The 288,358-nt window shown below is 42.9% G+C and overlaps 2 protein-coding genes, 1 non-coding gene and 3 pseudogenes across 4 annotated transcripts; 2 read left to right on the top strand and 4 right to left on the bottom strand.

The window, feature by feature from the left end:
• The first annotated feature begins 4,102 nt into the window (after window positions 1-4,102).
• Window positions 4,103-9,643, top strand: LOC142437169 (telomeric repeat-binding factor 2-like; annotated as a pseudogene).
• A 10,433-nt stretch (window positions 9,644-20,076) lies between these two features.
• LOC142438251 (U6 spliceosomal RNA) lies at window positions 20,077-20,180 on the bottom strand. The gene has a single exon (XR_012782668.1). It is a non-coding gene; the product is annotated as a U6 spliceosomal RNA (small nuclear RNA).
• Window positions 20,181-46,426: 26,246 nt separating this feature from the next.
• TRIM33 (tripartite motif containing 33) lies at window positions 46,427-169,869 on the top strand. Of its 2 annotated transcripts, XM_075559626.1 has the most exons (20): window positions 46,427-47,006; window positions 112,805-112,923; window positions 113,182-113,326; window positions 113,495-113,627; window positions 129,841-129,957; window positions 132,517-132,631; window positions 135,580-135,726; window positions 136,438-136,555; window positions 138,097-138,371; window positions 138,903-139,067; window positions 142,273-142,473; window positions 146,895-147,027; window positions 148,996-149,059; window positions 152,053-152,212; window positions 153,256-153,605; window positions 159,002-159,125; window positions 161,031-161,105; window positions 162,988-163,140; window positions 164,551-164,601; window positions 164,681-169,869. In XM_075559626.1, the coding sequence occupies exons 1-20, from the start codon at window positions 46,469-46,471 to the stop codon at window positions 164,891-164,893; spliced, it is 3,396 nt and encodes a 1,131-aa protein (XP_075415741.1). In that variant the 5' UTR covers window positions 46,427-46,468; the 3' UTR covers window positions 164,894-169,869. The 2 variants fall into 2 exon arrangements, with proteins under 2 accessions (XP_075415741.1, XP_075415744.1); XM_075559629.1 differs by lacking the exon at window positions 164,551-164,601.
• LOC142458712 (COX assembly mitochondrial protein 2 homolog) lies at window positions 51,730-52,328 on the bottom strand. Its single transcript, XM_075559639.1, has one exon. The coding sequence runs from the start codon at window positions 52,191-52,193 to the stop codon at window positions 51,954-51,956; it is 240 nt and encodes a 79-aa protein (XP_075415754.1). The 5' UTR covers window positions 52,194-52,328; the 3' UTR covers window positions 51,730-51,953.
• Window positions 90,452-91,185, bottom strand: LOC142458701 (protein C1orf43 pseudogene; annotated as a pseudogene).
• Window positions 169,870-176,521: 6,652 nt separating the features above from the next.
• Window positions 176,522-177,400, bottom strand: LOC142437003 (NADH dehydrogenase [ubiquinone] iron-sulfur protein 3, mitochondrial pseudogene; annotated as a pseudogene).
• Window positions 177,401-288,358: the final 110,958 nt, after the last annotated feature.

The following is a 288,358-nucleotide window of genomic DNA, read 5'->3' as shown; positions in this document are numbered from 1 at the left end:
ATATTTCTGTCTTTCATATTTGGAAGTTTCTCCCACAAAAATTTTGACAATTTTCTCAGTGCAATTTTAATTCTCTTTCTCTTTTCTTTTTGTTGTCTCTTTCTGTTTCAGAATTAGGGTCGCATGTAGAATCTTTTCCTTACGGGGGTCCCACAAGACTTTCTTCATCCCACCCCATTCCTTTTTTCTGATTGTTCTTCTAACAGATTAGTATTATGAGATTTGTTTTCAGTTTTGCTCACTCTGTCTTCCATTGATCCAATTTTGCTCCTTTGCTCTTCCAGTGCATTTTATTTCTGTAATTTTATTATTACTCATCTTGATTTCTACTTGCTGTTTGTGTATAATTCTAGTTTTCCACTTTTCCCTCAGCAGGGCTAGTGGGTACGATGTGCAGGGTGGTCAATGCCGGGCTGCTGGGGAGAAATAGAAAAGGAAAAAGAAAAGGGGATTGGGTAAGAAAGAAGGAAAAAGAAAAGGGAGAGAAGACAGAAGGCCTCTCTGATGACTGATCACCAGTGTGGATCCCAGTGTATGCTTGATTATCTGGTTTCTGCTCTTGCAGTAATTTTAAATGGCTGCACTGTGCCAGTTAGCAGTTTACCACTCCGTATGCCTCCTTAATCTTGGTTTTTGTGCAGTATTTTCCTGTCATCAGTGTTTGGTCTATTTATTACCCTTTCCTTTGAAGCTTGTCCTCTAGCTCTGTGTCACAAGCCTTTGTTGTAGAAGGTTTGGTTAATATATCTGCCTAGTCTGCCATCTTGAATGAAGAACTTCTCATAATTTTTAATATAGGTTTCTTGCTAGTTATATTTATGCTTTAAGTAATAATGTATTATAGTAGTTGCATTTTTAAAGTAAAAAGATGACATTAATTTGTTTTGTTGAGGATGAGGAAGAACCTTTGGGTAAAGATTTTCAATCTCTATTTAAAGGACAGCTTCTAAGTGCTGGACCTTGTGCTGTGTGAAGGTACCATACAAAGGGGACAAAGAGACTCCATGCCCTGGAGCTCCCCCCACTGGGGGGGGGCGGTGGGGGAGGGTACCAGGCAGTAATATCAGAGAGTGGTCAATGGCTGATGGAAGGAAGGTAAAGGTCATTTGTAATGAATCTTAGAATCCAGTGTGTATTTTATGCTCACGTCATGTCTCAAATTAGACTTACCACACTTTAAGTGCTCAATAGCCATGTGGGTCTTGTGGTTATTCCATAGAACAGTGTAGATATGACCTATGAAACACACAGGAACTAAGCTCTGACTCAGAGCGTTCCTGTGTGTGTCAGACAGAATTGTACACCGTAGAGTTTTCTAGGGCTGTTAGCTACAAGAAACAGATCTCAAATACATAAATAAAAAAATAAAAGAAGTAGATCTCAAGGCCTATCTTCTGTGACACTGATAGATGGCTTCAAACCACCCACCCATTGTTGTACGTAGCCAAGCAAAAAACATTTTGCATTTAAATGTGTTAGGCCATTCCCTAGATTAGTCATGTGGCCCCACGTAGATTAAGAAATGGAGTCTTTGGTTGACTAAAATGGTTAAGGGTTCCACTACTGGACAATCAGTTTGCAATCGGACCCCCTGCACCGTCAGATCTAACTCTCCACGTCAATAAGCAACATGAAATGAGGGGAGGGGAAACGGGCGCCTCTGCATTCTTGTACTTGGTTCATTCAGGGAGAACGGCAGGAGGCTGAAGACACACACATGTTTTCTAGAAGCTAGCCTTGAAGTCACAGCTTCTGACCTGGGAAATAAAATTGCATGTGAGAATAGAGTTGCTATTAGAGGGTGAGGAGGTGTTGTTTAAGGTGGGGGGTGCTAAATAAATAAGATTGAATAAAGGTTAAAAAAAACCCACCTCGCTTATTGTTTTTTAAAGTATTGGCTAAAATGATCTTTTAATAAAATAAAATAAAAGTCTTGGCAATCAATTTTTCACAACATCTAGTGCCAAGTATATAGGACAAGAGCCAATGTTGAAAGCAGGTTTATGTTGGGGCCAGTGCAGAGAGGTCCTGCACAATATGGGCCAGCCCACGTAGACGTGAAGCCGAGCATTGTTGAAGGAAGAGGTTAAAGAGATGGGAGGAAGGTCGTATTTCCCACATTGGGGACTATGCAAAGCCACATGACCAAGAATGTGAAGGGAGAGAACCCAAACTTAGATGAACGAGGGATCAACGTTGGAAAGGGAAAGCAAGCTGTGGCTTAGTCCAAGGAAAAGTGAGAGGAAGAGGGAAAGGGGCTTTGCTTTCTCTCCCTGGGCGTCTGGCCCAAACCCTCGGAGTGGTGTCTTTTCTGGATCAAAAGAGAAGTTACGTTGGCGCGGTCCCGCATGGCAGCCACTGTCCCGCGTGTCCAGTGTGAATTGAGATGTATTATAACTGCAAAATAATCTCTGAATTTTGAAGACTTACTACTATGAAAGAATATACTTTGTACAGTACATGTATATTCATTAGTACATTTAAAATAATTTTATTGGGGGCTCTTACATTTCTTATCACAATACATACATACATCCATTGTGTCAAGCACATTTGTACATATGTTACGACCATCATTTTCAAAACATTTTATACTTGAGTCCTTGATATCAGCTCCTTGTTTTTTCCCCTCCCCCACCTCCCTTCCCATTGAACCCTTGATAATTTATAAGGTGTTTTTTTTTTCTTTCATGTTTTACACCAATTGTTGTCTCCCTCCTTTCACCCACTTTTCTGTTGTTCATTACCCTCGGGGTGTTATATGTCAATCATTGTGATTGTTGCCCCTTTCTCCCCCCACCTTCCCCTTTCCCTCCTGGTATGTCTCCTGTCATTATTAGTCCTGAGGGGTTTATCTGTCCTGGGTTCCCTGCGTTTCCAGCTCTGATCTGTACCCATGCACATGCTCACGGCAACCCTACGTGCTACAGAGTAGAACTGCTCCATCCGGCCCTAACTTTCCAGACACAGATTGCAGGGCTCAATGATAAATCACAGCTGGCGCTCATAGGAGATTTCTATTGGGTAGTACTGATCTAAGCAACTAACTTTTTTCAGATTGCTTCATTCACTAATAAACCTGGTCAACTAACACTATGTTACTAACATTTTTTTTTTGTTACTAACATTTTTAAATGTCCCTTGCTTTGTCTCACTTACGTCCTGGGAGACACTTAATATTTGATTAGCCTGTTTACGTTTTGGCAAAGCAACGTGCCACACATGTGGATCTTATTGGATTCACTCCATTGCTTTATTCAGAAAAAAAGTAACAGTGTTTTTCCTTTAGTGACAGTGTATTTGCTCCAGGTGATCAAACTGATGTTACTGAAAGGACATATAATCTGCAGAAATTTCAATGTCAGTCTTATTTTCTGTAACTTACTTTCTCGATGTTGTTTTATAAGATGATAAAAGCCCACAGAGAAAAACAAAAATACTTGGAATTATTTATAAAGGTATTGAGGACTACCTATATGTAATATGAATATAAAACTACCTTAAACATGCTGAAAAGCAAAAATGCTGAGGTTTCTTTTTGTTTGTTTGTTCTTCTTGTTTTTTATCGCTGCTTCTTTCAGAACCTATTCAAATGAAGCAAGCACATCTGAGGCCAAACCTAGAGAGTTGGCACCAAGAGGAAATGGCACCAAGCAAGACTCCTAAAATTTGGGACCATCATTGTAATTTAATCATCCTATAGAATAAATTATAGCAGGATACATGGAAATGGTGATCAAAATAAATATTGTCCTTGAGATAGTTAAGGTTTTGTGTCAACTTGGCTGGACCAGAATTCCCAGTGGTTTGGCAGGTAAGATCTAGTAACACCCCTTGCTAAGAGATCCTCATGGGTGTGGCCTGCTTCCAATATAAGTAGATGGTGTGGAAAAGCTTGCCCACTTTTTGGTGGGTCTGAATCCTGCGTCTGGATCATCAAATTTGAATTCTTTATAATTCAGCCAGTAGATCTGATACAATTATTCTTATCAACTAATACTCTTGTGAGTCTATTTGATGTGCACACTCAGTTCCAGGTTTTGATCACTAATCTTATTCATCAATAAAGGGAAACAAGAGTCCTTGGAAGATACCTCATTATATGCTTGAAAATGGAGAAAGTGAAGAAGTCAAGGTAAATCAAAGATAAGATGATTTCCAAGGTTCCTGGGAGTCATTCAGGTAAACCTAAACCCACTGCCATTGAGTCAATTTTGACTTATAGGACATGCTTAGGGTTTCCAAGCCTGTAAATCTTTATTGGAGCATACAACCTTTTCTTTCTCCTGGTAAGAGGTAAAAAAGCAGCAATTTGAGCATAAAAATAAGACAGCATTAGAGTTCATACAAAGCAGTAGGATCTATACAAGGCATTAGAGCATAATGATACTGGAAGAGGACAAATAATACAGCATCCTAGAGCAGACTCATTTATTATATATGTGTGTATATATACTTAAATTTAATAAATCACTTTACTGGCGGCTTTTTAAAAAATCATTTTATTGGGGGTTCATACAACTCTTATCACAATCCATACGTCCATCCATGTGTCAAGCACATTTGTACATTTGTTACCCTCATCATTCTCAAAAAATTTGCTCTCCACATAAGCCCCTGGCATCAGCTCCTCATTTTCCCCCCTCTCTCACCACTGCCCCCTCCCTCATGAACCCTTGATAATTTATAAATTATCATTTTGTCATATCTTACTCTGTCCAACATCTCCCTTCACCCACTTTTCTGTTGTCCATCCCCCAGGGAGGAGGTTATATGTGGATCCTTGTAATTGGTTGCCCCTTCCTACCCCATCCTCCCTCCACCCTCTGGGTATCACCACTCTCACCACTGATCCTGAAGGGATCATCTGTCCTGGATTCCCTGTGTTTCCAGTTGCTATCTGTACCAGTGTACGTCCTCTGGTCTAGCCAGAATTGTAAGGTAGAATTGGGATCATGATAGTGGGGGAGGAGGAAGCATTTAGGAACTAGAGGAAATTTGTATGTTTTATCGTTGCTACACTGCACCCTGACTGGCTCATCTCCTCCCCAAGACCCTTCCGTAAAGGGATGTCCTGTTGCCTACAGATGGGCTTTGGGTCCCCACTCTGCACTTACCCTCTTTCACAATGATATGATTTTTGGGTCTTTGATGCCTTATACCTCATCCCTTCGACATCTCATGATCACACAGGCTGGTGTACTTCTTCCACGTGGGCTTTGCTGCTTCTGAGCTAGATAGCCGCTTGTTTATCTGCACTCTATATCTTTTGATAGCCAGGTTCCAGCAGCTTTCTTCAACATATTTACTATGCACCCACTTTGTCTTCAGCGATTGTGTCAGGAAGGTGAGCATCATGGAATGCCAGTTTAATAGAACAAAATATTCTTGCATTGAGGAAGTACTTAAGTGGAGGTCCAATGCCCATCTGCTACCTTAATACTAAACCTATACATATGTGTGCATAAATCTATTTCCCCATCCTCATATATAAATATATTTACATATGTACATGCCTTTATTTAGACCTCTATGAAATGCCCCTTGCCTCCTAGCTCTTTCCTCTATTTCCTTTTACTTTCCTCTTGTCCCACTATCATGCTCAGCCTTCATTTGGATTTCAGCAACTCCTCTTGGTTACATTCCCTTGATCATGCCCTACAAACAAAACAACAACAACAAAAAGCCAATGACAAAAAAACAAAACAAAAAAACCACAACACACAACAACAACAAAGAAAAGTTCCCCCACCTTCCTCAACAAGTCATTTGGATCACTTGTTGTTCCCTTCTCTCTGGGCTTGTTAATACCACTTCCTTTCTCCCCACCTCCTCCTCTCCCATATCCCCCACGGAACTGTTGGTCTCGTTGTTTTCTCCTCCAGATTGTTCATCAGGCCTATCTTATTTAGACAGACCTGCAGAGATAATAACATGCACAAAAACAAGACAGAGCAAAGTCAAGCAACAAAAGAAAACAAAACAACAACAAAAATCCAAATGACAAAACAAAACAACAACAACAAAGAAAAGCTCGTAGTTAGTTCAAGGACTTTGTTGACCTTTAGGACTGTTTTCCAGTCGAGTCTGATGGGATGCCAAGCCCTGGCCTACTGGGGGCTCTTACAGCTCTTTTTTCCCTTACTTTTATTGTGGGCTCTTACAATAGATATATATTTTAAATGCTTCACAGTGTGTTTGGAAATGTCATATCAGAAATGATACTTTTGGGTGGTGCTATGGGTTAGGAGTTGACTGCTACCTGCAAGTTCAGCTGTTCAAGCCCATCAGCTCCTCCTTGGCAGAAAGGAGAGACTGCCTGCTCCCATAAATATATGCAGCCTCAGAAACCCTAGGTAGGAATTGACTCCAAGGCAATGAGTGAAGCATCCATTCAGCTAGTGTAAATTTAAAACAGGAATGATATGCAGGATGCATGGGCAATCCCTGATAACTGAAATCATCTAGGTCCAATTGGCTTAAATAAAGCCATCAATGACTGGTATTAGCATGATTTATTTTGCCCAGGAATGATAAGCCTGTAACTCAGTTAATAATTTCACTGATTGCTTTCAGAAATTCCTTAATACTATGTCACCTGAGCAAAACAGCTCGTCTGTCAAGCAACAAACTACTTTTTAATCAAAACTCATTTCAGGACTTTGGCTTTGCTGTGCACCCTAACCCTAAATTATTATATCCAAAAGAAACCAAATGTATTCACAATGCTAGAATATTAGAAATGGCCTCGTGACTTTATCTTGTAAGGAGAGGGAATGTAAGAGTTAGAATAAACCTTAGAATTCAGTACCACGTAGAAGAAAGAGAAGACACTGACTTGTAAAACATTGAATACAGGCACAAGTATAGGAGCAAGACAACTCTAAATGTAGCCTGACCTGTTATTTTAACTTTTGAACTATATTCAAGCTGACCAAATAAAATTTTAAAGATGATAAGGACATTGAATCATATTTGTTGACTTGGAAAGATATTTATGTTAAACAAACACAGAATATATAGCATGATCCAGTTTTGACATATTTTAAAATTTTGAAACACTCCAAAATGTTAACAGTGGTCATCTCTGGTGATAGAAACCCTTAAATTTCACTTTTTGTATGTTTCATATTTTTGTAGTAAATGTATTTTTATCATCACAAAAATATTTTTTCATGACACCAGGGAAGGCAGAATAATGGTCCCCACAGAATCTACGTCTTAATCTATGGAACTGACACACGTGTTACATTACATGACAAGGGGGAACTAAGGTTTCAGATGAAGCTCTAGTTAAGAGACGTTCTAGTTTTCCAGTGGTTTTCCTGCCCCTCTCCACCAACTGGATGGGAATGCGGGCTCGCAGAAGGCTCACTCAACCTCAAGGCCACAGGGTCCTCTTTGAAGTGCCAGGTGTAGAAAGAACTATGCTGTCGACTGCTGCCACGGAGTCAGTTCCAAGTGATGGAACCCTTAGGAGCACAGAGTAGAGACGTCCTAGCAGACCTGGAGGAGCCCGCATTAACAAGCTGTAATATGCAGATGATACCACCTTGTTCACTGATAAAGACCAAAGGCTTCTTGACCCAACCCGAATTTGTTCTCCCATCAAGTAGTTCTCACTTGTACCACGACGGAAATTTCTTCCCTGGCTTCTTAAATATTGATAATAGACTTTTCTTTCTTACTCTTTGTTTTGATATTGTTATTATTTTCTTCTTGTTGTTTTGTTTTTTTATTGTTTCTATTGGGTTTCCCAGTTTGTGAACCGCAGAAGGGGTGGCTGCATAGAGTCAAGAGCTGATGCAATGGTTTATCCGACGTGGGGGTGGGGAGGAGGGTGAGGGGACGTGGGGAGCAAACAGTGGATACAGGACGCGGAAGGGAGCATTAAAATTGATTGCGGGGAGCGGGGCGCGGGGGAGGCGAGGCTGGAGGCCGCCGTCATCCGCTAGGTGCTCAAGTTCTACTTCTACGAGGCAGGCGAGGCGCTGCTTCGGGGACTGAGGCAGATCCGGGACGTCATGCAGGGTGAGGGCCACCGGCCAACCGTGCCTTCCCTCCCAGCTCTGCTTGTGAGGCCCCTGGGGAAGGAGCACACGGTGTCCCGGCTGCTGCGGGGGATGCAGTGTCTGTCGCGCATTGAAGAAGGAGAACATTTAGACTGCTCCTTTGCTATGGAAGCTGAACTCACACCACTGGAGTCAGCTACCAATGTGCTGGAGATGGTTAAAACGGAGCTTCCACCGCCAGAGACTGCGATCGAGTCCAGTCGAAAACTGGGCAAGGAAGCTGCTGTCATCATTTGTATCAAAAACAAAGAATTTGAAAAGGCTTCAAAATTTTTGAAGAAACATATGACCAAGGACCCCACAACTCAGAAGCTAAGAACTGATCTGAACATTATCCCAGAAAAGAAGGTGGCCCACCCAGTGATCCAGAACTTCTCTTACAAGACCTTTCAGCCGAAGATGCTGCGCTTCCTGGAGAGCCACCTGGAGCACTCGGAGCCCTATCTCCTCACCATGGCCAAACGGACTTTGAGATCGGAGTCTGCTGCCGTGATCACAGTGAAGGAAGATAAGCAGCTCAGAGAATCCGAGAGGCAGCGACAGAATACTCCAACCACCATTGGGTTTATGACTCCAAAAGCAGCTTTCAAGGCCCTGTCCAGTGCAAAAGATTCTGAGGCAACCTTCTCAAGACTGGACCAGAAGGATTTGGTACTTCCGAATCAAGCATCTCAAACATCCCCAGCTCTCAAAAACAAGAGACCCAGAAAAGATGGTGAAGCCCCAGCTCCTGCGGAGGGGGAAGGTGGCTCTGAGCTGCAACCCGAGGCCAAACGCATGACAATAAGCAGGTTGGTTCTGGAGGAGGACAACCAGACTACCAGCCCAGCCCAGGCCTCAACAATTCCCAGGAGGTCATTGCAGTAACACCATCCAAGCCCATTGCTCCCAACCAGCCTCTCCCTCGGGAGAAGAATCTCAAAGCCACCAAAGGCAAGTGGAACAACTCAACTGGGGTTGAAGAGAAAGACACCTGGAAAGGAGAAGACGACTTGTTTCAAGTTTAGAACCCAGATGATTCTATGAGCAGCCTAGCAAAAAAACAGAAGTGGACTCTAGAGGAAAGCGAGTGGGTCAAGGCTGGAGTGCAGACATATGGAGAAGGAAACTGGGCTGCCATTTCTAAAAACTACCCATTTGTTAACAGAACAGCTGCGATGATTAAGGATCGCTGGCGGACCATGAAAAGACTTGGCCTGATCTGAAACAGGCCATTAGGTCCACAACTTTATCAGGAGCATGGTTCCTAATAATCACCTCCTGAGAATCTGTTGTTTCTTTTGGAAGCTGGGCCGAGATGAAAATGCTGGGCAACCTCCTCCTGTGTGAGGGCGGGCCCAGTTCCACAGCAGTGCTTTGGAGGTCATGGAACAAAGAAGCCAAGTCAAGCCTACCCCATGTCTTTGGCAGAAGACAGGGGCACAGCTTGCATATACATGCCAGGATTTCATTACTGCTTCCCTCTTTAGTGGTTTGCTTGACTTTAAGACCCCAGTAATCAGAACCTTCTAGGAAATGGCGGAGTCTTGTAGGAGCCACATTTGATTCTGTGACCTGTTAAAACCAGCAATGTGAGCAGTTTTATTTTCTGGAGTGAACTTGTCCCAGGTAAACGTTTGGCCTTCTCAAAAAACTACAAAAGAACTTTGTCATGAAGCCAGGTTGATGAGAGCAGGCCTTGTGGAATCAGGAGTCCTTGGTGAGGAAGCTTTTAGCCAGCTGTGACAGCCACACCCACACCCACACCTGACTGCCGGGCATCTGCTCCTAGTGTTTGCTGGGCTGCGCAGGCAGGTTTCACCCTCGCTTCTCATGTAGTGGAACCAGTGTGTTTTCTTGTAAAATGGTGATTGTAGATCAGCTTGGCTTTTCTCTAACCCCTTTCTCTCTCCCCCTTCCTTACCAACTTTCTTCCTTTGCTGGGCTTTTAAAGCTTAAACTCCCCCACCAAAAAAACCCTTAAATATTAATGCCTAATTCCATGCTATGTGAATTGGTGGCTTCTGCCTGACTCCCCTTAATTGTGCTGTGTTGCTGTCTTGCACTGGAATTCAACGTGCCCTCCTCCTTTTGTACTGTGTTGTGCTTGCTCTCTAACATCCTTAAAGACTTATCTTTTTAGCAACAAAATGCAGTAAAATGTTTTCTGTATTTTTTTTCTTTAAAAAAATTGATTGTGATGTTGTATATACAACTCTTTTTTTAAAGCGGTTTAACTATGGAAATGTATATGTGATTTTTTTTATATATTGCTGGTGAGGAGTATTTTTTTAAAAACATTTTATTAGGGACTCATGCAACTCTTATCACAATCCATACATACATCAATTGTATAAAGGACATCTGTACATTTTTGCCCTCATCATTTTCAAAGCATTTGCTCTCCACTTAAGCCCTTTGCATCAGGTCCTCTTTTTACCCCTCCCTCCCTGCTCCCCCGTCCCTCATGAGCCCTTGATAATTTATAAATTATTATTTTGTCATATCTTGCCCTGTCCGCTGTCTCCCTTCACCCCCTTTTCTGTTGTCCATCCCCCAGGGAGGAGGTCACGTGTAGATCCTTGTAATCAGTTCCCTCTTTCCAACCCACTCTCCCTCTACCCTTCACACCCCTGGTCCTGAAGGGATCATCCGCCCTGGATTCCCTGTGCCTCCAGCTCCTATCTGCACCAGTGTATATCCTCTGCTCTATCCAGACTTGCAAGATAGAATTTGGATCATGATAGCTAGGGGGTGGGGGGGTGGGGGGAGGAAGCATTTAGGAACTGGAGGAAAGCTGTATTCTTCATTGGTGCTACATCGCACCCTGACTGACTCATCTCCTCCCCTAGAGAGGGCCTCTGCCAAGGGATCTCCAGTGGTCAACAAATGGGCTTTGGGTCTCCCCTTCATTCACTATGGTAAGATTTTTTTTTTCTTCTGATGGTGCCTTATACCTGATCCCTTTGACACCTTGTGATCGCACAGGCTGGTGTGCTTCTTCCATGTGGGCTTTGTTGCTTCTGAGCTAGATGGTCTCTTTGTTTACCTTTTTTTTTTTTTTAACAATTTATTGGGGCTGATACAATTCTTTTCACAGTTCATACATATACATACATCAACTGTATAAAGCACATCTGTACAGTCTTTGCCCTAATCATTTTTTTCTCTTTTCTTCTTTTACATTTTATTAGGGACTCCAACAACTCTTACCACAATCCATACATATACATACATCAATTGTATAAAGCACATCCATACATTCCCTGCCCCAATCATTCTCAAGGCATTTGCTCTCCACTTAAGCCCCTTGCATCAGGTCCTCTTTTTTTTCCCCCCTTCCCTCCCCTTTCCCCCCTCCCTCATATGCCCTTGGTAATTTATACCTCGTTATTTTGTCATATCTTGCCCTATTCGGGGTCTCCCTTCCCCCCTTCTCTGCTGTCCCTCTCCCAGGGAAGAGGTCACATGTGGCTCCTTGTAATCAGTTCCCCCTTTCCAACCCACTCACCCTCCACTCTCCCAGCTCTTTGTTTACCTTTAAGCCTTTAAGACCCCAGATGCTATCTCTTTTGATAGCCGGGCACCATCAGCTTTCTTTGCCACATTTGCTTATGCACCTGTTTGTCCTCAGCGATCCTATCATGGAGGCGTGCACCCAATGATATGATTTTTTGTTCTTTGATGCCTGATAACTGATCCCTTCGGAACCACATGATCATACAGGCTGGTGTGTTCTTCCATGTGGGCTTTGTTGCTTCTGAGCTAGATGGCCTCTTGTTTATCTTCAAGCCTTTAAGACCCCAGATGCTATATCTTTTGATAGCCAGGCACCATCAGCTTTCTTCACCACATTTGCTTGTTCACCCGCTTTGTCTTCAGAGGTTGTGTCGGGAGGGTGAGCATCATAGAATGCCAATTTAATAGAAGAAAGTATTCATGCATTGAGCGAGTACTTGAGTAGAGGCCCAAGGTCCTTCCGTCACCTTAATACTAAGCCTACAAATATAGGCACATAGATCTATTTCCCCATCCTCATATATATATTTGCATATGTACATGTCTTTGTCTAGACCTCTATAAATGCCCTTTGCCTCCCAGCTCTTTCCTCTATTTCCCTTGACTTTCCTCCTGTCCCACTATCATGCTCCGTCCCCACCCGGGTTACAGCTATACCTCTTCGTTACCTTACCCTTCATCATTCCCTACCAGGCCTGCCACACCCACCTCACCACCAATTTGGATCACTTGTTCTTCCCTTGTCCCTGGGTTTGTTAACACCATTTCCTTACCCCCCACCTCCCCCTATCCCATGCCTGGATATGTGATTATATCAAGAAAACTACTAAAAGAAAAAGAAACCCAAACGGACCAACAGTTATCATGAGTGAAGAAGGAAGAATTTTTGCTTAGGGGCATTTAACTTATGTTTATGGTGGTGGAATAATATGGAAAAGGATATCAATAATGGTTGTACAACATAAAGTGTATAATCAATGGCAGTGAATTATACATATAGAAGTTGTTGAATTGGAGAAAGTTTTGTTGTGTATATTTTTGCCACAATTTAAAAAATAATTACATGAAAAAAGACTATAGCCATCAGTAAGAATTTCACATCAACATAAAGAGTCAAAAATCCTCGCAATTAGGCGAATAAGCGATATCATGATAAACAGTGGAAATATTGAAGTGTGAAAGATTTCACTCCAATTGGATCAACAATGAATGCTTATGGAAGCAGCAGTCAGGAAATCAATATGATGTATTGAACTGGGCACAGTTTAACTGTCAAAAAGCAAAGGTGTCGCCTTGAGAATGAAGGGGGGGCCTCACCCAAGCCATAAGATTTCCGTCACCTCCTATGCATGTGAAAACTGATCTATGCATAAGGCAGACTGGAGAGGAGTAATTACACTGTTGATGAAGAATCATGAATATACCATACGGACTGCCAGAAGAATGAGCCAATCTGTGTGGGGAGAATACAGTCAGAAGGCTCCTTTTCAGAGGCTGGATGGCAAGACTTCATTTCACTTACGTTGGGCATGTTATTATGAAGGAATCACCCCTGGGGATGGACATAATGCTTCGTAAAGTGGAGGGTCACTGAAAAAGAAGACAGTCAAGGAGATGGAATGACACATTGGCTACCACAATGACTGGCAGTTCTTTGAGTGACTCTATAGCAGGAAGGTGAAGGTGGAGTTCCATGGCAGTGGGGGGTGGGGGGGAGGGTGGGAGGAGGTCATACCCACAAGAGGGCACCATCAGGGTGTGACCTGATCGGCAGGCTAGACTCCACTCCTATACTTCAAGTTAACATGAAATTCTGTAACTACTACAACCATCATGATGATTTTCTAGACTCTGCTCAACTTTGGTAACATTTTTCATCTTTGTACAATAAAAGCTTTCCTCATGGGTATTTTCCCACTCCACCCCCCACTCCAAGTAATATGTATGTTTTGTGTTTTCCACCCCGCCTCATTTGGCCTCAGTGCTACTTGGTTTGGTCTTCTATTGTCAATGGGTGAAGACTCTCAGAGCAGCTCATCAATTTTACTATCAGTATGCACATTTTGTTTTTCCTCATTTGTTGCAATCCCCTCATTTATCCCACTTCTCTGTGTTTCCTATGTCCGTTCTTCCTTCTTTCCTAACTCTTCTGAACTTTTTCCTTGGAGAAATGCTGTTCTTTTTAGATTAAATGATTTATGACCTTAAAGTGTGTGTACTTCACTAGTGTTAGTTTCCTTTAGACCTATCTGTTGTTTGTCTGCAAACTGAGCCACCGGGATGAATTCAGTTTCATAACCAAAGGATAGCTGAGGACTATAGGCTTGGAATTTTCATCAGTTTTTATCCAAGTAAGGGTGGCCTTTTTTATGATTTTGTGTTTTGTTACACACACACACACACACACCGCCTTTATCCAGGATCTTCTAATGTGATCCCTTTTAGAGCAATTGCTCCTGATTGTTGGGCACCATCTAGTTCTCTGATCTCAGGATAGTGAAGACTGCTATTTGCATGACCCATTAGTCCATTGGCCTAGTTGTTCCCATGTGCCTTTCCTTTTTTTTTTTACTTATTATTTATTATTTTTCTTTTTTTTAACATTTTATTAGGGGCTCATACAACTCTTATCACAGTTCATACATATACATACATCAATTGTATAAAGCACATCTGTACATTCTTTGCCCTAATCATTTTTTTCTCTTTTCTTTTTTTTTACATTTTATGTGCCTTTCCATTTTCATCACTCTTTACCTTAGATGACTGCTCCCTAGCTTTTAAGACCCCAGTTGCTACTCACCAAGGTATGATGTATAACATTGTCTCTGTAAACTGTTATTCACATTGCCTTGGTTTCCCCTGAGAAACTTCTACTTATTTTAGAAAATCAAGTGTATATATATATATATATATTACATAATCTGATGTCAATTTGGGACTTGAGAGGATTAAGAGTGAAGGGGTGGAGTCTAGTCTGTCAATAGGGTTATAGCCAATGAGGCCTGTGTGTGGGCATGGCCTTTCCCCTGAGAATTCTGGGTATTCCTGTATTTTCCTCCTTGGAGGCAGAAAACACTTCTCACTCCCTTGGAGATGCTCTACTGACAAGTCACAAGGCGGACTCCCTGGAAGACATCCCTGAGGGGAAGCCACATGGACTTATTCTGATGCCAGAGCCATGGACCAGGAGAAGCCATGTAGAGACCCCTGTCAGCACTGAGATGTTTACACCGCCACTGGATCCAAAGACTTTCTACCCACTGGCCTGGGTTCTACCTGCATTTGGTGTCATTGCATGTGTTTCATGAGTCTGAAGAGAACTTTATAGATTGGTATCCGACATAGGGGCTAATATTGGACTTATTGACTTGATTTGGACTGGGCTGGGATGTTTCCTCAATATTCCACTGCTCTTGTATATAAACCATATATATATATATATAATTATTTTTGTGTATTTGGATCTTAGATTTTATTGTTGTTGAATCTCTATTCTTCTCCACAAATTTTCTCATGGTGAAAACATTTCAATATGATCAGTAAACCTGTTCATTTTCATCTGGGTACATAGGAAAACCAGATTTCCCAGTGTTTTTGCAGCCGGGTGAGGCCATTTGACCAAGTCTACCCTATGGAATGCAGGCTAAAATGATATGTGATTCTACACACAAAAACCTGGTCTCTCCTTTCTGAGTGCTCTTAGAAGAAATTGAAGAATTCTACCAGTGTGTTTAGTTGGAAATTGATCAACATGCACTCAAGATGCATTGATAATTATTGGTGATTAGAATGCAAAAGTTGGTAACAAAGAGGGAGGAATAATAATTTGAAAATATGATCTTGGTGATAGAAATAAAACTGGAGATCACATGACAGAATTTTGTAAGACCAACAGCTTCTTCTTAGCTAATGCTTTTTGTCAGCAACTTAAATGGAGACTATGCACATGGACTTCTCCAGATGGAAAGCATAGACATCAAACTGACTACAACTACGGGAAGACATGATGGAGAAGCTCAGTAGCAGGAGCTAAAACCAGGCCAGGGACTGACTGGAACAGTCCATCAATTGTTCATATGTAATTTCAGGATAAAGCTGAAGCAAATTAAAACAAGTCCATGAGAGCCCAAATAAGACACTGAGTCTGTCCCACTTGAATTTTGAGAACAACTCGCGAAAACATTTGGCACATTGAACACTAATGACAGAAGACTTAGTAAGCTGTGGAAAGACATCAAGAACATCACTCATGAAGAAAGCAAAAGGTTATTAAAAAGACAAGAAGAAAAGATCAAAATGGATGTCAGAAGAGACTCTAAAACTTGCTCTTAATCATATCACATGTAAGAAATGATGACATCAAAGAGCTAAATTGAAATTTTCAAAGGGCAGCATGAGAAGACAAAGTACAATATTATGAGTTGGAACTGACTATGACACCGAACAACAATAACAAGAGGAGTCACGGTAATGCTTTCATGTGAGAGTTGGACTCTTAACAGCAGAGTTGGTGGTTTAAGCCTAGCAGCCACTCTGTGGAAGAGAGGAGGGGCGATATAGTCTCATAAAGATTTACAACTTCCAAAACTTTATATAGAATCTCTATGAGTCAGAATAAGCAATCCTAGTGGCATAGTGAAATATGCATTGACCAAAAGTTCAGCGGTTGGAACCCACCAGCTCTTTCTTGTGAGAAAGGGGAGGCTGTCTGCTCCTGTAAAGATGTTTAAAATCTCAGAAATTCAAAGGGGCGGTTTTACTCTGTCCTATAGGGTTGCTATGAGTCAGAATCCACTCAATGACCGTGAGTTTTTATAGACATTACTTTACTTTGATTTATTATTCTATATGCGTTCAGATTACATTTAGCTGTGAGTTACCAGAAACATTGAACAGAAGGTTTAGTTTGTACATGATAGGTAGTCTAGGAGTGGTATTGGGGTTTTAATGGTCCTCCCAACAATCAGTCTTACATATTTTTGTTCTGCCTTTTTAGCTAATAGATACTGCCCTTAAGATAATTTATATATTCCAAGCAGGAAGGAGGAAGAGGCAGTAGCAGCTAACCTCTATTTAAGCTTCATTAGCCATAGGTGAGTCACAGTCACATTTAGCTACGGAAGAGTCTGGAACGAAGGTGGAGTGAGCCAATCTGATTTTATTTTCCTTTTAAATTTTAACATATGCAATGTACAGACATCTCAAAGGCTAGTAAGGACACCAGTGATGTTATCAAAGCAGCTACAATAAAATGAACCTGTTTATAAATCAGAAAGCAGATGTGATAGCTACTTTTTTGTGTCAACTTAATTGGGATGAGTCTCAGTGATTTGGCCCAGTCCTAGACTAGTCACTGTTCCATGAAGTAAAATAATATACTGTGATTACTATTAACCGTGTAATGTAATCCACCAAGCATTTGAAAAGGGAGTTCCGTAGGTTGTGGTCTGCCTTCAAACTATAAATATTTTGGCGGAGCTCTTGATCTCATCCTAGTGCTTTCTCTCCCCCTTTCTGTACTCTTCTAGCTCTCTAACCTAGGAATCTTGGGGAGACATTACACTATATAATAAAATGAATAAGGAGTCCTGGTGGCACAGTGGTCATGAGTTCAGCTGCTTCACACAAGCAGCCATCTAAATGAGGAGTCAACTAAGTCCTTATGGAGGAAGCACACCAGTTTGTGTGACCCAAAGATGACAATAACAAAAACAAAATATGAGACCAGATAGGGTGCAGTGTAGCAACAATGAAACATACAACTTTCCTCTAGTTCATAAAATTGTTTCACCCCCCCAACCCCCCCCCCATCCCACACTATCATGATCCCAATTCTACCTTACAAATCTGGCTAGACCAGAGGATGTACACTGGTACAGATAGGAACTGGAAACACAGGGAATCCAGGGAAGATGATCCCTTCAGGACCAGTGGTGAGAGTGGTGATACCGAGAGGGTGGAGGGACTATGGGGTAGAAAGAGGGAACCGATTATAAGGATCTACATATAACCTCCTCCCTGGGGGATGGACAACAGAAAAGTGGGTGAAGGGAGACATTGGACAGTGCAAGCTATGACAAAATAATAATAATTTATAAATTATTAAGGGTTCATGAGGGAGAGGGGAGCACAGGAGGAGGGGGGAAAATGAGGAGCTGATGCCAGGGACTTTAGAGGAGAGCAAATGTTTTGAGAATGATGATGGCAACAAATGTACAAATGTGCTTGACACAATGGATGTATGAATGGATTGTGATAAGAGTTGTATGAGCTCTAACAAAATGATTTAAAAGAAAGAAAGAAAAAATACCAACATAATCCAAATATGCTAAAGGGAAAGTATCAGAGCTTAAATTGTAAACACACAATTTGAGGAAGGCTGTGGAGGGCAGTGGGAGCCCCAAACCCACAGCAGAGTATCTAGTCAGGTCCCCTCTAGCCACCGACAAGGGACTCGAACAGTTTACTATCAGGGATGACTGTAAACTTGATTATAAAGGATCAAACATGGTATAATTTGATACTTGGTTAATGGATCTTCCTCTGGACGCAACCAGAATTTGTTCTAGCCTAGTATTTTTTCCTTGTTCCATGACAAAAATTTCTTCTCTGACTTTTAAAATATTGATGGTTATCTTTTCTTTCTTACTCTTTATTTTTATTTTTCTTTAAAATATTATTATTTTCTTCTTTCCCCTTTATTTTGTTTTTTATTGTTTCTGTTGGGTTTCCAAGTTTGTGAAGCCCAGAAGGAAAGATGCACAGCGTAATAACTGAAGCAAAGCTTTATCAGGGATGTGGAGGGGCTAAAATGTAGGGAGGGTGAGAGTAATTTGGGGAGCAAATAATGAATGGGAGAGGGAATACCAGAACTGATTGTAATGATGTATATACAACTCATTTTAAAAGCTATTTAACCATGGCAGTATATAATATGTGAATACTATATCAAGAAAACTACCACCAAAAACCCCCCAAAAAAACAGAGAGAGAGAGAAACCAAATTGGACCAGCGGTTCCCAGGGGTAAAGGGGAAGGAGTTGTTGCTTAGGCAGCAATAAGCCTATGTCAATGGTGGTGGAATAATTTGGAAAAGGATATTATTAACGGCTGTACATTACAAGGAGTACAATCAATAGTACTGAATTATACAAGCAGAAGTTGTGGAATTGAAGAATGATTTGTGTGTATTTTTGCCACAATTAGAAAAAATCTCATTGCATGAAAAACGAGTACAAGGAAGAAGAAACTGTTCTAGAATTAAATGTGGTGACAATTGAACAACTCTTCTTGATATGATTGAATTATTGAATTGAATGACATTTGGATGAAGTGCTAATAAAACCGTTTAAAAAAAAGAGTTACAGGGTTGAAACTTACAGGGACCTTGTCCTATAGGGTCGCTATAAATCGGTGTTCACTCGATAGCAATGAGCAAGAGTCAAAGGGGAGGAAGCCCTGGTGGGCCTGCTGAGTAAGTGCTGGACGTCTTGGTGGTGCTGTGGGTCACGGTTAGTCGGCTAGCTTCAAACTTGTGGTTCAAATCCACCAGTGATCTGTGGAGAAGCCGAGGGTGGCTATGAACATGGACTAACTCGCTGGTAGTTGTTAATATCTGAGTGAGACCTATCTTCTCTTCACTCAGCATGGCAAAACCATCTGGTCAGTAAGCAGGATGGCCATATGCTGGGCTTTCTCAGGATGCCCTCGTGTCTTAATGAATAGCATCCCTTTGGCCATCATGTGTTTTGGTTTAGATAATCATTTTTTTATTTTACTCTATCTACAGAACAAGAGCAAGTGAACTGATCATGTGGAGCTGTTCGTGATGATCTAGAAGGGATCTCACAGTTAGTGGTGTAAAGGTTGCACGTGAAACTACTAACCTCAAGGTCAGCAGTTCAGAAACTCACAAGGCCAATTCAACCCTGTCCTCTCACATCAGAATTGACTCAATGGCAGTGAGTTTGGCTTTCCTTTTCTTTTGAGTCAGTTGCACACATCCACTGGAATTACCCTGGTATCACCACTGACGCCCAGTTTTCATTTGAAATGGGTATTTTTAAAAATAGTTTTATTGGCACTTTGTCCATGTAGCATATAATTCAATAGTTCAACCATATCATGAAGAGTTGTGCCATCTTTACCACAATCGATTTTAGAATATTTTCCTCTTTTCCTATACTCATTTTTTTTTGTTTTGTTTTGTTTTTACTCATTGTTATTCATGCATTATTTTTTCCATTTTGAAAAAATTGTACTCAGCAAAACATTCACCAATTGAACAACTCCTAGATGTATAATTCAGTGTCATTGATTATACTCTTGTGTGTAGAACCATTATTTATCCCTTTCCAAATTGTTTCATTTCCATTAAAATGAATTCAATGCCTTCTAAGCAAAAACTCTTCCTCCTTTAACCCCTGGTAACCATAGGTCAAGTTTGGTTTCTTCTCTTTTTTAAATTTTAAGCAGTTTTCTTGATGTACCATCCACATATCATAAAAGTATGGAATGCTTCATTTATTTGCACATCATCTTTGTGCAAGAACCATGCTACTCTTCTCTATACCATTCCAATTTGGGTATACATGCTGATGCGAGCACTAAACAGGTATTTCTTATGACCATAAAGAAAGTCAGTATTTCTGAAGACTTGGACATTTGAATCCTCATTTTCTCCTTTCCTTTTCTTTTTTTTAAAGCATTTTATTGGGGGCTCATACAACTCTTATCACAATCCATACATACATCCATTGTGTAAAGCACATTTGTGCATTCATTGCCCTCATCATTCTCAAAACATTTGCTCTCCACTTAAGCCCTTGGCATCAACTCCTCATTTCCCTCCCCTCGCTTCCCCTTCCTCAAGAACCCTTGATAATTTATAAATTATTATTTTGTTATGTCTTACACTTTCCAACGTCTCCTTTAGCCCACTTTTCTGTTGTCCATCCCCAGGGAGGAAGCTATATGTAGATCCTTGTAATGGGTTCCCCCTTTCCAACCCACCCTCCCTCCACTTTCCTTTCATTTTCTAATTCAGCCTTGATACTCCTTTCTTTGTTTTTGTTCCTTGTTAAGAGCGGCTGACCAATTTTCCTGCAAGGAGAGCAAGAACGGAAATGGGTGGTACAAGGCAGCAAAGACCTTACCAATAATATAGAAATTAAAATAGAAGGAATAAGGGGCTTTATAGAAATTTTTTTCGAGTTCAACAGGCTAGAGGAACATTACGTTGGTTATGACCTCATTCACATAACACAGAAAACTCCTGGGGTTTCCTCTAGAGCAGTGATTCTCAACCTGGGGGTCATGACCCCTTTGGGGGTTGAATAACCAAGGGGTGGCCCAATTCATAACAGTAGCAAAATTACAGTTATGTTATGAAGTAGCAAGGAAAATAATTTTCTGGTTGGGGGGGTCCCCACAACATGAGGAGCTGTATTAAAGAGTCGCTGCATTAGGAAGGTTGAGAACCACTGGGCTATAACTATAATACACTGTACAACATGTTTATTATGAGGGGGGCACAAAATATGTTTTGTTATGTATATTTTCACTACAATAAAATAAAATTTAAAAAACAAACTATCCCCCCAATAAAATAATTTTAAAAAAACAAAACACGAACTATCATGTAAAACAAGGGAGATCTTAGAACATCCATAAAATTGGGACATTTTATTGAACTCAACTGAGGCATCATCAGTCCATTGTACACATGAGTCATATAGTATCTAACAACGCCACCACATTTCTCTCATATATTTGGATGCTTTCATAATTATTTCCTTAGAAATTCCATTCTATGTAGTATTTTCTTAAATGCATGCACATAATAGTAGTTTATACAAGTGGTCTAAGTACAGGCATATACATATGTAAATATATTTATCTATAACAATAGGGAATTAGATCTATGTGCATAGATTTATATGTTAAGTATTAAGGTAGCAGACAGAAATTGGGCCTCTACACAAGTATTCCCTCAATGCAAGAACACTTCAATCTAATAACATGGCATTCCATGATGCTCACCTTCCCAAGAAGATCGCTGAAGACAAAGTGGGTGCAAAGCAAATGTGGTGAAGAAAGCTGATGGTGCATGGCAATCAAAAGATATAGCTACTGGGATCTTAAAGACTTGAAGATAAACAAGCAGCCATCTAGCTGAGAAGCATCGAAGCCCATGTGGAAGAAGCACACCAGCCTGTGTGATCATGAGGTATCTATGGGAACAGGTATCAGGCATGAAAGACCCAGAACAAAAAAATCATATCATTGTGAATGAGTGGGAGTGCAGAGTGAAGACCTAGAGCCCGTTCATAGACAACTGGGCATCCCCTTAAAGAAGGGTCACAAGGAAGAGATGAGCCAGTCAAGGCAGTATAGCTCTGACGAAAAATACAATTTTCCTCTAGTTCTTTAATGTTTCACCACCAGCAGCCAGCTCCACTATCATGACTCCAATTCTACCTTACAAAATTGACATTACAAGAGCATGTACACTGGTACAGATAAGAGCTCAAAACACAGGGAATCCAGGACAGATAAACTCCTCAGGACCAATAATGAGAGTAGCGATACCAAGAGAAGAAGGGGAAGGGGTGGTGGTGGGGGAGGAAGGGGGAGCTGATCACAATGATCAACATATAACTCCCTCCCGGCGGGACAGACAACAGAAAAGTGAGCAAAGGGAGACAGGAGTTGGAGTAAGACTTGAAAAAAAAAGTATAAATTATCAAGGGTTCATGAGGGAGGGAGGTGGGGGGAAAATGAGCTGATACCAAGGCCTCAAGTAGAAAGAAAATGTTTTGAATATGATGATGGCAATGAATGTACAACTGTCATTGACACAATGGATGTATGTATGGATTGTGATAAGAGCTGTAAGAGTCCCCAATAAAATGATTTTAAAAAATAATAGTTTGACAAATTAATAATAATTTATAAATTATCAAGGGTTCATGAGGGAGGGGGAAAATAAGGAGCTGATATCAAGGGCTCGAGTAGAAAGCAAATGTCTTGAGAATGATGATTGGCAACAAATGTACAAATGTGCTTGACACATGGATGTACATATGGATTGTGATAAGAGCTGTAAGAGCCCCCAATAAAATGATTTTTTAAAATAATAGTTTATACATATTGTCATATTGTTGCACCTTTTAACTTTTGTTGTTGTTTTGGTTAAGTCTTGTCAAGTCACTTCTGACTCTTATAGATCCAATGAACAATAGAACCAAACACTACCTGGTCTTGCTCCATCCTCACAATTGCTGCTATCATTGAGCCTGCTGCTGCAGCCTGTGTGTCAATCCAGCTTGTTAAGGGTCTTTCTTTCTTTCACTAACTCCTACCTGTCATACATGAAGTTTGAGATAGTTAAGGTTTATTGTGCCAACCTGGCTGATAAACACATGTGGGGTTAATTGAAGGGCGGAGAGATAAATGGCTTGGTGAGCCTTGGGTCTCTCGCTTTCTGATGGTTGGACCAGTGAGCAGCTGCCCTAGCCAATTCTCTGCCTCAGCTGGCAAGGCTCACTTCCTGCGAGAAATCCCTGAGGAGAAGCCACAGGGACCTATCCCGATGCAGTCCTGGGTGCTGGAGCAGCCATGTGGAGACCCCTGCCACCACTGAAATGCTTACATGTTCACTGATTCAGCTTTCCCTCCCGTAGTCAGCATCATTGCACGTGTTTTGTTAGACTGAGGAGGACTTTGTAGATTGGTGCTGGACATAGGGGCTAATGTTGGATTTATGGGCTTGAACATTTATGGGTTGGGATGCTTTCTTAATATACACTTACCCTTTATATAAAACTCTCTCTTATATACATATGCGTTTCTGTGGATTTGTTTCTCTAGTCTACCCAGACTAACACTGTGCTCTTCTCCAGAAACTGATTCCTCCTGATAACACGTCCAAAGTCGCACGGCTCACTATCATCCTCACTTCTAAGGGGCTATACTTCCTCCAACACAGATTTGTTCCTTCTTCTGGTGGTCCTACATGTATTAAATATTGTACATGTATTCAATGTATAAATTTAAAACCAAACTCTCAGTCATTGAGTCAGTATGCTTTCTCACATCTTCAACAACACTCTTATATGAGCTATAGCAAATGATACCAGGATTTTGTTTATGTATTTTTGATTGTTAGTACCTCTATAAGAAGCCTCGTGGCATAGTGGGCTGTGGGTTGAACTAACTGTAAGATTAGCTGTTCAAAACTACCAGCTGCTCCACAGGAGAAAGATGAGGCTTTCTGCTCTCATAAAGAGTTCCAAAATAGTAATTTATAAATTATCAAGGGCTCAAGAGGGAGGGGGGAGCGGGGAGGGAGGGGAAAAAGAGGACTTGATGCAAAGGGCTTAAGTGGAGGCAAATGCTTTGAAAATGATGAGGGCAAAGAATGTACAGATGTGCTTTATACAATTGATGTATGTATATGTGTGGATTGTGATAAGAGTTGTATGAGTCCCTAATAAAATGTTTAAAAAAAAAAAAAGAGTTCCAGTCTCGGAAACTCACAGAGACAGTTCTAGCCTGCCCCATAGGGCTGCAATAAGTCAGAATCGATGGCAATGAGCTTGGCTTTTCATTCGGAGTATAGCCGGTGGTGTAGTGGCTATGTGTTGTTCTGTGATCTTAAAGGGCCACAGTTTGTGACCACCAGCAGCTCTACGGGAGAAATACAGAGCTTTCCCCCCCCCCCCTTCCCTCATCCTCGACCAATACAGAGCTTTCTACTCCCATGAAGGCACCCATTTGTAGCACTTCTACCTTGTCCTGTGTGGTTGCTAAGAGTTGACATTGACTCGATGGCAGTGGGTTTATACCTTCTATAGAGTTGTTCTGAGTCCTAACTATCTGCAGGTATTGAGTGGGCTTGGTTTGAGTTTGCTATACCTTAAAGGAGCCCTGGTAGTGCTGTGGTTTAGATGTTGAGGTGCTAATTGCAGAGTCAGCAGTTCAAACTCACCACCTGCTCTGAAAGAGAACGACCAGGCTGTCTGATGAAAGATGGACAGTCCCCCAAACCCTACCTAGGGTCTCTTTGAGTCAGAATTCATTCAGTGGCAGTGGGTTTGTTTTGATTTAATGTACCTTAAGCATTTTCATGTATTTGTCTAAGGGTACTCAAACAACAAAATGGTTGAAAATGATTGGCCTAGATTGAATCCATTTTTAAAAATTAACTTTTTCTTGTGAATTGAGTGGTAAGTTCATCATTCGACAATCGATATGCATGTAGTTTCATCTCATCCATTGCTGTCCCCACAATGAAACACCACTTACCCCACTTCCTCCCTGTGGGTTCTGTTTCCATTCCACCCTCTCCCCTAACAGTTCTGGGTTTTATTCTTGAGTAAATGCTGCCTTTTGACCTCAAGGGGTCATTTTTCTAAGATATGTGCACACCCCCAGTGTTGAGTGCAGTTCCAGACCTGAAGAGTGCCTAACTGCTGTAGTCTCAAGGGTTCCACCAATCCCTAGCTGATCAATAAACTTAGTCTGCTTGATAATTTTTAGTATTTTTCTGCATTGTGCTCCACTCGATGAACAAAAAATCTGTCTTGGAAGAAGTATGGCCAGAATGGTCCTTAGAGTAGAGGATTGTGACACTTTGTCCCATGTACTTTGGACATGTTATCAGGAGAGACCAGTCCCTGGAAAATGATGTTCTACCTGGTTAAATACAGAGCCAGCAAAAAAGAGGAAGTGAGATGGATTGACATAGTGCCAGAAGAAGCCAGCCCCTAACACATCATGACGGGTCCGGTAGGTGCAATTGTACAGCGATAATAAAGATTATTGTAAAGTTATAGAGAGCATGAGAGATAGAAGAGAAATAGTGAAATAAATGGAGTCAGACACATTTCATAGTAACATGCTCACCTCAGCCCCGCTTGGTGGTCCACGTGGAAGGAGAGAGAGAATCTTCAATGCTAACCAAGCCTTTTATATTTTCTGGGGACATGCAAGCCCCATAATTACAGGTGAAGACATAGTCACAGGAAGGGGTTGTGCTATAGGTAATATGGTAATGGAAGGGGGTGATCTAGGGGTAGCCACACAATAGGAAGAGGAGGGATTGGGGGTAAGCATGTGGCAAGATGGGCAAATCCTAGAGACAGGATGGCAGCTGGATCTCCATAAGAACCATTAGCAACAGGGTGTAAACCCCACCTACAGGAACCAAGCTAATGGTTGCAAACTTCAGAGAGAAATCGTCCATTGTCCCCAGCAGCAGGGAGCAGGCCCACCCCTATGTTGGGGCGAGACAGCAGTCTGCCTCCAGGGAGGATGTCTAAGCATCTGACCTCCCCTATTAGTCCCCCTTTTATTTTATATATAAAATTCAAAAGCTACATGGGCAACATGGTTATTTTCTATACATTAAAGGCTGTCAAGGCAAAACTTTATGATCCAATTAATATAGCCAAAAATTCAGGCTTATCGCAAACATTTTGAATCCAGGCACTGAGGATAAAGTCCCCATGCCTATTTGCTATTGGAGGAAGGTATAAGAGAGATTGGATATCCGGGCTTGAAGAAATAGAGCCAAATAGGAATGTCTGCTTCGATAGAGAGAATGAATCAACCATGTGCTCACTTTAAGGCAGCACAGCTTTAAGGGAGAAACTGGAAAAATTAGATTACAAAAGCAGGAAAATATCGGACTATATCTCCAACTACCAGAGTGACGCCTTTCCAGATTCCCTCCGTACACGTCAGGGATTAAGTCCCAGTTCTAATAGTGCTAGTATCTCACGTTTCCCCTCTCTGCATTACGTTTAAGATTTAATAGTGTCACGGAGGCAACATGGTCTCTCTTCATATCTCTTAGCTTCCTATAGAAGCGACATGAGACAGAGCACCAACAATAATATGATGGTAAGCAACACAGTCAGACCGGAACTTCGCTACTTTGAGCCCAAGCTGGAGGATCCAACCCGTCCACGCCACTCATCAACTACTTAATCACGTCAGAGCCAGGAGATGCCTCGAGTCTGTCTTTGAATGTGTAGAAAATATCCTTTTTAAGCCGATCAGCATCTAATGAAATGTTTCCCTTAACCCTTGCAAATGTTTCTTAATTAAATCCCAATCATGCAATGTTACACTATATAGGTAAGGAGTTACACAGAAATCAGTTACATTCCAATCACATTATAGCATTAATTGACAAGTCCAAAATCTTTCAGCAAAACAACAGTCTGCAGTAAATAGTACAGTCACTATTGTATAAAATGTTCAGCTTTGATAGAGTCCCTCAGACAGCATCAGCAATGGAAGAAATATCTCAGCGGTGAGCAATCGCCACTCTCAGGAAACTGCCAGGTCTCCTTGACGTTTTGGATAACTTCAGTAACACGACAGGGTGGTCAGGTCACACATCACCTTCCCTGCTTTCTTCTGGGCCTTGCTGGCTGAAGAAAAATCCACCTATCTCCTTTGCCTGTGAAATATAAAGAAATAGCCCTTCTCTTCGGGGAGTCATCTAAGGTGACCAAACGTCCTGCTTTTGGCGGGAGAGTCCCAATTTCTAACAATTTGTCCCGCGTTCCGCAGCGTTTTTTAAAAAAGTCGCGGTTTTTGGAAGGAATGCACGGCAAGTTAGGGAGCGGCAGGAGAACGGGAAGGGGATATATGGTTTCGTCTACCATGTGGCTGTTTCTCCAGGATATGAGTTTTATATTATTTTTGTTAATTTTATAATGTTACATTTTAATAATAAATAATTGTTGAGAACTGATTATCAAAGTTCGCATTGTTGATCAGTTAGAATTCGACTACCATTGTTTGGACTTAATGGACAATGGTATTTTTTGGCATTGGCAACGATGAAAACATTTTGTAACTGTCTCTCAGACGATACACATCTTACTAGCTAGTGCTAGTTAAACAAGTGATGGCAATAAATCTTAAACAAGTGATGGCAATAAATCAGCTATTCAGATCATTTAGGTAAGTAATCTATTTGTTTATTTATTTCATAAATATATAAATTTTCTTGAATTTAGCAGACAGTACTCGTATTATTTATATTTTATAGTGGCGGCAAAAGTCTAGCACCAGCCTTGAAAATGACACAACTTATGTTACAGCAAATTCAGAGAAAAAAATAATACAAGTTAGTATTGTTATTATTTAGAAAGAAATATAGGATTAAAATAAAAATAATTTAAAAATATATAGTTACTTTATAACCATCAAATTAATTTAATTTATAAACTAACAATAAAATATGTTCATGTAATTATGTACCTACTTGTGCTTTTAAGCAATATGTATAGAAAAATTTATAATATAATTTCAAATTATTTTTTTAGATTTTTAAGATAATGTGTAAGAAAAGAAGATGCAAACTCAGTGATGATCTACAAATGAATTTCTTTTTATTGAAAAAAACCAAAAGTGATCACATGGTAAAATGTGAGAAATGTATTGGTGAATTTTCTATTTTGCACAGCGGGAAGAATATTTCAAAGCACTTGGAGACACAGAAACATAAAAGATATTTAAATACTGCTCCATCATCCTCCAAAATACAGGAATTTTTTCAGAAAACAACTTATGGAGATGAAGGAAAGAAATTAGCATTAGCAGAAGGACTTATGTCTTTTCATGCTATTAATCACAATCATTCCTTCAGATCTATCGACTGTACATCACAACTTGTCAAAAAGTTAATCAACAAAAAATTTGCCTGTGTTAGGACAAAATCCGAGACAATTGTGTGTAATGTGCTTTACCCCTATACATTTTCAGAATTAAACAAAAATCTAGAAAAAAATTAATTTTATATCATATATTCTGACGCACCTAATCATAAGGATATAGTTATTTCCAACCATTATTAGATTTTTTGATTCAGAAACTGGAATAAAAATTAGAATTTTAGATTTCATTTCTGTGCCCAGTAAAACTTCTGAAATAATTTTCAGTTCCATTATTAATAATTTGGAAAAAAACAATTTAAAACATAAAATGATTGCATATTGTGCAGACAACACGAACGCAAATTTTGGAGGAAAAGCGAAAAGAGGTTCAAATAATATTTTTTGTAAATTAAACAAAAACCTTAATCAAAACATTATTGGTGTTGGTTGTGCAGCGCACATGATACATAATGCCATCCAAACAGCTGCTGATTTGTTGCCCGTAGATGTGGAAAATATTATTAAAATATATTCTTATTTCTATATATAGCCTGTGTATGTTGAAATGCTTAAAGAATTTTGTGAAACTGCGGAAGTCGAATATCAGTAAATACTTGAATACAGTAAAAGGTGCTGGTTAGCTCTTTTGCCAGCTGTAAGAAGAATTTTGAAAATATATGATCCTTTGAAATCCTACTTTCTATCACAAGATAAATGTTCTAGAATTTTAGAAGAGTTTTTTGAAAAAAGAGTCTTCAAAAATTTGGCTAGAGTTTGTACACAATCAAGCAGCTCTTTTTCTAAATGCTATAAAACTTATTGAAGGTGACAAAATTTTGGTAATCAAAGTAGCAAATGAAGTTAATAATTTAAAATTTCAGTGTCTAGAGTGGTTAGAAAATAATTTTGTCCCATTAACTGTCCGTAATAGTATAAGCCAGCTAGAAGAACAAGGTGCAATAAATCGTGCAGATATCATGAATCACTTTAAAAAGTTCTATAGTAACTGCATAGATTACTTAGAAGAGTGGACGGTACATTACAATGATATTGAACATTTTCATTGGGTTATATTAAAACAAGAACTTAATTGGAATAATGTGCAAAAATCATTTGATCATATTACTAAAAATTTCCCATATAGTAATATTTCTGAAAATTATCTTTTTAATGAGGTATCATTATTAAAAATATATTGATAAGCTTGGCATCAGCAAAAATCACAATAGAAAACAAATGGTTAGAAATATTTCATCATTTTGAAACAAATCATGTTCCATACAATAATGCACTGAAAATTGTGGAATACACATTGTCCTTCCCAGGAACTAATGCTGCGACTGAACACGTTTTTTTCTACGGTAAATAAAGTATGGGCATCAGAAAAATCACAATTAACTGTTGAGACTTTGAAAGTCATTTTATATGTGAAATATAATTTAACAAATTCCTTTTTTAAAAACATTTTATTAGGGGCTCATACAACTCTTATCACAATCCATACATATACATACATCAATTGTATAAAGCACATCTGTACATTCTTTGCCCTTATCATTTTCAAAGCATTTGCTCTCCACTTAAGCCCTTTGCATCAGGTCTTCTTTTTTTTTTTTTTAATTTAACAAATTCTTGTGAAAAATTTCATGATCTTTTTAAAAAAAATTTTTTTCATGATTTTTTAAACGACAGCAATCTCCTAAAAAATTTCACTCAAATGAGAAATATGCCAAAGAATAAAATAATTCTATAGATAATTTTAATGTATTATATTTGTAGATTGTACTTATGTTGAAATTTAAAAAATATATTACAATACCATTTTTGTGTTCTATGAAAATTTTTGTTGCTCCATATAGACCAAATTTTTAAACAAGAATCCCCCTCCCCCTTCTGGTCAATGGTGTCCTGCTTTACCAATGTTAAAATCTGGTCACTTTACTGAAGGAGTTATGGCCAGAGGGGGTCATATAAGCCAACCGGTAATACACTCTGCCACTAGAGTGCCTTCAGCACTACATCACACAAGTGAAAACAAATTTCTACAAACACTTAAAAAAAATTTTTTCTTTAATTGGGCTTCAAGACTTGTACTGCCTATCCTGAAATATATTGTATCAAGTACATTGTTTAACCATGAAACATTTTTTCACTCGTAGGGCCCAACAAAAATAGGTTGGATTTGGTCAGCAGGCTGAAGGTTGTTGACCTCTAGCCATTGTTTGGTGCCTGTCTGCGCATTCAAAGGAGCAGTGCGGCCCCACAGCTGTCGCCCCCCACCTCCCACCCTCCGCCCCCCAACAGGCCTTCGCTCCACACCATTCAACATCTCAGGTCTTTCCTGCTCTCCGGGGGGTACACTATTCTCAGCCATTCCAGTCATCCCAGATCAGTTTGCTAGACCATTCCTTTCAGTGGTTAATTTGTGTATTTACATAATAAAAAGACAGCTATTTTAAGCTACAAGTGAAATAATTTAAAGTAGGCAGGCAACCATTCCTTACTTGACCACTGTATATTTGCAACTAAAGGAAGTTATAAAACACATCCTCTTGCTAGTAAATCCACACATTTCTGAGATAAAAATAATAGTAAATATTTTTTAAATTAAGTCAAATTAAGTCACATGTAGTTCAGAATATGAAGGCAAATCAATGTATCGATTGCTATAGGATGCTTTTTTAGAGATTTGGAATAAAATAAAGCTTTCCTAGAAATCTGCATTGAACAAATATAAAAACTTGCAGCTTTTGTTTGTCCACATGTCTGGGTCTCTATGTCTGAAATGCTCCTAACCCTTCCTTAAAATAGTGATTTTGGAATCCTCCAGGGATTCAAAACATGTTTCTTCTTCTTTTTTATCGTTTTATTAGGGGCTCATACAACTCTTATCACAATCCATACATGCATCAATTGTGTAAAGCACATCTGTACATTCTTTGTCCTCATCATTTTCAAAGCATTTGCTCTCCACTTAAGCCCTTTGCATCAGGTCCTCTTTTTTTCCCCTCCCTCCCAGCTCCCCCCTCCCTCATGAGCCCTTGATTCTTGGCATTTTGGGTACAAAAAGAAGTCTGAAGGCTGTGAGGTGGGGGGTCTGGTTTTTCAATGGAATCCTCCTAGAAGCCACCTTGCTCTCCTGGAAGAATGTGTGGGTACACTGTTGTGAAGGCAAATATTCCCTAGGGCAACTCTCCTGGCCTTGTCCTCACCCTATGCTTTTCCATCTCCTTAAGACTTCTTCATAGTAGCTCCCTTGGCTGTCTGCTTTCCTTTGAGAAAAATCTACCCAGATGATCCCCTTGGGATTCCAAATGCTTATGATCATGGCCTTGTGTGCTGACTTCTGTGCCTTCAGTGACTTGGACCCCTCAGAGCCACTGTTTTGATTGGAGGTGGCTTTTTAAAATGACTCCTATTGTTTTTGCTTCTTGCAACGTATTGTGATTTGGGTGAAAGTGCAGTCAAATGCTCTACCACTGAGCTATACCCCCTCTGATTTGGGTGAAAGTGTATGGAACAAGTTGATTTTCTATTCACTATTTTGTTTGGTGACATTGATTGCAAGCCCCACAATGTATCATTCTTATTTCCTCTCTTTGTTTACCATGTCCATGTATCCTTCTTCCCCATCATTTCCTGCCTCCTGAGGGTTATTCCTGGGGAGATGCTACTCTTTCATCTCCTCTGGTTGATTGTCTAAAGTACACATTTCCCTGTCTTTATTGTTCACCTTACTGGACTATCTGTTGTTTGGGTGAAATTGAGCCACGGGAGTAAGTTCAGGGCCAGGCGTGAAAGCTGTCTAAGGGCCATGGTTGGGGCAGCTAGGGGACTTGGATTCTTTTCTTCAAATATATTTTAATGATTCTTGAAGAGAACTCCTAGTCTTAGTAGGTTACTTTTTGGGCTGGTGACTTCAAAGCCAGCAGTTCGAAACCACTGGTTGCTCTATAGGGAAAAGATGAAGCTTTCTATTCTCAGGAATTACATTCTTATAACCCACAGGGACCTCCTACCCTGTCCTATAGGGTCAATATGAGTTGAGATCTACTCGATGTCAGTGAGTTTTGAGAACAAACTTAATGTTTTATGGAGAGAACTTGTCTGTAGTGATCCACTGATTGAAGAGACGGGTTTAAATATGTTTTCTTTGTAATACACCTGTGCATGTATGAAATGGACAAGAATTTTTAGCATCTTGTATACACAATTTTTGGTCTATAAGACTTGCTTTCTTATTTTGGTTCTCTTTATTATTAATTTATAGTTATCTTACATAAGTAAACAGTATGTGGAGGATGCTGACTCACAGCGCAGTAATGTTTTAGGTATTTAGAAAAAGCCAATCTTTAACGAGACTCCATATATCCCCAATACATCTTGCTAATGGAGTGCTTGTTGTGTTAAGAGTACATTGCAGTGACTACATATGGGAATATGCACAGAAAGTGACTTATTCTCAAATCCTGTCACTAAAACTAACCCGGGACTGATTGTCCTCAACTGAACTGTTAGCAGATGACTACTAAGTTTATATTTTTAATTTTATCTCAATTTTTTAAAGTATATAATAATCTCAAGCCTGCTGGAGGTGACCAAGTATAGTACAAGAGCTCTCTTTGTCCTGGATTATTTGAGAGTATACCACAGGTGCATCCATCATCCTTAAACCTCTACGCGTTTTCTACAAAGAAGCTATTCTCTTGAATAGTCACAGCACAGACACCCAGCACTCGACCGCCCCTCTTTGACTCCAGCAACACTCTGTGCACCCATCCTCTGACATGTCACTCTGGAGCAGAGCGGCTCTCCACCCCAGGCAGGGCCACCTACATTCCTGGTCCCATCTAGTGCCATTTGAACTGACTTGTTGGGGAAGAGAAGAAAGAGCAGGTACTATCAAGTGACAAGTGACGATACAAGACAAAGCTAGTGGATTTCTCAGCAAGTGCTCCTTCATAGCTTTTGTTACTTGTAACTGTGGAAAGGAGGAAACCGTGATCAACTAGTCCACTAGAGTTCACAAATTTTATTGGGTGGGGAAGGAAACACTTCCAGAACAGGGAGTACCCCTCTAGAGAGAGAAGTTTGTCTTCTTATACATTGGATTAGCCTGGATGGCTTAGTGGTTACCTGTTAGGTTGTGAACGCTAAGGTCCACAGTTCAAAACCACCAGTGGTTTCTCAGGTGAAAGAAGGAACTTGACCAAGTCCAACATTTAATAAATATGTATTATGGATTGAGTCGTGTGTTTCCCCCCAAAATTATTTGGTGTAAGTCCTAATGCATATACCTGTGGATGCATCTCCTTTTGGGAATAGGGTTTTCTTTGGTATGTTAGTGAAGCAATGAGCAGTTTAGAGTTTATATTAAGCCAACTATTTTTGAGTTTTAAAAAAGCAGATTAAACACAGAAGAAGGCAAACTGGGGAAAGTCAGATGTTATCTGAAGATTACAGAGGCAGACCCATCTACAAACCTAGCAACTCCCAGGAAAACCAGCTAGAGAAGCAGAGAAAAAGATCGCACCTGAGTCAACAAAGAATGTCTTCAGCTAGAGTATCAGTGTCCAACTTATTTGACCTGCTCCCCACCTTTCAGAAACAGAAATGATGACTCAGCACTAAATTAAAACCGTTGGGACTGTGATCCATAATCCAGGATAGAGTGTCGGCATCTCTTTGGCAATCCTCTCGGATCATTCATTCCCGTGCCCTAGGGCTGGGGTGAGGTGATATCCTGGATGTGGACTTCTAACCTCCTACACTTTGGGAAAATGACTTTGGTTCATTAAAGCGACCACTTGTGATCTTTCTATTGCAGCAGCGGGAAGAGACCACGATAGTATGTGTACAGGAAAGGGTTAATTTACAGGGAGGGATTGCTCAAACTCGCAAGTTCCAGTTTAAGGTCTGTCTTCAGGGTTGGCTCTGGATTGACTCAGGTGAATTGCTGGAATATTCTGCCCGATAAGTACGTCTTTGTATGCTTGAAGCCCTAGGCTACCTGTATTAGTTTGACCAGCTAGCCTTACAATGTGATTTATGGATGTTTTAGTGAAACCCAATCCTCGGAGCCACGTGTAGGAAAGCCAGAGCCTGTGAAATTGAGCCCAGTCATGTGAACGCCACCTGTCTACATGAATGACCCCTAGTAACAAGCATGGCCACAAAGGCTTAGGTGTTCCTTCCTGGTTGGCAACCCTTGACCAGGCTGTGGATCACTATGCATTGCTGCTGGAGGAACTCAGCACATCCACCTCCGCCTGGGACTCTACTGGGGAGGGATACTTGGAAACTTGTGCCTTTTTCTTTTTTAATTAGAAGTACTTTTATTGGGGACTCTTACATCTCTTTTTTTTCCCGTACATCTCTTAATACAATCCAAACATCCATCCATCCATTGTGTCAAGCACATTTGTACATATGTTGCCATCATCATTTTCAAAGCATTTCTACTTGAGCCCATGGTATCAGCTCCTCATTTTAACCCTTCCCTCTCCCTGCTCCCTCCCTCATGAACCCTTGATAAGTTATAAATTATTATTTTCATATCTTACATCATCCTCTGTCACCCTTCACCAACTTTTCTGGTGTTTGTCCCCCTGAGAGGGGTTATATGTTGATCTTGTGATTGATTCTGCCTTTCTCCCCCCACTTTCCCCTTATCCTCCTGGTATCTCTATTCTCATTGTTGACCCTAAGGGACTTTTCTATCCTGGAGCTTGTGCCCACCTTTCCCCCCCTCCCTCAATTTCACTCCATGTGCCTTCCCCCACAACTGATTTGTCTTTTTTTTTTTCCTGTGATGAACTGTAACCATGAATATAACAGCTTTCAGAAGCCTGTAAGTATGTATTGACTCATTGAACCTGTGAGTAGTTTAGGGAATTCATGTAAAAGTGAATTTCAGTCTGGGAGGTAGGAGGAAAACCAGGGGAATGGGGTATCATGAAAATCAAGGAAGTGATTCAAGAAGGTAATGTGACCAAAAACATTAAGGTTTGCTAAGAACACAATGTTAAGAATGTTAAGGAGAGAATATCGGGTTAAGTCCAAGAATATTGCTAACAAATCATAGAAAACTTTATTAAACAAAAATACCCAAATATCAAACTATTGTTTCTTGACATAACCTCCATGAAAGTATATGTTTTTCTTTTTTTTCCCCTTCAAGAATATATATTTCTTTGATAATGATGAGGGCAACAAGTATACAAATGTGCTTGACACAATGGGTGTATGTATGAATTGTGATAAGAGTTGTACGAGCCCCCAATAAAATGATTTTTTTTAAAAGTATATTTCTTCAGGATGTGTTTCCATATCTCTAGCCTTTCCTTAAAGAGCTCTGGTGGGGTAGTGGGTTATGACGAGGTCAGCAGTTCAAAGGAAACTACCAACTGCTTTACAGGAGAAAGATGAGGCTTTCTGTCCCTAAGATTCATAGCCTCAGAAACCCAGTGGCAGTTCTACTCTGTCACAGGGTCTCTACGAGTCAGAGTAGACTCCATGACAGTAAGTTCCCTTGAATCCTCCCCTAAAGAATTCCACCTTCTTCCATTTCTACCACGTCCACACCGTAGTTTGGGCGTCCTTAAGGGACTCAAATCGTGTTCCTTTTAAATGTTCTTTGTGTTTGGGGCAGGGGAAAAAACAACTGCAGGGATAAAATCTGGGTTGTAGGGTGAATGGAGTATGGTTTCCTATGAAATTCTCAAAGGAAAACCTTTGCTGCCCTCAAAGAATGTGCAGGTGCATAATCAATGACCCTTTTCTTAAAATTTCTTCCCAATGAGTCCTCATGGTGGTCTTGAGTCCATGGAGAAGGCTTATTGCGATTACCCCTTGGAGTCCCAAACACAGGGTCTCCGGAATCCTTGAGCCGACCTCTGTGCCTCGCATTAGCCTGACCCAACAGACACCCGTTGAAAGTCACTGTGTTCACTGAACTTTGGTATTTTTTTCTGAAGGCACCTTTTCTTTTGTTCAGACTATTAAGAGGTTACTGAGAAAGCACTACAGAGATCTATTTAAAATATTTTATTCAGAATAAATGTGCATGTATGAAGGCAACCGAGTAGCAGGACTTTTTGCCTTCTATGCCCTTTGGAATTAAAAACCTGGTCACGGATGACCTGAACAAGAGCTCTTTGGTAGAATGATGTGAGTGGAAGCCAGCCAAGAGCAGGTGGAGGGCTGACTAGGATTTAAAGAAGAAACAGAGACCTTTGAGGAGGCAAACTAAAAAAAAAAAAAAAGACTAGGTTTAGAAATCTGAAGAAATATTTGAAGACATGCAAAGAATTATCAATCATAATGTTATCACGGTAATAACAGCAAAAAATTAAGAGCCACTTGATTGTTTAACCGTAGAGGACTAATATATTACAGTACATTCACATAATCAAGTCTATTTGCTCCCTAAATTGGCATGTATCTCCCTAGTTGCAAGGATTAGAGAAAACGTGTATGGAAGCACCTTAAAAATGGTAAGTTGAAATGTCATGCTTCTTACTGGGATTGCAGTGCGCCTCTGGAAGGCCTTCGAATCAAAGAAAAGCCAATACATAGCAATTAAACGCAGGACTCTGCCACGTGTGCCCCTTTTCTTGATACTAGTGGCTTTCAAACTTGATCAGCCAAAGCCGCACCTGGAAGTCAAAAGGAGCTTTATACAATATCACTAAATGCCCAGAAATGAACTTCAAGGAACAAAAGGTCATCTTTATGTGCCTTGGTCTCACTGATGGTGCAAATATGACACATTTATAGAAATGTTCTAAATCTCATCTTTGATTTGCATGGGGCCCAGAAACTTGTAGGACAAGCTATGAATCGATGAGAAGACTATTGAAAGTCCCATGGACTGCCAAAAGGACACACCGGTCTGTACTGGAAGGAGTGTGGCCAGAGTGCTCCTTAGAGACAAGAATGGGGAGATTTTGTCTCACATACTTTGGACATATGGTCAGGAGTGGCCAGTCCCTGGAGATGGACATCATGTTTGGTCAAGTAGAGGGGCAACGAGAAAGGGGAAGGCCTTCAAGGAGACTGACTTACACGGCGGCTGCAACAGTGGGACCAAGCACAGGTACAATTGTGAGGACGGTGCCGGACCCCGCAGTATTTTGTTCTGTGTGCACAGGGTCGCTATGGGTCGGTATTGACTTGATGACACCTAACAATAAAACATCCCAATTGCATCTCAGCATCCCTCTGAGGGTGCTCCTGAAGCTTTCTGTTCCTGCTCTGACCATGCCTGCCCTGTTCTAGATTTGTGGAATGAGCCTTCACAAAACTGCATGTACCCTTGGGCCACCGCCTCATTGTTACTCAGCTCTTGCGTCCAGCTCACGGGTGATGGCTTCATTGTTACTCATCTTCTCCAGTGCTCTAAATGTCATGGCCAAGTCATCTGGCCTCCTCTGACATCACAAGAAGCAAGCTCTTAACCGTCTCATTGTTACTCAGTTCTTGCGTCCAGCTCACGGGTGATGGCTTCACTGTTACTCATCTTCTCCAATGCTCTGAATGTCATGGCCAAGTCATCTGGCCTCCTCTGACATCACAAGAAGCAAGATCTTAAACAGCATCAACACTCCAAGACTGATCTGTGTAAGGTGGAGATCATATATACCCTCTCTCTTCAACCTCTGTGCTGCTTCTGACACAAGCTAGTCTTCCCATGGTATTCCCGACTTCTCTGCTATGATCAATAATTCATTGCCATGACCAAATAGAACTCACAGACCATACTCATAGTTATGGGGTTTATCAGGGAAATGACAGGTTGATAATGCAGGTTTAGGAATGCTCAGGACACAGTTCTTTGATCAAGATAGCCTCTTTTCAGCCAGGTCTGCATGCGGGTCTTTCTGTGGTCCACTGTACAGGGGGAGTGGGAAAGTACTTTAGGCGGCAATTTTGGTTCTGCTGAAAGTGCCTGGAGGCACTACACTCTGCCAATAAGCTTTGACCCGAAGATGTTCTGCTCTAGCTCTCTGGGTTGGCAAGCCTAACACCCCCGAAAAGTGCCCAGAGCCACCCTACTCCATGAGATAAACTCCTTCCAGAAGGCCCTCTCAGTTCTCTGCCTCCATGAGTCAGGAAGCCCACGATCCACCCCCTGCTAGTCTCCTGGTCCTGCTGCCTCTGTGGGAAATACTTCTCTGCTGCCATTTGTTGTAGTCTCTCCTATGTTACCTCTCTCTCCGTCTTCTGGGTCTAGGAGAATCTCAGCACAGCAAGCCTGGCTTCAAAGGGTATGCTCCACTCCTAGCTCTCCTTTTTCGGTGGTGGTTGTGAGGTTTCCTCTCTAAGATGTCTCCCTGTAAATTTCCAGGATGGCAACACTGCTTCATCCCCGCTGGAGGGTTCCATACACATTATTTTTAGAGGCAGATGATATGACCTTGCTTGGTGGAAGTAAAAGTGACTTGCTGATGCTGTGATGTATGGATTACGACTCCATGTAAAGAAAACAAAAGCTCTCACAGGCGGATTAATAGACATCATGAATAAGAGGGAACTGATTGACGCTGTCAAGGGTTTTGTTTTACTTGGATCCAGTCAGCAGTTACAGTAGCATCAGTCAAGAAATCAAATGAAAAAAATTTTTAAAAGGCATCAAAGGAACTATTGCATTGGGAAAATCTACTGCGCAAGATCTCTTGAAAATATTAAAAAGTAAAGATGTCATTTTTGAGGACTAAGGTGCACCTGTCCCAAGACAAGGTATTTTCAATGCCTACTGTGCATGAGAAAGCTGGACAATGAGTAAGGAAGACTGAAGAAGAATTGATGCACATACATTAAGGTGTTGGAAAGGAATGTTGAGTGTATCCTGGACTGTCCCAAGAGTATCTTTCTTAGAGAAAGTAAAACCAGAATGCTTCCTAGAAGTTAGAATGTCGAGACTTTATCTCATGTACTTTGGGCATCCGGAGAGACCAGTCATTGAGAAGGACGTCATGCTTGGTCAGATAGAGGGTCACTGAAAAGGAGGAAGACCCGCAAGGCGAAGGATCAACACAGAAGCTGCAACACTGGGTGCAAAGCCAACAGCTGCAGGGTTTTGTTAGGATATGGAGAAGCTTGCTGTGAGTTGGAACTGACTCAATGGCACCTAACAACATCCTGTGTGCTATGTGCCTTATTTACATTCCGAGCAATCCTTTCGGTGCCCACAGCACCCAGTTACTTGGTGGGTGCTGGAAAAATGACTAGGAGAGCCATATGAAGCAACGCACTACACTGCAAGTGCTCTCAATCTGCTGGCAGCACTGTACAGCTATCGGCTTATTCTCAGAAGGTCTGATGAAGGTTCTTTTAGTAACAACCACCCTTTAACTGATGAGTAAACTGAGGCAAGAGAAGTTAAGTAAGTTGCTGTACATCATACAGCTAGTAGGTGGTGAAACCAGGCTTCAAACCGGGCATTTTGGTTTCAGAGCACAGATGTAACCTCAATGCCGGGGGGGTCCCTGATCAGATAGGTTTGTGCATATTGTGAACTGCATAATGAAGTCATAGTTTGTCCTGCAAGATTTCTGGGCCCCATGCAATCAAGGATGTAGTTGGGTATCTGTTTCAATGTTTCCTAGAATTCCATGACAACTCAATTCCTGGCACGCCCTGACAGGCAGTATATAATAGACTTCATGGGTAGGAGTAGGGGGGTAGTGTCATCCTTATGAAATAATAGTTTTTTAAAAATAGTTTTGAAAAACAACACATATATATGAGATGTTAATAAAGGGACACAGTAGGAGGCATTAAAAGCTTAGTAAAAAATTAATAGAGCAAAACTTTAGGTTGAGAAAGGCACCCTTCACCCATTATTATTTTGAAGATAATTTGGAGAAAAGTCTGTGCTATTTCATATTTATACTCCAATTTTCATCACCTCCACAGATATTATCTTGGTTGAACCAACTATTTTTCCTTGGCTGAATTTATTAGCAACCTAACGAACTTCGTGTCTATCCAGGCTGAGCCTCTGCAGGTGAGTTCTCAAAAAGCCAGAGCGAGGCATTCGACAACTTTGAGTTTCGGCTTATAACCCAACCAAGGCACTTAAAACAGAGGAATAGTGGTTAACGTTGGGCTGCTAATCTCAAAGTCAGCAGTTTAAAAAGGAGCAATGTCAGGGTTGTTGGGTGGAGTAAGGCTTCCCAATGAAATTATCACAGGACAGGTCTTGCTGCCCAGGAAAAATGAGAAGATCCCTGTCCTGAGGGGGGGTGGGGCGGGTAGGAGGGGGGGGTGGTAAAAAAAATCCTCCAAGTAAATTTCTGGTCTCCACCTCCCTGCCCGATAGTCCTGTGTCCTTTGAGAAAAACTTATCTAGATTACTTCTTTGGCATTCCAAAAGAGTTGCTATAACCTACTGAGCTGACCTCTCTACTCTGGGTTGAATTAGCCCAGCAGACCCCCTTGGAAGTCACTGGTTTGATCCGACCTTCTTTCTGGATCGTGGTATTATTAGATCCTAGATTCATCTCCAGTTAAGTTTGGTTCCATTAGATCATCTTCTATCCTGTTAAGTCTGATGAAATGATAAATTCTTTGAACTAGCTAATTGTTGTGAAGCTTTCAACACCCACTGAGCTCAAAGCTGATGAGGCCAAGTTGGTCACTTAAATAATGCTGAGTCATGTAGATTCCAAATTCAGTAGCTATTATAGCAAGGGTAATTCTAGAGTCAAATATTTAAAACATAAAAAACAAGACAAAAAGGTAATTCCAGAGTCTTTCCCACATATTCTGGACTTCACCCCCATTTCTTCATTTGTTGAGGTTGATGGTCTCTCCTCTCTTGGTTTATCTGTGAGGTTTTCCCATAAACTTGTTGCAAAGCTTCAATGATCTCATAAGATGTCCAATTTAGTTTTGTTAAAAATTAATATTAGATCTGATATAAAAATAATCTTTTATCCATGCCACAGAAGTACCCTTTTTACAAAACTACTGTAATGAGCCCAAGGCAAGTGTATTAGTAATAGGGTTTATCTGCAGCTATCCATAGATTGCAGTTTATTCCAAACACATTCTATTTGCAATAAGCTTGACCATGCACGAATTAGGACCCTAGTAGCAATACTTTATTATCCTTATATATATATGTAAATGGCCTTTAAATGCTGTGGTTACATCAATGAAAATTGAGTTGATGATGACTTACGGTCAATAGATAAGGCCCTTCTAGCTGAAATTCCTTTTGTGATGTATTATGAATCTGGACTCTGTTCCTGTGGCTCTGGTTCCATTTTGGAGTGTTCTCTACTGCACAAACGGACAGGATTGGAGTGGGATTAAAAGTTGATGTTAGTAGTCACATACTTTCCGTGGGAACATCTTTCAAGACACCATCCTGTTTTCCTTGGATGGGGTATATATACTGGTCCCACTGGACAGTTCTAACCCACATCATCTCACTTGGAAATCCATACCTCTAATTTATGACTGAACTTTGGAGAATCAGGAAGACCTGCTATGAGTGTTGAAACTTTTTGGCTTTGGGCTCTGGAACCTGTATTTTGCTTCAGTATCTGCCTGTTGGATTTCGGTCTGTGAGACATTTCCTAAGTTTTCAGTTTCTGTGGGATGGTGCAGTGAATCACAGAACCTAGGATTATGAAGCAATATTCTCAAGGTGGAAGTCAGGGGGAAATGGAGCAGAAAAGTGTCTTGGAAGAGTTGAGCATCTGAGACTTAATTTTCAACTTTTTGGGACTAGTCTATTATCAATTCTTCTAAAAGAAATTATTACCACAAAGGAGAATTGGCTGGTGTCCAGCTACAACTACCAACTACTCTGAAAAGGACTGCATTTGAAGATCCAGGATAGAGTGGGAGAGAAATGTGGGACAGAACTCAGTCAGAGCAGGCTGATTGGTTGAATAGAGACTGGTGGGACCCTCCAGCCTATGGCTTTTAGTCTTCCTTCAGGTCTAGCACTGAACTCCTCCAATGTTAGAATGACCAACCATCTAAGGCCCAAAGGGCAGCATTTACCCAAGGACAGAGGGTTAGGAAAGGAGGAATGGAAACAAGAAACGTTTGAAAGGCTAATTGAGGGCACAGGGAGGGACTGAAGTGGATGGATTTAAAGAAAGTATGCATAAACAGTTGAAACTCATGATCTACTCTGTAAGCCCTCACCTAAATTTTAATGAAGTTATCTTTCGTTTTTGAAAGCACAAACTAGTCTTAACCAAAAAAAGAACAGGGAATAGATTGTCATGTCTTTCTACTTGGGGAGATGCTGAGTGTGTTCCAATCCCACCAATTTTATTAGCTGAGCACTTGGCCACTGCTTCACCAAGGCTCTATAAGGCACAACGATAAGGACGCAAGAGAATAAAATTCCGTAGGACAGTTAGAATAAAAATATGATTCCACTAAAATGTTTTTCACTGCATTCTTAAAATTTATTTTGCTGGATCTAGATATAACAGAACACTTACCATCTTAACATTTTTACAAGTACAAATTCAGAAACATGGATTAAATTTGTGCACCTATTCTCCATAATCTTTTCCAAATAATTGCACCAGTAACATAAAGTTATTGCCCTTGCCCAAGTGATTATGCATTTTAAAAACGGATCTTGGTATTAAACCACTTTTATTTATTTTCCCATTGGATAGATCTAAGTTATGTATTAATGTCAAAATGGCAGTGTTACAACTTCTCAGAAATGACCATCTTTGTAACTATTTATACTGATTAAAAAACATTCAGATGTCAGCTTAAAATGTGTGAGGGCAGCCCAATCCAGAATTAGCCCGACCCCCACATTCGAAGGGAATACCACAGAAAATGAAAATAGATCATCTGGGTGGGAAAGGAACTGACCCACCACACCACATCCAGAAGGAAGCTGAAACAAAGGAAGGAGAAAGGATGTAGTAGAGTACACCTGGGCCCACCAAGCCCACAGAATGATAGCCCAGCTCGAAGGGCCCATCGTACAGAGGGGACCATACAGCTGGCCACACTGCGAGATGCGACATCCTATACCAACCCATGGCCCTACACGGGACAGCATTTGAGACACAGTGGGGGATGTGCGACTGAGCTGACCCCACTACACTGAGGCAAACACTGGGGGCGTGCTATGGAGCAGCGGGGGAAGCAGAGCAAAGAGATCCTGAGGAAGTATAAAGGATGGACTTTGGGGCCAGGACGTGGCACCACACGTTTCATCTGGAAAACACTCCTAAAGGCCAACAAACAGATCTTGAACTACTAGCAATTTTTTTTCTTTTTTTGCTATCTTTTTGTTTTGTCTTTTTTTTTTACCTTGTAAATTTTGTATGTTAGTGGCTTTTCTGCTTATCAGCGTGTTGGTGTTGCTGCTGTCGAAGCCATGTTCATATGTGCCACTTGGGTGCTGTCAAAGTCATCTGCATTTGTATGCACATATTACTATATCAGCAGGTCCACCTAGACAAGATAGGCTGGACAAACAATGAGAGAAGAAAATAACGGGACCAACGGTCCTGGAGGGACATGAAAGCGTGGGAGGTATGGGAAGGGAGGAGGTGTTGGCCAATACAGGGACAAGGGAACAGCGAGTGGTTCAAAACCAGAGGAGGGAGGGGATGGGAGGACTGGTAGGGAGTGACCAAGGGCAAGGTAACTGAGAGGAATTACTGAAACCAGAATCAAGGCTGAACATGGTAGTGGGACGGGAGGAAAGCGAAAGGAAATAGAGGAAAGGAGTAGGAGGCAAAGGGCATACAGAGAAGCCTAAATACAGACATGTACATATGTAAATATATTTATGATTATGGGGGAAATAGACTTATGTGCATATATTTATAGGTTCAGTAGTAGGGTAGTAGATGGACATTGGGTCTCCTCACGCATACTCCCCCAATACAATAGCAGCTCACCCAGCTAAATGGTCATTGCATGATACCCACCTTCCCGACATGATCACTGAAGACAGACGTGTGTGTAAGCAAACGTGGTGAAGAAAGCTGATAGTGCCCGGCTATCAAAAAGATACAGCGTCTGGGGTCTTAAAGGCTTCAAGGCAAACAAGTGGTCATCTAGCTCAGAAGCAACAAAGCCCACAGAGAAGAAGCACACGGCCTAAGCGAATACAAGGTATTGAATGGATCAGGTAGCAGACACCAAGGAACAAAAACCATCATTGTGTGATCACCTTCCCCACATAAATGCTGAAGACGAATGTGTGCATAAGCAATTGGGTGAAGAAGGCTGATGGTGCACGGCTACTGAGAGATATAGCGTCTGGGGACTGAAAGGCTTGAAAGCAAACAAGTGGCCATCTAGCCCAGAAGCAACAAAGCCCACACGGAAGCAGCACACCAACATAGGTGATTGTGAAGGGCAGAGACCAGGTTTCAAACAACAAAGGCGGGGGATGGGGGGAATCACACCACCGTGAATGAGGGGGAGTGCGTGATGGGGACCCAATGCCCATCTGTAGACAACTGGACATCCCTTGCAGAGGGGTAGTGGGGAGGAGATGAGTCACTCAGGGTTCAGTGTAGCAAAAATGAAACTCAAAACCTTCCTCTAGTTCTTGAACGCTTCCTCCCCTCCCAATTATCATGACCCCAATTCTACCTTGTGGACCTGGTTATACCAGAGGATGTACAGTGGTGCAGTAGGGATCTGGAAACACAGGGAATCTAGGATTGATGAACCCCTCAACACCAGCGATGGGAGTCGCAACACCGGGAGGGAAGGGGGTGTAGAAAGGGAGACCCGATCTTGGAGATCTACGTGTAACCTCCTTCTGGGAGATGGGGGTGAGGGGAGACGCCGGGTAGTGTAAGATAAAATAAAATAATTATTCATAAACTATTAAGGGAGCAGGGGGAAGGGGGGAGCGGGGAGGGCGGGGGAGGGAAAAAAAAGGAAATCTAGCTGATTCCAGGAACCCATGTGGAAAGCGAATTTTGAGAAAGAGGAGTGCAGTGAATGTATAATGGTGCTTTGCTCAATTGATGTATGTATGGATTGTGATAAGAGTTGTATGAGCCCCAATAAAGATTTATTAAAATTAAAAAAATGTGTGAGGGCAGAAAATAGTTTTCAGAATTCTTTTAAGATATACACACATCACTGCTATATATGACCCGGCCTTTTATGTTGACTTGTTATCTGGTGCCCTGCTACTTTCCCTTACTTCATTCCACTCTGACCAGCTAATGTTGACGTTTCCTGTAACCAGCTAACAAGTCCCGTCTGTCTGGGGCCCTTTGCACTGCACACAATTGTACTAGTATGTACTTGCTTTCCAAATAAAAGTACTTGCTTTTTTTTTTTTAAAAAGGCTCCTTCCTGAAAGCAACTGTTGCCGTTATCGTTCGGGTCTCTGACATCCCACTCACCCCATGAGCACTCAGTGGGACGCAAGGAGAACCTATATTGGCTAGCTCGCTGGCTCCTAACACTGACGCACGTTTGAATCAGTCCTCCCCTCCACTTCCCGATTCGGCTCTGGGGTGTGGCCCTGAGCGCTCCGCTTTGAAAGCCGCCTCAGTTGACTGGTTTTATGATACGTAGCAATGCCTCGGAATTAAGTCGCTGGAATTAAGACGCTGGACACAGGTGTTAAATAGCTCCTTGATCAGGTCCCCACGTTCAAGCAAAAACACCCTGCTTCCCAGCTCCCCTGTACAGCGCCCAGATCGTGGCCGGCCCCACCGGGGGCCCGAAGGCCCCACGTCCGACGGCCGGGCCGGTGAGGCGGCCGCCGGGACCCTCTCCGCCGCCCAGGAGACGCTCGTTCCGGCAGGAATTTGCCCAGGGTTCCTCTCCTGCCCACTTCTTTCTCCGGCCACGTCCGGCTGCGTTTCCTTCGTCCGGCAAAGGCCGTCCAACGCCGACGGCCTCTCCCTTTAAAAGCTCATTGGGAGCAGAGCCGCCGCAAAGCCGACGCCGGCAGTCGGCCGGCAGGGGCGTCAAAGGGTTCTGCGCCTGCGCGCTCTTTACGCCCGCCCCCTTGGAGGACGTGGTTGCGGACGTGCGCGCTCCGAACCCGCCCTCCTTCCACCTCGCGACGCGAGGGCGGGGGCGCCGCGTGCGCGCGCGCTCTCGTTCCCTCGCTCGCCTGCTCATTCTCGGCGGCCGCTCTCGCTGCGGTTGGGGCTGGGGGCGGCGGCGGCGGCGGCGGCGGCGCGGGCGGCGGGCGGCGCGGGGCGGTCCGGCGGGTTCAAAGAGGAAAACATGGCGGAAAACAAAGGCGGCGGCGAGGCTGAGAGCGGCGGCGGGGGCAGCGGCAGCGCGCCGGTAACTGCCGGGGCCGCCGGGCCCGCGGCGCTGGAGGCGGAGCCGCCTCTCGCCGCGGTGCTTGTGGAGGAGGAGGAGGAGGAAGGCGGCAAGGCCGGCGCTGAGAGCGGCGCGGCTGGGCCCGACGACGCGGGGGTGGCGGCGGCCTCCTCGGGCTCGGGCTCGGCGCCGGCCCCGGCGGCCTCAGCCCCAGCGGCCTCAGTGGGCCCCGGAGTGCCCGCGGGGACGGTGTCCACGCCGGCCCCAGCGCCAGCCTCGGCCCCCGCTCCGGGTCCCTCGGCCGGGCCGCCGCCTGCACCGCCAGCCTCCCTCCTGGACACCTGCGCCGTGTGTCAGCAGAGCTTGCAGAGCCGGCGTGAGGCGGAGCCCAAGCTGCTGCCCTGTCTCCACTCCTTCTGCCTGCGCTGCCTGCCCGAGCCCGAGCGCCAGCTCAACGTGCCCATCCCGGGGGTCAGCAACGGCGACATCCAGCAAGGTGAGCGGGAGGCCTGCCCCACGCCTGGGCCGCAGGAGATTTGCGGAGCCGAGGAGGATCTGGGGACGGAGGTGCTCGGTCCCCGGGCTGCTCGGGCCGGCACGACCCCGAGGGGTCGGAAGGGTGAAAGACTCGACCCTCGGGAAGGTTTGCAGAGAGGCGGGACCGCGAGAGATGCGGGCAGAGTGCTGGGAGGGGTGCCGGCTGTGGGAGACGGGGGGAGGGGACCCGGGCCGCGAGCGAGGTTTCTGATGTGTGGACACGGGCCGGCAAGGCGTGGACTCCGCAGACGCTGCTTCGGATCCGATCGAGGAGCGTAGAGGTCTCGGGAAACATCTTGCAAGAAGCGTTTTGGGTGCTTGGGTCCCCGGAGGGGCGAGAGGACTAGAATTAAGTAGAGGAGAAGGAAGGGCACATTGGAGAGCTTGCGTCCAAGTGAGGGTATTCTCTTAGAAAGTAATTTTGAGATGACATTGACAAGGAGGGCTGCCTACCGAATAGGGTTACTGAGAGAGTGAAATGAAATAAAATGGGTAAGCTGAGTGCTTACTGAAGAAATGACAGCTAGTTTGTTATTAGTAGGAACTAATTGTAAGTGGGCATGGGAATGGAGCCTGGAAGTTTGGGAGGGAAAAATCCAAAGGTTTGGGAGTGAAGGAGAAATGAGCTGTGAAAGCAATTGGGAGTTAGGGGGGGAGCTGAGCATGAATTTCTTTCAGTACGTTATTGAGCCTCTAGTGTTTCAGGAACAGTGCTAGGATTGAAAAAATATATTGGAGGTGGAGCTCATTCGTAGTCTAGTAGGGGGAACAGATTTTGTAACTTGCTGTTTGTGGTGGTGGTTGAGGTACTGGCATGGTGCGCAGCTTCAAGAGGAAACTCCTGGGTAGGATTTTTGAAAGGTAAGGAGGTGTGTTCAAGGTATGTGTCCATACTCCTGGAGCTAAAGGCTGTCAGGTGACTGGTAGAAATTAGATTGGATTGATTGGTTGTGAATTTGAGCCAAAAATTCCTGCCCTGTGGAAAGGCTTCTTATTGTAATTCTCCATGAGGTTCTGGATTAACACATATACTGAATCAGAAACTACATTTTATAACAAGTTCCCCAGATGATTCTTATAGAGCCCCAGGTGATGATTACATAACATGAAAATCATTTGGGGATATTGCTAAAATGAAGTTTCTGATTCAGTATATCATAAGTGGAAATGCAAATTTTCAACAGTTGTAGAACCAAAACGAACTGGTTTGAAGTCCTGAGCTAACCACAGTGTTTCTGCAGTGAAAACTATGAATATTGTGCTGGTGAGTTCAATAGACAATAAAGGAACAGTTGATGACAACTTATAGCAACTGCTTGTGTTAGAGAGGAGACCTTCTTGGGGTTTTCTTGACTGCAAATTTTTATTTATTTTTACTAAATTGAAGTATATTTTATATGCAGTTTGTAAATCAGGTAACAACATATCAGCTGTTGTGTGGTGTCTAGTCAGTTTGAATCAGCCTTATAGGACAGGGTGTAGTTTACCATAGTATTTCCTACAGGGAAATTTATTGGCATTTCATATTGCTATTCCTTCATAAGTTCTGCATTCTCTTGGATCACCTTTCTCTGGAATGGATATTTAAGTGTGGCTGGCCAGGTAGCTGTCTTCCAACTTACCTGGCATAGACCAGTGAGTGCTTCCAACATTGTATCAATTTGTTGAAACTTCTCAATTGGGAGTCAGTTCTAGAGCCTTGTTTTCCCAATACCTTTCATGCAACTGAACTTATTCATTGGTTCTTAATCGTATGCTACCTCCTGAAATATGTGAACCTAGTAATATTAATAGTGACTCTGTGTATTCCTTTCATCTATCGGTGCTCCTTGCCTCATTCAGTAGTTTGTACATAGAATCCTTCAGTATTGCTACTCAGAGCTTGATTTTTTCCCTCAGTTATTTCAACTTTACCTTTTGGTTTTCTAATTCGTAGTTCTTTGCACATTACAACACGTTGTCTCCAACTGCCCTTTGAAATTTTCTGTGCGTTTCTTTTACGTAATTTCTTTCATTTGATGTAGGTACCTTTATGCACCCAAGAGTAAGTTTTTAGAGTCTTCTATGAACTGGCATAGACTTGATGGTAGAGTTTGGGCTTTGATTTTCAGATATCTGTTTTGGGCTTTCCTTTCTTGAATCCACTTAATGGCAGTGAGTTTGGTAGAGTTTTGAGTTTTACTTCCTTAGTATATGATGTCCTTTCACAACCTGTGATTAGTGTTCAGTGTGCCAAATCTTTTTTTTTTTTTAACTTTTGTTGTGGTTTGGGTGAAAGTTTACAAAGCAAATTAGTTTCCTATTTAAAATGTTTTGTGATGTTGGTTGTAATCGCCTTAATACAGTAGTGCTCTTCCCCCTTCCTGAACCCTGGGTTCCCTAGTTCCATTTGTACATATTTTCTACTCCTTGCAATTAGAATATGGTTGTTTTGTTTTTTTTATAGCAAATGATGCCTTTTTGCTGAAATCCTTCTGAGAACATTATCTGGGACTATGTCCGTGGTGTCAGTGTGTGGGTTCCAATGACCAAGCTTTCAATTAGTAAGTTAGTTGAGAGCAAACCGTTTATGCCCAATCAGGGCCCTGTAGACACTAAATCACTCACTCACTGCTGTCAATCGATTCCAAATCAATATTGAGCCTTTAGGACAGCGTAGAACTGCCCCTGTGGGTTTCTAAGACCATAGAAAACTTCATCTTTCTTTCTTGAGACAATAAATAGACTGACACAATTTAGGGAGGATCCTGACTAAGTGAGAAACTAGCATTTGGAATAGATAGTAAGGGGTTGAAATTAGCCTGTAAAGAAACAAACACGCAAATAAAACCCAAGCCCACTGCCACTGAGTTGATTCCCTACTCAGCAAGTAAAAGAAGTATTTGGAGACTAGAGATAAATATGGACTATACTTTAGTTTGAAGGTTTACTTTGCTGTTTCTTATTTATGACTTGGGTAGATTATTTTGTCTTAGCTTCAGTTTTCTCCTTTGTAAAACTGGAACAAAAGTACCTGTCTTACAGGATTATTGAGAATGAAATGAGTTGAAATGTGTAAAGTTGGCTGGTATCTGGTGACTTTGAGTCAGATTTTGATCCTAGCAACCGTGTAGGATAGAGTAGAAAAGTGTTACAGGCCTTCAAGGCTATATAATCTTTATTCAAGAAGTAGTTTTACTGGGATTTACTTGACATAGTACAATTTAATCATACAATGACTGCACTCTGTAGAAGCAGAATGCCACATCTTTCTGTCCCAGAGTTGCTGGTGGGGTTTGAACCACTAACTTTTTGTTTAGTAGTCCAAGTACTTAACCACTGTGCCACCAGAGTTCTCCTTTAAGTGATTAGTACATAGCAATCAGTGGAACTACAGCTAGTTTATTATTGTTAACTCATTGTAAGTGGCCATAGGAACGGAGGTAGAAGAGCATTGGAATTGCTATGAGGGAGACAAGTCTTGGGTGAATACAGGGTTTTCATTTGGTGGGGGCAGTGCTAGTAGTAGGAGCCCTTGTGGCCTAGTTTTTGTGTGTTGAGCTGCTAACCCCTTTACTAAAGACAGCAGTTTGGAACCACCAGATAGGCTCTCGACTCTCATACAGAGCTGTCAATCTTGGAACCTCACCGGAAACTCAACAGTTCTACCCTGCCCTATCGGCTTGTTAGGAGTCAGTATTGACTCGAAGACAGTGAGCTTTCTTTTGAGCTGTTTGAGTGCTATTAATGTAAATAAAGGAGCCCTGGTGGCATAGTGGTTATGCTTTGGACTGCGGTCTCCAGGGAGGTAGGTGATTTGAAACTACCAGTGGGAGAAAGTCTGAGCTTTCTACTTCAATAAAGAGTTACAGTCTTGGAAATTCACTGGGGCAGTTCTACCCTGTTCTATAGGATCGCTATGAGTCAACATCAGCTTTATGGCAGTGAGTTTGTGTTTTATGTTTGTTTTTATTAATGTAAATAAGGAATTCTGGCACAAAAGAGTGTGTGTTGGGGGGTAGGGGTTGGTGGGTAGTAAAATTTTATTTGGGATGTTTTAAGTATTTTTGGGATTATACGGGTTGATGTCAGATTAAGATTAGAAGAGATAATAGGTGTATGGAGGATAACTGCTAATGGCTCCAGTCTAATAAGACACGTGGGACTCAGTATTCCTGTGGGAACCTGGATTAGGTGAGAAGCTTGTGGAACACAATTTGAAAATGGAGTTTGGTTGATACAGTTGAGGTTTTGATTGTTGTTGTTAGGTGCCACTGAGTTGGATGCCATCCATAGCGACCATATACAGCAGGGTGAGCTTCCAAGACATTTGTTTGTTCATCTGAAGCCCATGGCATATTAAATATTCTTTAACACCATCATAATTCAAAGGCATCAATTCTTTGGTTTTCCTTGTTCATTGTCTAGCTTTCACATGCATCTGAAAGGATTGAAAATACCCAGAATTGAGTCAGACACACTTTAGTCCTCAAAGTGACATCTTTGCTTTTTAAACTTGTGTTGTGAGGTACCATTGAGGCAGTTGTGACTCATAGCAACCCTTTGCACAACAGAAACACTGCTCAGGTCTGTTAGTTCCTAGGCTTTAGCCCTTTGTTGCAGCCACTGTGTCAGTCCATTTCCTTGAGGGCCTTCCTTTTATTTTTTTTAAAATAAGTTACTTTATTGAGGGAGGTAAGTTACTCCACGTTAGCTGGTCGTAGACGGTAAAGGTCACATGTTAGAAGTGCGTTGGCAGGAGGCAGACCTCTACTACTAAAGGCTCCACTTGACACACAAAGTCCTGGGCTCCCCCACTTCTTCAAGTTCAAAAGTAGGTCACACTTTGCAGTCACCAAATAAAACAGATTCTCAACCAAGAGTCTTGAGGTCTTTGCTCAGTCAAGGCTTCAGGAGAAAATGTACTTCATTTCCCAGACTCCTCTGGAGGATTCAAGAGTCTCTTTCGCATCAAATCACCATGCTCCCTGCTCCTGGACCTCTTTTCTGCGTACTCATTTTTCAGGCATTTTCTCATCTCCCGATCAAGATCATTGCAATGCCCAAAAAATTTCAGAACGCTGTGATTTCTGTGGCATTCCTTTAGCAAGTTAATCAAGGCGTTGCATTCTTCAGTGTGCAGGTGTGGAGACAAGTCAGGATGCATCTCTAGAAGATGAAGGGTCACAGCAGAGCAACTCGCTCGCTGCCACCCCCGGAGGCCTGGAGCGGTGTGTCCCTCGGAGGCGCGCGTCGGAGAGGCCCGCGAGGCCAAAGCCGGGCCGCCTGGGCGGGCGGTGACTACCCCTTTTATTTTTTAACGTCCCTTTACCAAACATGATGCCCTTTCTTCAGGGACTGGTGTCCCTTGATAATCTTAGGTAATGTTGTTTTCTAACCAACAACTATAACAAACTTGGTCTCGAAGCCACCATGTTTTTAGGCTAGGAATCAAGAATCTGGGAAAGAATCTGTCAGTGTCAACATCTACACAAAGGAGTGTCAAAAGTTTGTGGAAAAATTGAATCAAAAGATAATGGAATTAACTTGAACTTTCTGAAAGCCAGAATAGCTCCCCCCAACCCCCTGTCTTGTCTACTCACAAGTGGATGGCTTTAAACAAGCAACAAAACGCCCAAACTCACTGCCATCTCGTTGATGCTGACTCATACTGGCCCTCTAGGGCAGAATAGGATTGCCCCAGTGGGTTTCCAAGACTATCACTTTACTGGAGTAGAAAGGCCCCACCTTTCTCTAGTGTAGCGGCTGGTGGTTTTGAACTACTGCTCTTGCAGTTAGCAGCCCAACACGTAACTATGGCACCACCAGGGCTTTAAAGGACAGAACTTGATTCTTTCACAGTTTGTGGGACTCCTAGTGTGAATTTAGGGTCCCAGCTCCATGGAGACTTTCTCTCACTTGGCTCCAGGGCAATGTCCTAATTGTCAGTCTCTCCAGGTTCCAGGAGTTTCACTGTGCCGGAGACCTGGGTCTAACTTGCTCTTCTGGCTCTTCTTTCTTTCTAGTAAGTCCCTTTCACTCTACTGGCTTCTCTCCTTTTAACTCTATTGTAAGGTAAAAGGTATTGCAGACTACAACCCAGGGAAATTCTCCCTACATCAGATCCGGAGTGTGACAGATTAAGATGTTGCATATCACCCTTGATTGGCTTATCACATCAGATCATATATGGGGTGGTGGTGTCATTATTATGTAACTGAGAAACCACAGAGAATCATGGTCCAGCCAAGTTTGACACATGCTTGGGAGGTGGGAGCAACATACAATTCCATCCAAATAAATACCTTTTAATTTGTACTTTAAAAAGTTAGCTTGCGATATTGGAAAGAACACTACGTTTACAGTTGGGGGTCACAGTTTTGCCACTTAAATAATTTTCACTTTAGAGGAAGTTCGTAATGTCTGTATCTCTTAGTTTATCTCTAAAATATAACAACTCATCCTTCACTTAATCTCAATTCAAATAAAACATGAAAATGCTTTACCAATTTTAGGTATTAGTGATCAACCTGTGATTTAGTTTCTGGTTAGGAGAACCATGGCTGGTAGTTTAATCGATCATCTTTCATATATAGCTCTGTACTGATAAAACCAAACCCTAGCTTGTGGCTGTCAAGTGTAGTTGATTTCAACTCATGTTTGACACCACGGGATTTTCTTGATTTTGATCTTAATGGAAACAGATCACCAGGACTTGCTTTTGTGCTGCCGCTGCTGCATGGTTTCTGAACTGCCAACCTTTAGGCTAGACTTCCAACTGTTAGCACCAGCCACCCCAGAGACCTTGTTCTGCAGCAGTAGGGAGTATGGTACTCTTCCACCTCACTAGCTTTTTTCTTTCTTTCTTTTCCTGCTCCTCTCACACACACTAGCGGTTCCCTTTAGTCTCTATGTTCCTAAACTTATTTGGCCTATCTTATCTTCCCTTTTCAGGAAAAGGGTGAGGGGGGAGATGTAGTGCCCTCCGGACAATTAAATACTTTTGTATTGTAGCTCCAAACCAGGATAAAATGTAGATAGCTGCTTTTGCAGCCTCCCTGGATTGTTCTAGGGTCCCCCCCTCTCTGCTGGGGTCTTTATTGCCCACTTTGGGAAATATGCATGAGCAGCATCAGCTCTGCCAGGGGCTGTTAGGATCGCAGATTCTTGGGCCTCTGCGTGATTCTCCTGCACACTTTGAGCTAGTATTCGTGAGTGAAGGCCTTTTTTGTGGATTGGATTGTGTGTGTGTCCCCGTCCCTCCCAAATATGTATAGTAAATCATGACCTCTATGCCTGTGGTTATAATCACATTTGGGGAATGGATTACTTTTGTAATGTTAATAAGATAGGATTCATAAATCATTTTCTTTTGAGATGAGATTAATTAAGCTAGCAATGAGAGGTAAAGGTGGAAGAAGATAGATGCCAGACCACATGGAGATCACCGTGGAGCTACAGAATAGACGTTGAAGATACAAAAAGCAAAGCCACCAGAGAGAAATCTTTCCCCTTTGACCGGTCCTCTGACTTCAGACTATTAGCTTCCTAAACTGTGAGAAAATAGGCTTCTGTTTTTTACAGTCTCCCACTTGTATTTCTGCTATTGTAGCAATAGCTACTAAGACAACCTGAATTTAAATGTCCCCTCCTCAGAATGGTTTTCTTTTCCTGTGGTACATCTAACATCTCAAGTGTTTACTTGCCTTGATTCTACTGGACTAGACTAAGCTAGAGTGGGTGATTAGTAAGTAGACTGTGAAGAAGACCCACCAAAATTGGTTATTCAACGGCTTATTTGGGAGCTTCTTCAGTGACGATTCAGTTGGTTTGGGTTTGACCAAAGTGTACTTTTTTAACAAGTACTACAAGTGATAAGATGTAGGTGATGCTTACCACATTTTGAGAAACAGGATTTGAGTATTTTGAAGAGAAAGACTGATTTACTGCTGGCATATTTGAAAAATATTGTTAAATCTAAACAGCGACCCTTTAAAAGTGCTATTGTAATTTTTTTGGGGGGGTCGTTGAATGGAACTATTTCAGCTCTCATCAAAATAGCTATTTACTATAAGTAGTAGATATGTATAAATGTTTAATGTGTCATTGAAGGTACACATTTTGTATTTATGCAGCTGAACAAACCCTGAAATGAACTATTGAAGGAGAGGCTGTGTGTAGCGGGGCATACCTGGGACAGCATGGTACAGTGGGAGAACTGAATTGCGAGTAAATTGCATTGGGTTCTGCAATTCTGGGACAATGAGTTCCCTTATGTGGCTTTTTGCCCTTGATTTTTTTTTGGGGGAAAAAAACTAAGGGAATTTCCCAGAAGTAATGGATGACCCCTAAGGATTGATTACCTTATCTTGGTAATTGGCAAGAAGTGCCTCCTTGGTAATTAATAAACCTCTCTCTGTCCTAAGGTGTCCTCACCTTGTAATAGCAAGGGGGGAGGGTCCCACTGTAATTAATGATGAGGGCTCTGCCTTGTAGCTTGAGGCTGGCTATAAAAGCCGAGGGACCCAGAGCAAAGCTGCCTAGATTGAGAGGAGAGCCAGCAGTGTTGGCTGGTGTAGAGCTTGTTTAGAACTGCCCTTTTGGTGAAGGGAAGGCTCCTCCTTGATTAGCGGTTCTCAACCTGTGGGTCATGACTCTTTTGGGGGTTGAGCGACCCTTTCACAGGGATCACCCGATTCATAACAGTAGCAAAACAGCTATGAAGTAGCAACGAGAATAGTTTTATGATTGGGGGGGTCACCACAGCATGAGGAACCGTATTAATGGGTCGCGGAGTAGGAAGGTTAAGAACCACTGTTCTAGATCTCACTGTGTGCCTCCTCCTGACTTTCTTGTTTATGAGCTCCATTTCTCATTCTTCCATTATAACTTGCTATTCCTGAAGTAGTATTCTTTACCCTCTTCAGCAAGTATGTATTATCTGTGAGATCAGTGAGATTTTGCAGTGCAATTTTTGAACCCAGTAGGGAAACTGGGCAGGAGCTGCTTGAGAAGTGGGAAATGAGGAGATACTTAACCTCCACCGCCTAGGAACCAGCTTTTTGAAGCTTTTGTTTGGCTATGAATTCGCCACGCAACCTTTGGCAAGGCACCTAAGCAGACTTTTCTGGTGTTCTGTAACATGGAGGAGTTGAGTTCATTTTTCGTAAAATTCTGTGAACTTATCTCCTAATTGGTACCATCTGCACAATTGTAATGTTTGTGGGGATGTGTGTGATGGAAATATCCACAAAGAGGGGGGATTGAGTATTTATGAATTTTTCAGTTTTTGTGTGAAAAGTCTTAGGTGACTACAGTCCTATGGTGGTGAGAAGACCTCTAGGTGTAGTGTGAGGAACATCTGGATTCCCATAGCATTGTGAACCACTTCGGGTGGGCACCTCCAGGGTGCATGGACTGGAGAGCCATTTCAGCTTCTGTCTGTGACTCATCTCTTTGGGGGCTTTAAATATACCCTACTACATCTAATGTCCTGTTTGACAGAAACAAGCTAGAGTTTTTAAAATGATAACATGGTTTCACATCACAACCAGTTACATAGCAAGGTGTGTCAAAGAAGATGGAAACACTTTAAAAAATTGTTTTATTAGGGGCTCATACAACTCTTATCATAATCCATACACCCATCAATTGTGTAAAGCACATTTGTACATTCATTGCTCTCATCATTCTCAAAACATTTGCTCTCCACTTAAGTCCCTGCCATCAGCTCCTCTTTTTTCTCCTCCCTCCCCACTCCCCCTCCCTCATGAACCCTTGATAATTTATAAATTATTATTTTGTCATATATTGCCCTGTCTGATCGACATCTCCCTTCACCCACTTTTTTGTTGGCTGTTCCCCAGGGAGGAGGTCACATGTAGATCCTTGTAATTGGTACCCCCTTGACGGAAACACTTTTTAACAACTTCGTAGCATTGCTTTTGGTTGTAGGCCAGAGTAAAACTGCCCCATAGGGTTTCCAATACTGTAATCTTTACAGAAGCTGACTGCCAAATCTTTCCCTTAGAATAACTATAGATACATTACTTCACATATCTACCACCTGTAAGTTAAGGTTATAAGTTATATTTACCTCCTGAGAATTCAGTATGCAAAATGTTTCATCTTGTACCTGGTACGCAATGAGCCTTCTAACAACTAATAATGTACAGCACTCCTGATAAGTCCAAATTTTCCCAAATACCTATTAAAACTTTTTGGTGTAAATGTAATATTTTAAATAATCTATTTTATATTGGTAACTATATAAAATTTTAGTTAAAATCTAATTGCGTATTTATATACCTCTCATGGGACCCAAAGTGAGAATACTTTAATGCATGAATTCTCATGTGTGAGCTACAGGACTCCAGTGAAGGGGTGCTGTTGCCCCTGAGAATTTCAAGGGTTCACAGTTAAAAAACTCTTTTCATAATAACATGGATTCATTATTGCCTTGTTTGCAGTGCTGACATATTAATGGTGCAAATAGTAGGTAGAACTGCTGGTAACTTAGCAGAAATCAAGATGATGTTCATGCCATGGAATTGTTTCTGATTTATAGTGACATAGTATGGCAGAGTAGAACTGCCCAGGGTTTCCAAGGCATTTCTCTTTGCATGAACAGATCGTCAAATCTTTCTGCTGTGGCACTGCTAGGGGTAGGTTTGAACCACCAACCTTTTGGTTGAGTGGCCATATGCTTAGTATTGCTCCATAATTCCATAGCATCAAGGTGATGGGCTTAAACTGTGCTAAAAATGCATTCTTAGAGTCAGACACAGATAAAAAGCAAACAAAATCCCACTCTAGTTTCACTTTCCAAGGAGCCCTAATGGCATAACATTTATTTAGGCTCTTAGCTGGTGGTTCTAGTCTACTGGTTGTTTCATGGGAGAAAGTTGTGACAATCCAATCTACTTCTATAAAGGTTACAGCCTAGGAAAACTCTCTGGGAAAATCCTACTTGGTTCTATAGAGTTGTTATGAGTTGGAATACAGTAAGTTCCTTACTTTCTGCCTTTGATGAAACCGTACAAAGTTACATTATGAAATCTTGGTTCTTAATCTTGTGTGTGATGAAATAAGTAATTTAAAAAATAATGTATTTGTTATTGAGAATATAGGCAGCAAACAGCACACCAATTCAAGTTTCTGTACGTACAGTTCAGTGACATACCATTTTTGAATTGTACAGCCTATCTCACTGTTCCTTTTGGGTTGTTCCTTCCTCATGAACATAAATTAACTGCCCTGATAGAAGTCCTGGTGGCTAAGTGGTTACGCATTGGGCTAACTCTCAAGGTCCACAGTTCAAAATCACCAGTGAAAGATTGGGCTTTCTACTTATGTAAAGGGTTACAGTCTCAGAAAATCACAGGGGCAGTTCTATCTTGCCCCATAGGGTCACTAGTCCGCATTGACTTGATGGCAGTGAATTTTTTTTTAAGGTTCCGAGGGTAATTAGTTCTCAGCAGAAAACTTTTTCCTGATTTTGAACTCTTTGAGCTGAGAGTGCAACCTTTAAGCTAACTACATGCTGATTTTTTCCCCCTTTTCTTAAAGTTTTCTTGGCACATAATCCACATATCATACAGTTAAATAGTTCAGTCATATTAAAGTTGTGCAATCATTTCCGCAATCAATTGAAGATCTTGTTTTAATTACTTTTCACAGACTTGGGCTCCAGTGTCTTCATTCTCTGACATCCTCATTTGTACATCTTGAGGGAAGAGTCACCGAGGGGGGGAATATCATCTAAGCTCTTGGATTTTTTTTTTAAGCTCTTGGATTTTAAGAGTTGCCTTTCTTCTACTCTACCTTTCCATCGATAGGGTAGCGTGACACCAGATATGCCATTGTGAGAGTTAAGTCTTTGAATTTATGTTACCAATGTTAATGTTGCTAATCCTAATTCAGTTTTATGCTCTTGTAGTATTCCAGTTTTTTACATTAATATTTTATTGTGTTTAAGGTTAAAGTTTACACAGCAAGTTAGATTCCCATTTAATAATTTCTTCACAAATTATTAAGTCATTCCGGTTATATTTTTCAAAATGTGACTTCATTCTCATGAATTCTGTTCTGGTTGTACCATTTTTAGTGCAAGTGGTCTCTGAGTTGCAAATTTACAGACAACTCCTACTTGCTCTTTAATGTAGTGCTTTGAACCGGTTCTTTCCTGGCTGATGAAGTGAAACAGGAACAGAACACAATTTTGCTATGTGGGCCATTGGTTATGGTAACCAAAAGGGGGAAAATTAAGAGTCGAAGCCCTGAGATGGGAGACTTGTAAGAGCCCTTTAGGAACAACCTGCCGCACAAGACTGGATGATCGGAGTGTCAGGATTGTGGAGGGCCATGCAGTCACAGTGCTGCTGTCTGCCTCCATCTTAAGCTGGGGTTCCACCATTTTTGAAGCCCCGATTTAATATTCTGTAAATTTCTCGCACTTTGAAATATGGCAGCAAAAATTCTTAACTGACATCTTCACTTGTTGAGCTTTGAACTTTGAACCATTGAGAAAGTTTTCAACTGTTTCTGGCACTAAAATAAGGCTAAATAAATAGGAACCTGTGTACTTGGCCTGACTGACCAGCAGATTCTTAAACAGTCACAGGACTAACTCTTGTTCATCACTTGGGAGGAGGTGACTACTTGTGCTAGTTTCCCTGCCCTCCCACCTTTAGCATTCTTTTGGACCATTTTCCCTCATAAACTCAAACTCACTGCCATCGGACTATTCCAACTCATGATGACCCAATAGGACAGGATAGAACTGCTTCTTGGTTTTCAAGACCAACTCTTTACGGAGAGTAGAAAGCTTCAGGATTGCCATGAGCAGCTGGCGGTTTTGACCTGCTGACCTTACATGTATCCTACCAGGGCTCTTTACTGATTGTCTTTATTGTATGAGCCTTAGTGTTATTTAGTTAGCTCCTAGGTGTCCTCAAGGGAAAATTTTGGTTTAAGAGCTAAAAGAGTAGCACAGGGTGATAGTCTCAGGGAGTCCAGTAGTCTCAATTGGCCTTGTAAGTCTTCACTTCTTAAGAACTTGATTTCTGGTGCACACTTTCCCCTTTCCCCCAGTTCTACCAGGACCCAAGGACCCATCAGTAGGGGTCCTGATCAGAACATTTCATATTGGTGGCTGTTCCTGAAGATCCCCCCGCCAAAAAAAAAATCTGTAGGTTGTCCTTTTCCCCTCTTGATGGGCATAAATATTAATTTTTAGGTGGCCCTACAAATTCAATTTGTCTTCTGTTTTTCTTACATTTAATAGTTTATGTTTGATCTGTTTTGTACAAAGTATAGGTCTTACAGTTTTGTCCCAGGCACTTTATATTTTTATTTTCACAGTAGACTTTCATAAAAAATGAAAATGCAGCTAAAAGTACAGTAAGTTTCTGAATGGTTCATTTGTTAGCCATCCAAGGAAACTCCTTTACCAAGGGTGAGGTAATTATTATGGGTTCTGGGCAAGAAAGCACAATAGTGATTAGTTTTCCTTTTTTTGTGTGTGTGTTACATTAAGCAGCTTCAAAGGATTTTGAGAACATTTTCATTGTGTTTTAATACCATTTTCTACAAATGTTTTAAAACTTTCCTTTTCCCCTTACCCTTCATATTATCTCTTAGAACTTAAAACTGAAAATATCCCAGTAAGATGATTTAAAACAAAACAAAACAAAACGACTGAAAATATTAAGATGCTTTGTCCCAAGGTTGGATTTGGTAGACAAAAGTATTAAGAAGAGGGCTCTTAGGTAGAGTGGAATATACAGCTTGACAGTGACTCTGCCGTGGATTTGAAGGAAGGAGAACTTCCAGATTTCTACTTGTACCATCGTAGATGACTGCTAAAATAAGAATTTGGACTATTGTGGCCTGTCAGCTTTTTTGTGTTATATTAATAGAAGATCCTCTCTGGGTTACACAGATTTATCTTTCAGCCACTGGAAAGTGACTTGAAAATGAAACCTTACATAATAAATACTTAATAAAAAATAATGTAATTCAAAACACCTGCCAAATTTCTAAAACTTGTAATTGAGCAGATTTGTGGGTAGGGGTTTTGGGAGTATTACACGGTGTTACTGTGCTGATGGGTCTGAAGAACTGCAATTGTGATTCAGAGAGAGGACTGGACTTTTATCTTCCCTTTCTAAGTAGTAATGAAGTTTGCTGCTTTTTGTGGGATATCATCTCTAGGAGTTGCAAAGTATGTAAAAGGAATATGCAATACATGTAGAGTCCATTGAATCTCACAGAAGTGTTATTAGTCACATATTATTACAGCACACTGTGAGACACTTTATAATAAAGAATAAGTAAATGCTTATTGAAATAATGGTTTTCAAATAAGGGCTTAGTCCTGGCTGAAGTTCATTGCTTCTGCATTTAATCAAGATTGCTTTGGAGGTGATGATCCCCCTTTCCCACATGCATATTACATGAATAAATTTAGACAGTATACTTTTGAGTGTACCCAGGCTCTTTAAAGTGTTAAAAAGCAAGTATGTCACCTTGCACTAACCCAGCCTACTTTCAGTTGCCTCATAGGCATCGGAAAGCTGGACAAAAAATAAGGAAGACCAGACAAGGATTGATGCATTTGATTAAGGTACTAGAGAAGGATATTGAAAGTACCATGGACTGTCAGAACAAAACCCAAATCTGTCTTGGAGGAAGTACAACCAGTCTGGAAGTACAATGTCTGGCATTTTTTGAGCATGTTATCAGGAGGGACATTATGGATTGAATTACGTTTCCCAAAGTATGTGTTGCAAATCCTAACCTGTGTGCCCGTGATGATTATTTCATTTGGGAATAGGTTGTCTTTAGTACGTTAGTGAGGCAGGCCTAGTGGCAGGCAATGTCACTAGTTATCATGATCTTGTCAGTCTCTTTTAAGATAAAAAGACATTAAACAAGTGGGCAGAAGACAGATGCTAAGACTCATGGTGATCCCCAAGGAACCAAGAAGCAGAAGCTGAAGACACAAGGACCTATTTCCATAGCAACCAGAGAAAGCTTCCCTCATAGCTCAAAACTCACTGCCATTTAGTTGATTCCGACTGAGAATTTAAAGTACTCAAAAACTCAATTTCACTGCCATAGGGTCAGTGCTGACGCGTGGCAGTCCCTCATGGGTTTCCAAGACTGTAACTGTTTATGGGAGTAGAAATAGTCCAGTTTTTCTCCTTGAGAGCTGCTGGTGGTTTTGAACTGCTGACCATTCGGATCATAGCCTACTACACCATCAGGGCTCCTCAAATCCCCGTCCTGTCTTTCTCCCTCGGAGTAGCTAGTGGTTTCAAACTGTTAACTTTGCGGTAGGGCTCCTTGCCCTTGAGCTAGCACTGTTGAATTTAGATGCCTAACCTTCCAAACTGTGAGAAAATAAGTTTGTTAAAACGATCCACTCCTAGAATTCTGTTAAAGCAGCCAATAGAGAGGGTAACACACGTACAAATGTGCTTTACACAATTGATATATGTATGGATTGTGATAAGAGTTGAATGAGCCCCCAATAAAATGATTTAAAAAAAAAAGAAAGTAAATGTCTAAACAGTAATGATGGCAACATGTACAAAAATGCTTGATATAATTGATGTATGAATTGTTACAAGAGCTGTAAAGCCCCAGTAAAATGATCTTTTAATACGTTAAAAAAAAAAAGCAGCCATAGATAATCAAGGCATATGTCATGCTTGGTAGTGGGTCAGATAACGAGATGGATTGGCACAGTGACTACACAGTAGGCTCAAGCATAATAATGATGTTTAAGGCTGGTACAGGACCAGGCAGTGTTTCGTTCTGTTGTGCATGTGTCATGAGTTAGAAACAAACAACAAACGAAACAACAAGTTACTCTCATAATTTTAAAGATTTTCATTTACTCAAGTACTTAGGTAAAAATTTCCCTTCAGAGTGCTTTAATAATCTATTTTGTAATAATTCAGTAGGATTAAGCATCTTTAAAAGCACCAGCAGTGTTTTTACTAATTGGAGAGACAAAGAAAAGATGTAGGAACTTTCAAATCATAAATTGTATAGTAGAATTTCATAAGTTAATTGGAATTCTGCATAAAATATTGTCTCAAAGGGGTTTACAAAAGTTGGTTTTACCTATGACATACGTGCTTTTAGAATTTTACTAATTCTGCCTCAAACAGATTATAGAATACTTCAGAAATTTACCTACCTGTTATTCTCCCGTTCTCTAGGAAAGCTCAGTTTTTGACATGTTGCAAAAGGATGATGCTCAACTACGGTGTCATAGGATAGGGCAGCATATTGCACACCTAACTCTTCACAGCTGTCCTACCACATTTTTGAACTGTGTGTGAAACTTATTTTGTTTAAAATTGCATATTTGTGGCTTATGGGATATGTTGATGCCAGTGGGCAATTTAAAGTGGCATAAAACACTTGAAATTTGCTCAGATTGTTCTTGGACAATCTTAGGATAAAGTTGATCTGGTGTTCAAGCCATTTGTTTATAGAGGAATGGTCAAGATAGTAAACAGATCTATAGAGAAGCTCTGAGAGAGATGAAAATACTGTTATACTCGTTCAAGACCTTTTACTCAATATTGTGAGAATCCTTTATGATGTTTAAAGTTGTACTTTGAATTAGTCTAAAGGACTGATATACCATGCGAAGCCCAGCGTCTGCAACCGTGAGACCAGAAGAACTAGATGTTGCCCAGCATAGCTGACAGCTCTGGAAGGGATCTTTGTAGTAAGTTCTGAAGAGACCAAAACCAAAAATCATTAAAAAAAAAAGACACACTTGCTGGTCTGATACAGGCTAGTGGAGCTCCGAGAACCAGCCGTTGTATACCCTTTGGACCTGGAATTGAACTCTCGCCGCCTCTCAGTTTTCAGTCAGACATTAGATAGGCCTGTGAGGACGTACGGCCCAGAAGGCAGGAAGGGAACGGAGAGAAGTAGAAACTAAAGGAGGAGGAAGTGGCAGGACTTTTATATTGTGGAGTTGCACTCTCACAAATCACAGCGTGTATACATTGTTGGATGGAAAACCAATTTCCTCGGTAAGCTTTGATCCCTGTCAAAGGAAAAAGAAAAAAAAATCATTCTTTGTTGGAAAGTATGACTGTGCTAAAATTTATTCAAATGTTAACGCACACTTAATTTGTGTTTCTGCAAAGTATGTTCGTGAACACGTTTTTACATGTCTCTTGGCAAACACATACACACATTTGTTGGCTGTATACCTGAGAGAGGTAGCACATGAATTTAGTTTTGCTAGATTCTGCCATATGAAACGGTTGTGCCAATTTACATTTTTACCATTTGTGTCTACAAGATTTTTTTTTACATAATTGTTACATAAATTAACCCATTTATTACAGGCCAGAGAGGTTTCAGATAGGGAAGCTTCTATTGGTCCTTCAATTCTGCAGTCTTCTGGTGGCAGACTTTACTGTGACAGCAGAGGTGGTATTGCAGGTCCAGGCCCGACCGGCTACTGTCTTCTTGCAGGAACCACAGTGCCAGAGGCCCACAGCGCATCTCTTCATTTTGGTTTAGCTGCAGAAGGAGCAAGTGACCCAAACCCTACAAGGAACAACACTGGAGACACAGTGTGGGGATTGTGCCCATCTGATCCCACCACATGGAGGCAAACACTAAGGGTGTGCAACAGAACAGCAAGGGGAACAGAGCAACGAAGTCCCCAGGGAGTACCATAAATAGACTTTGGGGCCAGGTTTTGGCACCCCATCAGACTTGACTGGAAAACACTCCTAAAGGCCAACAAATAGTCCATGAACTAACTATAAGCTTTTTTTTTTTTTGTCATTGGCTTTTTGTTGTTGTTTTGTTTTCTTTTGTTGGCTTGGTTTTGCTCTGTCTTGTTTTTGTGCATGTTATTATCTCCATAGGTCTGTCTAAATAAGATAGGCTGGATGAACAATCTGGAGGAGAAAACCGGGCCAACAGTTCTGGGGGGACATGGAAGAGCGGGGAGGTGAGGGAAAGGTAGTGCTGTTAACAAACACAGGGACAAGGGAACAACAAGTGATCCAAATCAGTTGAGGAGGGTGTAGGAGGCCTGGTAGGGTGTGATCAAGGGTAATGTAACCGAGAGGAGTTACTGAAACCCAAATGAAGGCTGAGCATGATAGTGGGACCAAGAGGAAAGTAAAAGGAAATAGAGGAAAGAGCTAGGAGGCAAAGGGCATTTATAGAGGTCTAAATGGGGGCATGTACATATGTAAATATATTTATGAGGATGGGGAAATAGATTTATGTACATATATTTATATGTTCCGTATTAAGGTAGCAGATGGACATTGGGCCTCCACTCAAGTACTCTCTCAATGCAAGAACACTTTGTACTATTAAATTGGCATTCCATGATGCTCACCTTCCTGATACAATAGCTGAAGACAAAGCGGGTTCACAAGCAAATGTGGTGAAGAAAGTTCATGGTGCTCGGCTATCAAAAGATATAGAGTCTAGGGTCTTAAAGGCTTGAAGGTAAACAAGGGGCCATCTAGCTCAGAAGCAACAAAGCCCCCATGGAAGAAGTGCACCAGCCTGTGGGATCACGATTTGTTGAAGGGATGAGGTATCAGGCATCAAAGAACAAAAAAATCATATCATTATGAATGAGGGGGAGTGTGGAGTGGAGACCCAAAGCCCATGTGGGGGCCACTGGACATCCCCTTACAGAAGGGTTCTTGGGGAGGAAACGAGTCAGCCAGGGTGCAGTGTAGCAACGATGAAACATACAACTTTCTTCTAGTTCCTAAATGCTTCCTACCCCCCACTATCTAATGATCCCAATTCTACCTTACAAATCTGGCTAGATCAGAGGATGTACACTGGTACAGATAGGAACTGGAAATACAGGGAATCCAGGACGGATGATCCCTTCAGGACCTGTGGTGAGAGTGTGGCGATACCTGGAGGATGGAGGGAGGGTGGGGTACAGTTGGGGAACTGATTGCAAGGATCTACATATAACCTCCTCCCTGGTGATGGACAACAGAAAAGTGGGTGAAGGGAGATGTTGGACAGTGTAAGAAGATATGACAAAATAATAATTTATAAATTATCATGGGTTCATGAGGGAGGGGAAGCGGGGACGGAGGGGGAAAAATGAGCTGATATCAGGGTCTTACGTGGAGAGCAAATGTTTTGAGAACGATGAGGGTAACGAATGTACAAATGTGCTTTATACAATTGATGTATGTATGGATTGTGATAAGAGTTGTAGGAGCCCCCAATAAAATGATTTAAAAAAAAGAAGAGCAAAGTGTACTTGGCATTTTGGCTGATTTCAATTTTTTTCACCATTCTCCTGAGCGAGGCACCGTAATGGCTCCCATATTTGTCTACAGTCCCGACTTTGGTGTGTTTGGCCATCTTGCTGCAAACTAGCACCAAGCTAGAGAGAGAGACAGCGCATCTGAGTTTCAGTTGCTCCCTATCCTCACTAATAGCTGGTATTATCTGCCCCTGTCAAACTTCATTCTCTTGTGAGTGTAGTCATATAACAGTGTTGTTTAGTACACATCTTTTCCTTACTAATGAAGTGGAGCATCATTTTGTGTGTTTATTGGTCTTTAGAGATCATTTTTTCCCTCCTTAATTGTTGTTATGTCTGTTCAAATTGTGCCCGTTTTTCTCCCCTTTTGGGGTTTCTGCCTTTCCCTTAATGGTTTCGTAGAATTCTTTAGCATGTTATGGACTAGAGTCCTTGTTACATAGAAGAGAGGGCTTCAAAAAGTTCATGGAAAGGTGGAATGAAGAGACAATAGAGTTTCCCCATGAACTTTTTGAAGCCCTTTCATAGGACTCCCTCAGTGGCTTGTCTTGTAATTGCATCTTAAAGGCTTACATATTTATTTCTTTGCATAAATGTACTTTTATATGATTCAGAAGTTAACGGCATTTATAAAGGCAAATAGTGAAATGCAGGTCCTTTCCCTGATAGTTCGCATCTCCCCCAGCACATGGCCAGTCTTGTTTATTTTGTTTTTCCAGAAATCTCAAAGATCATATAGCTCATTGTACATATACATAACTTAAAAATCATTTTATTGGGAGCTCTTACTGATATAACATTCCACAGTTCAATCACATCAAGCTGTATTATATAATTGCTACCACAATCCAATTCACAACATTTTCTTGAACTCCTTGATATCAGCTCCCCTTTGACTCCTCCTTCCCCCCCAGCATACTCCCCAGGAACCTTTATTCTTTTTTTTACCCCTCAGTAATATCCATTCACATACAGTTCTGTTGTTCGATCCCATCCTGTGGGGTTACTCAGTCATCAGTGCTATCAGCTCCCCATTCCCTCCAATTTTCCTTTTTTAATGTAAGTTGAAATGCTTTATCCCTAATAATAAAAATGAAGAATTAAACATTTCAATATTCATGATAACCACATAAATTAAGCAACAATTAAAAATTTTTTAGATATACTTATCAGCACACACTTGGAGGCTTCATAAAGCTTGTAAAAAAGTTCAACAGCTTTCAATTCCACTTTTCTACAACTTTTTAATGTTTAAAAAACTTTATTGTCTGAATTGGATGAAGGTTTACAGAGCAGAGCACAAGTTTTACATTCAACCATTAATACAGTTTTAAAAAAGTTTTATTAGCACATAATCCACATACAAATTAATAGTTCCTTTCAACAAGAGTCGTACAATTATGAACAAAGTCAATTTTAGAACATTTGTTTCTTGTACTCAATATTATTAGTTCTCTATTAGCCCCAACCTGCCCCACCATACCCCCTAAAACCATAAACCAGTTACTATATCTGTAGCTACACCCATCCTGGATTCCATATGTCAGAAACATATACAAACTAACAATACCAAAATAAAATAGAAAAAACCTCAATCCAAAAGAAAGCTGAAAATATGAACAACTTTAAAACACATAAGTCAAAAGAGTGATCAAATGATAAGGTTTTAAAGTCTAACTTAATTACACGTGTCATAATCCACTTTCCAATGCACTCTGCATGATAGCCACATAGCCTGCTTCCCTGGTGTGGTCTGAGGGGAATAACTAGAAGCTTAAACCATGTGTATCCCTCCCTCCCCTTTAAAAAAAACACAAGTTTTAAAAGGCTGAAAGGGGAAGTTAAATAGGACATTACTTTTTAACCTAATTATATTAATATAATGGTCTCTAAGATGCTTTCTGTCTGATAAGACTATTCACATCCCTGGACCTTGATCAGAGGGGTTCACTGGATACTTGTGTGGACCCTGCAAATGGATTTTGGGGCTTTTCCTATTGTTCAAAGCCTTCTGCAAACCAGGTGTTCACAATTTAAACGCATACCATGCCCACTTTTGGATTTGGATCATGCTACTTACTGTCCTCCCAAGTGCCTCCTAGTTTGTTTTCATGTCATTCATCGCAGTCCCCTCAATGTAACAGTACTTATCTCACTTCCCTCATTTCCTGTTTCCACCCCTCCTTTTCCCCTAATCCTGTGAACAATATGGGTACATACTACTTTAAACCAAACCAAACCAAACCAAACCAAACCAAAACAAAACAACAAAAACAACAACAACAACAAACCTTTTTTATTGTAGAATTAGGGTGGGGACTTAATATTTCAGATATTAGTTTTTATTCAACAACTTAAACTACTTATTAAACCTCTCAAGAGCTTGCCTTTTCCCCCTTTGTTTGATTTCTCTATCTTATGCCACAAACTTTTTGAAGCCTTTTGGTAATTTCCTTATTTTTTTTGAAACCTGTTTTAACATTAACATAGCTTAAAAACAACAGCAACATATTTAGGTCAGATTCACAAACGATACAAATAAAGCTTAACATTTAGTGGTTTAGAGTTGCTTGTTGTCAGGTACTATTGAGTACTTCTGACTCATAGTGACCCTACGCACAACAGGAGGAAACACTGCCCGGTCCTGCACCATCCTCACAACTGTTCTTGTGCCTGGGCCCACTGTTGCAGCCACTGTGTCCGTCTATCTCATTGAAGGCCTTCCTCTCTTGCGCTGCCCCTCCACTTTACCAAGCATGATGTCCCTCTCCAGGATGGATGGGTCTCTTCTGACAACATGCCAAAGTCCGTATGCCGTCCTTGCCTCTCAGGAGCCACTCTGGCCGTACTTCTTCCAAGACAGATCACCTTGTCTTTTTAGCAGTTCTTGGTACGCTCAATATTCTTGGCCAGAACCACAATTCAAACGCATCAGTTCTTCATTGGTTTTCTTTATTCAATGTCCAACTGTCACATGTATGTGAGGTGATAGAAAACACCATGGCTTGTGTCAGGTGCATCGTAGTCCTCAAAGTCACACCGTTGCTTGTCGATACTTTACAGAGGGTTTGGCTCAGCAGATATACTTAATGCAGCACATTTGTTGATTCCTTGACTGCTGATTCCAGGAGCATTGGTTGTGGATCCAAGTAAGACAGAATCCTTGACAACATCAACCTTGTCTCCACTTATTTGAGTCTAGTCATAGAATTTAGTTTTAAAACATTCTTCTCACCCAAAAAAGAAACTGCATACCTATTAATGGTCATACCATGTTTACTCCTCTAACTCCCTTGCTCAATCCTGATTTACTTCCCATGTTTCAGATTTTCTCTGTTGGCATTTAATGTGAATGGAATCATACTCTATGTGGTCTTTTTTTTTTTCCTATGTGGTCTTATGTGACTGACTTCATTCAGTTTGTACAATACATTTCAGGTTCATATTGCATGAGTGTCTTTGAGTGTTTATCTACCACTCCCCCCTTTTTATTGTAACTTAGGTTGCGGTTTATATTTCAGATAATTAACTTTGTATTCCATTGTCTAAACTACTTATCAAAACTCCATCAACTTCTCTCCTTTCTTGATTTTCCTTCTCCCTCTTGTGGACCACTATCTTCCACACTTCCCTTATTTCAACACCCATCAACCATGAAGCCCCTTGCTCTATCCTCCCTCTCATCAATATCCAAAGTCTGCTCCCTCCTGTATGAAAGTCTTAGCTTTTTTCCCTTCTTCCTTGCAACAGTGGCCCTATATAATTTTTGTCCCTTTTTGAAGTTGGTTAATTTCACGTAGCATAAGACTCTTCAGGTCCATCCATGCCATGAGGTGCTTCATGGTTTCACCATTCATTTTTAATGATGCATAGTATTCCATTTGCTTATGTACCAAAATGTCTTTATCCATGCTTCTACTGATGGACTTATCGTTTTGCTATTGAACAATGCTTAGGAGAACATTGGTGTATATGTCTGTTTGTGTTATGACTCTTCTTTAGGATCATTGGATCATATGGCATTTCTATTCCCCGTTTGAGATAGCACCATATTGCATTCCACAGTGGCTGTATATATGAGAACTTTATTAGTATTATGTGTGTTCAGCATTCCATTTAATGATTCTTCTGCATTTTGTATATCCATTTATCAGTGGATGAATGTCGTTTGATCCTACTGTTTTGGCATTATGAGTGATGAACATTTGTGTACAGATTTTTGTGTAGCTATATATTTTAATTGTTTTCATTGGTGTACATCTATAAGAGTCATAAGTTAAATTTATACTTATTGTGGGCATTGCTGAACTGTTTGCCAAAGCATCTTGATAGTTTCGATTTCTCTACATTCTTACAAAACTGAAAAATCAGACTTAATGCTGTTGAGTGGATTCTGACTAGGACAGAATAGAGCTGCCCTTTTGAGTTTCTTAGGCAGTAAACCTCTGAGGTAGCAGAAAGTCTTCTCTTTCTCCCGAGGAGTGCCTGGCTGGTAGGTTTAGACTGCTGACTTTGTGGCTTGAAGCCCAACACATAACTCATTATGCTACCAGGGCTCCTTGATGTCCTTCCTTATCACTATTTTAATTTCTTGTTGTTTTAATTCTACCCATCCTAGTGGTGGAGCCCTGGTGGTGTAGTGGTTAATTATGGCATGCACTTCAAACCCACCAGGGAGAAAGACTGGGCATTCTACTCCTGTCGACAGTTACAGTCTTGGAGAACCCACAGGGGGTCACTGTGAGTCAGCATTGACTTGATGGCAGCGAGTTTGAATTATCCTAGCGACTACAGTAAAATCAAGTCCCTGCACCAGATGAATAAAATGCGGTACATACAATGGAATTTTACTCAGCTAAAAAGAGAAACGAAATCTTGATAACATGGCTCAAACATGGAATTACAATGTTCAGTGAAATAAGTTATAAAAGGGCAAATATGGTATAATCCTACTTATGCAAAATACCCAAAATAGGCATGTTTATAGAGATCAAAGTTCTTTGTATTTAACAGGCCAGGTGGGAATGGAAAGGAAACTCCAGCTTGGGGAACACTGAACCTCTGATTTAGGCTGACGGGAATGTTGAAACAGCATAATGTAGGTGGTTACTGTCACTAAATTGTACATGGAGAAAATGCTGAAATGGCAAATGTTATGCATTTATCCATGATAAAAATGGGTACATCTCATATTCTAGTTATTAGCAACATCTTATTTTATGAATAAGACACCTTAGTAAATAAATAACTTTGTAGAAATACAGTCGATATTTATAAATTATAGATTGATGTTTATCAAGCAAATTTGATAAAACCTCATTGAAATTTTGGTGTAATTCTTTTGGATTTGAAACATACACATTTCAATCACGTTTTCCTTTTTACCTGTACGTCCCCCCTCACTGCACTTGACCTAGACATCCACTACAATGTTACATAGTAACTTCAAGTAAATGTTCGGTAAATAATTACCAGATCTTAAGAGAAAAAATACTGAAAGATGTCAGTTCTCCTGAATTCGATGTATGGATTAAATTTAATGTTAATTAACATCCCAGTTACGTCCCTATTAAGTATGATGATGTAGGTTGTACAAAAACATACTACACTAAAGAGGTGCTCATTTAATTACAATAAAGAAGTGCTCATTGATTTCTGATGCGCTTGATCTTTTGTCACCCTTGGAATTGTTGGTGTGTTTGCGCTTGTTTTTGCAGCTATTGTTTCCTATGGAGGGGAGGGTAGGCTTAGTATTTGCTAACCCTCTACCGAGCATGATAAAAGTTTTTAGTTACTGCCTTTCCTCATGATATATTCAAAGTAAGCAAGATGAAGTCTTACCATTTAGACTTCTAAGGAACATTCTGGATGTACTTTCTCCAAAATGGAATTGTTTGTTGTCCTGGGAGTTTAGCGTATATTCAGTATTCTCTGCCAACACCACAACTGAAAATATGTCACCTACCTAACAGATTGACTTGATTGACACCTTACATCATCTAAGTGACAGCTTTGCTTTTTAACCCTTTAAAGGGGTCTATGTGTCTTTTGTGTAGATTTGCTCAATGAAAGGAAGGAATGGTGATTTACTCATAGTCGCTTCATTTCTTGACTACTGTGAGCATTGATGTAGATCTGGTTGTGGATTTTCATTTCCTTCACCTTCAGATGTAATCCATACAGAAGGCTGTAGTCTTGACTTTCATCAGTAAGTGCATTAAATCATTACTTTCAGCAAGCAAAATTTTGTCATCTGCATATCCGTTTTTAATGAGTCCTACTCCAGTTCTCATGCTACATTTTTTCCCCTGTGATCCAGTTTCTCAGGTTTTTTTCAACATGCAGATTTCATTAAGTACAGTAAAAAGGGCACAATACTTTGGGACAACTGCCCCTTAGTCTTGTATATTGATTCCACAATGGCACAGTTAAGTGTTCTGGATGTCTCTGGGTAATGTTACATAAAATTTGTTATGATCCACACAGTTGAATGTTTGCGTAGTTGATAAAACACAGGTAAGCATCTTCTGGTATTTGCTCTCAGCCAAGACCCACCTGATAGCAGCTCCCTTTATCCTTTGTCCCATATCTTGGCAGTTAACAGTTTTTGAATTATCTTTAACATGTTGCTCGTGTGTGATATTAATGATACTGTTTGAGAATTTCTGTGTTCTCTATGACAGCCTTTCTTTTCAGTGGTGTCAAGGTGGATCTTTTTCAATTGGACAGATAGTTGTCTTCTAGTTTTCTTCTTTGTATGTACAGGTACTTCCAATATTAGTTTTAGAAGCATCTTAGTTGGTATTCTTTCAGTCAATTCTTGAGGCTTTTTTGTTTGCTACTGTCTTCAGGGAATCTTGAACTTCCTTTGGTATCATGAGTTCTTGATTATGTGCTACCACCTGAAATGGTTCAATGTCTACATGTTCTTTTTGGTACAGTTATTTTGAGAATTCCTTCCACCTTTCTCGAGTGCTTCCTGTGGTGTATAATTTTTGGCCCCCTAGAATACTTAAGCACTATAACTTATGGCTTGTACTTTTCCTTCATTTCTTCTAGCTTTAGAAATATCAATCATGTTCTTTGAGTTTCATTTTATTTTTTAAAAATTGGCATAAAATTCACTTAAATAATTCATTAGTTCCGTAATATTAAGAGACTTATGCAATCATCTCCACATCAATTTTTGAACATTTTCTTCTGTCATGTACTCATTGGTGATAGCTCCCCATTTCCCCCCAACCTCTTCTTCCATGTCTCCAGGTAATTCTTAATCTTGTTACTGCCTAGAGTATTTATTCCTGGATTTTATATACAGGAAAACTTAAGCCCCAAAACAAAACAGCTTCCCCCCCAAGAAACAACAACAAAAACAGTAAGAAAATAGGAGGAAAAGTTGATTGGAAAAGAAAGCAATAAATAAATATAAAAAGCTGCAACACATTGAAAATGGATCAAAGGGGAAGTCCAATAAGGTATTACATTTTAGCCTAGCCCCATCCACCATACCCAAGTTTACATGCTCGCTGACAGCAGTGCTCTTCACCCCCTGGACTATGGTCAGAGGGGGTTCACCAGAGGCTGCATCCACAAGCGAACCCTGCAAACGGGATTTTACTGTCTTCCCCAAGCCTTCTGCAAACTGGGTGCGTTTCCTCTTCCGGATTTAGATTTCATTTTTTATAATCTTTGGTGTGCTTTTCCACGTAGACTTGGTCCATGCCACATTTAGATGACTGCTTGTTTGAAGACAAGCCTTTAAAACCCCAGATTCTGGTTTGTTTTTTTTTATAACCAGGCACCATGTAATTTCTTCACCAATTTTGCTATAGCACCCATAACTATCAATCATTATAATTTCATTGTAGAACATTTTAAATCATTTCCATGGGACATAAGGTATTTCTTTTGATTGAAAAATACCAGACTCACTGCCAATGAATTGTTTCTGACTCAGAGCGATCCTATAGGACAGCGGTTCTCAACCTTTCACAGGGATCACCTAAGACCATCAGAAAACATGTGCTTCCTATGGTCTTAGGAACTGAGACACTGCCCCTCTATCCATCTCCGGGCAGGTCCACTCATGCAGATATGCCCACATATGAATACCCGGTGTGAGGACTGTTACCCATGCTACACCATGCTTCAAGACAAAATTTCATTTATTTGTCATTAGAAATAAATATCTTACAGTATATAATTAAATATTGTTTTTGTGATTAATCACTATGCTTTAATTGTGTTCAATTTGTAACAGTGAAAGTATATCCTGCATATCAGATAATTACATGATGATACATACCAGTAGCAAAATTACAGTTATGAAGTAGCAATGAAAATAATTTGTGGTTGGGGTCATCACAACATGAGGAACTGTATTAAAGGGTTGTGGCATTAGGAAGGTGGAGAACCACTGCTATAGGACCTAATAGAACTACCAATGGAGGTTTCTGAGACTGCAGCCTCCTCTTTCGTCAACAGATAACTTGTGGTTTTGAACTTTTAACCTATGCCATTGACATAGATATTACCATTGATAGTGGCATATTCTATTACCAATACCGTTGATAGTGAGCCTGGCTAGCATCCATATATCGTATCTTATTTGTGCATCTTAAGAACCATTTTGACAGCTGGGGGCAGTATCTCAGGATAGGAAGGAGGAGAAAAGAGGAGTAAGTCTCTGCCATGTGACATACAGTCCTATACAAGTGATTAGGAATCTTATTGGAAATTCAAGTCAGGAAGTAGGGGGGAGGGCAGATGTTTATGATCCCAAGAATATGGTGATTGGATTTTGGTTCAGATCTCTTTCTTTGAAGGTCTCCAATGTATAATGACATGGGATTACCATCTATTACGATTTTCATGTTCTTTCTGCTTTTTGGTGACGTGTTAGTCTTGCAGGCATGATTCAACCTTAGTAAATGAGTGTTATTGTAAGTTTTGCCGTATTCACAACCCTCACTATTTGTGTAAGTCACTTAAACTTTTTATCTGTACAAGTCTACCATTTGTGTATTGTGGTCTAATATACATGTACAATTTCTTTTTCTCATTATTGTCTTAAAATTTATACTGCTGATACTATCAATAGAAGTAGCTTAAACCTAATGATACTATCTAATGATACTGTCAGTAGAATTAGCTTATGCCTCAGTTTCATCTTCTAACTCTAGGACCTTGCACATTTTATTGTAATTTTTGCCTTGTTTTTCCTAGCTGTCTTTTGAAATCTTCTGTTCAGTTATTTTATTTTGTGTCCCTTACTGCTTACTTTAGCTTCTCTGTGCTTCAAAGCAAATTCCAGAGTAGTTCCTGACATTTATTTTGGCCTTTCTCTTTTTGGGCTTTTTGATGACCCTTTACTTGGTCTTTGTATGGTGTTTCTGATACCAGTCTCACAACTTTTATGGTCTTTGGTTATTAGTATTCAGTACAGGAAGTGCTCTCGGTCAAGAAGTTTGGTAGCTACCTGGCCAGCCGACTGGAAGAAATCCAACAGAATGTGGATATTATTGAATAATATCATTAAAATCACATCCAAGTAAAATTTTGCTGAAGATAATTTTAAAATGGTGTGGCAGTGCATTGATGGAACTTACAGAAACTTGAGCCAGGTTAAGGAGAATATGTAGAATGAAAGATAAAATTGATAATGTCAAATCGTTCCTCAAAAACCAGAGAATGCCAGAAAGAGGGTTACTTGTGTTTTATTGCCTGTGTAAAGGTCTTTGACTGTGGCATCATAAATAGCAAATTGTGGACAACAGTGCAAAGAATGGGAATTCTAGGACAATTCTGCTCATGTGGGAACTGTGTATAGACCAAGAAGAGCCAGTCATTATTAGAACTAGAGGAATCTGCCTGCTTTAAATTAGGAAAAAGTGTCTGTCAGGCTTTCACCTTTTCTCCATACTTACCCAACCTAAGCTAATTTGAGAAGCCAGATTGTATGAAGAAGAATGAGGCCTCAGGATTGGAGGAAGCTTCGTCCACAAGTTGCAACACAGATGACACAGTTCTGTTGTCGGAAAGTGAAAGTGCATTCCTGATGAACATCAAAGACTACCTGTGGATTAAATCTCAACAAAACCCTTACATGATACATGGAGAAAATAATGAAGTCTTTAGTACCTATGGAAGGAAAAATCAAGAAATCAAACAATATATAGTACTGGGAAAATTTGCGACAAAAGATATCTTTAAAGCATTAAAAATCAGAGATGTCACTTTGAAAATTAAAGTACACCTGAACCAAGTCATTATCTATTCAGTCACCTCTCACATGTAAATGCTGGACAAGGAAAAATGAAGAATTCATGTATTTGAATTGTGGGGTTGGCAAGACTATCATGAAATGCCAAAAGAACAGACATCAGTTTGAGAGGTGGCACTGATAAGGTGTTTCTGTGTAGTGAGGACGGTGAGACTTCGTCTCTTTGAGCATGTGATCACTAGGGACAAGATATCCATGCTTGTTGAAGTAGAGGGTCAGAGACAAAAGGAAGCTTTTTTAAAGGTGGTAATTGACACAGTGAATGCAATGATGGGTGGGCTAAAACAGTAATGACCAAGGATGTAGCACATCCAGGCAGCATTTCATTCTATTGTACTTCGTATACACCACCACATTCTGTCACATCTGCCCTAGAGATGGTCTCTAGAAATTTTCAAGGCTGTGCTTTGCCTTTTGTGGTTGTTAACTTCTTTTTCATCTAGAACGTGTGCCTGAGCAATTGATTGGTGCAGTCAGACCCAGGTATTGCTTTCGAGTAATACTCCTTGTCTGAAGTGTTTTTCTCTGATTCATGTACTTTCAGCCTCTTTGTACTTGAATACAATAACGTGTCAGTTGACAGAATTTCATTGGAGTTTGCTTTTTAAAAAAGTACAGTTTGACCATTTTTACCTTTTTATTGGAGTACTTCATGCTTAATCTAAATGGTCATACGATTGGTAACAGTTTAGTACTTAGTTTCTATATTATGTCTTTCCTTCTTAGTTTTGTTTTAATTTGTGACTCTAGAATCATGATACACATCTTTAGCCCATTCCATTCCATTCCAGGAAATTCCATTCCATTTCAGGATAACTCTGAATCATATAAAATGGGTCTTGGAAAGCTCTGATTTTGTCATAGCACGGTTGCCTTCTCTCTCTGTGGTTCTGTCATAGCTGTATGTTGTAAAACTACCTATATAGTGTTGAGGTGATGGTTTTAAATAATCTTAAAAAAAGACATTAAGAGAAAAGGCGTAGTCTTTTTTGTATTCTCACACATGTGACGTTTGTAGTGGTTCTCATTTCCTTCCTGTAGATCGATCTACGTTACAGTCTCTTCTTGTTTTTCCCACCCTAGACTTCCCTTTACATTTTTGAGGGTCAAGCATGCTAGTGATGCTTTCTCAGTTTTTATGTATGGAGGTCTTTTGTTTTCCATAGCTTTTCAAAGATACAGAACTTGGGTGTGGCGGTACTTCTAGATCAGTGGTTCTCCATCTTCCTAATGCCGCGATCCTTTAATACAGTTCCTCATGTTGTGGGGACCCCCAACCATAAAATTATTTTCATTGCTATTTCATAACTGTCATTTTGCTACTGTTATGAATAGGGCGACTCCTGTGAAATGGTCTTTCGACCCACAAAGGGGTTGCGACCCACAGGTTGAGAACCGCTGTTCTAGATTCTTGAAGGTTGTTTTCTTGCTCTGCTATTTCTGTTTAGGAGTCACTAGTGAATCCTTTGTCCATAATGAATTGTTTTTCTTCTTGCTGCTTTCAAGAAAGTATTATATTTTTCTTGATCTTTTAACAGTTTGACTATAATTTTTCTAGGTTTGTTTTGTTTAGTCTTACTTGGAGTTCTCTGAGCCTTTAAAATCTTTTGGATAAGGTGTTGCAAATGAGACCCAGGAAAGAGTTAAACATTTGATTTGCTAACCAGGAGGTTGGCAGTCTGAATCTACCGGCAGCCCACCCTGTGGGAGAGACGCCTGGGGAGTTGTTACTGTGAAGAGTACCGCCTAGAAAGCCCTACGAGGCAGTTTGCACAGTCAACCTGACTCCTTTACCACGAGCAGGAGCTGCTGACTGGCAACCTCCACTAGCACCAAAAAGTGTTTCGTCAAGTTTGGGAAGCTTTTTGGCCATTGTGCTTCTCAACCATTTTTCCTGTTCCTTTCTACTCACGTCCTGTGATTCCTGTTTCGTTAGTGTTGTCCAACTAGTCTCTGTGCATCCGTTGATTTTTTCTCCTTCATTCAAACATAGTTTTATTGGTGTACACTCTGCATATCATACACTTTAATCATTCGTATTCAGAAACGTTGTGCAATGATCACCACAATCAGTTTCAGAACATTTTCTCCTCATACTCATTATTAGCTTCCCATTCCCCTCCAACTCCTCTGCTATGTTCTTCGGTAATTATTAATCCAATTACTGTTCTTAGGGATTTACCTATCCTGGTTTTGTTTTGGGTTATGCAGTTTTTACTCTTACAAGTTCACGGTCTTTTCTTAAGTCTGTTAAAAACCCAGATTGATATTTTGGATATTGTACTTTTCACATTTATTGACTGTTTTTCTGCTATGTTAAATGATGGCACATGTATGTGAAAGTTGGACAATGAATAAGGAAGACTACACAAGAATCAATGCATTTGAATTAGGGTGTTGGTAAAGAATATTTAAAGTACTGTGGACTGCCAGAAGAACAAACATATCTGTCTTGGAAGAAGTACAGCCACCATGCTTCTTGAAAGTGAGGATACTAAGACTTCATCTCAAGTATTGGGGATCTGTTTTTAGGAGAGAAGTTCCAGGGCAAGGACGTCATGCTTGGTAAAGTCCAGGTTCAGCAAAGAAGAGGACCCTCAATGAGATGGAACGACAGTGGCAGCAGCAACGGCTCAAACATAGAAGCCGTTGTCGGAATGCCACAGCACTGGGTACCTAACTACAAGTTCTTTATTGAGACTTATTGTTGAGGCAGATATTTTCCTATAAATTTTAAATAAAGTTCTTTTATTCCCTTTATTTAAAAAATTTGTTATTAATTGGGGTTAATGCATCATATCATTCCATCGTTCAATCACGTAAGCAGAATTGTGCAGTTGCTACCACAATCAGTTTCCAAACATTTTTTTTTCTTCCTGGACTCCTAGACAGTGTATTCTCTCCAGCCCCTCACCCCTACCCCGGTAAACCCTCCCCTCATACCCCAAACCATTATTCTACTTGCTGTCTCATAGGGGTTTTATATACTGAAACACACAATTTATTTTTCAGTCCTTCAAAAGATAATAGCTCTCTGACTTTGCTCGCTAAATCCAACATCTGGGTCTTAGTTTAGTTGACTAGTCCTCCTACGAGTTTAGGTGACCATATTTCTTTGAAGGACTCTTCAATTTTGTTGGCATTTTTGATAGAATAGAAACAGGGTTTTCTTTGATTTTTCTGTGGGTTGCTGATGTATTTTAGCACTTTGCCTGTGCTTAGCACTGTAGAATCTGGTCTCTATGCCACATATTCACTGACCTTTCCTTTCTAAAATCTGATTGCCTGGAGGCTGATTCTTTATCTGCATAGCTTAGTGGTCAGCCAGTAATTTGGCTGGTGGTTATTACACAATATCAATGTTGATTAATTTCTGGGTTGGCAAGGCATGAAAGTTATAGCTTGTTTTCAGTGTTATTATAGTTTTTATATCTGATGTAATTTTGGGGGTCACTGTTGTGAATAGATAGTTTCTCATTACAGTTTTATAGAGAATAGTTTCATTGTCTTGAAAATGTATACCACCTATTCATCCATCTCCTTTTCTCCAAACTACTGACAACTATTTATCTTTACATATAATGTTGCTTCCCCCCCCCCCCAAAATGTCATATTGTTATGAAATCAGACACTGCTTAGCTTTTATGGATTTTCTTTTTTCACGTAAGGAGCCCGTTATATAGTGTGTGTTTGGGGTTCAAATGCACCAGTGGTTCTGTGGGAGAAAGAGGAAACTTTCTGCTCCTGTAAAGATTCACAGCCTGTTTTCTCCTAGAGGGCCACTATGAGTCAGAATTTACTTTATGATTGTGAGTTTTTCTTTTTTCCACCTGACAATATACATCAAAGGTTCTTCTGTATGTTTTCATGATTCAGTAGCTAATTTTTTGAAATCCTTATAACATACTCCATTGCAGATTTAAGAAATTGTAATACCACTTAAAAAACAGTTTTACTGGCATATTCACATACAGTTTAATAGTTCGGTCTCATCAAGAAGACTTTTTAAATCATCACTACAGTCAGTTTTAGAGCATTTTCTTCATTCTTGTACTCATCTTTACTAGCGCCCCATTTTCCCCAAACCTCCTCTGCCATATCCCCAAGGAACCATTAACCTCATTACTATCTCTATAGATCCACCCAGCCTGGATTTCATACACAGAAAAATGTTTTTTTAAAACAAACGAAAATTCAGAACAAATAAACTAAAATAGATAAAAATTTAATTGAAAAGAAAGCAGAAACTTCACAACTAGAACACATTTAAATGGATCATAAGGGAGATCAAATGATAGAGTGCTAAATTTTAACCTAACTGCATCTGCAGCAACCCACTTTCTGATGCACTTTGCATGTTAAAAGCCTTGCTAGTCACATCCCTGGTCTGTGGTTAAGGTGGGCTCACCAGGGGCATAATCCTTATATGTCTCCATCAAACAAACAAACAAACAAACAAACAAACAAACAAACAGCTTTAAAATGGGTCCAAGGGAGATCAAAGGATAAAAGAGTATATTTTGACCTAACTACATCTGCCATAATCGACACTGCAGTGCTTTCTGATAATAGGGCTTTCACATCCCTGTGATCAGGGAATTCACCAGAGGCTTAATCCATAGGTAGACCCTGAAAATGGATTTCAGGCTTCTACTGTCATTCATAGCCTTTTACAAACCAGTTTAAGCTCTACCATTTTCTCCTTTAGTTTTGGATTATATCGTTTATAATCCTTGGATCACACAGATGGTTGTGCTTATTCTATGTGGATTTACTTGATGCTTCACTGAGATGGTTGCTTGTTTGAAAACAAGCCTTCAAGACCCCAGATGCTGTTCTTTCTGATTAGCCTGGTCACCATCAAGTTTCTATTTTTCTTTCTTTAAAAAAAAATCATTTTATTGGGGGGCTCTTGCCAATCTAATAACAATCCATCATTCAATGGGAGTAGGCATACTGTACATATGTTGTCATCAACCATCTAGTTTCTTCACTACTCTTTGCTATAGCAACCATATCTTTAGCTATCTCTTCATAAGGTCAAGCATCAAGCAGGGCCATGTCATAAGAACTTACTGTTCTTAGATTAGGGCTTGATTTAAGTATAAATACCATTTGCCATTTCAATATTTTAGTGCAAACAGTTCAGTGACAACAATTATAACAGTCTTGTATATACCTCTGACCAGACTTTCCATCATTACAAATAGAAACTTGATGCTTTAAAAATAACTCCTTCTCTTTCCCGTCTTCCTACCCCTTGTAGTCATGGTTACACCCACCATAGACTTGACTCTCATTCATAGCCACCCTATAGGACACAGCAAAACTGCTCCTGTGGATTTCTGAGGCTGTAAATCTTCATTGGAGCATGGAACCTCTTACTTCTCCGTAGCTAGCAATTTTAGGTATTGCATATACAGGAACCCACACATTGTTTGCCCGTTTTTTGATTGACATAAGCCGGCATAATGTTTTCATGGTTCATCCCTATTGCTGTAGGTATCAGGACTTAATTTCTGTTTATAAGTGAGTATTCTAAGGTATGTAAGCAGTGCATTCTGGATAGTTAGGCCATTCCCACTGGCTAGCTCTTGTGCACAGTACTGAAGTGAACATTATGCACAAGTTTGTTTGTATCTGTGCTTTCAAGTCTCTTTAATAAATTCCTAGGAGTGGAATTGCTGGGTTATATGGTAGCTCCATGTTTAACTTTTGGAGATACTATCCCACTGTTCTCTGCATCTGCTCTACTACTAGCAGTGGATCAGCTTTCCAATTTTACCACACCCTTGCCAACATTTTTTTTTTTACTTTAGGTATGCTAGCAAGGATATCTGCGATTTGATTTGCATTCTGTGGCTAATGTAATTGAGTATCTGCTGTGATATCTAAGTCATTTGGCCATTTTTCAACTGGATTGTTGGTCTTTTTGTTAAGTTGTAGCCATTCTTTATATATTTTGAACTTTAACCTTTACCTATAAAGCCTTTTCTCTCTTATTCCTTGAGATTTTTGCTGTATAGGATTATATATCTGTGTAAAGGGAAACTTTTTGTTCTATTTGGTTACCTTTTCTTTTTCTTGCCTGATTGCTCTGACTAGGATTTCCATTACAATTCTGAGTAGCAGTGCTGAGAACATTCATTCCCTCCTGCCCCCCCCCCCATAAGACAGAAAATGTTAAAAACTGGATTTAAAAAATGGGTCAAAGGAAAATCAAATGACAAGATGATGTTAAATTTTAACCTAACTATGTCTGCCATAATCAACTTTACAATATTCTCTATTAGGTGGCAAGACTTTTCAGAACTCTGGACTGTGGTCCCAGCCTCAATCCTTGTGGGAACGATGCAAATGGAGTTGGGGCTTCCATTGTCCTCAGTAGGGTTGGTGTGAGTTGCCACTGACCTAATGGCTATAGGCATCCACTATGGCAGTGAATATCTAGTGTATTTATAATCTCTGGATCACACAGGATGGTGTGCTTTTTCCATGTGGACTTTGTTGATATCTTGATTTGTTCTTGTGAAGGAGAAAGCTCTACATTGGGTTTTTTTTTTTTTTTGCTTTGTTTGGTGTGATGTTTTTCAGTTTATTTTATTTGCGATTTTAAAAAAACAAAAAAACAGGCATTTATAAATTTCCTTCTGAGCACGGTTTTCACTGAGTTCATACATGTTGAAATCTTGTGCTTCCATTTTTCAGACTCTTAGTTTTTTCAGGTTTCTCTTGATTTGTTTTCCTTGACCCTTTGTTTTTTTAAAAAAATGTGTTTAATGGCCTATTATTGTGTACTTTACATTTTTCGGTATGTTATATATACCCTTATAGTTGAGAAAAATAACTTTTTGTAGTTTAAGTTTTTAAAACTTGTTAAAACTTGTGACCTGACATGTAATTAACTTGGAGAATGATCTTTGTGTACTGGTAAAAAATGCTGTTAGATAATCTACAATCAACCTTAAGCCAAAAAGTATTGCTACTAGGTTTCCAGTAACACCTGCATAGGTTTCTTTCTTTCTTTCTCTCTCTCTCTCTCTCTCTCTCTCTCTCTCTCTCTCTCTCTCTCTCTCTCTCTCTCGTTCTCTCTCTCTCTCTCTCTCGTTCTCTCTCTCTCTCTCTCTCTCTCTTCCTTCCTTCCTTCTTTCTCTCTCTCTCTTAAATCATTTTATTGGGGGCACGTCCAGCTCTTATTATTACAAACCACACAATCCATTCATTGTGTCAAGCACATTTGTACATTGGTTGCCATCATCAGTCTCAAAACATTTTTTTCCTACTTGAGTCCTTGGTATCAGCTCCTCATTTTCCCCCTCCCTCCCTGCTCCTTCTCCCTCATGAACCCTTGATAATTTATAAATCATTATTATTTTGCATGGGTTTATTTCAAGCATCATTTTTAAACATGTCTTCGTGATCAGTGAATGGCTTTAAACAAGTTCTCTTGGATAATACACTTGTCTTAGTCTTGTAAAGATGTCTTCCAATAATGATCCCAAACATTTGCACACGAGGGTACTGCTGGACCAGTTAAATTCAAGGCAGAGAAGTCAGCTTAGAAGGCAAAATTTTTTAATCCAAAGGTTTGGATTGATAGATTTTCCCAAAGGATGGAGGACAATCACAGGGGCTAATCAAGAAGTGATAAGAAAATGAAAAGCTGTATTGGTGAGAAAAAAGGCCAAGAAGTTGTGCCTGGGTACTTTTTTTATATTTCGAAAACAACTAACTGGTCGCTCTAGCATGGTCCCGTCCCATAAGAATTCCCTTGGGAAGCTATAGCCTATCCATTCTACTGTGGGCTTGCCTCTTCAGACTTTTTTTAACCTTACACTCACAACATTCATAAGAAACACAACTTCTGGCCCCTTCAGGCTACTGTCACTTGGATATGATATAAATGAGTGCAGAATTGTTTCTGGAAGGGTCAGAGAGAGGAAAATACTGTCCTGTGCAGTGTAATACAGACAGACCTCAGTGGCACATATGTTGAGGAGCAGTAGCTCCATATTTTGATAATTTTCTTATCTGTAGCAGTGCTTTTTGACATCATCAAATGTTTTATGCCTAGCGTCTATCATGTTATTTAGATCTGCTGTTTGTTTATTGTTCTTCCTAGATGTTCTGTTCACACTGAGAGTGCTGTGTTGACGTCTCACAATTATTGCAGAACTGTTTTTCTCTTTTTAGTTCTTTTAGTAATTTATGTATTTCAGTGCTGTGATGTTATGTGTATTAATATTCAAAATTGTTCTATCTTGAAAGCTTGATTACATATAATTTTAGAATGTTTTTCTTTGTCTCTCCTAACTGATTTTGACATGAAGTCTTTTATATTTACTTATATAATTACCTTCACCTGGGTCCTCACCATTTTTCCTTGGGTGCATTCATGTCTCACTGTCTGATGTCACTCTTTTTAAGCCTGAAGAGTTTTCTTTAGCATTTCTTGTATGGCAGATGTGGTGATGTGGTTGTTTTAAGGTGCTCTGAAGTCAGTTCTTTTTTTAAAAAAAAATCATTTTATTAGGGGCTCATACAACTCTTAACCACAGTCCATGTATACATCAATTATGTAAAGCACATTTGTACATTCATTGCCCCCATCGTTCTCAAAATATTTGCTCTCCACTTAAGCCCCTAGCATCAGGTCCTCATTTTTCCCCTCCCTCCCTCTTCCCCCTCCCTCATGAGCCCTTGATAATTTATAAATTATTATTTTGTCATATCTTGTCCTATCCGATGTCTCCCTTCACCCACTTTTCTGTTGTTCGTCCCCCAGGGAGGAGGTCACATGTAGATCCTTGTAATCGGTTCCCCCTTTCCAACCCACCTTTCCTCTACCCTCCCAGATCGCCTCTCACCACTGGTCCTGAGGGGATCATCCGCCTTGGATTCCCTGTGTTTCCAGTTTCTATCTGTACCAGTGTACATCCTCTGGTCTAGCCAGACTTGCAAGGGAGAATTGGGATCATGATAGTGGTGGGGGAGGGGGTCTAGGAAGCATTTAGGAACTAGAGGAAAGTTGTATGTTTCATCGTTGCTACATTTCACCCTGACTGACTCGTCTCTTCCCGAGACCCTTCTGTAAGGGGGTCTCCAGTGGCCTACAAATGGACTTTTAGTCTCCACTCCGCACTCACCCACCTCATTCACTATGGTAAGATTTTTTGTTCTGATGATAACTGATATCTGATCCCTTAGACACGTCGTGATCACACAGGCTGGTGTGCTTTTCCATGTGGTCTTTGTTGCTTCTGAGCTATGAGGCCGGTTGTTTACCTTCTAGCCTTTAAAGACCCCAGACTTGATAGCTGGGCACCATCAGCTTTCTTCACCACAGTTGCTTATTCACTTCGCTTTGTCTTCAGCCGTTGTATTGGGAAGGTGAGCATCATGGAATGACAATAGAAGAAAATTCTTGCATTGAGGGAGTACTTGAGTGGAGGCTCAATGTCCTTCTGCTACCTTAATACTAAACCTATAAATACATGCACATATATCTATTTCCCTATCGTCATATATAAATATATTGGCATATGTACATGTCTTTATCTAGACCTTTATAAATGCCCTTTGCCTCCCAGCTCCTTCCTATATTTCCCTTGACTTTCCTCCTGTCCCACTATCATTTTCAGTCCCTACCCGGGTTTCAGCAATGCCTCTTGGTTACATTACCCTTGATCATGCCCTACCTGGCCTCCCACACCCTCCTCACCACCGATTTGGATCACTTGTTGTTCCATTGTCCCCGGGTTTGTTAACACTACTACCTTTCCCCCCACCTCCCCCTCCCATGTCTCCCCGGAACTGTCGGTCCCGTTGTTTTTCCTCCAGATTGTTCATCCAGCCTATCTTATTTAGACAGACTTACAGAGATAATAATATGCACAGAAACAAGACAAAGCAAAACCGAGCAACAATATATAACAACAACCAACCAATGACAAAACAAAACAAAACACACCAAGAAAGAAAAGCTTGCAGTTAGTTTAAGGATGGATTGTTGGCCTTTAGGAGTGTTTTCCAGTCCAGTCCTAAAGTCAGTCTGATTCATAGTGTGGCTCTAGGTTCAACAGAACTGAACACAGCCTAGTCCTGTGTCATCCTCACAGTTTTTATGGTTAAGCCACTTGTCAAATCATTTTGTTGAGGGATTGCCTCTTTTACTGCCCCTCTTGACAGCATGTCCAAAGTATATGAGACGAAGTCTTGCCATCCTTGCCTCTAAGAAGCATTCTGTCTGTACGTCTTCCAAGATAGATTTTTTTTTTTGGGCAGACCATGGTTCTTTCTGTGTTCTTCGCCAGCACCATAATTTAAATGCATCGAATCATCAGTCTTCCATAAGTCAATGTCCAACATTCACATGCATATGATGCAATTGGAAACACCAAGTTTTGGGGCAGGTGTACCTTAGTGTTTAAAATGACATCTTAATTATTTAATGTTCTGGAATTTGGCTAATACCCATGGAACTTAAAGGCAAAATTCATGATTAAAGAGTTTGTTGAAGTTACCCCTGGCACCAACCCCCCATGTCTAGGGTAAAGAGTGCAATCAAATGGGAAATTGAACTGTGGGAAGCAACAACTCATGGATAGCTGCTCACCTTGGAACTGCGTTTGCAGAGACTCCTCATACCTGCAGAGTCTAGCGTGTTGTATCAGTGGAAAACTTGATGTTACAAGTGCAATTGCCTTATATCCCAGGGGGATGATTGACTTTTTTTTACTTTTGTGGGTTTTCCTGCTGTTAGGTTGCTTGTTTTTGTTTATCTTTTGTCTGCTAGTTGGTTTGTTGCTGTTTTAGGGTAGCTGGTCTTAGGGAGTTTTGAATTTGTCATAGTATGGCCACCACAGTAAACCAGAGTCATGCATATATCCCAGAGACAAGCAGATGGATCCTGGGCCCCCAGTGAACTCTTGCCCCAATCCAAGAACATTTTGTTCTGTTAACATGGCCCTGCGCAATACTTACCTTCATGAAATGATCACTGAAGATCATAAGGGTGCTGCAGCAAAGGGGGTGAAGAATAGTGTCTGGGGTCTTAAAGGTTTGTATTCAAACAAGCAGCCATCTAAGTGAGGAGTCACTTAAGCCCACGCGGAAGAAGCACACCAGCTTGTATGACTCAAAGATGACAATAATAAAATTCAAGTACGACGAAGGGAAAAGTATCATAAAATTGTGCATACCCAATTTGTGGGAGGCTGTGGAGGACAGTGGGAGCCCAAAGCCCATCTGTAGTGTATCTACTCAGATTAAGCCTCTGGTAGATCCCCTCTGGCTAGGGGCAAAGGGGCCTGGAACTGCCTTCCTAGCAAACGTAGATTGTTGTAATCCTGATTATGCTGTGTCAAACTGTGATCATTGATCACTTGACCTCCCTCTGGAATAGTGGTTCTCAACCTTCCTAATGCTGCGACCCTAATGCAGTTCCTTGTGTTGTGGTGACCCCCCCAACTATAAAATTATTGTTGTTGCTACTTCCTCACTGTCATTTTGCTACTGTTATGAATTGGGCGACCCCTGTGAAAGGGTCGTTCAACCCTCAAGGAGGTCACGACCCACAGGTTGAGAACCACTGCTTTAGACCAACCTGAATTTATTCTAGGTGCAAGGTTTTCTCTTCTTTCTTTCTTTTTTCTTTCTTTGGTGCAAGGATCTTTTGATTGTTCCATGACAAAAAAACGTCTTCCCTGGCTTTTAAACTAATAATGGTGGTCCTTTTTTCTACTCATTCTTTGTATTTTAATCTTTACATTATTACTGTTTTATTTTTACGATTTCATTTTGTTTTCATTCTTTATTGTTTCTGTTGGGTTTCCCAGTTTGTGAAGCACAGGAATAGACGCACAGAAATAACTGATGCAAAGGTTTGTAGGGCATGTAAAGGGGTGGAGGGGATTTCAGGAGTGAACAATGAAGGTGGGAAGGGGGAGTGAGCACTAGAATGTGATTACACAACTCATTTTAAAGGCGATTTAATCATGGGGGCAGGGGGAGAAAGAAAACGTTCTGAAATTTATTTTGGTGATGATTATACAATCCTTGATATGATTGAACTGTTGGATTGTGTGATATGTGGATTAAGTGCCAATAAAACTTTTAAAACAAGAAAAAGCTAGGGATAAAAAGGAGAGGGGAAAGGGAATAATATATTGAAGATGGATGAATGGATAGATGAGAGAGCTAGGTAATCCATATTTATGAGTTGATAATAAACCATAAACCCCATATGGCTTAATAATAAAAAAAGTTTATTAAGGAACCTAACAAATTTTAACGACAGTGGGAAATGCTCAGGGTTGAGTTGTTTTTTATCCTCTAGTAAGTACCCCAAGGGCATACCACTCTGCTTTAAGCCTCAGCCTGAAGGCATTCAGCTTAATAAACTCAGTGGGTCTGCAAACCCAGCTCCCTCAATTCAGTACCCAGAGGCACTCCACCTTTGTAAGTCTTGTGAAGGCCCTCTGCACCATTTCAGTGGGTCAGCAAACCCAGCCTATCCAAATAAGTGCCTAGAGGCACCCATTCCTGTAGGCTCATTCCCACTTGAGTAGGTCAGCAAGTCCAACCTCCCCAATTACGTGTGCAGAGTCACCCATTTCACAAGCCAGTCTTCTACACAAAGGCACTCAGCTTTATTTATTCCATATTTATTCACTGTTCCATGCATGCTCTGGCTCCTGCTCCTCTGATAGTTTAGCTTTCTTCTGGATCCAGGAGGTTTTCTGCATCCATGAGGATCGCAAGTCCAAAGGACAAGATACCCTCCTGACTCTTGCTGGCAGTGAGATCCTTCCTCCTCCTCAGGGCTCATTTTTGTACCCAGCAAGATGGTCAAAATTACATTACTCACAGGTGAATACTGTTAGTATCCCCCCCCTCCAACCACCCTCCCATTCATGCAGGGAAAGGTCATTTGGTGGAAGTTAGAGACTGGCTAGAAGAACCACATTACAATAATTCACTGCCCCTGCAGCATCCTTGTTCTTTAACTCTTTAAAGAGCTCTTGGGCAATAGATTGACCTTATGCAATGCGTCATTTGTTCTGACTACTGCTTTCACGAACCTTGATTGTGGGTTCAGGAAAGATGAAATTCTTGACAATTTCAGTCTTTTCTCCATTTTTCTTTTCTTTTTAAAAATTTTCAATAGTTCATTTTACTAAATAACCAATTTATAGTCAGACTAGTACAGTGGCTTGTTAGGGGAAGTCACTTATTCACGTGGTTCTGGTGTATCCCCAACAAAGAGAAGAGTTTGGATAGGAGTCGTACCAGGTCATCAGGGCAGTTCCTTGTATTCAATGTATTCACAACAGTATGGAATGAACGTGGCATGGCAGGTCCTCACGTTGCAGGAAGGTGTGCAGCCACACGTGGGACGGCCTTTTCAAATGCCAATCACCCCCCCCCCCATGCCTCACCACTTCCTGTTGTCTGCCCCTCCCACCCATCAACTTGAGAGGCCCCAAACCTAGGCAGATCCTATTTACCCATTAACAGTAACAGGTGGATAAAGGAAGCCCCCAGCACCCTCATCTCAACTCTAACCTTTCAGATTCAGTAGTCTGGAACAGGGCAAGGGAACATGATCAAAGCCAGGTGAACATTTTTATGGAAGGCTCGAGAGAAACACCAAGAACCCCAGAAAAAGTGCTTTTGGGGAAAATAGTTTTAATTCTTCTGAAATACCTCCCAAGGGCTTCCAGGCATGATCTCTGCACACATCCACACATCGGGAGCGTCGGCAACAGAGTACAGGCCCACAGCCAGGTAACCTGAGGACTGCCCAGCAAGCACACTGTCCTCCTGGTCAGTTCCATCACAGAGTGCTCTCCAGAGTGTTACAGTTGTCTTTAAAGCTCTTCAGTTCCAGGAAGTGCTTGACACGTTTACTCTTCTGACTGGATGTCACCTGGATGGTAGTTGGGGAGACTTCAGGAGATTGGGTAAGGTCTTTGGCTGCTGACTAGTGGTGTCGCGGAGAGCTCCCACTTAGTGCTTTGACTGCAGTGGCCAGCTCAGTCAGGGCCTCCTGATAGCCAAAGACCCCTGTCCCATAACGGGCTGTCTCATAGCCATGCAGCAGGGCATCGATGAGGGCCTTGCGCACACCTTTGAAAGGAGTAGTACCGTTCCAAAGATCTAGCAGATAAGAGTGGAAATTCCTGCCCATTAGGGAACGGGATGCCTGCCTTCAGTGTGAAAAGGGATCTCAGAAGCAAGGATGGTGTCCAGAGCTCTCATCCTGTACAGATAGTTGTTGCAGTTTTGATTTCCCTGGGTTTCCAGCTGTAGCAGTCTGACATCATCATCTGCGAGGAGCTGGGGTTCCTATTTGAGATCCTGAACTCTGGATAGTCGAATATCAATCTCTTATTTCAGATCCTTGGGGGCATTGTGTCCCACAGGGACATGAGGTCCCCTCCGAGATGTCATTGTGAAGTGCATGACTTGCCTCTTCACAAAAATAAATAGCAGTACAAACACCAGACTCCCGTGTGCCATCAGCAGCACGACATTCAACCCGGACAGCCAGTTACTACTGGACACCATGGGCTTCCCGCCCCACGCAGAGCTGCTCTGGTTTACCCCGTTGTCCTGACTCATCAGCCGGGTTCTGCCGAAGCAACGGCACCTGCGTTTCCTGGAGCTCCCTGGCCATTTCCTTACGGGGACATTTCCAAACATGGCGACTTGGGGGGGGGGAGGGGCGCGAGATGGAAGCAGAGCCAATCGGCAGCTTGGCGCCCCCCCCCACGTGACTCCTTTTCTCCATTTCTCATGATACCTGTTGGCCCAGTTGTGAATTTTTGTTTTCTTTACATTGAGTTAGGAGCCATGATGGCATAGCCAGTTAAGAGTTGGGCTGCTAACAAACCCCAAGACCAGCAGTTTGAAACCACCAGCCGATCCATGGGGGGGAAAGATAAGGTTTTCTACTCCTGTAAAGATTTATGGGCTTTAAAACTCACGAGGGCAATTCTACCCTATCCAGTAGGGTTCTGAGATTCAGAATGGACTAACATTAAATTGTAAGTGTTAGATTGTAATCCATATTGAAGATTTCAATCTTTGATTTTCATTAGTGTATCAAGTTTTCATAATTTTCTGCAAGCAAGTTTGTGTCATATGTTTATTTCAGGTTGTTAGTAAATCTTCCTCCAAAACCTTATGTTGTATTCTGCTCCATACAGTCCAGCTTCGTAGAGTATTTGTTCAGCATACAGATTGACAGGATACAATCCTGATGCACATCTTTCTTGTTTTTAAACCACTCAGCGTTCTTTTGTTCTGTTTGCACATCTGGCCTTTGGTCCATGGACACGAGCACAATGAAGTTCAGGAATTCCCATTCTTTGTTATGATCCACCCAGTCGAATGCCTTTGCATAGTCAACAAGACAAAACTAAACATGTTTTCTCTTGTTCTCTCAACCCAAATCCATCTGACATTAGCAGTGATGTCCCTTGTTCTACGTCCTCTTGATTTTCTGGCTGTTCTCTGTCAATGTATTGCTGTAGCTGTTGTTAAATTATCTTTAGCAACATTTTATTTGCATAGGATATTAATGATACTCTGTACATTCCAGGTTTCAATGTTCTGCTGCTTCTCATAAGGTGTTCTTTCAGCATAGTTCTTTTTTGTAGTCTGATCTTAGTCTTGAAGATTTACTGAAACAGGTTCACCTTGAGTGTTCCTGCTGGTATTTGAAACACTAGCGCCTCCTGAGTTACCAGTCCCTAGAGGACATTCTACTTGGTAAGAGGGGCAGGGAAAAAGAGGAAGGCCCTTGACAAGACAGGTTGATATAATGACTGCAACAATGAACTCAGACAGAACAGGTAGGAGGGTGGTGCAGGACCGAGCAGCTTTACATTCTGCTGTACGTAGGGTCTCTGAGTTGGAATGGAACCGACTGGATGATATAGGTCTTACAGTTTTTGCACACACTTCTTTGCTTCCTTTGCAGTCTTGTTTATCCAAGAAGCCCTAATGGGAAAGTGTTTAAGCTAAAGGTCCTCTGTTAGGAAACCACAGCGGTTCTGTGGGAAAAAAAGATTGGCAACCCACTCCCATAAAGTTAGGTGGCCTTGGAAGGGGCACAGGGCTCTTCTGCGCTGTCCTTTAGGCTTGCTGTGAGTTAGGGTTGACTTGATGCAGTGGGTTTGGATGAATGGCCGTCTCCTTTTTCACTCCCATCCTTTCAAAACAAGTGTGCTTGTTTATTTGGTTCTTGTATTAGAATTTTAAACTTAGACATTAATTTAATTTCAGCACCCTCGTTCTTAAAGCTTGCATTTAAATTACATTTCCATGACTGCTCTCTCGCTCTTTCTCTTAAATACAAGTTCTTTTGATTCTTCCATTAGTTCTGCTTCAGTAGGAGCCAGCTTCTTCTAATTGTTCTGCTTGGTCTCAAGTCACTGAACCTCCTCTAATGGGATTTACTTGTTCTTGGGCATGGGTTCTTTGGCATGGTCATTTTTGGGAGTTGTGTGGTTATTGAGGCAATGGAGAACCAGCAGACCATGGAAGACATGATAAACTTTGTTTTTTAAAGCTACTGATGGAATTTATTGTTGATTGGTGACTTCCTTAGCAGAGGAGACAGAGTTTTACCTGCTCAGCTAGGTGGAGTTGGGGAAATAGTTATTTCATGACCCTGGGATTGATTGAGTTTATTGGTGAAAACTTCAGATGGCCTTCCAGGAAGTCGATATGCTTGAGTCAAGGCGCCATGAAGTCCTGGGTGTTCATAACATGATAGTCCTAGGCTCCTTGGGGCCAGGCGTCCCACCCTCAGAGAGGGAGACTTGTGGGGTGGGTGTTGGGGAGAAACCTCTGAGTTATATGCAAGTTACTTAGGTAGACGCACACACCTGAATGAATTTCTCATTCAAAGTACTTGTGAATTACTTTGTGGTTAGCCTGTTGTGCCCTAAGATTTAGTACAGATTATAAACAAGGGAAAATGAAGCTGTGCTTAAAATCTGAAACCTCTTCACCTATGAACATGGGCATAGCCATGGTTTGCCCTGGATCCTTTTCCTTTTCAGTAATTAGAACTGCACTTTAGATACAGCTTGGACAACATGCTAGTTTCTCCTCAGTCTTTCATGCTGGACGGTAGTATTCAACAGGATCGAGCCAGAGTTTGCTTTTTTTCAGTTAAAACCTTTACCCTCATAATTTGGATAATCATGAAATTATTTACCAGTTACCCACAGTAGAAACTTGAAAATGATCTAGAATTGCTTATCTAGAATTGTTTTTCTTTTCCAATTTTTTTCCTGGCAAAAATTGAATTTTTTTTTTTTTAGTTCTCTGTTATAATAACGCAGCCATTCACTAACTCTAATCCTTGTACCTCATTATTTCTACTTCATCCTGTCCATTTCTATTCTGGGTACCTTAGTCCAGTTCTTACTTTGCTACTAATGGAACAGCCTTTTAAATTATCCAGTTGCTGTCAGAATCATGAAGATTCTGTGTGGCAGAGTAGAACGAATTTCAATAGGATTTAAAAAATATCGTTTGTGTGAAAATGTACACCAGTTCAACCATTTCTATGTGTAAAATGTACGTTTCTCAAGTTGTGCAACCATTCTTGCTGCCCTTTCAAAAACTACTTCATCCCTGTTAAGCTAAACTTAGTCTACTCCTTAAGCAACTCAACTTTTGTTTTGCGATGCTGTTGGGATTTGATCCAAATAAACAGTTCTTTAAAAGAGCACAAAAATTCTGAAGGCAGACCTTGTTTGTTTATTAGGCTGGATGGCTTCAGGGGGATATTTTAACTAAAATACAATAAACTAAACTTTGGCTAGATCATGTTGAACTACTACTACAGTTCTAGAGTTCTTTCTGGCTCCAGAAAGTCGAGATTCCATGAGAATTTGATATTCTGTTCTGTAATCTCTCCCACCAACCCCACACACCCTTTCTGAGATCAGGATTCTTCTATGGAAACTTTGATAAAAATGTTTTGTAATGGTTTGAAACCAACAGCCAGTCCTGGGGAGAAAGACAGGGCTTTCTGTTCCGTTAACAGTTCCCATTTTGGGAACTCACAGGAAAGTTCTACTCTGGCCTGTAGAATCTCTGAGTCCGCATCATTCCACAGCAACAAGTCTGGTTTGGGTAAGTGGTAATTAACTCTGTGATGTAAAAAACCCCGCAGTTCTTCAGGTTTTGTGGCAATGGGGGTTGGGGGGGGCTGTTCAAGGAGATGCTTAGAGGTGCCATTTTGGTTCCTTCAGTTCTTACTTCTCCAACTTCCTCTGCTGTTCCAATGGAATAGAAGCCAATTCTTGTTTCAATGGATGGCCACTCTCAGACTTTTAAGCTCTTAGGTTCTAAGTAATGTGACAGAAGGAAGAATACAAACACTATGTAAACATGACTAGACCAGTTGACTGAGATGTTTCTTGAAGAAATGAAATGCCCTTTAAGTCTTCAAACCAGGGGGAAATTTCATGAGCATGACCTAGCAACAGCTTGTTTTCCTGGTTCATTGTTGTTTAAAACAAACAGACAAACATCTCCCCCACACACATTTAACGATTCATCCTCTTTCAGCTTATGATATCAATTACATTAAAATCACATTGTGTTACTATTACCCTTAATTGACACCAAATTTACTATCCCATAAGCAGATTGCCAAACTGGTTCTTCCTTTCCCATTTCTGGCAGCCCTTAATAAACTTGGGTTTCTAGACATTTGCCTATTGTTATTTCATATAAGTAAAACCACACAATTATTTGCCCTCCTGTGACGGACTTATTTCAATCAGCCTCATTTAGTTGTAGCAAATATCAAGACTGAGTAGATGCAAATTTCTGCCATGTGATTTCCAGCTTATTTTCTAACGCCAGGGCTATATTTTGCAACTACTGTTCCATCCTGTTTCCAACACATGCATTCCATTCACCAGTGACTATCAATAAATCTTGATTGCCCATTTGATCAATTTCTGTCCATAGTCATTGGTAGAATTCTTCAATTTTTATTATCAGTAGCTTTTGTGCTTGGTGCATAAATCAGAATAATAGTTGTATTGATTGGATTTCCTTCAAGGTGGATAGATATAATCCTATCACAAACAGCACTGTACTTGATGATGGATTTAGCAAGATCCTTTCTGACAAGAATGCCACACCATTCCTTTTGATTGCATGTGTTAGTCTGGGTAGACTAGAGAAACAAATCCATAGAAACTCATGTGTATAAGGAAGAGGTTTATAGACAAGAGGAATTGAACATTAAGAAAGCATCCCAACCTAGTCGTGTCCAAGCCCATAAGTCCAATACTAGCCCCTACGTCTGATACCAGTCTATAATGTCTTCAAACTCATAAAAGACATGCAATGACGCAGAATGCAGGATGATCACAGGCCAGTAGGTATAAAGTCTTTGGATCCAGTGGTGGTGTAAGCATCTCAGCGCTGGCAGTGGTCTCCACATGACTTCTCCAGCACCCAGGGCTGCATCAGGGTAGGTCCATGTGACTTCTCCTCAGAGATGTCTTGCCACAGGAAGTGAGCAGAGAGAGAGAGAATCCCCCGCCTCCAGGAAGGAATTTTCGGAGTACCTAGAATTCCCAAGATTAGGCAATGCCCACACAGAGGCCTCATTGGCTGTAACCCCATGGATAGGCTAGACTTTACCCCTACACTCTTAATCCTCAAATTGACAAATGATTATATAACTATAATTGTGTTATTCCATGCATAGTAAATTATATGAATTTCAGATTTTAAATGGCCAATGTCATTCTATTTCACCTCACTAATAATGCCTAGGATTTTGCTCTTCATACATTCCATTTCATTTTTGACTAGTTTTAATTTTTCCTAAATTCTCATATTCCAAGTTCTGATTTTAGAAGATTTTTGCAGCTGTTTCTATTTATTTTGAGTTGTGCCCTATCAGCACATTAAGTAAAGGCTCCGCCCAGGCATTCCCGGACTCATATGGCCGTGGTTGACTCCTGGCCAGGAAATCATCTCTTCATCCACCGAGGTCTGTCCTCGGACAGTACCTCTGACAGTGTTCTGCTTCCTTTGTTTAGGCTCTCAGCATTTGACAGTGTTTCAAAGTTGTGCATAAGGTTTTCAGTAGCTTCTTCCTCCCCAAGTGGGGAAGCAAGTCTTTTTCCCAGTGTCTGCTTGTAGTCTGGAAGCTTCACTGAAACCTGCTCACTTTAGGGGACACTGCGAACATTTGAAATGCCAGCTTCTAGCTTCACTGCAGCACAAGCCCCACTAGACGACGGCAAACTGACGAGCAAGTGGTGGTCTGATCCTTTGTACAGAAATAGTAATTGAACTTATTTTACAGAGTTGTTAATGATAGTTAAGTACATGCCAATTTCTCAAAAATTTGCCAACTGATCTTACAGCAGAATTCTGTCAGAGGGGGCTTCAAAAAGTTCTTTGAAAAATTGGTTTAAAAGGTAATAGAATTTCTCCATGAACTTTTTTTGAAAACTTTTTTGAAACACCTTCATAGAATTTTTATCATGAAAGGTTCTGAACATCACTCAGCATATTACTCATTTTCTTTCAGGACCAGGTTGAAATTCCTATTGAGATAAGAGACGAGCAGGAGAGGACAAGGTTGTAAGATTGCAGGAGAGTTCTTGTGTCCCCAGCACTTTATTGAGCCACTTTGTAGGACTCCAACTAAAGAAATGTTCCAGTGCGAATACTATTTTTCTGGAATTATGGCAGATAAAATAGAACAAATTTAAACCCACTGCCATCAAAGTTGGTTCTGACTCATAGTGAGCCGCCTGTAAATCAGTCACTGTCATCAAGTCAATGCTACTCATAGGGATCCTGTAGGACAGGGTAGAACGGCCCCTGTGGCTTTCTGACACTAACTCTTTACAGGAGTAGAAAGCTCCTCTTTTTCCCTTGGAGCGATTGGTTGTGTTGAACCTGCTGACAATTTGGTTAGCAGCCCAATGTGGAACACTACACCATTGGACAGAGTAAAACTTTTTTTTAAAAGTACTTTTATTGGGGGCTCTTACATCTCATCAAAATCCATATGTTCATCCATTATGTCAAGGACATTTATACATATGTTACCTTCATCATTTTCAAAGCATTTGCTTTCTACTTGAGCCCTTGATATCAGCTCCTCATCCCCCCCCTTCTCTACTCTCCATCTCTCATGAACTCTTGATAAGTTATAGCTTATTATTTTCTAATCTTATATCATCCTCTGTCACCCTTCATCCACTTTTTGTTGTTCGTGCCCCTGGAAGGGGGTTATATGTTGATCCTTGAGTAAACTTGCTGTGCCTTTCTGAGGCTGTAACCCTTTACAGAAGTAGAAAGCCTCTTTTTCCCTTCAGAGCAGCTGGTCATTTCAAACCTTGCTAACTGCAGCTCAACCACTACACTCCGGGGCTCCTTGTTACACCAGGGAAAGTTAGAACTGTTGTCCTCTAAAGTGTGGTTCTTAGAGGAGTAATTTCAGTGTGGAACTGTGTTAGGGTTGACAAGAGAAACAAATCCAGAGACACTCATATGTGTGTCAGAGAACTTTATATCAAAGAGTAATTGTATATTAAGAAAACATCCCAAGCCCAGTGCAGATTAAATCCACAAGCTCACAATATTAGCCCATATATCTGATACCAATCTATAAGTTCCACTTCAGACTCATACAACACATGCAGTGTTGCTGAATGCTGGAAGATCACAGGCCAGTGGGTGGAAAGTCTTGGGGATCCAGTGGCAGTGGAAACATCTCAGTGGAAGCATCTCCACATGGCTCCTCCAGCTCCAGGGCTCTGGCTTATCAGGGTAGCTTCATGTGGCTTGTCAACAGGAATGTGAAGCAGAGAGTCTGTGTGTCCCTCCTCTAGAGGCTAAGACAGGAGTTCCCAGAATCTTCAGAAGAAGACCATGCCTACACAAAGACCTCATTGGCTGTGACCTGATTTACAGGCTAGACTCCCCCTTTGTAAGTTGACAGATTATTTAACTGCCACAGGAACCAAACTGAGCCTTTGCTTTGGAAACCTGTTTTCTGAGCAGGTTTACATAGATTATTTCACTTCCAAAAATCCCTTATTTTGTGATAGAATTTCAAGGTCCCTGAGTAATTGTGTGAAAGCAAGGTTTTGCCACAGTTTTAAAAAAATTTATTGGGGGCTTTTACAGTTCTTATAGCAATAATACATCAATTGTATCAAGTGCACACACACACACACACACACACACACACACACACGGTACCATCATTATTTTGTAAACATTTAGTTTCTATTTGAGCCCTTGGTATCAACTTTTTTTTCCTCTTCCCTCCCCCCTTCCCACCTTTTTGACCCCTGACAAATTATTATTTTCATATCTTATACTCATCTGTCTCCCTCTTTTCCCCACCTTCCCCCAACCCTCCTGGGGTATTTATATAACCTGTATTCAGTGTGTCCTGAGCTCTTTTCTGTACCTGTGTACATGCTCCGGCCTAACCCGCAATGAAAGGCAAGATTGGGGTCATGATAGTGGGGGTGAGGAAGCTTCAAGGAACCAGAAGAATATTGCATGTTTCATTGGTACTATACTTACCCCTGGTTGACTCATCCCTTCCTTGTGACCCTTCTGAGAGGGGATGTCCCATTGTCTACAGATGGGTCTTGGGTCTCTGCTCCCAACACCCCCTCATTCTCAACAGTATGTTTTGTTTGTTTTGGGTCTTCTGATGCCTGTTACCTGATCCCATCGACACCTCATGATTGCACAGACTGGTGTGCTGCTTCAGTGTGCTGCTTCAGTGTGGGCTTGTTGCTTCTCTGCTAGATGGCTGCTTGTTTAACTTCAAGTTAAGACCCCAGACACTGTATCTTTTGATAACTGGGCACCATCAGCTTTCTTCACCACATTTTCTTTTCTTTTTTTTTATAAACATATTATTAGGGGCCCATACAACTCTTATCACAATCCATCACCACATTTTCTTGTGCACTCATTTTGTCTTCAGCGATTGTGCTGGAGGGTGAGCATCACAGAGTGCCAGATTGTTAAAGTGTTGCATTGAGTCAGGGCTTGAGCAGAGGCCCAAAGGTCCATCCACTTCCTGAATTTATTACCATATAAACACATGTACATATGCCATAACCTCTATTTTTATGAATTAATGTATTTAATATAATATATTTAATATAATATAGTTGTGAGTACACAACTATGTTTATGCCTCTATCCATAGCTTTGCTTCCTAGATCTTTCCTGTTTCCTTTTACCTTCTTCCTTTCCCACCATCACACATGCCCTTTTTCTGCCTCAGTAATTCTTAGCTCCATTGCTGTTGCTCCAACACCCCCAGGATATATACATCCTCCCCATTGTTGATTTCAGTTGTTCCCTTGTCTGTGACATTGGTTTTCCATTTTTTTAAATGGCATTTTTACCACAGTTTTAATTGACTATTTAATAGTCTCTTAGTTTATTCTTCATACTTTAACTAGAATGACTTTTTCAAAAACTAAACTTATTATAGTAGGACAGGTTATTGTAATTCTGTATCAATTTTATCAATATTTAAACCTCCCAAATTAATATTTATGTCTACGTTTATTTTAGTGGATTCACATTTCAATTTAACAATTTGATCCTATAGTTTGTGTCATTGAATTTTTACTTCTTCACTTTATTCATTTCTGTATTTGGCTTATGGTTTGTGTGGTGGAAGTCTAATAGCTTACTGAAACTAATTTCTCCTTAACAATGTTTGATCCCTTCATTCCTGGCCATTTAAATATTTTAGTGAACTGGTATTTAAAAATAAGTTACTTTAAAAAGCTTGTGAATGAGAGTCTTAGAATTTGAGTTTTGAAAGGATAAAAACAGTTCTAGGAGCATTATGAGATAAAAAGGAGTGCAGGTGCAGTATTCATCATGGTATATGGGCATTCGTTTTGAATCGGGGTCAGAACAGCATGCTAGCTAGCACCGAGGGGCTGAGACATGAGCACATCAGGTGTTGTACACTAATTTAATTATAAGGGCATACTCATGAACCTACTTGGAAACTACAAGATGATTCTCATTTTAAAGCAAATATTTATTTAATTAAAAATAAATATAGAAGCAAATGGAGAACTTTTTCTTATATTTTGTGTTTTTTTAAAAAGCATTTTATTAGGGACTCATACAACTCTTATCACAATCCATACATATACATATATCAATTGTATAATGCACATCTGTACATTCTTTGTCCTCGTCATTTTCAAAGCATTTGCTCTCCACTTAAGCCCTTTTGCATCAAGTCCTCTTTTTTTCCCTCCCTCCCCGCTTCCCCCTCCCTCATGCGCCCTCGATAATTTATAAATTATTATTTTGTCATATCTTGCCTAGTCCGGCGTCTCCCTTCACCTCCTTTTCTGTTGTCCGACCCCCAGGGAGGAGGTCACATGTAGTGTAGATCCTTGTAATCGGTCCCCTCTTTCCAACCCACTCACCCTCTGCTCTCCCAGTATCGCCCCTCACACCCCTGGTCCTGAAGGGATCATCTGCCCTGGATTCCCTGTGCCCCCAGCTCCTATCTGCACCAGTGTACTTCCTCTGCTCTATCCAGACTTGCAAGGTAGAATTCGGATCATGGTAGTTGGGGGAAGGAAGCATTTAGGAACTGGAGGAAAGCTGTATTCTTTATCGGTGCTACCTCGCACCCTGAATGACATCTCCTCCCCTAGACCCCTCTGCAAGGGGATCTCCAAAGGCCGACAAATGGGCTTTGGGTCTCCACTCTGCACTTCCCCCTTCATTCATTATGGTAAGATTTTTTTTTTCTGAAAATGCCTTATACCTGATCCCTTTGACACCTTGTGATCACACAGGCTGGTGTGCTTCTTCCATGTGGGCTTTGTTGCTTCTGAGCTAGATGGCCGCTTGTTTACCTTCAAGCCTTTAAGACCCCAGACACTATCTCTTTTGATAGCCGGGCACCATCAGCTTTCTTCGCCACATTTGCTTATGCACCCATTTGTCCACAGCGATTGTATCATGGAGGCGTGCACCCAATGATTTTTTGTTCTTTGATGCTTCATAACTGATCCCTTCAGAACCACGTGATCACACAGGCTGATGTGTTCTTCCATGTGGGTTTTGTTGCTTCTGAGCTAGATGGCCACTTGATATTTTGTGTTTTAAGACATCCTGACTGCTGGTAATTTGTGAGATTGTAAGTATAGGCACATCTTATTTTATTTTGTCCCGCTTCATTGCATTTATTTAAGACATGGCGGGGAAATGGTTAGGGGCCATTTCTGATGTCCTTTGGCCTCAGTAGGGAGAAAAAGAATACAACTCTATTCCATTTTGGCCCAATGGTGATTTCTATGAAGCAGAGGTCAGCCATGCTCTTGTGACCCTTTATCTTTATCCTGTTCTGTCACCACTTTCCCCTCCCAGGGTACTCTGCTAGCTTTGACAATTTGTTCCAATAGCCACACAGAACTCATGAGTACCATATATAGAAGCTGAGTTTTTCAGCACAGTTTTAATGCAGTTTTTGTGGTAAAATTAGGTGCCTTGACTGATACTCGGGTCAGCTTATACGCGAGTATAAACAGTATGTGGTTCATTTGGGCGAAGAGAACGGGTTAAAAGTCATGGTTAAAAATACCCCACCCCATTGAGGGATTTTGGTCTGCAGCAGGCTTTTTTCCTGTAGCAGCGCCTCCTCTCAGCCATGTCAACAGGCACAGCTCTCTCTGGTCCCTGTCTTCTCAGCCAGGCAGCCTGGTGGCCTCTTCTGTGTTCGCACAGTGTTACAAAGCTGCTTTAGCACTGGTCAGTGCCCAGAGAGCACCCCGTTCGACAAGCCAGCCTCCTGCCCAAATGCTGCATCGCTGTGCACAGTGTCCTAGATTGTCAGTAGCCATGTGGTCAGAGCACACCAAAACGAATTCCATAAGCTTTTCTAATTTGTAGTTTGGTGCATATCCCAATTATGGTTCCTTTCACCCTTCTGGATCTTCCCCCTTTCTGTAGTCCTGAATGTGACAGTGGTGAATTGATCTGCTGCCAATTATCATTCTGTGACTATTTTATTTTATATGATCTGTAATTAAGCTGTGAATCTTTTAGGTACCATTAGGCCTGGTGCTGTTTGTTTCCGTTATTCAGGTAATTATCTTGGACCTGCTTTTGATCTGATTAAGATTTAATAAAATAAAAACATTTGAATTTTGGGTAGTTTTCTTTATAACAGTCTGTTTCTAGTGATTTCTGTCTCCTGTCCCTCCTTGCCTTCTTTTTGCTTTTGGGCAGATGTGGACTGTTGGTCTTACGTAATTGTTTAAAGGAGCACAGTACTCGTACATTTTAAAATAATCCAATTTAATGTAGAAATAGTTTTAGTTACATGTTCAAAGGGTGTTTTAGGCCAATAGTCTTTCAGGGGTCCCTTTAATCTCTAGAGCTAGCCTCACCTTTTTCATTAATAGGAATTTTATTCTATATTTTTCTATCAGGGACCGTGTTGTGTCAGTGTTAGAATTATGAGTTGTGGTAGTGGGGTACCATATAGTTCTTTTGGTCTCAGAAGATGTTATGATTTGTGTGCATTATTTGTCTTGGGGATTAGTTTATCTCTGAGTCTTGTTTCCTTCATTCTGATTTGCTCCACATGAGTAGAGACCATTAACTATATTTTAGATGACTGCTCCCACACGTTTAAGACTTCAGTTGTTATTCACTAAAGTGCTTATGCTTTAAGTTAATATAATTTCATTATTTATTTATTTATTTTTTAACAATTTATTGGGGCTGATACAATTCTTTTCACAGTTCATACATATACATACATCAATTGTATAAAGCACATCTGTACAGTCTTTGCCCTAATCATTTTTTTCTCTTTTCTTCTTTTACATTTTATTAGGGACTCCAACAACTCTTACCACAATCCATACATATACAAACATCAATTGTATAAAGCACATCCATACATTCCCTGCCCCAATCATTCTCAAGGCATTTGCTCTCCACTAAGTTAATATCATTTTAATGAGGACTTAGAAGCAAGGATGAGTTATTGTTGTCATAAATGATGTCAGTCTGTCAGCTTGAGCTAGAAAATTTAAAGAACCTGTTTAAAGAGCCTATTAAAAGCCCCTTGACATTTGAACACCGTATTAAAAAAATAGTTATTCTATATGCATATAGGGGTACCATTTTGAATCCAGAAGAGAGTAAATGGTTAGAAGAACTTAGGTGGTTGCTATGAGTTGGAATTGATTCAATAGCAATGAATTTGGTTTTTGAATTTGAAGTACCATGAGGCTTATAAAGAGAAGAGTGAGAAATAGAGCAGATTGACTAATCTTATATGGTCAAGAAGTGGTTAAATGCTCAGCTATTCACTGAAGGTTGGCAGTACGAACCCTTCACCTGGTTCATAGGAGAATGATGTGGAAAGATCGTTGGAAGCCTTGGAAAACCTTATAGCTAGTTCTGTAAGGCAGAGCTGCTTAAGAGGTGGTTCTGGTAACAGAATGAGGGACTGGTGACACATTTGGTAACAGTGAAAGATTTCTTGAGCGTGCAGCTAACCAAACAGTAATAAAAACCAAATGTGTGATGAACCTTAGGCATTTCTGGCAGTGCGTACCTATGTCGCGTCTCGTGGCTTCACTGTAGTCCTGGATCTGAATGCATATGTGCTCACAGCTAAAACAGCAACAACAACAAAAAACTATAGTTAGATGTGCTTTACAATACTGTAAGAATCATTAACTTCATTAGAAGCTGTGTGTGATTTATATTTATCTTGTATATCTATATACTTAGGATTGTGTGAAAATTTCTTGGACAAAAGAAGGATTACTAGTTGAAAAATTTAAGAAACCTTACTATAGGGTCTTTATGAGGCAAAATTGATGTTGTAATGTTGACTGACAGCAGGTTATTTATTTTTTTCCTGGCTACTACTAATTTGACATTTTGCACATTGGTCACTATGAGAATTGTCGAAATTTGAATTAGGCAGTGGTTTGAGAACTGCCCTTCTTTTGTTCAGAAAAGTATGAATTTATACGGCTGTAAAGAGTTTCTGGAAGTTTTTTGCAGTTTTAGTCAGGCTTTTAATGGACTACCGTATGTAGTCGAGTAAGCCAACTCGAATATCAGTTGAGCCATGTAATCTTACCACAAAAATGGCATAAAAAATGTGCTGAAAAACTAGGCTTATACACGAGTATATATGGTATCTGGTTTAGTGGATAAGAAAAACCTTAAAATAGAAGATGCTTATTATTTTTCTTTTCAAAAAACCACAGTCAGCTTATTGAGTTTCATGAAATAAAATCACTTTGTAAGACTTTATTGAATTGTCCAATATGTCTATTTCAGAAGGCAGATGACTCATCTTTTATGCACATTAACACAAAAATGTTTTTGTAAAATTTTCATTAAATTTCTTAGTATTTTTTACATATCTGTATTTAAACCCAAACGTATTATTGCAGAGCAAACTCTGCCTCATATTAGAGTAGAAGTGTTGCATCTGATTGTAAATCTTGTTCTCAAATGTATACTGGGAATTGGAGTTTGTTTCTGAGATATTCTGATAGTCTTATATCTTTGAGTATGACCTGTGTATGCAGTTTATGTTTGGAGTGACTGTTACTATCATTTTTTATAGGTTATGCATGGTGTAACTCGAGGCTATTGCTCGTGTTCTAGTCTGTATGTCTGATGGTTCCCATAATTTTGCAGTATACAGACTGCTAAAAGTATTAATCATTCCCGAACCCTCCACTTTTTTCTAAATTGTGAAAATAAGTACACCAAAACATACCCCAACACAACTTCCACATTTATAAACCAGTGACATTGATTATATTTTTAAAATTTTTGTGCAATCATTATTGTTGCCTTTTCCCCAAATACTCCACATTTATTCAGTGCCACCCAAACAAAATCTTCCCCACTCTCTCCCTGATAACTGCTAATTGTGCATCACAAGCATAATTTTCTCTTGGAGGCTGCATTCTGTTCCTTCAGATGTATGTGCCACACTTTGTTAGTCACTTGTTGATGGACTTTTTGGTAGTTGTGAAGAGTGTAGAACTGAACACTGCTATGCAAATTTCTGTTTGAGATCCTACCGTCATGTCGTTTAGATATATGAAGGGTATCCCCCCCCCCCCCTCGCCAAAGCAAAACCAAAACAAACTGGAAAAAAGCTTTTGTAAATACGCGTTTCTTCCACCAGATGAGCACTCAGCAAGTCATTCTGAGTTATTACACCCAGTGGTTTTGCCTGGAAGGTTAAATTCTGGCCACTGTGAATTTTTTCATGAAAGCAGCAGTTTCATTTGAATCTCGTTATTTTGTAAAAGCCAATTTAAGAAAACTGGGCAGCTGTGAAATTTTTTCCTGCTTTGGGGGTGGGGTGGGGAAATGCTGCAGAAACTGTTGTGATGTTAAGCACAGCTTACAAAGCTAGTGCTGTGGGGAAAAACTCAAGGGTATGACAAATGGTTTTCTAGTTTCAAAGAAGCTGAAATGTCTATTGATGAGACCTTGTTCTGGACTTCCATCATCTTCCCAAATGGACAAGAATGTTGACTGTTGATTTGGAGTTCGCAGTGCATTTCAAGTTTGTTCTACAGGTCAGACTGTTAATCAAACCTTCTATTTAGTGGTTCTGAGAAGATTGCGGAACAGTGTGTGACAAAATATGTGCAAATGGGGGACTGGTTTTGCTACCATGACAATGCACCTGCTCAGGCAGCCATCTCAGTGTGTCAGATTTTGGCAAAAACAAACAAACAAAAGAAAACCAGCATGCCTTCCTCTCCTATGTACCTGACACACCTGACCTCGCTCCCTGCAACTTTTTTGTTTCCACAAATGAAGAGGGACATAAAAGGACAGTGATTTGACGATATAGAAAAGGTGAAACAAAACAAAACAAAATGAGGGAGGTGCTGTCAGCCATCTAAACAGATGTGTTTGAAAAATGTTTCCAAGAATGGAACTGCAGATTTGACAGATGTATTAAGTGTAATGGAGAGTACTTTGAAGTTGATAAGGTTGTAAAAAAATTTAAATACGGAGCTTGGGGGGAGAATTCTGGTGTTTTTTTTTTTTTGGGGGTGCCCCCTCCTATGCCAGATACTGGATTGCTAGATCATATGGTTTAGTGGCTGAGCTAGTTTACATTCTCATTAGCACTAGATACAACTTCAACATCTCTTTCTACCTCCCAACCCCCCCAAATCATTGTTCTTCCAACAGAGGTAAAGTGAAATTAATTGTGGTTTTGATTTGTATCTAAATCAGAAACTGAACTGACCACTACTGAGTCATAATGTCAAGCACCTTTTCATGTTTTCTGGCTATTTGCCTCTCTTCTTTTGGGAATGATTTATTCAAGTTCTTTGCCCATATTTTGATGGGGCTGTTTCTCTTTTGTAGTACTAAGTTTTGCATATATTTTTCAACACACACACACTCTCTCTCTCTCTCTCTCGTATAAACCGAGTTTTCCAGCACATTATTAATGATGAAAAAGCCTCCCTCGGCTTCTATACTTGAGTGAGAGTCCCACATAACATGTTCTCCTGTGCAGGGCTGGTGTTCTTTGCTCTCTTCCGCTCATCTGCCGTTGCTTGCCGCCTCTGTGGGTGGGCCAATGACTGCTGATATCACCGCTCTTTTCTCCTGCAGCGGCAGCCCGTGCAGTACTGGGCAAGAACCTGCCCACTTCTGTGTGCTGGTACCTGGGGTGTATCTCTGGTTTTGGATATGTAGAATGTTTATTTGTAGTACTTAGTCTGTTATATTTTATTTTTTATTTTCTTATTAACCCCTATCTGGACCCAGTGCTGACTCTGCTTGCATAGAGGAGCCTGTTTGGGCTCATAATATACATGCTGCATTGTGTACCCACTGTTTTACTGCATGTGTTGCGTTAGCACTTCCTGTACATATGTAACGCTGCGTATGCAGTAACACAGTGCATACTCAGTACCGTGTGTATAGTACGAGCCCGAACACAGGCTGCTCTCTGCAAACAGTCATGTCATCATATTCTGGAACATCATCAGCCTGCGTTAGGTCTCAAACTGTACAAGCTGCGTTGTGTACATGTGGTTAGGCAGTGTATGTAGTAATGTAGTATATGCAGTAACATCGTGTATAGTATGAGCACTAACACAGGCTGCTCTATGCAAACATAGTCATGCCATCACATTCTGGGTTATTATCATACCAGATCTCCAAATCCCGAATTACTGTCAGTTCCCTTGGTGATCCAGCATGTTTTGGGTCTTGTGGCGTCTTGTTAGAAATGGACCCCAATACTTCTAATACTGGACCAAAACAAAAACGCAGGTCATACGAAGTTGGTTTCAAACTTAAGGTTGTGTCAAGAGCAGAAGAAAGCAATAATAGTATTGCAAGTGGGGAATTTTGTGTTAATGAAAAACAAGTGAGGGAGTGGCAGAAAATGGAAGCTGACTTGGAAAAGATTCCAAAGGCAAAACAAGCTCCATGTGGTTTAACGATTTCATATGGGGCTCTAGAGACTGAATTGCATGAGTGGGTTATGGAGTGTCGTCAAAATGGTTACCGGTAACAACGGAAATTCGCTTATGTGCCTTTGAAATGGCTAAAGACAAATTTAAAGCACCAGGTATTGAAAATTTTATGCATCAGCAGGATGGTGTACATGCATCATGAGTAGGTTTGCCTTAAGTTTGCAGCAAAGAACAAAGATTTCACAGAAGTTGCCAAAAGGCTTTGATGAAAAAGTGATTTCATTCATTCCTCATAAAACAAAGAAGTATTCAAACACCGATGACCTCTGATCTTTCAAGCAACAGAACTGACAAGTGTGGGAGACAAAACTATTTTACTCAGAACCACAGGAAAAACAACAACAACAACAACAACAAACATTTCATAGCAGTTCTGTCATGTTTGGCTAATGGAACTAAGCTGCGACCTGTCATTATCTTTACCTAGAAAGGTCAAACCTCTATCATGAATTACAGTGCATGTACATATTAAATGATGGATGAAGACGGAACAAAAAAATGGCCAGCAGACATTTGGAACAGATGACCAGAAGCAGCCTTAGAGAAAAAAAAAAAAACCCATCATTGCTAGTTTGGGATATGTTCAGAGCCCACAGATCTGATGACATAAAAAATAATTGGCAAAGTCTTCTCAAATTACTTTGGCTATTATTCCAGGTTGGCTTACATCTGTCTTGGAGCCCTTAGATGTGTGTCTTTAAACGAACCTTTCAAAGACTGCGTGTGAAAGATATAGCATGAATGGATGTCATCTGGTCAAGCCCGACTGACAAAAGTTGGAAATCTGATGAAGCTCGACATAGAATTGATAGCAAAGTGGGTTTGTGATGCCTGGGAAGAGATTCCAGAGGACATGGTGCAACGCGCCTTCCAGAAATGCGGCCTCAGTAATGCTGTGGATGGCAGTGAAGACAGCGCTGTGTGTGAGAACGACAGCAGTGATGGTGATGACAGCGATCTCAGTGAGGATAGTGTCTCTGCTGATAGCCTCACACCAGCTGACGCTGAAGCTCTGTTTGCACATGCAGATGAGGAGTCCAGTTTTGAAGGATTTTAACTCTTTTGCACATGCAGATGAGGAGGAGGAGTCCAGTTTTGAAGGATTTTAACTCTTGTGTTTTAGCTTGGTTGCGGATTGAGCTAAGGTTTTTGTATTTTTAAAGTTATTGTTGATACCATATTGTTTTTGTTGATCCTCTGTTTACTTAACAGAGCTAGTTTACTGTTTTTCTTTGAAATAAATATTCAAAAAACATGTAACTTGCCGATACTTCAATTAATGTAATTTTATTGGTATCTCTTTATTTTGGAATTTACCAGTAGCTGCTGCATTTCCCACCCTAGTCTTTTACTTGAGTCAATAAGCTTTCCCAATTTTTGTGGTAAATTAGGTGTCTCGGCTTATATTTGGGTTGGCTTAAAGTCAAATATCTATGGTTTCCAAAGTTGTCTTCCAATCCTTAGATTGGTTGTTCACCTTATTAATAAAGGCCTTTGATGTACAAACATACTCAATTCTTATAATACCACTTATTTAGTTTATCTTTTGCTGGTCAGGGTTCTTGTCACATCTGATAATTTGCCACTGAACATTGAATCCTACAACCTTGTTCTCCTTTCATGTTCTTCTAAGAATTTTATGGCTTCCTTTTTGTATTTAGGGCCTTAATTGATTTTGAATAGGTTTCTGTGTATGGTATGTGACATTGTGTGGAAATTCAAGTTTCCCAGCATCATTTGTTGAAGACTATTCTTTTCTCATAAGTGAAGTTAGCATCCTTTTCAAAATTTAGTGGACCTCGAATGTATGTTGAACTTCTCTAGAAAAGAGTCATTGTGTCATGCTATATACTTGGTTCCATAAGGGTCCCTGGTGGCACAATGGTTAAATCCAGGGGTGCTAACTAACAAGTACGTTTGAACTGGCAGTTCAAACCCACCAGTTTGCCTTGGTGAAGATTACCGCTTTGGAAACCCTATAGACTTTCTACTCAGTTACAGGGTCACTGTGATTGTTTTGATGGTTTGGTTTAGTCTCTGTTCTATGCCTGGGAACATTAGCCACTCGGTTGTCTGTTATGTGGTTCTGGTTTTGCTACTTACGTTTAGCTTCCATGTGTTATTTCAGAGTTTACTTGTTGGTAGGTGTTTGAACACTAGCACATTAATGCACAGATGGCCTTTCTTACATCAGTGTGAGTTCAAGTAGCTCTGAATCAAGCCAACTTTAAATATTGTGTATTAGTTTCTTACTGCTACTGTAACAAATTGCCATAAATCAAGGCCATCTAGCTGTTTTTACAGACAGACCCAGAGGCTAGAAATCCAAAATCTTTTCATTTTGCTTGCTAAAGTCAATGTGTCAGTGTGGCTACTTTTTCTGGAGATTTTGAGGGGAAATTATTTCCTTACCTTTTAAAGCTTTAGGTGACCACCTATGTATTTCTTAGTTTGTGTCTCCTTCCTTCCTCTTCAAAGTGCATCACTCCACTCTATGCTTCAGTATGTCCCATGGCTTCCTTTTCTTTCATAAGCTCATATCCCTCTGCCTCTCTGCTTTCAGGTCAATACATTTAAGGCCCTACCAGGTAGTAAAGGATAATCTCCCCATCTCAAGAACACGAAGTTAATCATACAGACAACTTCTGCTATCATTCTGATAGCATTCACAGGATCAAGGACTTAGGACCTGGACATCTTTGGAGGGCCAACCCCAGAGTATAATGACCCCTTCCCCAATTAATATGGTTTCTCTTCTTAAATAGTTCATAGTTAAATGAGCCACGTTATTAAGCTATTTGTCTAATTTACTTTGCTCTTATCTTTGATCTATGAATGTGTCATTTCCATGGGGTCATCATGTACGCTTCCCTCACTTTCCTCAGATGAAATGCTTTTTTTCTCCCTCCTCCCCCATGAACCCTTGATAATTTATAAATAATTAGTTTGTTCATGTCTTACACTGGTCGCTGTCTCCTTTCACCCACTTTTCCGTTGTCCATCCCCCTGGGAGCGTGTTCTATGTAGAACATTGTGATCAGTCCCTGCTTTCCTCCCACACCTTCCCCTTCCCCTCCTGGTAGCGTTACTGTCAATATCGGTCCTGAGGGGTTTATCTGTCCTGGATTCCCTGTATTACGAGCTCTTAGCTGTACCTGTGTACATGCTCTGGTCAAGGCAGACTTATAAGGTAGAACTTGGGGTCATGATAGTAGGAGGGAGGAAGCATTAAAGAATTTAAAGGAAAGTTGTATGTTTCATCAGTGCTATACTGCACCGTGACTGTCTCGTTTGTTCCTTGTGACCCTTCTGTAAGGGAATTTCCAGTTGCCTACAGATGGGCTTTGGGTCTTCACTCGGCATCTCCCCACCCCCCACCCCCCATTCACAATGATAGGATTTTTTTCCTGAGTCTTTGATGCCTGATCCCATTGACACCTCATGATCACACAAGTTGGTATACTTCTTCCATGTGTGCTTTGTTGCTTTTTAGCTAGATGGCTCCTTGTTTATCTTCAAACCTTTAAGACCCCAGCTGCTATATCTTTTGATAGCTGGCCACCACCAGCTTTCTTCACCACATTTGCTTATGCACCCATTTTGTCTTCAGTGAGCGTGTTGGGAAGGTGAGCAACCCAGAATGCCAGGCTATTTGAACAAAGTGTTCTTGCGTTGAGGGAGTACTTGAGTAGAGACCCAAAGTCTATCTGCTACCTTAATACCAAACCTATAAATATATGTACATAGATCTATTTCCCTATTGCTGTATATCAATATATTTACATATGTATTTAGACCTCTATAAATGCCCTTTGCTTCCTAGTTCTTACCTTTATTTTCTCTTGGCTCTTCATTCAGGTTTTGGTAATTCCTCTTGGTTACATTGCCTTTTATCAAGCCCTACCAGGCATCCTACACCCTTCTTGACATTGATTTTAGATCACTTGTTTCTTCCTTGTCCCTTGGTTTAACACCCACTTCCTTTTTGGTATTCCCAGGGATTTCATTGCTTTGCTCCCTGCTCCCCTTGCTGTCTGTTGCATGCCCTTAGTGTTTCACCCTGCTGTGGTGGTGTCAGATTGGGCACAATTCTCACAGTGTCTCCAGTGTTGTTCCCCAGAGCACTATGGGTCAGTGAGGGACATCTTGTCTCATGGTGGGGCCAACCCTATGGTCCTTTCTGTGCTTTAGCTGCTCTGGGCGGAATATCAACCTTGGGGCTTGGTGGGCCCGGATGTGCTCCACTCTCTCTCCCTCCCCCTTCATTTGCTCCTGTGTGTTGTGATCAGACATGTATCTTTCCCTGAGCTGTAGCTTCAGTGCTGTCCTCTGAAGTGAATTCTTTGGGGGTGGAGTTGGGGGTGGGAGTGGGGGTGGCTTTCCAGGTATGTGGGATTGGGGTCGGCCCCTTAGACCTACCTCTGTCTTGGTTCCCTGGTATGTTGCCTTCATGTCTTGGCACACAGGATTGAAGTCTGGTCCTTCTCTCCTCCCCTTGAGTGGGTTAGTGCCCTGTTCCCCCATTACCCATGTCTGTGTTTCCTCTGTCCACCTACCCCCCGGAATATTCTTAATGCTGTCATTTTGTGTTGTAGTTGGTGTAATACGGTGCCCAGTATGCCGCCAAGAATGCAGACAGATAGACCTTGTGGATAATTATTTTGTGAAAGATACATCTGAAGCCCCTAGCAGTTCTGATGAGAAATCAGAACAGGTATGCTTCTTAATTTTTCTTTCTATTCACAACTTTATATAAAAGTGTTAAACGTAAGAAAAACAGGTTTGGGTGTTTATATAACAGTAATTCTACAATAGTTCTGTATTTGAAATATAAAATACGCTTATAAATACACAGCTTTATTCTGTACCTTTGAGTTGAGTAAAGTGGGGCTGTCTTAACTGTTTCTTTTTGTGGAATCTTATTGTATAAATTTAATATGGATTGGCATATAAATATCCTCTTTCATTTTAGGTATGTACTAGTTGTGAAGATAATTCTAGTGCAGTTGGCTTTTGTGTAGAATGTGGAGAATGGCTATGTAAGACATGTATAGAAGCACATCAACGAGTAAAATTCACTAAAGATCACCTGATCAGGAAAAAAGAAGATGTCTCAGGTAAGATAAGAAATGGTCTTCACTATTCCTGCTAACCTTCCTCTTTTGCCCCACTGCCATTTCCTGTTTCCTTTTTATAATCTCTGCATAGTAACATCAATAAGAATTTATAAAATTGGGCAAAAATTTGTATTTAGTTTGAAAAATACTTGGTTTATTTTGCTACAGAGTCTGTTGGAGCATCTGGTCAGCGCCCCGTTTTCTGTCCTGTACATAAACAAGAGCAATTGAAACTTTTCTGTGAGACATGTGATAGACTGACTTGTAGAGACTGCCAACTTTTGGAACACAAAGAACATAGGTACAAAAATCCTAATTGTTTACTGAGAAATATAATAAAAGTCTCATTAATTTATTTTCTTTAAAGTAAATAGCTCATAATTTATTTGTTAAGGTTATAAATATATAGTATATTTCTAAAGATACATTATGTGAATTAATAATAAGCATATTCACATTCACCTGCCTTATGGATATATTTATTAAAATGTACTATTATGTGGGTTTTGGCTTACAGGAATAGCATGGTATTATTTCTTTGCTTGCCATATGTCTGATTCAAGTAAGCATTTTAAAATAGTGTATTGTTTTTAAGCTTACAGTCTTGTAACTTGTAGTTTTATAATCTCCATAGAGATTTTTAGGCTGTAACTTAAAAAAATAAATTATTTTATTGAGGGCTTTGATAACAATCCATACATTAATTTTATCAAGGACATTTGTACTTATACGGTCTTCATCATTTCAAAACATTTTCTTTCTACTTGAACCCTTGGTATCAGTTCCTCTTTTTCCCCTGCCCTCCCCACCCTCAGGCTGTGACTCTTCTGGGAGCAGAGCACCATGTCTTTCTTAGGGAACCATTGGGTGGATTTGAAATGACCAGCTTTCAGCTTGACCTCGCACTACCAGGGCTTCTTAATACTAATCCCAAATCCAAACCCATGGTCATGGAGTCGACTCTGACTCATAGTCACCCTGAATAGGATTTCTGGAATTGTATATTTGTATGGGAACAGATGCTTATTTTGTTTTCCCTTAGAGCAGCTGGGGGGTTTGAACCTGATTTTGCAGTTAGCATTCCAGCACCTAACCAACCCACAGTGCTCCGGGGCTCCTTAATAAGCTTAATAGCATGCATTCATAGCATCTTTATGTAGTTAAAGGGGCTTTTCTGTATGCCGCATGTTCATTTATTCATAGATATCCTACCAAGAAGGTGCAGGAACTCTTAGCACTATTTTAAAGTGAGAGCCCCCACCCACAGAAATCTTTCTCACAGTAGAGCTAGTATCTGAACACAGCTAGTGGACTCCAGATGTTTACGTAATACATGCGTTTCTTGTCCCCTGTATAGGGTAGAGAATGTGGGATATACAGGATACTGTGTATAGAATACCTCAAATTTACTTAACGACTTAACAGTATTGGTTTTGCTCTTTTTTTTGAGGCGCCACGTAGTGTCTTGTGTATGCCTTCACCACAGGGTCATCTCTTACCTTTAATTGCCTTGTGATTCTGTTATTTTAAGACATGCGACTCCCTTTCTCAGAGTTCCAGTGAGATCTTTGAATATTCTAGTTTCTTTTTTCATTGATGATGAGATAGAGAATAAAAAGGAAGATGACACGTTTTTTCCATGAAAGAATAACTTCAATTCTCTATTCTCCAGAAATTTAACCATACTTTCCATTTTCACCACTTTTTAAAAGCACTTGTATTAGCACTTCATCCACATCATACAATTCATTAATTTAATCATATCAAAAAGTTGTGTAATTATTACCACATTTAATTCTAGAACATATATTTCCTTGTACTCTTTGTTACTCATATAATTATTATTTTTTCTAATTGTGGCAAAAATATAGACAATAAAACATTCTCCAGTTCCACAACTTCTACTTGTATAACTCAGTGTCATTTAGTATACTCTTTGTGTTGTACAACCATTATTGATACCCTTTTAAAAATTATTCCACCACCATTAACATAAACTCAGTGCCTCTAAGCAACTCTTCCTCTTTCACTTATGATAACTATTGGTCATGTTTGGTTTCTTATTATTTTTTAAAGTAGATTTTTAAAAATTTAAATTCACATATCATACACTCCCATGGTTAAATTACTTTTAAAAACAGTTGTATATATAGCATCACAATAAGTTCTAGTGCTCCTTCCCCCCTCCTGCATTCATTGTTTGCTCCCCAAATTCTCTTGCCCTTCCCACCCTCCATTCCTCTGTCCACATCCCTGATAAACCATTGTATACGTTATTGTCTTTATGCATCAATTGTTTCTGTGCTTCACAAACTGGGAATCCCAACAGAAACAATAAACAACGAAAACAAAGCAAAAAACCCCCAAGAAAATAATAGTATTAATACAAAGATAAAAATGCAAATTAAAAAGTAAAAGAGCAAAGATCATCATCAGTGTTTAAAAGGCCAGAGAAGAAATTTCTGTCCTGGAACAGGTGAGAAATACTTGAGTGTAGATCAAATACTTGAGTGTAGGTCAAGAGGGAGGTTACCTGTCCAAGTATATTATACCATGGTTTGATCCTTGTGTTAGTCTGGGTAGATTAGAGAAACAAATTCATGGAGACACTCATGTACATAAGGGAGAGGTTTATGTACCAGAGCAGTTGAACATTGAGAAAACATCCCAGCCCAGTCCAGATCAAGTCCTTAAGTCCTATATTAGCCCATATGTCTGATACCAATCTATAAAGTCCTCTTCAGATTCATGAAACACATGCAGTGATGCTGAATGTAGAAGACCACAGGCCAGTGGATAGAAAGTCCTTGGATCCAGTGTCATTGGAAACATCTCAGTGCTGACAGGGGTCTCTGCATGGCTTCTCCAGCACCCAGGGCTGTAGCAGGGTGAGTCCATGGGTCTTGTCAGCTACAATGTATCCCAGGGTGTGAGCAGAAGAGTCTCCCACCTCTGAGGAGGAAATACTGGAATTCCCAGAATCCTTAGGGAAAGGCTATACCCACACGGAAGCCTCATTGGCCATGGCTTGATTGACATCCTAGACTCCATCCCAACATGCTTAATCCTTAAATTGACAATTATGTAACTACCACACTCCTCCCACTATCAAGTTTGCAGTAATCTCTGTTAGTAGCTGTTCAAATCCTTCGCCTGTGGTCAGAGGGAATCTGCCAGAGGTTTAATCTGACTAGATGGTCTGCAGATGGATTTTGGGCTCCCACTGTCCTCCACAGCCTTATACAAATTGGGTGTTTACAACTTAAGCTACGATAATTTCCCCTTTATTTGGGTTTTATTATCAACATCTTTGGATCACATGGGCTGGTGTGCTTCTTTGATGTGGACTTAGTTGACAACTCAGTTAAATGGGTGCTTTTTTTAATACAAGCCTTTAAGACCCTAGAGAGTATTTCTTTTGATAGCTGGGCACCATCTATTTTATTCATCACACTTTGGTGTAGCACCCTCATCTTCAGTGATCTTGGCAGGACCATGTTATAAGAACTAGCGGTTTTTGGATTGGGGCTAGATTTAAGTGGAAGCCCAGAATCCATCTTCTTGTGCACGGGTTATGAATAACTGTGGTTTACTTTGGCAGTCATATTATGATAAAAACAAAGCACAAGAAGATCAACACCAACAAGAACCCCCAAAACAACAACAAAATAAACAAAGACAAACCTTGTCAATCACCCCCCTGGGGTATAAGGTGATTGTATGGATAACACCAATACTTTCTCCAATTCCATAGGATTTAAGATACTGTTTATATTAGGAGTTTATGGGCATATAGTCCAACTTTGAGCTGCAGTTGTTTTGTACAGATTAGTTTCTTAATTGACTGAACTCTGTATACATTGAGCTTGAGGATCGAATCTAGAGGAAATTTTCTGTATCAATTCTTACAGATGCAGATCCTTGCCTAACAGATTAGAACTTGTCATATTAATGCAAGGGAAGCATTGAGGTATTAACTATATGGTAGTTCTGGATCCCCTCTCATTGGACACCCATTAAGCCAGGGATCCCACCTCAGGTCCAATGACCACCATTTCCACACTCTTGGCGTGGCCCTCCTTGGCTTTATCTCCCATCAGAGTATTTCAGTCCTAAAACCAAGGGTGCAGGTAGTTTTGAGGGAGGACCCATTTCATTCAGACTGGCTTTTACATTGAGTCCTTCTGGTGTAGCCCTTCGGGGATGCTCTTTTGCTTGCAAGGTCAGTGGCTAAGATCATCATGGTGCTTAGTTCATGGAGTGGTTCACCTAGGGTTGGGTAGAAACATATTTAGAGTGTCGACCAGGGAACATAAAATTGGGCTTATAGTCTCCTTAGGTTCCCTACAATTATTGTTTAACATTCTTTCCCCATGCGAGAGGTTGCTTCTCCCATTTATCCACCACACCCACCAACATAAACAGTGTTTCCTCTAAAATGTAGGTGCTTCCTTCCCCCGGTCTTCACTTGATTGATTTTCCAGTAAAGCTTTTTCCTTCCTGTGGAGGCCCTGTTGATGTACTGTAGCTCTTTGGTTGCATAGCCTCTTAGTGGATAGTCTCTTACCCTCCTCATTCCTGGAGTGTTCCCAACCAATGTGAGGTCTCTTCTTTGAAGGTGGTTCTTAAGAAGTACACATGAGGGTAGCCTTTCTACCTTTAGCTGCTTATTAATGCAAGTAATAATCATCACATAGTCAAGTCATAACTATCTCTTGAATGTTTTTTCCTTTCTGTCTACTTCACAATTTTCATTTTTTTAGGTTGGATTGTTGCAGAACCCAAGCTGGTGGATTTGAAAGCCTAAGTTCTTGTTATTACTGAGTGTTACCACTTCAAATGTATTCTGTCCATGTCGTTGCTAGGATGATATTGTTAAAGAATAATTGCCTTTCCTAACATCCTCAGTGGTCTCCTATAGTCAGAGTTCAAGTGTTTAGTAGTTAAGTGCCCCACAACTAATTAATAGATCAGTGATTAGAACCCACCAGTGGCTCAGCAGGAGAACGATGCAGCTTTCTCTTCTGTAAAGATCCAAAGCCTTGGAAACTCATGGGGGCATTTGCTATGTTGTTTACGGTTGCTATGAGTCAGAGTGGACTCAATGACAGTGAATTTGGCTTGGTTTGAGTGAAGGCTGTGATGTTTCAAGGTCTTTATTCTGAGATAGATGCCTCTGGGTGGGTTTGAACCACTAGTCTTTTGGCTCAGTACTTAAGCTAGTACTTTTGGCTCAGTACTTAAGTTTTGTACCAGCCACTTGCTAGAAAGAAGATCTACCAGTGGATTTTGAAATGGTAGCCCCAACTCTAAGGAGTTGTTGGTTCATTAGATACATAAAGAAATGCAAACTAATGATATCAATAATAGTTGAAAAGCACGAAGAGTAACATCAATAGCATTGAATTAATTATACATGTTGAAGTGGTTGAATTGGAGATTGTTTTGTTTGTATATCTTTGCCATGATTAAAAACCTAATGACATGAATAAGAATGAGTACAAAAAAGAAAAATTCTGAGTTGATTGTGCTAATGATTCTACAACTCCTCTTGATGTGCTTGAACTATTGTAGACATGTAGATGAAGTGCCAATAAAACTTAAAAAAAACAAACCCCAAAACAACACCACCCCTCTCAAATTTAAAGTATTAGAAACCTGAAGAAGCAGTTCTATTTTGTTCTGTAGGTTGAGTGGGCTCAATGCCAACAGATTTGGTTTTGGTTTTACAGTCATTCTAGTTTTAGTTTTTTTTAAAAAGAAACCAGCATAATGTTTATCACAGTCGCTATACCATTTTGTATTCCTAGTAGCAATACAAATTTTCCCCAATTTTTGTCCAAACCCCCCCCCCCCCCAAAGTATATCTGGTTATTGTTATTTCTCTCTCTCCTTTTTAAAAAAATCATTCTATTGGGGGCTCTTACAACTCTTGTTACAAACTGTACATCAAATGCATCTGACATATTCGTACCTATATTCCCTCATTCTTCTCTAGACACTTTCCATTGAGCCCTTGGGTCCAGCTCCCCCTCCCCACTCCCTCACCCCCCGGTTATCTCTCAATAGCAAAAAAGTAGATGAAAGAATGTTGTGGAGGATCCTGATACTGGGCCAACCTCAGATGTTTGTCTGTCTGAGCAGTAGTGGTTAGACTTGGGGCCACTATCAAAGGAAAATTTAATCTTGGTCACAAAATTTAATAGTCTGGTCACAAAATTTAATAGTCTGGTCACAAAGCAGTTTGAGTGAGATAAATGCAAAAACAATAAACTGAAACCAAGGACTGGCATGGAAGGGCTGTTTCATTTTGTGAATGTGCATCGTCAGTTTCCAGAAGGACTTTTGCTAACTAATAGACAAACATAGGGGCAGTGTCTTTGGTTTGGGGTTCTGCAGCATGGAAGAAGCTGCTTAGGTTAATATATGACCCACAACTCACAGATGACTCCGATCCAGACATAGGGAGAAATTTGCAAAAGGCCTGGTGGACTGGGTAAAAGCTGCTGTGAAGTTTGCTTATCCTGATAAGGACTGCTCTCTTTATGAAGCCAAGTGGGGCACCCCAACTGAAGCGCGTGTTCCACTTTATATACCTACTCTGCATGGAGCCCTGGTGATGCAGTGGTTAAGCATAGGGGTTTTAACCAAAAGGTTAGCAGTTTGAAACTACCAGTTGCTCCAAGGGAGAAAGATTGGGTTTTCTACTCCCATAAACAGTTACAGTCTCGGTAACCCACAGGGGGTTGACTTGATGGCAGTGAGTTTTTGTTGTGCATGTTAATATATATATGGTATTTGGAAAATGACCTTCCACTGAATCTGCCCATTACCCAATCATGGTCTATACTGTCATTAAGAGGGCCCCCTCCCCCCTTTTTTTGTTTAGGTGCCACATCTAATTTCACTGCTGTACAGTCATACACTACAGCATGTCTGGGAAGCCTTCTCTGGACTTTGGGAGATTAGGTCCAGGTGGAGTGAGGTACTCATAATCAAGGAAATTATGTGTAAATTTGCCCCCGAAACCATGGGATATGTTCTTACTCCGACTTGCTTAGAAAGTGACAGCAGCAATGACACTTTTCCATTCTCCTATCTATGCCCCCCTCCAAAAAGAGCCAAAAAGGTACCTTTTAATATGTAGAGATACCAGTATTTGGGGTTCATTTTCAGTTAAAATTCTAGGCCTTTTCTATATAGCTTTACATTGAAGGCCTGCCAAGGGATAAGTCCTGCTCTTATACATGTAGATTCTAAACAGCTTTTAAGTGTTTTATATTTAAGTATGCATATATAATCAAGGATCACCTTGCATCTGAGGAGAGCTGCCGTAGCATACCTTGTGGAATACATCAGGTCAAACATACGTCACAGGAAAGGGTTGTGCCATAGGTAATACAGTAGTGGGAGGGGGTGGTCTAGGGGTATCCATGTAATACGAAGGGGAGGTAATGGGGGTACACATGTGACAAGATGGGCAGATCCAAGATTCATGATGATGGCCTAACTTTGGATGTCACTTAGCAGGTTTGACATGTTTTCTGGCTTACTATAGAAACCATTATCAGTAGGGTGTAAACCCACCGTGCAGGGACTAAACTGAGTCTCCCTAGCCTTTAGGGAGAAGTAGCCCATTGGCCCTTAACAGCAGGGAGTGGGCCCAACCTGTGGTGGGACCAGACAATAGTATGGCAACTGACTGCCTTCAGGGAGGTAACTTGACAATCATTTACCATTAGCTGCAAGCAGTGTCCTAAGTCTAATATATATTTGGGGAAGACGACTTGGGAGAAATCTTTCTGTTTCCCACACCTGACATGGAGTCAATCCTCACTCATAGCAGCCCCACAGTTCAGGGTAGAAGTGCTACTTTGGGTTTCCAGCGCTGTAGATCACTACAGGAGCAGAAAGCTCATTCTTTCACCTAAGCAACTAGTGCAGGGTTCAGACTACCAAATGCGCAGTTAGCACCTTAATGTGTAATTCACAACACTACCAGGCTCAGGCAAAAATATACACACAGAGACACCTTTACACAACACATACACACCCCCCCGAGTGTATTTGACTGTCTGTTCCCTGATTTTCGTGGGCAGTCTTTTCAGAGGGTACTCAGTGTTAGTCTTTTCAAACAACGGGCATTCGATTTATTGGTTCCCGCTAACCTGTGTTTTCTCCTCACTGTTTTCTGCATGCATCTTAATTACTTTTTCTTTTGGGGGTTTATTTTCTTTTTTAAAAATACCTCTTTTGAGGTGGATATTTAAATTTTTTCTCCTTTTCCCCCTAATATGGAAATTTTGTATTAAGTAAATTTGAGCCATTTCTCAAATTATATGATACTTTGGTGGTTCAGTTCAAAGTTTTTTCTAGCTTCCATTATAATTTCTGCTTTGAATAATGAATAGATTACTGAATAATGTAGTTTTTACACTTAAAAGCACACACAACACTTGTCTTTCTGTTACGGACTTTTTACTTCAAGTATATTGTCATCAGAGATTGTGGTTTATGTGATTTCATTCCTTTGGCATTTGTTAATGCTTGCTTTGTGGAATAGTGTAGCCCTTGGCAGAAGGCTGAAGAAGAACTGATACATTTGATTATGGTGTTGGCAATGCATATGAATATACCACGGGCTGCCAAAAGAATGAACGGATCTGTCTTGGGAGAAGTAACGGGCACCTTAGAAGTGAGGATGGCTTCTCACATACTTGTTCCTATTATCAGCGGGGCTGGTTTCTGGAGAAGAACATCATGGTTGAGAGAGGAGGCCAGAGCAAAAACATAAGACTTGGTGAGATGAACATAGAAACGATTGTGAGGATGGTCCTGGGTTTGGCAGGGTTTTTTGTTTGTTGCACATAGGGTCTCTATAAGTCACCTGACCAGACAACAACCACGTAGTCTTTGGCAAAATGTCCAGGGGCCAATTTTAGTCACCCCCTTCACAGAAAGTTTCTTGGCCTCTGGCCTAATAAAACAAATAGCTTCTTTAAGTCCTTCTATGAGTTTTGGAGTGTAATGTTCTATAGCTGTCATCTTGTATATTAAATATGTGTTCCTATCTGTTTCTTTAGTTTTTCTCTCTGTTCTGTTACTAAGAGAGAGGTGTTAAACTTGATCATATTGATTTCATGGATTTTCTCTTACCACTATTTCTTTTCTATTGTGTATTATTAAGAGCATGCATATTAAAAATTACCTTACAAGTAAATTGAAACAGTTAACTGCACTATCTTTAGGCATGTTAGTTTAGTTAGCCTTTAAGTCTGTTATGTCTGCTGGTGTTCTTTTGGTGAATATAATAGCACTTGTTTTTTCCCTTCCATTTTATTTTATACTTAACTATTATCTTTTTCCCCTGCATATTTGCTTATTAGTTTTAAAAAAATCAGACTGAGCATTGTGATTCCTTTAACCGAGCTCTTAACCAAAAACCCAGATGCTGTTGAGTTAATGTCAGAGTAAAACCGTGCTTTTAGGGTTGTCAGTGACTGTGGCTTGGAGCTGAGGATGGACAGGAACCTCCAGCTTTGGGGTTAGCAGTAAAGAGTCATGGCTTGAATTTGCTTAAATATTTTGGTTCAAATACACAATTTCACTTAATCATTTAGAAATTTCCTGCTCCTTTTAGTTTTATTCCCTATTATTTAAGACAGTGTTGCATTTATTGTTTTGCATAATCCCGTTTCCCTCTTTCTGCTAGCTTCAAAGTTACGTCTTTTTGTTCCAGTTGTTTGGCTTATAACAGCCAGTGTCACTTTAAAGCCTAAATCAAATTATATTTATGTACACCATCAGGCCTGATCCAGGTGTTGACCTTGGCTATATCTGTGTCATAGAACTTCTTCACAGCCTGTTTGATCTGGTGTTTGTTGGCTTTGATATCCTCATTGAACACAAGTGTGTTGTTATCTTCGATCTTCATTGCACACTCCTTGGTAAAGGGAAGCTTGATGATCTCATAATGGTCCAGCTTATTTCTCCTGGGGCTCTGTTCGAAGATATTTGGGCTGCCTTAGTAGTCTTAGGGCTGCTGCAAGGTGGGTGATGTGTGGATCATCTTTGCGTGTGTGACTGTGGACACCTTTCAGTCCGGCCTTCTTGGCTTTTAAAGCCTTTGCTTTGGGTTCTGTTTTGGGAGGGGCCTTTGGCACCATCTTCGTAAAAAGCCAGAATAACTTTTATGGGTAATCATTTTGCATACAAACTAAGGTGATAGAGCTCCCTAAGATGTGCAAGAGTAAAATTTTTCCAGTTGCTATACATAGTGAGAGTACCCACACATAATAGTGACATGGCAAATCGAGTATAACCCTGTACAACTCAGACCTAACAATACCCTCAATGTACAGTCAAAGGTTAATATGCACAGTGATTCCTAACTACACACACAGGTATGTATGTATGTATGTGAAACATTTTTCTGTTGTATTATCTATAGCCATCTCTTTTTCCATTCCCATTCTTTACACATAAACACCACTCTTTGGGGAAATATTGTTTGTAAACCATAACTGTATCTTTTTTCAGAGGCATTCCGACATTATTCTATTTATTTTAAACATTTTATTAGGGGCTCATACAACTCTTATCACAATCCATACATATACATACATCAATTGTATAAAGCACATCTGTACATTCTTTGCCCTAATCATTTTCTTTTTTTTTCCCTTTTCTTTTTTTACATTTTATTAGGGGCTCATACAACTCTTATCACAATCCATACATATACATCCGCACATTCCCTGCTCCAATCATTCTCAAAGCATTTGCTCGCCACTTAAGCCCTTTGCATCAGGTCCTCTTTTCATAACTGTATTAAACACTATAATTTATTTCTCAATAAAAAGTCACATAAAATCATCCTGATTAATTCTTACCCCAAAACTATATCTAGTAGCATTAAAGTTAATATGCTGAGTTTCTGTAGCAAAAAGTATAGAAACTTTCACTTAGCCTGTATGTACTAACTAAATCATTTAGCTGTTTTGGTAGTCTGAAAATAACTCTGTGATCAAAAAGCCCATGTTAAGAAACAATACTACTTCATATAGAGGATTAAAATGGAAGCTGTTTCTTAGAATATTCACACATTTAATCAACATTTCCATTAAGCTATTACTTATTCCTTATTTCTAAAATCTTTAAAAAATTGTAATTATGGTAGTTAAAATGGAAAATCAGCGTGTTTATACTAGCTAAGAGAATAAAAGGTAGCACGTTACCAAAAGAATCCACATTGCTCTATCTACAGAGAAAAATCAGGTTTATCTACTCTTCTGCCTTGGTCAGCCCTTTTATGGGTCACCGTATTTGTTAGGTTGGGAGGCTCCTAGCCTTCAGTATCTTCCTACGTATCTCGCTAGGATTGCCTTCTTTTGTACTGGCAGGTGGCTTCACAACTGTGCTTTTTGTACACCAGATGCTTTTTTCTTCCTTGAAAGTCCACGTTTTTCTTCCCAATTTATTGACCTAGAAAATTCTTAGTCCACAGCTTTTGCTATCCTGCCTAGGCTGCCCTCAAACTTCTTTATATGAGTCTCTTAGACTGAGCTCTCTAGAGGAGCTAAACCTCTATGTGTGTGTGTGTGTGTGTGTGTGCATGTGCATGTGTACTCATGTAGCTGTGGAGGTTGGCACATTCCAGATTCATGGGTCAGGCATCAAGTTTGGAGGCTTTACCTAATTTATGGGGTTGTTAGGGCCTGGTGAACCCCAATCAACAGAACAGGGGAAAGGCCACAGGCTCCTTTCCCAGGACCTAAAAGTCAGAGGATGATGAGCGGGAGGCAGAATTAAGAAAGAGCTTTTTGAGAATGATTGCAAGTCATACCCCTAAAGAAATTCCCCTTATTAAATGGAGGATAATTACATAATAATGAGGATCATGCTTACAAAACTTGACACATAATTAACATCACCATGCAGAAAGGACAAATATTTTTACCCATGTGTAGAATGAGTTTCTTTCTTTTTAATTTTATTTTATTGGGGGCTCTTGCAGCTCTTATCACAATCCATACATATATATTTTGTCAAACACATCTTTACATATGCTGTCATCATCTTTTTCAAAACTTTAATTTATTTTTTATTTCAGCTCCTCATTTCCCCTCCTCCCTTCCTCCCTCCCCATGTCTCCTAGGTAATTGGTAATTTTTTTTTCTTCATGTTTTACATCGACTGCTGTCTCATTTCTTCCACTTTTCTGCTGTCCATCTCCCTGGGATGGGGGCCATATGTCAATCATTGTGATTGGTTCTCGTCCCATTCACCCTCCTAGTATCGCTGCTCCCCTTGTTTGTACTGAGGGGCTTATCTTTTGTGGTTCACATGAATGTAAAGAGATAGTTCTAGTAAAAGGATTTTAAAACATGTTTAATTAAGGGTGAGGAGCAATCTGTCCAAGGTTAAATTTTATGATTTATGGTAGAAGTGCCTACCAAGCATTTTCAAGCTATCTGTTTAGGTAATCAGATTTCTTTCTGAAAGCCTTTTTCCCTCACATAGTATCCTCATCTACTTAGTTTGTAAACAGATTTAACATAGTAAAGTTTTATTTTGTATGTAGGCAAATCATGATATATGAATAAAATGTTGCTGTTCATTGAAGGAATAAACCTTTATGCTAGATAGCGTTCTCGAGGGAAAACCAGGACATTTATGATTTTATATATATTTATATAGATATATACAACATAAGAAATAGCTAATTAGTCTATGGAGCAGTACAAATAGCTCAGTGCAACTCACTTCTGGGAGACAACTAATCCACTGGCAGTCTCTTAAGTCTTGAGGGCCACGGGGTGACGGTAAGGAAGTAGACAGATGAGTCCACGGTAGGGGAATTCAGGCAATTTGGCCACAGGCAGCAAATAGCAAGGAAAGTCACCAACAGTCAGCCAGATGACAGGGTCCACAGTCCTCAGTTTAAGGGATATATACTCCAGTAGTGTGGTGAAGCAGGTCTTGAAGGAACCTCAAACTACAGTGACAGTGTCCCTGGGTTGGGTGTCCCACAGGTAGAGTAGCTTACAAGTTGAGGCAGAGAACCATTAGGGCAGCCACACACTGGACTGATTATCAGAGACCAAGAGACAAAGGCAAGGCTCACTGAGCCATTTATCTCTCCGCCCTTCAGTTAATCCCACATGTGTTCCTAGGGCAAGTTGGCACAATAAACCTACTTATCACACCTTAGTTGCCATTTCCAAAAAGCGAACTTTTAACATATATTTTAAATTAAAATACCTATATCCTTTTTGTGCTTTTAATCTATATATAATCACAATGTGCTGGCCTTTATAGTTTACATTTTTAATTTTATAAATCATTTTATTGGGGCTCATACAACTCTTATCACAAGCCATACATACATCAATTGAGTAAAAGCACCCTTATACATTCATTGCCCTCGTCATTCTCAAAATTTGCCTTCCACTTGGGTTTCTGGAATCGGCTCATTTTCCTTTTTTCCCTCCCTCCCCACTCCCCCCTTCCTCACGAACCCTTAATAACTTATAAATTATTACTCTGTCCTATTTTACATTGCCTGGTATCTCCCTCACCCACTTTCCTGTTGCCCATCCCCCAGAGAAGAGGTTACATGTAGATCCCTGAGATCGGTTCCCCCTTTCTACACCCCCTTCCTTACCAGTGTCGCCAATCTCACCGCTGGTCCTGAGGGGTTCATCTGTCCTAGATTCCCTGTGTTTCCAGATCCCTACTGCACTGCTGTGCATCCTCTGGCCTAAGCAGGTCTGCAAGGTAGAATTGGGGTCATGATAATTGGGAGGGGAGGAAGCGTTCAAGAACTAGAGGAAGGTTTTGAGTTTCATTGTTGCTACACTGAACCCTGAGTGACTCATCTCCCCACTACCCCTCTGCAAGGGATGTCCAGCTGTCTACAGATGGGCATTGGGTCCCCATCACGCACTCCCCTCATTCATGTTGATATGAAACCTGGTCCCCTCGGCCCTTCATGATCACACATATTGGTGTGCTGCTTCCATATGGGCTTTGTTGCTTCTGGATTAGATGGCTGCTTGTTTACTTTCAAGCCTTTAAGTCCCCAGATGCTATATCTCTCAATAGCCGGGCACCATCAGCTTTCTTCACCACGTTTGCTGATGCACACGTTTGTCTTCAGCGATCATGTCAGGAAGGTGGGTATCATGGAATGACTGTTTAGCTGAGCAAGGTGCTATTGTATTGAGGGAGTGTGCACAAGGAGGCCCAATGTCCATCTTCTACCCTACTACGGAACCTATAAATATATGCATATAGGTCAATTTCCCCCATAATCATAAATATATCTACATATGTACATGTTTTTATTTAGGCGTCTATGTATGCCCTTTGCCTCCTACTCCTTTCCTCTATTTCCTTATGCTTTCCTCCTGACCCACTACCATGTTCAGCCTTCATTCTGGTTTCAGTAATTCCTCTCAGTTACCTTGCCCTTGGTCACTCCCTACCAGTCCTCCCCTTCTCTCCCTGGCACTAGTTTTGAACCACTCGTTTTTCCGTTGTCTCTGTGTTGGCCAACACCTCCTCCCTTCCCCTACCTCCCATGCTCTCAATGTCCCTCCGGGACCATTGGTCCTGTTATTTTCTTCTCACATTGTTTGTCCAGCCTATCTTATCTAGGTAGACCTGCAGATAGAGTAATATGTGCATACAAATGCAGATGGCTTTGACAGCACCCAAGTGGCACATAAGAACATGGCATCGACAGCAGCAACACCGACATGCTGATAGACAAAAAAGCCACTGACATACAAATTTAAAAGAAGAGAAAAAGAAAAAACAAAACAAAAAGCAAAAAAAAATTTTGCCTGAAAACTATTGTGTACAAAATAAAAGCCCCACTGGAAAGCTGTGCTCTTCCCCATTTGCTGCTTTCTTTCCATTCTTCCTTTCCCTCTTGAACCCTGACACTCAGAAAACACCCTGACCCAACTTTGGTTCATGTTTGCAGCTTTGATACTCCTGCTCCTGTTTTTATCTCAACTCTCATCTTATTGAAGACACGAACATCCAAATGTTCACAGTCAACGCTTCACCTCAATACCAGAGTTTATTGTAGTGGTTTCTAAGTATCCTTGGACAATCATAACTTTGTCAACACCCCAATTTCTGATCTTTTCTTGACCTTAGCTTAGCTCTGCATTCTCTTTTCAGGTCAAACCTTGGACCTTCCTATGACTGAAGGCATATAAATTCCCAACTTAGTACAATGGCTGCCTTCTCTGACCAAAGACCATTGCTCCTGCTTGTTTGTTTCCAGCTCTACCGACTATTTCTGTACACTGATTTCTCATCTCAGACATCCGTAGAGTTCTCGCTCATCTTTCTTTATTGCTCCCTCCTTCAAAACCATCTTAAATATTTTGTCTCATAAACTTTCTGATCATATATTAGGTAAAGTTCTAAAATGGTTTCCCAATATGAGAGAAGGATATCTAAAAATTAGAATTTATCTGTAGTTGTCCCCTGTTGTAACTTTCTCATGCTTTTCTTAGGATATAGAAAGAATTTATTGTTTTACCCGGACATGCCTCTGCATTTAACATAGACTCATAGTGTTCTGATTTTACCGTGAATACTTTTATAATGGTAGGCAGATTTATCACTGGGTTTTTGTTGCAGTTTGTATTTACCCCCATCGTATTTCATATTTTTGCCAAATTCCTTCTAGAAGATGAGCCCTGATGGTTTTTTTTACTCATGTATTCTAGCATATGTAGTTGGTAGGTGCCGTTCGGTCTGTTGGTTTCCAACTCAGCAACCTCATGTACAACAGGAAAAAAAATGCTATGTTTAAGCCAGTATTGCAGCCACTGTGCCAGTCTGTCTCATTGGTGATTGCCTGCTTTTTCTCTAACCCTAACTGTATCAAGCATGATGTCTTTCTCCAGGAATGGATCCCTCCTGAATATCCAAGGAGCTAAAACATGTTTGTTGATTTAATGATCCTTTAAACAGAAACTCTTCTAGCTTTCTAATAGTCAGTGAACTGTACATTTGAACTGTATACTTGTAAATGTTCACAATGGTAGTTTCACAATCTCAACATGTGCCACTCATGTTGGTAAAGCTAAAAATTAAAATTATTGTGAATGGTATTACTGACACAACCGTTTTTGGAAAGTTCAGTAATATACAGCATCTAGAGCTGAAAAATATTTTAAGTGATTTTAAGGATAAGTGTGCTATAAAATTATATCTCTGTGTGAGTCCACTTGCATTGTAAAATGCAAATCAGAAAGACTAACGAGCTTTATATTATAGCAACAATGGATTGTTCAGTATTGAAGCTGTAGTTGATTTTCTCCACTTTCAAAGTATTTTCTATAATGTGGTTGTGTTTTCTAATTTAAAGGGTATGTAATTTATGCCAATTGAATCGATCCTTTAAGGCTTCACAATTGACTCAGCTTTCTTAGTTTCTAAAGCCTTGGTTGAATATTTTCTGTTTTAAATATAGTTTTTGTTTTAAGGTATCAGTTTTTGGAAGAAGCTTTTCAAAATCAGAAAGGTGCAATTGAGAATCTACTGGCTAAGCTTCTTGAAAAGAAGAATTATGTTCATTTTGCAGCAACTCAGGTGCAGAATAGGTAAGTCTATTGCCTTAAAACCATAATCCCACTTTTAAGGATACTTAAACACATGTGAATCCAATTTAAATTGGTTTCCTGCTATTTTAAGCATTTGTAGAAAACATTTTCTTTTCGAGGGTTTATTAAGCAAAATTTAAGTGACCAGTGTACTTTTTTAGGATGCATTTTTGGATGTTTCACAGTGATTAAGAGTCCAGTGTGCTTTGAGCCTTAGTGTAGCTTGGATAAAGACAATGTTATGTAGCGTGCTGAACTGTGACAGTTTATACCAGTGAGTAGACAAAGTGTTCTCCCAGTCTGCAGAACAAATGTCAAAAACACCGGCACTGCTTTACTTAGACTTTAGCTGCACTCGTTATTTTTATTGTAGTCTTAATGTTCTTTTAAAAGTGTTCAATTTTGTTCATTTTTAAATAAACTACTGAAGGGGCACTGAGGACACCCTTCCATAGGAGAGCAGATTGACAGAGAACTCTTCCTCATTCACACTTGTAAATCCTGGAGGCCTGGATAGGGTTATTTGTTTATTTTGCGGGTTCACAGATATTGAGACTTTTAAGTACCCCCTAAGAGCATAAGTCTTCAAACTTACTTGGACTACTGCCCCCATTTCAAGGGGGGGAAAGTCCCGTCCTGTCCCCCGTCCTCCCACCTGACAATTTAAAAGTTTTATAGTAGAGCCTGCAGTTCAGGATAAAGTGTAGGTACCTGTTTTCACAGGCGTGCACCCCCCTCCCTTTTCCCCCAGACCTGGGGACAGTATTGTCCACTATTGGAAACATTGTTTTAGAATTTGGGAATTCATTGCGATGATTAAAATGGCTAAAAAGGATCAAATATGCCATCAAATGGATGAAAATAAGCCGTGATAGCAAAAGGAAGCAAAGTATTCATCAGAGATTATAAATATCTATGTAGACATACATATTAGAGACAGCTTTAAATAGCTTGTGGAAAAATAGAATTAAGGATAGTGACTTTTTCCTGTGAACCTTTTGAAATCATGTGTGCTTGTGTGTTAAGTGACCATTGGTTTAGTTTTTGTGGAACTACTAGGATGTTATAATGCAGATGTGTTTTGGTTGCGGTAGGAGAAGCTGTATTTGTGCTTTCTCATTATTAGACATGGGCATCACTTTCGGAATGAAAACTCGAGGGCTGATTTATGCAATTGTGTTATTTTTATACATACTTTGTTCATATAATCCTGAGTCTGTTTAGAAGTAAAACAAGACATTTACATCCTGTGAGATTATACAGGGTTGAGAGATTGGTGACTTCATTCCCTGTGAGATTAAATTATATAAGAAAAAGACATGTTCCTTTTTAATACTAATTTTTCAATAATTTTCATAATTTAGAAAATGTAAGTGTTTCCTCTATTGAACACATAGTAGATTTGCCTACATCCAGCGAGTGTTGGACAGAGGCAGTTTTCTGCTTTTAGCATGCAGAGTGACTTCTACCTGAGACCTAGATTTTGTGTTAAAATCTTGGCTGGAAAGCACTTCTTAGTATCTGTAATTTGAGTGCCTTTTAACTTACTATAAATGCATTCTAATTATAAATTTAATGTTTTAAAATCCTGAATTCATTTTCAGAATATGTCATCTGCTAACCTTAATTTGATAAAGGCAAAATTCAAGAACATTTAAAAATAGATGCCCAAACCAAGACCCTGGTACCGACAGAGCAACCGCATTACTGTGACTCAGCATGCATTGACAATGCTCAGTTTTGCATTTGACAAATGAAAGGCAGTGGAGGAGTTGAAAGTATGGGTGATTGGTATGTGTAGAAGTAGAATGTATGGAACTCAAAGGCAAACAATCAGTGGTTGATTGTTGACATTTTATGCCTTTTTATTGGTGGGATTTCCCCTATTCTATTTTGTAAATAGCAAGATATCAGCCATGTTGTATTTACATGGGAAACTTCTATAGTTCTAGTGGGTGCTCTTAGCTATTTCTTAAGACATCCTTTTCTTTAAAATAGATTCAAAATGTTTTGTGCCCTTAACTTTAGACAAGAGGAAAGCATTTGGAGATGTTATTGTGGAAGGAGGCATATCAGAACCGGTATTTGAAGTGGTTACAGTGTAATCGAAAGTGATTATAAACTTAATTCCTATTCTTTCAAAAGATACTAATTGTTGGTTGCAACATTGTTCTTCTGTACATTGTTCTCAGAAAAAAAATCAAGTTTAAACAAAACCAATGTGTGGGATAAAACTGTCAACTAATTGTTAATGTCAAATGTTTGTATATCATATTCATGTCATTAAATTAAAGACATTGCCATTCAGATTTTAATTAAATGGCCTTTGTGAGATTAATATGCTATGACCAAATACGGAATTAATTCCTGGCCTATATAAATAAGTTTCGTCAACCAAATTGAGTGGTCAGGTCTGCCACAACATAAATTGTACATTTTGACAGAGCTTTATTTTAAATTACTTGGTTAAGTACCCACTTGGATGACTTTATGTTAATAATTGATGATTCAGAGACACAGAATAAATTGATAATCTAATGATGCATTTCTCTTATTCAGGATAAAAGAAGTAAATGAGACTAACAAACGAGTAGAACAGGAAATTAAAGTGGCCATTTTCACCCTTATCAATGAAATTAATAAGAAAGGAAAATCTCTCTTACAGCAGCTAGAGGTATGGTTCAAAGCCCCAACCAAAAACAAAAGCAAAACTTGCTTCTCTTGGTCTTTAGCTGTTTTTTAAATGTCTGTTGAAAATTCTATTAGATGGGTTTGGGTGGGGTATGGGAATAAATAATCTTTTAAAAACCATTTCAAATTTCTATTAGAAAATACTCCCCCCTCCTTACTTAGTTACTTTGTAGCCAAGTTTATGGCATTGCTTTTAGCTTTACTAGGTATGCGATACGAATGTCTTCTTGGGAATGAGGGAATGACTATAAACATGTGATGTAACCCAAGATGAAGAAGCGGGGGGGGGGGGGCCCTGTTGTCTTTCCCTAATTGGGCCTCACTGTGACTGACTTTCCCACGTGAAAGAATACTGAACTTCTGCTTGAATCATTTGTGGATTGCATTTGAATTTTAAGGTGCTCCATGATTTACTTGAACCAGGGATGTCAGACTCAGTTAAAACACGGGCCATTTGGTGCAACAGGCAAGATTCACGCGGGCTACATCACATTTACAAATTTTGTTAAATTTATATTTTGAAGTGAGGATTCAGGAATATGGATAATTAAAACACTATGTAATTGCTTTTATGTAAGCATTTATTTAAGCATTTATAAAACTAAAATTACTCTTTTTTACTCGAAACTTGCCAGCGCTTTCCTCCTACTAGTTTTCACTTACCTCTTATATGGTGGCCGGAAAATATAACAAAGTAACTAATAAACACAAAATGTTGGACAGCTGACAAACATGATACACAGTGTAATGGCTTCCCTCTAAAAATGTTAACTAGCGCTTCCGCTAAGTGTGATTCATAACAGCACAACCCAGAGTGCTCTCTGTAGCCTTTTCTCATTGGGATCTGTGTACATGACGGGACACGGAGAGTGGCAGACATACCACTTCCAAACGTGGCCAGAACTGAGCCAGCATGTTTATACATGTGGTTAAAGGGTTAATGAGGGAATTGTGTGTCTGGTATTGCCTCAAATATCCGCTAAGCACGATTTTCTTGATAATAATTTTTTCTATTTTTATTTTATTTCAGAGCATAGTGGGCCACAAAAATTACCTCGGGGGCCGCATGTGGCCTGCAGGCCGCCAGTTTGACACCCCTGGCTTACACTATTGCTCACTTTGAAATGAATGAACTATAAACTTGTCAATGATTGTGTGATAGCACATCTTTGTATTGCATATTTTGAACTGCTAAATTATAGCTGGGAATTCAGTCAATTTGTAAAATTCAAATGAATTATACTTAAGGACTGGTCTCCATGGTCCACAGTTACCTGATCCTTAGCAAATTTTAAATGAATTTTCTGAGCAGTTGAATTTTTTTTTTTAATTCCAATGTGAAATCTTGGTACTTTAAAGTAGGCTCAGATGCTATGGGTTTATGTTATATGCAACATTGAGTAGGAATAAATTATGTGAGAATTTAATGATATAACTTCTATTACCATTAACATCAAATTTTCCGTCATAGGTTTTTCCACCTCATTTTTTATAGTGCATATTAGAAACATTAGACACATTGTTATGTACAAATGACAGAAATGTTTGTTAGCACAATATTACTTTTGGAATACATCTTTCCTTTGAAGCCCAATTGAGATTAGAGTACCATATACACTCGAGTATAAGCCGACCCGAATGTCAGCAGAGGCACCTAATTTTACCATAAAAACTACATTAAAAATGTGCTAAAAAACTCAGCTTATACATGAGTATATACGGGGCTCTCTCACACAACAGGTGTCATTGAGGTTTCAGGGGAAGGTCATGGTGGTGGTGATGATGTTCTGTTGTATATGTAGTCAGTCAGTTGCATTTAACTTTAACTGCTCTCCGCCCCTCTAACCCAAGACCAATGTGATGAAACAACTGAGCAGTAACTATAAGGTAGAAACTTTTAATAACATATTTTGGTTAATCCAAAATAAAGTTTTTAAAACCTGAATTTCTAGAGCATTTGATTTGAAAGACTTATTCCTTAAGGCTAAAATATTTATAAATACCCAATGATAAGTCTTCTATATTATAATAATTCTTAAAAATTAGTGTTTTTCTACTGAAATATTTTCCCACGTTTTATAAAATAGAAATCTTACACATTACAAACGGGTTGATTTCTCGTGTAAATGTAAGCCAGACTTCTTGTATTCACTGATTTACATTATAAACACACAGCTGGTTTTCTTAGTGAAAAAAATTGTTCAGTAAATCAAGTGGATTCTTTGGCATGCCTTTTATGGGCGTCACACCCAGAGGCAGTTTCTTTTCCTTTTCAGAATTTCTTTCCAATTTGCTCTTCCCTTAGCCCTCACCCATTCTTTTTTCTTTATGAACGGCCATCCTGTCTAAAGGTTCCCTCACTCTGCTTTCCAAGCTAGGGAATTTATCTTTTCATTTTGTCCCAAGTACCTTTTATACTCACGTATAAGCCAAGTTTTTCCACACACTTTAAATGCATTTTTTTGTGGTAAAATTAGGTGCCTCGGCTGTTATTCGCATCGGCTTATAATCGAGTGTATACGCTATTTCAGAGACCACATTTAATTTCAGCTTCATTCCCTATCAGTAGGTGGCAGTGGTAACACAAAGTTTTCTTTAGCCCGGAAGCTTCGTGGTGAGGTTAAAATCAATTTCTAAAGACCAGCTCATTAACAGTAAACTTTGTACATTGAATTAGTATATTTTATCACCTCAGATAAAAGAGACACCAACTTACATTAATTTCTGTATGTAGAATATTCTACTTTGCATAGAAAACAAAATCTTAGACTCACCTTTTAACAGACTTTTTGTATGCACATAGGCCAAGTCACCAGGAGCTTGCCCATTTACCCTTTTATACGCTAGATAGAGCTATCGTGTACATATGTGATAAAAATTGTGAGTTTCTTTCTTAAAGAATTCTCTAACGATGCTCTTGCTTTGTTTCAGAATGTTACGAAAGAAAGACAGATGAAGTTAATACAGCAGCAAAATGACATCACAGGCCTTTCCCGGCAGGTGAAGCACGTGATGAACTTCACAAACTGGGCGATTGCAAGTGGAAGCAGCACGGCACTACTGTACAGCAAGCGACTGGTGAGAGGGAGAGCGGTTTCTAGTCACCACTGCCTTTCACATCTCTCCACCAATGAGAGAGGACCCAACATGTTGGACTGCTAACTACAAAGTCAGTAGTTTAAACCCACCAACCACGCTGCGGGGGGAAGATGAGGCTTTCTGCTCTCATAAAGATTCACAGCCTCAGAAACCCACCGGGGCAGCAGTTCTTCTCTGTCCGATAGGTTGTGATTGACTTGGCGAACTTGCGTTCCAGTGCCATGCGTTCTGTGCGGCGCCCCTCACCCCACCCCACCCCCACCTCAGTTGATTACATTAAGGCATTTTTTACATTCAATAAACTATTTACTTTTTAAAGTACAGAGTTTAAATTTTGACTAATGTAATCTTACCCCTCATCCCCCATCCCCTCATCAAGATACGAAAAGTTTCCATCACTCCCCAAAGTCCCCAAAGTTTGCTTGTCTCCTATTTTATAGTCAGTCTGCCCGCTACCAACCACCTGCTGCCATTTTAAAAGAATTTCATATAGTCATATATCCTTTGAAGACCCTAACTAGGCATCTTGATGTAAGTTATTCTAGAGATAGCAGAAATTCAGGCATGTGCAGTTGGCTGGTAATTTAGATAGCCCTTTAAGCATTAACACCTTCTCTGATCTTATGCTTTGATCTTGTATGTTTTCTCAGTCAGTATTTAAGACTAATGTACTTTTTTCCCCCCTTCAAGATTACTTTTCAGTTGCGTCATATTTTGAAAGCACGATGTGACCCTGTCCCTGCTGCTAATGGAGCAATACGTTTCCATTGTGACCCCACCTTCTGGGCAAAGAATGTAGTCAATTTAGGTGAGAGATCATTAGTTTTATGAACGCCACTTGGAACACTGAATTAGGAGAAGAAAGCATCTAAGGCAAACTTTCTGTATCAACAGCATCTAACTTTGACTTTAACGTGTAAACAAAGTGGACAACAAGGTATTCTTCCATGGTAACTAGCTATGGCCCTGCATTGCCATCTCATTGCATCTTTAAGAAAGTTGAGACTAATGTGTAGAGTGTAAAACTGTATGCCATTTCTAGCTTCTGTTGGAAATCTTTGCAAATGGTGCTTTATTCTGAAGAATTTCTTGGGTATTTCGTAGTCTGCATATTAATTGGGTCAAATTTTCCACTGATGCTGAGAAATGCTTGAAAGATAGGAGTAGCTGTTTGCATACAAAGGAGAAGTTAACTCTGCTTTTTTTTTTTTTTTACTCCACTGTGGACTTAACAACTTAAGGGCCTTAGATGAACGTTATAAGGAGACAACAGCTTAGTTTAAAACAAAAAACAAAACTTCCTGCAGTTAGTACTGTGTACAAATTGAGTATACTCACTTTCAAATTAGTCAGATCCCAAACATTAGAAGTTGTAAGTAAGAGCAGAGGCTGGATAACACTATCCAATTAATCTTTGGGTAAAGGGAAATTTTGTTTTAAATCAAAAGTTGACTATATTTAGAATAAGGCTCACCAAACTTTTTGTTGTGACCTGAGAGCTGTAGAGTTGTAAAAGTAAGCAAATAGCATAAACTATGGGACAGATGTTGCTATTACCTGCTGTACTTAAAAATATTAACCATATAGCCTTTTCTAGAAAAACTGTGCTAACATTTGCTTTCCTAAAATTTGCCTTCCATCCCTAGGATAGTGGGCTCTATGGAAAGCAAGGGAAATTAACACATTGCTTTGATAGCAGTAAGGGTTTTGTTTGTTTGTTTCGGGACATCAAAGTGGCTCTTTTGGGTAAACATTGGACTGCTAGTTCAAACCCCTCAGCCATTTTGTGAGAGAAAGATAAAGCTGTCTGTCCCTGCAACAATTGTCAGTCTCAGAAACCCTGTATAGGGCCGCTGTGAGTTGGGAACCAATTTGGTGGCAGTGAGTTTGGTTTTGGTTTCTAGGTACAAGGCTAATTTCAAGTCTCCAATATTTCTACAGAAGATAATTCTGTAGCATTAAACTACTCTTCCATGCTCCTTTTGGTAATTAGAAGACAGGTAGAGTATTGGCAATCTTGAGTACCCTGGAATTGCCAGGGGAGAGTTGATTTCGATCAACTAGAAGGGCCTCTTTTACAAAATCTCTTTGAATTCTTTAATTTTATGTACATATCAGTAAATAAAGTGTCTTGCTAATAAATTTATTTTGAAACTAATCAAAAGTCATTTATTGGCTTCTATAATCTATTAGAAGGTCTCTGAACATTATTATCTTTAAGCCTGGCTCTCATCCCTCCTCTACTGTTGGAAGTTTTTGATTGTTGACAATTGGCAGAGGAAATAGGAAAGATGATTTTAGCTAATTAGATGCAAATTTATCTTACTTTTTTTTTTTAAAATCTTGCAGGTAATCTAGTGATAGAGAGTAAACCAGCTCCTGGTTATACTCCTAATGTTGTAGTTGGGCAAGTTCCGCCAGGGACAAACCACATTAGTAAAACCCCTGGGCAGATTAATTTAGCCCAGCTTCGACTCCAGCATATGCAGCAACAAGTATATGCACAGAAACACCAACAGTTGCAACAGATAAGGATGCAGCAGCCACCAGCACCTGTACCAACAACCACCACCACAACACAGCAGCATCCTAGACAAGCAACCCCTCAGATGTTACAACAGCAGGTGAGTATTGGATCCATACACTATTGATGTTGTATCCTATTTAAATGAGCTTGTAATTTCAAAGTTACTAGCGGAGTTTCAGAACTTAGAGGTCAGAGTATGGCCGTGGAGCGGGAGAGGTGTACTTTTCATTGGAAACAAAACTCATGCACTAGTACTTGGCGGGGGTGGGGTGGAGTGGGGGGAATGCATGCTTTTATTACTACTTGCCCAGATGTGTTTTCTTTTCCACATATGGGTTATGTCTTGGGTCAACGAAGCACCGGTTTTACCTAAGATCTGGTATGTTCTTTAGTTGTTTGTACTTTGCATGCTGGTGTCTTTTCCTGATCTCTCCCCCATTCAAATTAAATGGTTCTCCCAGGGTGGGATAGATTCATGTTAACATGCTTTTAGCAAACATAGATGGAGAGAGAAGGAATAGGAATATTTGGAAGTAAAACACAGGCACTTTATAGCCATTACCTCTTAGGAATTTGAGCTGGAAATGACATCGCTTTATTAACCAAGTGTAATTTCTTCCTTTTATAGCCTCCAAGGTTGATCAGTGTACAAACAATGCAAAGAGGCAACATGAACTGTGGAGCTTTCCAAGCCCATCAGATGCGCATGGCTCAGAACGCCGCCCGAATACCAGGGATACCCAGACACAGTGGCCCTCAGTATTCCATGCTGCAGCCACACCTCCAAAGACAAGTATGCCTAGAGTTACATTTGTAAGAGTCATAAACATTTTAAAAACTAAAAACAAGCTCAAAAACCCTTTTTATTAATCAGTAGGAGGAGTCATTAATACTTTTGATGATCTGATTAATAAATCCAAGAAAATGCATAGCTACGCAGAATTGTGTTTTCACTAGTGCTTCTAGAAGCCCTTTAAACCCATCCTGTACTACAGGTGAATAAACCCTTGATCTGGTCTCACCTAGTTGTGCTACCGTCTGAATTAATCTAACCACTAATTCCAACTAAGATATGATAGGTTCTTCAGTTATTTGTACTTTCCTTTCTGGTGTCTTTTCACCAGGACGTGATTCACCACAATCACATGAGGTAATGGTGAAATCAAGATTAGCTTTAGTTCCCTGAGAGTGACCTTTCAGTGCAACTTCTCAGTTGTAATCATAAAAAGGAGTATGAAGGTAAAGAGCTATTTGTAATTCTTTCTACTCATTTGTAATTGTTTAAAAGATGTTGATAGGCCTAATTTTAGAAGTAAGTGTATTAAAGACATGTTTTCTAACCTTTGTGTGTTCTGTTTATATAGAAAATCTGATTATAAAGTGATACTGATTGTACATAGGATATGTAGTTATGAAATAATTAAAATTTATAATTCTGAGAACAGTGTTTCTCAGATTTTGCTTTACAGACCACTGGGCTCACGGGTAGTGTTGAGGTGGGGCTGGGAGTTGGTCAGAAATGCAGGTTGTGAGTCCTACCCTCTGAATTCAACTTTCCAGGAAAGGAATACGGAGGGACATAGAAACTGGTGCTACATCTTTCCGGTCGCGCACTCCACACCCCATGATAGCCAGTGTCCTAGAGTAGTGGCTGTCAGCATTTTGACCCTAAGTGCTGCTGGAGGGAGAAGCCCTCCCTGGATGACGTAGACAACGAGCACACCTGACTATTTACTGAAAGGTTGGAGGTGTGAGTTCATCCAGGGCAGTGGTTCTCAGCCTTCCTCGTGCTGTGACCCTTTCAGACAGTTCCTCATGTGGTGGTGACTCCCAAACATAACATTATTTTTGTTGCTGCTACATCATGGTCATTTTGCTTCTATTGTGAATCAGGCGACCCCTGTGAAAGGGTCGTTTGACACCCCCCCCCCTCAGGGGTCACGACCCACAGGTTGAGAACCACTGATCTAGTGGTACTTCAGAAGAAAGCCCTGATCTACTTATGAAAAGCCATCTCTTGAAAACCCCCGTGTAGATCAATTCTATGCAGACACATAAGGGGTTGCCATGTATTAGAATCAACCAGTTATCAAATTTTGCAAAATAGGCACTCCCTTACATTTTAAGCTGATATTTAAGATTCTCATTAGAAGTTTAAATCATGACCATAATTTCTAGCACATGTAAATAGTGACCATATAAAGAAAAGCACTCAGATCATTCTTTTAAATGAATCCTCCGGAATTCCAAATATCATAGCATACACATCAATAGTAGAAAAAATTTCATGCTCCCCTTTCTCCACGGGTAAATTTTATCATAATCTAATATATTTATGCTTGGAAGACTAGAGATTAGTTTGTAATTTTCTACAGCAAAATACTTTTTCCCTAAAATGATTTTTTTATTAAATTTGCAGTGACAGTAAAACTATCTGCTTTAAAGTTTTCTGTTAGACTGACTTATCATTGAAATGATTCCTATACAATGTTATAAACACTGTAAACATATATACATTTTTAAAGAATTCTAGAATCATAAGTGTTAAAAATTCTTTTGAACATGCATCTCTTTATGAGTTAGAATGGAGTTTCCCCCCTCGTCATTTGTTCGTATCACTGATACTTACTGGAGTGTGTTAAGGTTTAGCACCAATTTTTATGACAAGTTTGGCTTTTGTCTTGCTTACTTACTAGATTTGTTTTTTGTACATGATGTCCAGAGAACTGGTTCACAGAAATGCGTACCTGGGGGTTAAAAGTGTGACTGTGGTGGTATTTTTTAATTCCTTGCCTTTTCATCTATAAAAACTATTTACAAAGTCTCTTGGGCAGTTAAGCTTTATCAGGTCTTTCGTTTTAAAATTTTTGTTAAGCTTCCAGAATGGGAACTAGTGAAAAGATTAGTTCAAGATTTTGGAGCCAGTTGCTTTCTTGTGCGAAACTGAGAAAAGCTGGCCTCCACACTTTCTTAGCACCCACCAGCATTCTTTTCGTTCGCCCTTCTGCTTGCTAACTCCCAGGAGTATTTGTACCTTGGCCAGGGGGCTTCAGTGGGATGAGTGACTGAGCAAGGCGGCAGAGATTCTCTCCCACCCCTAATCCCTGCACCGTCAAATGGGAGGAGGGTAATTATACATGAAAGTGATAGAATGTCCAAATTTTTAGGCAAATCAGATTGTTGTTGTTTTTTGAAAAATTACATAACAAAAGTTGAGAATCTGAATATTCTTTTCTTAACACTTTTTTTCCTGCCCCTTTTGAAAGAGTGCAAGCTCTACAAAATCAGATTAATCCACCACCTCAGAAACACTGTCTTAGTCTTTTGGGCTGCCTCCTATAGAAATGACTGTGTATTTGCATTTTCAAATCTTTTAAATGGCTCTTCTTGATGGGTAGATTGTTCCTGAGTAGTGAAAACTGTTGCACCCAGTCAAATATGTATAGTAATATGTTTTCCAAAGAAATGTCTGATTATCTCAGTGACCTCCTCATAATCTTCAAGATCCAATGAGGTGTGACGTGCCCCAGGCCAGGCAATGGTAAGGGTCAAGAATTGGAGCCATATTTATTCCCCTGTAAATTTGGTGTTCTTTCTTACACACTCTGCTATATTAATTACTCATCCCTTTTTATTTTAACAAAACAAAAATGGGGGGAGGATTTACAGAAATATAGATAGAACAATGGCTTTTTGCCTGCTATTTGTATACATCATGTATTCTATACTTCTCTCTTCTGAAATAAGGTATCACTAGACTGGTTAGCAAATTGTACACTTATTGGTAAGGCAGCTTCCCTAGGTTCTACGGAGAATGTTAACCTTGGTGTAGTCGTTTCTGTGTGTTTGAGAGGGAGGGCCCGCTTTGTTGCTCTGGATGCACAGATCGAGCCTTCATTTTAAAAAAGAAGTTTTGGGTTTTTTGTTTTTTTTAAGGTATCGTTCATATTAGGGTATTCTGGCAGATCAAGTAATGGGAATGTCCTCTTTCCTAACAGCACTCAAATCCAGGGCATGCTGGACCCTTTCCTGTTGTATCAGTGCACAACACCACAATCAACCCTACCAGCCCTACTATAGCTACTATGGCAACTGCAAACCGAGGCCCCACCAGCCCCTCTGTCACAGCGATAGAGCTTATCCCCTCAGTCACCAACCCCGAAAACCTTCCATCACTGCCAGATATTCCACCCATACAGGTTTGTATGCTTGTCTCAATGAGGTATTTGAAGCTTCATGTGAATTAGGAAGTTAGAATACGTGTTTCATCCCCCCCCCCCCCCGTGAAATAGCACCAGCAGTGTGAAGTTCTAAAATAGTATACACATTGGAATTTTAAGAAGCTACTTGTGCTAAAATCAGTATGCCTCCATCTTTTAAAACTGTAAGAAACGAAATGATAAGTTCAGTTCTTTCCACGCTCCATGGTGGTGGCAATGGGAAAGTGGTTTGGGGTTACCAGGATAGTGGTGCAGCTCTGAAAAGTGTAGTATTTAGAGCCTTTGCCAACACCCCTCTTCTTTTTCTTCATTGTCATGCTAGTGAGGGTGAGATGCTGTCTCAATGGTTTTTGTTTTTATTTTTTATTAAAAGATCATTTTATTGAGGACTCTTGTAGCTCTTACATCAATCCATACATCAGTTGTATCAAGCATATTTGTACATTTATTGCCGTCAATATTTTCTAGACATTTACTTTCTATTCAGCCCTTGGTACCAGCTCCTCTCCACCCCCTGTGGCCCCTTGATAAATTATAAATTATATTTATATCTTACACTGACAGCTGTCTTCCTCCCCACCCTCCCCAGTTTCTGTGTTTGTCCTCTTGGAGGGGTGTGTATGGTTATATGTCCATCTTGCTTGCGATTGGTTCCCATTTCTCCTCCCACCTTCCCCCTACCCTTTTGGTATTGCTTCTCCATTGCCCTAATGGTTATTGAAGGAGCTCTGGTGGTGAGGTGTTTAAGTGCTGAGCTGCTAACTGAAAGGTTGTTGGGTGGCTGGAACCCAACAGCCCACTTCCATACGTGGGTATAGCCTTAGAAACCCTATGGGACAGTTCTGCTATGGACTTAACGTGGCTGCTGTGAGTTGTCAGAGCCCTGTGTTAACATTGGTAGAAAACCCATCACGTGGTTCTAGGAGAAAGACCTGGGTTGCTGTACCATAATGATCGTAGCCCTGAGAGTTAGAAGGGGTCAGTGCTAACAAGGATGGTTAGTGATGCGGAATGTCTTTCCATGGCTTGTTGACCATTTGAATATCTTTGGATCTTCTTTTTGTTCCTAAGTTGTAAAAGTATTTTTTACAAATTTTGGATGTTACATCTATGTATGGTTCCTAAATATTTTTTCTAATCTGTAGGTTGTCTTAACATTTTTACACAATAAAGTCCTTTGATGAACAAAACTATTTAACTTTTATAAGGGTTCATTTACATTTTTCTTTCTGCTTATGCTTTTGTTCCCATATTTGATAGCCCATTGCTAAGAATTTTCTAACTTTTTTTTTTTTTTTGAATTTTCTAGCTTTTGTATTCACATTAAGTCTTTACATTTTGACCTTGTTCTTGTGTTTGGTGTAAGCCTTTCATCCTGATTCATTCTTTTGCTTTCGGGATTCCAATGTTCTCTGCAACATTTATTAAAGATATTCTTCCTCACTGAACAGATTTCATTTAGTATTTATTTCCTTTGTGAGTTATCTACTTAAGTCCTTTGCTCACTTTTCTATCAGGATCATCTTTATCTTTTAACCTACAGAAATAATGTACATGTCACATCTCATATATGCCATGCAACTGTTCAGCGAGTCAACAATTTATATTTCTCCATCCCTATCAGCACACTAAGGCAGCTGGCCTGCAGCCTTTTTTTCTGTGACTCCCCACAGTTTATGTTGTTTTGTTTGTAGGATATTTAAAAACAAAAAATAAACATAAGAGCCATTTGAGATAATTGTGTGTGACCCAGAAAGCCTAGAATATTTCTTATCTGGCCCTTTATATAACATTTTTCTAGCTCCCTGCCCTAGGTACTTGGTCTGATCTGGATGGTGGTTATGTGTGACTTCCAGCTCAGGGGAAGCTGAGTTGAGTGGAGTCTCTGGCAAGAGAGTTCCTTTTAACCAATTGATTTGGAAACTGTGCATACCACTTTTGTTTACTCTTTGGGAAGTAGAATGTATGCTGAGTAGCTGTAGGTCCATAAGTAGGGGAGAGTAGCTATGGGTGAACAACCAGCAGTGTTCCCATTTGTGTGGGACTTTGATTAATTGGTTAAATGGATAAATGAATTCGTTTTTTCAAGTTAGTCCATTAACTTTATCTTACTCTAATGAGTAAGATATCTTGTCTTATGAAAGCTAGAGGTGAATGCTTCAGTTAGCATATCCTTGGTTGAAGGCTATCATGGAGCCAGGAATGGAAAAATAATAGCATTCTTTCATGAGAGTTTTGAAGCCCCTTTGTATATTCCAGTTTATTTCTTCCTAACTCGGTCCACTCTTTCAACCAGAGGGATGTCTCTGGCCGCATATAGGACTAGCAGATAAACAGTGAGTGTAGAAGTAAGTAACATGGGATTTTCCTTTCTGCACTGAACAATATACAGCTCCTGCCCCTTCTAGGTGGACTTACAACCCCACTTACACTGTGACCCACATTAGTACTCTCCCCTTCACAAGGCCTCCAGTGGACTTTAGTTGCAGCTAAGGGATTACCCATAGTTTTAACCCACAGTACAGGCACAGCTACTGAGTCTTTTCTCCCTAGTAAGCTAACCAAACCAAAGCCAAACTCACTGCCATTGAGTCGATACCGACCCTATAGGACAGGGTAGAACCACCCCTGAGATTTCTAAGAGTATAACTCTGTGGGAAGAGAAAGCCCCATTTTTCTCCTGTGGGGTGGCTGCCTGGTTATTAGAACTGTTGACCGTGTGGTTACTACCAGCCCACTGTACAACCACTACCACGACACCAGTAGGGCTCCCCACAGCACACTCCTGTTACCTTCATGCCTCTTTGGCATGCCTCTTAGCAGGCTTGATAAGAAAATTGGTGTATTTGCTTTTTAGGAGTGTCCTCTGCTTGAGAATTGTTTTGAGCTGCTTTACTCTGATCATGTTTGGATCAGTTCACTTCTGTTTTGGTGTGTATCCAGTTGTCTCCAGTGTTTCTGCTGTGTTGTCCTCCTTTCCTGCTGTATAGCTCTAGAAATTTGAGAGGGAATAGAAGTAAAAGCATGTTTTCTTTTGGGACTCAGAAGTAGATTTGCATGAAAGGATGATTTTGGCTCTAGAGGGAGAGAAGTTGGAAGGGGGCAACTGTGGGCATAGGGAAACCAGTAAGTGAAATATGACCAATTATTAAAGCAACAACTACAGGGCCATTTCTCATATAGAACAAAACAGAATTTGAGGTGGTCCTCATACACAAGTACTTTCTCATGTAACCATCAGAGTTCTGGGATGTAGTCAGGAGGACTTAAGGAATTAAGACTGATACTGGCGACCAGCGCAAAGCCACAGGGCCAGGTTTTCTGGCTTTATCCTACTGCCTCTAAGCCAGGAAAGGGTTCAGTCTCCTTGTTTGGTAGCCTGTCCCTTTTGTTTGGATGACAAAGGGGCCCTTATGTCAGACTAAGAGCTGCTTCTTGGTTATAAGAATTTATCAAAGCTTAAAAACAGAACTTAAAAGTGTGACTTCAGACTTCTGTTGAGGTAAATGACCCTGGCAGACAGTGGGCATTGACAGAGGGAGAGGGACTGGAGGGAAAGGTAAGGAGCCTGTAGCATTTAGGGGAACAGGAAAAAGTGTCAGAGTATATCAGTGATTTCACAGGATAAAGCATACAGGATCATTGGGTTTTGTCTTGAGTAGCTGAGTATTAAAAAGAGTAAGTCAGAAAATATTGCTACAAATCAGAGACCCTTATTAAACAAAAAATGTAAAATTGGGAAACTTATTTCTCAGCATAGCCTTTATCCAGGTCTGCACATTTCTGAAGGTGATGTTTCCATCTTGCCAACCTTTCCCTTGAAGGCTGTGCTCTTTAGGTTTCTATCTTGTCAAAATCAAAGTTTTGGTAACTTCAGTAGACTCATTATACATTTTTTCAATGTTCTTTTGAGTTTGGGGAACAAAAAGACTGAAGGGGCAAGATTTGGGATGTAGGATGGATATGGAATTCCAAGAAACAAGTTGTCATAACTTTTTGAAGTGACCCCTCCACTTAGAATTTAACTGGCCCCAAAGATCCTACAGAAGTCATTGTTTTGATTAGACCTTTTGGGGGAAGTACCTAATGAGACTAAGGCAAGTGTATCTTTGAGATCACTAATGACAGAGACATGCTTTGTGTGGAAAACCCCCCCCCCCCATGCATATTTAAGTGGTAGTCCAATAACAATACATTTTGACTTACCCCTGTATTTGTTGAATAAAATTAATTATAATTAAAAAACTATATTGTGTGACTCCTCAGGGAAACATGAGGAAGCATTTAAGCTGAGTAAAATCTATGAATTTACAAGCACATGTGATCATAAGTGGTGACACTAATTAATCACTTCTCTGCTATAATCAGAGTAAATGTTTATTTTTTTTCTTTCTCTTCAGTTGGAAGATGCTGGTTCAAGTAGTTTAGATAATCTACTAAGCAGATATATCTCAGGCAGCCACTTACCCCCTCAGCCAACAAGTACCATGAATCCCTCCCCAGGACCCTCTGCCTTGTCTCCTGGATCATCAGGTAAAGCACGCTGTCTCCTTTCTTGTCAAAAAGAAGGGGAGAAAGGACCCTATCTTCCTTCCAATTTTTTCCAATTATTCTATTTGGTTCAAATACTATCAGTATTTGGTTCAAATACTATCAGCAGTCTTAATAAACTAAGAATTAATTTAAAAATATTTTTATTGATATATAATCCATGTATGCTTCTGTAGTTCAGCAATGTTAAAGAATTATATAATCACCACTATAATCATTTCCTTATTAGCTCCCCATTTCCTTTCAATCTCCCTCCCTTCCCATATCCCCAATAAGGCATTGTCTCTATAGCTTTGCCTAGCCTGTATTTCAGATGCTGGAAAACATACTGCACACACACACACCCACCCCCAACCCCCCACCCCCAAAAAAGCAACAACTGTGTTAAAATAAACCAGAGGAAAAACCTCATTCTGGGAGGAAAAGACAATATATGTTCATAATCTATATATACTGTCTAGAAATTCAAAATATTTCTCCTACCAGGCTATTTCCATAGTCTTTTTGCTGGGTTTGTAGGTGGTGCACACACTTGCCCTGGAACCCTGGGTGTTTGGCTGTTATTTGCAAAATCTGCAGTTCAAATCCACCAGCCTGCTCCTCAGGAGGAAAATGAGGCTGGCTAATCCCATAAAAATTTACCACCTCAGAAACCTATGGAGCAGTTCTCTATAGGGAAATTCTTTAGTTGAAATGGACTGGCTGACAGTGAATGGTGCTTCTTATTTTTATAGTACAAATGGTCCGTTGACGAGTTCTTTGGTTTCAACTCAACTTTACAATACTTTGTAATGTGTAATGCTTTAAAAATAAAATAATTGAAAATGAACTATTAAATTTTTAGATAGGAAATTCTAAAATAAAACTAATGTTACTGGTAACCATTAAAATTTGACTAATCATGTTCAGTCGATATAGATTTGTTCTAAATTTCAGTTGTCTTGTCCCAGGTGATTCAATTAATGTTTTTATGAATGAATAAATTAAGCAGTTCCAAATAGGTTGGTAATTATTAAACAAGCTTTAATAATTGACTACCGTATATACTCATATACAAGTCGAGTTTTTCAGCACAAAAAAATGTGCTGAAAAACTGGGGTTCGGCTTAAACACGGGTGGGTCAGTGGTACCCCAGCGAGGTGTAACATCTCACGGGTGATTGCCATTCCTCCACTGTTCATTCAAAGCCCCGCTGACACTGCAGGGTTTTGAATGTTTGTTTACTCACATCTAACCAATCAGAGCCGTCCTATGATGTGGACGTCTCCAATTCGCAGAAGCACCCTTAGTGATTCACTTACACCGGCAGCTGAACTGGTAAGGATGTGTCTGTGGCTGCGCTCCGTCTCTCCCCTCTGGTCTGTGTTAATTCACATTCTGCATTTCCCACCCTAGGCTTATACTTGAGTCAATCAGTTTTTCTGGTTTCCCAGGTAATAATTAGGTACCTTGGCTCATACTCGGGTCGGCTTATATTTGAGTATATACAGTAATTGTTATTTTTCACTAAAGTAAACTACTGGTTATTTCTTGAGGGAGATAATTTGAATTTAAATGCAGGTTTTGGGTGAGATAAATCATTTATTTTAGAGCCACCTCATTTTTTAACTTTAATGAAACTATTCTAGAATTTCTGAAAGAAAGACTAATTAGTGCAAATCTAAGTAAGATATTTTCACAGATGAGGGCAAAGGAATGGCAGGTAGCTTTCTCTGTAACTGACAGTTTTCATTAACTGGGTAGTATTTTCGGAGGGCTCTAAGGTCTGGGCTGAGCCAAGACAAAACCTGGTTGATGTCTAACACATGTCAGCCTGACTGAAGGACTAAGTGATAAGAGGACTTGCTAAATTGAGTTATGATCACCTTGACTTTCCTAGCTAGTAGTGGAGTTCTGGTTATTCTTTATTTAAATACACTGATAATTAATTTCGATGTATTGCTTTTTTAGGTCTATCTAATTCTCACACACCAGTGAGACCCCCAAGTACCTCTAGTACTGGCAGTCGAGGCAGGTGAGTGCTATATTATTACTTTTTTTCCTTTTTCTTTTGGAAAAGGGTAAAGTATTTTTAAAAAGAAGGCCATTATAATTAGCTCCCATATATTTACCACATGGCTTCAACAATTATGTTCTAGTCAGTATTACTCCTGCTTTATTCCTCCCGTATTCATCTGCTCTGGAGTATTTTGAAGCGTATTTTAGATCATATTAATTCATTTATTTCTACTTCAGTCTATATTTGCTTAATGGTGAGCAATGATAAGAACCATTACATACCAAAATGTTAATTAATTTTTCTAGTAAATATCCAGTTATCAACTTCTATTTTCAGCAAATCATTTCAAAACTATACAAATGACTGTATATGTTACCTTTGGCTGATAAATTTACATGGAAGTCTTTTCCCTTTAATAACTGATTTATTGAAGAAATGCATTTCTCTGTCTTAGAGAGTTTTTCCCCTTTCCCCATCTTCACATTGCGTCCCTGTCCCTCCTGTATTTTCTGTGCATTGGTAGCTTATCAGGAGGACATCTCCAACTCAGTGTGTACGGCGTGTGGGAAAGGAGGGGTGAGATCCATCACTCGTGATGTGTACTCCTCTTAGGCTTATGAGGCCTGAGGGTCATTGACTAGATCTTAACTTTGTTAGTGGTTGAAATGATTAGAGTATCATTTATGCTTGGTTAATTACTACTTTTAACTACTTTTTAAAAAGGCCTGTTTCTGTGTAACCATTCGGTTATAGGAAAGGCCATGTGAATACTTAGTTTCTCTTTATTTCCTTATTCTCATATAGTAATACCTTAGTTCTCAGTGTCCATCATTGTGACAGATGAGTTTTATTATCTATGAATTTAGATGTCTAAATGTTTTATCTAGTTTAATCCCCATATAGGTGCTACTCTTTAAATTGATGCTGGAATTGTCACTAATTTGACCCTGTAGTTCTTTTTGAAAACTTTTATTTCTTTAAACAATTGTGGGGAGTAGCCTTAGTTCTTTTGATAAGCACCCTTTCTTCCTAGCATGATAAGATTTCCAGTTTTGTTTTATATTCCTCTCCCAAACCTGAAATTATCCATGTCTCCTAGTAACCCCAGTCATGTTAGCAAGCAAATAAATGTTTAGAGAAGGGCTTTGAACCAGTTCCCCCATTCAGCTGTGGCCAGTGAAACAAAATGCAACATAGTCCAATTTTACAAATCTGGGCTGCAGTAGACCCATAAGAGGGCTGCCTCCCTGCTGGAGACAGTTCTCCTCTTTCTCCTCTTAGAAAACGAGGCAGCACGCATGCTGCAAAGCAGCCTCATCTTTGCACCGACACAGCCGGGAAACCGTAGCGCAGCATTTCCTGGTCTCACCACTTAATCTTGCTGTCTCCTGTAGTCTCTGTACATTGCTAGTTTTATTAGGCTTGATCACACTCAGGTTGGATTTTGGGAAAGGAGAGGTGAAACACATCACTGGTGGTGATACATACAGAATTTTGCTCTGTGTTCTAGATAAAATCTATAAATGATAAATCATTTGCCTGTCCTTTAATTTGATTATTAATGGTTTTATTGCATACTCTGGAAGAGTACAACTTGTGAAACATATGCAAATGGATTACAAACCAAACTCCCTGTCAAGGAAGTTTGACCCTGTAGGACACAGGGGAACTGCCCTTGTAGGTTTCTGAAACTGTACATCTGTAGGGGAGCAGAAACCTTTCTTACTTGTAGCAGCTGGTGGGTTTGAACTGCTGGCCATGTAGTTGGCAGCCCCACACATAATCCCCACACCATGAGGGATTCTTAAATTTAACTCATTCATTGCTATTGAGTAGATGCTGACTCACAGCAATCCTCTAGGGCAGCATAGAACTGCCCTTGTGGCTTTCTGAGACTTTAAGGAGGTAGAAAGCCTCATTTTTTTTTCTTCTGGTGGTTTGGAACTGCTGACCTTGAAAATTGCAGCTCAGTGCATAATCACTGTGCTGCCAGGAGGACTCCCACTCCTATCTATCTATCTATCTATCTATCTATCTATCTATCTATCTATCTAATCTATCTATCTCCCATTCCTATCTATCTATCTATCTATCTATCTATCTATCTATCTAATCTATCTATCTAATCTATCTAGCTGTCTATCCATCTAAATTTACTTTGAAGAAATGGCCTTTGCAATTATGAGGGCTAGGAAGTCTTGTTATCTGTGGTTCAGGTCAGGTGATAAGCCTAGAAAGACCACTGCTGGGTCAGTGGGTGGTTAGGGTAATGCAAAATACATAGGTCAGGTGGCTGGATAGAGACTCCTGTCCAGTTGGCGGTAAGAGTTCAAGGTGGAGAAAGAATATGATGTTTGTGAGGATGACTTTTTATATATGGGAGCAGAGCATAACCACAATGGAAACCCTTTTTCAACTGATTGGCTGCTCACGTCAGATCACAAATAAGGGGTAAGTACCTAATGTTTAGTCATTGAGAATCGTCCCAGTCAAGTTGACACAGCATTAACTGTCACCTGGGTTATTGACTGCTCCTTTCTCCTCCTCTTAAGAGCCAAACTAATCTTTCTTTTAATAGTGATACCATAAAAATCACTATTGTTGAGGTTCTTTCTCAGATATTTGGGAGTAGAGAAAAGTGGAAAACTACTTTTGTAAAGAAAATCTCTTCTACAGGCCAGAGAGACTCTTGTTTACTAACATCCCTTAAATGATTTACTGTACGTGCCTCAAGCCATAAAATGTTCCTTTTAGGATTTTTTTGAAAGAATTTGAAGTTAGGCTTATTCCATACTTCACTGTAGCAAGCGGAGGTGTCTTTCTAAAAGGTTAATAAATTGTCTGTTGTCTTTATCTTAATGACCATTGCTTTTTTAAAAAACAGTTGTATTGGCATGTAATTTACATACTGTACATAATTCAGTATCATTGCTTTTTTTTAATAGAACTGTTTTTATATATGGCTTGCATTCAAACGTGGCCTTTGTTGGTCTTTTTTTTTTTTTAAGCTGTGGCTCATCGGGAAGAACTGCTGAGAAGACAAGTCTGAGTTTCAAATCTGATCAAGTGAAGGTAAAGCAAGAACCTGGGACTGAGGATGAAGTATGTAGCTTTTCTGGAGCTGTGAAACAAGAGAAGACAGAGGACGGCCGGAGGAGCGCCTGCATGGTAAGCCCCCACGGCGGGCTGCAGCGAACGACTCACTCAAGCAAGACTGTTCAACACAGTAGTGGTTCTGGGGACGTTGATATATTTCTGACCTCTCATGCCTGGCACAAGACAAATCCTGTGCCACTTGCTAACCCAACTTTTCCACTTCAGATGCAACTGTAACTCATACTGTTTTGTCCTGAGTTCATTAATCATCTCAGTAGTTGCATTGAGGCTCAGGCCACTGAAGATCCTTGGCTATCCTGGCCTTGTGAACCCCACATCAAGGCTATGGACATGAAAGCAGAAGTGTCATGATCAGAAAGTTTTGTGCCAGGAAGATGGCCTTTTGGCTTATGAATAATTAATGGTTCTAGAGTTCCTCAGTTTGGGACATTTATTAATTTTCATAATTTAGAATGAAGTCCCTGTTTGGAAATTTCCAGCTTGCTTTTCTCTTCCTGTGCACACCCAGCTTTGCTTTCCACATGGCTGACATTCAGCAATTTCGTCTCAAGAGTATTAGTAGGTTCAGCTCCTCATATGTAGACTTGGAGAGCTGGAGACAGCAGAAGCACCTGCTTTTGGAGCAGTGTTAGCTGTCTATCGAGAACTTGGTGTGGAAAGTTCTCCTGTAAAGAATGTGGGTACAAAAAGGTGGTGAAAGCTTTATTTTACATTTTCTTGATCTTTTTACATTAAAATGATGGGTCATCAGACAACCAATTCTTAAGACTTCTCAAATGCTATGCAGTTGATTCTGGTGTGAAAAATAGTATGGTATTGGTGTAACTTTTTCAGAAAAGTGCATGCTGCTTCCCAATTAGTATGCTTAAGGGTTTAATTAATTTTAGCGGTTTTCTAAAATCATATTGTAATATGTCTAAATAGTTTTGGAGTTATTTTCACTTGTTTATTGTACTCATGTGATTCATAAAGGAATTAAGAATGTTTCTTCAGTATTTTTATATGCCTATTGACATTTAAAGGCACATACAGGTACACATATTGCATATATTAAAGATTAAATGATTCTTCAAGAATGTGTTGTTCCCTTTTAGTTGAGCAGTCCTGAGAGTAGCTTGACACCACCTCTCTCAACCAACCTGCATCTAGAGAGTGAGTTGGATGCACTAGCAAACTTGGGAAACCATGTGAAGACTGAACCTACAGACATGAGTGAGAGCTGTAAGCAGTCAGCACTCAGCAGCCTTGTGAATGGAAAATCCCCAGTACGAAGCCTCATGCACAGGTCGGCAAGGATCGGAGGAGATGGCAACAGCAAAGATGAGGACCCAAATGAGGACTGGTGTGCTGTCTGTCAGAATGGAGGGGATCTCTTGTGCTGTGAAAAATGTCCAAAGGTCTTTCATCTAACTTGCCACGTTCCAACACTTCTTAGCTTTCCAAGGTAACAGTGAAATAATTAAGTATTTGAGGGGACTTGTTTTTATAAGCTTAAAAATATAGAAAAAAATAGCAAGATGGGAAGGGGTTACAGTGGTGGTGGTTGGGTGGTAAAAGGGAGAGGACGTCAAGGAGTCCATGTAGAAAAGATTGTTTAGAAAGTGATTGTGGTAGCATTTGGACAATTCTAATTGATGTGATTGAAATATGGAATGATAAGATACATGTATTATAATCCCAACTAATTAAAAAAATACCAAGAAGTTATTCAGGAGAAATGGCCTTCAATCTTATTACTTATCTAATTCAAAACCAAATGTAACTAAACTTACTGCCTTCGAGTAGATTCTGACTCATAGCGACCTTATAGGACAGGGTAGAACTGCCTCTGTGGGTTTCTGAGACTAAATCTTTAATAGAGTAGAAAGCCTCAACTTCCTCCCAAGGAGCCACTGGTGGTTTCAAACTGCTGACCTTGTTGTTAACCCACTGCACCACCAGACTCATGATAAAACCAGAATCTATTAGTCCTTTGGGAATCCCTTCAAGAAAAAAAGGCCAAGATCTAAGTGCTTGTTAATATTAAAGAACAGGTCTTCTCTTTTTTTAAAAAAATCATTTTATTGGGGGCTCGTACAATTCTTATCACAATCCATACATCCATCCGTTGTGTCAAGCACATTTGTACATTTGTTGCCATCATTATTCTCAAAACATTTGCCTTCTACTTGAGCCCTTAATATCGGCTGATCACCCCCCCCCCACGAACCCTTCATAATTCATAAATTAATATTTTGTCATATGTTACTGTCTGACGTCTCCCCCTGCCCTCCTCTCTGCTGTCCATCCCCCAGGGAGGAGGCCATACGTAGATTCTTGTAGCCGGTTTACCCTTTCTACCCTACATTCCCTCCACCCTCCAGGCATCACCATTCTCACCACTGGTCTCGAAGGGGTCATCTGTCCTGGATTCCCTGTGTTTCCAGTTGCTATCTGTACCAATGTACACCCTCTGGTCTAGCCAGATGTGTAAGGTAGAATTGGGATCATGATAGTGGGGGGGAGGAATCATTTAAGAACTGGAGGAAAGAGGACCTGATGCCAAGGGTTTAAGTGGAGAGCAAAATGCTTTGATAATGATGAGGGCAATGAATGTACAAGGGTGCTTTACACAACTGATATATTTATGGATTGTCATAAGAGTTGTATGAGCCCCTAATAAAACGTTTTTATAAAAAAACTAGAGGAAAGTTATAGTATTTCATCGTTGCTACCCTGCACCCTGACTGGATCATCTCCTCCCCACAACCCTTCAGTAAGGGGGTGTCCAGTTGCCTACCGATGGGCTTTGAGTCTGCACTCACCCACATTTACAATATGATTTTTTGTTCTTTGATGCTTGATACCTGATCCCTTCAACAGCTTGTGGTCACACGGGATGGTGTGCATATTCCATGTGGGCTTTGTTGCTTCTGAGCTAGATGGCCGCTTGTTTATCTTCAAGTCTTTAAGACCCCAGGTGCTATATCTTTTGATAGCTGGGCACCGTCAGCTTTCTTCAGCACACCTGCTCATGCACACATTTTACTTCAGCAATCATGTCAGGAAGGTGTGCATCCTTGAATGCCTATTTTATAGAACAACATGTTCTTGCATTGATTAAGTGCTTGAGTGGCGACTCAATGTCCATCTGCTGCCTTAATACTAAACCTATAAATATGTGCACATAGATCTGTTTCCCCACATTCATATAAATATATTTACATGTGTACATTCCAGTATTTGAACCTCTATAAATACCCTTTGTCACCTAGTTTTTTCCTCTATTTCCTTTTACTTTCCTCTTGTCCCACTATCATGCTCAGCTTTCATTTGGTTTCAGTAATTTCTCTCGGTTACCTTGCCCTTGCTGAATCCCTGCCAGGCCTCTCACACCCTCCTTGCCACTGTTTTTGGATCATTTGTTGCTCCCCTGTCTCTGGGTTGGTCAGCACCACCTCCTTACTCCTGCCTCCCCTTCTCCCGTGTTCCCCCAGAACCATTGGTCCCGTTGTTTTCTCCTCCAGACTGTTCATCCAGCTTATCGTATCTAGATAGATCTGTAGAGATAATGATATGCACCAAAAATCAAGGCTTAGCAAGACAGAGTGATGAATGAGAACACAGAGATAACAACAAAAAAGAAAACCAATTACCTATAGAAGAATAAATTAATTAAAAGACAAAATTTTAAAAAGAAAGAAAACCCTGTAAATAGATAAAGGTTTGATTTTTGATCTCTAGGCATGTCCTTTAGTCAGGTCGCATGGGGTACCATGCTTTGGCCCCAGGTCTGTCCTTTTTACTCCCTCAGGGACTCCCTGTTCTGCTCCCACGGTTGCTCTGCCGCACACTTTTAGTGGTTTGCCTCCGTGTCATAGGGTCAGTCTGGGCCAGTCCTGACACTGAGTCTCCAGTGCTGTTCCCCTTAGGGCCCTGGTCCATCAAGGGACAGTGTGTCTTGTAGTGGGATCAGCCATATTGTCCACTCTGTGCATTGGCTGTTCAGAGCGGGCAGATTGGGGATATCGTCCTCCAGACCTGGTGGGCCAGGATGTGCTCCACTCTATCTTCCTCCCCCTTCATTTGCTCCCATTTGCTCTGATCAGACACGTCCTTCTTCCCTAGCTGCAGCTTCAGTGTCATCCTCTCAAGCAAATTCCTCTGTGGGAAGGGGCAGTTGTCCACATAGCTAGTATGGGGGCCGAGCCCTCAGGCCCCTCTGCTGGCTCCCCACTCCTTGCCGGCACGCTGCATTTGTCTGGCACTGGCTTTTCCCTGTAGAGACATAAACAATACCCTCCCCTTGGGTGGGTCAGTGCCCTATTCCCTCACCACATATCTTTTTTTTTCTTTTCTTTCCCTTTTCCTCCCTCCCCGCCCCCTTTTTAGTTGGCTGCGATATGTACCCCTGGATTTGGTCTGGCCCCTACAATACTACCTGGACCTCACCCCTGGAGTGTTTGTATACAGTAGCTTTTCCCCTGTGCCCTTTTGCATTTACCTTTCTGTTCTTTCTTTTTTTATATATAAAAACATACCTCAGCGGACTCATGTAGTACTTGTCCTTTTGTGCTCAGCTTACTTCCCTTAGCATTGTTTCCTCCAGTTCTTCCCATGCAGTGATATGCTTCATGCATTCATCACTGCTTTTTAGCGATGCATAGTACTCCATTGTATGTCTGCTGATGGGAATTTGGGTTCTTTCCAACTCCTTGCGATTGTGAACTGTGCCACAATGAACATTGGAACACAGATGTCTGGCCGTGGTTTGTTTCTTGTCTCTTCTGGGTATATGCCCAGTAGGGAGATTGCTGGGTCATATGGTAGCTCAATTTCCATCTGTTTGAAAAATTGCCAAATGGATTTCCATAGTGACTGTACATACCTACAGGCCCACCAGCAGTGGATGAGAGTTCCTGTCTTACCACAGCCCCTCCGACACTTGTTGCTTTCTGATGTTTTGAATTGAGCCATCTTTGAGGGTTTTAGGTGGTATCTCATAGTTGTTTCGATTTGTATTTCTCTTATGGCTAATGATGGACATTTTCTCATATGTGTATTGGCCATTAGGATTTCAGACTCTGAAACTTCTGTTCAGGTCCTTTGCCCACCTCCAGGTTTTATCTTGACCTTCAGTTTACACTCAGTATAAAATGGTTAGTTAAAACTCAGTTATGAGGAACAAGGAAATTCCAGAGTGTTGAAAAAAGTTTTTTTACTTCTGAAGCAGAACTTAATTTGTAAGCATTATTCGAGTAGAATCTATGATGGTGATTTAGTTTGTGAGTAGCAGGGGAAAGCTCGTCAAGTGCTATTTATATTTGGGGAGGGGATGCAGGTGATATTTAAAGACTACCTTCAGTGTCTTGAAATGGTTAAGTGCCCTCCTTCCCCCTTTAAGAACTAGCTTTCTCTTGAGTACTGAAATAGTTAAGTGGTAGTGATGGGGGATATTGCAGATTTCCCTGGGTTTTTCTCAGATCAGCCAGTAGGAATATCTCCCATTCATTAACTTTGGGATGAACAGTTGTTGAATTCCTTATTTAAGTGAGAAGTACTTGGAATAAAAATGATTAAAAAGAGATTGGGGAAAATTATGAGTTGTCCCCAGACTGCTTTGATGTAGTGACTAAAGAGGGCATCAGACGTTAAGTAAGACATTGATGGGTTAGCACTCAAGGCAAGCTGATGACAAACCAGCCAATAAAGTGGAGCAAGTGTGCTGGGCTGCAGGTCTGGTCATACTTCTGTATGACTAACTTATTGAACTAACAGAATGAGCTTGGACAAGTCACTGGTTATTTTTTTAGAGATTCACTTCTGCACCTAATTTCTGGGTCCCTTCCAGTTAGCAGTTTGCGTTTTAGGTTGACACAGAACCTTAGATTGATCTCAGAGAGCACACAACAATGGAGTTACGTTTCTTTCAGATGCCACCTTTCCCTCATCTACCCAGTCCGTCCCACAGTATCCCCCAAATGAAAGTTGATTTTCTGGATTCGAAAACTGGTAGAACTAAGTAGGAAGAGAATTTTTTTTTTGAGGAATTGTGTGTAATTCTTACCTAAGGCATATGGGGCATAGGTGTCTGACTGGGATAGAATTTCACTTCTTTCTTAGAAAACTAAAGATTGGCAGTTTGGTTTTGAAATTAAGATTTTTCATCTTTCCATTTTTAGACAGTGGCATCTACTGGAATGTCGGGTTCCAGCACTAACTGCTTTCTCTCGGGCAGAGCGATTTGGAGGGAATTGCAAAGTGTTGACACAGACAGTTGTACCATCCCATCCCGAGACTTGTTTTCATACATGCAGATTTTTTCTTATAAATGTTTTCTTTATATATACACACTTTTAAACGGTACTATTATAGAGAATAAGTTATTTGGGGTCCTTGATAGAATTCTGATGCAAACAGATTATAAAGACAAAATTTAGAGGTAAAGGGTATTTGCGCTCACAGGTATATGTGTGTTCCAGGTTTGGCTATTAAATGTACAAAGAATTTCATGTGTTTTTGCTTACTGAGTACATGGGTCCATGTGATGGTAGTTATTAGTGTCTTAGAGAATTGTTCTTATGTCGTAAGTTCTGAATTTGAACTTTGTGCCAGTAAGACATGCTGAAATAGCACTGTTTAGAATGCATTCCAGGGAGTAGTTATTTGAAGGTTATGGGGAAAGTGTGCATGTTGCCGGGGAAGGGTTCTTAGCACACTGCTCCATCTTGTGAAATTTGGTGAGACTGCCCTAAACTGGAAACTATGGAAACAAACCAGACTCACCACCAGGGAGCACAATTCCTTTGGCTTAGGCTCTGTTACAATGATGTGGACTAATTACCTATTTTTCATGTTTAGTGGGGACTGGATATGCACATTTTGCAGAGATATTGGGAAACCAGAAGTTGAATATGATTGTGATAATTTACAACACAGTAAGAAGGGGAAAACTGTGCAAGGGTTAAGCCCCGTGGACCAAAGGGTAAGTGCCCATTAAGTTGATTGTTAAGGGTTTTGTAGCTCTCTGTCTGTACATCAGGTGCCCCCCCCTTTAGTGTAACCTCATAAATTGCAATTTTTAACTTTAGCATCTGATACTATGTTGATAACTTTCAAAATTTGTATGTCTAGGCATGAGCACAAGCTTCTATTTCCAGTTTCTTCAAACTTAAGATAATCTCAACTAAAATCTTGATTTTTCAATAGTTAGTAACAGCATGGCAACTACCTCGCTCCCTATTCCCCATCATTAAAGGACACCCCCATACACCCATGTTGCCTACACCAGATAAAACCCATTAGAAGGGGGGGCGGGAAGCAAGAATGGCTGCTTTACTCTTCTTAATGTACTCCGTCATTGGGATCCTAAACCAAACTCCCTGCCATCCAGTCTAGTCTGTCTTGTAGCGACCTCTCTGACTTGTCAGGCAGGGTAGAGCTATGGGTTTACCGGGTTGTAAATCTTTACAGCAGCAGAAAGCCTCTCTTTCTCCCTCTAGGAGGCTGCTGTATTCAGACTGCTGATCTTGTTAGCACTCCAACATGGAACCCACGACACCATCAGAGCCGAGGCATCTTTTTAAATTTCACATGTGAATGTTGTAATAACCTCTTAACTTAGCCTCTCCTGCTTCTACTCTTTGCTCCCTTACATTCTGTGCTTTATAGAATCTTGTCTTGCTTTTGTTTAAAACCCATGTAAAGCTTCTATTATTTTTTTTAAGAAAAAAAGTTCAAAATCTTTTTTCACTTCATTTAGATTATTTTCAAAGAAGCTTTTCTTAGCTTCCCTAAATAGTCAACTCTTCCTAGTGTGTTATGTAAGGTTCTCTGTCTTGTTCATTCTATTCAGAAGGCATGGATAGATGCTTAGTAAATAGCTTTTGAATGAGTGATGTAAAAGGCCTTACAGCCAGAGTTCTAGTAGCACCTATGTTACTTACTATTTTGTTGTTTGGGCTGTAATAGATCTGTGGACGTAATTGATAATATTTTGGAGCTTGCCTTTTTAAAAAAAAACACCCCCCAATTTTTAGTTATAATACCTAATAAACATATTCTTAATTTCTGAGTACAGAAGTTAAATGAGATAAATTGAATAATTCTGTAGCAAATGAGTATTAAAGTTGCTTCTAGGCAGAAAGAATAACTGGCCATCCACAGGTTTTGCATCCATAGATTGAACCAGCTGCAGGTGGAAAATGTTAGGAGGTAGAGGGGAAGCTCCTGTGTGGCCAGAGCAATCTTCAAAGGCCAAGAGGGGATGTCAAGGGTTTTGACATAGCATTAGCATTTACATTTCATTAAAGAACTTATACAATACAGATACGTTTATAATAAAAGAAAGATAAGCACACCAGAAAACTAATAATTTGAGTTGTCTTTCAGTTTTATTCCTGACTGAATAAAAACATTCTGGATTGGAGAAGAGGTGGCATGTTTTATTTCATTTTGAACCTGAGAGGAATCATTTGAAGAAGGGGTTCATGATGGGGATAGTAAAAGCATGTACCCTCCCCGCCTCAAGGAAATAACATTGAGGAGCATCGGTGGTAATACATAGACCGCCGGGCACTTTTGCACAAGATGCTGAATGTTACAATTATGACTCTTCTCCATTTGTAGAAATAATTAAGAGTTAACTTTAGTTAACACGTTTGGTCTTTGATAAGTTCAATTCATTAAAGAATAGCAAAGATAGTCTTAAAATGAAATGGGATGCCAAGGCGAATTAGGGTGTATCTGTTTAGTTGGATAGCTAACTGCAGGAAACTTATGTTAAATCTGTTAGAATAATACATTGTAGTTATATAGCTCTCCTTCCCAAGAATATTTTATTGAGGGGGGAAATATTTCATGTGCTTTCTTTTGCTTTTTTTGGGGCCAGAAATGTGAACGTCTTCTGCTTTACCTCTATTGCCATGAATTAAGTATTGAATTCCAGGAGCCAGTTCCTGCTTCGGTGAGTTCCCTACCCTAGCAGCTCCTTGGGAAGAAAAGTCTAATGTGACGGTTAAGATTATGGGCTATGGTGTCAGAACTCAGGCTTCTGAGTAAGTGCTCCAGTTTCTCTGATAGACACAGTTTTCTTTTTTAATTTTGTTTTTTACCTCGAGTTATTCTGGGGATCAGTAAGTGTATAAATTGTTTAGCATAGCACCTGATAACATAAAATCAACTGACTGCCATAACTGTCTTATGACCCAGAGTGACCCTGTCGGGCAGAGCACAAGCGGCCCTGTGGGTTTCTGAGACTGTAATTCTCTGTAGGGGAGTAGAAAACCTTGACTTCCTCCCAGAGTGGCTAGTGGTTTGACAGCTAGCCTTGCAGTACCTCACTCTGCCACCAGGGCTATCTGACACCATAATAAGCACCTATTATTAGTCAAAAATTGTACTAAGTGCTAGATGGAAGTGACATTCCATCTCTGAAATTACAATTTGTTTTTGAGGAATGTGTTGCCTTAATCTTTGGCGAATTTGTTTGGTGAATTTAATTTTTGTAGCCTTTTCAAAGATGGACCTGAGAGAAGCAAGTATAATGGAGAGTATTATTAGGCATCAGAAGATTTGATTCTGCCATTAACAAACTGTAAATTTGAGGAAATTACATAGTTTTCTGCCTCTACTTTTTAAACTACAAAGTGGGAGTGCTACACTAAGTTAATATTCCAGTTTTGATTATAGGCTCTATTCATGGGGAGGAGGCTTTGAAAATATGCGTTTGACTATAAGTATTAAAGCAGAACCTTTCAGACTAGCTCTGCCTTCATGAACTCTCTATGAACAGTCAGATGGACAAAATATTGGGGTGCTTTTTGTCTCTCTTGGTGACTTTGGTAAGAAATGGAGCTTCGAAATTCCTGTAATAAAAGCTAGACCAGAGGCGTGCAGTGCCTCAAAGCGGGGCTAGAGTGCTGCACGCATGTTTTGCTAGCTATCACGTGTTTACTAGGAACCGTTGAAGAGCAGCTGTATTCCAGAACATGAAGTGGTATTAGCCATGAGTGCCAGGTACGCTGAGAAATGAACTTAAATCACAAAAGGCTTAGACACAAGAAAGATGTTTTCTGCATTTAGTATTCATCTGAATATAGGATATGCGGTCAATCTTCAAGTTTGGCTACTTCACATTAGAAAATGACTTTCAAAAGTTTTCTTTTTGTGGACCAATGAACAATTTTCATTGCTTCAGTTCGATTCCAAGGGCAGGCAGTTTTGGCCAGTGCTCTCCAGCAGGCTCACTTTAATGATAGGGATTTTACAACAATCTCTCCCTCTCCTATATCCTCTAAAAGACATCATGCTCTAACAGTGGTGTATTATGTCAGTTTTGTTTGCTTTTAATACCCTTCAGGAATCATAGGTAAAATTCTTTCAAATCTACTTGTCATTAAAGAATAGGTCCTTGGGGACTTTCAATAAATTGATTCATACTCTGAAGAACATGATTTTCTTGGTGTGATAGGGTGTAAATGATTTAAATTATATCTGTTGTTGTCATTGGGTATCATTGAGTCAGTTCCTACTCAAAATGACCCTGTGTACATCAGAACAAAGCCCTGTCCAGTCCCATGCTATCCCCACGATCTTTCCCTTGTGTGAGCGAGCCCACTATTGTAGTCACAGTGCCAAACCTCCTCACCGATAGTCTCCTTCTCTGACCTCCACTTCACCAGTGCGACCCCCTGCTAACCCCATTCAGTGTAATATGCCCCAGACTTAGAAGCATCTGCCTCAGTAATCAAGACACTTACTATTTTTTTCTTTAAAAATAATATTTTCCAATGAAATGGTTTAGCATTTTGGGGGAAATTCTTATTGACCTTATTTATTTTTTTTAGATACCAAACTACTATAAAATTATAAAGAAACCAATGGACTTATCAACCGTGAAAAAGAAGCTTCAGAAGAAACATTCCCAACACTACCAAACCCCAGATGACTTTGTGGCTGATGTCCGTTTGATCTTCAAGAACTGTGAAAGGTTTAATGAAGTATGTTAGCTTCCAAATTACAGTTTGCGGTTTTCAGTTTCTGCTGTTTGCTTTTTAAAAATTTTTTTGGATTTTGTTTTTCTTACCAAAAGATTTTTCTAACTTGATTTTTAAAGTTTTTCCTTTTTGCACCAGTCCTGCCAAAAGTAAAATTCTGTTATATCCATAGTTCCACAAAAAAAAAGAGAAAGAAAACCTACTGTATGTAATGTGGAGTATGTTCTTAAATATAATAAATTAAAAGAATATCATTTAACATCCCTTCCTGAATGAATTGAAGGTTGGGATAAATGTGGGGATATTATAATAAAAACCCACATTTCAAGTACATTTAAATAAGGTTCTGGTTGTACCTGTATCCTTGTCTTTAGATTTTTTAATATTGGCTGCATATAAGTGCAGGGCCCAAAAATCAGAAGCTAAAATCTGGCTACTTATCTTGGATGGAAACCCAGAGCATATAGTATTGAGTTTTCAGATCTAAGCAATGTGAACTGTTACCAGTGTTGGCTGTTTACTTTTTTTTGAGGCTAAAGATAAGCAATCCTATGAGAAGAAATATGATAGACAGTTCTTTCCAGGAAATAGTTCTTGTTATCTCTAGGATAAAATCAAGTCTCTTAGTGGTAAAAATATTTTTATCGTAAGGGAAGAACATGGACTTTGATGAGAATTAAAAATTTTTCAAAAGATTATTTTAGTATCAATACACTCCCTCTTTATTGCTAATGAAACTCGAATGTCATGAGACTATTCAAATAAGTCACATTGAATTATTCCAAGTGTAGCCTTAGCTATCACTGGAAGCATGCAGATGGTTTTTTAAATAAATGTGAAATTAAAGATGAAACATACCAAAAAAACCCTCCTAACATGAAAAGCCTGTAGTCGCGGTTACAGCAAACCTTTAGGATAACAAGCTGTCACAAGAGACACGTGAACACCTCACTAATGTGAATTTTTATATTTAGAAAGTATGTTCCAAGATTATGTCTGTTGAAATATGCTTTCATAAACAAGCTCCCATTTGGTCAGAAGCCTTAATTATTACCTGCCTTAATTATAGTTGCAGATTAAATTCTAATGCAGTGGTTTGAAGGTTCAATAATTTGCTTAAATAGCATTGGCATCATAACAAATTTTTCTCTAAGTATTCAGATCCATTTCTATTTGTATTGCCCTCACAAGTCTCAGGATTTGAGGCTATGACTGAGGTTTCACAGTAGCTTTAGTAACATCTTTGTGAAAGAAAGTGATTCCATGTTTTAGACATTTTAGAAAGCAGTTAATTTTGTCATAGCAATTTGCTCTCCCTCGTACGGCTGACTTTAGTCACCAAGCCTATACAGTCTCATAACTTTAGAAAGGATTATAATTTCCCTTTTTTTTTGACTCTGGTATCCTTTTTAGATGATGAAAGTTGTTCAAGTTTATGCAGAAACACAAGAGATTAATTTAAAGGTAAGCGTTTCAGACCATGCAAACTTGGTGATGGAATATGCATTTCCAATAGGTGACTATTCCTATCTTTTGCTTGCAGGCTGATTCAGAAGTAGCTCAGGCAGGGAAAGCAGTTGCATTGTACTTTGAAGATAAACTCACAGAGATCTACTCAGACAGGACCTTCGCCCCTTTGCCAGAGTTTGATCAGGAGGAGGAGGACGCTGAGGTAACCGAGGACTCTGATGAAGACTTTATTCAGCCTCGCAGAAAACGCCTAAAGTCAGATGAGAGACCAGTACACATAAAATAAGATGATGTGGACTTCAGTCACTTGTTTAAACAGAAAGAAAAAGGGGGGAAAAAAGAAGAAAAACAAATCTTTTATTTAAGTGTTGCTGGAATATCCTGCCTAACTTGGCCACCTTCTTGAAGCCGGTAGCTCTTACAGTATTAGATTGAAATAATGGACAGAAAACACATTCTTGTCGAAAAAAGGTGGGGGTAGGGGGGAAGAACTTACTTTGCAAAAGTAAAATGGTATAAAGGTTTTTGTTACTAACGAGGGTGGTTGTCTGAGATGGTGATCCTTTGGTACTGATTGGTGCAGGATATTGGATGTACCAGTAAATATTCAAGGGCCATGTCCCTTGATCGATTATCCTTTGGGTTAGACTGCACCATTAATAAAACAACTTTTTTGCCTCCCCCTCAACACACATGCATACCGGGCTATTTTCTATGTAAAATGCACACAGCTCAGATTCCACTTCATTGTCAAATCAGATGCTCATGGAATCATGCCATTTTTTTCTCCTTTTGATGCTGTTGGGCCTTAGTTTTTATATTGGTTGAAAGAGCTCAATAGTAATTTCATTTTCTACTCCTGTAGGGTCTAAGAAACATGACACTTGATCATCACTTAATAAATTTTTATTGTCTCTTGAATTTATGAGGTCAGCAACGTGTGGTTGAAATAAATATAGTAACTTCCCAGTAGTGGATCATGTATGTTTTGTAGTAGTCATTTTCAAAAAACATGTCCACACAAATGCACTTCCCAGTCAGACAATTTGATCATTCAGTCATTCCCATGAAAGGCAGAATGTTTGTTTTTAAAATTAATCTAGTTTTCTGTACATTTAAATTTGCTTGAGAAGGTGACAACTGGCCCCTATCCAGTCTTCCTTCAAAAACAGTTTTCCTGATAGACCACTATTGGCAAACAGTAATCTGTCAACTACCAAATGTGTAAAATTTTCTGTATTTCACTTTGTCTTATTTGTAAATAGTGAACTAAAACTTCTGGCAGATCAGCAACATTTGCTGAGCCTGTTTTTTAAGCTAATGTGTATTCTTACTAATGTTCCTATCAAGAATGGATTTGTAATATATGCTGTCTATTTCTAATGTTCACATTCATATTTTGAGGTTCTATCTTATTTTAATAGACTTCTCAAAAAAATCTTCAGAAGCAGCTTATTATTGAAATAACAAAATATTAAAATAAACCCGGTGGGGTTAGATTACTCATCTGTCCACAAAGTGGGACATTTGCATGGACTGGGGGCCTAAAGGACTTCTGAGAGACCTGTAAGTAAATCCTGAAAATGAGCCAATCCCCACTTCAAAGGTCACTGGAGTAAAGCCCGCCTCTACTTCCCTGGTGACAGCGCCCGAGGCAGATGAGCCAGCTTGGCTTTGGTTCCCTTTTCTGTTCATTTTTGATGCTCAGACCCCAAGATGTGCGTTCTAGACTGTACGTTTTTTGATTGGGAAGTTGAGTCCTACTTTTGTATGGACACAGTAGAAAAAGTGACCAAACTGGAAGAATTTGCCATTAGGTACTTTTCAGATGTCATCAAATTGTGGCAAGTCATTTGCCATTTTGAAAATGCTGCTTAAGCAGTTCAGACAATAGTAGACTATTAAGAAAATTATTTGACGTAATTGTCTAAGAGGTAAATATTTTTAGTGTATATTGAATCAAATAAAGTACTCTAAAGAAATTATTCTGCAACTTCCTTTGGGTTTTTTTTGGTAAACCTTAAGGGGTGGTGGTGAACAAGAATATGATGCAGGCCTTCTGGTGATGTGTTTAAAGAGAATTTTTATCATTGCTTGTGGAGTTGATTTCTTCACTTACTTTTAAAAGCTCCTCTTTCAGTTCTGTTATGAAAAAAACGCACTGTATATTTTTCACGTCACATACCCACAATGAGAGTGAGCCCAGGGAAAGTAACGTGCGTGTGAGGGTGGGAAAAACAGCACGTGCACACGCACGAGCTCACCAAGCTGTGTTCTCATTTTACTCCAGTTTCAAATTCCTAAGAACTTTCTTGGTAGGAAGGGAGGAGTGGATCGTTTGAAACGCTTTCTTCCATATCCTTACGCCTCTCTCCCACACAGTTTTAATTGCAATTTTAAAGTAGACGTATATGGAAGGGCACATATTTGGAGAACCTTCTCAAGTGAGGAATCGCGGTCTCACGTCTCTTTTCAAGCCTCAGATGCCTGGTGTTTTGTGTGTACTCATCCTATGAACCCTTGTGATGATTCTCCATAGCTTCATGAATAGGCTCTGCCATCTGCAGGGAGAAACACATTTCAAGTAAATGTTTTATTTCTCGATATTCAGGGCATCAAAAAAGATAATGTGTACCCTTAAAAATTTGCATGCTACATGATTCTGAAAGGCCACTTTATTGTCAACATTTATCAGGCTCCTTTTCTGCTAACAGAAGCTATTTATACTGCTGAGGAATTGTTCAGTCGATAGCTCCTAACAAGCCACCATGAAATGAAAGTGTTGATCTTGGATTTTATTGAAGCGTTTCCCCTTGCACATTGATCACTGTGTTTCTAGGCTAATAGACTCAGCTTTGTCTAGTACAGATTGTGGTAAAAAGTGTGAAAACGTGATCAACAGCTACATGTGCTCCTAGCTGTGCCCGTAGGCGCTCTGGTGGCGTAGTGGGTAGCCCTTTGGACTGCTAACTGGAAGGCCAACAGTTTGAAAACACCAGCTGCTCCATGGGAGGGAGATCGGCTTTCTTTCTACTCCCAGAAAGAGTTGCAGTCTCGGAAACCCATTGCGGCAGTTCTACCCTGTCCTGTTAGGGCCCCTTAGGAGTGGAAATGGACTTGGTGGTAGTGAATTTGGATTTATGTTTTAAAAAGACTTAACCTAAAATACCTATCAACACCTGAAGGCAGTTTGTTACTCTTACATATGTAACCTTTGTTAAAAGGTGGCATTTGAGGGTTTTTGTGTGTGTTGGGGAAATCTATATAATGTTTTCTTAGAAGCATCTAAATTTTTTGCCACACTTCAACTTCCTTTTTTTTCCCCCTCAGAAAAACTAAAAACACAGTCTTCCTTGATCTGTTCCCCTGGCCTAAAACGGCTTCTTAGCAGGTGGGCCTCAGCTCCATTCACTGAGTGAAGAGGTTGCTTTGCCAGGTGAGGCATGTGGAAATCCCAAAGTAGGGTTATTTTATTTTATGGAAATCTCACACCCTTTTTAGAAAGAAGTTATTGGGCCCACTGAAAGTTATGTTCTGAAATTAACACCACTGGCTTCTAACTTCTATTTCTTGTTGAAGGGAATTGAAAGGAATTTTAAGTCAGTTAAGTCTCAACTTCTAACAGAGCTTGAGTTTGTTTCTTTGTTTTGTTTTTTAGTTAATCCAAAGAAATAATGCCTTTAAATAGAAGTTAAAATTTATAGTGTGCAAATTATAGACTTAACAATTACCTCAGCAGGCACCTTACCCTGCCGTGTCATTATTAGTGATGAGTGTTACTAAGCCAGTAGATTCAGGTTTTCTTGACTATGCCCTTGGCTTGTGCCCTATCGTGTGATATGAAAGGGTCACTTTCTATCCAAAAAGGAGGGTCGATGCTGTGTCTCCCTCTCCCTTGGCCTTTAAACCGCTTCCCAATTCCCAAGTCACACACAACACATGAAGTATAAAAAAGTCCGGTTTCTCGTTGAAGTTCGCCCTCTTAACATGAATCCTCAGTGTGGTATCAGTCAGTAGTTTTATTCAAAAATTATCCAGCCCACCTCACATTTGCAGTTGGGAACAGTCATATTTGCAATTCATGCCGTGCATCCTTCCTACATCCCGTCCCTGTGAATGATCTGCAGAGGTGCTTCAAAGACTGGGCTTGGGTTCTTTTGTTGTTATTTCGCGTCTTCTCTGGAAAAAGCAATACCTGCTTTGCGCTTGTTGCCTAACAGCATGCCACAACCCCTCCCTGGCGGTGGTTTTATAGGATGTTTGTATGCATAGCACACCCTGTCTGTCTTTGAAAAGTGTATGCTGGAGCTGATGACAATATATTGTGGCATTTTATTTTACAAATTGGGGAAAGTTGCATATTTTTTTAAAAGTAGGATTTGAGTAAAAAAATGGAAGGTACTTTTTTAAGAAAAAAATTTATATGCCACAGTTTACATAGACCTTTCAGATTTCAACATGTACTCTTGGATATAATGGTTTCTTTCACTTGGTCAGAATGCATGGACAGCATTTCTTCCACTTGGTTGTCTGTGTTTGCCTATGTGGTCCTTCATAGATTTTTTTACTCTATATGAAAAACAAAGCTATCTAAAAAAATAGGTTAATTTGGGTATATTCGTCATGTTGAAGTATAAAATGTACAAAATTAAGCTATGTCCTTTTTTTTAAGCAAGTGATCTTTCCAATGAGAGATAGTGGTCTTTGGAATTCACCAGGCTTGCGCGATGGGAATGGCGGAAGGATCTAGGTGCCACTGCAACACCCCCTTTGGCACGTGGCCTCGGCTCCAATCCCAAGAAGGAGCTGCACGTCTGCTCCTGGTCTGAAAATGTCGGCCTTTTACTGTGTTGGGAAACAGTGAAACATGTATATAAGCCTATGGAAAAAAAAACGTGCAATTTGAAAGCCTGGTGATTTTCTATGTAGACATACCTACATACAAAGGGGTTAAATTCACAGCCTTACTAGTTCTTCGCTTTTCAATACTTCAACTGGTCTCCTCATTATTTTTGCACATAGCTAACCACCCTTCAATATGATTCTTAAAGAAAAAGTGCTGTTTCTGTGGTATCGTACTCTCTGAATAACCATATTTAATTTTTAAAAATAAGGTTGCAGTTTCTAATTGTTTTGTTCCTGTGTTTTTTGCTGGTGTGTAATAAAAACAAGTTTTTTCTTTTCATGGTTATTTAATACATTAGCTGCCTGTAAATATTTCTTGTTAAAATGCTCTGGAATGTGTTGTAGAAGTTGTATTAGATTAGTTTAAAGCCTTGTTTGGAAACCATATTGTTTTGGTTATTTCTATTAAATTAGAAAATGGAAAAATTTTCAAATGAATTCTTTTTTTTTCTTCCTGTGAGAATTAAGAAATTCAGTTCATTTATGCCATATGCTACGTGTCGGAGAGACAGTGTGTTGGGTACTGCGTGCTCTGCCCGAGATCAGCACACAGCATAGCAGGAACACACCAGCATCTTCCCCAGACTGTTGGTCAGGGATTCTATCCCTTTCATCGAAGATGAAGACCCTAGACCAAGCAAAGAACTCTTGCATGAAAGACTAGAATGTGTCTGTATTACAGGATCTGAAAAGTTCGATACAGCTGGCACAGTGTCAGTTCGAGATCCCAAATGGGTCTTCAGGAAGCAGAGACTACGCTGAGGATTTCTGGAACTCTTGGAGAAGTTTGAAGCTGCCTGGGTGGGTGTAACACAAAGTTGTCATTTTGAAAGCTCATTTAACTGGAGAAAAGCCTTTGTAGGCTGTGTGTGAGACATCCAGGTGATTGCTCAACTAGTCACCTGGTATTGAAGATGTGACTAGCAGAGCTACTTGAGATTGACAAACAGTAAACTAGATGGCTGCTTGAAGTCATGGTAGTTAGTGGAGTTGCTTCAGAAGGTTTATATGATAACTGATTAAGGTTTTATAGTGGAAGAGAAAGGGATAGATTGGTGTTTGACATAGCAATGAAAAATAAAGGTTTCTAGTGGTTACTGAGAGGTTTCTGGGCTGCTGGTAGCAATGAAGACCCATCAGCTAGGATTCAGGCATTTTATTCACTGCTGAATATGCCTCAGTAGCACACAGTCGGGATTAAGTAAATAACTTGAATTTGGGGATCCATTAGTAACACAGTGGTCATTCTAGCCGTGGAAAAGGATAATTCCTAGGCAGGTTCTAGTCTGAGATGAGTAAAATACTTCCCATAGCAGAAGAAACCGCACCTGAAGGCTGGGAGTGAGATACCGTCGAGTCAGTTCCAACGTGTGTAACCACAAAATACCTTACTCATTGTGCTCGTTTGGCTTCTCTAAAACAGCAAAACCAGTGGCGGCTTGTACGTGCATGTACATCGAAAGATGTCTAGGATTTGTTACGTCCAGCCAGGTTCAAGGCCATGGGTCGGAAGTAAGCTAGAGGCTTCTGACATGTCAAGAGGCAGACTAACACAAAGCGGGAAGACCACAGGCTGGTGGGTGTTGACTGAATGACTCCAAGATCAGTCCGCCTATGACTCTTGGGACATATCAGCAGGTGGATGAGCCAGATGCCTGGTCCAGGTCCAGCAGAAGTGAGCTTCTACACAGTGTCACAACCCGCACGAAACCTTCAACTGTATCAAGGAGGTGACAAGGTGAAGGAGCCCACAGCTGCTTGGCTGATTCACAGAAGATCCCGTCGTGGAGTTGACCACATTGTGTTAGGGCATATGGGAGAGACCTGGCCCAGCCACATTGACAACTCTTAAAAGTCATGATCATTGGCATGTTTGGGTTCGTTGTCGTGTGTGATACCATCCATTCAGGGTCTCAGTCAAGCCTAGTAGTGAACAGTATTCTGGTGTGATCCTTAAGTTTTTCATGGGCTAGGTTTTGGAAATAGGCCACCATAGCTTTCTAAGCAGTCTGGAAGCCCTGCTGAACTGACCCCCTGTGGGTGACTGCTGGCACCATAGTAACATGTACACCACCACAGTTCACTGAGTAACAAGGGAGACTAGGGAGTGGTCCTCTCCAGAGTGTGCCTGGAGAGCGATAATAAGAAAAGTCTTCAAGAAAGGAGTATTGGGGGTATCAGCAGTCTCTGTAGTTGGGAAGAAGAGACGATAACATATCCTGGAATCTAGCGACACAAGCTGTCACTAGTAAGAGTGGCTCCAGTGGGAGCATTAGCCACGTCGGAGTGGGTGAGATGCAAGAGGTGGAAGCAGGGCTGTACTTACAAGAACTCTGGGTTTTTTCCTTTAGGCTGTTCAGAGCTGCCTATGAGCTAGGAAAGGAGATGGGAGCGTTGCCGATTACTACCTTTGTAGATGCATTTTGTGCAATTGGGCTGGGGGGGAGGTTGTCATAGGACAGATTTGATCCTTAGATTTATCAGTAACATCTGTGACCTAAGTTTTCCTTATTGACCTAAGTTTTCCTTATTTGTAAGATCGTTTCCAGGGCATGGGGTTACTATGGGGATGAGCTGAATTATTTCTAGCTTATGGATGACCAAGTTCCCCCTTTTCATATTTCATCCTCCTCATGAAAAAGGGTCAGGGTAGAATGGCAATTTTGTTTCCATTTTGACTGATGGCACGAGAGTTGTCCATTTAGTCCCTAAAGCTTTTACATCTCAAATGTATAGCTTCTTAGCACAGTATATAGTAGGACTATATAGGAAAAGAGCTAACCGACTCTTGCTGAGCTAGCTTGTTCTCTAATTGACCCATTGACTTTATATTAGACTGGGTTTTCTAGAGAAGGAAAGTGTGTGTGTGTGTGTGTGTGTGTGTGTGTGTGTGTGTGTGTGTGTGTGTGTGTGTAATTAGACTGGAGGCATCTCTTGACTTGCATGGCTGGGTGGCTGGTGATTGCAGAGGGGATGAATCGAAGTCTGGCAGGTGTGATGACAGGTGGATGATGACTCACAGGATTGGCAGGCTGTTGGCTCAAACACAAGGGGTTGAAGAGTGAGATGGAGGATCGAGACCCCGGAAAAAAGCAAAGCATGCTCGTCCACAGGGTCCATACATTGTAAGGAGACCCCAACCCGAGGAAAGTCTTCACTATAACGGGCTGTGACCTGAGGAAGGGTACTGCATTCCAGCCGAATCTTACCACAGTATGGAGGCTTATAACTAAGCGGCTTTGATTACGTTGTATTAGGTCTGATCATGGGGGAGTGAACTCTAGAAAACTAACACTGAGTTAGTAGATTCCAACTCATGGCAACCCTTTGGAACAGGGTGGAACTGCCTCACTGGAATTCTGAGACTAGAATGCTTTTATGAGAGTAGAAAACCTCATCGTTCTCTGGAGGAGCAGCTGATGGTTTTGAACTGCTGACCTTGCAGTTCACAGCCCAACTTGTAACCAGGGATGTGGTCCCAGGGCTCTCACCATGGAGCATTGGTAAGTGTAAGTGCCAAACCTCTGAGAATTCTGGCCCAGTCAAGCAGACACAACACCTATCACAGACTTGGAGACACTTCAACAACTAACCAGATCACACTGAATTTTTAGGGGAAAATAAATGCAAACATGTTTAGAGTGCTTGTTAGATGATTTTGTCTCAAGCTCCCCATTTTTAAATTACCTGGCATCAGATGGTGGCCAATGTGACAGCATTCGTTGCAAATATGTTACTGTAAGTGGTCTGGAAAGAGTAAAAAAGGACATCTGTTTCTTACAATATGAGTCACTTTATAACCTGAAGAGCGCCGATGACCTCAAACTCCAGAAATGCTGGATAAGATTCACATCAACACATTTTTAAATGTCTCATTGGGAGCCAGGAAATAAGATGCACAACTCTCTCCCTTTCAGTGGGTACATACAACATTGCTTGTTTTGCTTTGTACGTATTATTGACCAACAATATTTGACCAGAATTTAGTGTGGCGCAAATGTGAACCATTTACAAGACAAGACTCCGGGAGTCGTTCAAGAGTACGTAAATGTCATACAAAACAGTTCTTGATAAAACAGGCAGATGTACTGCTTAAACTCTGTTTTGGATTTAAATGAAAAAATCCCAGCTATGAAAGATATTTGGATACATCTGGGAAAAATTATACATGAACTCAGTTGCGTGATACAATGGAATATTTTCTTATTTACAATAATAGCTTCATTCATCTAAAGGGGAATATTATTTTTCTTAAGAGATGCAAGATAAAAGACCCAGGAACAAATGCTCATTTTGGCTATTTTCAAGAAGTTAGGCAAAACCTGAGTGTAATAGTTACTTAAATGCCAACAACTCTATTCTGACTCATGGTGACCCTATGTACCCACCGTAGAGCGAAACAGAGCTCCAGCAGTGGTCCTGGGCCGTCCCTGTAATCATTGCTGTGCGTGAGCCCATTGTTTCAGCCACGGTGTCAGTCTACCCAGTGGACGGTCTCTCTTGTTCATAGACCTTCTACTTTACCAAGCATGATGTCTTTTTCCAGGGACTGGTCTCTCCTGATAGGCTGCGTGTGGGCCTGTGATCTGAAAGGTTATCCGTTTGAAGCCACCTTGGGAAAAATAACAGGGCTTTCTACCAAAGAGTTCACACTGGCAGTCATGGGGCAGTTTTGCGCTGTTGCTATGACTTGGCATAGACTTGATGGCAGTCAGTGAGTGAGGTCTCTTCTGATAACATGTTGAAAGTATGTGAGAACAAGTCTCACCATTTTCTAAGGAGCATTCTGGCTGTATTTTATATGATCTGGTCACACCACGGATTACTTTTTTGTCCACATCATAACTCAAATTAATTAATTCATCTGTTTCCCTTATTTGTTGTGCAGTTCTTGCATGCATGTGAAGTTATTAAAATGTCATGGGTAGGTCTGCTATATCTTAGTTCTCAAAGTGACTTTAAAAACTAGCAAACAAAACCACTTTAAAGAGGCCTTTTGCTGCGGCAATACAGTGTGTGATACCTTTCCTACTACCGTGGGTATTGATTGTGGACCCAAATAAATTCCTGACAACTTCGGCCTTTTCTCCATCATTGTTGGGTTTTTTAAAATCATTTTATTGGGGGCTCGTACAACTCTTACCACAATCCATTCATACATTCATTGTCTCAAGCACATTTGTACATTTGTTGCCATCATCATTCTCAAAACATTTGCTTTCTACTTGAGCCCTTGTTATCAGCTCCTCATTCCCCCCTCCCTCATGAATAATTTATAAGTTATTTGTCATATCTCACACTGTCCGACGTCTCCCTTCATCCACTTTTCTGTTGTCCGTCCCCTAGGGAGGAGGTTATATGTAGATCCTTATAATCGGTTCCTCCTTTCCACCCCACGCTCCCTTGCCACTCTTGGCACTGGTCCTGAAGGGATCATCTGTCCCGGATTCCCTGTGTTTCCAGTTTCTATCTACCCGTGTACATCCTCTGCTCTAGCCAGATTTGTAAGGTGGAATTGGGATCAAAATAATGAGGGGGAGGGGAGGAGGAGGAAACATTTAGGAACCAGAGGAAAGTTGTATGTTTCTAGCTCATCTCCTTCCTGTGCAACCCTTCTGTAAGGGGATGTCTAGTTGCCTACAGATGGGTCTTGGGTCCCCAATCTGCACTCCCCCTCATTCGCTTGGATTTGTTTTTAGTTCTTCGATACCTGATCCCTTCTACACCTCTTGATCGCACAGGCTGGTGTGCTGCTTCCCTTCAAGCCTTTAAGACCCCAGACGCTCTATCTTTTGATAGCCGGGCTCCATTTATTGTTATGGTCGTGTTTACTGCTCCATTTATAAATGTCCCGTCCCCCGCCCCCTGTTACGTTGAGGTGTAATCCATACTGAAAGCTGTAGTCTTTGATCGTCCTCAGTTAAGTGCTTCAAGTCCGCTTCCCTTGCAGCAAGGGCCGTGTCATCTGTATAATACAAGCTGATGGGCCTTTCTCCAAGCTGGATGCCACATTGCTCATACAGTTCAGGTCCTCGGATGATTTGCTCAGCGTACAGAGACTGAATGAGTATGATGAGAGGTTACAACTGTGATGCACAACTTTCCCAAATTTAAACTTTAGGATTCCCTTGTTCGAGTCAAATGTCTGCCTTTTGGTCTATGTACAGTTCCACACAATTTAGTGTTGTGGAATTCTTTTGCTTTCTAATATTATCTGTAGTTAGTTGGGATCCACACCATCTAATGCCTTTGCATAGTCAGTGAAAAGGTAGGAAACCTTCTGGCGGTTTCTGCTTTCAACCAAGATCCATTTAATGTCAGCACTGCTATGACTTGTTTCATGTCTTCTGAATCCAGCTTAAATTCCTGGCAGCTCTTTGTCGATATATTATTGCAACTTTAAAAATTATCTTTAGGAAGTTTTTACTTACATGTGATAGTAATGATAGTGTTCAGCAATTTCTAGATTCTATTGGGTCATCTTTCTTTGGAATGAGCATGAATATGAATCTCTTCCGGTTGGTTGGTGAGGTAACTGTCTTCCAAATTCCTTGGTATAGGCAAGTGACTACTTCCGGTGCTTCAACAGCTTATTGAAATATCTCAATTGGCATTCCAGCAATTCCTGAGGATTTCTTGTTTTTCACTAATACCGTCAGTGCAGCTTAGATTTCTTTCTTCAGTACCACCAGTTCTTAATCCTTTCTACGTCTTGAAAAGGTTGAATGTTGACTCATATTTTTGGTACAGTGAATTTGTGTATTTTTTCCATCTTTTAATGCTTCCTGCATTGTTCAGTGTTTTGCCTGTGGATCCTTCAATAGTAGAACTCAAGCTTGATTGTGTTTCCAACTTAAGAAGTGCAGAGTGTATGTTTTCTAATTCCAGATCTTCGCACATTTCATTATAATACTTCTTGAACCTGCTTTTGGAATCTGTCTCATCATTTCTTCTAGGAAAAGAACACGTTTCCTAGTCTCTTTTGGCACCTCTTTTGGCCTTTCCTGTCTTTTTTTTTTCCCGGTGAGTCACAAAGGACTTTATTGATATGGATAATCATAAGTGAGACGATTTCTAGGATCCACGTGCCTTCCCCGGAGCTACTTGGCTTCGGGTTTTTTGTCTCCAGCCTCAAGCTTGAGACTCTCCGGGGGCTGGCGATATGCAGGGAAAGCCTCCCAGGGACTGTTCAGGTCGAACTCTCGGAACTCCTGGGCCAACTCCACCGGCTCAGCCACCACCCGCTTCACTTCATCATCGTAGCGTAGCTCAACGTAGCCAGATAAGGGGAAGTCTTTCCGGAAAGGATGTCCCTCAAAGCCATAGTCTGTCAGGATCCTTCTTAGGTCAGGGTGGTTGGCAAAAAAGACTCCAAACATGTCCCAGATCTCCCTCTCATACCAGTTGGCGGCCTTGTGCACAGAGACAATGGACTCAATGGGGGTCAGCTCATCTGTGTAGGTCTTCACCCGGATCCGTGAGTTAAAGCGCAGAGACAGCAGGTTGTAGACAATCTCAAAACGGTTTGCCAGGTTGGGATGTCCACTGCTGTTAAGTTGGCCAAGGATGTGAACTGTGCGTTGGTGTGATCCCTGAGGAAAGTCAGCACCTGGATGATTCCATCAGGGTGGATGCAGATCTCTAATTCATCGAAGCAGGACACCTGAACTTGCTGAACATACTTGGGCAGAATTTCAGCCACATACTCTCCGAAAGCTGCAAGTTGCTTGTTGGCCATGTCGTTCCGTGGTCTGACAGTGGGGCGCGTGTCGGCCTGGCCGCTCGCTGTCCTCACGGGCAGCGACAGTGTGGAGGGTCGCCGGGCCCCCCGGGCCAGCACCGTGGCCCCCATGAGCCCTCGCCACCAGCCCCGCGCCGCCGCCGCCATATTCGCCGGACGCAGACCCGGCAGCCAGGCCGGCCTTTCCTGTCTTTTTAATGAACTTTTCCTTTCTTCGTGTGTGATGTCCTTGATGCCATCTGCAAACTTATCCTTAGCCAAACATCTGCTCTTGAGTTGGTCTCTGAATTCAGGTGGTTGTATGCTCATGGTTGGACTTTGGCTCTCATAAAATTGATTCCATTTTCTCTAACTTCAGCTAGAACTGATCTGTTCCATAGTTGGCCCCAGATCATATTCTGACTGATGATAGTGTCTTACATTTTCTCTTTCTACCGATGAAGTCAGTTTGATTCCCGTGCATTCCATTCTTGGAGCTCCACATACATGACCACTATTTATGTTGTTGAAAAATGATGTTGACAATGTCTAAATTGTTGGTCTTGCAAAATTCTATGTAAACTGGAAGTGTTTCTATTATAAATGCCATTATTGTCCAATCCTGAGCCATCTTTGTTTCAGCAGTCACATTCCAGTCACCAGAAATTATCAACACACCTTGACAGCGTATTTGATCAAGGACAGACTGCCAAAGTTAGTAAAAGTCTTAAACTGCTGACTTTTTCAGTGAGTTTCTATGTGTCAGGAGATCTCAAAAGTTCTTCAAAAAATTCTGTTTGACTTTCCTTTGAGGCCCCGTTATATACTCTGTGTGTGTGTTCAGGGCTGTTGGGCCTCCTCTGACTCTCAGCGATCCTGTGCACAACTGAGCAAAACACTGCCTCGTGCTGCGCCGCCCTCACAGTCATGCTTGAGCCCGTTGCTGCAGCCACGGTGTCGATCTCTTTCCTGGGAGGTCGTCTTTGCTTTGCTGACCTTTTCCTTCACATCTACATCTATCTGCCTGCCTTTCTAAAGTACATAGTGAAAATAGTGGCAGAAAGAGATGAGTCTTCATGCAAGATAAATGTCCTGTTGTTTCAACTTAAAAAAAAACAACACCTTAACAATTTCTAAACAAAAATGGCTTTGTTGGGAGTGGAACCTAAAGCATCCGTGCAGAGAATTAGGTGCCAAAGAAGGACCCGTGCTCTGTGGCTCATGCATTTGGTTATTTTGGTTCTGCGCTAACCTCTGGAAGGGAAACCGAGTCCAGGGATAAAAAAGGGTGAAATCAGGTAGGCTGAGACTTTAAAGATAGCACATTCAGTGACAGCATTAATCATGGCACTAACAGATTAAGGGCACTAGATAGAAGGAAGGGAAAATGTTCCTCTGAGAATGTACATCTATCCACACACCGACACAAACCATTTAGAGCTCAGCTCCTATCACCTACATAATACAAAATTAAACTTCAAAATTTTAAGTGGCCTCAGAAGTGATTGGGGGCACTTACCAGTAACAAGTATTAAGGCTCTCTTAAAGAAAGCAATTGAAACCCAATCTCAGAGAAGTTTTATAAATAGTTTTCAAAAATCTTGGATTCATTCAAAGTCATGAGTAGATCAGGGGAAGCAGCAGATACTGGGATTACCACACGTGTATGTTTAAAGAAGTAAACAGCAGCTTTTAACATCTGTTAAGCAACATTTCAGTATTATACTGGCAATGTTGGTACCGAAAACGATGTGTCCACTCTTGGTAGCTTAGTCTGGATGAATACATGTTAGGTAAAGTAACGGAAGAGACTCATATGGAACAAGCCTCTTAGAAACAATGGGGATACGGAACATGCAAGGGTGCATGGGCAGAAAGATCAGTCATTTGAAAAAGAACGATAAGACATCAAGAAGTGAAAAGCCAAGGGATAAGGCATAACTAAATCTAAAACTTGCTGGCATCCAGTTGATTCCAACTCATCGTGATCTCATGTTGTTGAGCACGGGTGTCATGCTCGAGGGACTTCAAGGCACTTGATCTTTCGGAAGCAGATTGTCAGGTTTTCTTCCACAGTGTCTCTCAGTGAGTTCAAACCTCCAACCTTCACAGTTACTAGTCAAGCACTAACCCATTGTTGAACCCATAGCTAAAGAGAAAAAGAAACAGATCAGTATGACTGTCCTCCTCCTACCCTGAAAAAGAACACAATATTGTGAGAGAAACGTGAAATATATGGGATAAATGAAAGGACATGACCCAAACCAAAGCAGACCTCCTGCCATCAAAATTCCAATTCATAGCAACTCTCTATTGAGTTTCTGAAGCTCTATATCTTGATGGGATGAGATGGCCTCAACTTTGTACCACAGATTTGCTGGTGGATTTGAACTGCTAACCTTGTGGACCAACACTTCTAACCTTGAAGGACATGGAGGGCAAATGTACAGATCAGTATACATTTAATAGAGTACCAGACATTGATTATAGAGAGAATTGGTAGGGGAAATATTTTACTACTTGGCTGAGAATTGCACAGATATTTATGAAGTCTAATCTTCAGATATGGGGGGTCCCAACAAATAGATCAACAGTGAGGCCTTCTGCCCTGACTAAAAGGAGATTAAGTCCAGGAACTTCAAAAGTGGAACGACAGAAAAGTCTTTCAGAAAAAAAATCACAAACCTGGATGATTTTCTCAAAAGAACAGGAGAAAGAAGATCGTCCTAACAGAAGTACAATAGGCCTGACAGCTATTTGTAACCCAAAAAAGAAACTAGAAACACCAGTATTATATGTATGAAGAGAACACTGTCAATCTAGAGTTCTGTACCCAACGTCTCTTTTAAGGAAAAAAAAGTAAAGACATTTTGGATAAAAAATGGAGAGTTTGTTATCAAGTCCTCCTTAAAGATACTTTGAACTGCATATTTCAGAAAACAAATACACCCAGAATAGCAACCAGCTCCATTTGTTAATGTTTTTCTCCCAAGGCATCCTAATTTCTCTGCCAGCTTGTTTATTGTTCACCTTTGGAACTAAAGAGGGGCACTTATGCAGACAGTTGGCAGGCATGCAGAAAATCTTTTGGGTTGCCTGGGAGTTGTGGCAAAACTCTGTATTTTTTCATCACCACATGGGGAAGAAGATGGACACAAACTGCATCTGACTGGATGCTGAGCCCCGCCAACGTCAAAGAAGCACTGTCAGGAATAAGTGTGGTTTGACAACTTTCAGTTAGAGAACAGTGACTTACGAAGGAATCCCCAGACGGTTGAACACTGACCTCAGTGGCAATGATGGAGGTCAAAGGGTAGAGATTCCTGATACTCAAAATGCTCACGGGAAGAATGAAACAAAAACAAAACCTGTCAGCCAACAAATGTTTTTAAAGTGAAATTAGTAGAAGACCTACATAAAAGGAAAGATAACCCGTGGTCATGGATTGGATGCCTTTAATGTTGTTGAGAAGTTGACAATGCTTCAAGTGATAAACAGGAAAGAATGTAGGGTAGAAAGGGGGCACTGACTACAGGAACCTACGTATAGCCTCCTCCCTGGGGAGGGACAGCAGAGAAGAGGGTGGGGGGAGACATCAGACAGTAATATATGACAAAATAATAATATATGAATGATGAAGGGTTCATGAGGTAGGGGGGAGTGGGGAGGGAGGGGGAAAATGAGCAGCAGATATTAAGGGCTCAAGTAGAAGGCAAATGTTTTGAGAATGATGGTGTCAACAAATGTATATATGTTCTTGACACAATGGATGGATGTATGGATTGAGATAAGAATTGTATGAGCCCCCAATGATTAAAAGAAAAAAAACATTTCACAATATAAAAAATTGTTTACAGAAATGGAAACACTGTGACTAAAATCCATGTGGACCTAGAAGTGTCTTAGCTGGGCTCTCTGGAGGAGCGAAACCAGGGCAGTACCCCTGCGTGCACACGCGAGGTTAAGTGAGGCAATCTGAATTGCTACTTGGGTTTCAATATGAATGGACTTATTCCAAACAGAACATACTTAGAGATATCCATGTGGTTCTCAGGTGGTTGTGAGTAATACACTTGTCTGAGACGGTTAGATTCAAAGTTGGGGAATGGGGTGGAGTCAGCTCAGAAGGTGATGGAGATGTGGGCTTTTTTGTGGGGAGGGGGGAGGTGGGGATAGTCTTGATAGACTCTCTTCAAAGAACACAGAACAATCAGGGGCTTATGAAGAAATTTGAAGACCTCTGAAACCTGCATTGGTGACAAAAAGGCCAGGAGAATTGCTGTGTGGAACCAGTTGGGAAACAAGCTGCCCCATCACCCTGTGGCGCTGATCTTTCCTTCCAGACGTCCTTTCCTTCCCCAGGCTCAACGAGCATCTACAAGAAATATCATTTGAGCCCCTCATTGATGCCAAGACTCCTTCTTCGATGTGATGTAAATGGAAGCGCTCCTGGACCATTAGCAATGATACATAGAAACACAATCTTGCTCGCTTGCGTTGCCGCAGCCAAGACAACTTGAAGCACACACTGCTTAAGTTCCAAGACAACAGCCTTCGGTATAGATTACACCTTAACATAAACTAAAAATCCACAACACTCACTGCCATTGAGTTGATGTCAACTCATAGCGACCATACAGGACAGAGTAGAACTGTCCCTGCGGGTTTCCTGTGGGTCTCATAAATCTTCATGAGAGTAGAAAGCCTCATCTTTCTCTTACAGAGTGGCTGGTGGTTTTGAACTGCCAATTGGAATTTCTCAACAAGCTGATGTAGCAATGAAAGCATTCATCTATACCAAGAAATTTGGAAGACAGTTACTTGGTCAGCCAACTGTAAGAGCTCTGTATTTGTGCCCATTCCAAAAAGAGGTAATTAACTCATAACCCCCAAAACAACAAAAATCCTCACAACTGGACCAATTTAAAAGAGTGTGATGGAGAAAAGTTTGAAGTGTCAAGGATTTTATTTTACCTGGATCTGAGATCAATGTGCATGGAAGCCGCAGTCAAGAAGTCAAATGATGTATTACAATTGGGCAAATAGGCTGCACAAGACCTTTTTACAGAGTAAGGAGCAGAGATTTCACTTTGAGGACTCAGGTGCACCAGACCCAATCCGTGGTATTTTCAACCGCTCCACAGGCATGTGAAACCTGGACAATGAATAAGGACGAGCAGATAAGAGCAAATGCATTTGAACCATGATGTTAGCAAAGAATATCAAACAAACCATGGACTGACAAACGAACACACAGATCTGTCTTGGAAGAAAGACAAGCAGAATGCTCTTTAGAAGCAAGGATGGTGACACTTCCTCTCACAGACTTTGAACAGGAGGAACCAATTGCTGGGAGAGGACATCGTGCTTGGTGAAGCAGAGGGTCAGCGAAAAAGAGGAGATGCCTGTGGAGAATGGCTGACATCGTGGCTGCAGTAATGGGCTTCAACACACTAACTGGGACCAGGCAGCGCTGCGCTCTGCTAGGCAAAGGGTCGCAAGGAGTCAGACTGACTCTACAGGTCCGACTGGAGTCCTCCACGGTGGTCCAGGAGCGCTTCCATTTACATCACATCGAAGAAGGAGTCTTGGCATCAATGAGGGGCTCAAATGATGTTTCTTGTAGATGCTCGTTGAGCCTGGGGAAGGAAAGGACGTCTGGAAGGAAAGATCAGCGCCACAGGGTGATGGGGCAGCTTGTTTCCCAACTGGTTCCACACAGCAATTCTCCTGGCCTTTTTGTCACCAATGCAGGTTTCAGAGGTCTTCAAATTTCTTCATAAGCCCCTGATTGTTCTGTGTTCTTTGAAGAGAGTCTATCAAGACTATCCCCACCTGCCCCCACAAAAAAGCCCACATCTCCATCACCTTCTGAGCTGACTCCACCCCATTCCCCAACATTGAATCAAACCGTCCTAACAGATCCCTTTGAGTCTCAGACAAGTGTATTACCCACAATCTTTCATTGCAGAAGAGCAACAGAATTTCACAGACTATTAAAACAACTAGATTCTTTATCATATAACATACAGAATATTCTTTTTGTGGAAAATGGGATAAGTAGTCCCCTTCCTCCACTAAAACCTTGATAATTCTATTCATCTCATTCTGCTACAGTGGCATGCACCAATTTTGTATTCAATCACTAATATCACGGTCGCATTCAAAAGAAGTTACAACAGGGATAGCTAAGCAAATACACAATATAAATCACGTCTATTGAGCTAATAGAAGAAGCACCAAAGGAGAATGAGCGGCCTACAGAGTCCCTGTATCAAAAGGAGTCAGTTGGCATTCGACCATTTCAAGACCGTAATTGATGATCAATAGCCAAAGGCATCGAAGGGAAAAGTCCAAGACGCACTGCAGGCATTAGCAAAAAGCCAAGCTCCAGGAATTGATGGGATGTCGACTGGAATCTTTCAACAAACTGATACAGCACGGAAAGCACTCACTCATCTGTACGAGAAATTTTAAAGGCAGCTACGTGGTCAACCAAACAATAGGAATTCCATATGTGTACCCGTTCCAAAGAGAGGTGATCCAAAACAGAATGTGGAAGTCATCGAACAGCACCACTGTCACCACACACATGTAATATGTTGCAAGATAATTAAAAACTGGCTGCAGTCGCACATGTAGAAATTCCGGTGGGATTCAGAAGAGGATGTGGAGTGGGGGTGTCATTGCTGGTGTCAGATGACCTTTGGCTGAAAGCAGAAAGTGCCAGAAAGGTGCTTCTGTGTTTTATTAACTATGCAGAGATAGTCTTCTGAATGGATCGTAACAAATTATGGCTAACACTGTGAAGAATGAGAATTCCTAAGCACTTAATTGTGCAGAACCTCTATGTAGACCAAAACACAGTTGTTTGAACAGAACAAGGGGACGCTACGTGATTAAAAATCAGGAAAGGTATGTGTCAGAGTTTTATCTTTTTGCTATGTTTATTCAATCTATCTACTGAACAATTAATCTGAGACACTAGACAACCTAAAGAATAGGGCATCAGTTATCAAAACAAAGTATATTGATGAGGAAACAAGTAATAAATTACTGTGCAGACCTTTAAATAGTTCTATTGGCATGTACTTCACATATCACACAATGTGATCATTCAGGAACGTCAACAGTGTATGTTATTTTTAAGGAGTCCTGGAGGCACCGCAGGCTAAGCAACATTGGGAAAAAAATAGGACCTAAGGAGTCATTCTCCTGTGTTCCATCAGGTTGCTCTGAGTTGGAATAGACTCAGTAGTCTTTAAAAAAATTTTTTTTAAAGTAAAGTTGTCATTCCTAACATATAATTAAAAGACATTTATTTCTATCTTCTGCTCTTAAAATTTCTTCACTGATTTTATAACAAGCAAGTGAATAGTATCTCTTTGTGTACATGGTAGGGATAATGGATCGAGTCTTTCTTGAACCATTGTACACTGAGGGGTTTTGAATCTCTTTGGAGTCAACTTTAAGGTTGGGTCCAGTTATGTATTGGGTGAATGTAGCAAGAATTAGGCTTGACAACCCACCTTTACCTCTTATTTATCAGGAAGAAATAAGATGAGGGGGTACTAAAAAAATTGGATTTTTTTCAAAGATATGTATTTAACTTTTTTACAAAACAACCTTATCACCTTCAAAATACTCTCCAATACACTTAATACATTTATCAAACCTGTGGTTCCATTCTTGGAATAATTTTTCAAACTCATCTGTTGGCATGGCTGACAGCACCTCCCTCTTTTTCTTCACCTCGTCTACGTCTCAAATCGCTGCCCTTTCACGTTCCTCTACATTCGCAGCAACAAAAAGAAGCTGCATGGACTGAGGTCAGGTGCATGGGGCAAGAGAGGCACGCTGTTTTTTGCCAAAAACTGGTGTACTGAGATGGCTGCCCGAGCAAATGCAGTGTTGTGGTGGCCAAAGCAGTCCCCCACCTGCCACAAATCAGGCCTTTTTGGTCACACATTGTTATGTAATCTTTTCCGAACCTCTAGAACATTTGATTTACAGTCTGACCTGGTGGAACAAATTCCAAATTCACTGTTACCCTCACACTAAAAAAACAAAACCCAAACAACCCAAAAGCACATGAACTTTGTCTTGAACTTTGATTCACTTGACTAACTCTTGGGGGGCTAGGTGACAGTGGCGTCCACTGGCTTGTTGATGCTTGCTTTCGGGGTCGTAAGAATAGCACCCAGTCTCATCACCAGCGGTGACCTTGGAAAACAGTCTGTTTTCCTGACCCAGCACTCCACACTCCACTGTCCCTTTGCTGCTCAGTCAGAACCCGAGGCACACATTTTGCGGCAACTGTTCTCTTTCCCAAATCTTCTGTTAAAATTCGCTGAACCGAGCTCCAAGATGGTCCAGATAACTCCCCCATCTCTTCAGTGGCCCGTCGTTGGTCTGCAAGCACGCATGCACGGGTTCTGTTGACATTGTCGTCCTTCCGGGAAGTTAAGGGAAGTCCATAATGTGGTGTGTCATCAATCGACATTTCACCTTTTTTGCCATGAGAAACCACTGGTACACTTGAGTTTTCCCCATAGAGCTGTCCTTGTAGGTAAGCTGTGTTCAACAGCACAACAGTTTCTGCAGCATCCCGCCTCTGCCCCAGAGCAGGAAACAAAATTCCACAACGGCATGCTTTTCCCTTAAATCTGCTATCACAAAACACAAGGTTTCAGCAAAACAGCTTTCAGGAAAAAGTTCATTGTGGCCAGAGAGAACTTTCCCAGGCAGCGCCACTGGGTGCACCAACTCAGATCAAGTTGCTTGATGCTCGTCTAGTGGGGGGAAAATGCATACTATGAAAACTCCCCCCAAAGGAGTTTTTCCTTTTTTGGGGGGTGTACCCCCTCATGTACTCCCATGATACCTACTGAAATGAGGAGTTTCAATTACATAGGAGAAGGCAGATAGGAATGAAAGTGTGGAAGCGGAAGGGGCCTCGGAGCTTAAACGACCTTGTGGGTGGGCGCCTCGGAATCCTGAGTGATCTTCCTCATGGAATGGACCTTTTCTGTTTCTTTTCGTGCCCTCCTGGTTCCTTCCAATGCAGCCCTGGCTTTCCCATGTGTCCTGTCTGCTCAGCATCTGTGGGTCTTTGCTCTGGACACCTGGTGCCTGTTTGGTTGATGCCCTAAGCATGTGCTTACCTTGCTTATTAGAAAGCACATCTCCCTGTGCAGGAGGCAGCTTTCCCAAGGGCTCTGACAGCAGAAACTAGGAACACTTGGTGGTCAACAAGAAAGACTGCAAAACAGGGGCGTCCCTGCTTCTCTTTCCCTACCTCTCCGTCTCACTCAACTTCCGCCTTTCTCTCTCTCTCTCTGCTTCCTTCTCTGCTCCTTCCTTCCTGTGCTTCTCTCTGTATCATAAAACTGTTCATAATTGTCGCCTGTATTAACTGGGAACAAAGACAGATGTGATCCACACTCAATGCAATTGACTGTGGCTGAACCCACACTTGATAAAATTTGTGGCTCACTGAACATTACCAGAAGAGTCGAATCTACTTGAACAAATTTATAAAAAGAAAACTCCCACTGGGAGCTGCTCTAGCTGAATGAGATGGGGACCCCAAAACAGATGATTGTGTGTGCGTGTGTGTGATCAATTTTGTGATATAAAACAAATAGAAAAGAATAGTTGTTGCCAATGAAAATAACAAAATTGAAAAAAGTTAGAAGTGATGTATCTGTACTGCATGGAAAATTGATGATGAAATTAGAGTAAGGGAATTCTTTTTGGAAAATATTTGCTCAGTGAAAATGCATCAGTGTTTCCACCTTCTGCGACCTCCACATTCGTGTCATTGACCCTTACTGGCCTCTCCTCTCTGGTGGCATCTGTGCGTGGTCACAGACCCACTTCGTACCTGACTAGCACTTAGCACAGCTCTCTTTTCAGATATGGACCTTGGAGTGCTGTCGCCTTACCCACAGATCTCTGCTCTTGTTGCTTGTTACGATCTCCCAACTGTTCTGTGCTTAGATCCACTTCCTGCCCCTCCTTTAAGGGTTTCTGTTCCCAAGGCGTCTTTCTCTAGCATTGTTCCCTTTCGACATGTGCCACCAGAGTCCTCTCAGACCATCACAGGGGTGTCACGATTGTTTTTGTGCCGACGGTTACAAAACTGGAACCCTTAACTGTAATCGTCATGCCTCTTACCTTCGAGCAACACCCAAACCTTGATGAACTTAAGCGGGAAAGAATGTTTTGGAGAGAGACTAGGCTTCTCAAGCGTCCATGAGAAAGTCAGAGAAACTAGCTGTAGAAGATGCACAGAAGGGCAAGCACAGCTGGGAGCCGGGCCGCAGCCTGGCTCACACCAAGGGACCAGCTGGTCGGGAGCTACCATTCCCTTGGTGGGGGGGTGGGTGACATGATGTTGCTGCTATGACCACAGAGCCGGCTGACTGAGTTCTAACTGCCTTCTTTGTGTCACTTACAGAGGCCATAGAGCATACTTCAGCCAACCTGCCCCTGCCATCTCTGGCTGCCCAAGGGAAGGAAGAGCAATGTTGGCTGTGGTCGAGGGTGGGGCCTTTCCTCTCAGCACAATCCACACAGCGACAGATTCTGCAAACATAGGAAGTGGGTTGAGAGGCGTGCTGCCCACAAGCCTAAAATATTTACCATCTGTGTCTTTACATAAAAGATTTGCTGATCTGGCTTTAGAGATGGAGTGAGCGCAGAATTGAGAAGTTGGCCGGTCACAGGCGTTGACAGACAGGCTGCTGCTGTCTTTGGACTCCTGTTATTTGCTTCTGGTTGGTTCCAGGTGTATGCGACAGAGACTAGGCGCTGGCTGTTTGCTTACTGTCTAGTTATATCTAGTTCCAAGTGGGTGGTCCTAACAGACAGACACTCATTCACTCACAGTTTAGGGGCCAGCGGTCTGCATTCAGGGGGCCAGCTCTAGGGAAGGCTGTCTGTGTGTGTCCACTCTGGGAGAAGATCCTTGCCTCATTTCAGCTTCTCTTCCTCGGTTGCTTGATGAAAATGTGGCACCAACCTTGTGCTTGTTTGCTTGGTTTGTACTTTTCTATTAAAAAAATGATCAATTGATGGCACACCCTTAACATAACAAAGAAAACCTATCCCCAATTGATTTAGAATCATGAGTGACAAAAATACTGGGAGCAAAAACCAACTTAGAATTGTGGACGTCAGCCTCTGGGAATGGACGCCATTCAGAGTTTGTACAGGGGCAGATGTTTTAGGGTGAGTATTGTTGATGTCATCAGGTGCCATCAAGTCAGTTTAGACCCACTGGGCCTCAGCGCTCAGCAGATGACTCCCGGCTGGCCGGTGGGGCCGGCAGCATCTTTTATACCAGTTGGCCTTTCAGCCCCGACTGTCGGTAAGGCTTCCTCAGCTCGCTCACTGATTTGAAATTGGGGCCGTTTGTAGCAGCGGAGACTCAGACATCGCAGGCCCCACCTTAGACTTGCATTTGAAAGAGAGTTTCAGTCTCGGAATCCCACAGGGGCAGCTCTACTCAGTCCCATAGGATTGCTGGGAGTTGGCATTGACTTGATGGCAGCGAGAGTTTCTGCTATCTATAAAACTGTAACACCTTAATAACAAAGGGAAAAGAACCCATTCTTAAAATGGGCCGTGGCCATGGATGGACATTTCGCCAAAGAGGATATTTTGAAATGGTCGTTAAATACCTGAAAAGATGCCCAGTGTCATTAGGCACACAAGAGATGCAAGACACAGCCACAGCGAGAAGCCAGCACATTCCTGCGAGGGTGGTTAAGATTGACACATAAACAAAATGCATGTTGGTGAGGCTGGGGGAGACTCGAACCCTGGTCCATTGCTCCTAGTGGCTCCCAGAAGGGTTCCGAGAAACGAACTTTTCATGGTGAAAGGAAGACTACAAGGCGGTTAGGCCACCCGCCCAACACAATTCAAATCTCTGCTTGTGTGCTAACAGCTCATTGACCCAGAGTCACCGGGTGGAAGGCCGTGGGCGGGGCATGGATGTGTAATACTGTGAGTGGCATGGAGAATCGAGACCCGGGAATTCCCAGGACCACACCCGCTTGCTTTGCCTTCAGCCGTTTCCCTCAGCTCCATCCTTCACACTGCTTCCAGAGATAACTATCCAAAAAGTCAATCTGACTTTGTGATGTTTCTACTTAAAGTTCTGATTTCGATAAGAAAAGCGAGAGGCTCTTTAGTGAGTTCTTCATAATTTCATCCCCCCTCGCCTCCTCATTTGCATGTCCTGCCATCACCACATCACTGTCCACTGCCCAGCTTAGTTCGTAAGATCTAGAACTACAAAGTGGTGCCTCTGCTTTGTGCTGTCCTCCTGCCCGGGATGGCTGACCCCTGTGCCTCTCTCAAGCTCCCCGCCAGCAAGTTGATTCCGACTCTAGTGACCCAACAGGACAGGACAGAATTTCCTCTGTGGGTTTCCGGGACTGTGACCCATTACAGTCTGGCCCTTCTCCTGGGGAGTGCCTGGTGGTTTTGAACTATTGACCTTTGCGATTAGCAGCCTAACACAGAACCCACTATGCCACCAGTAGGTTACTCGTTGGGCTGCCAGCCACAAGTGTGCAGTTTGAAACCACCAGATGCTCAGCAGGAGAAAGCTGAGGCCGCTCTGCCCAGGATGGCTAGTCCCTACCGCACTCCTGTGAGATCTGAGAGGAGGAAAGCCAGTGAGGCTTACAGGAGGGTGGGTCCAAAGGGTAGTGTGCCGATGGTCCTAGTGCATGCCCACACGGCCGATTCCAAAGGAGGCAGGTCCACCCCGTCTCTGTGGTCAGTCGATGGCTGCCGATAAACGATCTCAGGAATGCCCCCGCCTTCGCCCCCTGGCATGCCTTCAGAGAGGGCCCCACCCAAACGGGGACTTCCGGGGGATGTGCTGGTGCTTAAGTTCAAGGCAAAGAGGTCGGCTGAGATGGTTAGGTGGACTATATTTGGGGGTTCCGAAGTGCTAGCGTTTCTCTAAGGACAGAGGACAATTACAGGGGTTCATTAGGAAGACTTTTTAACAAACTAGAAAATTGCATTGGTGGGAAAAGGCCTGGAAAGTTGTAACGAGGAATTTTTCCCCCCTTCATGGCAATACACCTGCTCATTTTCCAGTGATTTTGTTGAGAAGCCTACCCCATCCACCGGACCGATGTTACTCCCAGGCTTCAAGAACCTGCAAGCGAAACACAGTGCCCATGCCTGTGCTTTCAACGCGGCGTGAGTCTTCAAGGAAGGGTTGGAGAGATGGAAACCACGTCTAGAAATGTAGAGTCTTAGACGGAGGATGTATCAAGAAATAATAGCTGCACATGTTGACATTCTTGTTCAATAAAGGTTTCCTAAGTTGTTTGCGATGATACTATGTGTGTGTGTGTGTGTGTGTGTGTGTGTGTGTGTGTGTGTGTGTGTGTGTGTGGGAGACGAGTTCATGGGGCTGGAAACTTCCAGGTTGTGGACCTCTCCAGGTTCATGTGGCTGCAGGGCTGCAGGTTTCGGAGGCCTCTGCTGGCTTTAAAAACATGTTGCGGCTGGCAAAGCTAAAAATCTACAGGCTGTTAAGTAGCGAGCTAAAGACAACTGTGGCCGACCTATCTTAAGGCCCAGAGGGCAGCGGGTAAGAAGAATTCGGGTTTGGCAGAGGAACTGGGCAGAGGGACAAGGAGGAGAAGGGAGAGCTTGTCCAGAGCACCTGTCTACAGGCGGCATGCTGCCCCCAAGGAAATCCTCCTTTCAATCGACCGACTCCTCACATTAGATCTCAAAATGGAAGATGATTGCACAATATCTGCCAAACCATGTGCTGGACACAACAGATATATGTATGGAGCCCCCAATAAAATGACTTAAGAAAAACTATCTGCCAAACCACAGAGAATCATCGCCTCCCCAAATGGACACATTCTATTAAACGTTAATCACCATGCCTGGATTATCTTCAGCCCTTGGCTGATGCTCTCTTCCATCAGGGGGCCTTTGCTGTAGCCCACTTAGTCTGTCTTTGGCCTCTGTTGCTTCTCCTCTGGGACCCAGAGTGCTAGCCCAGATGTATTTGCTGAGTTACTTATCTCTCCTGCCATGTCATAATCCTCTTGGAAAACATTAACCATACTTTATTTAGCTTTGTGTTTTCCGTGTCTGGTCTGGAGTCTGGTCCATAAAAGGTGTTCAGTAAATGCTGCTCTGAGCTAGACTTTCTTATACCTGTTGACCTTTTGTTCAGTAGCCATCTGTCCCCCAGACCTCCCACATTCCTGCTTTACTCCTTTCCCAGGTGGAAAGGTGTGCTGGTGGTGCAGCTGGTTACGCACTGGGCTGCTGGCTGCAAGGTCAGCAGTTCAAGTGAACCAGTTGCTGCACAGGAGAGAGAGGAGGTCTTCTGGTTCCTGGAAAGTCTTGGAAACCCAAGGGGGCAATTCTGTTCTGTCCTGCAGGGTCCCGTGAGTCCAAATGCACCTGGTGGTGGTGTGTGGTGAGTGTGGTGTGAGTGGTGGGTGTAGTGAGTGTGGTGGGTGTGGTGTGAGTGGTGGGTGTGTGACGAGTGTGGTAAGTGTGGTGTGTGGTGAGTGTGGTGTGAGTGGTGGGTGTGGTGTGAGAGGTGGGTGTGTGACGAGTGTGGTAAGTGTGGTGTGAGTAGTGAGTGTGGTGAGTGTGGTGGGTGTGGTGTGAGAGGTGGGTGTGTGACGAGTGTGGTAAGTGTGGTGTGAGTAGTGAGTGTGGTGAGTGTGGTGGGTGTGGTGTGAGAGGTGGGTGTGTGACGAGTGTGGTGAGTGTGGTGTGAGTAGTGAGTGTGGTGTGAGTGGTGGGTGTGGTGTGAGTAGTGAGTGTGGTGAGTGTGGTGAGTGTGGTGGGTGTGGTGTGAGTAGTGAGTGTGGTGTGAGTGGTGGGTGTGGTGGTGGGAATACCTGGGAAGAAGGGGTGGAACCATGAGACTTCTTGAGTGAGGGAGAAAAAAAAAGGTCCTAGGATGACTGAGAGAATAATTCCCCAAATAAATTAGGTAATGGTTGGTGAGGAGATATATTACTTTAAAATTTGGGTTTTAGGAAACAATAACTTCATGGGAAAAAGCATATGAAGGCCAGAGATCAGAAACATATTTCTCATAAAAATTAGTCAGCATAGTCTCTTGGGACAACTCAGTCAAATGGCATAACATAGTTCATAATGATAATATTCTATATCCTAGTTTGTAGACTAGTGTTGGGATCCTAAAAGCTTACAAGCAGCCATCTAAGATACTGCTATTGGTCTCTACTCATCTGGAGCCATAGCAAAATTAAGGAAACCAAAGAGTTCCCAGGACAAGTAGTCCACATGAGCCATGGCCTCTTTTCCCTGAGACCAGAAGAACTAGATGGTGCCCCACTACCTCTACCAACTGTCTGATCAGACATAAAACATGAACTCCCTGCTGGATACACAGAACAAAATTCAAAGTCTTAAAAAAGGCCAAATTTAATTGGACTGATAGATACTAGAGGAACTCCTGAGATTATTGCCCTAGATACATTTGAACTTGTAATTGAAACCACTTCTGGAGGTCACTCTCCAGGCAAAGGCTAGGTTGGCTGGTACTGCCATCCGTGTGTAAAGAATGTGCTCCTTTAAACAGTCAAGTTTATGAGACCTAGGGCCAGCTGTTGCCCAAAAGCTGAGACGAGAAGGTCAGGAGGGCAGGGCCGCTAGACCCGCAGAAACAGAAGGAGCCGAAGGGAAACAGTGGGAACTTAGGAAATATGGACCTTGCAACCAGGCTGTGGACCCTTTGTACAGCAGTGGTGAAACGGGAACTTCCTTTGCTCTGAAAACTATCGCTGAACACACAGTCACATACTTAAAAAAGAGCAGAAGACGCCTGGGCTGGCGATGTTATCTGTCATTACCTGTCTGGGAAACCACTGGTGCTACCTGGGAAAAAGAACAAACACCAGAGAGAGGGCTTTAGAGGCAAGAGCCTAGTGAGCGACCAACTGAGCAGCCTAGCCAACTGATTCTGATGTGTTCACGCCTCGTCATGTTCCCATTCACTGGTGGCCGGGAGCGGGCTCAGGAATGTTCGGATGACAGCGTAGCACTCACCAGAGTAACTGAACGGGGGACACGATGCTCATTGCCCCACCTAATGAAGTAGCTGCCTGTCATTCAGATTGGTGGAGGTGACTCTAATCATGGGATATCACGTGTACGTCCTGTGGAAATTGGCGGTGATGTCTTTTCAGTGACCTTGCTGCTGCTGTTAGAGACCATCGCACTGATTCTGAGCAGCCCCGTGTGACTGAGCTCCATCGAGTGTTCTAGGCAGTCACAGGCATGGAAGGGGCCTTGGTGTCCCAATGATTACAATGCTTGACCCCCAACTTGAACCCCCAGTCTCCTCATGGGAGAAACCGTGGCAGGCTGCTCCCGTAAAGGACACGCCGTGGGAACCTGATGGGGCCCAGTGCTACCCAGTTCTCATCTTCAGGGTAGCAGGCCGCCAGGTCGTTCTCCTGGGGGGCTGCTGGGTGGGCTTGAATCTTCAGACTCTGGGTTCTCAGTTGAGTGCTTCACCCTTTGTGCCACCAGGGGTTCACCTTTAATGACCTAATATAGCCAGCAGGGGCAATAGAGATTTCTAAGACCATCGAAAGCAATCTGAAGCTACCAACAGCACCTGCAGGGGGTTATAAAACAATCATAACCCCCTGCCAATTTTTTATTAACATGAATGGTTTGGGGACAACCCTGTGAGCCCTGGAGTTAGCGCCTAAAGATCTCCATTTCCAGCTGTTTGCCGTGACAGGAATAGAAGTTGTTCTCAAAAGTTCAAGTGGAAGAAGCACTGCAGTTAACCTTGTACTTGATTTCCTTAGAGTGACGGCAGAAGCCTCCCCTGAACCCACAGAAAAGTTTGTCTGCAACCCAGCTTTGTTAACCATGAGATGATTTCTTTTCATGCATCATTGAAAGGCCCAAGTTTAATAACGCCGAAGGCATGAAGCGATCACCGTGGGTGTAGGTTCTTTTCCTGACGCAGGGAAGGAACCTTCAGAGTGGCCTGGGGAGCAGGGGCAGGCGGCTCCTCATCTGTCAGTGAGTGCTCGCTAGGTCAGGCATGAAAATGGGGATGGATAGACTGATCTTCTTGGGAACATCTCCTCTTGCTGTCAACAGGAAGTAAGCTTTCTGGTTCCTGTCACTTTGCCGGTTTGTTTCAGCTTAGCACAAAAATAAACACCTGAGGGGCAAATGTGGCAAAGGTGATGTTTAAATGGTGCCAGTGGGTTGAAGGTTGCCAGTCAGTCAGCGCCATGCCATGGGGCCCTGTGTGTAACTACATAGAAGCGTCAGCCAGCCCGATCCCGGCTCTAGTTCATTGCTGCGGCTCTTCCATATCTAGAGTGTCTTGTAACCTAGCAGGCTCATCTCCCGATGGGTCCACATTCTGTTGTGATCTGTAAGGTTTCACTGGGTGCTTTTGGGGAACTGTTCTCCCTAATCTGTGTTAGTAGGGCCAATCTGCTGAAGCTTGTTCATTGGGGGTGAACTGCCGGTCTTTGCTGGAATAGGTTCTAGATCATAGCAGCACACACCACCACCGTGTGATAAACCGACCACAGCGGTGTGGTCATAGTTTACTTGAAAAGAGAGGAACGGAACACATAAAGTAGACTATGATAAAAAGGATCACCAGCAATCAAAGAGGGCATTTCATAATGATGAAAGGTCAATTCACCAGGAAAGCAAGGCAATTATAGATGCATACATGCCTATCAATAGGGTTTCAGGATAGATGAAGCAAGGCTCCTCCCTGAACAATTGACGGGCCAGCTAGATTTAAAAATCAGCAGACAGTGTGTTAGTCTGGGTTGACTAGAGAAACAAATTCCTAGATACTCAGATGTGTCATAGAGAACTTTATATCAAAGAGTAATTATATATTAAGAAAATATCCTAACCCAGTCCACATCAAGTTCATAAGTCTAATATTATCTCATATGTCTGATACCAATCTATAGATTGTTCTTCAGACTCACAAAACAGATACAATGAAGCTGAATGCAGGAAGGTCACAGACCAGTGGGTGGACAGTCTTTGGACCCAGCGGCAGTGGAGGCATCTCAGTGCTGGCGTGGGGCTCCACGCGACTCCTCCAGCTCCAGGACTCTCGTGTAGCTCCATGTGGCTTGTCAACAATAATGTCCCGCAGGGGACATCTGTCTGTCTCTGGCCTCCAGTCAGCTATTTATCTCCGTGGCGCCTCCAAATGAGGTCATCAAGCTGAGACCTGATTGACAGGCTAGACTCCACCCCTCTGCAAGTTGCCACCAGATTATGTAACTACCGCAGATAGGAGCGAATGACCTGACTGATGCTATAGAACATGCCGCAACTGCAGAATGCACATTCTTCTCAAGTGCATGTAGTATGTGCACCACGCTCTACCTGATGCGGGGCCAAAAGTGAGTCTCAAGTGACAAAGGATTAAAATCATTGAGAGTGTTTCATGGGACCACCATGGGATTCTATTAGAAATCTTTTTTTTTTTTTCAAATCTAGGGAAAGTTAAGATATCTGGAACTGTAACCATAGTCTTACAAATTATTTATGACTCACTGAAGAAATAAGATGGAAATTTTACAGAAAAAAAATAGCGTTAACAATTGTAGGATACAGAGCTTACAGGGAAATGTATAACTTTAAATAGTTAAAAAATAAGATCTTAATAGAATGTTCATTTTAGCTTTATCATTATTCACTTATTTAATAAGTATTTCTTGAGCACTAAATTGTTGGGTGAACAGAACAGACATAATCCCTGTCCTCCTGGTGGTCAGAATCCCCTGAGAGACAAATAATAAATAGGAAAACACAGATAAATATAAATTTGAAAATTGAACTATGTATTATGATGTGAAAGAACAAGTTACTGTGGGGAGAGGTGACCTAGTTCACCTTGGTGCATTAGAGAACACAGTTTTTTTTTAATTAAATACTTTTATTGGGGGCTCTTACATCTCTTATCACAATCCATACATTCATCCAGTGTGTCAAGCACATTTGTACATATGTTGTCATTATCATTTTCAAAGCATGTTCTTTCTACTTGAGCCATTGGTATCAGCTCATTTTTCCCTATCCCTCTCCCACCCTCCCTCCCTCCAGAACCCTTGATAAGTTATAGATGATTATTTTCATATCTTACATCGTTGTCTGTCACCCTCCACCCACTTTTCTGTTGAGGACACAGTTTTAAAACAGTAACATTTCTTCTCTGTGAGGCTTCAGTTCAAAGCAGGAGAGAGTTAAACATCGAGTGAGGGGATGCTGCAGGTAGGAGGAATTGTGTTCCGAGTAGGCAGCTGGATATTCAAGGTCAGGGCTCTGAGGCAGTCTCTGACCAAGTATAAACCCAATCAGAACCCAAACAGCCCCAGCTGTCATCAGTCGATTCTGACTCAGGACAAGCTCTGAGCACAGAGTGAAAAGGTGCGCCAGAGGGTTTTCCATGGCTGAGTTTTGTTCAGAAGTAGATTTCTAGGTTTTTCTTCCAAGGAGTCTCTGGGTGGACTTGAATCGTCAACCTTTCAGTTAGTAGTTGAGTGGGGGGGGGAAACTGGCCCCTCACCACTCTCAGGTCCAGTAGGCGCAGCTGTACGGTTATGATATACAACGATTATAGCAAAGTCATAGAGAATAGGAGAGAGAGAGTAAAATAAAGAAGTCAGACACATTTCATGGTAGCATGCTCACCTCAGCTCCTCTTGGTGATACACGTGGAGGTGGGAGACCAGAGGGTAGGAGAGAGGTGCGGTTTATTTATCTTTGGGGGCATACAAGCCTCCTGATTACAGGTAATGACCTATGTCATTGGAAGGGGTTGTAACATAGGCAATACAAGCAACAGGAGGGGGATGACTTAGGGGTGTACACACAATAGGAAAGGGAGGGCATAGGGGTACATATGTGGCAAGATGGGTGGACCCCAGACTCAATCCCAGGCTCAATATAGTGGCCTAAACTTAGTCATCCTTGAATGGTCCCGGGCTTGCCTTCGGGCTCTGCTTCAAGGGAACAATCCCTATCCTGATCAGAAGGGAGTGAGCCCTACCAAGGGTGTGACACACTTCACAGTCTGATTGCTCTAGATGGCTTAACCCTTAGGGAGAATAACCTCTGACCTGCTTTCGTTGACCTCCTAGTGTACAGTCATTTACCACGTGTAGCAAGCAGCATCTTGGGTTTGGCAGATATTTGGGGGAGACAACTTGGGAGGAATCTTTCTGTAGTCCACAGTTGACTACTCAACCAGTTGTGGAAGGCAGAGGAGATTCTTGATGGTGTGTCAGTCAGCAACCCTTAATTCGGGGGGATTTAGTTTATGTAGATTATACCTACAGTAAGATTGCCAGATAGAATACTGGCTGTCTAGTTCTGTTTGAATTTCAGATGAACCATCAATACTTTGGGGGAATGAGTATGCTCCATATGAAATGTATTTTTATATTGTAATTTGGGTGAAAGTTTAGCAGGTTTTCCACTCGGTGCTGTGTACACCTTTTGTTTGGGGACGTTGGTTGCGATTCCCAGGATGCCGCGGCACACTGCCGACTTCTTGGTTCCATTCCTCCTTCTGAGCTTTATCCTTTTGACCCTCATGTAGCTGATTGTTCTAAGGGGTGTGTATCGCTCTGGAGGTATTGTTCACCTTTAATATGTGTATTATTATTTTTATTATTTACTGGATTTGGCCATCCTGCTTTGTAGATTGGAGCCTTGGTGGTGCAGTGGTTGAAGTGCTCAACCGCAGACTCGGTGGCAGTCATTTCCAGAACGATCACAGCTCTGGGGACCCTCTGAGGCAGTTCTGCTCCATCCTGGAGGGTCACGGTGAGTTAGAGTCGACTGGATAGCCGTGGGCTTTTGTTTTTCATCTGTCATTAGTTACCAAAGAAGACGTTAAGCCTGAAAACTGTAGAACTATTTATCTGCTCAGTGAAAAAGAACACTCGATCCATTGTAAGTTGACATAGTCTTTTTATTGAAAATATTTTACCACCAAAAAAAATGAGCGGGCAGGGCAGCATTAATTCATATCCATCCCCTCGCCCTAAATATGTTACATCTCTCCATTCATAGCAGATTATTGTGTCCCTGTTTGTTTCTACATTCAGTTTGATGTGGCACATCGTTTTGGGTGCATTACATAAAGAAAATCCAGGCACAGTATGGAAATTTGCCAAGTGGGTAGTCTGCTGAAGCTTATTTCGATATGGAATCGGAAACCCTATCAATCAATGTTCGTCCTCCGTGGAATTAAAATCCACTCGTCGCTCCTGCCATCCGGATGGATATTTCACCCACGCACGACTCTGAAGCATCACCGCTGGCCATTTGGAACTTGTTGTTCCCTGAAATTGTACAGGTTTTCCCAATGGTTCCGTGTTTACAGAACGGATTTGCTGGATGGACACTGAGCAGCTCACAGCATCACCAGGAGGCCCGCAGAGTTAGCTTGACACACGTGCAGAGGGAATGAGAGGGTCTGTCGCATGCTGGGAATATACCATGCTCGCCGATTTCCTTTTCCAACATAGATATTCAAGCACCAGACGCATCCATATCACCACCATCAAGCACTGGGAAGGTGGCGGACGCATTGTGGAGGACAAGCGTTTTCCCAAATCCTAATTTTTGCTTGAAAGCTGAAATGCCATCGTTGTCTGCAAATGCTGTCAGCTGTTTTCATCGGGCGACAGGCTCACTTGTTCCCTCCTGAGAAAGGGGCTCCCCGGGACCACATTCTCTGGTCCCGTGACTTCTCCAGTGAAAGTCATGTTCTATGGAAACACACAAACGCACCAGGGGCGAGCTGCGGCCCACGCACCCCGTCTGGGGACAGCGACTGTGCTTCACTGGCAGCAGCAGCTCCGCAGCCTTCCCGCGTGGACACTGACAACAAGGAAAAGATGTCTCTGTGAGCCGGCATTTGATAAGAAGAATACTTCTCGCTCCGAGAAGGATGTTCTTAAGTGAAACTGGCCTTCTCCATAGGCCCAACCCTCCCCCAAACGCCTCATTTTTTTTTCCCTGAAGGGGAAAGGTCGCCGAGAGTCGGAATCGACCCGATGGCAGTGAGGTCAGTCCGATGGTGATGGCGGGGACAGTGACAGTTTGGTGCCCTGCCTGGATTTGTGAGAAAGCTGTTTTACTTCCGCTGCTTTTGCACCATCAGTCCCAATGCCAAGATGTCTGCGAGAGGGTGACTGATGCCTTAGGAACTGCTGAGGCATCTGGACCACGCAGATCTCCTGAAAGTACGGCAGCAACCCTCCGGTGCCTGCTGGCTCACCTTGGCAGCCCCTTGGGAACGGAAGCAAGGCCAGAGATGGGACAGATGGCTCCCCACCAGCTCAGGACACAAATTCTGACATATTTACATGCCCAGGAGGTTTGCTGAGATCGATGGGCAAAATGGGCAGAAAGAATGAAAAAACAAAACCCCAAACCCACTGTACCTTTTGAATATAACAAGCTGACGGAAATAGCGCACACATGCCTGGCTCCCACAGGAAGCTAACAGGGGAGGGGGTGGGCTTTCAAAAATCCCCACATAGACTGCATGCGTGTGTGCATAAAAACATGCTATATGCCCAGAATCTGGGCCCAAAGACACCAGGGTGAGGGCAAGATGCCATGATTGCCACCGTGGATGGTACGGGCATGGTCTGTCCCATCTTGCATCTCTGACACCCAGCTGTGGCCTCTGGAGTTGACGTTATTCCATTAAACTGTCATCACTTTTGTCACCTGGAAAGATTTTGACCAGGTTTCTGAAGGCCTGAGCGTAGGCCACTTCCCTGGGCCTTCGCTGTTCAGAAGCCGGCGAAGCAATTGCTATCTGATCATCTCCAGCTCGATGGTGAGCTGCGGCTCCGCTTGCTGCCAAGACGTAGAAGAAGGATTCTGCAGGAGGAGGGAAAAACGTTTGGGTGCTAACCGCTTAAAGAAACTACTGTAGGGAGCTGTCCAAAGCCGCAGGGATCAGCCTAGAGTTGATGGAGGGAGTGGGAGGACAGGAGGGAACAGAATTTCCAAGGAGAGTGAGAAGAGACGGGGTCTGGCTTGAGCTTGGAATCCAAGCAGCGCTTAATTAAAGGATGAGTTGAAGAAGAGCCTCCTGCAAAGAAGGCTGCGAAGGAATGGAAAGAGTGTCACGCTTCAGAAGCCAGGAGCGGAGGCTGCTTTGAGGATGGAGTGGTTCAGTCATGCCACGCCAGTCCTCCCCTTTCTCCTGCCTCCCTCCCTTCTGTATTTTCACTTGAATGTGACTTACTGGTGCCTTCCAAACAGCAGTCAAGGCCAGGGGTCCTCAGACTTTTAAAACAGGGGGCCAGTTCACTGTCCCTCAGACCCATTGGAGCGCTGGACTGTAGTTTTTAAAAAAACTATGAACGCATTCCTATGCACACTGCACATATCTTATTTTGAAGTAAAAAAAAACCCAAAAAAAACAAGCGGGGCAAAACCACCTGGTGGGCCGGAAAACTGTCCTCGGTGGGCCGCATGTTTGAGGACGCCTGGTCAAGGCAGTTGACGTTATTCCATTAAACAAAGATGCAGAGCTATCTGGACATTATGCTGTTGTCAGGTGCTCAGGCTGAGTCTTCCTGACCCTCAGCACATGGAGTTACAGAGTGCTCCTCTGCTGAAGCACATTTACAGATAGCTGTGCATTGGACAATGCTTCGTGGAGCATTGAGTTATCCGTGTTTGCTACGCCCTGTGTTAAGAATGGGGTGGTCGCTGGAAGAGGTCGTGGTATGTGAGCTAGAACACAGACCAGGCAAGCTGCAAAGAGGCACGCAGGACGACAGTTTCTCCTCATCTCTGAAACTAGTTTCAATTTTCTGGACAACGATGACCCTGGGGGCTCGGGGCCCCATGGCGTGGAGCTCTCTCTACTCCAGCTGACCCTGAGTTCCATGCTCCGCACCTTCTAAGGTCTGCTCACTTTCACGTTTCAGGTTTGATATCTTTTTTCCCCTTGAAGCTAATCTCACCCCTAAATCTCTTAGAGATCATCCTGGGTGCCTCTGCAACATTTTGAATTCTGTCGTGTCACTTCTGTGTTTGTCTACTGCTCTTCCTGACTAGATGGTGAATCCTAAGAGTGGAATCTTGTCTATCTTATTTCCACCTAGTCTTGCTCACATCCCGTCTCCAGTACCTGTCACCCACTGGCCTGGGGTGACTGTGACTCATGGTGACCGAATGTGTGTCAGAGGAGAATTGTGTTCTATAGGGTTTTCAAGGATAGATTAAAAAAAAAAAAGTCAGGTGTTTTTGTTGTTGTTGAGAATTTATAGAGTAACCTATGCATCAATCCAGCAATTTCTACATGTACCATTCACTTGCACTGACTGCAATGCTTAGCTGGGCAATTATTTCAGTGGGTGGTTTTTAGGTCATAGATCATTAGGTCTTATAAAAATCATTTTATTGGAGGCGCGTACAGTTCTTATCACAATCCATCCATCCATTGTGTCAAGCGCATTTGTACATATGCTGCCATCATCATTTAAAAAGTATTTTCTTTTTATTTGACCCTTGGTATCAGCTCACTCCCCCTTCCCCGCGAACACTTGATAATTTATAAAATTGTTTACATGTCTTACACTGACCAATGTCTCCCTTCACCCACTTTTCTGTTGTCTGTCCCCCTGGGAGGGAGTTATATGTAGATCACTGTGATCAGTTCCCCCTTTCCCCTTATCCTTCTGGTATTGCTACTCTCATTATTAGTCCTGAGGGGTTTATCTGTCCTGGATGCCCTATGTTTCCAGTTCCTATCTGTACCAGTGAACATCCTCTGGTCTAGCTGGATTTGTAAGGTAGAATTGAGGTCATGATAGTTGGGGGGAGGAAGCATTAAAGAACTAGGAGAAAGTTGTATGTTTCATCGTTGTTATACTCTACCTTGACTGGCTCGTCTCTTCCTTGTGACCCTCTGTAAGAGGGTGTCCAATTGTCTACACGTGGGCTTTGGGTCTCCACTCTGGACTTCTCCTCATTCACATTGATATGATTTTTTATTCTGGGTCTTTGATGCCTGATCCCTGATCCCATTGACACCTCATGATCACACAGGCTGGTGTGCTTCTCCATGTGGGCTTTGTTGCTTCTCAGCTAGATGGCCGCTTGTTTATCTTCAACCCTTTAAGACCCCATAAGCTATATCTTTTGATAGCCGGGTACCATCAGCTTTCTTCACCACATTTGCTTATGTACCCATTTTGTCTTCAGTGATCTTGTCAGGAAGGTGAGCATCATGGAATGCCAGGTTATTAGAACAAAGTGTTCTTGTGTTGAGGGAGTACTTGAGTATAGACCCAATGTCTGTCTGCTACCTTAATTTTAACATATAAATATATGTACATAGATCTATTCCCCCATCATAATATATAAATATATTTACATATGTACACGCCTGTACTTAGACCTCAGTAAATGTCCTTTGCACTAGGCCTCTTTTTTCCTGAGGTGCCACTGGGTGTACTCAACATACAACCTTTTGGTTAGCAGTGGGATGCTGACCAAATGTTTATGGGGTCAGTCAGTTCCTCGGTGACTGATGCATGGAGTACACAGCAAGAGCGTGTGCACACTAAGGGCCACAGAGTAGAAGAATAATCTGAGCTATGTGGAGGAGCTAGAGAGGCTTGTTAGGAGAAGCGATGATGTGCAGGCTTAGGAAGGCAGGGATCAGAAGTGCCAGATTACCCAGGTGGTATCTCTTGAGTGGGATAGGAAAGGATTTGCACTGCTAGAAGGAAGGGTCTATTTTGGGTAGTAGCTATGCATGTTTGATGAAGTTTCTGGAAGCGCATGGCCCTTTCAAACCCGTGCCATGCTATGAGTGGGGGTGGGGTGTGTGTGAATCTAGGGCCAGAACAAGCCTTAGTCTCTGTACCCTTGGTGACCACCAGGCCTGTGTTCAGGCTGCAGCTCACTTGGTGACTGGTGGTGGCTGGTGTGTGGTGCGAGTGTCCGTGAGAAGCGCCCAGCCCTGTGGCCTGAAGGCGTTTGTGATGTGAGGGATCCAGGCAGCTCTTGGCCACTTGACAGCAACACCATCTGCACCCACGATCCTGCATTCTGCAGCTGCCACAGCCTCCTCAGGCAGATCTGACACAGCTTAACAAGGAGCTTTTCCAAGAGGTTCACAAATTTCCAATCTGCCACTCCGTGTCCCCCCTCCCCCCCTCAGCCACCACCAACCAACTGTTACATTGGATCAGAGACCTGAAGGGTAATCAGCAAGTGTATGGACTCATCACGGAGCTGGAAAGTGAGATTGGGGCTCAGGTGGCCTACCACATAGGCTATTCCGAGAAATTACGCGGCGGTTAGGGTGGAAATAATGATGCTGTCTCTCTATGGCAGTGGTAGTTGAATCTTTACTAGTCTACTAATGTCTTCCCAAGCCAGGGTGTGCCAATGTTACTTCAAGGATTGATCAATGCAGTCTTCAATGCTATGTTAAATAAAATTTATTTTAAGCGATATTTTTGCCAAAGTTTTAAAAAAAAAGACTTTCAATGTGTCTTTTATATAAATGGTATGTGACTTTAGATAGCTGTATGGCCATGTGTGTGTGTGTTCTGTGGGTCTGTGCTGGGGGTCACCCATTTCTTTTGGAAAAGCAGAAGAGATGGTCTGGAGACGAGCGCTGGACTTCCTGCTAGTTTAAGGAGAGGGCAAGGTTGAGTTGCATGCACAAAGTGGTTGGCACGCAGATTTCGTCGCTATTGTTTTGCTCCTCCACACAACAAAAGACACACGTAAGAAGCTGCACTGGATTCTGGGATGCCTGTGTTACAGCTCGGAGCTGCATTTCAAATACAGTTTATTGATATCTCATTACCCATGGATGTGTAAGTATTTACTGATTAAAGAAGTAGGGAACTTCATTGCTATTCCTTAGGAAACTCTAGTTAGAGACCAGACGATCTATAAATAAACAACAGGCATGATGTCGGGTGATTGCAGTGTTCCCAATTTCTGTCCTATTTCGGCTACACTGACCTGTTCTCCCTTACACTCCATATTGGGTAACAGTAATGTTTGCTGTAATTAGGTTGTGTTTCTTTGGTTTTGGATTAGTTTTTCAAATGATTGTGAGTAAGACGTGGAGAGCCAGAGCTTAGAGTAAGTAACCGTATATGTTCAAGTGTCCGCACATGTATGAAGTGAGAGGCCCACTCGTTTCAAGATCTTGGAGGTATTTGCAGATGGAGAACACTTCCCCTCCGGACTCATTTCCCCCCAATGGTAGATCTCTGCTTTAGCTCCCACAGCTGTTAGCGGTAGCCACAGAGCCTTTGACTGTGGAAGAGGCCAGTGAGCAGACAGCTGGAGAGGCATGCAGCCTTGGACCTTAGCGCCCAGTACATGTGAGACCCAGTGCCGGCTGCCTGTTGAATGAATGAATGAAGACTCATGAAGGCTGTGACAGCAAGGGAGACAACGGTGTAGTACAGCCCAGTGGGCCTCAGGAGACGCAGGAGGGAACTGGAAGTCTATTCAATTATTTGGTGCGATGCTATCAACCGTGTTCCAATCGATGCACCGTAGCTGCTAGTTCTGAATGCCTGGATTCAACTGCCAATGGAAAATACTCAGAAAAAGAGAAAGGCATCAAGTGGTCAAAGTCATTCCTCATTCCACAAGGTGAAGTCAGAGGGAGCTGAAGCGCTTTTTACACAGCGCTTTGTATTGAGGATCCCTAGTGAAACTGTGGTTCAGGTCTTGGGCTACTCACCACCAAGTTGGCGGTTCAAACCCAGTAGCCATTCCTCTGAAGAAAGATGAGGTTGTTAGCTCCCTAAAGATTTACAGTCTCAGAAACCCTATGTGTGGTCATTATGAATCAGAGTCAACTTGATGGCAGTGAGTTTGGTAATCTGAGACGATTTACACTATCAAGGAGGATGCCAGTGGGTTACAGAGGCTATTTCAGATGAAGGATTTGAGCAACATAAACAAACAAATAAATAAATAAATAGATAAGGGACTTGAGCAGCTAAGGCTTTTGGGGACTGAGGATTTACAACCAAGGACCTGGCGAGGAATTGATTGGGGCCACCTGACTGAGGCAGGATTAATCACCAATTTTTCTTGGCCTATTTTATGGACGGAATTGTGCCCCCTAAATATGTGTTGGAATGATAACCTATGTAGTGGAGCACGTGGTTCAGTGACTGACTGCTAGCTGTAAACAGCCTCATCTTCCTTCCATAGAGGGGCTGGAAGGTTTGGACCACTGCTCTGTGGCTAGCAGTCCAGCGCTTACCTGACAGGTTTGAAACCGATCAGAGTGCCTTGGAAGAAATGTCTGGTGAGCTGCTTCTGAAAGATGACAGTCTTGAAAATCCAGTCGGGGGGCAGGTCTACTCTGCAGCGTGTCAGGTCACCAGCAGTTGGAGTAGCCTAGACAGCAACTAGTTTACCTTGTTTTAAGCCATGGGAATGGTCAGCGTGGAGATAGGGTTTGCTGTGTTAACGTCATGAGGCCATATTAGTGTCACTGTCGTGGAGTGGATGCCAACTCATGGGACCCTGTAGGACAGGGAAGAACTGCCCCTGTAGGGTTCTGAGACTGGAACCCAGTGCACTGGTGCCAGAGTGGTTATGTGTTGGCTGCTGACTGCCCTCAGTGATTTCTTTCTTTCTGTTTTCTTTTTTATTGTTGTAGGTGTGTTTTCAACCGAATCACTTCCAAGTTATAAAAAACAAACCCCAAAAACTTACCACAGGAACAATTTAAGGGGAAGGGAAAATAGATATTGTCTGAATACAATGGAGGCAGATGAACATACAGACCCAGAGACTGTTGGGTCCTGGGAGTGAAATAGGCCAGAAAGGACCCCCGCCTTGAGCTACACACTGGATTTGGACTGCTGGCTGTGAGAAAATCAATCTCTGTCACTGAGGCACTAGGAACTAAGACCGTGTGATATGCAAACTTTGGGGAAATGACTTCCTTTGCCTTATTGCTGGGTTGCTAACTGGAACGATGTGATTTTTGAGCTGAGAAGGGCTACTTCCCCTGACTGTCTGGAGAAGGTGATGACTGAAGACAGAAGCAAAAACCCAAACCGATTGCCATTGAGTCAATTTCTTTTAAACATTTTATTAGGGGCTCATACAACTCTTATCACAATCCATACATACATCTATTGTGTAAAGCACATCTGTACATTCATTGCCCTCATCATTTTCAAATCATTTGCTCTCCACTTAAGCCCTTGGCATCAGGTTCTCTTTTTCTCCCCCTTCCTCCCTGCTCCCCCCTCCCTCATGAGCCCTTGATAATTTATAAATTTTATTTTGTCATATATTTCCCTGTCTGACGTCTCCCTTCACCCACTTTTTTGTTGTCCGTCCCCTAGGGAGGAGGTCACATGTAGATCCTTGTAATCGGTTCCCTCTTTCCAACCCACTCACCCTCTGCTCTCCCAGTATCTCCCCTCACACCCCTGGTCCTGAAGGTATCATCTTCCCTGGATCCCCTGTGTTTCCAGTTCCTATCTGCACTAGTGTACATCCTCTGGTCTAGCCAGACTTGCAAGGTAGAATTCGGATCATGATAGTGGGTGGGTGGGGGGAGGAAGCATTTAGGAACTAGAGGAAAGTTGTATTTTTCATCGGTGCTACACTGCACCTTGACTGGCTCATCTCCTCCCCTAGCTCGCCATTGAGTCCATTTCAACTCATAGCAACCCGACATAGGGTTTCTGAGGTTAGAAATCTTTATGGGAGCAGACAGCCTCATCTTTCTTCTATGAAGTGCCTGGTGGGTTTGAACCACTGCCCTGGGGGTTTGTCATCCAATACTCACCCGGCAGTTTCACCAGTAAGTAAAAATGCAGCTGATCTGCGAAAGGAGGGAAGTGGAACAGAGAATGGAGAGGACAAGCCTGAACATGTTGCTTGTGCCTTGGATCACTTATTCTGGAAGCCACCATGCTTCAGGAGGAATTGCCTTACGTGGTCCAACCAGCTACTTTTCGGAGTCAGCTATTTCAATTGAGTTTCTCTCATTCAATTAACCAGCGACAGACCCTCAAACTCAACTTAAACTTAGCGGACGTCCTTGGAGTCCATTTTGATGCACAGCGACCCAATGGGACAGAGTGGAACTGCCCCTGTGGGCTCAGAGACTGACTCTGTCTGAGAGCAGATTCTCCCTAGTGACTAATAAAGTCTAGATACTTTATGTTTTCCCGACCACTTGTCTGTCAGTTTGTCATACTGTGGTGACCTGTGTGTTGCTGTGATGTGGAAGCGATGTCACGGGTGTTTCTAATACCAACAGACTTCAGTGCAACTTTCAGACTCAGAACAGACTACAAAGAATGCATCGCTGTCCACTTCAGAGGAAGTAGCCACTGAAAACCTCACGCATATGATGGGAAGAGATTGCTATTTGAACTCATCCCAAAGAAAGGTGGCCCAGCAGAATGTGCAATTACAGAGCAATATCATTCATATCACATGTAAGTAAAATGCAGCAAACGTTGCAGCCATACATCGACAGGGAGCCGCTGAAAATTCAGGCCGGATTCAGAAGAGGACATTGAACAGGGGATTAAGGTACACCTGACCCAAGCCAAGGTAGTTTAAATCTTACCGTGTGAAATTGAATATTGGATATTAAATAAAGATGGTAGAAGAACCAAAGCATTTGAATTATGGGGCTGGTGAAGAATCTGGAAAATTCCATGGGCTGTCCGAAGAACAGACAAATCTGTTTTCAAAGAGGTACAGCCAGAATGCTCCTTAGAAGCAAGGGTGGGACTGTCCCACTGTGGGATTTACATTGGACTGCTAACCACAAGGTCGGCATTTTGAAACCACCAGCTGCTCCACGGAAGAAAAATGAGGCTTTCTACTTCTGTGACAGTTGACAGTCTCAGAAACACAGAGTGCAATTCTATTCTGTCCTACAGGTTCACTGTAAGTCAGAATCAACTTGAGAGCTGTGAGTTTCGAGTTTTGGAATCTTTTCAGAGGCAGATAACTAAATCTTTCTCCCGAGGAGCTGCTAGGTGAGTGTGAGACATGGGCCTTAATGTTGTGCCACTAAAGATCCTTATTGTGGAAGGTAATCTATTTTAATTAATATCAACTTACTGAACTGCTCATCTTGACTATTATTTGATCAAACACCAAAGCCTAGCCAAGTTGACATAAAATTAAGCATAGCAGTTGAATAGAAGAATATACTTTGATCATTCTATCTTCTAATGTGGCTCTAAGTGAGCACAATATTTTGATCTTGAAATCTCTTATTCTTTCCAAGACAAAACTTTTCTTTAGGTGATTCTCAAACCCTAATAAAAACATTGCTCACTCACTAAAAAAAGAAAGAAGCAAGGATAGTAAGACTTTGTCTTACGCACTCCAGACTTGTCATTAGGGGTGACCAGTCCCTGCAATAGGACGTGGGGCAGCAAAACAGAGGAAGACCCTGAAGGAGATGAATTGACACATGGCTGAGGAGGGGAAAGGTTTAGGCAGTGTTTCGTTTGGTGGAACATAAAGTTGCTAGGATTCAGAACGACTCAATGGCACCCCAAAACAATGAATATTTTCTAATTATCAAGAAACGTGCATGCCTCATTTTTATAAGACAAGGGAGGAGAAACAGAAAATTGAACACACCCACGCGCGTACGTTTCTGATTCCCGAGAGAATCAGAGTGAATCTTATGGTTCAGGGCCATGCCATCGCTCCGGCTTTACTTTAAGCTGCTCTACTGCTTCCCCGCGGTAGTTCGCAGGCACACAGGTCTTATACTTTGCCTAAGTGTCTCCCTTAGTACTTGGTGCCGTTGCAAATGCTATTTTGAAATTCCAGTTTCCAATTGTGTGTTGCTATTTATAGAAATACAACTGAATTTTGAATATCGACCATGGACCCAGTGATCTTACTAAACTCATTAGTGCTAGAGACTTTCATTTGTGGCTCCCTTAGGACTGTCTCCAGACACCGATATGCTGTCTGTCGGTGCAACCCCATTGGTCTGTTTCTTCCAAGTCTATATGCCTTTGTGTTTGTTTTCTTCGGTCGTTGACTGGCTAGGGTTTCCAACCCAGTGCTGAGCAGAAGAGGTAAGGGTGGACATTCTAGTCTCGTAGCTGGTTGGATGGAAGAGAAAGTCTTCAGTCTTTTGCCACTGAGCATGCTGGCAGAGACAGGCTTTGCATAGATAATTTTTATCAGATTGAGGGGGTTTCTTATGTTCTCAATTTGCTGAGATCTGGAATTTAGGATTGGGTGTTGAATCTTGCTAAAAGCCTTTTGAGTCTGTTTACCCCGTGAATGACAGACGTAGTCTGATTGATGAATGCTAAGCTAGTTTTGTATTAATGGGATAAGTCCCATTAAACCGCAGTGTAGTATCCTTTTTTAATCATTGCATTCCATTTGCCAGTATTTATTAAGAATCTTTGCTTAGGTTCATTGGTCTATGGTTTTAGTTTCAGTCTTTTTCTTCTTCTGGTTCCAAGATAATGTTGAGCTCAGGAGGTAGAAATTGCTTTGTCTCGCTCCCTCTTTATTTATTTATTTATTTTTATTAACCTGAAAGAGCTGTGTAAAGTTGACATTATTTCTTCCTTAAATCTTTGAAAGATCTCACCATTTGGGATTGAGTTTTCATCGTGGGATGATTTTTAAAGGTGAATTATGCTTCTATAGACATTTTCATATTTTCCATTTATTTTCACAAATTTATCTCCCAAGAGTTGTTCCTTTCAACTAAGTCATAATATTCATTTACCAAAAAAAAACAATCCTGCCATCAAGTAGTAGATGCTGACTCACAGTGGCCCTTCTTCCTCTTTCTCTGAGCAGCTGGGGTGTTTGAACTACCAACCTTGCCGCTAGCTGTCCACCCACGATGACCTCACATTTTAGAAGCTACAGTGATGTCATTTCTTTCAATTCTGATATTGATCATTCTCTCTCTCTTGAGTTATTAGAGTGCCTGAGCTGGCAAGATAACAAGTAGTGGGCAAAGAATTCAAATGCCTGAAAACACACACGGTTAAGAATACACTTATAGTCCTAGCGACGTCTAAAATAGAGCCGTATGAGCGGGTGGCGGAGGTTCCGGAGAACAAGGGGCAAGGTGCGGCAGGTCTGGGGTGGCGGAGGAGCATCGCTGAGCAGTTTCCAAGAACCACCGCCCTTTCCACCCCAACAGTTTAACCCTGCTATTGAGTGCTGATACCTTCAGGGTGTGAGTGGCGATACTGGGAGGGTAGAGGGTGAGTGGGTTGGAAAGGGGGAACCGATTATAAGGATCTACATGTGACCTCCTCTCTGGGGGACGGACAACAGAAAAGGGGCAAGATATGACAAAATAATAATTTATAAATTATCGAGGGCGCATGAGGGAGGGGGGACCGGGGAGGGAGGGGGCAATAAGAGGACCTGATGCCAAGGGCTTAAGTGGAGAGCAAATGCTTTGAAAATGATGAGGGCAAAGAATGTACAGATGTGCTTTATACAATTGATGTATGTATATGTATGGATTGTGATAAGAGTTGTATGAGCCCCTAATAAAATGTAAAAAAAAGAAAAGAAAAGTATGGAAACGAACACTCCTGCATGTGAGAGCTCGCCCCAGTGGTGCAGTGGGTTAGACATTGGGCTGCTAACCACAAGGTGAGAAGTTCGAGCCCACCAGCTGCTGTCTGCTCCCATTTACAGCCTCAGGACCCCACAGGGGCAGTTACCGGGTCACAGGGCTTTCTTCTTCTGCCCTCTCCCTCCATCCTCATCCTCCTGAGCCACCTTTCTGCAATCCCCATCCTCGGCATTCACAGCCCTGCTGTCAGGGCGGGCCTCCTACCCACCTTCATGTCCACCTTCCTACTTCCCCCATGAAAAGTTTTCAACGTTAGAGACTACTTTCCCGAATAAAATCTTCTGCCAATGGAAGGGAAACGTTACTGAAGGCTGCAGGAGAGCCAGAGAAATGAGTTTGTGTGTGTGTGTGGGGGGGGGGGGGGAGGCAGGGACTCATTGTTTGTTTTAGAAAAACTTGCTCTTCCATGGAAATGAATAATCGGCCCTCATGGCTAAGTTCTGATCGCTAGCCCAGCTGCCAAGGTGCATGATGGTGCTAAGTCTCTGAGACGCTCAGGCAGGGGCACAGATGCAGTGCTTGCCAGCAGAGCGGGTTTCGGCTAGCTGTTTCCAGGGAGGCGGTCAGCACCGGGGAAGGGAGTCTTGGAGAACGATGCTGGCAGGTTGGTGGGAGCGACAAACAGTGGCCGGTCACAAGTCTTTCATGTGGCCTTCTTGGGTTTGCAATCATTTCTTGGAGTTACTTTTCTGTCTCCAACCAAGAAGATGCCACATTGTCTTTAAACTAAGATCCCCCATTTTGTGTGGTGACTTCCTGAGTAAACCCAGCCATTCTTCTCTTGGAGAAGGCTCCGGGAGAGTCTCTGTAACGCAAAGCCAGCGCCTGAGTTTCTGCCGCTAACAGACACGAGCCAGGTGGGGACCAGCTTGCATGTACCGGGTCTGTGGAGTTGTTTCATGGGCTCACAATTTAGCCTACAGGCAGCAAGGTCACTTGACAACAATCCCCAAGAGAATCATAGACAAGGCAGTTGGTCTTGTACTGATTGGTCTATGTCTGAAAGGGCAAGTTAAAGGTGGAGACCATAACAAATGCTCTTCGATGACATGAAACTCAGCCATGCCAGTGCCAGAGGGAAAGTGGAAACCCTTGGGGCACTGGGTTTGGTTTGGTCAGGAAGTGCCACTCCAGAGGGTGACTTTGCCAGGCCCGATGAGGCTAAGTGTGCATCTGCCCTCTGACACAGTCCTTCCACTCAGAGTGATTCTCAGGGGAAGGAACATTGAAGCCCTGCTCCTACAGGCAGATGTCAGAAGCGACCCAGGGCCCTCTGCTCAGGAGGGAGTACCATGTGGCTCTCCCCTTGGCACTGTGGTTAAGCACTCAGTTGCTGATGAAAGACTGGTGGTCTAAAGTCATCCAGAGGATCTCCTCGGAAGAAAGGCCTGGCGACCTGTTCCTCACAGCTTCTGCTGACAGGGTGACGGTTTGAACCCACCTCCGAGGAGCCCTGGTGGCGAAGCCTTGGGCTACCCAGCGAGCTGCTACCTGCGAGGCCAGCCAGGTTGAAACCACGAGCCACTTCCTGGGAGAAAGCTGAGACCCTCGGCTTCAGCAGAGTTAAGTCTCCTAAGGCCACAGGGGCAGGTCTACCCTGTCCTATGGGGTCCACTCCGAGTCGGAATTGACTTGGATTTTGGAGAGGCATCTTGGAAGATAAGTCTGGTGATCTACTTGCAAACACCCTATGGAGAAATCTTTCTCTGCAAAAATGGGGCCATCATAAATTGGAGTTGACTTAATAGCAACTAACAATAACAACACCTGAGCCTAAGAATCTGAGAGAACAGTGGTATCACGGGATTTCACCCTTACAATGAGCATCCCCCACCCTAGCTTCCAAGACGTGTGACTGTGCCGCATCCTAGTCTTCACACCCTAATCCTCAGCAGAGTTGAGTGTCAAGTACTCAAACCCCAACCCAGCTCATTGCTACAGAATTGATTCTGATTCATAGTAGCATTGCCCCTATAGGTTTCCAAGCTGCAGATCTGTATGGGAGTAGAACACCCCATCTTTCTCCCTTGGATCAGCTGGTGGTTTTGAACTGCTGACTTTGGAGTTAGCAGTCCAACCCACTATGCCACTAGGGCCCCTTTTCCCAGGGCACTAGACCAGGTTAAACAACTCAGGCAAGTTTACTTACTCTAAGACTTCTCAGAGTCGGGTAAGCTGTGCACCTCCATGGAGACCATATAACACAGACCTCACTGCCATCGAGTCAATTCTGACTTAACGGCAACCCAACAGGACAGATAGAACTGCCCCTGTGGGTTTCTGAGACTGTAACTTAAAAAAAATCATTTTATTAGGGGCTCATACAACTCTTATCACAATCCATACATACATTAATTTGTGTGAAGCACATTTGAACATTCATTGCCCTCATCATTCTCAAAACATTTGCTCTCCACTTAAGCCCCTGGCATCAGCTCCTCAGTTTCCCCCTCCTTTCCCCCTCTCCACTCCCCCCTCCCTCATAAACCCTTGACAATTTATAAATTATTATTTTGTCACATCTTACACTGTCTGTCATCTCCCTTTACCCACTTTTCTGTTGTCTGTACCCCAGGGAGGAAGTTATATGTAGATCCTTGTAATTTGTTCCCTTTCCACCCCACCCTCCCTCCAACCTCCCGGTATCACCATTCACACCACTAGCCCTGAAGAGATCATCCACCCTGGATTCCCTGTGTTTCCAGTTCCTATCTGTACCAGTGTACATGCTCTGGTCCAGCCAGATTTGTGAGGTAGAATTGGATCATGATAGTGGGGGGTGGTGGTGGAGAGGAAGCATTAAAGAACTAGAGGAAAGTTGTATGTTTCATTGTTGCTACACTACACTTTGACTGGTTCCTCTTTTCCCTGAGACCTGCCTACAGATGGGCTTTGAGTCCCTGTTCCGCACTCCCCCTAATTCACAATGATATGATTTTTTGTCCTTTGATGCCTGATACCTGATCCTTCGATACCTCGTGATCACACAGGCTGGTGTGCTTCTTCCGTGTGGGCTTTGTTGCTTCTCAATTAGATGGCCGCTTGTTTGTCTTCAAACCTTTAAGACCCCAGATGCTATCTCTTTTGATAGCCGTGCACCATCAGCTTGCTTCCCCACATTTGTCTTCAGCGATTGTATTGGGGAGGTGAACACACAGTGATATGATTTTTTGTTTTTTTGATGTCTGATAACTGAGTCCACATGGAAGAAGCACACCAGCCTGCATGAGCAGGAGGTGCCGAAGGGATCAGAGACTGTAATCTTTTACAGGAGTAGAGAGCCCTGTATTCCTCCTGCAGAGGGCCCGGTGCTTTCAAACTTTAGATCTTGCAGATCACAGGCCAATGCGTAACCACTATGCCACCAAGGCTCCTCTGTCTAGTGTAGAGACTCCCTCAAGCAAGCTTTTGGATCTGGGAAGTCCAGCACGATGCTCAGCTCCTCTCTCTTCCTCTTGGCCCAGATGTGTGTGCCCACCCGCTTCTTGAGCAGCTCCATGGCCCTTCGCTCGTAGTGTGCGAAGCCACACACCTCCCGGATCATGTCCCACTTGAACTTGGTGTGCTGCGGCGGCTGTGCCTCAGTTTGCTCACATTCTTGGTCACCTTGTGTCCCTTGTAGAGGCCCATGGCCACAGGGTAGCGCACAGCTGCTGCTGCTCTTCGATGGGTGCCCTGGGCAGTCTTGCTTTGTTTGAGTAAAGCCATCATTCCATGAACCACAGTCGGGGAAATGGCGGGCTGGGTGAAGGTAAACTGATGCTTGAATTTAGTGACAGGATGACACTGGAGGGACTTCATAATCTATGTGTTCAATCTCCAATCTGCGTAAGGAGGGTACTGTTGTCTCCCTATTTAAACACCGCAACTCAAGGTGCAGAAATGAACTCCAAGAGCAAACGAGGCCGCTGGTCTTCCGTCACACAGGACAGCACCCTATTACATAATGACTTTTCTCTAGAAGCTTAAAGAAGCCTCATGAAAATACGGGAACGCTAGCATGCTCTCCGTAGCATTGCATTTTATGGCATATTTATGACAAACATTTTGAATTTTCTGACCCAATAAATGCAAAACTGGTTAGTTTATATAGTTGAATGTTAGCTTGTTTTAATACAAATGTCTCAAACTATAAGCTCTCTGAGAGTTAAATATTTACTTTCTTGACACTTTTCAGTCTGTTATTCCTCTACTGATACTGATTCCAAAAATCACATTTTAAAGGTTAACTCGATTTTTCTCTCGTTTATAAATGTTTGGGATAATCCTAAGGGACAAGAAGACTTAAATGGAAATATTAGCCCTAACCATGGAAATCAATCAGTGTTAACTTAAATTTGAGAGCAAAAGGAAATTAGCAGGGAATCTTACATGGTTATTGATGACAGCTAGATAGCTTAGGGATCAAGGGGGTTGTCCCCACCAAATGCCTAACCTAAAAGCACATTAGCTGGCCATGCCACAATAAAGGGGCTGGAAATGAAGCAGGCACCCCTTGGACGCCTCTGGGAAATCCAGACCTGAGCATGCCCAAACTGCGGTCACCTAGGCTCAGGTGAAGGCCAACCTTTACAGGTCAGTGTCACAGGTGCGCCTGAGTTTGCCCCACTGGGCATGGCAATACCCTCTACCACATCTCCGCAAGTAAAGGAGGGGAGAAAAGCAGGACCCAAGGGCAGTCAGTCTCTCTTGGCTCCAAGTTCTGGCCGGTTTCCCTGGGGTGGGCCCTGCGGCCCGGAGCACTTCCCAGGGATACTGTGCGCTATCTGAGACCGTAATACCTGAAACTCCCCTTTCCATCAGAAGCGTTAACTTGGTTTTTCAAAAGGGCTTCTGTGGGGTGAATTCGCTTAGCATTGAGAAGCAAGAGCTGAGGTAAACCATCCCAGAAACCTAACCTTATGAACGTTAATACATGTCAAATAGTTACAACAAGGCTCGGCACAAAGCAGGCACGTACTACTGTTCCTTAAGTAAACTAAAGGGAAACTTTAAAAGGCCCGTTGGACACCGGCATGGTGATGCAAATTTCTTTCTTGGTCGCCTGTCCAGGGTAGGACCACAGCGGGTTCAGGACAGGGTCACATGGTACCGGGCTCGTGGTCTACGAGTAAAGGACTCAGCATTTTCAGCAGGTTTCTCTCTCTTTTTTTTAATATCATTTTATTGGGGCTCATACAACTCTTATCACCATCCATTGTGTAAAGCACACTTATACATTCGTTGCCCTCAACATTCTCAAAATTTACTTCCTGCTTGGGTTCTTGGAATCAACTCCTCATTTTCCCTTTTTCCCTCCCGCCCCTCCGCGCACCCCCCTATCTCATGAACCCTTAATAATTTATAAATTATTATTTTATCTTATCTTACACTGACCGGCGTCTCCCTTCATCCACTTTTATATGGCCCATCTCCCAGGGAAGAGGTATATTTTTTTAATAGTAAAGCAAGCAGCAAGAGGTTTTTCCATGCTAACTTTACTTTTGTTCAACTGACTTGTGGAGAGGGGACCCAATAATCACAGCTTTAAATAAAACGCATGTCCTTGAACAAGGCTTGTTATTACTTAGAAAACGAAGTGCTTTTCATTACGCACCAGCAGAGAAACCACACGATTGGAGGGCTTAGGTCTGTCTATGAAGAGTGAGTCAAGGGACAGAGTACACTGCAGGGTGTATTCCTGGCAGTGGAGCTAGGTCAAAACGCGACTCCTCCTCCTGGATGCCCCTCTGGACCCAACCAACATATAATTGCTTCAGTGTTTAATATGCTCTGCTTTGTTTTCAATGGAAGTTTTTCTTTGTTCCACCGTGTCCTTGTTGGGCTGTTTGTGTGTGGTCTGTCTTGATGCTGTATGCCTTTCTCTATACGAAACCCAGATTCATTAAACCTATCGAGACAACCGCTGGATCAATAGACTCAAAGGGACTTGACAGGGGAGGCTGGCAGGAAACGGTGTGGTAATAACATCAAATACAAGAAGATATGTCTTGGAATTGACTGTGCTGATAGTTGTATGAATGTGAATTTTTATGAATGTGATCCAACTATTGAAATGTATGGTATTTGAGCTGTATGTGGGTGAAATGGTTAAAAATTATGGGGTCCAGCCCCAGAATGAATGGCCCTGCAGAGCGACATGCACATTAAAGAAGACAGAAAAGGGGTACAGGGGACTCAACTTCATTCCCCGGAGAGGCAGAGAAGAGGAAGAAGAGTCAGGACTTTGTTCATCGATGGGTTTCCATAGCTCTTGAGGCATGTAGGCTCCTTGTTATACGTCCACATCAAACAAACGGGCAATGCCTGAATCCTGAATATTACCAGCCCTCAAGGGGGATACTAAGCATGCCAGAGACAAGAGGTGCAAAGGCTCCTTAAGATACAGGACAAAGGAGCAAATGCTTTTAGAGGTAAGCATACTTTAACGGAGGAGTCCGGCATCTGTAGGAGACAGCGTTCTATTAGCATTTCTGGGGGTGGATGTACTGTGGAGAAACATCCTTCCTGGAATGTGGCATATTGAGGTGCTTTCCCCATATTTCGGGGCTGCAGATGAGCCGTCCGTGCCTCACGCTTGGATGGCTCACCACGCCTGGTGGTCATGAGTGCTGGGAGCAGGCGCATAGGCTTTCTTCCAGGTTCTCCGTTTCCCACAAAAACACAAACAAACTCATGTTTAAAAAGTGAGTCGAGAGGATGGCTCAGTCAGCTCTGTAAATCATCTCTTATTCCACAGAACCTGAGTCTCCTTCATTGGACAGAAATGACATTCGTTTGAGAGCCTCGGGAATCTACTCTAGCAAGTGTCATTAGTTGCTTTACAGATGTGAATTCTAATTCAAGATTCACCAGTTCTTGAAAAATGTGTGGTTTTAGGGCATAATTAGGCATCGAGACAGAAGGAAATTCCAGAGGTCATTTTCTGTAGAAACAATGATTTGTGGATTTTTTTTAAAGCAGCCTGAGAATATAAAAAACCACATGGCATCATCAGTTACATTTTGCCATCACACGGGAACATTTTTTAATGGGGAAGATTTCTGATGGCAAGTTGTCCTAACGAGATATGGGGAGTTGAGGGACCAGGCTTGATGAATATTTTATTCTGTGCCCAGAAAATGATAGTTTTTGAAAACACCAATGCTTTCTGTGAGAAAAAATTCTGCTCTGCCAAAAAGACTATATTTCACAGAGAATAATTGAGGGAGACCAGGGACCCAGGAGCCACCAGAAGAGGCAAAAAAGGGCTGTGTTAAAGCCACAATCCTCTTGTCGCTTTGGAGAGAAATGCGTTTTTTTTATCAGGAGAATTAATTTAATCTGACAAGTTTTGCCACCATGTATCGTATTTTTAAGTTCGCTTTCTCATATGTAATGGTTTGTCAAGTTAGTCCTATCAACAAAGCACAAACCTTTGTTAAGTACATAACATTTTGAAGTCTTTAAGGAATGATATATGTAATTTCTGAACCACAGATCTAGGCTGAACATTCTGCTGTTTTATATACCAAATATGCTTCACAATTTAAAGACGGTTACTGAGCTGAAGCTGGACAGTTTGCTGGGAGACAAGAAGGTCGGAATTTGGTAGGTCTCCTTAAACACGAGTGAAATCTGCCCCCAAGACAGGCCTTCATCTTTGTTGTTGGTGGCAACTCCAACGGTCGGGTTCACGGTTTTGTTTCAGACCCTACCCTTGAAATTCTTCTTAAAAGTGCTTTGCAATGTTTTTCCCAAGTTCAATTTGCTTGACTAGCCCCTTGATAAGATTACACACACACACACACACACACACACACACACACACACACACACACACACAGAATTCTGTGAGAAAAAGTTCTGCTCTGACAAAGAGCATATATTTCACAGAGAATCCTTCAGGAAGACACGCAGTAGCATTATTCATTCTATTCGTGTCTGGAATGACGTGCGTTATTCACACTGTTCATCTAGTCACTGCAACTGTTGCATGTTTCCTGAATAGTTCACAGGGCTGGACCACGGTCTAACGAGGCTATTTTTACCCAGGCTCTCTCTGCTTAGACAAGCCGGGCCCGGGCTTTCGGCAGTGTCCCACTCCCTCAGGAGTGGGCATTCTGCCCTTTGAGAGCAAATACATTTCAGTTGGAATGGCAAGAGAAGAATGATCCTGTTTGAGCGTTTCTGGCATGCTAGCTACCTTTTCTCTTAAATCCTGTGATTCTATTTGATTTTTAACGGCAAATTTTAATACTTTCAAAAGCCCTAGAGAAAAAGTAAGGTTTACTTGCTGCCTTCTACATTATTAATAATTTAAAAAAAACAACAAAGCTATCATTATGTTTCCTGTTTCACAAGTAAAATAAGCTTAAGAAAAAACAGACGGTATAGAAAAAATGTTTTTTATATGTCATCACCCTGAGAGTCATAACTAATTTCATTCATCTTCTTCCACATTTTGTTCCTCAGTGTATGCTAATTTTTCTCTATTTTTAGATAAAAAGTATTTTCATCTCATCTGTCTAGCCGTCTCAGATGGCTAAAGTCGGATTCACATGCTCAATTCCTCCCAGGATCCCTTGCCTGGTTCGTCAGGGAAGGATGGGACCATAGTGATTGCCGGGCTTTCAGAGAGACTTGTAGGGCCACCTTCCCTCCCAGCGCTGTCTTGGCAGCGTCAGAGCAGCGGGCGGGCCGACAGATGACGCTTGAGCACACTGGCCAGAACAGGAGCAGGGCTGCTGCCTACAGGGGGACTTCTACCATTGCAAGGACTCCTTCCCTGCCCGCCACACGTCCCCTGCCCTGTGCTGGGAGCCAGCTCTGACTCATGCCACCTCCCTTTCCCTCAGCAGTCTTCTCTGGCATCATTTCCCACCCCCACATCCAGGGGGAGTCAAAACTAGTCTGTTAGGCTTTGGAGTTGGCAGGAGAAGGACCAGGCAGGGACGATTGTGGTGGCAGGGACAGTAAGTCTTCTTGCTGCTACTCTTGGGTACCACGGCCCCTCAGAGCTCTACCCACCATGCACAGTGGCTCATGCTAAGAGACCCCCTCAAATGGCAACCCCGTGGGCTCCGCCAGAATTGCTATGGATGTATTAGACCCAACAGCATCCTTTCTGAGATTCCCAGAGCATGCTACCAAACAGCACGGTGGAAGCCACGCAGAGCATCTAAGTGACCTGGGAGACCCTGCAGAGGAAGAAGGTGGTGTGTCCTGTGCCTGCTCAGTGACATAGACGCATTGCTGACTTAGTCCACGGGAATTTTAGGGCTCTCGGAGCACAGTGGCCTTTTAGTTACAAGCCCAGGCACCCTTTAAATAAACCAGATGCTAGTCACACTTAATTAAAGGTGCAGTTTCCTATAGTACATCACCATCAGCAGTGGATGGCAAGGAAATTAAGCCATCTCCTCGCCCTCACATGCTGGCACGCTCGCCCTTCCACAAGCATAGAATGTGTAATTGGCTTGGCCACTTAGATCTCAACAAGTATGTTTCATGAATTTCGTGTCTACTGCCTGGGGGCAGGGTCCCTGGTGGCCTCGTGGCTGCACAGGGAGCTGCTAAGCACAGCATCGTCAGCTGTTCTGCAGGCGAAAGACGAGGCTTTCTACTCGCCTACGGAGCTCCAGCTCCATCCTAAAGAGGTCGCTATGAGTTGGAATCTACTCCATAGCGGTGATTTGGGGTTTTGAGTTTGGGACGAGAGAGAGAGAGAGAAAGAGAAAGAGAGAGAGAGAGAGAGAGAGACTCTTAGAGATTGATAAAACTCATAGACCAGTTAGGGTTTGGCTTTGGGAGGATTGAAATGTTGCGTCTGTAAGTGGAATTGTTCAGTAGGAAAGGATGGCTGCAATCCCTTCTTCCTGGTCTGACCCCGGACTGGCTGTTCCTTCCTTGGAATTGAGTTGGCTGCTTCCCAGGCTCCGGCGATAGCACAGAACAGGCCATTTCCCGGTCTTGTGGTGGCTGCAGAGGAGCTGGATGGTGTTTCTTGATACTGAAGAACAGGTTTGTGTTTCAATTGCTTTCCTTAGTAGGGAGGAGCACTTACAGGACTGTGTGTGTGTGTGTGGTTATGTGTGAATGTGGGGGTGGAAACGTGTGTGTGATTATGTGTGAATGTGGGGCTGGGAACGTGTGTGATTATGTGTGAATGGGAACGTGTGTGGGTGTGTGTATGCTTGTCTGGGTGTGTATAGGTATGCATGGATGTGCATTTACATGTATGTATGTGAAGGAGGCGGTGTGACGTGTGTGGACTTGTGTAAGAGAATATGCATCTGTGTTCCTGAGTATGAGAGTGTGCGTATGTACGTGCTTGTGAGGTGCCGTTGAGTCATGTGACCCGGTCCACGCTGAGTTCAGTCCACTGGGACCCATAGCACTTTCGTTGTCAGAAGCAGACCACTAGGCCTTTCCTCCTAGTACGTCTTAGTGCGGAAGCTCTGCTGACAGTGGCCCACTGTGAGAGCAAAGAACAGACCTCCGGTGGCAGACTGGTGGTGCCTGTGTCGGGGATGCATCGTGCGGGGAATTCAACGCAGGCCTCCTGCAAGGATGGCGAGAAGGTGAGAATTCGATCCGTGAGACACGTCATGTCAGAAGTGCACTGCACTCATGTGATTTCCTAGACTGCCACATCACCTCTTTCTCCCTTGGAGTGGCTGCTGGGTTTGAACTGCTGACCTCAATGTTAGCAGCCCAATACATAACCTACTCTGCCACCAGGGCTCTATGTAAGTGTTACCAAAACCTACTGCCAGCAAGCCAATTCTGACTCACAATGACCTTATAGGATGGAGTAGAATTGCCCCTATAACTCTTTTCTGGAATAGAAAACCTTGTCTTTCTCCCGAGGAATGGCTGGCGTTTTCAAACTTGCAGGTAGCGGTCCAATGCTTAACCTATTACTCCACCAGTGCTCCATGTAAATGCTTAGAGAATTTAAATAAAGAGCTGATAGGCCTCAAATGAACCATCCGTTGTGCTCCTTTTGCAACCAAGCCAATGAATGACTGCCTTATCCTTCACATGCCCTGGATTCGATTTCCTCCTTTTCCTGCGAGACAAATGAAGCTGGCTCACTCTCAGAGGGCTCTGGGTATGAATGGCAGCTATGCATGTCTCTTTAAGAGACAAGCAACACATGGCTGGATTTTAACACCAGGATTAATCTAGATTCAGATCGCTGTTCCATATGGCCCTTGCCCCAAGATTATAGGAGCAAATCACACCGTTTCTTACCACCCGAGTTTGGCCAGATGGGAGAGAGATGAGAGAAAAAGGAACAGGGAAAGGGATAACATTCCACAAGCGCTGACTACTTGACAAGTATCATGGTAGTGCCTTTATAGATGAAGAAGCAGAGATGAATGAGCTGATATCTGGCCCGAAGTCAGACAGCCAGGAAGTGATGGAACTGGGGCTCAAAGCAGTCTGCAGCCTTTCACTCACTACATTGCCTTGTGATACCGTGAGGGCAATTCAGGGAATTTTTACTTTGACTCTGGCCCAACATGTTAAATATAAATATATACATATACACCCACATGTACATACTTATGTATGTATATATGTACACACACATATATGTATTTTTGGAGAAAGTTCACAAAGCAAATTTGGATCCCATTTAACAATCTTTATACAAATTGCTCCATGACATTGGTTGCAATTTTCACTTTCAGTCAACACTTTGATTACCTCAAGTGATCATCGAGGTCTCAAAAATATAAAAAAGAGGAGACAAGAAGAAAAAGAGGGAGGAGGGACAGATGGAAAGAGAGTTCTTGTGGGAAAACAAGCAAGGCTCCAGACTATTTCTCCACAAGCTTTTCTTTATAAAGCCAACGAAAGCAACAATAACAAACCACCTCACCAATACTAACTAACCAGAGACTGTTACAGATTGAGTTGTCCCTCAACTGTGTATGTTGAAGTCATAACCCCAGTACCGGTGAACATGACCTTGGTTAGAAACAGGGTTTTTGAAGATGGTATCGGTTAACGTGAGGTCATAACGTAGTAGTAGCGTGGGTCCTAATCCAATCCCAGTGGTGTTGTAAAGACGAGGAGAGATAAACTAGAAGACCAGTCAGGTGATCATGGAGTGATTCTACAGCTACTAACTAAGAAATGCCTAAGACCTCAGAAGCTTCCAGGCGCCCTGGTGGCCCAGTGCTTAAGTGCTCAGCTGCTGAGGTGAGGTAGGTTTGGGCCCGTCCTTGGGAGGAAGATGTGACAGTCAGCTTCGGTAGAGTACAGCCTTGCAGACGCTGTGCAGCAGGGTTGCATACAGGGTTGGGCCCGACTTGATGGCAATGGGTTTATATTGGACCAGAGGAAGAGAAAACCAGTCATCTACCTTCTTCTAGAGTCCTGAGAGGGAACTTGATTGCCGACATCCTGAATTTGGGGGATCAGCCTCCAGAACTATGAGATAACATATTCATTTCTTAAATTTTAAAAATTGTGTTTGGGGTGAAGGCCTCCACAGCAGCTTAGGTTCTTAGTCAACCATTTGAATCTCTACACAAGTTTATATTTGACGCTGATGAAGATGTTCCCAATGTGTGAACATTCTCATGGTTTCTGCTCCGTTGTTCTGGTTTTGCCAATCTTGTTTCCCTGCCTCCTTACATTATCATCTCTGGTTTGAAGTCATTGTTAACCACTGAAGCTTGTAGAGATGATTTTTCTAGGAGCAAAGTACTTCAGGGTGATAGTCATTTTTTTGGGGTCAATCTGCTACTTCGCTACAGGGTAACCGCAGGGATTAGTCTGGGCCGGAAGAGCATCACAGGGCACTGGTTTCAGGGATTTCAGGCCTCAGCCAGTCCAGTAGATCTTGGATTAGGGTGTATTTTACTTATCTCTATGTATGTGACACACACACACACACACACACACACACCACATTTTATTTATCCATTCATCTGTTGGCAGACATTTAGGCGGTTTCTACCTTTTGTGCTGCACTGAACATTAGTGTACAAATTTGGCGCATTCCTGCTTTCAGTTCCTCTGGCACATGCCTAGGAAAGAGAGTGCTAGGTCATTTGGTAGTTTTATGTTTAACTTTTTGAGGGGCAGCCAGCTCACTTTTTTAAACTAAGAAATTCATTTTAAGAGGAAATTCTATCACCACAGTTAGTGGAAAATCAATATAACTCATCAGAAATATAGAAAGAAAATGATTTGAAAAAGCTGATGGCAACATGTGTACAAATGTGCTCGACACAATGGAAGTATGTATGGATTGCGATGAGTTGTACGAGCCCCCAATAGAATGATTTAAAAAAAAGAAAGAAAAGAAAATGATGAGGGCAACAAATGTACAAATGTGCTTGACACAATGAATGCATGTGTGGATTGTGATAAGAGCTGTAAGAGCCCCCAATAAAATGATTAAAATAAAAAAGAAATATAATGAAAATTAATGAAAATTATTGAATTCTAGCTGCCTGTTGCTGCCTGTTCAAGGTGGGCCTGAGGCCTACTCTCTCTTGGTTAAAAAGGACTATTAGATCAGTGTGGGAAGACGTTGAAAATATACCAAGGTCAAATTGGGACTTTCCCCTTGATTTCAGCAGGAGACTGAAGAGGATGGAAGGGAAAGAACTGTCTCGCCATGAGTCAGCGTTTAATTCTAGCCCCATGTGCCGCCTGCTGATGACACAGGTCCCACAGCCAGGAAACATGGATAGAGACCAACGTCTTGAGAGTAAACGCAGAGACCAAGGACAAGAACACAAAGAGACAGTAGATTCTGGGAACTAAATGCAGTGATCCAACGCAAGGGCAATGTGTGTCTCCGAAGCAAAAAACCCAATAAGTGGAATAAAAGATGTGTTAAAGGTTGCCATGAAAGAAAACGTATCTGAAATCAAGGAATAACTGACGTTGTATAATAACAGGGAAACTGTGTGCCCGAGACGGTGGCGCACAGCATTGGACACTGGGCTCCATCCTGACTGCACGGGGAGTTCAAAGGGTAAAGGAAGATGAGTTTCATGGAAATCAGACCAAGAGGGAAAAAACCCTGAAAAAAACAGGCTGGCCTCACACTTGTTCAAATCAACATAAATTTGCCAAAGACAAGCAAGCAATCATTGCTGACTCAAGTTTCTGAAGAAGATTGTGATTCAAGAATATTATAGTCAGCTAAGTCGTTGAAGGCAACAGAAAGCTATTTTAAACACCCATCAACTCAGGGACAATAGATTCTTTTGGAGCGGGGGCATTGAGATTAAAATCCATCAACTGAGTGAGTAACTCAATGAACAGAAATTAGGAATTGTAGATATGTGATGAAAAACTTTCTGGTAAACATTTTACCAGTTAAATATCAGACTGAAACTGAATAATTCTGGGAGTCCGTGGGGGGAGCAAATGGTTAAATGTTGGCAATTCCAACTCAGCCAGAGGCACTTTGGAAGTATGATCTGGCAGTCTGATTCCAAAGGCCACAACCTTGGAAACCGCAGGGAGCGGTTTTGCTCTTTGCACAGGGTTTTACCTATGCACACGGTTTTACCTATGCACACGGTTTTACTCGATGCACACGGTTTTACTAGATGCACACGGTTTTACTAGATGCACACGGTTTTACTCTATGCACACGGAGTCGCCACCATGAGTCAGACAGGATTCACAGGCAGCTAATGACAGACAGTAAGACTAAGCAAAAAGACTAAGCACCTGAGGATTCTGGTTCAGAAGAGAAGATAATGGTTCCCAAACTCAGATGTCATGAAGAAAAATAATACGAAGGGTGAGTGCTATTTAAAAAAAATTTTAGTAGGAAGGGTTGATTGAAGGTCTCTAAATGTGAAATAAGTAATTGACAAAGTGACTTCCATACTTCAAACTCCTCATCTTTCAGAGGATTTCGTTTTAGTTACTTGTTGTTACATGGGAAACTATTCCAGACTATGTGGTTTAAAACAGCAATCATCATGTTTTTAAAATCATTTTATTGGGGCTCGTACAACTCTTAGCACAATCTATACATACATCCATTGTCTCAAGCACATTTGTACATATGTTGCCATCCTCATTTTCAAAGCATTTTTTTCTCTATTTGAGCCCTTGGTATCAGCTCCTCATCCCCCCCCTCCCTTCTACTCCCTCCCTCCCCCATGAACCCCCGAAAATGTACAAATTATTATTATTTTTTCATGTCTTTCACTGTCCAGTGTCTCCGGCCACCCCTTGTCTATTGTCCATCCCTCTGGGAGGGGATTATAGGTAGGTCATTGTGATTGGTTCCCCTGTTCTCCCCCTACCTTCTCCTTCCCCTCCTGGTATGGCTACTCTCAATATTGGCCCTGAGATTTTCTGGCCTATATTACCTGTGTTTCCAGCTCTTATCTGTACCCATGTACATGTTCTGGTCTAGCCAGATTTATCAGGTAGAATTAGGGTCATGATGGTGTGAGGAGGGGAGGAAGCATTAAAGAACCAGAGGAAAGCTGTATGCTTCATTGGTGCTGCACTGCACCCTGGCTGACCCATCTTCTCTCCATGTCCCTTCTGTAATGGGATGTCCAATTGCTTACAGGTTGGCTTTGGACCTCCACTCTGCGCCCCCAACCCCCATTCACATTATGATTTTTTGCTCTGGGGCTTTGATGTCAGATACCTGATCCTATCGACACTTCATGATCACACAGGCTGGTGTGCTTCTTCCATGTGCACTTTGTTGCTTCTCAGCTATCTGGCTGCTTATTTATCTTCAAGCCTTTAAGACCCCAGGTACTGTATCTTTTGATAGCCGGGCACCGTCAGCTTTCTTCACCACATTTGCTTATACACCCACTTTGTCTTCAGTGATTGTGTTGGGAAGGTGAGCATCTCAGAGTGTTGGATTATTAGAACAAAGTGTTCTTGTGTTGAGAGAGTACTTGAGTAGAGGTCCAATGCTCATCTGCTACCTTAATATTAAGCCCAATAAATATATACACATAGATCTACCTCCCCATTGTCGTATATACATATATTTACATGTGCATGCCTGTATTTAGACATCTATAAATGCCCTTTGCCTCCTAGTCCTTTCCTCTATTTCCTTTTACTTTCCTCTCTCCTGTAATCATGCAATGCTCATGTATTTGATCACAATGCTCATTTTGAGAAGACAGTAGGGTCAGCTTGTCTCTACTCCATTGGGTTTAACTAGCGCTTAGCAGATTCCGTTTTAAGACGGCTTCTTTACAGGGCTGACAAACTGATTCAAGTTATCATCTGAGAGCTCAGCTGGAGCCTTTGACCAGGGCCCTCCATTCTCCTCCTTGATGGTCTTTCTGTACAGCTACTTTGGCTTGCTTGCAGCATGGTGTCCAGGTTCTAAGAGGAAGGATGTGAAACCTGCTACTTCTCTCACAGGTTAGGTCCAGAATTGAAAGTGCATAACTTCGAGGGGTTATAGACCCAGCTCAGATTCAAAGGTGGGTAGAAAAAGAGAACTCTCATCTTTCAGTGGCAGGAATGACAAAGAATTTGGGACCATTTTACCTCTGTGTTCTGCCACTCCATTCTACATTTCAATTTCTCTTCAATTTACATAAATAAATTCAGAACTGAAAACTAAACTCATTGCCATCGAGTCAATGCTGACTCATAGTGACCCACTGTGAGTTTCTGAGACTGTAATTGTTTACGGAGTAGAAAGCCCAGTCTTTCTCCTGAGGAGCTGCTGGTGGTTTCAAACTGCCAACCATGCAGATCGCAGCCCAACTTGAAAGTAATATTAAATTGCTACTTTCATGGTTGCAGAACTCAGAGAATATAATCAATGCCACTGAATTATACAGGTCAAAACTTGATTGGTGTATGCTTTTGCTCTGTATAGTCACAACAACAAATGAATAATGTAATTATCTTAAAAATGGACACTTTTTTGGAATGTTTTATTAGGGGCTCATACAACTCTTATCATAATCCATACATACATCAATTGTGTAAAACACATCTGTACATTCTTTGCCCTCATCATTTTCAAAGCATTTGCTCTCCACTTAAGCCCTTGGCATTGGGTCCTCTTTTTTCCCCCTCCTTTCTTGCTACCCCCTCTCTCATGAGCCCTTGATAATTTACAAATTATTATTTTGTCATATCTTTCCCTATCCAACATCTCCCTTCACCCCCTTTTCTGTTGTCCGTTCCTCAGGGTGGAGGTCACATGTAGATCCTTGTAATCGATTCCCTCTTTCCAACCCACTCACCCTCTACCCTCCCAGTATCACCACTCACACCCCTGGTCCTGAAGGGATCATCCACCCTGGATTCCCTGTGCCTCCAGCTCCTATCTGCACCAGTGTACATCCTCTGGTCTAGTCAGACTTGCAAGGTAGAATTCAGATCATGGTAGTGTGTGTGGGGGGGGGGGAGGGGGGGGTGAAAGCATTTAGGAACTAGAGGAAAGCTGTATTCTTCATCGGTGCTGCATCGCACCCTGACTGACTCACCTCCTCCCCTAGACCCTTCTTCAGAAAAGGACACTTTTACCAAGAACAGCATCTAGATTATAATCTCAGTTTTGTAAAATTATGTATCCCCATCTAGCTACCCACCCTCCTATCTGATTCTATGCTCAAGACATGTTTAAAAGAATGTTTAACAAGTATTAATGACGATTACTTCGGAGTGATTGTCTTTAGTGTCTTTTTAAACTTTTCTGTGTATGCTGCTATTTTCTTTGAATACCTTATGTGTATCATTTTTTACAGAAAAAGACATTATTTTAATAAAACCTCGCAGGAAATAAGTTGCCGGGAAGTGAAATTTCTCCTCATCAGCTGGGCAACCCTCACAATGTCAGCGAGCTGGATGTGGCCCGGGGGCCATCACGCGTTGCTTCTTTATTGCGAGGAGGGGGCTGAGAGACCGCTATTGAGTTGCCTGTCCCATCCTCCTCTAAAATGTCAAGGAGTAAACTGGCTTGGATTTTCCCTCAGAGGAACCTGTACATTTGGATGCAACCGTGAAGCCATAAATATGCTATGCTTGAGACAAGCACCGTGGAGCCTGATTCCCGGGCACCTGAGCAAAGGCAGTGGAAAGGTTTCACCTGACCCTCAGTGCCGCCTAAATGCCTTCTCTGGAGGCCCCAGTGGCTACAGAGATGCCCTGCCTGTGGCTGAGGACCTCTGCGTCACCCCTGAGGGCAGAACTTCAAAGCAAGTCCCTTTGAAAGTGGAAGGCATTGAGGTGGGAGGCCAGCCAAGGGACTGCTCTAAAACTTGGTTTCCGTTGGGATTGAGGCAAGATGCACAGGGCATAACAGTGGCCACCGCAATAGTTTCAACGCATGCGGCTCAGTGTGCAATGACAGTCACCATGTTGTGTGAACTCACCCACGGGTTTGTCTCCAAAACACTTTCTTATTTCAAAGAGAGATGCTATCTGCTAAGCGATCGTGCTCCGCTCCCTACTTCCCCCAGGCCCCGGTAACCACTATCAATTTGTGGTCTCTAGGCACCTGCCTTTTTTTTTTTTTTTTGCTGGTGATTTCTGGTCACAAACAGCATGGCCAGGGTTTCCTAGGAAGCTGGTGAGCCCCTTGTGGGGGGTCGTGAAGTATTACTTTTTGGAAGTCCTGGGTGGGTTCCCAGGACGTGCCTCTGCCTCTGGGACTGATGCCGAGGCCCACAGGGGTGGCTCTCAGCCCGCTCTTTCCTGGCTGAGGGGCACAGGTAGGGTTTGATCTCACTAAATCTTCCCCAACATTCTGCTGAAGTTACCATTTCCCGGCAGTCAGTGGCTCTCTGGTGACCCCACTGGGAAAGGAGCCAGCTCCGGCAATCTCACCCAGGGCGGTGAGTGCAGGCAGGCTGGACACCCGCTGTTTTGCACTCTTGCATCGAGGAAAAAAAGTCAGGCATCGATCTTATCTGATTCCGTTGCAGTTTCTTTTAGAGCACGTTCCTCTGCAGAGGCTGATTCTCCTGTGTGCTTTCTTCTTTCTCCGCCACAACCAGAGGGCTGGCCAGGTGGGCTCGATAATCCTCCTGAACAACAGTGATCATTACTCCACGAGTTAACCTGCCCGCTGACGAGAAGTCAGGTCTACTTCAGAACATTATTGAGACGCCTGATATGGAAAATGAGATGAGCAGGGGCCGTGCTGAGTTCCAGACCGAGCACACGTTGTGCACCAAGTACGATATTCGACACAGGGTAGCAGCACAGAACAGAGAGAGGAGGTGTCGAGAGATCGGCGTTTGGAGGACCTATAAGCCGTCTGAAGAGCCAGAATGAGCGATGCCAGTGATTTTTCATTGTTTGGCAAGATGGAAAAAGACCAACACATCTTTCCTCCTAGAGTTCACTGTTGAAGGAGGACCGAGGAGAAAGCAGCCGCCATGCCGAGTCTTTGAGAGAACACCTGGCTGGTGCTACAGGAGCTGAGATGAGAGAAGAAGGGGGACAGTTCTGTCAGGGAGGGCGGGGACGTCTGGGAAGGGTTCACAGAACAGGGACAAACAAAAACACAACCCCAACTCACTGCCATCCAGTCAAGGCTGACTCACAGCGACCCTCCAGGACAGGGGAGCACTGCCCCTGAGAGTTTCCAAGGCTGTAACTTTTTACAGGAGTAGGAAGCCCCGTCTTTCTCCTGAGAAGGAGCTGGTGGTTTCAAACTGCCGACCAGTGGATGACAGGCCAACTCGAAACCATGACACCTCCAGGGCTCCCTAGGACAGGGCACTTGGAGTTAAACGTTGATGTTTGGGTAGCTTGTTCTCAGATGAGTACGTCAAGAGCAGCCGTTGGAACCCCTGGGGAGCCTAGTTCTCCTTGGACACCCCCGGGGCCATCATGCATTGGAGTCAGAGATGGGATTCAAATAATTTAACAACAGGTTTGTTGCCCCAATGACCGTTTTAAGTATAAAAGACGGATAGAGCATAAGGTAGTTTAGAATATGCTGCTGCTCACATGAGCGTTAGAAAAAGAGTAAGGAAACCAGTCTGTGTGATCATGAGGTGAAGGGATCATGTGTCAGGCATCAAAGAGCAAAAATTCAAATCATTGTGACTGAGGGGGAGTGCAGGTTGGGGACCCAAGACCCATCTATAGGCAACTGGACATCCCCTTATGGAAGGGTCGCAGGGAGGAGACAAACCAGTCAGGGTGCACTGTAGCAACTATGAAACATACAACTTTCCTCTAGTTCTTAAACGCTCCCTCCCCTCCCCCCACTATCATGATCCCAATTCTACCTTACAAATCCAGCTAGACCAGAGGATGGACACTGATAGGAGCTGGAAACACAGGGAATCCAGGAAAGACGAACCCCTCAGGAGCAGTGCTGATAGTGGCAATACCAGGAGGGCAGAGGGAGGGTGGGGTAGAAGGGGGGAACTGATACAAGGGTTTTCATATAACCTCCATCCTGGGGGATGGGCAACAGAAAAGTGGGTGAAGGGAGACATCGGACAGTGTAAGATATGACAAAATAATAATAATTTATAAATTATCAAGGGTTCATGAGGGAGGGGGGAGTGGGGAGGGAGGGGGAAAATGAGGAGCTGATATCAAGGGCTCAAGCAGAAAGCAAATATTTTGAGAATGATGATGGCAACAAATGTACAAATGTGCTTGAGACAATGGATGGATGGATGGATTTTGATCAGAGTTGTACGAGTCCCCCAAAAAATGATAAAAAAGAAAAGAGTAAGGAATGTAAATTTGTGATTTCCACATTGGGCGGCTGCCCAGCCACCCATCTTAGTAGGAACCTGATTGCGCATGACATTTTAACAACTGGTCCACCGAACTCAGCAAAAAATCAGATATCAGTTCTGCAGAACCAGTGTGAATTGGCTGAATCCCACCACTGCTTCCAATGACCAGATGGCAACTGAGTTTGTTTTCCACGGTGGATGAGAAGGAACAGCACCTCCCACCCCCCATGAAGGAGGGCTAGGTCTGCAGTGGGAGTCCTGGGGGTCCTTCCTGAACGCAGCTGCTGCTGGTTGCCGGAGACATCCAGGGAAGAAGAAAGAAGGTGGGCTGACATCCTCCACCTTGGACTTCCAGATGGCTGTGGGTAGACCGGGACCTCTCCAAGCTCAGACGTCTCAGGGCTTGAAATCTCTATCTACTCTGCTGTCGTTCGGGGTAAGCCAGCGCCAAAGCTGCCAGTTCTTTAAAAGAAATGCCACCCTTTTGAGGGGGTAGAGGTTCTTTGAGAAGTGAAGGAAGTCACATACCTCTCTGCTAACTCATACTCAGGCTAGTGCTTTCGGACGACTTCAGGGAGCTTGCAGATGCCCCTGATCCCGGATCAACTGCTGTAGGTCGGAGCATGTGATGACTTTGTAAGGAGACTCAGAAACACCCTCTAGGAAGCAGGCACGTTGTCCTCATGGGACAGTGCCACTGCCACGTTGCAGGAGCCCTCCCAGCTTCTGCTGTCCTAGAAATGCAGGCCCAGAGAGGAGAGGACCGTTCCCTTGGGCCTGCCACTGGGCTCCGGCTTTATTTGGTTTCTGAGTGGCAGGAGCGCAGTCAGCCACTTGGAGAGCCTTCATTTGCTGCGCAGCGAGTGATGGGCCGACAGGGCTGCGCTCCTGGCTGCAGGCCCACAGGCTGGGCCGCTGCGCCGCGCTGGCCTGTCAATTGGGAAGAGCACTGTAGAGCTGACCTCCCTTCATGGACTGGTGGGAGCACCCTGGACGGAGTTTTAATTATAACTCTGAAGTCTATTTGTCTTAAGAAATACATGAGGGATAAAATATTAAAAGGGCAAATACTCTTTTCCAAGAGAATGAAATTTCCTGCCAGTGTATTTTATTGGAACAATAACCCTGACAAAAATCAAAGTAACACAGAGGCCCTGCCAAGGGAAAGTGCATGGAAGCGAAGAAATCTTTTGTCATGAAAACAGCTACCTTGGAGTCTGCGCTGAATATGTGCCAGCCTAATTTTGCATGGTGGTGGCTCCGTGCTGAAGCTCTAAAAGGTCAGTGGGTTGAGCCCACCGGCAGCTCTGTAAGAGAAAAGACCGGGTGGTCTGCCCCATAAAGATGATCGCCTGAAACCCACAGTTCCACTCTGTACTTTGGGTTGCTGGGCATCAGAATCGACTTGCCGACAAAGAGTTGGTTCCTTTTTGCTTGGGTAATCTATATTACCCTCACGATGGCTATTGGGGGTTGACTGTATGATCCAAACAGGTAGGTTGAAGTCTTAATACTTGGCACCCGTGACTGTGTCTTATTTGGAAGTAGAGTCTTTGCCAAAAGGACAGCAATAAGCCCTAATTCACTGCCATTGAGGTGATGGATACTCACCGGCATTGAGGTGATTGCAACTCATAGCGACCCTGTAGGGCAGGGTAGAACTGCCCCTGTGGATTCTGAGACAATATCACTATCCAGGAACAAAAAGCCTCATCTTTCTCCCATGTAACCGCTGGTTGTTTTGAACTTCTGGACTTGTGGCTAGCACCCCAATGGGTAACCCACTATGCCACCAGTTCCTCGTCTTTGCTGATGTCAACTAGTTAAGATGAAGCTCTAGTCTACCCAGCTGGTGCCCTCATAAGAAAAAAGAGACAGACTCACAGGGAGAGCACTGTGAGATGGTGAAGGCAGAGACTGGAGTGGTGTGTCTACAAGCCAAGGAATGCCAAGGCTTGCTGGTAAAATGGAAGCACAGAGAGAGGCCCGGAACAGATTCTCCCTGAGAAATTTTACACGGCCTTGCTAAGACTTTGATTTTAAACTTATAGCCTCCAGAATTGAGAGTGTAAAAATTTCTGTTTTTAGATTACTTAGTTGATGGTGCTTTGTTACAGAAGACCTATTGCACTAATACAATAACCTTCCAAAAACCAAGCCAAACTCAATGCCATCCATGGCGATGCTGACTCATAGTGACCCTACAGAACAGGACAGAACTGCCCCTGTGAGCTTCTGAGACTGTCACTCTCTATGAGAGTAGAAAGCCCTGTCTTTCTTGAAAGGAGTGGCTGCTGGTTTTGAACCGTTGACTTTGAAGTATTAGCAGCCTAATGTGTAACTACTACCCCATCAGGGACTTCTATAATAACCCTACCAGGACCCAGTTTACAATGGGTAGACGGAGGCTCAGAGAAGTTACAGATTTATTCTAAGTCTCATAACTAACAAGTGACAGAAATGCACTTTTAAAAGGCTGCTTCGTGGTAAAGCATATTTGTGTTTTAAGCTATCTTTCAGATTTAATCCATTTCCATCCGAGTAACAAACCCGTGGCCATTGTTAGGTGTTGTCGAATCAGTTCTGGTCCCTAGTGACCTTCTGTGCAGTGGAACAAAATGCTGCCTGGTCCTGTGCCACCCTCGAAATCGCTGCTATTTGAGACCAGTATTGCAGCCACTGTACCAATCCATCGCATTGAAGTGCTCCCTCCGCACGTTTAGTTTTATGAGGGTCGCCCTCTTATCATTAGCCCTTGAGTTTACCAGGAATGCCCTTCGTCTCTGAGACCAAGTCTCACCATATACTTGACTGTGCTTCTCCCGAGTCAGAGCTGCTTGTTCTCTGGCAGTCCGCGGCACATGTGATAATCTTCACCAGCACCCGCTTCAAAGGCATCAATTCGCCCGCCTTTCTTATTCACTTTCACACGCACATGAGGTGATTGAAATACCAGGGCTTGGTTCAGGCGCGCCTTTGTCTTCCAAGTGACACCTTTGGTTTTGTCACTTTAAAGACGTCTTATACAGCAGATTTGCCCCGTGCGGTGCAGGCTTGGGTTACTTGACTGTTGCTGCCACAGGTGTTGATTGTGATCCAGTCCAAGTAGAAAGAAATCCATGGCCACTTCCACACTTTTTTCCAGAAGCTTCCTAAGAAGGAGTCCAGGGAAGTAAAACTTTTAAGACCTCATGTGTCTGAAGCGGTCTTTATTGCACCCCTACCTCCACCTTGATGGCTAGCTTGATAGGCACAGAATTCTGTCGGAAAGAATCTTCCTTTAGACTTTCGAAGACTTTGTTCCATGCTCGTCTTACTGGCAGTGCTGCTGTTTAGAGGATCATTAGCATTCTGGTTCATGATCTGCCTTAGAAATTTGAATATGTTCTTTATTCCCTCTCGCTGGGAGCTTTCAGAATCTTGTCCTTGATGTTCTTGACTACGCTCCTTGGTGCGGGCCTTTTTGCATCCACTGGCCGCTAGATGGGTACTTTCAGACTAGAAGCTTCAATTGTCCTGTTTTGTGAACTTTTCATGTTTCGTTTCTTTAGAAACTCCCACCCCCTCTTTGTTTTCTCTTTCTGAAATGCCTGTTATCTAATGTTGTCCCTGTCGTATAGATTTTAAAACGTCCTTTTTCATTTTCCTTTGATTTCCACTTTCTGGGAAAATGTCTCAATTTCATCTTTCTAGGGGTAGAATGGTTGCCTGTGGGGCTGCTGACTCCAAGGTCAGCGGTTTGGCCCCACCAGCAGCGCCGTGGGAGAGAAAGGAGGCTTGCCGAGTGGACTCACAGCCTCAGAAACCCACAGGGGTTATGGGAACTACCCTGCCCTGTGGGGTCACTCTGAGTCGCAATCGCCTGATCGATGGCAGAGTTTGCTTTTGGTTTATCTTTCCTTAACAATCCATGATGGTGAAACTTCATCTCACCTATTTTGGACGTGTTATCACTTATTTAGGACATCCTGCTCGTCGAAGTAGAAGGTCAGAGGAAAAGAGGAAAACCCTCGACAAGATGGACTGACCCAGTGGCTGCCACACTGGCTCAGACACAGCAGGGTGAGGCTGGTGCAGGACCGGGCAGTGCTTCATTCTGTGTGCACAGGGTCGCTATGAGTCAGAGCTGGCTCATGGCACCCACCGCCACCACGATGACCATGACCACCAGCACCACCATCACCATCACCATTACCACCAGAACCACCAGCACCAGCACCACCATCACCAACTACCACCACCGCCACTATCACCACCACTACCACCAGCACCACCACCATCACCACCATCACCACTGGAACCACCAGCACCAGCACCAGCACCACCATCACTACCTACCACCACCACCACCACCACCACCACTACCACCAGCACCATTACCACTGCTACCAGCACCAAATTCACCACCACCACTATCACCAGCACCACATCCACCAGCACCACCACTACCACCAGCACCACCACTACCACCAGCACCAGCACCAGCACCACCACCACCATCATCACCACCCCCCCAGCACCAGCACGGCCATCACCTCCACCTACCACCCCCACATTTTCTTTAAGTTAAAAATTTTAAATTATATTTTTAATTTTCAGGATGGTTTTGTTATTTTTGAATATATTTTAGTCTCCTATTCTCAAATTTACCCATACAACCCCGTGCCCTTACTTCATGAAGATAAGATTTGCAGATTTTAGAATGCTTTCTTCTGTTCCCTCGACTGTCTCATCCTCCTCTGTTCCCTTATCTATTTTACATCAGCAGTATTCTCCGGGGTGTGCTCATCTTTGTCCATTTTTAAGAGCGAGGCACTAAGATGCTGATTAAAAGCATAGTTGGAGTTATTGTCAGATGGAACTCCCCAAAGTCGGATCTGCAGGTATTTTCTGTTGCGCTGACCCCACTCCCCGCCAAGAGATCCTGACCTGAGCACGGCTTCTGACATCCTGGAGCAGAGTAGGGGAATGGGACTTGGATATGGCAGTGGTTCTCAGTCTTCCTGATGATGCGACTCTTTAGTACAGTTCCTCATGTTATGGTGACCCCCAACCCTAAAATTATTTTCATTGTTACTTCATAACTGTTAAGTTTGCTACTGTTATGAGTCGTAATGTAACTATCTGGTATGCAGGATGTATTAGGTGACTCCTGTGAAAGGGTCGTTTGACGCCCAAAAGGGGTCGAGAACCGCTGGTTTATGGTATAGCACCCAAATTTGCACTATGGAGTCTCATAGCCAGGCTCAGTTGGACCCAGAATCTCTGACAGTTTCCCTCTCCTAAGGATGAACTCCAGACTTCTGCTGGGCAGGGGAAGGAGTGATTAGCTGCTGGGCTGAGCAGAAGAGAGAAAGGGCAGATCCAATGGCTTCTTTTAGTCTTTCAATCATTTGCACGTTTTAGCATTGTGTTCTGTTCTCAGCCCCAATCATGAACTCCTATCTTGTGTCTTCAACTCTGGAGCTTTTCTGGACTCTCCAGCCCAAATAGACTGGTTTCTTCTTGGTTTCCTCTTTCTCTGCTGGCTTTCCTTCCACTTACCCCTGATCCAGCTTCTCAGCTTTCAACATTAAAAAAAACCAAAACATTTTATTGGGGACTCATACAACTCCCATCACCATCCACACACACTTCAATTGTGGAAAGCACATCTGTACATTCTCTGCCCTCATCATTCTCAAAGCACCTGCTCCCCACCCAAATCCCTTGCATTTGGTCCTCCTTTTCCCCCTCCCTCTCAGCTCCCCCCCGCAAGCCCCTGATAATTCACAAATTATTATTTTGTCATATCTTGCCTCGTCCAACGTCTCCCCTCACCCCCTCCTCTGTTGTCCGTCCTCCAGAGAGGTCACATGCAGATCCCTGCAATTGGTTCCCTCCCTCCAACCCACTCACCCTCCACCCTACCAGCATTGCCCCTCACCACACCCCTAGTCCTGAAGGTATCATCCGCCCTGGATTCCCTGTGCCTCCAACTCCCACCTGCACCAGTGTACATCCTCTGCTCTATCCAGACTTGCAAGGTAGAATTCGGATCATGATATTTGGGGGTGGGGGGGAAGCATTTAGGAACTGGAGGAAAGCTGTATTCTTCATTGGTGCTACATCACACCCTGACTGACTCATCCCCTCCCCTGGACCCCTCTGCAAGGGGATCTCCAGTGGCTGACAAATGGGCTTTGGGTCTCCACTCTTCACTTACCCCTTCATTCACTATGGTAAGATTTTTTTTGTTCTGATGATGCCTTATACCTGATCCCTTTGACACCTTGTTATTGCACAGACTGGTGTGCTTCTTCCATGTGAGCTTTGTTGCTTCTGAGCTAGATGGCCGCTTGTTTACCTTCAAACCTTTAAGACTCCAGACACTATCTCTTTTGATAGCCGGGCACCATCAGCTTTCTTCGCCACATTTGCTTATACACTCGTTTGTCCTCAGTGATCATATCATGGAGGTGTACACCCAATGATATGATTTTTTGTTCTTTGATGCCTGATAACTAATCCCTTTGGAACCACGTGATCACACAGGCTGGTGTGTTCTTCCATGTGGGCTTTGTTGCTTCTGAGCTAGACGGCCACTTTTTTTACCTTCAAGCCTTTAAGACCCCAGACAGTATATCTTTTGATAGCCAGGCACCATTAGCTTTCTTCACATTTGCTTGTTCACCCGCTTTGGCTTCAGCAGTTGTGTCGGGAGGGTGAGCATCATAGAATGCCAATTTAATAGAAGAAAGTATTCATGCATTGAGGGAGTACTTGAGTAGAGGTCAAAGGTCCTTCCACCACTGTAATACTAAACCTATAAATATAGGCACATAGATCTATTTCCCCATCCTCATATATATATATATATATTTGCATATGTACGTCTTTGTCTAGACCTCTATAAATGCCTTTTGCCTCCTAGCTCTTTCCTCTATTTCCCTTGACTTTCCTCCTGCCCCACTATCATGCTCCGTCCCCACCTGGGTTTCAGCTATACTTCTTCGTTACCTTACCCTTGATCATTCCCTACCAGGCCTGCCACACTCACCTCACCACCAATTTGGATCCCTTGTTGTTCCCCTGTCCCTGGGTTTGTTAACACCACTTCCCAAGCTTTCAACATTTTATAGACGTTGCTTATCTGTGGAATCCCCTCTTGTACTTGCACAGTCTTTGTGCATTTATATATTTGTTTTCTATAACTTCACTATCATCTTCGAGGACTTTCAATAGCGGACAGAGAGGAAAGCATGCATTCTAGCTGCCATGCTTAGCCCGAGGCTCCCCCAATGAAGCTACTTTTCACTCCAGTGCATAGAAGAGGGCTGATGGTTATAATACTTGGGCCCATCTGATCCTCAGCTAGTGAACACTGCTTTGCTTCACAGCACACCTGAGCTCTGCTGTACTAACTAGTCTTTCAGCAATGCTCTTTCTGGCTTTCTCCCGAAAGAGACTCAAGAAGTCAGCCTTTAAGTACTTGGAAGAGCATCCTTAGTCAAATAGGAGTAACTTAGCCAAGTTGGCGGTATAATAAATCCACCTCCCCATTATTCTACGGCCAGTTGGCTTGGCTTACCAAACATGTGGTTACGAAGTTAAAGTGGCTGACGCACCCTGAATGGCCAGCCGCCTTCTCTTCTAGTCTTCTTGGCCGATTTCAGAGCTGCATTGCGTTGGTCACGGGGAAATCCAGCTTTTGGCTTGGCTGGGGATAGCTTTAGCCTGAGAGTGCAGTCAATTTAAAATGCACATCTAAATAGTCTTCTCTCCCTTCAACTCTTTTTTTTTTTTACATTTTATTAGGGGCTCATACAACTCTTATCACAATCCATACATACATCAATTGTATAAAGCACATCTGTACATTCTTTGCCCTAATCTTTTTCAAAGCATTTGCTCTCCACTTAAGCCCTTGGTATCAGGTCCTCTTTTTTTCCCCTCCCTCCCCGCTACCCCCTCCCTCATGAGCTCTTGATAATTTATAGATTGTTATTTTGTCATATCTTGCCCTATCCGGAGTCTCCCTTCCCCCCCTTCTCTGCCATCCATCTCCCAGGGAGGAGGTCACATGTGGATCCTTGTAATCGGTTCCCCCTTTCCAACCCACTCACCCTCCACTCTCCCAGCATCGCCCCTCACATCCCTGGTCCTGAAGGTATCACTCACCCTGGATTCCCTGTGCCTCCAGCCCCTATATGCACCAGTGTACAACCTCTGCCCTATCCAGTCCTGCAAGGTAGAATTCGGATCATGGTAGTTGGGGGGAGGAAGCATCCAGGATCTGGGGGAAAGCTGTGTTCTTCATCGGTACTACCTCGCACCCTCATTGACCCATCTCCTCTCCTAAACCCCTCTATGAGGGGATCTCCAGTGGCCGACACTTGAGCCTTGGGTCTCCACTCTGCTCTTCCCCCGTCATTCACTATGGTATATATATTTTGCATGATGCCTTATACCTGGTCCCTTTGGCACCTTGTGATCGCACAGGCTGGTGTGCTTCTTCCACGTGGGCTTTATTGCTTCTGAGATAGATGGCTGCTTGTTCACCTTCAAGCCTGTAAGACCCCAGACACGATCTCTTTTGATAGCCAGGCACCATCAGCTTTCTTCACCACATTTGCTTATGCACCCGTTTGTCTTCGGCGATCCTATCATGGAGGTGTGCAGCCAATGATATGATTTTTTGTTCTTTGATGCCTGATAACTGATCCCTTCGGGACCACTCGGTCACTCAGGCTGGTGTGCTTCTTCCATGTGGACTTTGTTGCTTCTGAGCTACATGGCCGCTTGTTTATCTTCAAGCCTTTAAGCCCTTCAACTCTCATACACACTTCATACCCCTTCATGTTCATGTCCTTGGGATGCTTTTTATGGGGCACTGGTATGTGAGTTCCTGTAGATTTGCATGTCCTTGCTTATCAATTGTACCATCTTTTTGTCAGTGAGTTCATCAAGGCAGGCACCTACATCTCCTCTGGTCCAGTGCTGCCCTGGGTGCCTGACCCCTACAAGGTGGTGTCCAATGGCTGTTTGTTGACTGATGAAGGGATTTCATGTGTCCCTTTACCAGGAACACCTGTGACTGCTTATGGAGTTACCTTTACACCCGACACTGTACCTTCGAGAAACCACTCACGATTGTCCTTGGTACCACTCATTCTTCCTAGGAAAAGAGGCTTGGGCATGAGTCAATAATGAAATAACAGGGATGACTTTCTAGAGGCAGGAAATGAGATTTGCAAGAGGAGGCTGGTTTCGATGCTTTTGGGGCTCTTCGCTGCGGGCTGCTTTCCTTTGGCCAGGGCTGCTTCTCTGCTGCTTGTGTGGGGCCCAGTCCCCTTGCTGCCATGGTTCTCCATCGTGCAATCAGCAGGTCTGCGCAGAGTGCTGACTGAGACCTGCCAACCTTCTGTGTGGGTTCTAACCCAGCAGAGGTCATCAGACCCCGGTCTCTTCTCCCGTTGGAAAAATTCCTTTATTTCAAGGCCTCAAGTACTGGAAAAGTGCACGGTGTCCTTGCTTTGGCATTTGAAGGAGTCATGCTGTGATGGAGTGATGGTGGACTCTGGGCTGTTCTGTTGGAGCAGGCTGTCCCGAGGGCTGTGTGTTCAGGGGCCCAGCTTCAACCTCAGGGCAAGATTTCTCTGATACAGATGAACAAAGATCATCTTCAAGGAATTGGCACCAAACTTTTTTTATTGGAAACATTTCAAAAGAAACCATGCACAAATCCCAATGCCCATCAGCTGCGAATGAATAAGTAAATAAACAAAACACCGCCTACCTATCCAACAGCAATCTCAGCACTTTAAAGGCTCTGAGCACTCTTTTAAGGAAAAACTTACATGCATCTCAAAAAACTTTATTCTGGATGAAAGAGCCAGACACCAAAGACAACACAGGGTATGATTCCATCGATATAACATTTTTAGATAGCTTCTTTAGAGAAGGAAAATCTATAGAAGCAGAAGGCATGTCCGTGCTTGTCTAGCAGCCAGAGTGGGGAGGGACTGCGTTTGGGCAGAACATTGTTTCTGTTTGGGGCGATGAAGGATTTTTATACGGGTGGTGGTGCTGGACGGTTGTACAATTGTATCAATCAACTAAAAATTATTAAGTTGTGCACTCAGTGAAGCGCTTAAAGGTAAAGAAAGAAAGGAAGGAAGGAAAGGGGCCAGATAATTACACAGCAGCTTAGCGGTTTAGGAAGCTGCTGGGGAAGAAACAGCTGGGGTTCCACAGCGTTTCCTCCGTCTCAAGGTGTGCACCAGCCCTCACATCTGTTCTCCTTTAATTTAGCTACCGAGTCTTTCTGCCCTTGGAGGGGAGAAATGGCATGGCGTCCTCCTCCTGCAAAAGATAGCGGACCAGAAAAGTCAAGCGAGGGGAGCCCATTTGATTCCGCTGCACTCACTCGCCCACATGTAACCTCTTCCTCTCACCAGGCTCAGCAGTGTCTTCATCTCCTCTTTTAGCTGTTACTTTAGTCATCCGAGCACCAAACACAAAGACCTAAATTACCAGTCTGAGCAAGTTCAACCCACACATTAACACCCACCTCATGAAGGCCAGGGAGCAGCTCTGAGCAAGGACACAGCGTCCTGGTGGGTGAAGGGCCAGGGCCAGGGCAGGTGAGCTTTGCTGAGCAGCCCCTGCTGTGAATGGCAGGGGGATAGGTCTAAGAGCCAGAACCAGGAAACCCAACCACCAAGATGAACTCGGGCCCACCAGGGCAGAGAGGAGCATGGCGATAATGGAAGAGTCCAACAGAAAGGCTCCTCACACAGCAAACCTCACTTGTGCATACCCTGTCTCTTTGGCAGTACTCTTTCACACGATCACCTCTAACCCTCCCAGGCTCTAGGCCAGAACACTGATGTCCCCAAAGGACTGCGAGAGGTGTAAGATCTTCTGTTCAGAACTGGGCACCCAAAGTCAGTCCTCTCGATGTAAATGCATTGTAGATCTTATACTGAACCTATCTGTGTTGTGGCTGTTGTTAGCCAATGTAGCATCAGACCCTGACTCATGGTGACCCCGTGTGCCTATCGGACATGAAGGCTGAGGACTAAAAGGGTATAAGCGATGTTAGGGAAATGGGTCCTGGGATACGGGACGCTGGAAGAAAAGGGAATTGGGCTGCGGGATTGTAACAGGTCCTGCCTGCTACTGAGCAGAGAGATCTTCATCTACTCTGGGTCAGGACATCAGTTAGACTTAGAACTATTTTTTGCCTTTCTTTTGTGTATGTGTGTGTATCTACATAAGACTGGCAGGATAAGCAACCCCATGGAGACAGGGATGGGACTGACAGTTCAGGGGGTGAGGGGTGAGAGGAGGAGAGGTGGGGGGTGAGTGGTGAGCCAATAATGAAAAGGATGGGGGAATAATAAGGGTTATAAAATTGACAGCGAGGGGGGTATAGAATTCCTGGTCAGGTTACATCAATCGAGAAGTGTCTGAGAGGAATTACTGAGAGGTGAATGATGGGTAAGCATAATAGTGGGCCAGGAGGAAAGAAAAAAGAAAAAGGGGAGAAGCAAAAATTTGATATATCTAAGTATAAATATACATATAAAATTATATAAATGTATAATTATAAAAATATAGGTATCTTTGTATATGCATGTACATACATATAAATTCAGTAAAGAAGTAGATGGACTTTAAACCTCTACTAAAATCTCACCTAAGTATGAGAATGCTTTGTTTGAGTAATGTGGCATTGTATGACACTCACTTTCCTGACAAGATCACTGAAGACAAAATGGTACATATGCAAATGTGGTTAAGAAAGCTGATGGTGCTCAGCTATTAAAAAAATATAGCGTCCAGGGTCATCTTAAGTGCTTGTAGGCAAAAAAGTGGTCATTGAGCAGGGAAGCAACAAAGCCCATGTGGAAGAAGCACACCAGCCTGTGTGATCATGAGGTCTCCATGGGAACAGGTATCAGAAGTTCAAAAACAAGCAACCAAATGGATGTGAAGGAGCGTAAACTAAGTGGAGACCCAGACCCACCTGCACGACAATTGGACCGGCCCTCGCAGAGGGGCCGCGTGGCAGGGATGAGGAATTCAGGTTGCATTAAAGCACTAATAAACTCATACCCTGTGGGTCTTTAACATTTCCTTCCCTTACTATTAAGGCTTATGTCTTACCTCATTAATACTGTTAGGACTACATATTTTCAGGCATATAAGTAAGAGCGTTCGATGGAGGAATGGCCGGACAGATGACCCTACAGAAACAGGAACAGGAGTAATGATTCCCTGAGGATATGGAAGAAAGGGATGGGGAGGGGTGGGGGGAAGGGGAAACTGAGAGCAATGACGACTGTATAATTCCACTCAAAGGGAGCAAATAACAGAATTGTAGGTGAAAAAATAATAGAAATTAATAATAATAGATAACAAGAACAACAAGGGTTCCTGGGGGGGGAGGGTGTGGGAGGGAGGGGATCAAGGGGAACTGATATCAACGAGTTCAAGAAGAAAGAAACTGACTGTGGTAGCAATTGTACAATTATGCTTGAACTATTGGCATTATGGAATGTGATGACATCTGTAAGTGCTCCCAATAAAATGAGGCGGAGACTAAACAGTGTCCATCCTGTGCCATCCTCATGAGCAGACCCCAATGAACAGGGTTTTCATTGGCTGATTTCTTTGGAGTCTGACTTAGTCTGTGTATTAGTCTGGGTACTTTAGATAAACAAATCCACAGAAACTCATGTATAAGAGAGAGTTTTATATAAAGGTCAAGTGTGCATCAAGAACACATCCTAACCCAGTGCTGCCCAAGCCCACAAGTCCAACATTATCCCATATATCCAACACCAATCCACAAAGTCCTCCTCCCTCTCACAAAACAGACACAATGATGCTGACTGCAGGAGGAAAGTAGAGTCAGTGAGCGTGTAAGTATCTCAGTGCTGGCAGGGGTCTCCACACAGTGGCTCCAGCACCTAGAGCTGCATCAGGGTAGGTCCATGTGGCTTCTCCTCAGTGATGTCCTGCAGAAAGTGAGCCTTGCAAGCTGAAGCAGGGAACTGGCTAAGGCAGCTGTACCCTGGTGTGACCATCAGAAAGCAAGAGACCAGAGAACTGGGAAGGCGAGGCTCACTGAGCCATTTATCTCTCTGCCCTTCAATTAACCCCACACGTGTTTATCGGCCAGGTTGGCACAGTAAGCTACCTCAGTCTGGGAGCTTGCAGCACCATAGCATCACTGAAGCCTCTACTGATAGGTGGACGGTGACTGTCAATTGTGAATGAAGTGTGTTGGCTGCGATTTGACCCTGAGAATTTCCTGCATGGTAAGAATTCTACCACTAATTTATTATTGCTCCATGATAACATCTACTTAGATGTCGATCTCTATCTATCTATCTATCTATCTATCTATCTATCTATCTATCTATCCATCTATCTGAGCTTCGATAGCGCAATCGTTAGTGGTTCAAACCTACCAGCTGTTCTATTGGAGAAAGATGAGATTGTCTGCTCAGTAAAGATTTATAGACTCAGAAAACCTCAGGAGCAGTTCTACTCTGTCCTGGAGGATTGCTATGGGTTGGAATTGACTTGTGGTAGTGTGTACACACACATGGACTTCAAAAAGTTTGTGAAAAAAACTGGAAGCCGTCGTGGGTATGTGTCCGTGTGTGCATATAATCCATCCACAAAGTATTGGCACTTTAGATACGAGGGCAATTAAAGTAAGTATTGTGATTTGACTGGGGTCTTAAAGGCTCTTGAGTGGAGATCTAAGCTGCCACTATTAGTCTCTCTGTGCTCCGAGGAAAGAGAAGAGATGAAATCAAAGGCCCGGGGACACAGTGATTGCAATGGACCCTGTGAACATCAGTCGCCATGAGCCTGAGACCAGACCACTACTAGCTGCTCCAAAAAAGATCGGGTTAGAAGGTCCTAGCTAGAGGAGGCGAACATGTCAAACAAAACACTACGTCATGAAAAGGATCAGGCTTGCTGTGGGGGTAAGGAGGGGGGAGTTCCTGAGAGCCTGGCCTTCGGTTACCTTCCAGGTCCGGTATTGACCTCACCCCCATGGCTCAATTTTTAGCTGTTGGATTTTGAAGAGAAGTGTGAACACTAGTGAGGTGTGCACACCTTACAATAAGAAGTCATTTGTGATCAAAAGGGCAGTATTTACCCAAGGACATGGTTCAGAAGGGGTAGGAAAGGAGGAAGAATGGAGATAGAAACCCGAGAGAGGAGGTGGGAAAGGGGTGCCCACGGAGGGGACTGCAATGAGCAGGATGAAACAACATGTGTATGTATGAATTGTTGAATGAAAACATGATTTTCTCCTCTGTGAACCCTCACCCACTTCACAATAGAAAGGTTAAAAAAGAGTGTTGCCACTAAGAGACACGTTCCCACAAGCACAGGTTTATTCCAAACAAAATGTGTTTAAACATGTCTCTGGGATCAGTGGATGGCTGCAGAGAAGTTCTCCTCGTAATAAATGTGTCTTCGCCTCACCCGGGAGGCCTTCAGAAACAACAACAACAACAACAGACAACCCCAGTCCCAAAGAATGGCTTTCAAGGGTGTCTGCGGGGCCAGTTCAATTCAAGACGGAGACGTCAAGATCAGTGCAGAAGCCTAAGGAGTGGGCTTCTGGGGATTCCAAAGAGGCCATCTTAACAGGTATTCCCAAAGGACACAGGAGGATCACAGAGGCTGATCTGAAGAAGTTTTAAGGAAATAGAAAACGAAATCAGTTAGATACGGGTCAAGACAGGTTTTCCCACCTTGACAATACACCTGCTCGCTCTTCGAGGAGGGCGAGGGCTGTCGTACAAGAACTTCGTGGGGACGTCTTTCCTCATCCACCCTGATTTCCGCCCGTTACGCTTCTGTTTGACCCCAAATAGGAGCCTTGAGAGGGACACACTGTGAGCCCCTCGATGGGCTGTCCACGGAAGAGCACAGGCATCTCCACCAGCTTCATCGGCCCTCAGCGGTTCTCAACCTGTGGGTCGAGACCCCTTTGGGGGTTGAACGACCCTTTCACAGGGGTCTCCCCATTCATAACAGTCGCAAAATTACACTGATGAAGTAGCAACAAAAATAATTTGATGGTTGGGGTCACCACCACATGAACTGTGTTAAAGGGTTGTGGTATGAGGAAGGTTGAGAGCCACTGGCCCACATGAGGATATGTCAAGCAACAATAGTGCAAAATATGGATATTTTTGCTTAATAAAGGTTTCCATGGTTCTGTAGCGGCCTGTATGTATAATAATTATATTTATACTTATACTTACATTTATACTCATAGCTATATCTACAGTACGCTACTCCCAGAGGAGCGCCGGTGTGTAGTGGGTTACCAGTTGTGCTGCTAATTATTCGTTTGTCAGTTCAAATCCACTAGCAGATCTGCGGGAGAAAGATGAGGCTTTCTATTCTGGTGAAGTTGTACATCCATGGACACCCACGGGGGCAGTTCTGCTCTGACCCCCAGGATCACTATGAGTCAGCATTACTCTATGGGAGTGAGTTCAGAGCTTTGTCCTCGGCCTGAGTCCCTGTTCTGTGGTATCAGGCCCTGTGTCAGCCCCTTAGCTTTGGTCCTCACCATAGTCCCAGATGCAGGAATGAGACACAGAGAGGTTACCTGGAGGTTACCGCGGGCTTCGTGCCCATGCTGCCCAGCATGTTCTTTGTGACACTTCGTGCTGGGCCGGCCACTTGCTTGAGGTTTGGAATTGAGTGTAGGGTGCAGACTGTTCAGCTGCTCTGGGCTTTGCAACTCAAGCCTGTTGGGTCTGTGTTGTTTCCTCCTGCTGGGACTTCCCTTCCCATCACAGTACCTGCTGTTTCCCCTCTCACCGTCCTCCTCCATGCGCAGGGGTTTCTCTTAGTCTCAGGCTTGGCCGGCCTCTATTTCCGCTACTGCAACCCACGACGTCATGTGGTCCCAGGAGCAGCCGGTAATGCATGTGGATTTTTCTGGGTCGACAGGTGTTTGAAGGGAGATGAGTGTTGATTTATCACCTTCCCTGCTTGTTGAGAATGGTCTTCCAAAAACTTTATGGATTTTTTTAATGCAAAAATCTTTCAACTGAACACTGTACTCTAATATAAAGAAATTTGCTGCTGATAGTGTTTCATTTCGAAGCGACATTGAATTTGGTCAGAGTAAATATTTATGATTTCTCTTGAAATGGGACAGATTCATGACATGGTAATTAATTTTACTGTAGGCTGGATGCAGAATGGCTCTGGGAATATATGAGTAGGTGTGTAATGTTTATAGGCCTTTCCAAAATAAGCCCAAGGCTTAAATGAAACCTTAATCAGACACCCGAGGAGGAATGAAATTGGAATTCTAATTTTGCTGATAGAATTTCTGTGAGAAGCAAGGAGTAGCCGAGATTGATCTTCCCTGCGGAGATTTTGTTCACATTGTATATTTTATGTACTGTGAAGCTATTCGGAAAGTTCAAATACACTTACTTTTCAAGAAATGTATGCATTTTGAGCAATGGTTAAACAAGAGGGGCTAAATTTAGAAAGCTGGGTTTGGTTCAGGGCAAAAGCTACAAGAAACGTTCCATTTGCAGCTCTGTGTTACAGGTTAACAGGTGCCTCCTCTCTCTGTCCCTCACAAGTCAGCAAACCCTGCACATCCTACCTGAAGAATATACCCAGAAGCTGCCCCTTTCCCTCGACCCCACCACTCCCTTGGTGCCACCACTTGGGAGCCAGCCACCATCGTTGTCTTTCACGTGGGGTTGTTGGTGACATCTCCTGCCACGAGTGATCCCTGCTAGACCGTGAGTGAGTTCTGTGCCACCTCCACCCACGCTGGCGTCACTTCTCACTCAGGTTATAAATCGGCCAATACTCAGTGCTGGTGCGGCCGGGCAGGATCTGGTTTGACATCATCTTCCTGCCTCGAGCCTTTGCAGGTCTCATGCCGTCTGTTGGAAAACAGCCTGCAGTCCCTGGCCGCCTCCTTTCCTCCCTGTCCTGGTTCTGTGCACAAGGCACTTTTTCAGAGCATCCTTGCCGGGGCAAGCTTATCACATGGTGACTTGCCCCCACCCCTCCCCCTGCCCCTCCCCCAAAAGCTTCCAGTCAAATAATTGCCCTGGCTTTATTTTTCTCTCCAGCACCTATCACTGTGGACACATGATATAGTTATTTCGTTTATTTAGAATGTAAGCGCATGGGGTCAGGAAACTGTGTCCGTGTGCAATGCCGGATTCAACAGAGTCACTATGAGTCAGAATCAATTCCATGGCAGTGAATTGTTATTGTTTTTGTTGATTTAAGAGAAATAGGTTTAAGAGAAAAAAAACAAACTTGTTTATGGAATAATGAGAATTTTGTCTCGCTTGGCTCCACAATCAGTGCTCATGGAAGCAGCAGTCAAGAGATCAAATGACATGTTGTTTTGGGTAAATCTGCTGCCCAAGACCTCCTGTAACTGTTGAGAAGCAAGGAGCTTTCTCTGACGATTAAGGTGCATCTGACCCAAGTCATGCTATTTTCAATTGGCGTATGAGAGTTAGCTGCTCATAAGGAAGACTGAAAAAGAATAAACGCATTTGAGATATGGTGGCGGGGAAGAACATCGAAAATACCGTGGACTGCCTGAAGAACACACAAATCTGCCGTGGACGAAGTACAACCTGAAGCTCCTTACAGGCAAGGATGACCAGGCATCGTCTGGCGTGCTTTGGACCTGTTTTCAGAAGAGACCAGTCCCCGGAGAGGGACATCATGCTTTGTAAAGTACCGGGACATGGGAAAAGAGGAAGACCTTTGACCAGATGATTGACACATTGGCTGCAACAATGGGCTCAAACATAGCAACAACAGTGAGGGTGGGGCAGGACCTGGTAACGTCACACCGAGTCCCTATGATCTAGAACTGAGTAGAAGGCACGCCGAACAACAATGCTTTCAGTGGAAAGGAAGTCTCTTCCCTGCTGTGGGAGGGCGGTTGGGGTTCAGAGAGAGGAGTCAAGCACTTGGTGGCAGCCCCACAAAGGGTTCTTTATGGGGGTGGATCTTCTTCTGGCCTCCAGCCGACTCCAGCTCCTAGAATCCCCCTGTGATGGAGTAGGACAGCCCCATCGGGGTCTCGTTGTGGAAGCAGAGCGCAAGGCTCTTCCCTGGCCAGCGGTGGGGTGCGTTTGAACCGTCGACCTTCTGGCTAGTAGCTGAGCACTTAGATGCTGTGCTCTGGAAGGGTTGTGGTGACCTGTGACAACATCATGTAGGAGATGGTGACTAAAGGGCCACTGGTTAGACTACGAACTGAAAGCAGCGACCTCAAAACCGAGCGAGCTGGGTTCTTGATGCTGTGGAGCTGATCTCAGCATTGGGGCTGCAGGAGCGAGGCCACAGACAGGCACAGCCTCAGAGTCTAGAGCCATAGCTGCGCCTTAGCCTAGTTCTCACCCACAAGTGTGGCACCGGGGCTGGTGGAGGCCTGGTCATTCCATATTTCTCAGGAGATTGGTTTCTACAATGGAATCCATAAACTGATGTTCTTGATTTTTCACTGCAAAGCACGGTTGTACAAGAGTAATAAAAGCGCTGGTTGTTTGAACACTTCATATCTTGTGCAATCACGTACTGAGCAATTACTCCAGGCCGAATGCTGTATCTCTGTGGATCCCCACGTGGTATTACGGTCATCTGAACAAGCTGTGTTCATTCAACAACACTTATTGAGCACCCACTGTCTTCCTGGCACGGTGCTGCCTGCTCCAGTAAAGAGTTAGCGACTCCGCAACCTTCCGCAGGGTTGCTATGAGCCAGAATTGATGCACTGGCCGTGGGTTTGGTTTTGGGGAGGGGCTGGGCACTGAGGCTGCTAACTGTATCTGGCCTCACCCGAGGTGCTTACAATCTAGTGAGGAACACAAGCTCGGACAAAGCAATGATTGCTGCCCCTGCTGGTGTAGTGGTGACGCTTTGGGTCGCGATCCTCATAGGGAGCAGTTCAAAACCCCCAGCAGCTCCTTGGGAGAAAGCCTGAGCTTTCTACTCTCGTACACAGTGACGGCTCAGAAGCCCACAGCGGGAGGCTATGAGTCACACTGACCTGATGACAGTGAGTTACAGAGCAGTATGTGTCACGGAGACCATGCAGTAGGAGGCCCAACTGCATCACACAGCTCTCGGGGGAAATGAGCGAGCCGCTGTGACAAACGAGCTTGGTTTCATCTTTCTCAATCCTGGTGTGCTGATGGTGTGTTTGCTCACTTCCTCCGTAGCCTGATGAGTCGACTTTTTCAGGAAAGTCATTTAGTCTCCTGTTGACCCTGACAGAAGTTGAGTGAGCAGCTATCCTCAGGCGGGTTAATAGGAGGGGTGATGGAAAACCTCGTGAATCACTCCCTCACCCTTCTAGTGTATGACCAGGGGAGGCTTTGTGACCATGATGCGTGGTCTGAGGCTTCTCTGTGGATTGCCCCAGTCAGAGAGCCACCAGCACCCCGCATGAGGGCAAACCTACCGGCAGAGGCGGCCCTCAAAGCTCCTGCATTCGGTGAGCGCGTGGCGTCTGAAGCCCAGAGGAGAGGATGGGAACCCCATTGATGTATGGTGGGTATGGGAAGAAAATATTAGAACATCAGCTAGCATTTCACCTAAAAATAAGAAACCAAATAAACTTTACTTAACTTTGGTATTCTGATTGAGCCACACTGGTTTATTTGGTCTGTGTGTCTCCTGGTGGATGTCCCATACTCAGGGGTACCCCGAGGGAGCATTGCGTTACACACACGCCGCATGCACGCTCTCCCTCATACACACTGTCAGTTACCTGCTCCCCGGTTGGAAAACAAGACTTCCGACTCTCATGAAGAGTGACGGTCTTGGAAATCCACAGGGCCGTTCTACCCTGTCCTGTAAGGTCACTTGGAGTCAGAGGTGACTGGACGTTTAAGGTTTGCTTCTTGGGAGGCTACACAGATGATGTGATTTCTTTTTAATGACACAGACCTTCACAAGATGAAGGGGAGAGGCTGAAGAATGAGACCCCAGGAGGCTGTTCTGCAGAGAACACCAATAATGCCGATCCAAGTAAACAACAAGAACATGGCTCTGTTCCTGAACCTAAGTAAGTGCACTGCCAGACCCTGTGGAAGATTAAAAACAACAGCCGGCTAATTAGGTCAGACGAAGCAATGGCTGCCCCCGCACGAGAAATGAACAACGAGACAATGAGACAATGCCTTCACTTTCCCTTCTTTATGTGCTTAGGCTTTCCGCTGTCTCTCAGGATGGAAGTGCATATTTTATAGATAAATATTACTGAAATGGGCTCAGGTCCCCAGACTTTACTGCAAGCTGGTTGGAATTCATTCGAGGGCAGTAGGCAGTGGGTTAGGTTATATGAAAGAAAATAAATAAATGAAATACTACTGGATTAGGGCGCCCTGGCGGCGTAGTGGTTACACGTTGGGCTGCTAATCACAAGGTCAGCAGTTCAAAACCACAGCAGCTCCAAGGGAGAAAGACGAGGCTTTCTACTCCCATAAGGAGTTTATGTTCTCAGAAACCCACACCGGCATTCTACCCTGCCCTACAGGGTCGCGGCGAGTCGGAATTGACTCTGGCAGTGAGCTTGGTTGGTCCGAAGGAACCACCAGTGCCGTCAAACCGATCCCAGTTCATGCCCCCTCATGCGTGTCAGACTAGAACTGTGCCCCATGAGGCTTCCAGTGGCTGATGCTTTTGGAAATTGGAGCACCAGGCCTTTCTTCCACTGCTCCTGGACGTGGACCTGAACTTCCAGTTTTGTGGTTAGCAGTCAAGCAGGCTAACTGCTCTGACCCAGTTTTCCAAGTTCTGCCCTTTGGGACACCATGGTTGTTGTCTGGGCAGAACCGTTTGACTGTCTGGGTAGACCCAAGATCAAGGCCCTGTTATTCGTAAAGAACACGAGCTGGATCCGTGTGTTAGCTGAAGACCCTTCATGCATGCTATGACCCCTGGGAAGAAGAACTCCCTATTTTAAAACAAATAACCATTTCGCACTGTACAGTAAGGTGACATGCTGGCAGGCAGCTTCATATATTTTTCCCTTTATATTGTGAAATTCAATTTATATTTGAAAAAAATCTCCTCTGTGCTTTATTTCTCTTTGTATCTTTTCTTAGCCCGACAGTGATTTACTTTTTCCTTTTTTGGAAGGGGATGTGCACAAGGGCGCCGTGTGCAGAACGGCGTCACTGGGTGAGTCACGGCACAGATATTTGAAGGAGTTGGAGCGTGTGCCGACCTCGCCTTCTGGGTCACGTGCCTTTTGGAAATACCACCAGGAGCACCAGTTGCTATGGAGTCTGTCCTGACTCCTGATGAAGCCGAGAGTGTCAGAGGTCAGAGTGGAACTGCTCCTGAGGGGTTTCAGTGACTGCAACCTGCGAGAGGGAGTCTTGGTGGTGTAGGCCTGCAGTTCGAAACCACCAGCCTCCTTCTGAGGGAGGAAGACGGGGCTTTCACCTCCTGTGAAGAGTTTCAGTCTCAGAAACTCACAGGGGCATTCTGCCCCTTCCTCTAGGGTTGCTATGGGTTGGCCTTGACTCGCTAGTGGTGGGTTAGTTTGGGGTTACCAATCACCAGGCCTTTCTAATGGGGCACCATGGGGGGAGCTGGAACCCCTGACCTTTCAGTCGGCAGCTGGGACTCCTTTGGGAAATGTGGGTTTCAGCTGCTTGCTAGGATGTCAACTGCATGGCTCAGGGTTGGCATCGCCAGTCTAGCTGACCAGATGTCTCATGTTTCTGAATTCTGCCTCAACTCCCCATTCATAATCCAGCTTCCGACCTGCCCGGAGACCCTGCGGGGATCCTACCTTTGGGATGAGACCAGATTCTAGGCATCTGGCTTGCTCGTTACACCCAGCTCTGATATCCCTCCCCACTGGGCTGCCTTTTGAGACTGCTGAGCCTGCCGCCTACCCTCACCCCTCTTTCCCAGGTTCCTGTAGCTAGCAGACTCCTCACTCCCCACTGAAGGCAAATCCAAGTGGCCAGGCTCCTCACAGGGTAGGGGTGCTCACAGCTGCCTCTCAGTCTGAGGAGTGTAGCTAGTGCTTCTGGACATCCCGGGCAGGTGAGGAAGTGCCGCTTTGCTCTCAGAGGAGTTCAGGTGGACTGAGAGACCCCTGCCAGCTGGCGCAGTATCTTCTTCCCTCTAGTCTTCAGTCTCTGGGTGGGAGCTCCCCTCTTCTGCCAGTCTGCTAAAGATGTTTCTCTCCATGGGAGACTGTGGTCCAGTGGCAGGTCACTCAAACCAGACTCCACCACTTGGGCAAATGACTTACTCTCATCAGCTCTGGTGGCATGGTGGGTTATGTGTTGGGCTGCTACCCTCAAGGTTAGCAGTTCGAAACCACCAGCTGCTTCACAGGAGAAAGACAGGGCTTTCTACTCCCGTGAAGAGTTACTATCTCAGAAACTCACAGGGGCAGTTCAGTCCATCCTATAGGTTGCCAGTGAGTTGGGATTGACTCAGTGGAATGAGTGAGTTCTTGTCTGTAAAATGGGGGTTAATATCCCATTCCTACTTCCTGGACTTGTGAAGATCCAATGAAAACCCATACAATACACTTAGCCCAGCACACAGGGGGTGCAACTTTGTGGGCCCCTGTTACTGCTGTCCAGGAGAGATTGCGTTCCCAAGGTGAAGAACGGGAGAACTCAAGACATGAGTAAAGTTGGATGTTGATCACAGCTATTTGAATGGACCCCCTGGAATTATCAGCATCTCTGTCGTTTCTCCTAAAGTGGTTTACAGGAGTGAACTTGGATTCTTCTTCTTTTTTAAAAAAAATCTTGCCTTGGCTTTATACACCAGCTCTGTCACTTACAGAATCATGGGCAAATTATTCAGCTTCTTGGCATCCCGTTCATAAATGGGTATTCTCACTGTAGTGTGGAGTTGTGAGGCCTGATGTAAGCAGAAGACACAGGCCCGTTCTAGCGTTTAGCAGGAGCTCAGTATATAGCCTTTCTCTCTCTCTCTTTTTCTTTCTTTTTATGGTTTTATTAGGGGCTCATACAACTCTTATCACAATCCATACATACATCAATTGTGGAAAGCACATTTGTACATTCGTTACCCTCATGATTCTCAAAACATTTGCTCTCCACCTAAGCCCCTGGTATCAGCTCCTCATTTTATCCCCTCACTTTCCTCTCCCCCCTCCCTCATGAACCCTTGATAATTTATAAATTAAATTTTGTCATATTTTTCCCTGTCCAATGTCTCCCTTCACCCACTTTTCTGTTGTCCCTCCCCCAGGGAGGAGGTCATATGTAGATTCTTGTAATCGGCCCCCCCATTTTTCCAACCCACTTTCCCTCTACGCTCCCAATATCGCCACTCACACCACTGGTCCTGAAGGGATCATCCACTCTGGATTCCCTGTTTCCAGTTCCTATCTGTATCAGTGTATATCCTCTGGTCTAGCCAGACTTGCAAGGTAGAATTGGGATCATGATTGTGGGGGTAAGGGGTGGAGGAAGCAATTAGGAACTAGAGGAAAGTTGTATTTTTCATCGTTGCTACATTGCACCCTGTCTGGCTCATCTCCTCCCAGAGACCCCTCTGCAAGGGGATGTCCAGTGGCTGACAAATGGGCTTTGGGTCTCCACTCCGTACTCTCCGCTTCATTCACTATGGTAAGATTTTTAGTTCTGATGATGCCTGATACCTGATCCCTTCAACACCTCGTGATCACACAGGCTGGTGTGCTTCTTCCATGTGGGCTTTGTTGCTTCTGAGCTAGAAGGCCGTTTGTTTATCTTCAAGCATTCAAGACCCCAGACGCTACATCTTTTGATACCCGGGCATCATCAGCTTTCTTTGCCACATTTGCTTATGCACCCATTTGTCTTCAGCGATCATATCATGGAGGTGAGCACACATGATATGATTTTTTTGTTCTTCGATGCCTGATAACTGATCCCTTTGACATCTTGTGATCACACAGGCTGGTGTGCTTCTTCCATGTGGGCTTTGTTGCTTCTGAACTAGATGGCCTGTTGGTTTACCTTCAAGCCTTTAAGACCCCAGATGCTATATCTTTTGATAGCCAGGCACCACAACAACAAACGATCCTTGAACTAACTACAAGTTTTTCTTTCTTGTTGTGTTTTGTTTTTTGTCATCGGTTTGTTGTTGTTGCTTTCTCTCTCCCTCTCTCTCTTTCTTTCTTAATAGCCTTTAAATCACGCAAGTTATAAACACTCAGAGAATATTATGAGAAACTATGATGACTTTCTCAGTCAGAGTCTTGAGGTCTGAACAGGAATCTTAAATCAGACAGAGTCACGTAGCAGACATTGAGAGAATAGATGAACACTTTTGGAAGCCTTACAGTGTGCCATGTACTGGCTGGGGGAGGGCTCTTTATAATCTCTGTCTTTAAAATGAAATGAAACAACACAATTCTACGACTGCGTTGAGTTGTGCTGGTCCGTGTGCTGCTGGCAGCTGTGTCACGGGCATTTCAAATGCCAGCAGGGTCTCCCTTGGCAGATAGGTTTCAGCAGGGCTTCCAGACTAAGGCAGACTCAGGTGAAAGGCCTGGAGCTCTACTTCCAAACGTTGGCCAATGAAAGCCCTGTGGGGCACGGCAGGCGACTCTCCCGTGCAGCGCTGCACGACCGGTCCTCTTAAGAGGAAACACTGGAAGTACACTGTGGCCCCAGCAATGGACCTGTCATCTCGGTGATCACTGGGGGGCACCCCTTCTGTTGGACATGGGGTGTCAGGAGTCATAGGTGGACTGACTGCAGCTGGCAACAGCAACACGCCGAGCGAGCAGAAGTTCAGAGAAAGCAAGAGGGTGTCCGACGCCATAATCTGACTCCAAAGAGTCCACACTGTTGTTATCTCCTTCTACCCCCTCCCCCGCCCCCATGTCTGGAGCAGTGAATCCTGTATCTCAGGAAGAAAATACCTGGTTTGCCGTCCGGTGTAGATAATTAAGGCAGAGCCAGCACAATGAGATGCTGTTTGGTACCTTCACTGAAAAATCGTCTTACCAAAGGGTCTCGAGGGCACTTTGTGTTGTAGGCACAGCCCCGGGTGCCTCAGATAAGTGGGGTATGACTTATTTTCCCAGCTCCCCAATACTGTGATTTTTAAGGCCTATTTATCCCAGTCGAAACTTATTATACTCAGCTCTCTTACCGACCCAGGAACCCTGTCTATTGTTTGTTTAGGGGAAGAATGTGGGATAAATTCTAACCAGGACACAGACTCTTGCTGCCAGGAGCTGAGGCAGCATTTCTGGGGGATTTCATCGATAGGAGGCTGGTCGGTGATCTCGGGCCATCTTCATCAAGAAGAGAGATAGAGAAGTAAACCTCTGTGATGACCACTGACTGTTAAACTTGACCCCAATTTGAAATCAATACCCCATTCAAGTGAACCCCAGACTGGCTGACGCAGTCACAGCGAGCTGTGATTTATATCATGGAAGAGCCAGGGAGAGGATGGCGAGAAGCAGGATAAGGGAGGAGCTGAGTGCAGGACCACGTGAGACACCAGGCAGGCCATTTCTACACTCCTGGGCTGGTGAAGGGTGTGGTCCCCGTACAGCTTCCTTTAAAAAGTGAGAAGACCCTTTCTTTCTGACTTTAAAATAATGCATGCCTATTGCTATTTTCTTTTAAAGATCAGAGAGTATGAAAGTTTTAAAGAAGAGAATTCGGACGCCACAATTAGTCCTGTCACCTGCTGAAAACATTCTGATTAGATCCTTTTAGATCCGTGGTTCTCAACCTTCCTCATGTCGCCACCCTTTAATACAATTACTCATTTTGTCATGAACCCCCAACCACAAAATTATTTTCGTTGCTACTTCATCACTATAATTTTGCTACGGTTGTCGGGCGACCCTGTGAAAGGGTCACTCAACCCTCAGGTTGAGAACCACTGTTCTGGATGGGGTTTTCCCCCTAGTTGCACCCCCCCCCACACACACAGAAGGGCCTATATTTTGTGATTTTTATTTGGCCACTTGTAGTGTATCATAAACAGCCTTCCAAAGTGCTTGGATCTATGTTACTGTTTTAGTGGACTTGTGACAGTCCATTCTAAAGCTATCTTATACCTTGTCTGACCTTTCTCCTCTTTCAGACTGCTTCCAGTTTGCCACGACTATGAATGAGCAAGGCTGCGGCAAACACCGTGGCAGAGGTCTGATTCTGCATTTTGTGGCTATTCATTCTGGCCAAGGGTCCACTCTTCAGAACCTCAGTCTCGCCTACAAATAAAGGCTGAAACACCCATTTATTTATTTAGTCAACAACTATTTATCGGGTGTCTATGAAGTGCCAGGAGGAGCCCTGGGGGCATCATGGTTATGTGCTGGTTGGGCTGCGATTTGCAGGGTCAGCAGTTCAAAACCACCAGAAAGACTGGGCTTTCTACTCAGGTACACAGTTAGTGTCAAACAACCCACAGGGGGTCACCATGAGTCGGCAGTGACTCAGTGGCAGTGAGTTTGGATTTTGGTATGACCTGCCGGACACTAGCCTGTTCTCTGTGCACACCTGGTGAATGCAATGTCCACAGAAGGTCCACCTGGAGAGAGGCAGACACACAGCAGACAAAATGCAAGATAGCACGTTCTCCCAACATCTGTTGCCTCCCTACGTTGCACCATGAACTATGCTCCCCCAAGACCATCCAACTCACTGCCATCAAGTGGATTATGACTCAGTGATTCTAGAGGCCAGGGGAGAACTGCCCCTGCGACCTTTTGAGACTAATTATTTACAGAAGTGTTTTTGTTAGGTGCCATCGAGTTGGTTCCAACCCATAGCGACCTTAGGCACAGCAGAATGAAACACCACGCAGTCCTGTACCATGCTCACAATTGTCCTGTGCCTGAGCCCATTGCTGCAGCCATGGCGTCACTCCATCTCTTTGAGAGCCTTCCTCTTTTTCACCGCCCCTCCACTTTACCAACCATAATGTCCGTTTCCAGGGGCTGGTCTCTCCTGACAACATGGCCAAGGCTGTGTCTTAGAGGTCATCCTTGCGTCTGAGGAGCACTCTGGCCTTACTACTTCCAAGACAGATTGGTTTTTCCTTTTGGAAGTTCATGGCACTTCCAATATTCATCTCCAGCACCACAGTTCAAATGCATCATTCTTCTTCTATCTTTTTTGGTTCTCTGTATTCAGTGTCTAACTTTGACAGGCATTTGAGGCTTGGGTTAAGCACATCTTATTGCTCGAAGTACCATCCTTGCTTTTCAGTGCTCTAAACAGATCTTGTGCAGCAGATTGGCCCAATGCATTGTGTCATTTGATCTCTTGACTGCTGCTTCTATGAGCATTAATTGCGAGTCTAAGAAAGACAAAATCCTTGACAACTTTGATTTTATCTCCATTTATCATGATGCTGCCCATTGGTTCAGTTGTGAGCATGTTGGTCTTCACATTGAGCTGTAACCCATACTGATGGCTTCAGTACTTGATCTTCAACAGCAAGGGCTTCACCTCCTCCTCCTCCTCCTCCTCCTCCTCCTCCTCCTCCTCCTCCTCCTCCTCCTCCTCCTCCTCCTCACTTTTAGCAAGCAAGGTTGTCGTCTACATATTGCAGGTTGTTAATAAGCCTTCCTCCAATTTTGATGCGGAAATGATTGAATATTTGATCAATTTCTGAGTGATGATGTTGGTTGAATTCTTCAGCTTCTTCATCACTAGTTTTGGTGGTTGGTACATAAAGTTGAATAATAGTTGTCTTGATTGGATTTCCTTAAAGCCGGATAGATATTATCCAGTCGCAGACAGCAATAGACTTCAAGATAGATCTTGAAATGTCCTTTTTGACAATGAATGTAGCCCCGTTGGGTGTGTCATTTCACGCATAGTAGACGATATAATTTTCTGATTAAAAATATCCAATAGACCAGTCCATTTCAGCTTCCCAATGCCTAGGCGATCAATCATTTCTTTCATTTTTGATGGTTTTCTCCATCAGCAAATGAAGATCCCGAAGGCTTAACTCTCACAGGCTCTACCACAGGGGTCATCAAGCTTTTTAAACAGGGGGCCAGTTCACTGTCCCTCAGACCTGTTGGAGGGCCGGACTATAGTTTAAAAACAAACTATGAACAAATTCCTATGCACACTGCACATATCTTATTTTTTTAATTTAAATAATTTTATTGGGGCTCATACAATTTTTATCACAATCCATCTATCCATTCATCCATTGTGTCTTGAACATACTTTGAAGTAAAAAAACAAACTGGACAAAAAACCTGGCGGGTTGGATAAATGTCCTTGGCAGGTCGCATATGGCCCGCCGCGGGCCGTAGTTTGAGGACCCCTGCTCTTCTCCATTCCCATGCCATGGTCGACTCGACTGTGAGAAAGCAGCCCCCCCCCCCGCCCCCAGTCACATTGAAGTGCTTTCCAACCCGAGGGGCCCATCCTCTGGCACCAAATCCAACAATGCTCTATTTCCATGCATTAGGCCTTCCGTATCTGACAATATTTTGAAGCTATGCATAAACTTTTCAGCAGCTACTTCCTCCAAAGTGCAGTCAATTTTTTTTTTAGTCTGGAAGCTCCACTGAAACCTGTTCACTTTGGGTGACCCTGCTGGCATTTGAAATACCAGTGACATCGCTTCCAGCATCACAGCAACACACAGGCCACCGCAGTACAGCAAACTGACAGACAAGCCATGGTTTATGTGAGCAGAAAACCTCATCTCCCAGGAACTGGCAGTGCGGCTGTCCTTTGAGTAAGTTTGCGTCCTTTTGTAGATAAGCTCACACTTAATGTAGTTTCTTATTTGGGCCCAAACCATTACACATGGTTCTATTTTTGCCTATACAAATAGATTAGAAAGCCAAAAAGGGCAGGAATCCATGCTTTACACTTCTCTGGTGTCCTTCTGAAGGATCCCTGGTGACAAAGTATGTTAAGCACTGGACTACTAACCCCAAGGTTGGTGGTTCAAACCCACCAGCTAATCCATGGGAAAAAGTTGAGGCTGTCTGCTCCCATAAAGATTCCTAGCTTCAGAAACCCTAGGCATCCAAATTGACTGGATGGGAGTGTGTTTTGTGTGGCCTCAGCATGGAGCATGAGGTCCTGTTCAGAACCACCACCTGTGAGTTTGCTGTATTGTGGCAGCTTGTGTGTGACTGTGATGCTGGACGCCACCAGTATGTCAAACACCAGCAGGGCCACCTAGGGTGGACGGTCTCTGAGGAACTTCCATACGAAGATGTAATAGGAGGGGATTTCCTTTGGGATGGTAGCCACACCGGTCACCATGCACTGGAGCGAGCCTGACCACAGCTAACAACATGACCACTGCTTCGTTTGTGACATGACAATGCGGTAGGTGGCTTTGAGAAAAGGCCAACGGACTTCCGACAAGTCAGGGTCAGTGAGCTCTACTGAAGTGTTGGGTAAAAAGGCAGCGATTAATAACAGAGATTAATGAGAAAGTTGCCTAATTAGATCATGGTATTGACATTCCTTTTAAATATGCTCTAAATCATGTCCCCTCTAATTAAACATAGGAATAGCAATTTTAGGAAATGTTATGTAAAACTGTTTGAAGAAGTAATCTTTTACATTTTTTTAACAGAAAAACAAATGGAGCGGAGAAGCAGGCAGGGTTTTTCCGTCACCACGAGTCCGAATTGACTGGAAGGCAATCAGTTTTGTTTTCAGTCCTGTGACTGGTTTAAGCAGCCCCAGATCCCGGTAAGCTTCCCGCATCGCAACACGGAAAGCACCAGACCAGCAGAGGGAGCGCTAACACTCATTTGAGATTCAAGGCCTAAATGCTAACCTACGCCATCAATCCCACCAGCATCTGGTTTGGGATTTCTCAATGTCCTGGCTGCCAACTGGCGGTCCTCCCCTCCCTCTTTTTTCACCTTTGCTGTACGCATGTCACCCAGCGCCACTGCTGCTGTCTAGTCAGTGCCGACTCAGAGCAACCAGGGTGGAGAACGGCTTCCTAGGGTTGGCGAGGCCGTGATTCTTTAAGGGAGCAGGAAGCCTCATCTTTCTCCTGAGGAGCAGCTGGTGGGTTTTGAACCACCAACCCTGTTTCAGCAGCTGGGTGCTTAACCCGCTGTGCCACCAGGGCTCCTTTGTGCAAGTACCTCTAAAAGTATGGATAAGGCTTGGGCTCTATAGCCCCCATACTTTCTGATCAAATGCCTAATGTTTTTCAGGGATCATGCCTTGTATATTCCATATATTATCTGTCATCGGTGGTGTAGTGGTGACACGTTGAGCTGTGGTCCTCACTGTTAGCAGTTCAAAACCACAAGCAACTCTGAGGGAGAAAGACTGGGCTTTTTACTCCAGTAAGTCTCAGAAACCCACAGGGGGTCTCTACGAGTCAGTATTGACTCGTGGCAGTGAGCGTTGTCTGTAATATTCATAACAACCTTGAAGGAGGCATAATATGATCCCCACTTGTGTTAGTCTGGGTAGACTAGAGAAAAAAATCCAGGGAGACTCATGTGTATAAGAAAGAGCTTTATATATAAGAGCAATTGAATATTGAGAAAACATCCCAGATCAAGTTTGTAAGTCTAATATTTGTCCATATGTCAGTTACCAAACTTTAAATTCCTCTTCAAACTCACAGAACACATGCAATGACACCGAATATAGGAAGATCACAGGTGGAAAGTCTTGTGGATCCAGTGGCGGTGGAAGCATCTCAGCGCTGGTGTGGCTCTCCACATGGCTCCTCCAGCTTCAGCGTAGCAACATCAGGCTCCTTGTCAGTAATGTCTTGCAGGGAGTGAGGTGTGTCCCACCTCCAGTGAGCTGTTTATTTCCTTAGGGACTCCAGCTGACGTCATCAAGCTGTTCCCTAATTGACAGGCCAAATTTTATCTCATTCACTCTTCAGTCTCAAATTGACAACAGATTATGTAACTACCACAGCACTTTGCAGATGGGAGCCCTGAGACTGAGAAAGCTTCAGTAATTTGCCAAGATGACATTGTAAGCAGTGGAGGCAGGTGTGACTACACCTGCATCTTCTAGCCCATTATAAAGCTCTCTGTAGCGACATATACACACTTATTTGATTACTGGTTCATCATCATCTTATTATTATTATTATTGTTACTACTATAGAATGACATTTTCCTTTGGACTTCATGAACGGACTTTCCTCTCCACTGCCTCCTTTCCAAGTGTTGTTCTCAATAAAAACCCGCCATTTGATTTTGCAAGGTTGTAACGAGGGCCTGTGGGCTCTTTCTGGAACTTTCTGGCCCAGAATTCTCTGAGCTGAGCAGGACCTGGCACAGGCAGAGCTCTCATAAAGAAGCCCTTTCCTGTGGGCTTGAACCACCAAACATGAGGTTAGCAGCTCAATGCTTACTAATCTCCCTAAGCTACCAGGCCTGCTATGTAACCTCTTCCCTCTCCCATGAGCACCATAATTGTACGTACGATCTGGGAATTCTGCGTGACCTTTGCAATGAATGACTGAACCCAATGGAGAAGCAAAGAGTTCTGTGATAGGGATGGCAGTTGTCAGAGTTGGTGAAAAGGTTGGAGACCTTGACCTCTGCTTCCTAGGAATCAGTCTCTGGCTGTTGTTAATAGTGATTTCTCTCTTTTGACAGGCTGACTAGACTGACTATGAGCCAAAGAACCGGGCTGACCCTGACCTCGAGGCCTTGACTTTCACTGGCTCAACACCTCCCCCAGAAGCTCCGGTTTGGACCGGATTTTAATGAGCAGGCACCTGAATGAGATGGAGACAAGTATCTTACTGAAAGAACTTGTTGGCAGCCATCCACTGCTCACAGTGTTTAAGCAGATTTTGTTTAGAATAAACCCACACATGCATTGACGGGAATCCTAGTAGCAATACTTTTTGAACTTAGCTTTGTCATGCATGTGTCTTACAAAGATTATCGAAAACACCAGAAAGTATGACATACAAACAAGAACTGAACCATACTAGTAATCCCGGACAACATTCTGCTAAGGGGTGCCGTGCCGGTGGCCCAGAGGGTTAAGCCTTGGACTGCTCAGGAAGGTTAGTGTTTGGAACCCGGCAGCCACTCGGTGGGAGAGAGATGAGCTAGTCTGCGTCTGTAAAGAGTTACAGCCTCAGAAACTCGGGGGGGGGGTGTCAGGGGGTGCATTCGATTCTATCTGATATGGACACTGTGACTTGGAAGAATGCAGAAATTATCAAAATAGCATTACTTCATCAATGCAAGTAAAATTTTGCCGAAGACAAATAAAAGGCGACTGCAGCAGTACATGGACAAGGCGCTGCTAGACAGTGAGTCTGGATTCAGCAGAGGACCTGGGGTGAAGGACAGCACTGCTCGCGCCCGCTGGGTCTCGGTTCAAAGTAGAGACTGCTACAAGGATGTGTGCGTCTCAATGACTATGAAAAGGCATTGAACTGCGGGGATCATACCCAGTTATAGAGAACACCATGAAGAAGGAGAATTCCTGAACACGTAATTGCACCGAGCCTGCGCGTCTAGAGCAAAAGGCAGTTGTTTGCGCAGAACACGGGCTTCCCACAGGTTTAAAATCAGGAAAGGTGTGCATCCGCGTTGGATCCTTTCACCAGATTCATGTAATCTTTGGAGCAAATGATCCAAGAAACGGTGGCTTGAAAAACGTGGCATGAGAATTGGAGGAGGAAACATTACCAACCTGCACCGTGCAGATGGCACAACCGGGAAGCAAAGAGGACTTGAAGCGCTTGTTGAGGTGGATCAAAGACGACAGCCTTCAATACAGAGCACACATCCACGTAACTCTCACTGCTGTCAGTCGATGCCACCTCATCGCGACCCTGTAGGACAGGGTAGAACTGCTCGTGAGTTTCTGAGACTGTAACGGTTTCTGGGAGTAGAAAGCTCTATCTTTCTCCCTCGGAGTGGCTGGTGGTTTCAAACGGCTTCTTACTCTCCACACAAAGGTGACGAAAGTGCTCACAGCAGGCCCAACAGACAATCATCACGATAAATGGAGAAAAGATGGACGTTGTCAGGGATTTCATTTTACGTGGATCCACAATCAATGCTCACAGACGCAGCAGTCAAGACATCAAACAACACACTGTCTTGGGTTAATCTGCAACACGAGAACTATTTACATGTTAAAGAGCAAAGACGGCCTTTTGAGGACTAAGGTGCGCCTGACCCATGTCGCGGTATTTTTCAGTCACCTCAGAGGATTGTGGACCTGGACGGTGGATGAGGAAGAGTGCGGAAGAACTGACGGGCTGGAGCTGCGGTGCCGGCGAAGAAGCATATCGCCAATACCACGGCCTATTAGCAGAACAGTCTGTCTGAGAAGAACCACCAGAAGGTCCTTAAAGTGAGCGCGGGGAGACTTCTCTCATGGGCTCTGGACACATAATCAGCAGGACCAGCCCCTGGAAAAGGACATCATGCTGGCCAGGTAGAGGGTCGTCGAAAAAGGGAGGGGCCTTAAAAAGATAGACAGACACAGCAGCTGCAACGACAGGCTCAAGCAGAAGAGCTGCAAGAAGGGTGCAGGTCTGGGCAATGCTTTGCCCTGTTGGCGCAGAGGTGGCAGCACCTCCCAGCAGTCATGGCATGCCTCAGACTCGGCTCCCCGGCTGTGAGTTTGGTAACACTTTGGTGGCATGTAGGAAGTATTAATTTAGGAAAATGATCAACAAGTCATCAAAGATGAAACGGAACACAAAGATTGCTATCCCAAACAACAGTGGGCTGATGTACTGTAGTGGTCTGGCCATACTGAACCAGAGGAACGTATGAGCTACTGTGTCAGGAATGGCCAGTGGAAAAGAAATGAGGTCCCATTCATCTCCGGAGGAAGATTCCAAGATCGACCCTGAAGTACAGTGTTGTCAGGGAGAGGATAACAGGCACACCAGGAAGACCAGTTAATCCAACGATGATTCAAAGGTATACACCAGCCACTAATATCAAACATGAATGAAGATTTTTACTATTCATGGTCCACGATTGATCAAACAGGCAACCTAGATGCATTGATAATTACAGGTGGTTGGCATGTAAAAGTTGAAGACAAAGAAAAAGGATTGGTAGTTAGAAAATATGGTTTGGACAGAAAGGGGCTGGAGATGGAATGTCAGAATGTTGTAAGAACGGCGACTTATTGGTGGCAAATACCTTTCCTCAACAGCATAGATGGTGACATTCACGTGGATGTTCCAATGATCATCTCTCCCCTTTGACTCTGTAAATGATCCCACAGTGAGTATCTCTGTACACATTTCCTGTGTATAGCTAGGGCTATTTCCTGATGATCTTCCTCTCATGCTTAAACTCCAGATATGATGGCAAAGAGTGGCATATATGTGATTTTATTCAAACTTTGATTATATTAGTTTTTCATAAGGACTTTTTATTGTTCTTACTTTCGAAACAAACCAAACCAAACTCAAACCAAACTCATTGTCGTTGAGCAGATTCTGACATATAGAAACCCTATCGGGCAGAGTGGAACTGCCCCAATGGGTGCCTGTGAATTTTTACGGGAGAAGAAAGCCTCATCTTTCTTCGACTGGGAGGTTGGTGGTTTTGAACTGCTGACTTTGTGATTAGCAGCCCAACTACACTACATGGATGTAGAATTTTGGTTATCTTAAGTGAAATAGTTTTAAGATGTGCTTTCATTCCAAAATACTGAGTCCCTCCTAGGGGTGAGGCACAGTATTAGGCCTGGGAGATCAGGTATGAGCAAGGTGAGAATCACTCTGAAAGTTTGCAGTAATGTTTTCAAAGCTCCCAAAGGCGCGCCCTGGAATGCTATGCTGAGCATGGGGCTACTAATCCAGCAGCTGCCCCATGGGAGAAAGAGGAGACTGTTCGCTCCCCGAAAGGTGAACTTTCAGAAATCCTAAGGTACATACCTACTCTGCCCTATAGTTCATCTTATGGGGGAACACAAACAAAAACAAACAGGTCCAGTGACAACGGTCTTAGGAGGAGATTTGTTGGACCAGGTCCATTAAAGCAGAGACATCAGCTCAGAAGGTTATGGTGAGACTGATTTCTGGGGACCCCAAAGGGGTGGTCTTTGGAATCTTCTCCATAAGGCCATTATGAGTCAGCATTGACTAGCTCACCATCAGCTATTTTAGTTTCATTTTTGGAATGGATTGTATGGACCGTTCCGTTTCCTTCAGTTGCCCATCTTGTTTGGCGCCAATCACATTTGCGGAAATGAAAAGAGATTGCATATGCAAAGTTCCTGGCACAGTGCCTGGGACACAGCAGGTCTTCCATAAATGGTTTTGGTCTCCTGGAGCAGCGTTTCCATGCGGACGGCTGTGCCGAAGCGCACGGCCTTCTCCGGCACTCAGGGTGCATGTGTGACCGGCGGGTGGCCAGAGCGCTTCACTAGGAAGCCTGTCTTGGTCTCATTGATACCAGATTATCTCTGAGATACAGTTTGATTGGAAGGTCAATACTTTAGAGACGTTGGAGTTCAGTCCAGTTCTGTGAACCTGAGTGGTGTGAAATGCTCTCTTTGCAACTATCATGAAACATTAGTATAATTTGATATTAACCTTCAACCTACATCTTGCTTTGGCCATGGGAACGACCTCTAAATGACTTTGAGAGAGACGTGGCCATTTGGGGGACAGCTGTAAAGGTGGCTGATGTGATGGGAAGTGGAAGAGGGAAAACTGTTTTAACGCACTCTTCCGCACTGGATTCCTGGAGACCAAGAACAAGATCATCTGGGGGAGGAGAGGTCTTATTGTCACGTTTCCCCCCATTCCTTTTCCAGAAGCACAGAAACCATCCATTTTCTCAGGGAAGCTGTGTCTCTACACGGGTCTTTCAGCGTGAGTCCACTGCCGACCCAGTTGTACGTCCAGGCATCCAGTTCAGCAGATTGTTTTGTGAAAGTTCTGGGTGGTCCTGTGGAGACACAACTTCCTGAAGACATTGTCCTCAGAAACGGAATGTTTAAAAGATCCTTTTTTGTCCTTCATGTAGTGAAGTCCAGAGGCAGATTTGGAGAAGCTGGTTGAATTCAGGGCCGGGTTGTAGGTGAGGAATCATTTTACTTACCTCTTCTCACCCCGACACTGCCCTTGAGGTCTTTTCTTTGAGAATGTTGTTCCGCTTTCTCTCTCAGGGGCTTAAAACATTTTTTTGGAAGTTTTTTTTTTTGAGTCTATTATAATACCAGGGTTCTTAAAGTCAGTCTTTATATACCTAGTCTTTATATACCTATTATCCAAGTTTCTCTACTCCACATTAGGGAGTATTTGAAATATTGACCTTCTGACCGCCCTTAATAGATCACGACCATCTGATAAGTCTCTGAGGGAGGATTTACCACCAGTCACACACATGATATATTCAACACTTCACTAGAGCAGGCTTGGACCTGCACATAGCTGTAATGGAAAACACAACAGAGGGATTTATATATCTAATTAAAAGTGGCAAACTCTCAAATCCAGACTCATAAATTGACTTCCACACTTCTGATGGCTGAAAGTGTTTTAATTCAAAAGCCCATTGAGGTGAGAGTTCATTTCTTGCATGAATCAGTTCGGTCCAGCACTTTAACAATGGAAAACCTTTCAATATTAATTTCATTTATAGTAACAGTCTAAACGTAATTTGAATCAGGTGGCTGATATATAACCTGAGCTGTGGATAGTTGCCAGAGCCGCAGACCCCACGCATCAGCGCAGATGCCGCTTGAGATGGAGAATCGCCACGTTGTTTAGCTCAGAAACCTGCAGTGGCTAGGACAGGTCACTTGAATGTGCTGTCGTTGCAGAAAGCCATCAAAACAAGACAGGGAATCTGGGAAAACACCGGATCAAAAACAAAGGTAGGCAGCGGAACTGGCTGGTTGGTCCACCCAAGGCCATAATAAAGGTGTTCTCCTCGTTGTTTTGTTGTTCTGAACATCTTTTCTGAGTTGATAGCTGCTTTCCATGTCCTTGTCACACTCCCTTTTATTATCACTGGGCTTTTTGAAGGACATGAAATTGCTTTTCAATCATATCAGCAGCATAAACCATAAGGACCTATTTTTTCCCCTCCAAAGATGCTGTAAGATCATGAAAACCTTACGGTTTGGTGCATTCTTTGAGGACAGGCCCGTGGCATTCAGCCTCGTGAGCCCAGCACTCAGCTCAGGGCTCCCTAACGTGAGTCTGACTGAGTAATAGGACTCAGCACGTTCAGCCGTGGCCTTCCCTGAGCCCGAGGAACGCAGTCAGATGGGCTGTCTCATTGGCTGGGAAGTCAGGACTCATCGCTGACTCTTTCTTTTTCTTCTTCTTCTGTCCTCTAAAATATACAGGGCAAAACATATGCCCACTCAAACATGTCTCCATTTAAAGTTCAGTGACACTGATTACATTCTTGAAGTCATGCAAACATTCTTAGCCTCCTTTTCCACATTGCTCCTCCCTCATTAACACAAACTCACTGCCCCCCAACCTTTGTCTGACCATTCCATTTGCTGTTGCCAATTTGATCTCTTAAAAGTAAAAACCCACTGCTGTCCGGGTGACGTAGCGACTTATAGCAAGCCTATAGGACAGAGTGGAAGGTCTCTGCAGGGTTTCTGACTCTGCAGATCATGATGGAAGAGACAGCCTCTTCTTTCTCCCTTGGAGCAGCGGAGGGATTTGACCCACTAGCTTTGTACTTAGCAGCCCACTGTTTTACGAGGGCCCCTGGGATCCCCTACGGATATGTCGTTCGTGAACAAGCGCAATGCTCAAGGAAGGCCTACTTTACGAACGAACTATTGTTGGGTTGGAAGAAGATTTAAGGGACATTTTTGTTGGAAGGGTTAAAGAATATTTCAGGGCAATAGTTTTCAGGGTACCTGGAGCCTCAATGGCTCTGGAAAGTTTGGATTCTGTATGAATTTGAAATACTTTTCTGCATTCTTCTACATTTTGACCCAGATTGTTCTATTGAATCCGATCAAAACACTCAGCAGGGGACCTAGACCAGTTTTGTGTTCTCGCGTCAAAGGATGCAGTTGTTGGTGGCGAAAGTTAGCACACACTCCACTTCCTTCCCTGACTTCTAGCTCGCCTTCTTCGTCTGTGATGAGCTGGTAGTGCGCATGGTTTGGGCCTTCAGTACCACAAGGGGATCTTTCTTTCTGCGTGGGTTGCTATGAAGTACAAACTTGGATGCGGAAAAATGGAACAGGCGAACATATTGAATGCAGGAAAGACCCAGTGAGCCTCTAAACTCCTTTTCTGCCAAAAATAAATAAATAAAAAGAATTAAAGAAAGAAAGAAACAAGATCCTTTTAATGCTTATTAAGTCTCCTTCAAGGGTGAGCAATTTTCTGGCGGAGGGAAGAGGAACGACTAGGGGGAGCTAATGGTCTCCCTATTATCAGCCGTATTCGTTTCTATAAATATTTGGCATGTGAGTAGTAAGCAGGGAATAATGAGCAGGTCCGTATTACTAAATTTGTTACTTTATAAGTGGCAAATTTAGTGTCAGCTGATGCTGTCAGCTTAACTCAAGTCTGGTACAGCAGCGGGGTGGGGAGGATGGGGAAGTCATCAGCGATTGCAATAAGAGCTTCAAGGAAACCTGTTTGGGCAGAGAAAGGTCCTCCCGAGGTTACCCTCACTCCCTCTGCACCCCTAAACCCTCCCCAAGCCATGGCATCCTCCTGTGTGGAACGTGACAGTGACCTTTCAAAAGCACTAACAACTGCACCCAGGACCACTCCCGGGGATATGCCAACACCTCTTACCAGGGTACCGGGGCAGTCTCAGCTTCTTTTTGGTACTTTCCTCAGTCTATCCTGTTGATGGGTGCTCTGGTGGCTGAGATAGTTACGGTTTATTGTGCCAACCTGGCCGATAAACACACGTGGGGTTAATTGAAAGGTGGAGGGATAAATGACTCCGTGAGCATCACCTTTTTAGTTCTCGATTCTCTTGCTTTGTGATGGTTGGACCAGCTATCTTCGCCAGTTCCCTGCTTCAGCTGGCAAGGCTCATTTCCTACAAGACATCCCTGAGGAGAAGCCACATGGACCTACCCTGATGCAGCCCTGGGTGCTGGAGCAGCTGCATGGAGACCCCTGCCAGCGCAGAGATACTTACATGTTCACTGATTCACTTTCCTCCTACAGTCGGCATCATTGTGTGTTTTGTGAGACTGAGGAGGACTTCGTAGATTGGTGTCAGGCATATGGGCTAATGTTGGACTTATGGGCTTGGACAGCACTGGGTTGGGATGCTTTCTTAATGAACACTTACCCTTTATATAAAACTCTCTCTTATACATATGAGTTTCTGTGGATTTGTTTCCCTAGTTTACCCAGACTGACACAGTGGTAGAGTGGGCTGAGGGTTGGGCTGCTAAGTGAAAGGTCAGTAGTTCGAAACCATTCGCTGCTATGAGGGAGAGCGATGAGACTTTCTACTCCCTTAAAGAGTTACAGTCTCAGAAACTCACAGGTGCAATCCTACCCTGCCCTATAAGGTCACTGTGAGTCAGAATTGATTCGTGGCAGAGAGTTTGGTTTGGTTTATCCTGTTGATGAACTTGCTCCATGATCTAGATCAGTGGTTCTCAACCTTCCTAATGCCGCAACCATTTCATACAGTTCCTCATGTTGTGCTGACCCCAACCATAAAATTATTTTCATTGCTACTTCATAACTGTAATTTTGCTACTGTTATGAATCATAATACAAATATCTGATATGCAAGATGTATTTTCATTGTTATAAATTGAACATAAAGCATAGTGATTAATCAAAAAATAATATGTAATTATATATTGTGAAATATTTATTTCTAATGACAAATGACATTTTGTCTTGAATCATGGTGTAGCATGGGTACTCAGATGGGGGCGTATCTGCATGTGGGCGGACCCGCCTGGAGACAGAAGAGCGGTGTCTTGGTTCCCAAGACCATCGGAAATATGTGTTTTCTCATAGTCTTAGGTGACCCCTATGAAAGGGTTGTTCAAACCCCAAAGGGGTTGTGACCCACAGATTGAGAACCACTGATCTAGGCATACCTGGGCTTACATGTGTAAGACAAGTTGAGGAAGGTAACTACTCTGTATCTTCGAGTATAAGCCCACCCAAATATCACCTGAGGCACCTAAGTTAACCACAAAAACTGCATTAAAAATGTGCTGAAAAACTTGGCTTAGACACGAGTACATACGGTAATCCGTTTGAGGCTCAGAGTCCTCAGCTTTAAGTTTGCTCTGGATTGGAGAATTTTCGGGGAAAGTCCTGGACACACTAGGAATAATAACAATCCATTTCCTGTGTGGATGAAATACTGGTTGGAGCACATCAGATTCTATTACCTGCGGGCAGACGTCCTAGAATCGATGCTCCGTGATAAGTGGCTGTGGAACAAAGGTCTCCAGAGCACCTGCTATGTGTCCCTCTAAGGTGTTGGGGGCAGGTGTGATCAAATGAAGCCCCAGACACAATTCCTGTCCTCTAGCTACTCAGCCTAGTTGGAGATGCAGGCTGAATACATGCACACCTGCTCTTTTATTCATGGACACGTCTGTACTTCACATCCTCCACAAAAGCATCGGAGGACAATCAGAATCGAGGATACAGGTAGATGACATTATGAGCCAGAGGACAGCAGCTGCCTAATTAAGGGAGGCGGTGGTGGACTAATTATACCACAAATCCAGGGGTAAAGAAAGCACTCCAATGGAACAGTCAGCGGAGGGAACGAGAATCACACCGGGCAGCCTAAAAGGAGACATTCAATTGCATGGTGTCAGCTCCAACTGCTTTAGAAGTTCAAGGCAGAGCTCAGGGACAATTCCTCTCCTACCATCTGCATGACCGAGAGTGAGTTACCCAGTCTGCGCCTCCGTTTCTTCATCTAGATTAAAATGGGAAGAATGGTTCTGGGGACAAGACCTCAGCTCTTAATGCATGGCCATCCCCTGCCCATTCAGGAAGCTCTGCCATCCAGGGATCCCCCGCCACACTTTCAACCCCACTGGGACGTCCTGTTTCAGAACTGGACATGAGGCTCCCATTGACTGGACTTCCTTTGCTTCGACCAGGGGTGCTCTCTCCCCACTCTCCTTTACTTTCTTCTCCCACCGGCTCTCTGTCCATCCACTCCCGAACAAGCCACCCCTGGAGCAATCCAGACACTGCCTTCCCCAACCGGGCCAATGAAGGCTCTTTTTACCAAGCCAGCTCCTCACCACATCGCCCATGTTTTCTTCCCACCTCCTGGGCCTCCGTTCTCGCCAGATGCCCTTCAGGTGTCCTTGGCATCATTCTCTCAGCTCCTCAGCAAGGAGTCCTCAGTTCCCACAGCTGCGGCTCTGCGGGGTCAGAGCAACCCTCAATGGTTCTCTCCGACCTCTCGCTCCGTAGAACTTTCCGCCTGTACTATCCCCAAGGACTCAGAAGGCGGAGAGGGTCTGGGACTCCTCGGCCGCCTCTCAGAATGCGTGCCTGTCACGTGTTCTCCCCACGTGGTGGCCTCGGGGTAGACACGCTTCTAACACGGCACTTCACGGCTCCAAAGGAACACGGAGAGACAGGGAGCCAGGTAGAAGCTGTATGGCCTACCCTTAGCTTTTGTCACAGTGTGTTGTTGGAAGCAGTTACAACGACCCTCCCAGATTTCAGGAAAGGAAACCTAGTCCCCTGTATCTCCCCGCCCTCCCCCCCCCCCCCAGCGAACACACATACACACCTCTTCTTGGATGACATCACTTTGTAATAAGAGCATGGAGAGAGGACTACGTAAGAGGGAATGTTGAAAAGTTTGTGGAAAAATGGAATTTGATGACAGTGGAATATTTGCACGATTCTTTTTGGAATCCTCTTATGTTCATGCGTGGAGCCCGGGTCGTATGGTGGGTGGGTCAGTGAACAGCTAGTTGCAAGTTCAGCAGTTTGAAACCAGCCGGAGAAAGATGGCGCTTTCCATTCCCGGGCAGATGTGCATCTCAGCGGTTCCGCTCTGTCCTGGAGGGGCTGCGACTCCGAATCCACTCCACGGCAGCGAGTTATGCGTTTGTTTGCATTGGTTCAGCTATCTTTGGGAAATGCGGCAGTAAATAACTCTATCGAACTCTCTTCTTTCCTCAAAATTTCAATAATTCCCACTGCACTCTCAATCCCAGCCAATGCTTTCACACTCACTAAGGAAATGGCATCAACCGGAAGAGAATTTCCACCGACTCTTCATTCTCCCCTCTGGACTGCTGCCTGGCCCACTTGTTCGTTCTGTCCTGAACTTCCCTCCTCCTCACTCTTCCCTATTTCAGTTAATGGCAACCCCTTGGCTAAAATTCTTGATGTCCTTCTGCATCTCAGCCGAAACACTAAGCCAATACTGTTGGTTCTGCCTCTATCTGGTATATAGCATTTCTCACAATCACGCTGCCAGCGTCCTGGTTTGAGAGTTTAAGGTCTTACCACCTGTTAAAGGAGTCCTGGAGGGGCAGTGGGGTAAGTATCGGGCTGTTAGCTTCAAGGCCAGAAGTTCCAACCCACCCGCCAGCCTTCAGGAGAAAGATGAGGCCTATCTGCTGTTGCGAAAACTTAAGCCATGGGAAGCCCAGAGCAGTTCCACTCTGACGGGGCTGCCAGCTCCCAGCATGCTTCAGATATTTCCAACGCCATGGCCAGAAGGACCTTGTTACAGTGCCAGTCACATCACATTGCTGCTTTGAAAGTCAAAGCTAAAATCCTCACAACAGCCTCACAAATAAAACTCACTGCCACGTAGTCGATGCCGACTCACAAGACAGGGTAGAACTGGTCCCGTGAGTTTCTGAGACTCTCTATGACACAAACTCTGGCCACATCTTTCTGGAAGTTGGAAGCCTCGTCTTTCTCCTGTGGAGTAGCTGGTCATTTTGAACCTCGGACCTTGCCACCAGGCCTTCTCCCTTAAGTACCTACCTGACTTAGATCCCAGCTCCTCACTGCTAAGCTGAAGTCACACCCCTGCTTGAGTCACAATGCTCTCTTACAAGAGATCAAAGGAGAGCCAGTCTAGCAGCGAGGGAGGCGCTTACTACTAGCGAAAAAGAAGGGCCTATCGGGGAGCACTGTCTTTGGCCCCGGGATCTCTGTGCTGAGTGTCAACGAGACATGGGGCAAGGTGGATGCGGGGACACATGGAGATCTCCAAGGGGCCCCCAGAGGTTGACAGGGGGCAACATCTTCCAGAGCCAACACATAGAGAAAGCCTTCCCCTAGGCTAGCATGCTGCATTTGGACTTTTAATCCCCTCAACTGTGGGAGAATACTTTTCTGTTTGTCAAAGCTCTCCCACTGTGGTTTTTCTGTGATAACTAAGACAATAGTCATAAGATCCTATAGAGTCCACTTGAACTTACCCGAACCAACCAAATCTACTGCTGTAGAGTTGAATCCACCTCACAGTGTCCCTAAGGACAGAGGAGAGCTACTCTACGAAACATCGCCTCATTTTCCTGTCACGGGGTGACTGGTGGGTTTGAACCGCCTACCTTGCCATTAGCTGCCCAACACTTACCCCTTTTGCTACCAGAGATCCCACGTCTGTTTAAATCCTCATTCCTCACCTGGATCACTTTCACTGTCTCCGAACTGAGTCCTGTTCTTTTTGATTTTTAACAACTGTTGCTGCCAAGAGTTTTGAAGTCACAAATCCGATCATGTGATCAGTCCCCTTTTTAGATCTTCCAGAGCTCTTCAGACCTGTCAGGATGAAGTTTACACTCCTTCGCTTAATACATAATACTTCCGTGATCCAGCCCCCTGAGCCCATTCCGGCTGCTTCACCCGAGTTTCTTGCCCATGCCCTTGGATCCAAACAAACAGAGCCACTCGTGGCTCCCCCCAGTGCTGCTGTTTTCCCACCGCCTTGCTTTGGTCCAAGCCAACCTGCTGCCTGCAATGACCTTCTTCTTCCACTTTCTGCCCTTTGGAAATGTGGCTCATCCTAGTCACCTTTCCCATTTCAACTCCAGAATAACCCTCTCTAGAAATTTTTCCTTGACCCGTCGGAGTGATTGAGAGGCCCTTTCTGGGTGCATGCCACCATCGTAACACTTAGACCCCTGTGGTGGAATTGGGAGGTTGCTGGTCTCAGGACTACCGCCCAGAGGGAAGAGGCCAGTTCCCAGTGTGCTTTGCATCTTCCATGCCTAACACAGATCTGAGGGACTGCGAGGGTTGGCTGACTTCCTGGAGGCAGGGCAGCCAGGCTCTACTCGATTCTTGAGGTTCCTTGGTTGGAGGCAGGCAGGCAGGCTAGAATCTGAGAAGCAAGACATTCATGCCAGGAGCATAGAGAGGTACAATTCTTCCCCTGGGGTTAGGGAGTGACCATTCCCGAGAGACTAGGGAAAGGGTCAGGTTGAATAGGATAAACACTCGGGCCCCTGGAATTGAAAAATGCCTCCGAGCGTTTCTTTGTGCATGTCCCTTCATTGTCTCTGAGGACTTAACGAAATCCAAGGGAATAGTCCAGCCTGCGCTGGAGCGCCCCCGGAGAGACCACCAGCCTGCGCTGGAGTGCCCCTGGAGAGACCATTTGGGACTGTGTGAGAGCCGGAGTAGTGACAAAGCAGCCCTGTGCTTCCTGGCGAGGGCAGTAAGAAGCTTCCCCAAGCAGCTAAGAGTTTCCAGCGTTCTTTTACTTGGAGAGCTTAAGATGCCCCTTGCCGAGGAGAAGAAAGCATTTGCAGTGCGCAGCTTCCCCCACCCACCGATGCTCCTCCCTGAGCTGAAACCTGGAAGCAGCCATCTTCTTTGTTTTTAATGAGAGGGGCTTCTCTGTACCTTTCAGATGCTCAACAAGTGCCCGGACTGAAGGGTTTGTCAGTGCAGAGGGGGCGAGAGTGGGTGACGGGTCGAGGCAGGGCTGGGTGGGGGGAAGGTGATGGAAAGGTCCCCCCTTAACTCCCAAGCCTGCTCAGAGGTGAGCACAAAGCCTGAGCATGCACGCGCGCACAGACCCACTGGGCTCAGCTATGCCAAGTTCATTCTCCTGGGTTAAACTGCTGTAGGAAAGTGCCTCATTGGTGAGCTGCAGCCGGAGGGTTTGCCACGACAACGCCTGCTGATGAATTGAAGATGGTAAAGGGGCGACAGCGGCCGTTTGGCTGGGAACGGAGTGTGAAGACCGGTACTAGGAGGCCGTCTGTTTAAGGCGAGGTCTTGGAGGGCAGGGATACAAAAATAAAATGGAGCAAGTGAACTGGGCCAGAGGCAATGACAGCCACCTCACAATCGCCCAGGAAACACCACATTCATCACACTTGAAGGCAGAGACGGGATTCGGGAGACGGAGGGGGAGCGGGACTCTCCAACAGCCAGCAGTGGGGGATGGAGTTGCTGGAGGCGGGTGGATGTCGCCAACAGGAGGGCAGGAAAGCAAGCGGATGCCCATCTGCCGTTTATTTTATGCGGGAGTGGAGCGTATCTCTTCACGTTTCTGTCCTTCCAAAATGTCACCCGTCCTCATACATGATCCTCAGCCCACCACTAGGAGAGAGTGATTTTGATGCTTGAAATTGTACTGCTGGGCCGGAGAGGTCTTGGTGCCAACCACCATCACCTTACAGCCGTCCTCTTACACCGGGGATGCCTGCAGTGGTGGTATTTGTGTTGGGTGGTGTCGAGTGGGTGTTCAGCTCCTGGTGACCCCGTGTGACAAAGAGAACCCCTGAAAAGCATTCTCTAGACCTCAGTCTTTATTGGGGCTGATCTCCAATCTTCCTTTCACAGTCTTTGGGGGGTGAGGGGTGGGGTTTGAACTGCCAACCTTTGCATTAGCAGGTGAGGGGACACTATTTGTGCAGGCTCACCAGCTCAGATTATGTAACAGAGTCTCCATCTAGTCTTTTCCCCCAGGATATCAAGGGTTTCTAGCCCTTTTTTTTTTTTAAGTAAGAAGACGTCTCTTTTTAATGTCAAGTATGTTTAACATTCTCACATGATCGGAACTAGTATCCACTATGATTAAAAACCAAATCAAACCCAAAACAACAGCATAGTGTTCCATAATGACACCCAGCTACCATGATTTCAGCAAAGCTCACAATGGAGTGTTTTGTACCGTAGGAACCATGATTGCATGCATCCAAGGGCACCTGGCCATGCAGAGAGCGTGCGTGCGCTGCCGGTAGGCTGTGGAGCTTGGCGCTCAAGTGGACCATTACCCTGAGGCTTGACAGACTGGTGGCCTAGGACTTGGGGTGGGGGGCGGAGGTGTGGAGTCCTGCACATCCATGAGTTAGCTCTTTCCAAGTCAAGAAGGAAGAGACGACCATTCCATTCTCTTTGAAACAAAGAAGTCATCAAGGGAAATCAAGGGTCTTAATTTGAAAGGCATTTCCGACCCCAGCGGAAGCCGGTCCTATGCTGTGAGCTTGACTCAGGTCTTTGGTCTTCTAGGATGACCACTGACTCCTATGAGACTCTTTTCAGCCAGCGGATGGTGACGGCAGCAGAGAAAAGGGTCAAGGACTGCCTTGGATAGGAAGGAAAATATCTCAAAAGTTGGGGAGACTCAAATGTCTCCTAGGAATTGTAGGAGGGTTGGAGTGGGGAAATAACTGTGGGCTGCAATGGCCCCTGGCTTGGGACTTCCAGCTGCAATTTGCCATGTGGTGGTGGCTTGCTTGTGACTGTGGTGCCAGAAGCTATGCCACCAGTATTCCAAATCCCAGCCTGCTGGTCACCTATGGTAGACAGGTGTCAGTGGCTTCCAGACTAAGACAGTCTAGGAAGAGGTCCCTGGCAGTCTGCTTCCAAAAGTTAGCCCGTGAAAGCCGCATGGATCCCAACAGAACCTGCTCTGACTCCCTTGCGTCGGACATATCGTCAAGAAGGGATCAGTTGCCAGAAGAAGACCTCATGTTTGGTGAAGTAGAAGACCAGGGAGGGAGTGGGGAGATCCTCGGTGAGAGGAACTGGCCCAGGATCCCAAAGGATGGGCGTCAATGACCTCGTAAGTGTAAGGATGGCACAGGACAGGCAGCGCTTCATCAGTCTACTCCACAGCCCGGCACCGCGCCACAGGCACTCGGCTAGCCCTTCCCACACATCATTCCTTTAGTCTTCTAGTATCATCGCCCTTGTACAGTTGAGGAAATCCAGGTTTTGGAACTTGGAGCCGGAGCCCAGCCAGTTTGATTCCAAAGTGCCTGGTCCTAACTGAAGCCTTAGCAAGCGATTGTGTGGGTCACTAGAGGTTAGTTACACCCATGTCCTGTGATGGCAATCATTCTGTAGCCAGCACCATTGTTTCGGAAGCACAGGTGTTAAAAAAAAAAAAAGGGTTTCATGTAGTACAGGAGTTGTAAGAAAATTAGAGTATGACATTTCTCAGGATGGCCGAGAAGATGAAGGAGGAAAAGGAATAATTAATAGTAATAGTAATGCCCCTAAATTGGGAGGAAAACACTCTTTCAGCCCCAGCTAGTGACGTGAGCCAAGAGAAGGAGCCTAGGGAGAGGGGGACGAGAGGGCTGATGTGGACATTGCCATCTGCCTGCCTCCACCTGGATGTCAGCTCTGTGAGGGCAAGCCTCCAGACAGGCGACTTTGGGTCAAGGACCTTCGAGGAGGGGTGTGTGGCCTGGGGAGTGCAGCTTCTGGGGGTTGGTTGATGAGCTGCTAGGGCGTGGGTGAGCGTGAGGGTAACATTTGCCAGCAAGTGGCACAGTAATGGGGGAACTAGAGATACGGCGCCCAAACCCATCATCGAATTGGTCATCGAACCAATTCTGACCCATCATGACCCTATAGGACAGGGTAGAGCTGCCCCTGTGGGTTTCCAAGAGACTGTCACTCTACGGGGTTAGAAAGCCCAAAGCGGAGCATCACTGGTAGAAAGAGTTTGAATAAACGCTAAATTTAGTTAATCCGCTGACTGCATCAGAAGTGGCCCTTTGGGACGGTTATTCAAAGTCTCTGTTTAGAACAAAAACAAGCACATATAAGCGCTTCCAAGACGGTGCTGCCCTGATCCATGAGAACGAGGCCTGGGCTTAGAGCTTGAATGTTCAAAAGTTAGAACTTTCATTTTAGAGAATTAAAATGGTATAGATATAGCAGAAATTAGTTTTCCTTACCATTTCAAGCAGAGCTTTCCAAAGTTCATACCCAATTGAGTTGATTCGTTCTCCGGGGGGCAAACTTCTTAGAGGGAGCCGATTAAGCCGGGAAACTGGCTGTTGCAGTTCCTGTTAGAAGATAAGATTTTCTACTTAATTTGACCAAAGGATTGAGCAAATTTGTGTAATTTGGCAACTTCCCCCCATTGGAAGTTGTCCCTCATTGCCGTTGCTATCTATAACTAAGGAGGCCCACAGGACAATGTCCACAGAAGAAAACACATTGTTTGCGAGTAATTGGTGAATTTGAGGAGGCTCTGATGATATGTTCTTCCAGAAATTGCTCGAACGTGACACTGGTCCATCCAGCAAAGCTTGGTGAGCAGGGAAGCGCAGGGGTCAGACTCAGAAGGCCTCTTTGGTTCACGGTGTCAGAGGTGGACTGTGAGGGGGAGAAAACGTGTTAACCTGTTGGTCTCAGGGACACGAAGTGTCCGGACAATGACAAGACTCCGTGTTTCACATGAAGAGGTTGGTCCTCTGCCTACCGAGACCTCCAGGCAGAAATGCATCATGAGAAGAACACATGGGCACGGTGGCACCAAGAGTGTGGGCCAGGGTCTTCGGGACAAACAGAGTGACCAGACTTCTGAGTACAGAAAACAGTCCTAGTCAGACCAATGGAGGAGGGTTGGTCCAACAAGGGCTTTGTGGTTCATTTCTCATAGAAGCCAAGGCTTTCAGACCTTCCCACCTGCCGTCCATTTGGTAGAACAACAATTTTCCCCACAACCGCAGCGAGTCCTCAGCCTTGAGGCTCATGCAGACCTGCAGCACTTGGTGTCTCTCCGGTGGCAGACATGTCCCAGTCAGTCACAACAGTGAGACCCTCCTGTTCTCTCAGAGAATTACCGTCATTGAGGACCGGAGGAGGCAATGCTTGTTTATTGCCATTTCTTTTTGCTCTCCATCATCCAATTCCCCTTCTCATTCTGGGAACTTCCCCATAAGTGTCATCTGAAGGAGTTCTTGGTAAAGTGCTAACAGTGCTTTGGTTGCTAACCCAAAGGTGGAAGGTTCAAGTCCACTCAGAGGCACCTCAGAAGCAAGGCCTGATGATCTAGTTTCAAGAAATTCAACATTGAAAGCCCTATGGGGTAAGTGTACTCTGACATGATGGGGTTGACGTGCGTCAGAATCGGCACCATGGCAACTGTTTAATCATCTCGGTGGGAAGTGTGCCCACTTCCTGCTAGAGAAATCTAAGGGTCATATAACCTGAGCTGAGATGTCTCCTTTCAACTGTGGCTTTGGACGCGGTGCGCGAAGAACAAGGGGCAGCTAGAGCTCGTGCAGCAGCAGCAGAGGTGGCTGCTAAAGACTGGTTCTCAAGCTCTTGGGCAAGCTTAATTCCCTCCCATTTCCAAGCCTGGTTTCTTTCACTACCAATAGATTCCAGAGTCCCCTGTGTTTTTCCAATAAATACCCTGTTCTACTGACGATCGCAAGTCAATCTCTGTTGCTATTCACAAAGAAGTGTAGCTTGGTACCAAAGTCAGGCCTGTCTTTCAGGCTGGACCTTGAAACCAAGAGGCCCTTATTGCTATCTGCTGTCAGATGTCACAGATGGTGGTTGAATGGCTGTGCCTTGGCGGGGTCAGGTGGGGTGCTGACCACTGGTGCCAAAGGTGATCAAAGCCTCACCACCAGCTACCAAGCACTGAGCATTTCCTGTGTGCCGGGCACGTTGCCGTGGCTCCCTCTGGCTTTATCGGATTTGATGGCCCTTCTGGAATTGGCATTATCCCCGTGACGAACGTGAGGACCCTCACACAGGGAATATGGACCTTGTCTAATTTCACACTGTCCTATGTGGTCGAACTGAATTAAAGCTCAGACCAGGCCTCCAAAAGTCTAACTAGTGTGGTGGGTCTAGTGAGACTCTGGAAAGGCAGGAGGCAGGGAATTGGCCAACAAGAGTAAGGGCCAGGCATGCAGATAAATGGGGGCCATGGTGGTTCCGGGTAGGATTCTCCCCTTCCCCACAGGAGATCTGGCTCCATTCCTGGCCAGTGCACCCCATGTACAGTCACTGCCCATCAGTCAATGGAGACTTTTGTGTTGCCAGGATGTTGATCATGTTTCAGTGGAGCTTTTGGACTGAGGCGGAGGAGGAAGAAAGGTCTGGCAACCAACTTCTGAAAATCAGCCAACGAAAAGCCTACGGGGGACAGCGGTTCCATCCACACTAGACACGGAGATGGGACAGGAGAGGGCACTGTCTGATTCCACTGCATATGGGGTTGTCATGAGTTAAGGGCCAACCCGAAGCTCAGCTAATGACAACAGCAACCTGTTAATAAGGCCCCTCAAAGAGCCTGCTTTAACTGGAAACACAGGGAATCCAGGACAGATGACTCCTCCAGAACCAGTGGTGAGAGTGGCGATGCCTGGAGGGTGGAGAGAATGTGGGGTAGAAAGGGGGAATTGATTACAGGGATTACATATAGCCTCCTCCCTGGGGGGAGGGACAGCAGAGAAAAGGGCAGGGGGAGGTGTCACACAGTGTAATATATGACAAAATAATAATAATATATGAATGATGAAGGGTTCATGAGGTTGGGGGCAGTCGGGAGGGAGGGGGAAAATGAGCAGCAGATATTAAGGGCTCAAGTAGAAGGCAAATGTTTTGAGAATTATGATGGCAACAAATGTACATATGTTCTTGACACAATGGATGTATGTATGGATTATGATAAGAATTTTACCAGCCCTCAAAATGATTTTTAAAAAAAGAGCCTGCTTTGGTATTTTTATGGCCACTGTATTCAGGGAACAGAAGTATGTTAGGCTGTCTTCTCTAGAGAAGCAAAACCAGTGACACTTGGATGTGTGTGTATAGAGAAAGAGAGTTATACCAAGAAATGGCTCACACAGCGGTTAAAAAAGACTCATCATCATCCAGTCAATTCTGACTCGTATGGACTCTATACGAAAGGGTAGGATTTTTCCTGGGGGTTTCTGAGACTGTCACTTTTTTTTCTTTCTATTTTTAAACGTTTTATTAGGGGCTCATACAACTTTTATCACAATCCATGTATGCATCAATTGTGTAAAGCACATCTGTACATTGATTGCCCCTATCATTTTCAAAGCATTTGCTCTCCACTTAAACCCCTGGTATCAGGGCCTCTTTTTTCCCCCTTCCTCCCCACTCTCCCCTCCCTCATGAGCCCTTGATAATTTATAAATTATTATTTTGTCACATCCTGCCATGTCTGACGTCACCCTTCACCCCCTTTTCTGTTGTCTGCCCCCCAGGGAGGAGGTCACATGCAGATCCCTGTAATCGCTTCCCTCTTTCCAATCCACTCTCCCTCTACCCTCCCAGTATTGCCACTCCTGATCCTGAAGGTATCATCCACCCTGGATTCCCTGTGCCTCCAACTCCTATCTGCACCAGTGGACATACTCTGGTCTAGCCAGACTTGCAAGGTAGAATTCGGATCATGATAGTAGAGGTGGGTGGTGGGTGGGGGAGGAAGCATTTAGGAACTAGAGGAAAGCTGTATTCTTCATCAGTGCTACATCGCACCTTTACTGACTCATCTCCTCCCCCAGGCTCTCTGCAAGGGGATCTCCAGTGGCTGGCAAATGGGCTTTGGGTCTCCATCCTGCACTTCCCCCTTCATTCACTATGGTAAGATTTTTTTTGTTCTGATGATGCAAAGGCTGGTGTGCTTCCTCCATGCGGGCTTTGTTGCTTCTGATCTAGATGGCTGCTTGATTACCTTCAAGCCTTTAAGACCCCAGAAGCTATACCTTTTAATAGCTGGGCACCATCAGCTTCCTTCGCCACATTTGCTTATGCACCTGTTTGTCCTCAGCGATCCTATCATGGAGGTATGCACCCAATAATATGATGAGACCGTCACTTTTTGTGGGTTTCTGAGTATGCTAGAGGCTTTTCTTGACTCTTGTAGCTGCAGGGGCTGATGATCAGGAAGCAGGAAGATGAAGCAGGAAGGTCACAGGCTGGTGGATGCAGAGCTGAATGAATCTAAGGTTGGCAATTCATTGATGACTCTTCAGATGGGCAGGCAATATAATAGGAGGTAAATGAACCAGATACAGGATCGAGATATGGCAGCAGTGAGCTAGCTTCTGCACAGTGTAAATCTATACTAAGAACAAACCACACCCCAAAAGAAATCTCCCTGCATTGTATCAAGGCAATGACCAGATTAAGGAGGTGTTACTCTGTGGTAGTTACATAATCTGGTGTCAATTTGGGACTTGAGAGGATTAAGAGTGAAGGGGTGGAGTCAACTCTGTCAATCATGAGGTTTCTAACCCAAAGGATTAGAAAGGATTCTGGGAATTCTGGTATTTCCTCCTTGGAGGTGGGAGACACTTTTCTTTCTGCTCCCTTCCTGTGAGACATCCCTGAGGAGAAGCCACATGGATCTACTCTGATGCAGCCCTGGGAACTGGAGGGGCTACATGGAGACTCCTGCCAACACTGAGATGCCTCTACTGTCACTGGCTTTGCACCCACTGGCCTATGATCTTCCTGCATTCAGCGTCATTGCATGTGTTTCGTGAGTCTGAATTGGATTTTATAGATTGGTATTGGACATATCGGCTAATATCAGATTTATGACCTTGGACTGGATTGGGTTGGGATGTTTTATCATTGTTCAGTTCCTCTTGTATATAAACCTCTCTCTTATACACTTATGTGTTTCCCTAGTCTACCCAGATTAACACATCAGGCTTATGGACTTGATCTGGACTGAGTTGGGATGCTTTCTTAATGTGCAATTACCCTTTATATAAAACTCTCTCTTATACATATATACACATATGAGTTTCTATGGATTTGTTTCTCTAGTCTACCTGGTGGTTCTCAACCTTACTAATGCTGTGATCCCCTACACATAAAATTATTTTCATTGCTATTTCATAACTGTAATTTTGCTACTGTTATGAGTCAGGCAACTCCTGTGAAAGGTTTGTTCAGCCCCAAAGGGGTCAGGACCCACAGGTTGAGAACCACTGCTCTATGATCTCATCATGGAACTGACTGCACTGTGCTAGGTCACATCATAGGAGGACCCTGTCCACCCAAGTAGACATAAAACACAACGATCCCAAGAATCCAACCTCATTGATTTGTTACACAGTATTATTTTGTGTGCAGAATTTCCAGAAGGGCCCCAAACTGAGTTTGGATTTGAGAAATTCAGGAAGCAGGGGAAACAGCCGAGCAGCCCCCTAGGCTGGAGGAACCTCCACTGCTGCCATTACTGACCCCCGAGTGCCTATGATACTCGGGACAGAACCATCACCTCCACTGCCCCAGAAAAGCCAACCCCTCTGCTACAGGCTTGCTGAAAGACCCAGCCTTCTGCATGCGATCACTAGCCCACGTTGCTCATGTGGCTTCCCACGTGTCATGCTTTGTCTGGACTTGGTGGCCCTGGGTGCCCAGCTTCAAACACTGGGGAATCCAGTCTCCACAGTTCAGGAGGGCGCATCAGAGGGGGCACCGGGTGCTCGAGTGACGGCACAGCCCTGCTGCCCTCCACACCCGTGTGCCGTGTGGGAGGTGCACATGGACCCTTGTGCTCCAAGTCACTGTCATACAAGCTTGCACCTGGAAGGGACCTCAGAAACATATAGTTCTGAGGTCTTTGAACTCGGCTTTGGAGATCTTAGAGGACTACCAGGGACTGTCATGGGGGTCAAGGAGTGGACTGGGGTGGGGGTGGGGGAGAAGGGCCCCCACTCAAGGTTTCATAATGTCTCAGCCTTGATATGTTTCAGGTTCTGTGCTTAAAAAAAATTCCTTTTTTAATTGGCGAGAAACCAGAGGCTTAGCGAGGAAAATATCTTACCCTAGTCATAAAACTAGCGAGAGGCAAAACGGACCAACACAGCAACTTCGGGTCCCAGGGAGGTTTCTTGGGTTTCACTGTAGTACCGGACGGTGTGCTCATTGGGACTTGCCCAAGATGCAGGCCTTTCTGGGTCCAGCAGAGGTAAGGATGCTCACCTGACTGTAGCTCCAAGGTTTTTGTCTTGGAGAAGCTCACCTTGGCCCTTGAGTCCCAGCTGGTCCCATGGCCATATACCCTTTTCTTTGGCGCTCTCAGCACAATTTCATGCAGCATTTGCTTGTTCTATGGTTTTGTGTCTATCTCTCTGGGAAGAGAAGACGCTCTACGGAGTCAGGACTATATCAGCGGTTCATTGCTCTATCCTCAGAATGCCCAATCCCCCAAAGGGGTGGAAGTTGGGGTAGCCAAGCCTAGGCCCTGCTCTAGGCTTTTCTAAGGGGTGGAACACAGCATCAGGGCATGGGCATGGGCAGAAGAGTGAGACCACCCAATGCTGTCCTGGTCTGCTCACTGATAACCTGTGACAGTAGTTGGGTAGTTATTTGTTCTGGGAGGGGCCCTGGAAGAAAGGCCTGACAAACTACTTCCATAAAGATTATGGCCAAGAAAACACTACAGCACTCAGTTGCACCCGGTCACACATGAGGTGGCCACCCGTGTTAGTCCAGGTTGGCTAGAGGAACCAATCCAGAGATGCTCAGAAAGAGCTGTATATAAAGAGTGCAGTAGACCCCGTTATTCCACCGCATAGGAATGACACAGAATCGATTTCGACGCGAAACGTGGAGCATATTTTATATCCGAGCTCAAACAAAACATTGGAATCTGAACCGACGCACGTGCTTTTTGTAAAAAAAGCAGTTTGGTTTTGTCGACTCGGCGTTAGACGGCGTTGCTAGTTCTCGTTGTTTAAACCTTTTGCAGCTGTGTTCCAAGTGTTTTGCTATAATTTTCTTGGTTTTTGTGGCTTTTTGTACTGTTTTTAGATTTAAAACATGGGTCCTAAGAAAGTTTTTTTGAAGAGAATCATCATGATAAGGAACAGGTTAAACTGTGTTATCGATATTGTTGATGATAATTTAGTAAACCCTTTTAGAAAATAGTTAAAAGGCAAAGAAGGAAAAAAAAACCCTTCTGAAAAGCAGCGACTTGGATTTTATGGCAGGTGATTCCCCTTCCAAACAATGACTCTCTCTCCATCCTCCTCTCCACATCCGTGTCCACAGACCCAGATCCTCATCAATCTCAAGGTATGGCCCATACTGTAGGTAAAAACTTTTTAATGTTGTGTTTCTTATATAAATTATATTATTTAACTCTGAATGCATTTACTTTGAAATTTCTGCGTAACGTTTTGTATATAAAGGAAAGGTTAGGGTAAAAACTTGGTGATCAAGAATGGATTAATCCATTTTCAGTTATTTCTTATGGGAAAAATTGATTTGGAACTCGGCTGCATTGCTTCTTGACACTCCTGTATATATTAAGAAAACATCCCAGTCCAGCCCTGATCAAGTCCTTAAGTCTGATATTAGCCTATAAGTCCAATACTAGTCCATAAATCCCTCTTCAGACTCATGCAGCCACATGCAACGGTGCAGACTGCAGGCACGTCACTTGCCAGTGGGTGCAAAGTCTTGAGCCAATGGCAGTGACGCATCTCCAGAGGTCTGGCAGGCCTCCAGCAGGTCTTCCAGGGGATTGCCAGCAGGAACGTGAAGCAGAGAGAAAGAGGGAGGAAGTTGCCAGAATCCTCACGAGAAGGCCATGTTCATAAGGAGGCATCAATCAGGCTGTGACCTGAGTGACAGGCTAGACCCCACCCCTACACTTATTTATCAAGTTGACGTGAAATTATGTCATTCCCACACCATCTGTTGGAAGTGACTGGATGGCAATGGGGTTGTTTTCTGTTGGTTTTACTTCTCCATCTGTTCAATGGGCTGGTAAGTCCAGTCTCACGTTGCTATTGTGAATCAGAACGGAGAGAATGACTGAGACTCAGGCCTGACAGTCCCCTGGACAGTCACACTCTGATAAGAACTGTCATTCTCACCTTGGTGTTTGGAAGTCTCTTGTAATGAAAAGCCAAGGCGGAAGGGACAGAGCTGCTCCTAGCTTCCCTGAACCTGACCTCCCTGTTTTTACAGGACAGTCATTTCTATCAAACCTAGGCCCACAGCAGGGGCACTGCGCTAAGATGGAGTAGGACTCCTTCCTGGGGCTTTTGGGATTGTAAGCCTGGTTGGAAGCAGACTGCTGATCTTCCCCTTGGACAACAGCTGGGTTTGAACCCCCAGCTCTGTGATGAGAAGTCCAACGCTTCATCCACTTTCCCAGCGCAGGATGCCTTCATTGCTATGGTCTAAAATCAAACAATAAGTCACAGCAAAGCAAACCGTAGGCAAAGGGAGAGAATACAGATGATCACAAAATAAGAAACCAGAAAACCACGTGTGACCTCATAGTCCCATATTAATATTCTGTTATGCATCCTCCCAGCCTTACGATAGTCACACCTGTCAGTTTGTATTGCCCGCGTGCTTTCAGCAGCAATATTTGCAAACATTTCATAGGTGGTAATGCCTTCATGTCGCAGGATTTCTGCCTTCTCTGCTCCTTTCATGTCGCTTGGAGACCTGGCTCACCGCGGACACGTGGTGCTTGTCCATTTCCCTGCTGGCGTGTGAGCCCCCATCCTCTGGGTTCTCGGCTCCCGCATT

Source organism: Tenrec ecaudatus, chromosome 1 (genome assembly GCF_050624435.1).
Source record: "Tenrec ecaudatus isolate mTenEca1 chromosome 1, mTenEca1.hap1, whole genome shotgun sequence".
Classification (NCBI taxonomy): Eukaryota; Metazoa; Chordata; class Mammalia; order Afrosoricida; family Tenrecidae; genus Tenrec; species Tenrec ecaudatus.
The sequence above is the reverse complement of the archived record's forward strand: the minus strand, read 5'-3'. Positions and strand labels throughout refer to the sequence as shown.

What these genes read in the sequence shown, in the direction of transcription:
- TRIM33 (XM_075559626.1), top strand. Translation starts at nt 46,469, where the DNA reads ATGGCGGAAAACAAAGGCGGCGGCGAGGCTGAGAGCGGCGGCGGGGGC. An exon ending in TTGGAACACAAAGAACATAG is followed by an intron (nt 113,628 to 129,840) that starts GTACAAAAATCC and finishes TTTTGTTTTAAG; the next exon opens with GTATCAGTTTTTGGAAGAAG. An exon ending in AGCCACACCTCCAAAGACAA is followed by an intron (nt 139,068 to 142,272) that starts GTATGCCTAGAG and finishes CTTTCCTAACAG; the next exon opens with CACTCAAATCCAGGGCATGC.
- LOC142458712 (XM_075559639.1), bottom strand. Translation starts at nt 52,193, where the DNA reads ATGCATCCTGACTTGTCTCCACACCTGCACACTGAAGAATGCAACGCC.